Here is a 288358-nt window from a genome sequence, read left to right on the forward strand (position 1 = left end):
CCCGAAAGTTCCTAAATGCAATTTAACATATACCGTACAGTTAAAAGGAAGTCATGCTTGATCAAGTTCCGCGTCATTTTTCATTTTTAACCAGACATAATGTATGAGAAAGGAAAGAAAGAAATAATAATAATAATAATAATAATAATAATAATATAGCATGAGCCATAAATCAGTTGTCACTAGTGATCATTAAACTTTATTTACCTATACACTGGTAATCAGTTGTCAACTTGAATAGTGCATAATACCTGTAAGTCGCTTCACACTGCCGGCCACTGTGGACGAGTGGTTCTAGGCGCTTCAGTTCAGAACCACGCTGCTGTTATGCTCGCAGGTTCGAATTCTGCCTCAGGCACTGAAGTGTGTGATGTCCTTAGGTCAGTTAGGTTTAAGTAGTTCTAAGTCTAGGGGACTGATGACCTCAGATGTTAAGTCCCATGGTGCTTAGAGCCATTTTTCACTACACACTAACAGTTTGAAGTTCTGTTGTTTGTTGTTATCTGAGAAATAAGTAATAGGGTCAACTATAGAACAGGGTATACTGGTATTTGTTTACCAAACATAGCAGAAATATGATCATATGCTATTTACAGTAATGATTGTGAAGTGTTTTTGGAACCTTTTCCAAACATCCAACCTCTGTCTTGACATAGAATTTGCATATTAAATTTAAGATTTGCGAGCACTGGGTCAGCAGCAGAGCTTGATTATTCATATAGGGAAAACATCTGTTACTACAGAAGACAATCTTAAGGTGGTTTCCCAGTGTCTCATGCAATCACCAACTATGTCTCAAAGAAAAGAGTCCAAGGAGTATGGAACGGCAAGAACAAGCCTAAAAAGGATTCAGAAAAAAATGAAATTGAGAACATATAGGCCTACTTTACTTCAAGGCCTAAAAGAAGCTGCTGTGGGCAGGCCTATGGAATTCTGTGTGTTGTACACAGAAGGCAATGTCAAGTTTTACAAAAACATTATTTGGAGTGATGAAGTGACTTTTAAACTGAATGGCAGAGTGAGCAGACAGACAGATCTATACTGAGATTCTATGAATCCCTATGTGGTGATGGAGACAGAATAAAATTCTGTTGGTGTGAGCATATGGGCTACAATTTTTAGCAGTGGGCTAATTGGACTTTATTATTTTTTTAATGGCACCATCAGTTCTATAAATTATCTAAATATGTTTCAAGAAGTGGTTTTGCAACTGGAAAATAGTCCACTTTCTTAACATCTGCTGTCAGTTAAGGAAAAGCTGATATGGTAGTAAGATGGAGCACCCACACATATTTTTAAATGTAAATTTTGATAAATTGTCTGGCAGAATGGGTAGTACTGAGTGACATCCACGATCTCCAGATATCACACCCATGGATTTTTCAGTCTTGGATGTACTAAAAAATGAGGATTTGAAGGAACAATCCCCATCAGTGTTTGAAAACCTACAGTCCCAGAAGATCTGCAACAAAATTTGTAAATCAGTGTTGAAAACATGCAGTGTTTGAAACTTCCTGGCAGATTAAAACTGTGTGCCAGACCGAGACTCGTACTCGGGACCTTTGCCTTTCATGGGCAAGTGCTCTACCAACTGAGCCACCCAAGCATGACTCACACTCCGTCGTCATAGCTTTATTTCTGCCAGTATCTCGTCTCGTACCTTCCAGACTTTACAGAAGCTTTCCTGTGAACCTTGCAGAACTAGCACTCCTGAAAGAAAGGATATTGTGGAGACATGGCTTAGCCACAGCGTGGGGGATGTTTCCAGAATGAGATTTTCACTCTGCACTGGAGTGTGCACTGATATGAAACTTCCTGGCAGATTATAACTGTGTACCAGACCGAGACTCGAACTCGGGACATTTGCCTTTCACAGGCAAGTGCTCTACCAACTGAGCTACGCAAGCATGACTCATGCCCCATCATCACAGCTTTGCCCATGAAAGGCAAAGGTCCCGAGTGCGAGTCTCGGTCTGGCACACAGATTTAATCTGCCAGGAAGTTTCATATCAGCGCACACTCTGCTGCAGGGTGAAAATCTCATTCTGGAAACATGCAGTGTTTGCTTACAACAGCATGGATACCAATTAAAGCACATTTTTAGGCTCATTGAGCTCCACATGTATTTCTGTGTTGATAATAAATCTATATTTTCATTTGTTTAGTATTACTGCAACAAACACATTTTTTACTACTGACTTATGGCCCACTCTGTGTAAAAGAGAGTAAAATTAAAAGACGCAAAGATAAAATACACAGTAAAGTGAGGTTAATTAATATCTGTTTAATTGTTAAATGACAAAATTATTTGTACTATTTTATGGAAGATCCACTAAAAAGTTTCGAGAAGGTGAAATTACTAAGAGGAATAATTAACAAACTGACAATGAATTAAATGAAAGTATTCATTCTTGGAAACAGAAAAATCAGATCTACAAAAGCAAGGTACTGATGTGTTTTGAAATAATTACTTTTTAAAGTTGGGACATTTTGAGTACTAACAACTTTTGAAACATGAAGTTCCTGGAAAAAGTAAAACATTTGCTTAAAAGTGGAGAATGTTGGCTTTTAAATGAGCTTTAGCCTAGAGTCACAGCAGGCAGGAGATGAGGAATCCAGTGGGGGATCCATGACCGTCTACAGGATTTGGATTTTGCAGACAACATAGTTTTATTAGCTCAAAGGCTGACTGATATGCAAGCCAAATTAAACTTGCTGAAAGAAGAAGCAGAGACTGCTTCTCAAGATAAATACAGGCAAAGCAAAGGAAATGAGAGTAAATTCAGGGAACATGAGGTGCCACTGTTAATAGGGGAGTAAATAGGGGAGCAGCAGATGGAAACTGTCAACTTGTTCCTGTATCTTGGTAGTATAGTGACGGAAGATGGTGTAGCTGGAGATGACATGAAAAGCCACATTAAAAAAGCAAATGCTGCCTTCATACAATTGTATCCAATATGGAAAAATAGAAATATCATGTAAAAAACAAAAATCCGTATTTTTAATACAAATGTAAAGGCTGTCCTGCGTGCCAGTGAAAGCTGGAAATGTAGCATAGAAAAAAATTTCAGTAAACCTGAAATTTTATTTTCCCATACTTTGTGTAGTGAATCAAAAATATTTCTCTAAAGAAAATATTTGCAACTGAACTAATTATAATATTGTCATTAGCACAGGCATCCATAGAAAGCTCTAAAACTGTCATTTCTTTATATAAATGAGTTGTTCAGTTTGAGGCATGTCACGATATAAAAAGGTGACGCAACAATTTTATTATATCCCAGAAAACTGATGATTATCCGCTCAGTCTATGAATAAGTACTTCAGACTACAGGGATTGGGATGGGGGAGAGGGGGAGCAGCATGTGACCCCCCCGTTGCCCACTAACCCCACCACTCCGCTGAATGGTCATCAATAATCAGAAAATTACGCAGTTAATAATAAAAAAATTGAAATACAGCATGCTTAAAAAACTGATTATTTGATGTGACTATTGTATATGTACTATTATCAGAGAAGAAGAAAAAAATAATAATATGGGCTTCAGGTGTGGTATAAGAACCTTGTTGCATTACATATTGGAGCAATTACACCAGCTGTTTGTATTATACATACGGATGTTTCACTCCTCCATGTCTTTCTTCAATAATTTGTTTATGATGATGACAATGATGATGATGATAATAATAATAATAATAATAATAATAATAATAATAATAATAATAATAATAATAATGTTTTTAAAGCCTTCCCCTAAATTTAAAACAGCAGAAATCATTCTTCCCATCAGGCAACATGCTTCAGTCATCTATTTTGTAGTACTGTAGGTTGTTTTCATTCACACCAAAGAGAGTTTTGCCGTTCATACTGGGGAAAATGAGACAGACCTGTGTTAGTTCTTATGTAGAGAGAGCAGTAGGTTGCTAAAATTAGCAGGACTGTGAATTGTGATTTTTTTGTGAATTGTGGTTTATTTATCTCATAACATACACAATCTAAATAATTTGATTCAGGTACAGGAGACACGTCAAATTGTGGTAAAATTCACCATATATGAAGAACAGCTGATGTTACCAGACAGCAGTGTAATAACAATACAATTTTGTTATACATACAAACAATAAAGTCTAACACTTAATTACCCCTTGCTCAAATGATCATTTCACCCTCTATGAGCTCTTCTGTTGAATAGTAGCATTTCTCCCACAAAATCTGTGTAGGCTCATTTTTAAAATTTCTGGCTTCATATTAAATATGTTTTTGTCCATTAACTTTTTGTATATTGTCAACCCCATATACTGTGGAGTCTGTGCATATAATTTCAACTGGTGTGTGGGTAGCATAAAATTATTTTTATTTCTTGTGTTACATGTATGGTTAAAATGATTCTCCTTAAACAGTTTTTGTCTGCTGTGTAGGTAGATTATAATTTCATAAATGTATGTGAAAGGAACAGTTAGGATTTGCAGATATTGTGTGTCAAGACTGTTTGCTGTGCAGTACACATGTAGTGGACAGTTTTCTTTTTCAATTTCAGTATTCTGACTGGAAGAATAGAAATAGGCCAATAGTTTCCCATGTCTTCTCTCGAGCCTTTCTTGAACAGAGGTCTGACTTTGGCTTACTTCAAAACGTTGGGAAAGCATCCCTGTTCAAAATACTGGTTGAATATTTTAGTTAGGGGAGGTGCTATTGTGCCACACACTGCTGTAATCACTTTAGTGGGTATCCCGTCACAGCCAGCAGAGTTTTTCTTTTTTACTGATAATACAACATTTTCCATATAATTTATTGTGGCTTTTTTAAAATCTGTAAGATACTCAGCTTCTTGATGGATTCCAAAGGGATTTACTTTACTCTTATACTCTGCTACATCAACATCTGACTTTGCTTCATTTATGAAGAAGTCATTTAAACTCTCTGATATTTGAGCCAGGTTTACAATAAAGATATCATCTACTTCAATCTTAGATATTTCACTACTACTAACTCCAACACCTAACACTCGTTCGACAACAGACCACACTGCTTTTGTTTTACTTTTATGTTGTACAATGAACTTCTTGTTTGCCAATTGTTTGGCTGCCTTCACAACTTTTTTAAACATAACTTTATAATGATGAGCATACTCAGCAAATGTCTGTTTTTATTATATTTCACTTCATTGTGGAATTTCCTCTTCCTGGTACTAGAAAGTTTTATATCCTGGTTTATCCATTTAAGTTTATTAATCATTTTGTTGCATGTATTCCGAAGCAGAAAAGTTTCATTAAATATTTCAAGTAAGCTACTTAAAAGTCTAAAAGTTACTATTACAAAAAATACAGCTGTTGCAATGCCATTCAACCCCTCTTAACTTATTTATAAATGTAATTGAATTTTTTTCATTGAAGTTCCTTTTCATATACCATTGTTGCATGAAATTTCTTTCTTAGTTTTTAGTAGTTCAATGAACAAAGCAGAGAGGTCAGAGATTCATAAATCCATGCAAGATTTATAAACATCTTTAAATACATAATTTGTTAGAATATTATCAACACACGTAGCTGACTGTACGTTTACTCTAGTGGGTTGCATGAAGTTTATTCTGAAGCCAAAGTTTTTATTAAGTCAGTGAATTTAGACACGTCATTTCTTTCAACTATGATATTAATATTGAAGTCAGCAGCTGTTAAAATCTTTTTCCTTTTTTCTTTACTGAGTTTTTCAAGTAGGCATGTAGCCAGAAGTTAGATCACATAATGGATGTGTGAAAAGTTATGTACAGTATTTCTAGAATGTTCTTAAAACTTTGTCATGTATGTTGCCCTTCCATAGCATGGGAAGTGCTAGGAACAATGTAGTCATAGGGAAGTCCCCTTTCATAGGTCTCCATTGTGAGATAATGAATGATGTAATGCAGTAGTGCCCTTGTTTCACAAACTCTTATCATTTCTACAGTCCCACAGTAATTAACAAATGTGGAAAAGGGCCTTAATTGGTCACCAACAATTCGATAGTAAATGGTAAGTTATCAGTTGGTAGTTTTAGTGTTGGTGTGTGTATGTGGTTTCTGCATCTACATATATAATCTGCAAGTGCAATGGAGTGGGAGAGGGTATATCATACCTATGTTACTGATTTTGTGTCCTATTCAATTTGCATATTGAGCTATGGAAAAATGAATGTCTGTGTGTCTCTGCATGCTCCCTAACCTCTCTTATTTATTTATGTCTGCCAGCAAGCCGTGAATTAATGTCAGTGACAGGCTCAGTGTTATCAAGTAACTTGTTTTTGTGTTTTTAAGAAGTCTGAAAGGGCAAATTCTTGTCTTAAAGATGTCAAGGTTTATTTTTTTCTCTTATTTTTTACCCACTTTTGTTAACATTTTAGTAGTTGGATGGATAGGGTGTGTGCATGCTGTGAGCAGACACTGGAGGAGCTGGCCACAGTTTGCAAACAGCTGAAGGTGTTGTTGGCCGCAGTCAGCAATCTGCAGGCTGCTGCCTTAGGGTGCAGCAGTGGCAGAGAAACTAACATGTTTCATGGAACATGAGAAGGCTGAAAGTCAGTGTGAGCCCTTTCCAGAAATACTGTCCATGGCTCCAAGGAAGTCTAATATGCACTTGGTATTACTACTGCGGGTCCCCATACAAGATGAGGAGGCCCTACCTGGGGTATTGATTATGCAGGCTGCAGTCATCTGCAAGTTACAGCTCATGTCAGTAACAATGATGCCTGTCACTTGGGAGATGCCCGTCATTTCAGTTCTGAGGCCATAGTCAGTTAAAATGGGCAGCTGGCAGAAATGGTGGAGACTGTTCATCTCACCCAGAGGGTACAATCACAGCCCACAGTTTGCAATATTGTATCCGTAATGATTGGAGTCATTTGGTTTAGAGTCAAGTAGACTGTCTCAACCAAAGGCCCCTTAAATCATGTGACAGTCTTTGGTTCTAGATATCTAGATCTGTATTAAGGGCTGGAGATTATAGGACTCCCCTTGTTGGTTAGGGGTGCTCTACGTAGAGGAAGCAGCTACTTGAGTAGCAGAGTGCTTGTTAAGTGCATGTGGGCTTTCATTGGGCTAAGCAATTGTTTGAAGTTCTATGGTTAATGCTTATCAGTTGATATGTAAAAAGAGTGAAATCAGATCTCATGCAAAGTAAAGACTCTTTGATTCTAAAAATTGTAACAGTAACTTGCTGAAGCATTCATAAGAGAGTTCTTGAACTTACCACCCTCCAGTAAAGCTGTCATGCTCAAATTACACTTGGAACCAAGACATGGGTGAAAGCAAAAGTAGCAACATCCAAAATATTTGCCCAGCTATATAATGTACATTAAGAAGACAGAGAGTGTTCATTGCAAACAACAAAAATATTATGTCACTCAAGGTCAAAATTGAATCTTACTGTGAAGTTGCCTAGACAGATGTGATTGCCCTAGTTGAACCCAGTTATTGAAAGTTTTTACCAGCTGCCTGATTCAGCTGTAACACTTGTAAAATTATTGAAAGAAAGCCTATACACAGTAGCACAGAAGTACCCGATCATGCAGTATTACATGAAAGTGACTTTAACATATCAAGTATAGACTGGAACAGCTGGGATTGATTGCAAGTGGTACGGACAGTCAATTTTATGAAGTAGTTCTGAATATATTTTCCAAAAATTGCCTTGAGCAGTTTCTTCGACAACCCACATATCATGGAAATATTTTAGATCTTCTAGCTACAAACAGGCGCCACCTTATCACAGTATCACTGCAGAGACAGGAATTAGTCATCATGATGTCATCATATCAATGATAGTTAGTCAAATTAATTAATTCATCAAGAAGGTTAGGAGAGCTTTTGAACTGGAAAGAGCAGAAAAGCAGCTGTTAGCAGCTTGCTTAGACAATGATGGGGAATTATTTAGTTCCACATAGAGAGGCATTGAGGAATTATGGGCAAAGTTTAAACTAATTGTAAACCTCACTCTAGAGAAATGTGTGCCAAGTTAGTGGGTTTCAGATGGAAAAGAACTGTCATGATTTATCTTGAGGAAGAAGAGATTGCTCCACTCTCAATTCAAAATAAATCCGTGCATCTATAAAATGATAAATGCACAAAGCATACAACTGCTTCCATTGTCATACCTGAGTGAAAGATCTTGCTGAGAACCATAGAAAATTGTGGTCCTATGTAAAATTGCTAAGTGGGTTGAAGGATTATTAAACCCTTGTTGACCATTCAGATATGGCAATAGAAGACAGCAAAAGGGGATCTGAAGTTTTAAATTCGTGTTTAAAAATCATCCATACAGGGTGATCGGACAGATGTACCATCATTTGACTGTCACACTGACTCGCACCTGGAGGGTATAGAAATAGGCATCTCTGGCATTGAGAAGTAACTGAAAAAAATTGAAAACAGATAAGTCACCATCTCTGGAAGGAATCTCAGTCTGGTTTTACAGACAGTATTCTTCAGCATTGGCCCCTTACTTAGCTTGCATATATCATGAATCTCTTTCCTAGTAAAAAGTCCCAAGTGACTGGAAAAAAGTTCAGTTGATACCTGTATCCAGGATGTCACAGTAGGAATGGTCAGTATTCAGAGATATGACAGGAAAACTCATAGGGTATATGTCCTATTATGGAAGGATTCTGAGATAGAACACATTCAATGTGCATTTATTTTTGGGTTTTGTGCACATGTGTGTTCTAAAAATAATAGATGCATTGGTCATTGTAGTACAATTAACTGGCCACAAAGGTCGTCAGACCACGTGCAATAACATTTTTGTTTGTAGGTTGGCTGAAGTCTAAAACAAAAGGTGAACACTGTACAGCAGCTGTAATTTGATGTGTAAGATAATCTTAGAGATGAGGTACATGTGTTAAAAATATATATTTTGCAACTGATACTTTGTAAAATGCATGTTGTTATGATTACTAACCATTTTACATGGGTGAACCTGACAGCGTTTTGAATAATACAGAAAATAAATAACAACATACATGGAATGCATTCTGTCTTGAAAACCATTCAGAATAGAGTCCATATGATATTCTTTGCTTCAAATGATCATTCCTGTCTTATCCCTGAACACTGACCATTCCTCCTGGGATACCCTGTATCAGAAGAGTAAATGAATAAACCTACGAAGTTACAGGACAATATCCTTAACATCAGTTTGCTGCAGAATATTTGAGCAAATTCTGGGTTTGAATATGACAAATTTCTTGTGCACAAAAGCTTCTGTGCAAAAATCAGCACAGATTAAGAAATCATCATTCTTGCAAAACTCAACTTGCCCTTTTCTCATACAATATCCTGCAAACCACGGATAAAGGTTGACAAACAGATTCTGTATGCCTAGATATCCAGAAAATATTTAACACAGTGCTCCACAGCAGACTTTTAATGAAGATATGAGCATATGGAACAGGTTCTCAGATATGTCTAAGGCTTGGAGACTTTTTAAGTAATAGTACCTAGTAAGTTCTCCTCAAAGGCGAGATTTCATCAGAGACAAGGGTGTCGCCAGGAGAGCTTCAGCGAAGTGCTATAAGGCTGCTCTTATTCTCTCTTTATATAAATTATCTGATGAACAGTCTGAGCAGCAATCAGTGGTTGTTTGCTGATGATGCTGTGATGTATGGGAAGGTGGAGTCATCAGGTTAATGTAGGAGGATACAAGATGACTTACACAAAATTTCTGGTTGGGCAGATTGCTCCAAATGCAGAAAAATGTAAATTAATAGAGATGAGTAGGAAAAACAATCACGTAATACAGCATTATTAGTTTGCTGCTTGTCACAGTCACATTGATTAAATACTTGTATCTCAGCATTATGCTGCAAAATTATATGAAATGGAACAAGAATAAAAGATGTTAGCAAGGGAGGCAAATGGTTGCTGTCAGTTTACTCGCAGAATTAAGAAGGTGTGCTTCATCTGTCAATGAGATCATGTATAGAACACTAGGTCACCTGTTCTTGAGAACTACTAAAGTGTTTGGAATTCCCACCAGGTCAGATTAAAGAAAGACAGCAAAGCAATTCAGAGGTGCGCTGCTACATTTGTTACCTGTGGGTTCAGTCAACATGTGGGTATTACAGAAATGCTTAACAGAAAAGGGAATTACTAGTTGTGGTACTAAGTACTTTCAGATATGCCCTGTTCAGTGGCTTGTGGAGTATGCATGTAGTTGTAGGTGCAGATTTCTATGCGATACATTTGTTGGTGCCAGCATAATTGTCAACAGTCTTCCTCAAATACAGGCTTTTTTTTTATTAACCAACAGGGGTCTGTGAGGACTTCCAAGAATTCTTTCAAGAATTTCCATTTGATTCCCCCAAGCATTTCTGTTACACTTTCATATGGGTTATACTGACCTGTTATGATCTTAGCTGTGTATATCTGAATTCATTCAAAGTATAACATTAGACCTACTTAATAAGGATTCTAAAAACTGGAACAGTATTCCAGAATTGGTCATCCTAGCATCTCCTTTGCAATTTCCTTCATGTATGCATCACACTTCCCCAGAGCCCTTCCAACAAATGCCAGTCTTCCATTCAGCTTCTCTAATACTGATCTTACGTGATCATTCCATTTCATATCATATCGTAACATTACTCCTATATAATTATGCAGTGTGATGTGCTCAAGCTATTCACCACCACTCTTGTAATCAGATACTATCAGATTCTGTCTCTTTTCTATAAGCATTATGTCACATTTACCCACAGTATAAGAGCTGCCATGCATTACCAAGTGCAAATTCTGTCCAAATCTTTCTGCAGATCCTTATGATCATCCAACAATGATACATTCCTGCTGCTGATCCTATCGAATAAATCGTTTAAGTGTACCGACAACAATCCTAGTCATATTACATTTCCTTGGACCATACCCAATATACCTTCCATTTCGGTGGGATATTCACTGAACTGTGTAATGTACTGGTTTCCATTAGTCAAAAAGCAAATCTGTTTTTGCCATGAGAATGGTGCAAGGCATGTTCAGTATGCTGTCCACCATTTTGAAATTGAGAAGCAGCATGTTCCACAACAGATCAGAGAGCATCTCAGAAGTCAAGTTCAGAATCTGTTGTGCAATGTATGCCTTCAGTTCAACTTTCTTTGTAATCAGAGCACTGGATACAGCATTTTTTGGACAACCCCACAGTCAGCACATGGATTAAGATTGGGTGGTCTGGATGGCCAAGCTGTTGGGAAATGACGGCTGACAATTCTAGAAGTTCCAAAATGCCTCTGCTGGAGCTACTTCACTGGCTGTGCAATGTGCCAAGGAACACAATCTTCCATAAAAATGATCCTACCCACATATCCACACTGTTGAAGGATTGGAATGACATTGGTGCACAAAAGACATATGTAACAGGATCTGGGGGACCCATCTCCTTGAAAAAATATGGCCCTGCAAGAAACAATTCTGTCAACCGACACCACACAGTTACCTTTGCATCATATAATGGGTCACCAAGGGTCATTGTAGAATTTGGAATTAGACCAAGTAGATGCTGCTACTGGTGTGAGAACCACTTCACACTGGGCATCTGCTACCTCCTGGGCATGCAGACATTGAGCCAACTCGATGGAAGTCAGCTAGAATCCAACATGCAGCTGAATTAGCACCAGCTGTGGCTGTTACAGAAAAATGATGACTTGCAAACATTATGAATAAATAACTGAACTCTAATAATATTTTATGGCATTGTTGATACTTCACAGGTTCCCATCGAGGGTCCTGACTTCTTGTAGAGGTGTCTCCACTCAGCTCTATGTAATATTTCTGCCTTCTTTTATAATATTCCATCATTCTGAAACTGGTCATTTTTTGTAGCATTTTGAATAGAATTTGCATATAAGCTATCACTTGTAGAGACACATCTGACTGGATTAATAATCGTTAATCATACAATTTTTACACTGAACACATCGACTTCTCTTTGTATGAAATTTTATTACAGATCAGTGTGAGAAGTACTTGTACAAAACATGTGCCTGTGCAGTATTCCTTATCATACGTGATGACAATTGAACAGTACTGAGAAACTGAAGGAAGGAATATATTAACTGCTAATTTCATTACTTTATGAATATACACATCACTTTGCTGACGTGGGAGGGACACTAGCTCAAAAGCATATGCCCACATGGTGTTTCCTTCTACTGAACAAAAATTTCTATTACTTAATATTTTGATGTTTTATGAGTTATGCATTACTTTGCAGAGGGAGCAAGTGTAATGCCAAAATGAATATATAAATGTACAAAGAAACTGAAAATAATTTATGTCAATGAAAACACAAATTAATTATCACATCATCTCATGCTGTTTTAACTCGTATTCTGTCCTGAAGATGATATTTGAGAAAGTACATGTTATCCACAAACGCCATTTAGTGAAGTCATGTACCTATGTTGATAGAATTGGCAAAACTTATCTTGCTAGAAAGTTACTGATTATGAAACCATATTTGTGTAATGATTATAAAACCTGAGACTGTTTAACATGAACACTATATCTGGTTATTTGAGCATCAATCATGTATAATTGTTTCCTGTTCTGTTTCTTTCTATAATATGTTGTGTGTGTTGGAGTGGTGAATAGTGAACAAAAGACAATTGTATGTATTTACAGAAGTTACTGAAGACAATTTTTTATTTCTTTTTCAAATAATGTGGAAATATGGATGGTTAAAATCTGAATCATTTTGCCAAGCTATGCTTTGAGTACGAACTCATAGTTATTGTATATTTTGATCTGCTACACTCACTGTTACATTTTATGTTTACAGATATCTGAAGTCAACTTCATGTTGTGCTGTTGTGCTTTTGAGAAATTTTTTGCTACATTTCTGGCAATTGATTGAAGTTTAATTTTTGACAGAGTATCATATCTTTTCCCCATCTGCAATATTCTGAAGGGGTGTTGAGATGTGTCAATATATGAGTGTCTGACAGTTTAAGTGACAAGAGAAGTGATTCAAAACTGGATTGCGAACTTCACACTTCTCTCACTACAGTTGACTTGCTTGAAACGTTTAGCCAATCCTCTCCCTTGGATATGTGGCTGTGTCAATCTCCGCAACTTCTTCGCTGAAGAAATAATGCTGGTTAGAAGAACTAAAAAAGACTCTCTCTCTTTCTCTCTCTCTTGAAATAACTCGGTATCCTCATAATACTTTCAGTTCTCTTCAGGTATATTTTCATTTCCACAAGTTTCACATAAGCGTACAAACTCTTGCAAGTCAAATGCGTTTTTAACCATTAGATACTATTAAATATAATTACAAAAATGGTGGGTTTAATAACCACCAGAAATTCAAAGACAGGTCTTGCTTCTAGCAAGTCTAACACCAAAATTAAGTAAGACTCTCTAGACAAATAATGTTTCAATTATCTATAACAAGTACAATTATTCAACCACCAAGGCATCACATGTAATTATGCCTTGTCCTTTCCATACAGATTCCATGGCGCAAGCAGCAAACACATGTCGGTGTCGCTCATCTGATGCAGCTCCTGTCCTCCCATGACCAATGTCCATCCTGCACACACAGATATGTGTTGAGTAAATAGGCTCTCTCTCACACTTATCCTTAAAATATCACATGTTCAAGGTGGCAGAAAGTAGAGTGGTTCCAGAATTTATGTGTAAATTCTTGAAGCACTACATATCTTCCCCCTTAGATTTTTTGACATGCGGTATTTTATACATAACCATTATGTACGTTAATATTGTAACTAGTGACAATCCACATTTTAAAAATAATCATTTACTACATAAATTTATATACACAATTTCCTTTTTTTCCCATAAATCCTTGTACTCTATAGAGCAGTTTCCGAATGTTGGCTTTCCACTCATTCTTACCTTACTTTGTTTTTAGAACATAAGCCTCTGTTTATGATTTCATTCCGCATTACTCATACTTATAAATGCTGAGGAATCTCTCTCTCAGCTCCAGTCTTAAATATTTCATTCTTTATTCTAATTTTTGTACTATTTTTTCCTCAGTACCAACTAGTATCATTATTTATCACCGTCTGCAATCGGGATGGACTCGGAAAAATTAACATGTTCTTTCCAACATTCATAAAACCCAATAATGCTAGTGGTATATAGAATACAAACTTACCAGAATAATTTCTACAAAATGTGTGACTTCTGTCACGATACTGTCCTTTTCCCCTTGGATCAGCATCTATACCTTACATGTTGGTTGACCCTATGAGTGCCCTTCCTCCTTCTGTTTGGGTAGGTATGCCCCTCTTAATTCCTATTCTCCTATGGTACAGGTCAATCCCCTTCTTGGTGCCCCTGTCCACACAGTATAGGTCAGCCTTTCTTAGGTCTGCCTATCAGCCTTCTATATACAATAAATACCCCCCCCCCCCCCCCCCCACCCACCCACCACTTATGATTCCTTGCCCTAGTATACATCTTTAGGTACTCTATAATTAAATCTGCATCTACATCTACATCTACATCCATACTCCGCAAGCCACCTGACAGTGTGTGGTGGAGGGTACCCTGAGTACTTCTATCGGTTCTCCCTTCTATTCCAGTGTCGTATTGTACGTGGAAAGAAGGATTGTCGGTATGCTTCTGTGTGGGCTCTAATCTCTCTGATTTTATCCTCATGGTCTCTTTGCGAGATATATGTAGGAGGGAGCAATATACTGCTTGACTCTTCGGTGAAGGTATGTTCTCGGAACTTTAACAAAAGCCCGTACCGAGCTACTGAGCGTCTCTCCTGCAGAGTCTTCCACTGGAGTTTATCTATCATCTCCGTAATGCTTTCGTGATTACTGAATGATCCTGTAACGAAGCGCGCTGCTCTCCGTTGGATCTTCTCCATCTCTTCTATCAACCCTATCTGGTGCGGATCCCACACTGCTGAGCAGTATTCAAGCAGTGGGCGAACAAGCGTACTGTAACCTACTTCCTTTGTTGTTGGATTGCATTTTCTTAGGATTCTTCCAATGAATCTCAGTCTGGCATCTGCTTTACCGACGATCAACTTTATATGATCATTCCATTTTAAATCACTCCTAATGCGTACTCCCAGATAATTTATGGAATTAACTGCTTCCAGTTGCTGACCTGCTATTTTGTAGCTAAATGATAAGGGACCTTTCTTTCTATGTATTTGCATCACATCACACTTGTCTACATTGAGATTCAATCGCCATTCCGTGCACCATGTGTCAATTCGCTGCAGATCCTCCTGCATTTCAGTACAATTTTCCATTGTTGCAACCTCTCGATACACCACAGCATCATCTGCAAAAAGCTTCAGTGAACTTCCAATGTCATCCACCAGGTCATTTATGTATATTGTGAATAGCAACGGTCCTATGACACTCCCCTGCGGCACACCTGAGATCACTCTTACTTCGGAAGACTTCTCTCCATTGAGAATGACATGCTGCATTCTGTTATCTAGGAACTCCTCAATGCAATCACACAATTGATCTGATAGTCCGTATGCTCTTACTTTGTTCATTAAACGACTGTGGAGAACTGTGTCAAACACCTTGCGGAAGTCAAGAAACACGGCATCTACCTGTGAACCCGTGTCTAAGGCCCTCTGAGTCTCGTGGACGAATAGCGCGAGCTGGGTTTCACACGACCGTCTTTTTCGAAACCCATGCTGATTCCTACAGAGTAGATTTCTAGTCTCCAGAAAAGACATTATACTCGAACATAATACATGTTCCAAAATTCTACAACTGATCGACGTTAGAGATATAGATCTATAGTTCTGCACATCTGTTCGACGTCCCTTCTTGAAAACGGGGATGACCTGTGCCCTTTTCCAATCCTTTGGAACGCTTCGCTCTTCTAGAGACCTACGCTACACCGCTGCAAGAAGCGGGGCAAGTTCCTTCGCGTACTCTGTGTAAAATCGAACTGGTATCCCATCAGGACCAGCGGCCTTTTCTCTTTTGAGCCATTTTAATTGTTTCTCTATCCCTCTGTCGTCTATTTCGATATCTACCATTTTGTCAACTGTGCGACAATCTAGAGAAGGAAGTACAGTGCAGTCTTCCTCTGTGAAACAGCTTTGGAAGAAGACATTTAGTATTTCGGCCTTTAGTCTGTCATCCTCTGTTTAAGTACCATTTTGGTCACAGAGTGTCTGGACATTTTGTTTTGATCCACCTACCGCTTTGACATAGGACCAAAATTTCTTAGGATTTTCTGCCAAGTCAGTACATAGAACGTTACTTTCGAATCCATTGAAAGCCTCTCACATAGCCCTCCTCCCACTACATTTCGCTTCGCGTGATTTTTGTTTGTCTGCAAGGCTTTGGCTATGTAAATGTTTTCTGTGAAGTTCCCTTTGCTTCCGCAGCAGTTTTCTAACTTGGTTGTTGTACCACTGTGGCTCTTTCCCATCTCTTACGATCTTGCTTGGCACATACTCATCTAACGCATATTGTATGATGGTTTTGAACTTTGTCCACTGATCCTCAACACTATATGTACTTGAGACAAAACTTTTGTGTTGAGCCGTCAGATACTCTGTAATCTGCTTTTTGTCACTTTTGCTAAACAGAAAAATCTTCCTATCTTTTTTAATATTTCGATTTATGGCTGAAATCATCAATGCAGTAACCACTTTATGATCGCTGATTCCCTGTTCTGCATTAACTGATTAAAATAGTTTGGGTCTGTTTGTCACCAGAAGGTCTAATATGTTATCGCCACTAGTCGGTTCTCTGTTTAACTGCTCTAGGTAGTTTTCAGATAAAGCACTTAAAAATATTTCACTGGATTCTTTGTCCCTGCCACCCGTTATGAACATTTGAGTCTCCCAGTCTATATCCAGCAAATTAAAATCTCCACCCAGAACTATAACATGGTGGGGAAATCTACTTGAAATATTTTCCAAATTATTCTTCAGGTGCTGAGCCACAACAACTGCTGAGCCCGGGGGCCTATAGAGACATCCAGTTACCATGTCTGAGTCTGCTTTAACTGTGACCTTCACCCAAATCATTTCACAATTCGAATCTCCGTCAATTTCCTTCGATACTATTGCACTTCTTGTCACTATAAACACGCCTCCCCCTTCACTGTCCAGCCTCTCTCTGCAGTATACATTCCAATCTGAGTTTAGGATTTCATTACTGTTTACATGTGGTTTCAGCCAACTTTCTGTCCCTAGTACTATATGGGCGTTGTGACCGTTTATTAATGAGAGCAGTTCTGGGACCTTTCTATAGACGCTCCTGCAGTTTACTATTAGCACATTAATATTGTTATTCCCTGTTGCATTTTGCCTACTCCTGCCTTGCCGCATCTCAGGAGGTGTCTTGTTGGGCCTAGGGAGGGAATTCTCTAACCTAAAAAAACCCCATGTGAACTCCACACATACTCCGCTACCCTCGTAGCCGCTTCCGGCGTGTAGTGCACGCCTGACCTATTCAGGGGGACCCTAAATTTGCACCTCAGCTCTCCGCAGACTCGTCTGAGCCTCTGGTTTAAGCCTTCCACTCGGCTCCAAACCAGAGGACCGCGATCGGTTCTGGGAACGATACTACAAATAGTTAGCTCTGATTCCACCCCGCGAGCGAGGCTTTCCGCCTTCACCAACTCCGCCAACAGCCCGTACGAACTGAGGATGACCTCTGAACCCAGACGGCAGGAGTCATTAGTGCCGACATGAGCAACAATTTGCAGTCGGGTGCACCCAGTGCTCTCTATCGCCGCCGGTAGGGCCTCCTCCACATCTCGAATGAGACCCCCTGGCAAACAGACAGAGTGAACACTGGCCTTCTTCCCCGACCTTTCCGATATTTCCCTAAGGAGCTCCATCACCCGCCTAACGTTGGAGCTCCCAATAACTAATAAACCCCTCCCCCCGTGTGCCTGCTCAGACCTTGCTGAAGGAGCAGCCACATGTCCACTCACAGGCAGAGCGGGCGATGCCACACGGCCAGCCTCCACATTGACCCTCCGCCTCGTGCGGCGTGAACGCCGCTGAACCCGCCACTCCCCTTGGGGAGAGGGTGGCCCAGCCGTGCCCGGTACCCATGAAGATGTCTCGACAGCAGGGACAGTGGGTGAAGCATGTAACACCTGGGGTGTACCTTGCGATGCACCAGACTCCCCACTGCCACTACACTCCGAGGCAGCAGCCTGAAGACGGCTGACCGCAGCCATCAACACGCTTAGCTGTTCGCGAAGAGTGCCAGCTCCTCCTGCGTCCGTACACAGCAGTCACACGTCCTATCCATCCTAAGGAATCAATTTACTGAAGAGACTTAATCAACTTTTAACTAGACTGCTAATTCACTAAAGGTGGCTGATTATTGACTAAACTGTGATTGCTAACCACTTCTTGTATAAAACAATGAAAATAGCACTACCTGTCTCTGGACTGTATTGAAAACAAACACTAGCACTACTGGCACTAGCACTATGGCTGACTAAAGGCACTCTCTCTGACTGTATTCAAAACAAACACGAAATCTATGGAACACTATTACTAGCACTCGACAATTAAAGCTTCCTAAAAGCAAAAACACACCGAAGAAGAAGTGACAAATAAGAAAAATACAGTTAATACTTAAATTAAGGTAGCTCGCTGCACAGCAGACACAAAGCAGACGGCGGTTCATTCTCTGGTAAAATTAAAAATCTACTTTACACTCTACACTTGCTTCTTAATACCTCATTTCATACCCTAGAGTCCTCCTTTACTCAACAACTTCTAACCATGCCTATATACTCTATTCAATATATTTTACTCAAGCAATAAGACTCCCACTATCATCCTACAGTTCATCAGAATATTTGTTAGACTGACATCTCTGGCTTATGTTCTCTTTCCTTACTCATCCTTCTTTTTTATGCACACTCAATGTGGAATCATTCTAGTTTTTATATACTTATGCAATTATCATAGTTCTTTTACACTTATCACATATGTGATATGGAAAGAGGGAAGGAGAGGGAAAGACAAAAGGATGTGGGTTTTAAGGGAGAGGGTAAGGAGTCATTCCAAACCCGGGAGCGGAAAGACTTACCTTGGGGGGAAAAAGGGACAGGTATACACTCGCACACACACACATCCATCCGCACATAACAGACACAAGCAGACATATTGCTTGTACACTGACTAAACTGTCACATAGTGCCATCATTACAGAATCATCTTTTCCAAAGATGATTCTACCTAATTTGCAGCATGACATTAATTGTTACAGGAAAACCTAAATGAAATGACAGACTAACTACTTAATAAATCCATTACAAGGAAATAATGCACCAAGTGAGGTGGCGCAGTTGTTAGCACACTGGACTCGCATTTGGAAGGATGACGGTTCAATCCCGTCTCCAACCATTCTGATTTAGGTTTTCCGTGATTTCCCTAAATCGTTTCAGGCAAATGCTGAGATGGTTCTTTTGAAAGGGCATGGCCAATTTCCTACCCAATCCTTCCCTAACCCAAGCTTGCACTCCGTCTCTAATGACCTCATTGTTGACGGGACGTTAAACACTAACCACCAAGGAAATAACACTAAATTCAACATTTACCACAATAATCAACTAATGACAAAATTAACTAATAATCAGGCACACTTGAAAGATGTTACATTCAGTTCTCTGCTCCCCACAATAAGCAAACTCACAAAATTTACAAATAATGAAGCATATTTGACAGAACTCGAATGATTTGTATTTCATAAACAGTTTTTATGCAAATATGTTACTTTGTATAAAAAGTTTGTTTGAGTGTACAAATTTCATTCCATATCCCTTCATTGGGGAAATTTTCTTTTCTGTATGTATAATTTTTGGATTAGTGTGATTTTTGCTTCTTTTAAGTCATTGTCTTTTCTTCAAACTTGAATCCATACATGTCTGGAACAGTTTGTTTATACAGCCAATTGCTGACTACTGACATGCATTTGTAATGAATATTTTTAAATTTTAGTGCAACTGGCATTCCAGAGGGTGACTAAATTAACATAGAAAAATGTACATAGAGTCCACTACTAAAATTTTCACATATAAATACAAAACAGAAGTTTAAATGCACAAATATAATATCAAATTTAGCAGAAAGTTAGATAGTGCTCTTACAATATTTCTTTTTACCTTTGTTTAGGAATTTCACTGTGAAAAGCAAAATAGTTGTACAACCTATAACACTTTTATCTTATTAGTGATATTCTTATTTGAAGAGAGGCATTTCAATCTGCAGGTCAGAGAAGTTATCCTACATATTTACCACAACGCCTGAAAGAATTTTGCTCTGAATAGCAGAAAAATTACACAACCTAGGTCATTTTCAACTTAGCAATGGTGTTATTTGTAATCAGATTAGGTCATTGTCTCTTCTATAGAGAATGATGGTAAAAAGTTAGGATTTATGATTCAAATAGCTTTTATATCTTTCAAAAAAAAGTAAAAAAAACTTCTCATAATGTAGTGAATTTACACTGTTTGACAAATGCTAAGGAACAGAGACATGGTTAGATAGGAATAACCACAGTTAATGGTGTACAATATGAAACACAGTACATACATAATAGTGGTGGAGTGGTATTTTTATAATGAAAAACGTCCCCTCCTCAGCCACTAATGCACATTTTACAACTGTTATTCATTCTAGCTACCAAACTTTTGAGGAGTCCTTTCCCATTGCTCTCTCAAGGCAGTTTCCAAGTCTTGTGTGGTATGGGAAGGGGTCTTCTTTGATAATCACATCTACCAAGAACATCCTAGGAACACAGGCCATCAAATACCCTCAATATCTTCACTTTCCAGTGTGTCTGACACAACAGTGGTCCTGTGATGGTGGGCACTGTCACCCATAAACAGAAAGTTGGGACCTACTGTTCCATTATATAGATGGCCATGATTCAGAATAATCTCTCTACAATACTTCTGTGCTATAACAGTACATCATGCTAAGATATGCAGTGATGTTTGGCCATTGTGCATAATGCCTAAGCCATTCCAATGACGTTCATGAACATTCTGTGGTGTGTAAGATTCCCCCCCTCTCTCTCTCCACACTAAATGGTGACCAGAAGCACTTGCCCCACAGAAGCAGGATTTGTCAGAGAACATCACTCTGCACCATTGTTGCTGATCCCTATCAACATGCTCCCTTCACCAATGAACTCTTTCTAAATGGTGGCATGGTTGAAGTAGTTTGCATTTAAAAGGCTTCTGAGCATACAAATCTGCCTGATTTAATCAGCATGAAATGGTTCTGGCATATACACTTGTACCATTAGTGGCTGCAAAAGGACTGCAGCAGTCTGCCTTTTCACCACTAGGGCTACGTATCAAACCTCTTGCAGTGTGGTGTTTCATTTATGACCACTGGAATGCTTTCATACAGTATTTCCAACTTTATCAGCCATTTTTGATCATGAGATGATGCTCTGACATACCTATTACTATGCCCACAATAGTAACACTTTGACCAGCCTCAAGTCATTCATCTCCTCTATTGTAAACATTCAAACAGTATCTTTCAGATATGTTGCCATACATCACAGAATGTTGAAATTAATTATTTTCAAAGCACTCTTCATCAAACATCATACTGCATGAACTATCCAATAAATACACAGCATTTCTGCACAGGCTTCGCTGCAGTTAACATGTCCCACCCTGTACATTTCCTTTTACTAACGCTGGTTGGGTGTTCCATAGCAATTGTCAGTTGTTCCACAACAATTGGCAGTTGTTCCTAAGCAAGTGTCAGTTGTTTCCTAGCAATTGTCAAGCAGTGTGACAGTATGAGTACTGACTCTGCATTTCTTGCAAACAGTAGAAAAAGTTTTCATTTAACAGTTTACTTGCTCAATGGGACATGACATTGCAAATCAAAATGATAAGTTTACCTATGACATCAGTTATATCTTTTTTATACAGATACCTTCTCTGCCCCCCCCCCCACATTCAAAAAATTCTTTTAACATAAAATTTCACAAATAATCTCAATAAACATTACACAAAAAACCGGATCTGAATTCAGTATGTCACAACTGACAAGTTTATGTCCCACTTGGGTAATTCAAAAATAAAAGAAGTCTATAAATAAGAAGAAAAAGTGAATAACATTTACAAAATATGTACAAGCAATAAGGAATATTTTCCACAATGTGTCTGAAAAAGAATGAAGGAATCCCTAAATATAAAGGAGGCTGCAAAAAGATGTAGGAAAGTACAGACCTATAACTATTACATCCATGCTCTCTAAAATAACAGAAACCATAATAAAAGGCAGAATGTTACATTTTATACAAGCATGCAATATTGTCAACAATGAACAACATGGGTTTAGAAAGGGCAAATGTATCCAAACAGTAATAGCTGAATTTGTAACACTTGTACCTAAAGTGCTTGGTGAACAGAAGAAAGTCTGCAGTATGTTCCTGGACTTATTTAAAGCATTTGATTGTGTACACCATGACATCCTATTAGAAAAGCTTCATTGTTACAATATAAGGGGGAAAATTTAAATTGTTTTAGAAAATAGAAAGCAGTGTGTAGAAATAAAGCTAAAAGTGAAAAATAAGATTACAATTGTCTTTTTAAATTTTGAAATTGTGAAATATGGGGATTCCTCACTACTTTTCATTATGTATGTCAATGATTGACAAAAACAGTATGTGATAGTGTAGTCATGTACACAGATGACACCTCATTTATTGTTACCAGTTCTACAACGGATAATCTACAAGAGAAGGCTTTGCTAAATATGAAAAGTGGAAACAATTATTTCAGGAAAACAATCTCTTTGTAAATGGAAACAAAACAACAAATATGCAGATACATGCAAACAAAAAACATACTTTGCGCAACATTATTGCCATGCTTGGAAAGGAGAGTTGCTATTTCTGTGATAGATTTCATGTTAAAAGTTTGCAGGAAATTCAATAATTCATTCTTTTCTTTTGTGTCCTTTGCAAAGCCTATATTAAAATCACCAAATAGAATAACTCTTCTGTTTCCTTGTACTAGTCTGACAAATTTGTATTCCAGACTTTTTAGGAAAGTATTTACGTCACCAGTTGGAGCTCTGTATAAACGAATAATGGCTAGTTTAGTGTCCACTACTACAACTCCTGATAGCCCACGCCTTTTTCCTTCATTATTTCAACAGAAAATTTTATATTTACAAACTTTATACAACTGCCACCATGTTTAAGAATTTTTCTACAGAAATAACCACATAGTACAAAGTTAGGTGGGGACACAATATGTAACTTGTCCTCATCAAGCTAATGTTCTGTGAGATACAATAATGCTTCCGTATTTAAGAAAACACACAAAATTTTGAATCTGTAAAGGAAGGATAGATTTGTAGATGAAATATGGTTAAACTTTAACGGATATTTTCAAGATATAAAACACAGCAGACATTTGATGCCTAATATTTAAAACAAAAGATCTTCTCCATGAAATGTGCAATATTCAAATGTACATACTTGATATTCTGATAACTAATAACAGTTACAGTTGCAAATAATTAAGTAACAGCCCAAGAAAGATCTCCTTTGACAACTTTCATCAAATCTGCAGGATTAATTGCGTAACATGCATCACTCTAACCAAGAGAGTGAAGCACAACAGCAAGAGCATAAAGAGCAAAAACAAGAGAGCAAAAAAGCAGAACATAAGAGGGCAGTGCCAGAATGGCCCCTTGATGTTGAGATCATACTGTTTTGGCTGCTGGATATTAATATTTAACTAAAGTCACTTCATTTGTTGTTTACATAGTTAATAGTTTTACAGGTTATATGAATACCTTTTCTTTCATTTAAGAAAAAAGGCAATTGTCTGAGTACATTTAATTTACATTTAAATTTTACTGTTGCCTTTGTTATTTGACTGAGGCCTGTGTTCTAACTAGTACTCTGACTGTAATTACTTGTCCACCTATTCGGGCGGGGTCCTAAGGAAAACAAGGTAAAAAACCAAGGAATGGACATACAGTCCTCAGTCTATTTCTTGATTGAAAATTGTCTGAATATTTGGATAGCAAAGTACAAAGATATTCTACATGTTACAAGACAGTACAAATATTGTAGAAATTCATAGGCATTTTGTCATGTCATTTTGAAAACACATTAAATTCTGAAGTCCATAAAATGTTCATGATAACACATGTCAAACAGGTTTGTTACATAAAATGTTCAGTTTTTGAACAATTCTTTCATGTAAGTGAAACATGGATGATAAACAGTTTAGACAAGAAGAGAATAGAAGCTTTCGAAATATGATGCTACAGAAGAATGCTGAATATTAGATATGTAGATCGCATAACTAATGAGGAGGTACTGAACAGAATTGGGGAGAAGAAGACTTTGTGGCACAACTTGACTAGAAGAAGTGATCGGTTGGTAGGACATGCTCTGAGGCCTCAAGGGATCATCAATTATGTATTGAGGGGAAGTGCAGAGGGCAAAAATTGTAGAGGGAGACCAAGGCATGAGTACGCTAAACAGATTCAGAAGGACGTAGATTGCAGTAGTTACTTGGAGATGAAGAAGCTTACTCAGGATAGAGTACCAGAGAGAGGTGCATCAAACCAGTCTCTGGACTGAAGGCCACAACAGCAACAAGAGTCTTTTGTCATATACCAGTAGTTTTGTTTTCATTTAAAAGTCTTTCATTACGTTAGTTTGTCATTAATGCCTTTAAAATTTGTATAAAATCATTCACTGATACAGACATTTTAGTATCTTCTCTTGTTGATATACTATTTCTCAAAGTACATGTGTAGAGTACCTTGTTTACTGTTGTAAACTTCAGGTAAGTACCTTTTTTTCTTAATCTCCCCTGCTGGCCTAGAGACCAGTACTTTGATAAAAATGCTCTTTTCAATTGTACATATGTTTTGCATTTCACTATAATTTCTGATGCCCACAGTGCACCTTCACCTTGTACAAGTGAGGCAACAAATTATATTCTTTAGGTGGGTGCCCAAAACTCTCTTGCAACAAGATGTTCATCAAAGCATTTTCCACCCCTGTATCTGTGTGCCAGACCGAGACTCGAACTTGAGACCTTTACCTTTCGCGGGCAAGTGCTCTACCGTCTGAGCTACCCAAGCACGACTCACGCCCCATCTTCACAGCTTTATTTCCACCAGTACCTACCAGGAAGTTTCATATCAGCCCACACTCCACTGCAGAGTGAACATCTCATCTGGAAACATCCCCCAGGCTATGGCTAAGCCATGTCTCCGCAATATCCTTTCTTTCAGGAGTGCTAATGCTGGAAGGTTTTGCAGGAGAGATTCTGTGAAGTTTGGAAGATAGGAGATGAGGTACTGGTGGAAGTAAAGCTGTGAGGATGGGGCGTGAGTCATGATTGGGTAGCTCAGACGGTAGAGCACTTGCCGGCGAAAGGCAAAGGTCTTGAGTTCGAGTCTCAGTCCGGCACACAGTTTTAATCTGCCAAGAAGTTTCATATTAGTGCACATTCCGATGCAGAGTGAAAATCTCATTCTGGAGAAGCCAGATTGATTGCAGTTGATCCTTACCTTTTGGTTGTGATTTCTTATCGTGTTCCTGCTTTTAAGGGTCAACTGAAGAATGGGATACAACTCATCAGCTTTGATCAATGACGTCATATTTTAATCAAAGATATTAATCTGTTTATTTTTGAGCCATAGATAATTAACCTGTTATCTTTTGTGGTGGTGGTGGTTAGTGTTTAACGTCCCGTCGACAACAAGGTCATTAGAGATGGAGCGCAAGCTCGGTTGAGGGAAGGATGGGGAAGGAAATCAGCCGTGCCCTTTCAAAGGAACCATCCCGGCATTTGCCTGAAACAATTTAGGGAAATCATGGAAAACCTAAATCAGGATGGCTGGAGATGGGATTGAACCGTCGTCCTCCCCAATGAGAGTCCAGTGTGCTAACCACTGCGCCACCTCGCTTGGTTATCTTCTGTGACAAGGCATCATAAACGTAAATAGAAATAAATGAATGTGTTATGAATAGACAGACATTGTGTACGCTTTTTGTTGCTTGTGGTAATTTTAAATAATTTGTGTACATGTTTTTAATTATACCTTTACCTGATAGTGAGTTGTTCCAGCCGCTGTTACCTCTGCAATTGATTCATATCATGTACTATGTAGATCAACTGAAGAATCTGATACTAGTACTAGCGCACTAGTGAAAGCAAAACAAGTGACGTATGTAAAACTGGCATTCTGTACCTCACATGACCTCTGAAGGCAATATCCTATTCTTCAGTTGACCTATATAGCTCAGCTGAAGTAAAGGATACAAATCATATGTTTTTCATGTATGAAGTCTTCATGGGTTGTCAGCCACCTGATTTTCCTGATTGCAGGCTTCCAGGCTGTGCTGAGATGGTAGCCACTGTCACAGTTGATTAGGTTGTCATGTAACTGTATTTGGTTATTGAGTTCCAAAATCCATTTGTACTTCATATTTTCTTTGTGTCCTCAAAATCGAAGGTGTGCTTCTCATCAAATAATATGTTCTGCCACAGCAGATTTATTGGCCTGACCCAAGTGTACATGCCTGATGTGTTCATTATGGCACTGTGAGATATCAGCCCATGACTGATTGTGTACTGACACTTTGCATGTAGATAATGGAGATGCATCCCATCGAAACACTACAAGATGATGATGATGCCACTCGGCTGACAACCCGTGAAGACTTCATATATGAAATTTGCTGAGAAAGCATGCACTCACATAAAATCTTATGTTTGTCATTTCTTTGCCTTTGCTAGGACTAGTATCCTATTCTTCAGTTGATTCTACTACAAGTGAAGGTAAAAAAACTGACATAAGTAAAATTTGTGTGTATGTCAACTGAGGAATTGATCAGTGTTATGTATGTTTTTCTTTTTCTTTCACTGGCATTAATGTCCTGTCCTTCGTTGACCTATATAGATCCACCAAAGAAAGGGATACTTGTTTTCTGTGAAGCATGGGAAAAACAATTGCTTTTACACCTCTGTATGCAGTATAATTAGTCTAATCTTTTCCTCATCAAAACCTACAGGACCAATTATACGGCACTGTACAGTATTCCTGGATTCCTCAGTCAAAGCTTGTTCTTGAAACTTATTAAGAAAGCTTATACGCATTCGCACAAACAAAGGTCAATGGCCGGGTAGGCTTCACTATATAAGAAGATATTAACTGTTCTTGGAGAAACAGATGCTATTGATGACTGTGCAGCTTCTCTAGAATAAACACTAATTAACTGAAACCCTAAGCTGCTGACAGATGTTGTTGATGTACCTCAATGGGGACAGCTGACAGTGTGTGCCCCGCCTGGGACTCGAACCCTGGATCTCCTCCTTACGTGGTAGATGCTCTATCCATCTGAGCCACCAAGGACACAGATGAATAGCGCAACTGCAGGGACTTATACCTTGCACGCCTCCCATGTGACCCACATTCCCAGATGTCCATAATCTGCATACATAATGTTCCTAATAGATATTTTGCCCATCCACTCATTACCGGCACACACTAAGGTGACGGTTCCAGTAACAGATCAGGCAACCAGTGTGCACTGATGGGCAAAATATCTATTAGGAACATTACTTATGTAGATTGTGGACAGTTGGGAATGTGGGTCTCACAGGAGACATGCAAGGGATAAGTCCCTGCAGTCATGCTATTCATCTGTGTCCTCCGTGGCTCAGACTGATAGAACATCTGCTATGTAAGCAGGAGATCCAGGGTTCAAGTCCCAGTCAGGGCAAACATTTTCAGCAGAGCGAAGCAAAAGTGAAAATGTGCACCAATGCAAGGGATCAAACCTGGGTCTACTGCTAATTAGGCATATGCACTAACCACTACACCACCCTGGCACTGTGGCTTTGCACAACTGCATGGACTATCTTAGCAAGCCTCCCTCCTCAATCCAAATTGCCATTCACACCTCAGCCCACTAGATATTTCCCATAAACTTGAACAGAAATACCAAGTGGGCTGAGGGTTTAATGGGAATTTAGACTGTTGAGGTAGGTTTGCTAGGCTACTCTTTTTGGTTGTGCAAAGCCACTGTACCAGAATGGCATAGTGATTAGTGCATCTGCAAAGTGCGTGAGAGGTCCAGGTCCAAATTCTAGGCTTTGTACAAATTTGCATTCATCACTTCAGTCTGCATATGTACATCATAGATGTTTGAGTCTGGAAAATATCTCTGGAACTATATACTTTAATTTGAAATCTTTAGGCATTACTACTTTTGGGAAGAATTTGTTTTAATTTACATTTGATGACATCTGTCTGTTTTCATTTAACTCACAGACTGTTAATGTAATGGATATGATTTGTGTCACAATTGTTTCCTCTTGCTTTCACAAGGATTGTATGTCAAGATGTATATTGCATGGCAGAAATGTCTATTGGCTTAGTTTTTTGAGCGGGGAGTTGAATGTGGCATTCAGAACCAAGAGAAGAGCACAGCAGCATCTTCTTACCCCCGGAGTCATTGGTGAGTGTCCGAGTGTGAGCCACTATGAAAAGTGGAACTATGTTTTACGGGCAGTGAGGAAGGAAACTATGTTCCATTTAGTAAGTTATATGAAACAATTTGTGTGTAAATGAAGGAACATTTACAGTAGAGAATTACCAAATGAGGTAGTGCAGCTATCAACACACTGACATCACATTCAGAAGAGTGAAGCTGCTCTGTCCAGCCATCCTGACTTGAGTTTTCCATGGTTTTCATGGATCACTAAGGCTGAACACCTGCTCTGTACCCACAGGTTACCAATCCAATCCTCTTAAAGCATGTTGTATATGCTGTGTGTTATATATTGATTGACACTGTCTTACCTTAACAAAGCCTATACCATTGTCAGATGATCCTTGAATAAATAAAGGCAAGTAAATAATAACACTCCAGATTATATGTGTTATTGTGCCTGACTTTTTATAACAGGCATTACTATTTTGTTCTATTATTTATATAGCATGCTTTCAACTCTTGTCTGATGACAGTAATTATAAATAATTGAAGTCCTATTTTTCCTTTTCTTCAATATTTTGATCTCAAATGTTTATCATGCTTCTTCCTCTGTCCCTTCAAATTCAGTTGTCTAAAAGTATACTAGTTTCAACATCTCAATCAAATACTGAAGAAGGAATAAGAAGTTTAATTGAGCTGGTTTGAAAACATATTTTCCCTGTTATTTCTATTAATTTTCTGTCATCAACCTGAGTCACGATCACATGGCATTTTTATTTCATTCAGTATCAGACTTACTGGAGTTTTGTTGCTGGCCAATGTAACCACACAAACTGTTTATTACCAGTGATATAACCCTCTCACTATAAGGAACTGTCAAGATTACGAGGTTCTGTCCTTGATTGATTTCATACAAATTAATTACCTTCACTTAGCTTTATGTTGAATGGATAAACATTTTTGAAATGTAAATTTGAATTTTTATAAAGTTAGTTTTTCATACATTATTTGCACTTACATTTATACTGAAAGTGATATGATCTACAAAGGAAAAAGAATGCTTCTAATATAAAAAAAGGAATAACACATGTGCTACACTTCTTGTAAAATAAGTTTTAATGAAAACAGAATGCACATTAAATCTTACAGGTTGTATTACAGACAAGAATTAATAATTAGAAACATATTTCTGAAAGTTGTAACATCTGTTTTATCCTTCTTTTGAATAATGATCAAGAAGAATTATATATTTTAATTGTTTGCCTACACTGACAATTCTTGCTGCCCTCAAATGATGGAAACAATTTGCTGATAGTATTACTTATAGATAATGCCTTGTCGTGCAATCTTATTTTGCATTCACAGCTGTATATTTCCTTATTCTTGGGCATCATGAAATATTTATGTTCATCATATATTCATCACATTATGTAACTGGATTTCCTGATTAAACACTTCTTATCTGTATGTATGAGTACGTGTGTGTGTGTGTGTGTGTGTGTGTGTGTGTGTGTGTGTGACAGGGAGAGTGTGTCCTCAATTTGCAAAAAAGTATGAGAGGGGCTATTTATTCACTCAGTAGTCTATCAGATGTTTTGTGTGCAGCTGTAGTGTGAAATAGGACCAGCTTGTTTTCCAATATGCAGTGCCTGTTTTGGACAGTTGTTTCTTTGGTAATTACTATCAAGTATTAGCTTATTTGAAAGTCATTTAAACTCTTTCATTCCCCTGTAACTCAGTAGTTTCACACATTTAATGAAAAGAGTATCTTGTTAATGCAATAACTACATTGTGTCCCTGTTAACACCTCTAATCAAAACAGGTTTAATCACTTAATTTGCATAAAACTCCAAATCACTTAAAGATTAAGATGGTGGTTTGTACAGTTTCACTTCCTGCTGCTTTAATGACCCATCTAGTGTGGAAATACAGGTATAGTAAAAAAAGCATACTTTAAAAAAGTGAACATGACACACAGAACTTCAGCAAGTCTCTGACATCAACCAAGAAATTGGATATATCATACAGATTCAAAAGAAATTGAAATTAGTACATGATTATCTGTGCTTTCTACAATGGATTGGAGATTTCTATTAACTGCACGACAAGTAGCAGTTATAATTGTTTACATGTCTTTGTTTCATTAACTCATAGATAAATGCTGTTCTATTAGAAATGCAAATGTACTCATTTAGATATTTAGGTAACAATATGAGGTGAAAAATGTCCATAGAATGTAACTGAGGAAGAAGCAGAAGTAGCAGCATTCTAGATATTTTCCTGTGTCAAGTATAACCTGAGTGAACACAACACCTACAGCAGTTTATCAGTAATTATTAATGCAATTCTAAAAGAGTTCAACTTTGTGAAAATATTTCTTGATATATTCAATATCCCTGGAGTTTCTCCTTCACTCTGAGATCTACAGAATTAATAAACTAATAATGTACACAGAAGCACTGTAAATCTTTTTTCCGTCACTTATTTTATGTCACATTGTGTAATTTCTTCATATTTCATATTACCTGTTCCCTTCACAGTTCAGTTTTGCCCATACATACAGCCTTATTCTTGTCACTGCCTAACAGTAATCCATATTTTTTCTGTTGCTTTATGTTTCACGGTGTCTTTCTTACTGTGGATGTGTAGAGTCAACTTCTAATTTTCCTCTTCTCTTTTCAGTATTGAGTTTGCTAACCGATTAGAAGGGCAGTGATAATCTTAACAAAAAAGTGGGGGGGGGGGGGGGGATCAGCTTAAAATCAGGTCATAACATTTATTTACCTAAGAAAATGTAGTGTGTAAACAACTTGTCTCCAACATAACTGATGATAGATTAAATGAGAACACAATGTCTAGAAACCATTTTTTAGGTTGGGTAAGTCAACTGGTATGCTGCTATGAAGTTATAGCCTCAACAATATAAAGAAAAGCGTAGACTGCAACTCACCATAAAGACTGAACTGCAAACAAGCACAACAAAAATACTGTTTAACCCTACAGCTTTCAGCAAAAGCCTTCTCCAGTAAATAAAGCACACAAACATTCACTCAAAGAAGCACCCCAGGTCCCTTATTACGAACCCCAACCTTTCAGGAGAGTAAATGACAGCCATACACAGTTCAGAAACAGATCCTGACCTAATTATTCTCCCTGCTGACAAAGGCTCTATCACTGTTTGGTGAGTGACAGAGACTACTTGGCAGCAGGCCTCTGCCATTTGTCTGACTCGTCCACCTATAAACTCTGCCTTAGTGATTCTATCCTAGAGTCCAACAATATCTTCAGTCCCTTATTAAAGTCTGCGGCTCTTCCCTGAATCTCTTCCCTGAATCCATTTCCCTCTACATCTATATGACATCTGCACTCCCAACTTCTACATACTCCCCAAAATTCAGGCAAACTCAACCACCATTATAGCTGGTTATTGTTCCCACATTGAAACAACTTTGGTCTTCATTGACCAACTCCTCCAACAGATTGTATATAATCTATCTTCCCACATCAGAGATACTAGCCATTTTCTTCATTGACTCTCCACCATTTCCACCCCTTTTCCTCCTGGTTCCCTACTGGTCACTGTCAATGCCACTTCCCTGAACAGCAACATCCCTTATGTTCATGGTCTTGCCACAACTGAACACTACCTTTTCCATTGTCCTTCAGTCTCTAAACCCACTCATATAACTTTATCCTAGCACATAACTTCTTCTCCTCAGAAGGGAAGATATACAAACAAATCCTTGGCACTGCCATGGGCAACCGATGGGACCCTCCTATGCCAACCTGTTTATGGGCCATCTAGGGAAAACCTGCCTCCTAAAACCCAAAATCACTGGTCTGGTTCAGTTTCATTGATGGTATCCTCATGATCTGGACTCATGGCCAAGACACCCTATCCTCATTCTTTCACAACCTCAACACCTTCTCTCCCATCTGCTTCACATGGTTTTCTGGCCTCCTTCCAAGATGTTGGCTTCCTACTCTCTGATGGCTCCATCCACACCTCTGTGCACACCAACTACCCACAGTATCTGCATTTTGACAGCTTCCATCCCTTCAATACCAAAAAAATTCCTCCCACACAGCCATGCCACATGGGGATGGCATATGTACAGTAACAAGAACTCTGTTTCTCAGCATGCTGAAGGTCTCACCAAGGCCTTCACAGAAAGGCACTATAAAACAGACCTTGTATGCATACAGATTTCCAGGGCCATTTCCCTACACACCCCAAGCCCTCCAACCACCCTCAAGAGCCAGCTACAAAAGAGTGCCCCCTTTGTCACCTAATACCATCCCAGACTGGAACAACTGAACCACACCAGTCATTAGGACTTTATCTATCATTATGCCCTGAAATGAGGGATATCGTACTCAAGATCCTTTCCACCCCTCCTAAAGTGGTGTCTCATCATCCACTCAACCTCCACAACAACTTATTCCATCCCTGTGTCACTCCCAATCCCAACCCCCTTGCCACAAGGATCCCAGGTACAAGACCTGCCCTATCCGCCCATCCAGCACTTCCTATTCCAGTCCTGTCACAGGGTTTTTGTACTCCATCAAAGGTCAGGCCACCTGTGAATGCAGCCCTGTTGTGTACCAGCTCTGCTGCAACAATTCCACAGCCTTTTATATTGGTATGGCTACCAGCCAATTACCCACCAGGATGAATGCCACCACTGAACTGTGACCGAGTGCAAAATAGTCCAACCTGTTGTACAACACACAGCTGAACATAATGTGGTTTATTTGAATGGCTGTTTCACAACCCAGACCATCTCAGTCCTACCCTACACGACCAGCTTTTCTGAACTGTGCAAATGGGAGTTATCCTTACAACACATTCTTCGCTCTCAAAATTATTCCAGCCTCAACCTATGGTAACCCACTTTCCCACACCGTCCAATAACAGTTTGCCCCCATTTGACCCTCCTTCCTTTTCACAGTCCCCAACCCTCTTTGTGTGCCTCACTCTATCAATGTATCCACTTGTCCATTTCCTTCCCTGCTTCTCTCCTTTTCCACTCCCCATTTTTTCTCCACAGCCCACCTCCCAAAGCTGTGCCTGGTAGTCTCTATTCCATGCATGACTCACCAGACAGTGTTCTACTTTCCCCCACTCATATTCTGCTATCCATTCCCATTTCTCAGCCCACTTCAGACGGCTGATCATGTGACAGTCATGTTCCAGTTGGAGCTGGTGGTGGTAGTGGCCATGTGTGAGTGAAATGTGCTTTCGTATGTGAAGGTGTGTGTGTTTTCTTTGCTGAAGAAGGCTTTGGCTAAGAGCTTTAATGCGTAACAATGGTTTTTTTGTGCCTTTCTGCAACTCAATGGTCATTTTATGGTGAGCAGTAATCTACCTTTTTCAAAAATATTGTGATAATGATACATTGCTACTCATCATATAACAGGGATGCCGAGTCAAAGGCAGGCACGACAAAAACGCTACTAAACACATAAGCTTAGGGCCAGAAGGCCTTCTCCAAAGCAGACAAAACACACACACACACACACACACACACACACACACACACACACACACACACACACACACACGTATTCATGCAAACGCAACTCACATACACATGACAACTGTTTCTGGCTGCTGCAGCCAGATTCAGTCTCACCCAGGCAAACAGACATAGTGATCATGTTTGTGTGAGCTGCATTTTTTGCATGAATTTGGGTGCATATGTTTATTTTGGAGGCCTTCTGGCCTAAATCTCATGTTTTTAGTAGTCTTTTTGGTGTACCTGTCCCCTGCAACTCAGCATCTCCATTACAAAGTGAATAGCAATCCATTCTTTTCATAATATTGACATTATTCCATCCTGTATTTTCATTGTTCAATCTATCTTTACCCTAATATATAGCAAATATGCTGACTCACAGATAGGCACAACAAAAAGACTGTCACAAACAAAGCTTTCGGCCCACAAGGCCTATGTCATAAATAGATGCCAGACACACACACACACACACACACACACACACACACACACACACACACACACACACACAACATAATTGCAGTCTCAGACAACTGTAGCCACACTGCAAGCAGCAGCACCAGTGCATGATGGAAGTGGCAAGTGGGCAGTGGTAAGAAGGAGGCTGGGGCATGGAGGGGGAGGGATAGTAGGATAGGTGTGGCGGACAGTGCAGTGCTGCTGGAGAGTGCCTAGAGGCGAGGTAGAGAGAGGGTAGTGCAGCTATGTGCCATTGGAAGGTTAGGTGGAGGGCAGGAGAGAGATTTTTTTTTGGGTGGGGGGGGGGGGGGGGGGTAAATGGAAAGGAGAGAAGTAAAAAGTCTGAGTGAGATGGTGGAATTAGGGCTGTATAGTGCTGGAATGGGAACAGGGAGGCTAGATAGGTGAGGATAATGACTAACAAAGGTTGAGGCAAGGAGGGTTACAGAAACTTAGAATATATTCCAGGGAAAGGTCCCACCTATGCATTTCGGAAAAGCTGGTGTTGGTGGGAAGGATCCATATGGCACAGGTTGTGAAGCAGTCATTGAAATGAATGATGTCATATTTGGCACTGTGCTCAGCAACTGGGTGGTCCACTTGTTTCTTGGCCACAGTATGTTGGAATGCAGCACATTGGTTGCAGCTTAGCTTGTAGATCACACGACTAGCTTCACAGGTAGCCCTGCCTTTGATGGGATAGGTGATGTTTGTGACCGGACTGACTAGGTGGTGGTGGGAGAATGTATGCGATAGGTCTTTCATCTAGGTCTATTACAGGGGTATGAGCCATGAGGTAAGGGGTTGGGAGCAGGGGTTGTGTAGAGATGGATGAGTACATTGTATACGTTTGCTGGACAGTGAAATACCATTGTGGTGATGGTGGTGGAGGGGGGGGGGGGGAGGATACTGGACAGGACATTTCTCATTTCAGGACATGACGAGAGGTAGTTGAAACCCTGGCAGAGAAGGTAATTCAGTTGCTCCAGTCTTGGGTGGTACTGAGTTACAAGGGGAATGGTCTGAGATCGGATGGTGGCACTTTGGGAGGAGCTGGGAGACTGAAAAGATAAGTCACAATAGGTTTGTTTTTGTACAAGCTTGGGAGGATAATTAAGGCCTGGTAAAGGTTCCAGTGAGCCCCTCAGTATATTTTGAGAGGGACCACTTGTCACTGCAAATGCAGTGATCACGGGTGACTAGGCTGTATGGAGGGGACTTCTTGGTATGGAATATGTGGCAGTTGTCAAAGTGGAGGTATTTCTGGTGTTTCCTAGGTTTGATATGGCCGGAGCTTCTGAGAGCCATTTTTCAGGTGGTGGTCAGCATCTAGGAAGGTGGCTTGTTGGGTTGAGTAGGACCAGGCGAAGCAAATGGAGGAAAAGTTGTTGAGGTTCTGGAGGAAAGTGGATAGGGTGTCCTCACCATCAATCCAGATTTCAAAGATGTCATTAATGAATCTGAACCAGGTGAGTGGTTCAGGATTCTGGATGTATGGGAAGGATTCCTCTAGATGGCCCATGAATAGGTTGGCATAGGATGGTGCCATTTGGGTCCCCATAGCCATACCTGAGATTTGTTTGTAGATAATGCCTTCAAAGTATAAGTAATTGATTGTGGGTGAGGATATAGTTAATCATGGCTATTAGGAAGGAGCTTGTCTGTTTGAAATCTGCTGGGCACTGGGAAAGGTAGTGTTCAATAGCGATAAGGCCATGGGCATCATGGATGTTGATTAAAGGCAGGTGGCATCAATAGTGATAAGCAGGTCACTGTTTAGTAAATTGACAGGAACTGTGGAGAGTCAGTGTAGGAAATGGTTGGTATCTTATATATAGGAGAGTAGGTTCTGGGTAATAGGTTGAAGGTGTTGATCGACTAGAGCAGAGATTCTCTCAGTAGGGGCACAGTAACCGGCCACAATGTGGAGTGTCCTGGATAGTTGGGTTTACAGACTTTAGGAGGTATGTAGAAGGTAGGAGTGCAGGGAGTGGTAGGAGTGAGCAGAGAGGTGGACGTGGGTAGATGTTCTGAGATGGGCCTAGGATCTGGGGAGTGACTCGAGATCATGCTGGATTTCTGGGATGGGGCCACTGTGACGTTTGTGGGTGGATGTATCTGACAGCTGGTGGAGTCCTTCTGCCAGGTAATCCTTGTGGTACAAAACAAAAGTGGTGGAGCCTATGCCTGCAGGTAGGATTGATTATAAGGCACAGTCAGTTTTTAGATGGTGGGATGTGAATTTTTTGTGGATGTAAGGTTAGTTTGCATGTTCAGGGATTTGGGAAATGATGGTGGGACAAGGTTAGAGGTTAAGAAATTCTGGAAAGTTAATGGGGGGGGATGCAGTGTCAGTGGCAGTGACAGTGGGTCACAGTTGGATTCATGAGGGAGCTCAGTTAGGCAGGGTTCAACATTGATATTTGGTTGAGTCTGGTTGGTGGGTTGGTGGTGAAAAAGTCTTTCCACTGTAGCAACCAGGAGAAGGAGAGAAGGTCTTTAACAAGTCATGGTTGAATTTGGGAGTGGAGCAAAAGGTAAGGCCTTTGGAAAAGACTGATGTTTCTGTGGGGCTAAGGCTTCTGTAGGAAAGGTTCATGACAGTGTTTAGGGTCTGTTTATGTTCTGGATTCTGTATGGTGGTGGGAGTTTTGGAGGGTGGAGTAAATTTAGTAGGTCAGTGGGAAAGGGTTTGTCAGCCATGAGGGGACAGGGAGGAGGTTTGGAGGTTGTTGCAGAGGTGGTGGACAGTGGTACTCCAAGGTGGAGTAGGAAGTGAGCAGGGTTGAGAGCTTTTTGAGATGGCGTTGTGCATATTGCTCTAGTTCATAAAGTGCAAGAGTTTCAATGTGTGTTACGGGTTCCAGGAATTAGGATTGCATAGCAGGAGAATTTTGCAGAGGGAGAGAAGGTACTGCAAGGAGGTTTGGGCTTAGTTGATATGGTTTTGCAGGACTGTGTTGGTGAGGGCTAAGTATTGGCAGAATCTGAACAGATGGAGGTCATTGTGAAAGGAGGGGTGGCAGATGAGGATGGTTAATTCTATGGTAAGGCCATTTGGGGGAGATTCCACGAGCCAAGCAACAACACAGGAACAGTACGTGGGACTGGGTTCTGGCTAGGGATAAGGAAACTTTTCTGTATTGATGCAGTTACATTCCATCCTGGATTTTCCATTGTTTGATATTTTCCTAATACTGTTAATGTTCCAACCTAGAGTTTCCATTGTTTAAGATCTAGTCTCATTCATACAGTTATTTGATGTTTCAAACATTTACTCCATAACAAGCAGATGTTTGAAGTAGTTTCCCCTTTTTGAAATGAGAAATATGAAAGTTGTCTATATAATAATCCTTCTCACAAGTGAACACCACATCAACAGTGGTCAGATTTGGTGTGGTGAAATTGAATGTTATTCTATTCTAAATTATTACATTGTGTGTAGCCTTGCCTTTCATGAGAGAGGTGGTGTTAGTGATCGGACTGGAGTAGGTGGTGGTAGGAGAATGTATGGGTCAGGTCTTCCATCTAGGTCTATTACAGGGGTATGAGCCATGAGGTAAAGGATTAGGAGCAGGGGTTGTGTAAGGATGGACGAGTATATTGTGTAGGTTCGGTGGATGGTGGATACCATGGTAAGAGTGGTGGGAAGGATAGTGGGTAGGACGTTTCTCGTTTCAGGGCATGGCGAGAGGTAATCGAAACCTTGGTGGAGAAAGTAATTCAGTTGCTCCAGTCCTGGATGGTACTGAGTTACGAGGGGAATGCTCCTCTGTGGCCAGACTGTGGGACTTTGGGAGGTGGTAGGAGGCTGGAAAGATAAGGCATGATGAGAGATTTGTTTTTGTACAAGTATGTGAGGATAATTACAGTCAGTGAAGGCCTCAGTGAGACCGTTGGTATATTTAGAGAGGGACTGCTCATCACTGCAGATGTGACGACCGTGGGTGGCTAGGTGTTATGGAAGGGACTCCTTGGTATGGAATGGGTGGCAGCTGTCAAAGTGGAGGTATTGCTGGTGGTTAGTAGGTTTGATATGGACCATCCTATGCTAACCTAATCATGGGCCAACTAGAGGAATCCTTTTGTGCAGGTGTTAGCCCATGCTGTCACTTGTACCTTGAGTCCCATCACTTCATCAGGTGTCACATGCTGCCAGGTGATGTGCTGCGTGTGGCAACAGGCTGATAGCCTATCTTAGCAGCTTCATGCAGCTGAGTACTGCTTTTGCTACTCTGAGCACCTTCATGATTGTTGAAGATTAAGCTCTTCATTGTGTTGTCTAACTCCAGCCTCTACTGAGTTACTCACCCATATTTGTAAAACCCAAGTCACATCGTGTACTAAGTGTGAACTCATTAACCCCCCCCCCCCCCCCCCCCACCACCACCACCAACGTTTTAGACTTTTCCTCCAACTGAATTTCGTCAGGTGTACATCAAGAGCATTTGTGCACTAATGAGCTCATTATATTTTCAAAATCAGCTACATTCAGGGTGTCAATTATTGAACTATATGAAAAAAATATAAATTAGTTGCAAACTACAGCTTGCACACTTAATTCAGCATGTAAATGTCACTACAGATATTTAGATTTAGGTTATGAAATGTTCGATATGCCTGCCATCCTTGGCAGTGTTGTGGTGCAGACAAATAGCAAAATTCTGCACGACCTGCCAAAGTTTCAGAACATTGATGCTGCCAATGAGCTCCTGAATGACTGTTTTCAGCTCAGCAATGGTTTTGGGGTTATTGCTGTACACCTTGTCTTTAATATAGCACCACAAAAAGGAGTCACATCTGTTCGGGTCAATTGAACCCCGTGCCAGTGGCACCCCAGTTAGTACCCTAGAGCCAGAATGCAGCCTCCAAGGTGCTCCTCCAGGACATCAAACACTCTCCTGCTTCGATGGGGTCGATCTCCGTCTTGCAGAACCACATCTTGTCGAAATCAGGGTCACTTTGGATAATGGGGATGAAATTATCTTCCAAAACCTTCACCTGTACCTTCAGTAGTCACCGTACCATCAAGGAATATCACACGCATTATTCTGCAGCTAGATATGGCACACCACACAGTCACCTACTGAGGCTGAAGAGACTTTTTGATCATGAAACATGGATCCTCAGACCCCCAAACATGCCAATTTTGCATACAAACCCATCCAAATAAAAGTGGGCTTCATCGCTAAACCAAACCATATTCACATGAAAGTCCAATTCTGTTTCCAATATTGTTGGTGAAACACAGCCACTGTTCCATGGTCCTGGTGCTTAATGGCTGATGGGTTTGAATTTTGTATGGGAAGTGATGGAGATCTTCAACAACAATGTCACAGTGTCTCCTGGTTGATTTCCACCTGTTGTGCAGCTTGTCTGATCGATTTCCTGGGGCTGGATTCAAGCAGAGCATGTATCTTCTCAATGTTTTCAAGCATTTTCACCCTTTTTGATAAAGACCAACATTGCCACCACTGTCCTCATGAACACTACCCATTATCTCAAACTTGTGAATCAAATTATTGATTGTTAGCGCACTATGACCAGTTGTCTTCAGCTTGAACTCGGTCACAAACTTCCTTTGAGTCACAGTTAGGCTGTTGTTGCCCCATAGTAGGCCTTCACAAGCACTATATACTCAGGCACACTGTACCGTGACATTTTCATGTGTAAATGGCCAACAACAAGGGGTGTGCACATGCGCGTACTAATTCCCATCATGCCCCATGGCCATCTGTGCAGTTTAAACATCCTAATGCAAACCGTTCAGAAGTTATGATGATTTTATTTCATATAGTTCAACACGTGTCAACCTGTAGTTGACCCACACCCAGTTACTGCCATGTCCATAGATCCATTTGTTCCACTGATTAGCCTAATTGATACATATATTATGCAATGATATTAATCATTGAGTGATAGCTGATAATATGAATAATTTGATCCACTGATAATATCACTACTCCTATTGCTGCTTCTGCTATGACTGCTACTACTACTACTACTACTACTACTACTACTACATCTACATCTACATCTACATGACTACTCTGCAATTCACATTTAAGTGCTTGGCAGAGGGTTCATCGAACCACAATCATACTATCTCTCTACTATTCCACTCCCGAACAGCGAGTGGGAAAAACGAACACCTAAACCTTTCTGTTTGAGCTCTGATTTCTCTTATTTTATTTTGATGATCATTCCTACCTATGTAGGTTGGGCTCAACAAAATATTTTCGCATTCAGAAGAGAAAATTGGTGACTGAAATTTCGTAAAAAGGTCTCGCCGCGACGAAAAACGTCTATGCTGTAATGACTTCCATCCCAACTCGTGTATCATATCTGCCACACTCTCTCCCCTATAACGTCATAATACAAAACGAGCTGCCCTTTTTTGCACCCTTTCGATGTCCTCCGTCAATCCCAACTGGTAAGGATCCTACACCACGCAGCAATATTCTAACAGAGGACGAACGAGTGTAGTGTAAGCTGTCTCTTTAGTGGACTTGTTGCATCTTCTAAGTGTCCTGCCAATGAAACGCAACCTTTGGCTCGCCTTCCCTACAATATTATCTATGTGGTCCTTCCAAGTGAAGTTGTTCGTAATTTTAACACCCAGGTACTTAGTTGAATTGACAGCCTTGAGAATTGTACTATTTATCGAGTAATCGAATTCCAACGGATTTCTTTTGGAACTCATGTGGATCATCTCACACTTTTCGTTATTTAGCGTCAACTGCCACCTGACACACCATACAGCAATCTTTTCTAAATCGCTTTGCAACTGATACTGGTCTTCGGATGACCTTACTAGACGGTAAATTGCAGCATCATCTGCAAACAATCTAAGAGAACTGCTCAGATTGTCACCCAGGTCATTTATATAGATCAGGAACAGCAGAGGTCCCAGGACGCTTCCCTGGGGAACACCTGATATCACTTCAGTTTTACTCGATGATTTGCCGTCTATTACTACGAACTGCGACCTTCCTGACAGGAAATCACGAATCCAGTCGCACAACTGAGACGATACCCCATAGCTCCGCAGCTTGATTAGAAGTTGCTTGTGAGGAACGGTGTCAAAAGCTTTCCGGAAATCTAGAAATACGGAATCAACTTGAGATCCCCTGTCAATAGCGGCCATTACTTCGTGCGAATAAAGAGCTAGCTGCGTTGCACAAGAGCGATGTTTTCTGAAGCCATGCTGATTACGTGTCAATAGATCGTTCCCTTCGAGGTGATTCATAATGTTTGAATACAGTATATGTTCCAAAACCCTACTGCAAACCGACGTCAATGATATAGGTCTGTAGTTAAATGGATTACTCCTACTACCCTTCTTGAACACTGGTGCGACCTGTAGGTACAGATCTATCGGTGAGCGAGCGGTTGTGTATGAGTGCTAAGTAGGGAGCTATAGTATCAGCGTAATCTGAAAGGAACCTAATCGGTATACAATCTGGACCTGAAGACTTGCCCGTATCAAGCAATTTGAGTTGCTTCGCAACCCCTAAGGTATCTACTTCTAAGAAACTCATGCTAGCAGATGTTCGTGTTTCAAATTCTGGAATATTCCATTCGTCTTCCCTGGTGAAGGAATTTTGGAAAACTGCGTTCAATAACTCCACTTTAGCGGCACAGTCGTCGATAACAGTACCATCGGCACTGCGCAGCGAAGGTATTGACTGCGTCTTGCCGCTTGTGTACTTTACATAAGACCAGAATTTCTTCGGATTTTCTACCAAATTTCGAGACAATGTTTCGTTGTGGAACCTATTAAAGGCATCTCGCATCGAAGTACATGCCAAATTTCGCGTGTCTGTAAATTTTAGCCCATCTTCGGGATTTCGCGTTCTTCTGAACTTTGCATGCTTTTTCCGTTGCCTCTGCAACAGCGTTCGGACATTTTTTGTGTACCACAGGGGATCCGTTCCATCTCTTACCAATTTATGAGGTATGAATATCTCAATTGCTGTTGCTACTATATCTTTGAATTTGAGCCACATCTCGTCTACATTCGCATAGTCAGTTCGGAAGGAATGGAAATTGTCTTTTAGGAAGGCTTCTAGTGACACTTTATCCGCTTTATAAAATAAAATTATTTTGCGTTTGTTTCTGATGGATTGGGAAGAAATGGTATTGAGCCTAGCTACAACGACTTTGTGATCACTAATCCCTGTATCAGTCATGATGCTCTCTATCAGCTCTGGATTGTTTGTGGCTAAGAGGTCAAGTGTGTTTTCGCAACCATTTACAATTCGCGTGGGTTCGTGGACTAACTGCTCGAAATAATTTTCAGAGAAAGCATTTAGGATTTAGGACAATCTCAGAAGACGTTTTGTGCCTACCACCGGTTTTGTACAAGTATTTTTGCCAACATACCGAGGGTAGGTTGAAGTCCCCACCAACTATAACCGTATGAGTGGGGTATTTATTTGTTACGAGACTCAAACTTCCTCTGAACTGTTCCGCAACTGTATCATCGGAGTCTGGGGGTCAGTAGAAGGAGCCAATTATTAACTTAATTCGGCTGATAAGTATAACCTCCACCCATACCAATTCGCACGGAGTATTTGCTTCGACTTCACTACAAGATAAACCACTACTACTACGAGAGTAACGTGATGCTATTTACATGCCAGTTGAAATTTGTTTCACCATGCATGTGAAGACTATGTGTGCAGCATTACATCACTTATGTCAGTGGTCATGGCTTCCTTACATCATTTTCACATACTGGTACCACATCTCTAAAGATAAAGTATAAAGACAGTCAGTGATGCCACCCTATAACTGAAAGCATTGATGTTATTATGCTATACTTAAATATATATTAATTAATCATGCAGTTTGTGTCATCAGTACAGTAACAGTGTGTGAATGAGCTGAAACATATGACCACCTGCTTAATAGCTTGTTTGTGCGTCTTTGTAATCAAACATCTCTTATTCTGTATATCAGTGATGTGGCAGTTTGTTGGTAGGTTTATGGAGATATGTGTCATTAGATGTCTATGCACAGATCATGTAATTCATATAAATAATGGGCCACTGACTTGTGTATGCAGTGACAGCATCCATTAGTGACCCAGATGGGTTCTGTAGGATTTAGATCAGGTGAATTTGGTCACTGAGACATCGACATGAGTACACTATAATGCTCCTCAAACCACTGTAGCACTGTTCTGGCTCTGAGACATGAACAATTATACTGATGAAACATGACATTGCTGTCAGGGTAGACACTAAGCATGAAGGGATGCAGGTGGTTTGCAGCTGGCAGCATGTTTTCAGTTGTCATCACAGGTCCCATGCAAGCACAGCAGAATGCCTCCAAAAGCATAATAGTGTTTCCACTAGCCTGCATCAGTTGCGTGGTTCATATTTTGAGCCACAGTTCACCTCAGTGATAGCGTTTGTGGAGACAACCATTGACCTAGTGTAGCAAAATTGTGATTCACCCAAAGAGCTGACATGTTTTCATTGATAAGTGGTCGAATCCATATGGTCCCATGCCCACTGCAATTGTAGTTGACTATGTCATTGGGTCAACATGTGAACAAGTAGAGGTGATCTGCCTCAGAGCTCCATGTTCAACAATGCATGATGAACAGTGTGCTAGAAAACACATGTGCATGCACCAACATTGTGCTCTTTCAGCAGAGATCCCACAGATCACGATCTGTCCTACTTTACAGAGCACACGAGCCTCCAAACCCCATGTTCTGTGAAGAGCCATGGACATCCTACCATTTAGTACCTACTGGTTGTTTCACTGTCCTTCTACCTATTTCCTAGATACTCATGACAGTAGCACATGAAAATTCAACCAGCTTAACCATTTTCAAGATATTCTTTCACAAGGTTTGCATATAATAATCTGCCCTTTGTCAAAGTCGCTTATCTCAAAGGATTTACCCATTTGCAGTCCATATCTTTGCTAGGGCGATCCCCCATCTGTGTCTACTCTGCTTACATACTTTTGTTACCATGTCATGTGCCTGCAATGCCACCAAGCATTTTTGCCTTATCAATGAACATTCCATTTAAGTATATGTATTTTGTTATACGTAGTATGAAAATTCAGAGGCCACTTCTCAGAGTGTGACATGCAATTAGCATAGAACTGACACAGAATTTCAGTGTGGGACTACCTTTTTCATAAAGAAATTTCCTTTCCTATTAGTACACAGCTGGGCTATCTGCACTAGGGAGAAGGAAAGTAACATCTTAACCATCAAGTTATTTAGGTCTCGGTGCATTGTTTGGAAGTATAAGTTTGTAACTGCACACGTTAGTAATGGCAACATTTTTATCTGGGCCTCACGCATTAGTATTACCACGAAATTGTCACGTGGCAACTGTGGATACGTTTGTGATTTTGACTCCTGAGCTTTGTAGACTTTCTCTATAGAATCCACTTCTAGTATATATTGCACCCATATTTCCACTCTAGTGCAGTCATTTGTATGTCTCACTGCTTAAATCTTGAGGTCACAGTCCAAGATACATAGTAAGGACCTTTTCTTGACAGCAAGTGACAATATTACAGTTCATTATTTGTAATAGAGTCCCTCACAGAATTGAGGACATCATCAAAAAGAATTTACTTTTCAATTTTTTTCAGTGATTTCCTCTCTCTTACCTCTTGAAAGTTTTAAATGACCTAAGTCTGACTGACAGCTGACATTTGACTTCCAGATTGACACAGTAATTTAAACAAAGTGATGATATCCTTAAACCACTTAAATGCTATTCAAACTACTCATGTATTCTGAGAAAAGTGATAAGACCCAGATAAAAGGATGCCCTATGATGAGAACATTGACAAATCCAACAACGGAGTAAAAGCAACGTTGAATTTTATAAAAAGGGAAAGAGGGGAAAACAATGTAATTTACACTAAACACAAGAATGAAATGATAAACTCACACATGCACACATTCAGTCTCCATTATTAGTCACTAAAGATGTAAAGCCAGTCAGAGGTTTAAAAAATTCCTGTTAATTTGGCGTTAATTCCAGTAACAATAATCAAAAATTGTGCAGAGACTATTGCTGAACCACAGTCACTTCTGTGACTGTTCTTTCCAGGAAGGTACCTTCGAAGTGTCACTGAAAATATGAAAAGTAATTCCTATTTCCAGTAAAATTGATATTAAAGACAACAAAAACTATAGGCTTATCACAACTTTATCCTGCTCCACTAAAGTACTTGAAAAAGTTGCAAAATATATATATAAATAAAACAGAAAGAAACTTCCACATGGGAAAAATATATTAAAAATAAAGATTCCAAGACTTACCAAGCGGGAAAGCGCCGGCAGACAGGCACATGAACAAAACACACACACAGAATTACAAGCTTTCGCAACTGGCAGTTGCTTCGTCAGGAAGGAAGGAAGGAGAGGGAAAAATGAAAGGGTGTGGGTTTTAAGGGAGAGAGATCTGAGATCTATTAGATATAAAACAATCCACTACAGGCATTTTTCTTCATCTATCAAAGCTATTGACAACAGTCGATCAAAAAATACTTCTATTAAAAATATAGCAGTACAGTATCGGAGTACTTGCAAACAGATGAATTGGATTATTGCCATGTAATCACACACAGAAGGTCAGATTGAAGTACACTTACAAAAAACTCAATTCAGTAACTTGTGATGACTATCAATCCAAGAAAAGGAACTTTACACTTTGTGAGACTAAGTACCTTAATTCGAGTAATTCTATTCCACTGTTTACTTGGTATGTAGCTTGATACTGCATGAACGAAGGAAAAAATATGTGTATTGAAATACTGTATTGGTTTTCATCATCACATTAGGAGCAAAACCCATTTTGTTGACCCCAAGTCTTTCAGCCTTCGGCCGACAGGGGTGACCTGCATGTTATACATACAAACACTCAACTGTGTAAAAAGGGAGCTTTCCACATGGGCCTCCAGCTGTTCAACAATCTTCCCACTAGTATTAAGTCCATTGAAGACAACATAAAATTTAGCAAAGCCGTGAAGTCATATTTGTTGTGTCACTGTTTTTACTCTGTAAATGAATACTTAGAACAGTAATCTTGCTGTTTGTGTTAAATTGAAAACATTGAGCAATATAATACATTAGGACACTATAGGCCTATGTTAATAATGTTAAATGGTATTTTCTGACATCTGCAACACACTGTGTGCACTGTTACAATGCACATGTCTGGTCAGATGAGTCAAACAAATATTAACATAAGTGGCTTTGAGAAACAGTTGAAATCATTAAATTAAACAAAGCTCATAAGTGGCTTTGAGAAACAGTTGAAATCATTAAATTAAACAAAGCTCCATAACCTGATGGAGTCCCTATTAGAATCAGTACTGAGTGCAGTTGAGTTAGTCCCTCTTTTAACTTTAATTTATCATGGGTCACTCGAACAAAAACAGTGTCCAAAAGGTGGAAGAAAGCACAGGTCATACCATTCTACAAGAATGGTAGCAGAAGGGATTCACAAAACCACCTTGCAATAACCTTGACACCCAGTAGTTGTAGAGTCTTAGAAGATAATCAGAGCTCAAACATAATAAGGTACCTTGATCAGAATAACCTTCACACACACACACGCACGCACACAAACACACAATGAAAATAATCAAGTTTTTCACAATATAATGTAATTGGATACATAAAAAATTCCACTCACCAAGTGGCAGCAGGAGAACACACGTAGAAGAAAATGTTTTAGTTATGCTAGCTGTTGGTGTCGGTGGTGCCTTCTTCTGCCAGAAGGCTTGCAGGGGAAGAAAGAGGGGTAAAAGCAAAGGAACTGGAGAGTTTTTGGAAAGGAGTAGAGTCCAGAAAAGTCACACAGAACCCCAGGTCAGATAAGACTTACCAGATGGGATGAGAAAGAAAGACTGATTGTCAGGGACTGCTTGGGACAAGATTTGAAAACCTGAGAGCTTAAAGGTGTAAGACAGGGTCATATGCAAGACTGAGATTACTGCTAAAACACCATTTATGAGTTAATAAGAGTGAAAAGCTAAGGGCATTGTATGTAACAAAGGTGGGAGAGGGCAACAGAAAATAGACAGATCTGAAAATGAAAGATATATAAAACTGAAAAGGAGTAAAGAAAGCAGTAATTACTGTGAAGAAATGCTGAGACAAAAGAAAGTAATGTAAATTAAGTCCAGGTGAGTGTCCAGAACCAGGGACATGTTGCAGTGCTAGTTCCCACCTGTGGAGTTCTGAGAAACTGGTGTCTGGGGGGAAAATCCAGATTGCGTATATGGTGAAACAGGCACCATAGTCATGACTGTCATGTTGTAAAGCATGCTCTGCAACTGGATATTGTGTGTTGCTGATATACACCCTCTACCTATGCCCATCCATCCTAACTGATAACTCAGTGGTAATCATGCCGATGTAAAAGGCCAAACAGTGTTTACATAACAGCTGGTATATGATGTGTCATTTCACAGGTGGCTCTCCTTCTGGCAGTATATATTTTGCCAGTTACAGGGATGGTATAGGTGGTGGCAGGAGGGTGCATAGGGCAAGTCTTGCAATGTGTATGATCTCAGTGGTAGGGACCATAGGGTAGGGGGATGTGTGCAGAAGTAGCATAGAGCCTGACAAGGATTTGTGGAGATCGGAAGGATGATGAAAAGCTATTCTAGGTGTGGTGGGCAAAATTTCAGACAGAATGGACCTAATTTTGGGGCATGATTTTAGAAAGTCATGGTCTTGCATATAGCCGTGTCTTCCACTTTTTAGCTCTCAGGTTTTCAAATCTCATCCAGTGCAGTCCCCAACAATCAATCTTTCCTTCTCATCCCATCCGGTTAGTCTCCCCTGATTTGGGGTCCTGGGTGACTTTTCCGAGCTTTACTCATTGTCCTAAACCTCTCCAATTCTTTCCCTTCATTCCTCTCCCTTCCCCTTATAATGCTTCTGGAAACATCAGTCACAAAAAACCCATCTTGCACTTTTCTCACATGACATACTTGAAGCCATTGTTCAAGGCTGTCACGTATATGCAGTATTTCTCAATTTATGGCAAGCATTTGACTCAACATCACATCTATGCCTGTTACCAAAAGTATGATCACACGGGGCATCAAGGGAAATTTGTCACTGAATAGAGGATTTTATGGTATGGGACACACAGGTAAGAGTCAGATCTCTTGGAAAGAGACTCATCAGTAGATATAGAAGTAACTTCAGGTGTGCCCTAGGAAAATGTGTTACTATTCATGTTGTATATTAATGACCTGCCGGACAATACTAATAGTAACCTCTGACTTTTCACAGATTACGCAGTTACCTATAATAAAGTGCTGTATGAGAAAAGCTGCACAAATATTCAGTCAGATCTTGATAAGATTTCAAAGTGGAGCAATGATTGACAACTTGCCTTAAATATTCAGAAATGTAAAACTATACGCTTTTGAAAAGAGAGAGAGAGAGAGAGAGAGAGAGAGAGAGAGAGAGAGAGAGAGAGAGAGAGTCACAACTAGAATCCCTCAGCTCATACAAATACCAGATTTTTACAGCTTGAAGGGATATGAAATGGGACAGTCACTTAGGCTCTGTCATTGGTGAAGCATGTTGTAGACTGTCCTTCATTGGTAGAACACTAGGGAAATTCAGTCAGTCTACAAGGGAGATCACATACAAATCACTCATGTGACCCATCCTAGAATACTGCTCAAATGTGTAGGACCCATTTCAACAAGTACAGATTGTCTAATAAATATGTAATCTGAAGCAAACAGACTAAACCAAGCAGTGTAACATATTTTCAGACCTTTCAAATGAGCTGCTTTCTCATTTAAATAAAAAAAAATGTGTCAAATATTTATGCCCTTGCTCACCCGTTAGGTACCTAGTATCTATTGCAACTAACATATGGCAGGGGGGAAGTTGGACAATACAACTGTTGGGTTAGATGACAAAAGATTTGACTGAATACAACAGAACTGACTGGCTTCCTACATAACCTAGTTAGATACAGGTGGATGGATTGCTGAACAGAGGTCTAAATGGATAATAAAAGACAGTGAATATGTCAGTCGCATGTCATCAGCACTTGGGAGAATGAATGGTGGTGGTGGTGACAGGCTAGAAGGCCCAGTGGATACACTGATGATGACAAGAAATGCTTTATTCAACTTTAAATACACATCATATTATTAGCTAGGTGAGGCAAACTTGTCTCACTCTGGTGACCTTGGCCGGCACTGGCTCTTTGGCGGCTGCTTCAATACGAGTCAGGAGATGCTCATTTAGGTGAATGGTTAATGCTGACAACAGGCTGAATGATGGGCAACAGCCTGTCACTAGATCTCAGCCCCCAAAATCAGCATCACACTACTTCTCCTGTGACAATGTCCCCCCATGGAATGCCCACTCTGGTGATTCAGTCCTGTATGCATTCACTGTGGTGCCACATAGAGATTGCTGTGCATGGGACCTGACTCACTGCCCTGTGGCTGGAGTCAGATGGCAGCAGGTGTAAACGGTAAGTCAGCAGTCCTGTGGCACCAAATCCCAGAAGGAACTCAGTGCTGGTGGTGGCTGACCTGACTGGTCTCGAACCCACGGCTGCAACAGGTGATGCTCAGATGTTTCATGATATGACATGACCCTGGCATCATGCTGGACTCTGAATGAACCTGTCTCAAAATTCAGATCTTTTTATACACCTTTGAGGCACATTTGTTACATCAAAATGTGACCCCCAATCACATAGCTCACAACAAGAGTCTTGTCCTGCTGTGGTGACATTGTCCCACCCAGTCTGACTGTTCCTGCTTCACTGTCTAGTTTTCCACTGAGCACAGGTAGACTGACATGCACTCCTTTGTGTACATGATATCCTGAGCCACATGCTGCCGTACTATACCTAACAGGCCACAGTTGTTACTTCTATACTTCCTGTGGCTTTCTCACCACTTCTTATTAATTTCAGTAAAAATGGGTAGTGAGACTACATTACTCCCTGCACGTGGAAGATCTAGCCCCTTGGGTCTTGCTCAGGCCCAGTTTTCAATTGTAACTGCTTGCAACCTTAATCCACAGAATAAGTACATGCTACTAGACTGGCTATTCTTAAATGCTACAAAACTGCTAACTTAATTCTTATGACTGCACTCCGTCTTCCTTGCATTCTGTAAATTTATTTCTCATCTCTCACTTGTATTGTTTAATCTTCCAACCTCTCTCAAGGGACCTTTTCCATGTTCATTGATTCAGATACTATGAAACATATTTCACTGCTAGACCTCTTCCCACATTTATGCACCAAAAACCTCTAACTCTACATTCCACACTTACAAGCTAAAAATGACATTCTTTCTCTCTTGATCAATTACCCTTAACGTATCAGCTTCAAAACAACATGGTCTGGCTCCAGTGAACCCTTATGCTTTGTTGCATCTCATCTGTCTATCTGGTGGTTTTTTAACTACTTGTTTTGGAAAAACTTTGGGAACTTTGTCCTTGCAATAACAGTTCCCCCTACACTTTCCCAGCACACATACTCCCAAAACTACTGTCATCAGAAAACCACATATACTACCATCTTTCACAATATGTTGACAAGTAGTCTCACTTATTCCTCCCACTGTAGCAATTATTAAGGACTGAATTCCTCTCTAAATGCTGGGTTTTCTGCTACTCCTGTTTACCCAAAACAACTTCCTACTGCCTGATGGCACTATACCTTATGATTTGCACCATGGTGTATTTGTATATGGTTTAACTGGTTTGTTTGTACAACAGAGGCATTCATGACAGCTCCACACTGGCAACAACTTTCTATCACTGAAGTTTAACTTTGGCATGATGTTCAGTTAGAATGTTTACTTTTAGCCTTGCATTGTATCCTTCACCCACTTCACACTTGTCACATGTATCAGACTGTGACTGTGCAGTAAATAGCATGTCTGTACATCAACTGTTTGCCCTGCAAGGCTGTGACCCAGTACTTACACTCATCGTACATTCTGAACCTCGCATACACATACACAGATTCACCCCTGTTGATCTGATTATCCAATCTACAAAGTCATTTTCTCTTCCTTTTGTTTTGTTCGCTCTGCTTCTGAGAAATATATGTGCTTGTACCATTACTGTCAAAACAACTGCAACACAACTATCAACAATTTCTTGTGCATTACATGTAGTATCTAAAACAACAAAATCGTCTGCGCTTCTACTCTCCACAATGCAAATATAATTGACACCTGCACTTCCCTCTGCATCTGGCTCAGGTTCTCCAACCACAACACAACACCCATCATCACCCAGTGGGGTAGATACTACTGCACTTAAATCACCTAAGTCACTATCCCTACATTTAATCACTTTGGTATGTCCCACACTCATTCCTGCTATCTCAGACTCCACAATTCTACTTGTTATTGGAGCTGGTACTTCTACATTAATCTCCTTACATTCAACAATATCGTTACACTGTGCCCTGCTTATATTCCCCAGAACTTGAATTAAGACACCATCTTCAACTAATCTTCCCACAAAAAAGTTCATCAAACCAATCAGGACACTCAGTCATACTTTTCTCACGATTGACAAGTTTAACTACATTAATGGCAGTTTGCCATCCTGCTTCCTCTCTTTCACTTTTTTTGATCAAATGCATAATAAATATATTCTTCACATCATGAGGCATGTTTTCCATTAACCAGTCTTTGTGCTCTCTCCATAAGTTCTCCCTGTACTTTGGAGTTTTGTCATAAGTTGTTTCCTTCATCTCATCATCAACTGCTTCTGACTCCTTAGAGAGCTCTATCTTTTCTACTAGCAACTTATCTACTTTACTTCTTAAATTTTAAATAGTTCCTCTATGGTAGTTCTGTGTCATATCAAAACTCCTCCTCCTGGTGGTACTGACGACATCATGATTACTTCTTATCAGTTAAACAATCATAACTGAAAACATTTTTCACTACCTTACATGCTTTAAACCCAAGCCATTTTCCTTGCTCTGCACAAAACAAAATCAAATTATGAGAATACTTAACTCGGCAAAAATATCCTTCTCATCCCATCCAGTAAGCGTTCCCTGACCTGGGCTTCTTAGCAACTTTTCTGAAGTTTACTGCTTTTCCTAAACTTCACTGGTACTTTTCCTCCATCCTTCTTCCTTCCCCTTCCACCTTTCTGCCAGAAAAAGTAGTCACTGACCCCAAAAGCTTGCAAACTGTAATATCTTTTGTATGTGTGTTCTCTTGCTGCCACTTGGTGAGCAGAGAATACTTAACTGTAACACTATCATATTACTCTTTACTATAACTTTATTGCACTTGCCTGAGCATCTGCTAATAATTATTACTACAAATGAAAATAATGATTTTTTTTCTGAAGCACTACTCATGCTTCACATATCATATACTACTAGACAATAAGCCACAACTCTTATTCATGACACCCATATTGCCCATAGCAACCAGGTGGAAGCTAAGGCATATTTACACCTCATCAAAAAATCTGTTCTCTCTCATACTGAACTCACAAGCACAGTACCACCTGGCAAAACCACTGACTTGCTATGACCTCTCCGCCAAATGAAACCAAAACAAAAAGGCTACACTCACCCCACCCTGTGTCAATTTAGGTGCTGTTTACTCCCCCTGCTCTCATCAAATGGTGGAGCGACAGGCTCGAAGATCCCACTTCTGGTACCACTCCGTTGAGCGCAACAGCATCCAGTAGAGGAGTGGTGGTGATGATGGGCTGGAAGGCCCAGTGGATATATTGCTGACTAAAAGAAATGCTTTATTTGACTTTAAACACAGAATGCATCAGTAGCTAGGTGAAACAAATATACCTCACTCTGGTCCCCCTAGCATGTGCTCCTTGCAGATAGCTGCTTCTGCCTGAGCAAAGAGATGCTTGCATAGACCACCTATGATGCTGATGGCAGGCTGAATGACAGCCACCAGCCCATGGCCCACATTTGTCTTCTCATTTGGCATGGCTGCTGGGCTTCAAATGAATCTGCTTTAAAATTCAGACCTATTTGTATGGTTCTGATGCACTTCAGTTACACAGAAACCTGGACCCAGTCACATGGCTCACAACAAGTCTCTTGCCCTGGTTTGGTTACATCATCCTGTCTGCTACAACTATTACCACACCGAGTGTGGGCTAGCCTGACATGCAATCCTCCTGTGTACATGTTATTCCGATCCCCATGTTACCATACTGTGCCTACCATCCTGTAGTTGCTACTGCAATACATCATGCGGCTTTCTTACCACTGCTTACTAATTTCACTAAAACTGGTTGGTGACACTACAATATATAACATTGGCCATTACAACAGAAGAATCCTTTCTGTATGAAATGTAACTATTTTTCAGGTTGCTGTAGCATTGTACTGCCCAGTGGAAGGACAAGTCTGTAATGCTGATGGCTTTTACTGTGTAAATGAAACTGCAAGTGTTGCCTGCATAGGTGGCACACCTCCAGCAACTCCTGTTGTCAATGTATGCCCAACAGGAACTTACTGCAGTGCTGACTGTTCCCTAGAGTGTCTGGAAACAGTTCCATGTGTAACAACAACCATTTCCCCTACAACAGAACAACCCTTTGTGTGCACTTCAACTGGAAGGTTCCCTGATCCAACAAATTGCTCTAATTATTATATGTGCTCCCCTATATCTACTGGTGGATTTTACCAATACCTGTATAACTGCCCTGGTGGCTCTTTTTTTGACTCGGTGAGAAGACTTTGTACACTTTCCACAAATGTTACATGTGGTACATCAAGCACCTCTTTATCACCTACAGTAACTGCTCCAACTGGAACTCTAACAACTACTGTTGCACCTTTTACCTGCACAAGTGTAGGCCGATTTATAAACCCACTTGATTGCTTTCAATATTATATGTGTTCCCTCAGTGCAAATGGTACTTTCTACCAATATTTATATGACTGCCCTCAAGGAGCAGCCTTTAACTCAGCAACTAGTCAATGCACAGCTTCAACCACTTGTGTGTAGAAAAGCACTTATTGTTACATTAAAAATTGTATAATTACTAAGGTCATGTAAGATAACATACTTAGTAGATCAAAATTTAAGTATGAAGTGTATTTTTAATGTATTAGTTCATTTTTATTTGTGGAACAAACCTAGTTTATGAACAAAAGTTAGAAATTGGTATTGTACACTTGTTATTTATGTTAATGATTGAATTTGTAATCTATGTGGAATACATTTCATTCAGTTACAGTGATGGAAATGTATACAATAATGTGTACTGTGGTGCACCATATAACCATTTCACGTGAGTTACTGAAAACCTGTGAGATTTTATACCTAAAAAAATTTGGTTTTGCAGATTCATTCCAGTATTCTACATAGTATCTGCATGTTATCCAATAAGATGGGTTAACACTTGCATTTCTATTTTATACTTAGTACAGTAGTGATAAGTCTGAATTTCTTGCAGGTCTTTAAATTTTTACATCATACATTCAGTTAGCATAAAATACATGGTTTTGAGAAAAGAGTGAGGCATAGGTTTCTGCTTTTTAAAGATTGAACTCTCCTTGTATTCTGGAGGACATAATTCTTAAATAATGTTGAATAAAATGAACAAAAAATTATTGCACTTTTATTGTGGACACTTACCCAAATACTTTCAATTCCTTAACTATTCACAAAACATCAAAAGTGTTTATATTATTTTGAATTTCTGACATATCTGTAAAATGAACAAGCAAGGTTATGAAAAATTATAAAACATTATTCACATTTCCATAAACACAATTGGATAATGGTTGAATGGTATGTTAGCTTTTATATCAACCATTTAAATTATGTACTGTACCTCAGATTGTCACAACAACAGGAAATGATGTGCTGTATCTGAAACCAACTAAAAAGACATAACAATTGCAAAGTCACAAATTCTCAAAGCTGTCTGAAGTAAATATAAGCCATCCCTATCTTAAAAATGATGTTCATTTTAATTGGGAATGATCCACCTCCTTGTTAATTCTTTGTAAAACTGGCTGAAGCAACTGTATTAAAATATGTAGCCTTTTCGTATGTTGTTTTTGTTACCTGTTGTAGTGTGGAAAGTTAGTTTGCAGACACAAGGCGTAATTGTCCCTCCAATTGGCCAGAAACATGTGAAGCAGAAAAAAACTAAGACTCTCAGTGGTGATAGGTAGTGATTGACAGTCAGTAGAAGTGGCAGCCAGAGTTTTCATTACATCGAGAGTAATGATACCCCAGTTGATAATGGCATTAATTTTTTCATTCTTAAGAGTATTGTTTCAAAGAACTGTAGATTCCACACAATAAAAATGACATCGGAGCCCAATCTTTTCTTGAAAAACCTATTTCTGCAATCACAATGCAGTATGAGGTATGTAAACTGAACAACTATAATCATACAAAAATTTTTAAATTTCTGATAATTACAAAAAATAGAAAGTCCAGGAATTAAGAGTCATTGATGATCCTATTTAAAAAAAGGTGACATGTTCCACATCCACGAGGATCTTCTCAACATGGATCTATGGAACGAAAACTAATCTAATCTAATCTAATCTGCAGCTATCACAAATCTCTTGCCCAGTGCGAAGTCCCAAGCAAACGGGAAATAAGTGCAGGTGACTCCTGTACAAAAAAGGACAAATTGCTATCCTTACCATCGATTTACTGCAAGGTTCTACATTATTATAACATATTCTGAGTTTGAATCAGCATGGATTTAGAAAGCATTGCTCAGGTAAAACTCAGCTGGCCCTTTTCTCACATGATAAACTGCAAACTATATATGAAGGTTAACAGACAAATTACATATTTTTAGGTTTCCAAAAAGCATTTGACATGATGCCACAATGCAGACTGAATGAAGGTTTGAGCATACAGAATAGGTTCCCAAATATGTGAGTGGCTGAAAGACTTCTTAAGCAACAGAACCCAATGTGTTGTTCCTCATGGCGAGTGATCATTAGAGACAAGGTTATTGTCAGGAGTGCCACAGGCAAGTGTGATGTAACTGCTGTTATTTTCTATATACATAAGTTACCTGGTAGACAGGGTGACCAGCAATTGCAGTTGTTTGCTCCTGGTGCTGTTGACCCTTTGGGTGTTGGTGGATGTAACTGTAGCAAATTAGCAAAGAAGCACTGACTAACATTGTTCCCTAGCAGATCACTCACCTCTTTATCTGCAGTCCTAGGTACTGGACTTCATTCCTTACGACAGGTGCTTCGTAGTATAGTAAAAATCTGATTTACAAAAGGGGTAGTGGAGAAGCTACAGACAATGAAAGTGGGGATAATCTGGAGAACCATACATTCAGAAACAAATACATAAATGAGATGTAGCCCTGCTACGAGTTTCCGTAAATTATCACTCAAAGAATGTAGCTGCTGGCAAGCAATAGACTTGCTGTTGAACAACTTGAACGTACGCAAGTTCACACAACAAACCCGTATTCAGAATATAGACTAGTCCCCTGAGAGAGAACAGAAATGAAACAACAGGTACCACTACAATAGAATAAACAAACCATGGTTCACATTTATGATGACAGGAACAGGGTTCAGCCAAAACAACTTACCAAGCTCATGTCAACCTGCAGTGCCAATATCTTGCGACAGAGGCATAGCAGTAATACAGTCACTACTACTGTAATTGCAATGTGCTTAATAACTCTGAACCTCATGATTGGTTCACAGATGACTAACCTAGGCTGGTTCCAAGGTAATGGGAAGCACTAGCCACTAATTGGCAGTGACGGGGTGCTCACTAATCCTGACACCTCTACAAACTGCAATGGAATAGGCTTTAGAACTGATCCCCTATTGACTTAAAGACTCTGTCGGAGAGCTATGGTGCACCTCCATGGTGCACAAAAAGGTCTTTGTAGGCAACCTAAAAGAGGTGAGAGGTGGAACAGTTCCTGCTGTCCTGGCTGCCTGAAGTGGCTGAGTTCTGACCCTCAAGTTGGGTGACCTGAACCGGCGTGAATTCTCAGAACACTGAAGAAAAGTGTATGTCTCTGCCTTCACATGGCTTCAATGACAATCTAAAATAGCGACCAGAAAACCAAGCAAAATTTAACCATCTTGAGCATTTTCTATATTAATTAAATAGGAAATGTTAAATTTGTTCTTCCTGTCCAGCCAATGGGCCTCTATGCATACAATGCCTCAGTAGTGAATGTGGATTTAAGAAATTAATTTAGTAGCATCAGTTCAGTAATTAAGTTTGTTGAAATGTTAATTAATTTGTTGACTGGTCTGAGTTAGATATCAGCTTAGCTGGAATTTTGTTTGGAGTTTGAATCTGTGTTCTGAATAAAGGATTAATTTTATTACTCTCTCTTCCTTTGTGGTGGGAAATGATCTGGACAGATACTGCAACCTTGCCACCTGTGTTTTGTGCTTGACAAAGTCACTGCAATGCACTGTGATGTACAGAAAGGTGTCGAAGATGAGAGACTAGAGATGACTTAGACAAAATTTCTAGTTGGTGTGATGAATGGAAGTTTGGCTCTGAATGTAGAGAAATGTAAGTTAATGTGGATGAGTAGGAAAAATGAACCTATAATGTTCAGATACTGCATTAATAGCATCCTGTTTAACAGTCATGTTGTTTAATAGCTGCAACAGGCAGAAGACATGCTGCATTGGTGCTGCACATTTTAGCAATTTTGACCAAGATAAACTCATGTGACAGTGTTCCTCTTCAACACACCAGAGCAGAAGTGTGCACAGAATCAGCGAAGTGAAAAATCTGTGTAATGCGCATGTTTATTTGTATATAAAAGCCGACTTCAGAATTTCATTTGTGTGAGACTGCGTGTACAAGATCCATATCCCGATCTGAAGTTCTGAATTCACATATTTTACCATTTGTGTCGCTTCTGCATGATCTTTCATTATTGTATCAATACCCATTTGTATTGTAATATATTCCAAAATTTCAAACATTCAAGAGTGCCACAATAAACTCAATTGTCAATTGAAGGCTAGAACTTAATGGCACTCTTTTAAAATTTTTGAGAACAATGGGCCTAACCTCATTCAAAACAATCATTCTCTGATTTAATTGTGCAGTTACGTGAGAAACAGTTTATTTTTGAGAGTTTTTGGACACTTACAGTACTGCATTTTCATAAATTACCAGTACAAATGTTTTGGATTTCATTGCAAATCAGCATTAATGGTTTGCAGTTATGCCAAAGTACGAATGTTTTGGATTTTATTGTATATCAACGCAAATAAATGTGTGTTTTTGAGAGTTTTTGGAAGCTACCACTGTCCTTTGCATAATATTAGAGCAATCTGTAGTACATCAGCATTTGTGATTTAGTTACTGTAGCAGATTCTCTACCATATAGTGTTATATCTAGCTTCCCTTTAAATAGGAGTAGCTTATGTATTATCTTCATTTATCATAAATTAACTCTGTTTTCGAGTTTGTTAACAATTATAATTAACCTCAAAACGTTTTAGGAAACTGGTAATCTTTACCACAGGGTTTTGTTGCCTTAAAAGAAATCACATTCATGTATTTGCTTCAATTCTTAAAAGAAATTAGACACTTTTTCGCTCAACAGGTTAAAAGATAATCAGTGGGCTTAATTTGAAGTTATTTGTTTGCTGCCTTGTAATTCATTGCACCAGCCATAATGCAGCCCCACTGTGAATGCTGTCTTCAAACATGGGAAAAATCTGTTGACATTCATAAGCAGCTGGAAATCATTCTGACTACTGTCAAGTGATTGGCAGCTGCTATGAATTGGTGTGTTGGATGAGGTCCTGAGAGTCACTTACCTGTGATACCTGTACTAGAGGTACCTCAGGTACTATCCTCCCCTGTGAATCCAGTCTCCTCTGCAGAAAGTACAAGATCTGTCATTACTCATTCACTTGACTGTGAGTGGATTGTCAGTGGTAGATCTAGGTATCCTTCACAGGTTGGACAGGGACCAGGGAGAACTCATAGTGTAGTACCAATCCCCGTAACCAACAAGTTTGCTTTCACTGAAACTGAAACCGAGTCAGTGGGACTCACTGCAGCTGTTTTAAGCAAACCCGTTTTGTCTGGTGTCAAGAGGAGGGAAATACAAATGGGTAGGGTTCTATTAATCATCAGCAGTTCAAATGTATGTTGAATGATGGTACCCCTTAAGGAAGTAACACCAAGAGAAAGAAAAAGATGCCAGGTGCACTCATTGTGTATGCCTGAAGAGGCTACTCTAGCAGCTATTGAAGGAACAGGGTACAACCAACTGCAGATTGTGGTGCACATTGCATCAAATGATGCCTGCCATCTGGACTCTTAGGTCATACTTGGGTCATTCCAGAAACTGGCAGAGACATTCTCAGGTTTTCAAATCTTGTCTACACAGTCCCCAATAATCAGTGTTTCCTTCTCATCCCATCCAGTAAGTCTCCCCTGAGCCAGGTTCTGGGTGATGTTTCTGAACTCTACCCTTTTTTATTAACCTCACATTCCCTTTTCTTTACCCCTCCTCCTCCCCCTTCGACCCTACTGCAAGAAGAAGGAGCCACAGGCTCCAAAACATTGCATATGTAATACCTTTCATATGTGTGTTCTCCTGCCACCAATTGGTGAGAAGATTTTTCATTTATCTAACTACATTATGTTTTCAAAAATTGGTTATTTTCGTTGATGTGTTTGTAACATGTGAAGTATCTGTCTCTTAACAATCTTTGTTTTTGGGAAAAAAAAGAGAAATATATTTTTGACAAGGGAAAATGTGAATTTTTAGGCTCCCACCTAAACACTCAATCAGAAACCATCATATATTCAGAATTATAGAGCAAAATATTTATTTCATCATTTGTTTTCTAATAAGGAAGAAAAAAGTAACTCATTCCTCACACAGCATGCTTTTATTTGTATATAACATTGAATATTGGAGAACATACTTGTGCTACAATCGTAAGAAAGTCTGAGAATGAGTTAAAAACATTAAGATGAAAAGTAAATGAACCAATTATTATATTGTGTGATACAATAGTGCTTCCTTCAACTCTCTAATACATCTCCTTATACACTACACTACACCAAAGGCACGTGACTATCACCTTTTGTATCACTTGTCTTGGTGTCTTGTGAAACCTTAGAAAGTTTCTAACATATTTAAACTCATGTTTATAAGTATCATGTTAGTGTAATCCAGACCAGCCAGCACATCAAACAACTTGTATCTCAGAAAGCACTCTGCCCTCAATGAAACTTGCATATGCCATCCAACTGCAAAACAAAATGATTCATTTCAAAAGGTTCACCCTGAATATTGCCAATCTCTATCCCTAGTCTTGCAAACAATCACTATACCAGAACCATTATTGCAACCACACAGCAAATTCACATAATAATGAATACATCTAAATTTCTCATAAAACTGCTTGAAAACTCACAATATAGGTCTTTACTGAAATCTTTTACTGGTATTAAGCCTTTGAACTGGTACTGATATTACTTTCACAGATACACTCTGCCAATCACTGTGCCTTACAAAGGCCCTGAACTTTGATGGTAATTAAATTTATTGGCATACTTGTGTGCATGGAATGCTCATCTGCTTTGTAACTTGTTGTTATTAGGAATAATTATGACTGTCAAAAATCAAAGTTCAGTTGAAACACCTGTGATGTGCAGTGCAAGATGATATCTTTTCAGTACACAACTCACCATGTGCAAAGCGAGTGTACAGATAGAGGCATGAAAGTAAATGAAAATGAGGAACTAGTCCTATTGACTGATAAACAAGAAGAAAGCTCCAAGTTTAACTGCGGTTCATTAAATCAAAACAACAATACACCTTTTCAAATAGTTCTCACATCTAGACAAGTTGGCAAAATACCTCTCCTGTGTACAATTGCCACACTTGACACTTGTTTCAACTATAAGGCTTCATTACAAAATTTCTACAGTAAACTACAACTATATGCAATGTTCTAACAATGAGTAGCACTACACAGTGACAAATATTGAAAACTACAAGGTGTACAACTTTGCTTTCACCGTTTGCCGATAGGTGGTGACAACAGTAAATAGCAGTTGAAAGAAACAGATTGCAGATGTCAGGAAGTTAGCTTGGACCTCAGTCAACATAACCTCATTCAAACATTAGTCAATTTGTGTCTGCATCATAAAGCTGTTCTTGATTGAAAATGTCAGTTTACGAGCCTAATTCTCGTCATTTGTGGGAGGTGTTACTGTTTTGTTTCAATATGAAGAAAACAGCAGCTGAACCTCATTGAATGCTCTCAAGTACATATGGTAAGGACGCTACTAGTGAAAGAACATGTTGTGAGTGTTTTCAGTGCTTCAAGAACGGTGATTTTAACGTTATAGATCAGCATAGTGGTGGAAGGGAGAATGTTTTCGAAGATGCAGAATTGGAGACATTGCTAAGTGAAGACTCACATCAAACTCAAGAAGAATTGGCATGATTAGTGGGAGTGACACAGCAAGCCATTTCAAAACATCTCAAGGTTATGAGTGTGATTCATAAAGAACGAACTTGGCTTCCGTGTGTGCTGAAACCAAGAAACATTGAACAGCATTTGTGTGTTTGTAAACAGTTTATTCAGAGGCAAAAACAGAAGGGATTTCTGCATTGCATTGTGACCGGAGACAAAAAATTGGTTCATTACGATAACCCTATACCCAAAAAACCATGGGGATATCCTGCCATGCTTTCGTGTTGACAGCCAAACCGAATATTCATGGTTCCAAGATCATGCTCTGCATTTGGTGGGACCAGCTTGGCATCCTGTACTATGAGGTGTTAAAACCAAATGAAACAATCACAGGTGCTCATTATCAAATGAAATTAATGTGTTTGAACAGAGCATGAAAAGACAAATGGCTGCAATACAGCGAGAGGCATGATAAAGTGATTTTGCAGCACAACAACCCTCAACCCCACGTTACAAAAGAGGTCAAAACATACTTGGAAACATTAAAATGGGAAGTCCTACCCCACCCACCATATTCGCCAGACATTGCTCTCTCTGACTATCATATGTTTAGATCAATTTCGCCTGGCCTGGCTGACCAACACTTCTTATGAAGAAGCCACATCTTATGAAGAAGTCACAAATTGGATCAATTTGTTGATCGCTTCAAAATATGAACAATTTTTTTTGACTCGGGATTTGTACACTGCCCAAAAGATGGGAGAAGTAGTGGCCAGTGATGGAAAATACTTTTAATGATACATGTGTAGGAATATGTTTCATTAAAGCCTAAAATGTTGGGGAAAAAACAGTGGAAGCAAAGTTTTACACCTTGTAGATTGCGTTAAAACTTGGCTCTTATCATTATGTTTTCTCAAAACATTTTATTACAAAATACTTTTTAAACAATGCTGCCTACTCTACACAGCAGGCTAGCTACCATTCTTTTTAAACCAAGTACATTGATAGAGTGTCCAGCACACTCTGCTACTGCTCCTCTCTGACTTACTCTGCTAAGGCAAAGTTAACCTCTCTGACCAACATTTCTGGTCTCAACAACAGTCGTACAAAGAAAATGGTTATATTGATATTACAGAGGTTAAGGACGTTTATCAGATTCACAACTTCTTTCACATTTGTGGCCAAAACTTCTGGAAAATCACCATGGCAAATAGGACAGCCTCCTTTCATCACACCACGCCAATTAAACAAGAATCTGAAGAATGTTTTCAGCTCATACAATAATAGGAGGTCTTCAAAAAATTCCCCAATGGAAACAATCAAAAGAAGGGTACAAAATGTGTGGTGACAAACACCTGGCCCTGGGTGACAATGTATGTCAGTTAACATATACAAAATGATACAAAAATGGTAAATGAGTTCCATTAGTAGTAATAGTGCATACATTCAAACAAATGTACAGAGCTTTCAGTACTAAGTCACTATGAGGACAACATGTTTGCTGTGGTAAATCAGTAATCTAGTTCAGTCAAATACAGTGATGTAAATACATACAGTTTTACACTTTTGTACAAAGCATTACAAAGTCTTTACAATTAGCTGTGCAAATGTTTTAAAAAATCTGTAAGTATAAGTAAGAATTCCTGTCAATTCAAATTAAGTAAGGAAGATAAACACACTTCATGCAACATGGTACAAAACTTTGCAAAGCAGTTGTAGTGTATAAGAAAATCTTATGAAGACATGAATATTCTTGTCAGTTCAAATAAAACAAGAAAGATACACACATTTACAGTATGGTAGAAAAATGCTAACAACTGTCTGTTCAAAATTATTGAGAAAACCTATGAGGACAAAATCATGCAATGGGAGGAAAAAATGTCACAACAAAATGTCATATTCATTACTGTTTTGTCACACACTCACACACACTTATCACAGTTGAAGCAAGATGGTAGAATGAATACATTGCTGGGGCAGAGTCAGAGAGCATAATACTTTGCCTTCAGTTTCTCCACTGACAAACTACAGAGCTCAGAGCTCTGTTATCCAGGCAAACTCAGGGAGGATTAATTGTCTTGCCACAACCTCCACTGACAACCCAGAATGTGAAGAGCTACAATCATTGCTGTAGAATTGCCACAATGAGCAGTGTTTCCACTGGCCCATCTCTCATAAGCTGAGAAATGGTGCAACATTTAACTTAGTGCCACAGTGCCACAGCAAATAGCATGAAGCCATCTAGCATAATTCTTTCCATCAAGTTTTCTGTGTGTGTGTGTGTGTGTGTGTGTGTTTATATACATGTGACTTACCAAACAAAAGCGCTGGCAGGTCGATAGACACACAAACATACACACAAAATTCAAGCTTTCGCAACCAACAGTTGCTTCTTCAGGAAAGAGGGAAGGAGAGGGAAAGACGAAAGGATGTGGGTTTTAAGGGAGAGGGTAAGGAGTCATTCCACTCCTGGGAGCAGAAGGCTTACCTTGGGGGGAAAAGGGACAGGTATCCACACACACACACACACACACACACACACACACACACACACACACACACAAATAACTCTTTGCCTTTACAAATGTCTGCTTGTGTCTGTGTATGTGCAGATGGATATGTGTGTGTGTGCACGCACGTGTGTATACCTGTCCTTTTTTCCCCCTAAGGTAAGTCTTTCCACTCCCAGGATTGGAATGACTCCTTACCCTCTCCCTTAAAACCCACATCCTTTCGTCTTTCCCTCTCCTTCCCTCTTTCCTGAAGAAGCAACCATTGGTTGTGAAAGCTTGAATTTTGTGTGTATGTTTGTGTGTCTATCGACCTGCCAGCACTTTTGTTTGGTAAGTCACATCATCTTTGTTTTTATATATGGCCATTAAAATTGCTACACCACGAAGATGACATCCTACAGATGCAAAATTTAACTGACAGGAAGAAGATGCTAGGATATGCAAACGATTAGCATTCCAGAGCATTCACACAAGATTGGTGCAGGTGGCAACACCTACAACGTGCTGACATGAGGAAAGTTTCCAACCGATTTCTCATACACAAACAGCAGTTGACAAGCATTGCCTGGTGAAACGGTGTTGTGATGCCTTGTGTAAGGAGGAGGAAAGCGTACCATCACATTTCCGACTTTGATAAAGGTTGGATTGTAGCCTATCATGATTGCGGTTTATCATATCACGACATTGCTGTTCGCTTTGGTCGAGATCCAATGACTGTTAGCAGAATACGGAATCAGTGGGTTCAGGAGGGCAATACAGAACTCCGTGCTGGATCCCAAAGACCTCGTATCACTAGCAGTGGAAATGAAGGCATCTTATCCACACGGCTGCAATGGATTGTGCAGCCACGTCATGAGCCCTGAGTCAACAGATGGGGATGTTTGCAAGACAACCACCATCTGCACAAACAGTTCGATGACATTTGCAGCAGCATGGACTATCAGCTCGGAAACTGTGGCTGCAGTTACCCTTGATGCTGCATCACAGACAGGAGTGCTTGCGATGGTGTACTCAGTGACGAACCTGGGTGCACGAATGGCAAAAAGTCATTTTTTCAGATGAATCCAGGTTCTGTTTATAGCATCATGACCGTTGCATCCATATTTGGCTACATCATGGAGAACACACATTGGAAGCGTGTATTCGTCATCGTCATACTGGCATATCACCCGGCGTGATGGTAGGGGGTGTCATTGGTTACAAGTCTCAGTCACCTCTTGTTCACATTGACAACACTTTGAAAAGTGGATGTTACATTTCAGATGTGTTACAATCTGTGGCTCTACCCTTCATTCAATCCCTGTGAAACCCTACATTTCAGCAGGATAATGCAAGACTGCATGTTGCATGTTGCAAAATGTTCGACTGCTGCCCTGGCCAGCATATTCTCCAGATCTCTCACCAATTGAAAACATCTGATCAATGGTGGCTGAGCAACTGGCTCGTCACAATACACCAGTCACTACTCTTGATGAACCGTGGTATCGTGTTGAAGCTGCATGGGCAGCTGTACCTGTACACGCCATCCAAGCTCTGCTTGACTCAATGCCCAGGCATATTACGGCCACTATTACGGCCAGAGGTGGTTGTTCTCAGGATCTATGCACCCAAATCGCATGAAAATGTGATACATACATTTTAGTGTCTAAATGAACTGCTGTGATAAATATGGTAATTTGCAGTGCATGTGCCTTATTCAAAAATCCTTGTCTGCAGTAGAAATGGTTGTTTTTATAACATGGGCTGCATATAAATTGCATATAAGGCTTTACTGAAAAGTGAAGTTCTGATGTCATTGCAACCAATTGCTTAAAAAAGTAAAAATTATCAATTTGGTATCAAATGTCAGTCTTGAATGAGTATCACCATTTTTAAAATACTCCACATAAATAGTAAGACTTGTATCCAGTTTCTTAAGTTACATACAATTGTCTATCTGGCCAGAGTGGTAACTAACACATACCTCACGTAAAATAATATCAGGAATAAGTACGGTGACCACCAAAGAAGGTAACTATTGTGCACACACACTTACAATAGAAAACCTTATTAGACTACTATTACTTTCAGTGATGCATCAGTGAACATATTATACTATTGAAGCAAATATCTTTGTTGTAACATCATCTTAGCATTGGTCAAATTCACTGGTACCATTATGGCTACAAAACCATTGTCATTTATGATGATGAAAGAGGAGCAGCCCCCCCCCCCCCTTCCCAACATGCAGATGTGTCACAGCACAATGTGGCATGGACTTGACTAATGTCTGAAGTAGTGCTGGAGAGAAACAACACCATAAATCCTGTAGGGCTGTCCCTAATCCATAAGAGTATGAGGGGGTGGAGATCTCTTCTGCACAGCACATTGCAAGGCATCCCAGATATGCTTAATAATGTTCATCTCTGGGGAGTTTGGTGGCCAGCAGAAGTGTTTAAACACAGAATAGTGTTTCTGGAGCCACTTTGTAGCATTTCTGGACCTGTGGGGTTTTGCATGGTCCTGCTGGAATTGCTCTAGTCCATCAGAACGCACAATGGACATGAACTCATGCAGGTGATCAGAGATGATGCTTACATACATGTCACCTATCAGAGTCATATTTAGACACTTCAAGGGTCTCATATCACTCAAACTGCACGTGCCCCACACCATTACAAAGCATCCACCAGCTTGAACATTCCTCTGCTGACATGCAGGGTCCAAGGATCCATAGGTTCCTGAGGTTATCTCCATATGTGCACACATCTATCCTCTCTATACAATTTGAAACGAGACTCTTCTGACCAGGAAACATATTTCTAGTCACCAACAGTCCAATGTTTTGTTGAATGATTTGTACACTGACACTTTTTGATGGCCCAGCATTGAAATCTGCAGCAATTTGCAGAAAGGTTGTACTTCTACCATGTTGAATGATTCTCTTCAGTTGTTGTTGGTTCCATTCTTGCAGGGCTTTTTTACAGCTCCAGTGATGTCAGAGATTTGATGCTTTACTGGATTCCTGATATTCATGGTACACTTGTGAAATGATTGTATGGGAAAATCTCCACTTCATGGTTACCTCAGAGAAGCTGTGTCTCAATGCTCATGTGCCAACTATAACACCACTTTCAAACTCATTTAAATCTTGATAACCTACCATTGTAGAAGCAGTAACCAATCTAACAACTGCACCAGACACTCTTTGCCTTACATGGACATTGCCGACCACAGCACATTTTTCTGTCTGTTTACATATCTCCGTATTTGAATATGCATGCCTTTACCAGTTTCTTTGGCAATTCAGTGTATATACAGAGTACAGTTCTGAAAGAAAATGTGCATGTTAAATGTATTTTGGTTCTTGTTTCCACTGCTACCCAGTGTACCTGTAAAGTTAACATCAAACCACATATGACATCATTGCCGTGACAAAAATCTTCCTTTACTCCTCATTGGCTACATGCAATGATAATCTATAAAGACATCCACATACATCATCATTACTGAAATAACATCTTCTCCTCCTCATTGGCTTATTCTTAAAAATGTCTCCTCACATAGATGCATATCATAATTCAATATATATTATTCTTTCATTACTGCTTACCACAAGTACCATTTATGCCATTGCATAATATGTACATCTTATTTCATCACACAAATACAGCTACAACATAAGCACATCATTTCTTACCTTTTAGTGTAAATATTTTTTTACACAAATGTCATTCAAGACAATTTCTCTGTCATTCTTTACATTGCATTCAGTTTTGCGCAATATAAATATTCATTCAAAGCCGAAAGGTTATTTCTCTGTATTGCAAGTAAGTCAATAGCTGAGGATCAATAGAATGTCATTCACAAATTACCAAAAATTCATAGCAAATTAGATTTATCTGCAGTTAGGAAAATAATTTCTTGTAGTGGATAGTCAACCAGTCTCAGAACTACTTCAGTGTGTCTGCACTAGGAGAGTAGGAGAGTTATTTACACTTATTAGACATAGTAACACACAGCTTAAGGAGACATCAGTTGCCAGTAGATGTATCCATCAGAGATATCGATACTCGACGTACTGTACTCATGTACTCATTTTTCAACAGCATGAAGTGGATGGTTGGACAAACTCATGATAGATTCAATGACACGTTCAGCTAAGATGGACTGGGTCTCATTCTTTACTCTTTCCCTGTATACGAATGTAATAGCATAAACTTTGTATATTCCTTGACTTTAAATTCATTCACAATATGTTGTATGGTTGCAGGTTTGTTGACAAACATTTCAGAATGTGACTATCAGATATCGAATAAGTCTCACCCATCTTCCTCAGAAGGATCCTCTACACTGTATTCTTTATCAGGTACAATTCAGAAATATCAAAAAATTGTTCCATTTTCTGAGAAGTATTTGATTTATTTCCATATGTTCAATAGAAGGTTGTGATTTCGATGAAGATCAAAATTTGATACAGCTGATGTCTCCCTTTTGTTTTATGATCCAATCTTCCAAGCTGCAAATGTATTAACTTGCCACTGACTATAGTATTTGCCTGAGCATCATGAAAATTGACCACGGTCTTATATTCAGTCTAGAAATTAACACCCAGTACCATTTGTGTTGTAAGAAGAGGCACTATTAAGAAGTTAGCAGAGTACTGATGATCTTGACAAATGAAATCCAAACATATTTGGTTTCTGACCTCTAAAATTTTACCAGTAACAACACATTTAATTTTGGTTCATTGCAACGGAAATGTTGGTCAAACAGTTGGTCCCTGAAATTTTCTGAATGCTGCCTCACTGATAACTGAAACAGGACTACCAAAGTTTGAAACAGGACTACGAAAGTCTAATACAGCTCTTAAAGAAACCTGTCCACCATAAACTGACACTGTGGGATGGGGTAAGATGTTCTGATTGTCTTCCTTCTCTTTCAAAAAGGTTTCTCTAATATTACCAAACTGGACAAAATTTATTCGTCTCTCCTCTGAATCCATGTTACAGAAGTTTTCTCCTATGGAAGTGTCACCAAAATCCACAACCATATCATTAGTCACATTCCCTATTGCTTGTGGCTGTACATCTGTTTCACTTTCATCATCATCATCTGACCAAGGCATGAAATTAGTTACCCCATCAAAGACACTGATTCCCCTTGTGTTAGTTATCTGTCCTCAACAATCTCCATATTAACAGGATTATGGTCAGTTTCACCTAACACTTGTTCCTCATTTTGATTTCTAATAGGCTCACACTGTTAATTTTGTTTACAAATGGGTTCACAATGTATGATTTTTATGGTATGAATGGAGGAGTTATCTGTATCAACAAATGTGTCTTTTTTCCAGACATGCCTCATTCATTACAAGGGTGAACTCTTCATGTACATTTTGCCTAATCTGTTTCATCTCATCCTTGAAGCACTTAATCTCTTGCCTGGGGCATCCTTTAATTTCTTCTCTAAAACTTTTATTGTCTTCTTTAAGACTTTTAAAATCTGATCACAGTACGGTAGCTGTAAAAGGTTGTTATCCATGCTTTGGCATTACTCCCAAAATGAGTAGAGACTGGCTGAGTTTGTGTGGGTGCAAAACCTGAATCTTGATCAACAAGAGTTCGCTGTTGCAACAAATTACATCCTAAAGACTTGTTGTCTAAAGCATAATCTCAAACTACACTTCCTTGTTCCATGTTTGATACCAAAAAATTATCCTGATCAATCCGATCAGACACAGTCCTATCTGTTTCAGTTAAATCAGTATCGTGGAAGGATCCCTGGTCAACTGTCCATTCTTTGTTTACAGAATTACCAAAAGTTACATCAGCTGCAGCCCTGGCATTTGACATAGCTCTGGTGGTTTTTAACATTTTAATCCGATTACAGTAACACAGTAAACAAAAGGAAAAACTCACACACACTGAAAATATACACTACACAAGTAACTACCAAAAACACTTCCTATAAATATCATTTAAAGTGAGAAAATATTTAAGTTACTACTGATAGAGTTTAATCTGTAGATGCAAGTTAAGCTTCTGATAGTATCACTTTACAGTAAAGAACACTGTCTATGTGACCAAATAATACTTTAAGTTTCAGTTAAGAAGAACACTTTTAAATGGGAATGTATCATCAGCAAAATAAAAAGATGAATGTCAGAATCACTTATTCTAAGCAAATACATAACTTCACAAATGCACAAAAGTGAAAGAATCTCACTTGCACTACTCTCTGTTAAATGCTTTTCACAAACTAGTGTTCAAAATTACAGAAAATACACAAAACTCTATCCAGCTCAAATAAACATTAACTGTTCTTCATGCAATTTATCAGTAGTGTTTCTTAGTATTAAATATGCAAAACAAACTGTGTTACTCTATTGACAGAGTGTATAATTATTTCAACTGTTGTATCACAGATCTTGAAAGTAATTTTTAAGTCAAAGCCTATAATCAAAATTTTGATCTGTATATGGTTTCAAAACAAAACTTTATCTGACTGTAAAAATCAGCAGACTACCACATAATTAGTAATTATGTATCCTTGCAGGAAAGGTTAACAGGTGAAAGTTTCTTGTATATTTAAACCTGTGTTCATAAGTGTCAAGTTGGTATCAGGGAGATGCGTAATAAATAGTTTTGATACCAAAATATGGAAATCTCACTGTAGGGCAATAGACCTATGTGAAAATTTACCTTTGAATGGAGCCATATGGAACTCATGCTACACAATGCAAAACTCAGACCATCCAGCACACCAAACAGCACATTCCGGAAAAGCAATCCACCATCAACAAAACCTACATAGTCCATCCAACTGCAAAGCAAAAGGAATCATTTCAAAATATTTGCCTGGAATACTGCCAATCCTCAGTTCTAGTCTTGCAAATAATCACTTCACCGGAACTGTTACTGCAACCACACTGCAAATGTAAATAAAAATGAGCACATCAGACCTTCTGATAATCAACAATGTAGGAAAAAATAGACTGCAACTTACCGTAAAGAAGATACACCAAACTGTAGGCAGGCATGATTAAAAGGCTCTCACTTGTAGCTTTTGCACACAGCCTTTGTCAGTAAAGAGAGACATACGTGCAACATTTCACACACACACGCACACATACACACACACACACACACACACACACACACACACACACACACACACACACACGACTGCCAACTCCAGCATCTCAGGCCAGAATGCAACATCACATGGAATGCAAGCAGCAGTCTCGAGGGGGAAGGAGAGGGGAAGGGATATCAGTGTACTCATGGGAAGATTCCTTTCTTGGGATCCTGCCCCTCCTTTCACAATGGCCTATATATTTTAAGATTCTGCCAATCCCTGGCCCTCACAAATCTGGTAATTGTAAAAACACTTCTCCATGGCATAGGCATACCAGAACCACCTCTGCTCCCTACACAAGATACTATTACTCTGCCATCCCTACTCCATACATCACATCTTCTAAATTAAATCCCTTGCCCTCCAGCATCTGGAGAAGCATTCCAGACACCTCCATAAATTATCCAACCTGCTGACAACCTACTGCCACCTCGGAGCATGACTATCCAACTCCCATTGTACCTATAGTGTTCCTCCTTGTCCACCACTCACAGCAGCTAAGAACTGCCTAGCTAACCTTTTCAATTTGCCACCTCCCCCAAAATTCTCTACCACTCCTCCACCATATCCAGAGCCAAAACATTCCCGTAGCTCTGTTGTTAACCTTTCCACCAAAACCCTCAGCTTCACAGAAGTTAAAGTCCTATCCAAAGGCCCCACCTTTAGCCCTGTACCCAAATTTAACTGTGCTGGACTTGTCAAAGATATACTCTCCTTCTCCTGATCCCTGCAATGGAAGCCCTTCTTTATCACCAATCCCTCCATCCAAAACCACTCTAATTACAACATGGAACCCTGCCTGTTCCATTTTGTGCCACCATCCAACCGTGATCCTTCCCCCTCCCACCTAATCACCCACAGGTCACCTTCCAGGAATTCCTTACCTTCAACTTAGTCTCAACTTAGTCTTTCCCCAGGTCCCTTCCTCAGAACACCAGCCTTTCAGTAGAATGAAGAACAGCCATGCACAACCTCAAAACAAATCCTGACCTAATCATCCAACATGCAGACAAAGGGTCCACCATTGTTGTGATGAATCGCAGTGACTAACTGGCAGAAGGCCCTCGCCAATTGTCTTGATTCCTCCACCTATTAACTTTGCCAGAGTGATCCCATGCCACAAGTCCAACAAAAGCTCCAATCCCTGTTTAAGGCCTTAGGCCCTTCCCAGAACATCTCCCCTGAATCCATTTCCCTCCTCATCCCTATGACACCCCATACACCCATCTTCTAAATGCTCTCCAAAATCCACAAACCCAACAATCTTGGATGCCCCATTATGGCTGGTTATTGTGCCCCCACTAAAATAATTTCAGCAGTCATTGACCAACACCTCCTACCAATTGCCCATAATCTAGCCTCCCACATCAAAAACACCAACCACCTTCTTCACCGACCATCCCTTTACCTCCTGGATCCCTACTCGCCACTGTTGTTGTCATCTTCCTATAAACCAATACCCCTCATGCCCATGGTCTTACCGCTTTTGAACACTTACTTTGCCAATATCCTTCAGACTCTAAAACCATTACCTCACGTCTCATACAACTAACTAACTTTATCATAACTTATAACTACTTCTCACTTGAAGGGAAGGTATATAAACAAATCTTCAGCACTGGCATGAGCACCTGCATGGCACCCACCTATTCCAACCTTTTTATGGGCCATCTAGAGGAGATTTTCCTGACCTCTTACAACACCAAACCCCTAGTCTGCTTCAGGTTCATTGATGTTATCTTCTTAACCTGGACCCAGGGCCAAGACACCCTATCTTCATTCCTTCACAACCTCAACATCTTGTCTCCCATCTGTTTCATGTGGTCATCCTCAACCCAATGTGCCACCTTCCTAGATGTTGATCTCCTCCTCTTTGATGGCACCATCTGTGCTCTGTCAACATTAAATCCACCAACCACCAATAGTGCCTCCATTTTGACAGCTGTCATCCCTTTCACACCAAAAAATCCTTCCCGTATAGCCTAGCTACCCAAGGACAGCATATCTGCAGTGACAAAAACTTGCTTGTGCAGTACACTGAGGGTCTCACCAAGGCCTTCACACACAGGTGCTATCACTGAGACCTAGTCCACAAAGAGATCCCCTGTGCCATTTCCCCTCACAACCCCTGTTCTCCCACTACCCCCAAAAACCATCCACAAATGAGTGTCCCCTTCATCAACCAGTACCACCTCAGACTGGAACAACTGATTTACATCCTTTGCCAGGGCTTTGATTACCTATCATCGTGCCCTGAAATGAGGGACATCCTACCCTGGATACTTCCCACCCTTCCTAAAGTGGTGTTCTGTCACCCCCCTCCCCCAGCATCCTAGTTCATCACTATGCTACTCCCAATTCCAACCTCTTGCCACAAGGATCATATCCCTGTGGAAGACCCAGATGCAAAACCTGGCTAATCCACCCATCCAGCACCTCCTATTCCAGTTCTGTCACTGGTTTCTCTTAACGCCTCAGGTTCCAGGGCACCTGTGAAAGCAGCCATGTGATTTACCATTCTGCTGCAGTCATTGCACAGCATTTTATTTTGTATGACTACCAACCAGTGGCCCACCAGGATGAACAGCCACCACCAAACAATGGCCAAGAGCAAAGGAGACCACCCTGTGGCACAACGTGCAGCTGAACCTGACACACTTGATTTTATTGGCTGTTTCACTACGTGAGCCATCTGGATCCTTCCCTCCACCATCAGCTTTTCTGAACTGTGCAGATAGGAGTTATCCTTGTAACACATTCTCCTCTCCCATAATTATCCTGGACTCAACCTACAGTAACATACTATCCCCACACCCTCCAACCAACAGTCTCCACCCCCTATGTCGTAACATCTCCTCCCATTCTCATCTGTCCCACCCTGTTTATTTACAGCCCTCTGCCAATGCATCCACTTATCTTTCACTCCTTACCTCATTTTTTGTTCCTTTTTTCCCCACATCCCTGCCCCATAACCACCTGACACTGGATCTGTTGGAGTCTAGTCCCTGCACACTCCATCAGACAGTGTTCATCTCTCTCTCCACCTATACACTACTATCTCTTTCCCTTCCCCTCCAGATTGCTGCTTGCATCCTACATCTACATCTACATGACTACTCTGAAATTCACATTTAAGTGCTTGGCAGAGGGTTCATCGAACCACAATCATACTATCTCTCTACTATTCCAATCCCGAACAGCGAGCGGGAAAAACGAACACCTAAACCTTTCTGTTCGAGCTCTGATTTCTCTTATTTTATTTTGATGATCATTCCTACCTATGTAGGTTGGGCTCAACAAAATATTTTCGCATTCGGAAGAGAAAGTTGGTGACTGAAATTTCGTAAAAAGGTCTCGCCGCGACGAAAAACGTCTATGCTGTAATAACTTCCATCCCAACTCGTGTATCATATCTGCCACACTCTCTCCCCTATAACGCGATAATACAAAACGAGCTGCCCTTCTTTGCACCCTCTCGATGTCCTCCGTCAATCCCACCTAGTAAGGATCCCACACCGCGCAGCAATATTCTAACAGAGGACGAACGAGTGTAGTGTAAGCTGTCTCTTTAGTGGACTTGTTGCATCTTCTAAGTGTCCTGCCAATGAAACGCAACCTTTGGCTCGCCTTCCCGACAATATTATCTATGTGGTCCTTCCAACTGAAGTTGTTTGTAATTTTAACACCCAGGTACTTAGTTGAATTGACAGCCTTGAGAATTGTACTATTTATCGAGTAATCGAATTCCAATGGATTTCTTTTGGAACTCATGTGGATCATCTCACACTTTTCGTTATTTAGCGTCAACTGCCACCTGACACACCATACAGCAATCTTTTCTAAATCGCTTTGCAGCTGATACTGGTCTTCGGATGACCTTACTAGACGGTAAATTACAGCATCATCTGCGAACAACCTAAGAGAACTGCTCAGATTGTCACCCAGGTCATTTATATAGATCAGGAACAGTAGTGGTCCCAGGACGCTTCCCTGGGGAACACCTGATATCACTTCAGTTTTACTCGATGATTTGCCGTCTATTACTACGAACTGCGACCTTCCTGACAGGAAATCACAAATCCAGTCGCACAACTGAGACGATACCCCATAGCTCCGCAGCTTGGTTAGAAGTCGCTTGTGAGGAACAGTGTCAAAAGCTTTCCGGAAATCTAGAAATACGGAATCAACTTGAGATCCCCTGTCGATAGCGGCCATTACTTCGTGCGAATAAAGAGCTAGCTGCGTTGCACAAGAGCGATGTTTTCTGAAGCCATGCTGATTACGTGTCAATAGATCGTTCCCTTCGAGGTGATTCATAATGTTTGAATACAGTATATGCTCCAAAACCCTACTGCAAACCGACGTCAATGATATAGGTCTGTAGTTAAATGGATTACTCCTACTACCCTTCTTGAACACTGGTGCGACCTGTGCAATTTTCCAATCTGTAGGTACAGATCTATCGGTGAGCGAGCGGTTGTATATGAGTGCTAAGTAGGGAGCTATAGTATCAGCGTAATCTGAAAGGAACCTAATCGGTATACAATCTGGACCTGAAGACTTGCCCGTATCAAGCAATTTGAGTTGCTTCGCAACCCCTAAGGTATCTACTTCTAAGAAACTCATGCTAGCAGATGTTCATGTTTCAAATTCTGGAATATTCCATTCGTCTTCCCTGGTGAAGGAATTTCGGAAAACTGCGTTCAATAACTCCGCTTTAGCGGCGCAGTCGTCGATAACAGTACCATCGGCACTGCGCAGCGAAGGTATTGACTGCGTCTTGCCGCTTGTGTACTTTACATACGACCAGAATTTCTTCGGATTTTCTACCAAATTTCGAGACAATGTTTCGTTGTGGAACCTATTAAAGGCATCTCGCATCGAAGTAAATGCCAAATTTTGCGCGTCTGTAAATTTTAGCCCATCTTCAGGATTTTGCGTTCTTCTGAACTTCGCATGCTTTTTCCGTTGCCTCTGCAACAGCGTTCGGACCTTTTTTGTGTACCACGGGGGATCCGTTCCATCTCTTACCAATTTATGAGGTATGAATATCTCAATTGCTGTTGCTACTATATCTTTGAATTTGAGCCACATCTCGTCTACATTCGCATAGTCAGTTCGGAAGGAATGGAAATTGTCTATTAGGAAGGCTTCTAGTGGCACTTTATCCGCTTTTTTAAATAAAATTATTTTGCGTTTGTTTCTGATGGATTTGGAAGAAATGGTATTGAGCCTAGCTACAATGACCTTGTGATCACTAATCCCTGTATCAGTCATGATGCTCTCTATCAGCTCTGGATTGTTTGTGGCCAAGAGCTCAAGTGTGTTTTCGCAACCATTTACAATTCGCGTGGGTTCGTGGACTAACTGCTCTAAATAATTTTCGGAGAATGCATTTAGGACAATCTCGGAAGACTTTTTGTGCCTACCACCGGTTTTGAACAAGTATTTTTGCCAACATACCGAGGGTAGGTTGAAGTCCCCACCAACTATAACCGTATGAGTGGGGTATTTATTTGTTACGAGACTCAAACTTTCTCTGAACTGTTCCGCAACTGTATCATCGGAGTCTGGGGGTCGGTAGAAGGAGCCAATTATTAACTTAATTCGGCTGTTAAGTATAACCTCCACCCACACCAATTCGCACAGAGTATCTACTTCGACTTCACTACAAGGTAAACCACTACTGACAGACACCAACACTCCACCACCAATTCTGCCTAATCTATCTTTCCTGAACACCGTGATGTTGCATTCCGGCCTGAGATGCTAGAGGTGGCGGTCGTGTATATGTGAGAGGTGCGTGTGTGTGTTTACTGACCTCTTTTTACTGACAAAGGCTGTGGATGAAAGCTACATGTGAGTGTCTTTTACTCATGTCTGTCTGCAACTTGACATGTCTTCTGTACGGTAAGTAGCAATCTGTCTTTTCCTACATTGTTGATATTCCTATCTGGAGTTTCCATGTTTTGACTTTCTGTTAAAACTGCTTGAAAATTTACAAGATAGTTCTTTACTGAAATATTTTACTGATATTACACCTTCTAACTGATACTGATATTTTCACAGATACACTCTGCCAATCACTGTGCCTTTCAATGGACATGAACTTTGACGGTGCTTGTGTACACAGTACGCTTGTCTTCTCTGTAACTTGTTGCTATTGGGCATGATGATGTGACTATCAAAAATCAAATTTACATCGCCCTACCTGTGATGTGCAACACAAGATGGTATCTTCTCAATACATAACTCACAATATACAATGTGAATGTGGAAGCAGTGCATGAAAGTAAATAAAAATGGGGAACTAATATTGATCACTGATAAATCAGAAGGACTCAAAGTGTAACTGTGCTTTGTTAAGCCATAATAACAATACACCTTTTCATATAGTTTTTGCACTTAGATATGTTGGCAAAATACAGAACTTGTTGCTATTGGGCATGATGATGTGACTATCAAAAATCAAATTTACATCGCCCTACCTGCGATGTGCAACACAAGATGGTATCTTCTCAATACATAACTCACAATATACAATGTGAATGTGGAAGCAGTGCATGAAAGTAAATAAAAATGGGGAACTAATATTGATCACTGATAAATCAGAAGGACTCAAAGTGTAACTGTGCTTTGTTAAGCCATAATAACAATACACCTTTTCATATAGTTTTTGCACTTAGATATGTTGGCAAAATACAGAACTCTCCTATGTACAACTACCTCCCTTGAGACTTGTTTCAACTATAAGACAAGGCCAAATACCTCATTACAAAATTTCTACAGTAAACTTTAATCATAAGCAATGTTCTAACAATGAGAAGCCTCCCAGATACAAACACAAAAATCTACATTACCTTAAAAGTTGGTCTCTATCATTCTTCAAGTAACATACACTCATTTGCTCAATATCTTCCTGTAGTAACACTGTTCACGTTTTATGTCACACTTCACTTAGCGTAGACCGGGACTGTGTCCCAGGCATGCCCGATGTTAACTCATTGGGCACAGCCCGTGCTGCCTGAGTTGTTGTTGTTGTTACACTGGCAGAGGTCGCGTCCAAATTCTCGCGTGCCCTCTAGTGGACGGGACTCTACTAGCGGCAACTACCGTCCATGATGCGCCATGCCGATGTGCGCCTCCCACGATCTTTCTGGTGGCTACTGCACTCCTCCTCCTTTGTGTTGGGCAGAATAGATGAACTCCACATCCATTGGAAGGCTGGAGTCGAGGGGATCTGCCAACCCTCAAGCCAGAACCTTCGAATATGGCTGGAAGTGACCCACACGAAGAGGCCCCCGTCATCCCACCAACAGAGCTGGGACAGAACGGGCGACAAGCTGTCGAACTCCGGATCCTGTTCCACCTTGGGAGGGGCAAGATCCAGTGGTGGGGACGACAGGGAAGGGACGACCATAAGTGAACTAGCCTCCTGAGAAACTGGGCCTGCGAGGGGGGCCGGCTCTCACTGGGGCATCTCTAATGATGGCGATGCTGGTGCTGGAGCAACTGGAGGCCGCCAAGGCTGAGAACCATCGCAGTGCAGCAGAGTCACAGCGGGGAGAGGCGGTAACGTCCCCTGAGAAACCAACATGGGTGCCAGCAATGGGGAAGCTGGTGTCCGAGAGGTCGGAGGGTGGGTGCCCAAACGTGGACGTAGCTGATTTTGGTGACGATGTACCACCTGGTCCCTCACCTGCAAGGTATAGAGCCGGAGGCCATTTTGGTGCAGGACCACCGCTGGTATCCAACGTGGATTGCGACCAAACCCACATGTTCAGACTGACATTCCCAGTGGAAAGCCAGGTAATCGGTTTTGTGAAGACTGGTGAGGACCAGGTCAGAGGAGGTGCAGCAGAGTCCTAGGTTGTCGCCCATGGAAGAGCTCTGTGGGGCTGCGTTCTCCCATTGGTGTGGTCTGGTATGCCGTCAGGAAAAATGTCAATGCCTAATCCGCAGGAAATTCGTGCACATACTTTTTCATCTGCCACTTAAATGTGCGCACCATGCGCTCGGCTTCCCCATTTCATTGTGGATGGAACGGGGGAGATCAAACGTGCCGAATACTGAAGTGCCTACAAAAATCCTGGAAGGTCTGGGAAATAAACTGTGGTCTATTGTCCGAGACCAGGGTGATTGGCAGATCTTCCACAGAAAATATTTTTGCTAGTGCCTGGATTGCAACTTCTGAAGTGGTTGAGGAGCAGCGGACCACAGATGGGAATCAGAAATAAGCATCAATGACAATGAGCCAAAAGCCATTGAAAAACCGGCCCACAAAATCGATGTGATCACGTTCCCATGCTTGGGTTGCAGGCGGCCATGAAGAGAACGCTGCCCTCGGAGATGCCTGTTGGCTTGCACACTGGGAACAGGCGGCCACCAAGCACTCAATTTCTCTGTCAATACCGGGCCAGTACACATGTCTGCGAGCCAAAGTTTTAGTACGGGAAACACCCCAGTGCCCCTCATGTAATAACGTGAGGATCTCCCTTCATAAAATTGCAGGAACAACCACACGAGGAGCTGTGTCATTGGTAGCAGGAAGGAGAACTCCTTCCAAGACTGAGAGGCAGTCTCGTAGAATAAAATAATTATGAAGAGGGTCCGAGGCCTGGCCTGGAAGGGCGGAATGACCACCCCTGCTGTACGAGGTGAACTACTTGACAGAGAATCGGGTCAGCTGCCATTTCCTTGGCGACTCGAGAACTAGTGATCGGGAAGCCATCAACCACTTGGCGGGATGCCACATCCAAATGAAAACACATAATCTCCTCTCGATTGAACTTAGGATCCGGGCCGACCGGAAGAGCGTCGGCATTGGCATGCTGTCCTGTAGGGTGAAAATGAAAGTCATAATGGTACTGAGAGAGGAACAAGGCCCATCACTGCAGCCTGTGGGCCGCCCTATCCGGAATCTGAGAGGCGAGGCCAAATAACGATATTAACGGCTTATGGTCAGTGATTAACTGAAACTTAGTGCCATACAAGAAAGGGTGAAACTTGGTAACACCATAGACAATGGCCAAAGCCTCTTTTTCCACCTGGGAGTAATGGGCCTGCGCGGGACTAAGAGTTTTAGACATAAACTCCAGTGGTTGCTCAGAACCATCTGCGTTGCGATGGGCCAGGACCGCCCCCACCCCATACTGAGAAGCGTCTGTGTCCAGGACCAACAGCTTATGGGGGTCAAAAGTAGCCAAACAAGGCGCTAACATGAGGAGGCCCTTCAACGATGTGAACACTCGCTCACATGCAGGCAACCAATCAAAAGGAACACCCTTGCGCAGAAGGCAGTACAGGAGTCGGGCTATGGTGGAAGCCCTGGGAATGAACTGGTGGTAATAGGCTATCTTGCCTAAAAGCGCTTGTAACTCTTTCAGCGAAGTGGGCCGAGGAAGGTCGACGATACCTTGGACCAAACTTCCTAGTGGCTGGACGCTGCGCCGAGAGATGGTGTAGCCCACATACTCAATGGATGGTTGGAAGAAGTTTGCCTTATGCAGGTTGCAACGCAAGCCCACAGACCTGAATTTGAGAAAGAGGGTGTGAAGGTTGTGCAAGTGTTCCTTCATGCTGTGGCCTATGACAATTATGTCATACAGGTAATTAATACAATGAGGGATCGTTGACGTGACGTGCTCAAGATAACGCTGGAATATCGCTGGGGCACTGGATATTCCGAAGGCCAACCATTGGTATTGGTAAAGGCCAAACGGGGTGTTGACAACCGCCAGCCGTTTAGAAACCTCATCAACTGGTATCTGATGATAAGCCTCCGAAAGATCGATTTTCGAAAAATATTGGCCTCCCGCCACAGCGGAGAACAATTCATCAACATGAGGCAAAGGATAGGTGAACACCACCAATTGGAAATTAATGGTGGCCTTGAAATCGCCACAAAGACGTAATTTTCCCGAGGGCTTCCTGGCAATAACGAGGGGCGAAGCCCATACACTAGGAGAAATGGGAAGAACAACCCCTAGGGCTATCAGTCGGTCTAGCTCTTCCTTTACCTGAAGGCGGAGAGCTGAGGGGATATGCCTCGCGCGTAGAAAACGCGGGCGAGCCAACGCCTTCAACGTTAAGTGAGCTTCAAAATCTGAAACACGCCCCAGGCCCTCCTCAAAGATATCTGGAAAGTCTGAGATGAAAGATTCCAATGATTGATAGGGAACATCTTCGGAGACCAACTGTATGGTGTCAGCGATAAAAAAACCATAAGCTTGAAAGGAATCCAGGCCAAAAAGGGTAGCGGAGCTCTCATCACTGACAACAACTAAAGTAATAGGCCGAGTGACTGATTTTTAAGTAACGTCGGTAGTAAATTGACCCAGTAGGGGAATGAACTGTTTATCATAATCGCGTAGATGTCGGTAAACTGGCGCCAATGGGGACGATCCAAGGTCAGAATAAGTTTCTGCATTCAACAACGAAACTGCCGCGCCTGTATCTACTTGCAGTTGAAACCGACGCGACCGAACCGACACCTCGATAAAGAGTTTGCGTGCCGATGCATCGCGAGCCTGGCCCGATGAAACTTCCTGAATGTTAACGTCCATGTCCTCTGTACCTGCTTCCTTCGATTCTTTTGAGGCTGAGCGGCAAACTTTAGCAATGTGACCTTTTTTATTACATTTGCGACAAACGGCCCAACACTGGAGGCATTCTGACCGATCATGATGTATATAGCACGACACATAGGACGCCAACAGGGGCCGGCGGCAGGAATTCTGTTTACGCGCTGTGCGAGAGCGGCCGTAACGGCCGGGTTTGTACTGCTCGCACGCCGTCCACCCCAGACACAGTGGATGCGGACGCGCCGCCCTGAGCCACCGCGATGTCGCATCACGCTTCCAGCTGTTGACCTGTGGCGTGAGAGACTTCATACGATTGAGCAATGGACAGGACTTCCTCAAAGGAAGGGTCTTCTAATTGCAGGGCCCGTTGCCAGACCTCCCTATCAGGGGCCGAACGAACAATGACGTCCCGTACCATAATGTGGGCAGATGACTCTCGCGACTGCTCCGTGACAAAACGACACTTGCAACTAAGACCATGCAGGGTAGCGGCCCACGACCGGTAAGACTGATGGGGCTGTTTCTTGCATTGATAGAACTCGACCCTAGCCGCCACAACATGCGTGCGGCGGCGATAATATGAAGACAGCAATGAACACAATGCATCAAAAGACAAGGACAAGGGTTCCTGCAATGGCGCTAGCTTCCACAAAACTTGATACAGCGAGGGAGATATCCAAGACAAGAAGAGAGCACGACATATCTCCGCATCGGCAACATGAAACGCCTGGAAATGCTGCCGAAGGCGATGTTCATATGCGCCCCATCCTCCGCCATCTCGTCATACGGGGGAAAGGGAGGAGGGAATGGCGCTGGAGCATACTGCGTGGAGGGCAACGCCGGAAACATTTGTTTCATGGTGACCATGAGCTCCATCTGCTGCTCAACCAAAACCCGCACTAAATCCTCCATGCCGTGGATAAGCTGCGAAACTGGAACAATGACGCAACACGCCAAAGAACGACCCTACCCATCACCAATTGTGTAGTAACACTGTTCACGTTTTACGTCGCACTTCACGTAATGTAGACCGGGACTGAGTCCTAGGCATGCCCAATGTTAACTCAATGGGAACGGCCCATGCTGTCTGAGTTGTTGTTGTTGTTGTTACGCCAGCAGAGGTTGCATCCAAATTCTCGCATGCCCTCTGGTGGACGGGACTCTACTTGCGGCAACTACCGTCCGTGACATGCTGTGCCGATGTGCGCCTCCCACAATCTTTCTGGTGGCTACTGCACTTCCCTCAAAACATTTTATTCCAAAATCATTTTCAAACAATACCACCTTCACTACACGGCAGGCAAGTTTCCATTTTCACCTGAACAGGACTTGTATGTCAGTTTAAGAGGCTGAAGCCGCTACTTCTCACTCAAGTAGGTCCTCAGTTTGCCTTTGAGTGCAGTCCACTTGCCAACAGCGCTCAGCAGACTGGATGGTAACCCATCCATGTGCTAGATCAGCCCACCAGCGCTTAACTTCAGTGATCGGATGGGAGTCAGACATCTTACAAAGAATATGATTATATTGATATAACAGAGGTTGAGTACTTCATCAAATTTGAAACTTCATTGACATTTATGGCTAAACCTTCCTGAAAATCATCACAGCCTCCTTTCACCTTACATTGTTGATGTGTAATTAACTGATATTTAACTATAATGTTGATTTGTTTGTGATAAATATTCAATACAACATTGCGTTGAAATGGCATACTGCATGTTATAATACAAAACAGCTAAAAATGCCAAAATCAGTACATGTCTTTTTGACACCACTGCCATATGGCATAATAGACCCTGTCTCAAAACAGAAGTGGTATAAATCTGTTGTTAATGTATACTCTTTTTAAAGTTATGAAGTCTGATAACTACATTTTTTTTATTCTGTTCTCTTTAAAGATTGGCTTTGTTTTATATTTACTTTTTCTTTCAACAGGAAAATCCCAGCCTGACAATTTTTTTCTTTAATTGATATTTTTCTGAATCACAACTTCATAATATGTATACTAGTTGACTGCAAAATCATATTCTATCTTTGAAATAGTCTTTACCAAAACTAATCTCTGGGTAAATTTCAAATATCTTCCTCTTTAAACACTTTAAGTAATAAACTTTAAAGAAAATATGATTATTTTCTTTCCTTATGTGTGCCTCTTTTCTTTTAATACTCTTATGCCCTTTTCTTTATCACTAATCATAAAGCATTAGGACTAAATCAATCTAGGAAAAATTTTAAAAATATAAGAATCTTAACCCCCTTATGAACCATGGACCTTGCAGTTGGTGGGGAGGCTTGCGTGCCTCAGCGATACAGATGGCCGTACCGTAGGTGCAACCACAACGGAGGGGTATCTGTTGAGAGGCCAGACAAACATGTGGTTCCTGAAGAGGGGCAGCAGCCTTTTCAGTAGTTGCAGGGGCAACAGTCTGGATGATTGACTGATCTGGCCTTGCAACATTAACCAAAACAGCCTTGCTATGCTGGTACTGCGAACGGCTGAAAGCAAGGGGAAACTACAGCCGTAATTTTTCCCGAGGTCATGCAGCTTTACTGTATGATTAAATGATGATGGCGTCCTCTTGGGTAAAATATTCCGGAGGTAAAATAGTCCCCCATTCGGATCTCCGGGCAGGGACTACTCAGGAGAACATCGTTATCAGGAGAAAGAAAACTGGCGTTTTACGGAACGGAGCGTGGAATGTCAGATCCCTTAATCAGGCAGGTAGGTTAGAAAATTTAAAAAGGGAAATGGATAGGTTAAAGTTAGATGTAGTGGGAAATAGTGAAGTTCGGTGGCAGGAGGAACAAGACTTTTGGTCAGGTGATTACAGGGTTATAAATACAAAATCAAATAGGGGTAATGCAGGAGTAGGTTTAATAATGAATAAAAAAATAGGAGTGCGGGTAAGCTACTACAAACAGCATAGTGAACGCATTATTGTGGCCAAGATAGACACAAAGCGCATGCCTACTACAGTAATACAAGTTTATATGCCAACTAGCTCTGCAGATGATGAAGAAATTGATGAAATGTATGATGAGATAAAAGAAATTATTCAGGTAGTGAAGGGAGATGAAAATTTAATAGTCATGGGTGACTGGAATTCATCAGTAGGAAAAGGGAGAGAAGAAAGCATAGTAGGTGATTATGGATTGGGGCTAAGAAATGAAAGAGGAAGCCGTCTGGTAGAATTTTGCACAGAGCATAACTTAATCATAACTAACACTTGGTTCAAGAATCATAAAAGAAGGTTGTACACATGGAAGAATCCTGGAGATACTAAAAGGTATCAGATAGATTATATAATGGTAAGACAGAGATTTAGGAATCAGGTTTTAAATTGTAGGACATTTCCAGGGGCAGATGTGGACTCTGGCCACAATCTATTGGTTATGACCTGTAGGTTAAAACTGAAGAAACTGCAAAACGTGGGAATTTAAGGACATGGGATCTGGATAAACTGAAAGAACCAGAGGTTGTACAGAGTTTCAAGGAGAGCATAAGAGAACAATTGACAGCAATGGGGGAAAGAAACACAGTAGAAGAAGAATGGGTAGCTCTGAGAGATGAAGTAGTGAAGGCAGCAGAGGATAAAGTAGGTAAAAAGACGAGGGCTGCTAGAAATCCTTGGGTAACAGAAGAAATATTGAATTTAATTGATGAAAGGAGAAAATATAAAAATGCAGTAAATGAAGCAGACAAAAAGGAATACAAACGTCTCAAAAATGAGATCAACAGGAAGTGCAAAATGGCTAAGCAGGGATGGCTAGAGGACAAATGTAAGGATGTAGAAGCTTATCTCACTAGGGGTAAGATAGATACTGCCTACAGGAAAATTAAAGAGACCTTTGGAGAGAAGAGAACCACGTGTATGAATATCAAGAGCTCAGACGGCAACCCACTTCTAAGCAAAGAAGGGAAGGCAGAAAGGTGGAAGGAGTATATAGAAGGTTTATACAAGGGCGATGTACTTGAGGACAATATTATGGAAATGGAAGAGGATGTAGATGAAGACGAAATGGGAGGTAAGATACTGCGTGAAGAGTTTGACAGAGCACTGAAAGACCTAAGTCGAAACAAGGCCCCCGGAGTAGACAACATTCCATTAGAACTACTGACGGCCTTGGGAGAGCCAGTCATGACAAAACTCTACCAGCTGGTGAGCAAGGTGTATGAGACAGGTGAAATACCCTCAGACTTCAAGAAGAATATAATAATTCCAATCCCAAAGAAAGCAGGTGCTGACAGATGTGAAAATTACCGAACTATCAGTTTAATAAGTCACAGCTGCAAAATACTAACGTGAATTCTTTACAGATGAATGGAAAAACTGGTAGATGCGGACCTCGGGGAGGATCAGTTTGGATTCCGTAGAAATGTTAGAACACGTGAGGCAATACTGACCTTACGACTTATCTTAGAAGAAAGATTAAGAAAAGGCAAACCTACGTTTTTAGCATTTGTAGACTTAGAGAAAGCTTTTGATAATGTTGACTGGAATACTCTCTTTCAAATTCTGAAGGTGGCAGGGGTAAAATACAGGGAGCGAAAGGCTATTTACAGTTTGTACAGAAACCAGATGGCAGTTATTAGAGTCGAGGGGCATGAAAGGGAAGCAGTGGTTGGGAAAGGAGTGAGACAGGATTGTAGCCTCTCCCCGATGTTATTCAATCTGTATATTGAGCATGCAGTAAAGTAAACAAATGAAAAATTTGGAGTAGGTATTAAAATTCACGGAGAAGAAGTAAAAACTTTGAGGTTCACCGGTGACATTGTAATTCTGTCAGAGAAGGCAAAATACTTGGAAGAGCAGTTGAACAGAATGGACAGTGTCTTGAAAAGAGGATATAAGATGAACATCAACAAAAGCAAAATGAGGATAATGGAATGTAGTCAAATTAAATCGGGTGATGCTGAGGGAATTAGATTAGGAAATGAGACACTTAAAGTAGTAAAGGAGTTTTGCTATTTAGGGAGTAAAATAACTGATGATGGTCGAAGTAGAGAGGATATAAAATGTAGACTGGCACTGGCAAGGAAAGCGTTTCTGAAGAAGAGTAATTTCTTAACATCGAATATAGATTTATGTATCAGGAAGTCGTTTCTGAAAGTATTTGTTTGGAGTGTAGCCATGTATGGAAGTGAAACATGGACGATAACTAGTTTGGACAAGAAGAGAATAGAAGCTTTCGAAATGTGGTGCTACAGAAGAATGCTGAAGATTAGATGGGTAGATCACGTAACTAATGAGGAGGTACTGAATAGGACTGGGGAGAAGAGAAGTTTGTGGCACAACTTGACTAGAAGAAGGGATCGGTTGGTAGGACATGATTTGAGGCATCAAGGGATCACAAATTTAGCTTTGGAGGGCAGCGTGGAGGGTAAAAATCGTAGAGGGAGACCAAGAGATGAATACACTAAGCAGATTCAGAAGGATGTAGGTTGCAGTAGGTACTGGGAGATGAAGAAGCTTGCACAGGATAGAGTAGCATGGAGAGCTGCATCAAACCATTCTCAGGACTGAAGACAACAACAACAAGAATCTTAAAATTTTTCTTTTTTCAAATGATAGGTTTATTCATCATGTTATTAATATACACAATTGCTGCTGTGAATGAGTGCTATTTAACACAAATGGGCCAAAAATCTGGATCTACAACAAAATAACTATCGCCACTGTCACATTTACACTACAATTATAAATAAAGACAAAGCTTTTCCACTATACCCATTGGTGGCTAAATATCATTTTATCCCCATTATGTGTTACATTGTAAGTTGGGCACCTGACACAGTTTCTTGTCGGTGAATAATACCACTGAACATAGTTCATTCTAAAGGTTCTATTTTAGCAAATAAACAACCTAGAATATGAATAAATGACCTTTTAAACTCAAGGGCAACATCACTGTATAATATCTCTCAAATTTTTGGATATATTACATTGTGCCTGTTAATGTAGTATTCCACTCTTGACTCACACCCACCGTCTCAATGCAGTTCATCAACCAATACTACACACAGCCAGAACCACTCTCCCTCATGAAATGGAACTGTACATATCCACTAGTACAATAACCCACAACGAAACAGGAACTTATGCTGATTCCAAACAAGCCTCAGACCAAAATACTATTCAACAAAAAATTATCTATTAGCTTACAGCCATCAGCGACTTATAGCTTAAGGATTCAACACCTATTTTATTTTCCTAAGTACTCTTATACAGAAGAAGACCTTGAATTCTGGTCCACTCCAAACCATAGTTGAACAATATCTCAGAATAAACTTAGGAACCTATTCTAATCTCTTTAGAAATTAATCCAACCAATCTTCTGAAACACAATTCAATGTTAGCCAAACACTCGTGCCGACAAACACAACCTCATAACATCTACATGACTATACCTAGATCAACAGACCCTCATGGTCAGACAACTTTCCTGTATTTTGACCAAAATCAAACTGCCATTGAGAGCATCTTAATTTTTTAGGAACCACCGAATACTATATAAACAAATGAGTAGTGCTACCACCACTTTTAATAATTAACTTTTTGTATGTGGTGGCCATCGGTGAATTTTCAGCAGCTGGCTGCTTATCAGTGTAGACTCATTGCTGTTCATGTTGCTGCAAGGCTGGAAACACTGACACCCACAGCTCACAGTATCTATCTACTCTCCTTCCATCTATAAGAGTTTTTTTCACAACAGTTTACACAAAACATCACAGATACGAAACTTCCTGGCTGATTAAAATTGTGTGCCAGACCATGACTCGAACTTGTAACTGCTGGAAGTAAACCTTTGAGGATGGGTTGTAAGTCATGCTTCGATAGTTCAGATGGTAGAGCACTTGCCTGCAAAAAGCAAAGGTCCTGAGTTTGAGTCTCGGTTGGGCCACAGTTTTAGCCTGACAAGAAGTTTCATATCAGTGCACACTCCACTGCAGAGTGAAAATTTCATTCTGGATCACAGATATGCATAACCACAACCATGTTTTAACTTACACTGAACATACAGGTGATGCATATGTAAGTTAGGGTGACTCATTTTTACTGTGACACTATGCACAAAATATTTTGGTTCATCACAGAACCTCCTCCGTGCCCCTAAATTATTAAGGTTCACCTGTTACCTTATATTACATTTGATTGACAAGTTCATTCTACTTATCTTTCCAAGACAATAAAGCCGTAAGCACATACATCATATTGCATCATCAAATACTACCCACAAAATTTGCAGTATAAGAGTATCAGTTTTTTGTATCACCTTTTTAGCAAATATTTCTTCCTACGAGATGGACAATCATACCAAGTGGTTATGATTAGACTGATGGTGTTCTAAGTGCTGCAGTGTGAGGTGTCTACACTGCAGAATGCTGAAACATTATAGGTGTGTCCATTAACTGGTGCACTAATGGGGTAGGTTAAAAAATGGTAACAGTTCCACTTTCTGCCACCACACAAAAATATGGTGCTGTAAGCTGTCAGAATGTGAAAAGTTTCCTGTTTCAACATCAGTATGTCATTTTGCACTTGGCAATGTGTGCTGATTTCTTTTGTGAAATGAGTGTTGTTGTAATGTTTTAAGAAGATTGAAATTTTTTGTACAAAACACAATGTGTATTGAGAAGAAAGACAGTGCACTGCTGGTAAAGTTGTTTCATCAGAATGGGGGCAACATCCCTGCTGACTTGCAGGAATATCACCAACAGGCCAGGTTTGAAGAGGACCCATGTCAATAAATTGGCTAAAGAATATTAAAAAAACAGTTCGATTAGGTGGTGCAGCAGGGAGAGGGAGGCAGCCCATTCCCATGGCAGTTGTTGTTGAAGTTGTTGTAGTTATAGCCTACTTTGTGGTTTGAAACAGGTCTATACTTTTATGATGTATGTGCAGCAGTACATGAAAATACAGCTGTGACATATGAACGTCATGATTTCAGTCTCATTCTACAATATTTTGTGGCAATTACAACACATATTTTCTCTGTGTGAGTTTGTGAATCCATTATGATGTTTGTAACAATTGTTTTGAAAATTCATTTACCATATTATATTTTTTTCCTTATATTTTGCCTATGTATTTCCTGTTACTTTTGCCTGTTTACTGAAAACATCAATTATCCTGTGCTATCAGCTATCAGAAGATAAACACTTTCTTGTCTTACATAAAATATTAAAAATCTGTCATACAAGCTACATTTAAAAAATTTCCCAACAATTTATGTTTTACAAAATGTACTTATCATTTATTATTATTTTCTACATGAAAGTTATTGCACTTGAATTGTATTCACAACCGAGAAGCTCTGTGAACTGTGGCTTTGTTTTACTTTGTAATGTGCAGTTGGTTAGTCAATATGAAGTGTTGAAGGTGGACAGACGTGGGGGTGGCAAGACTGGAACTACTTTCCATTGCATCTATGTAAAATGCATGTATAAAATTATTTTGATGTACAAAAGGTGTTTGCACTCAAGATGTGATCTGTCAAATATGTGATATGCATAAAGTGCTTTCTTTTTAAGTGTTTAATTCAACAATATTTCAGCTTTACTCATTTACATTTTTTTGGAAATGAAGAGTACTTCCTTATTAACCTCACTGTTTAATGACTGGATTATCCTGAAACATCAGTTCCAGGAAGACTCAGAGTTTGTTCTCAATCGTGACAAACCCTGGCCCCTCTACCCAAGAACATACCACATTTTGTTACAGAATAACAAGCAATAACATCTATTTTGACATCTATTAAGATGAGTATAGCTTGTTAACTTACGATTTATATGACAGTTACTGTAGGCAGGTGGTGCCTATTTGCTATACTTGACCCATCAAGTGAACTATAAACAATTTTGTGCCTGTTGTTTTAGACAGAAATGTCAAGGAAATAACTTTAGTCAGTTAACTGATGTCATTGTTTAATTAGAATGTAAGATAGAGTTTTTTAGATCTGTGGGCTCTGTCCTGGGTCTTTTGTTGTGATCAAAATTCTAACTTTCCAATATCTTAGAGATAGTACAAATTTTCTATGCAGTAAAAGAAATTACATAGCACAAAGATAACAAAATACTGATACGGATGTATAGTATGTGGATAAGAATGTCTTCAAGAATTAACAAACCAAAAAACAGCAATTAAGAATGGACAAAGGACTGACAAACAATGTGTTGCAGCAAGAATCAAGATAAGTACAAAGTTTAAATTTACATTTTTTTATTTTTCTGAACTGTCTGTGCTGATGTTAACAAAGATGTCCACAAAAGAAGAAATGACTCAGTCAGTGGGGAGGATATCAAATATGAAGCAACACTTGGTCTACTCAGGAAATGAAAACAGTCTTGACTTTAACAATGTATTAAAAAAAAATCAGCTGATTAGTAGAATGAAGTCAAGTATGAAATATCCAATTATGATCATTTGGAAACCAAAATTATTTCCAGTTTTGACCCTAAAAAATTAGATATGAAAAGTTCATAAAGACTATGGATGAATCCACTTATGAAGAAGTAAGGAATGGACTGAAAACCAGAACTTCTTTATGTCTAGTTGTAAAAGAAACATGATAAGATCAGGCCTGTTCTCAAAAAAGAACAAGCAACTGAAACAGACATTACCAGTCTTGTTATTCAGGAAATCTATGTGAACACTACATAATTAACCGTGGACCATAAATGACATCAAATTTTCAAATTATGTTTACCAATTAAGAAGAAGGATCATTAAAAGCAAATTTGAATTAAAGGCAGAATTATGGGTGTAAAATGTCTGTCAGGAAATCAACAGCTTAACTTTATGATCACAAGCAACTGTGATATTAAGGCTACTTTGAAAACAGATCACTATGAAAATTATGGTTTTAGGAATATTTAACAAAGGTGGAAGTTGGAACATGGGAAATTTATTATGTTGTCAGTAACACTAGTAATATTACTTTTTGTAGATATACATTAAAATCAATGGGAAGAAAGTTTAGATGCTTTTATAGGCAATGTCGAACAAAAATTTTGAACTGTAAAGTGAAACAACTACCGTTAAGTAATGAATCAGTGACAAAATCTGAAATAAATGAAAACCAAGAAACAATGAATAAAGAACCATAACAAGGTACCCTCAGAGGGTCACAAGAACCTTTTGTGACATGGCCATGGCAAATCCAAGGTGCTGATGCTCTTGCAGTATTATTTCAAAAGTTTTAACTTCCATACTGCATGTTTTCTGTGACTCATCTCTTCATCTTTTACAAAATTATTCTACTTTCATCCTATCTTCGTCTATGCTGTATAAAGAATTTTGTAGTATGTCTATTAATGACATAGATAAAGATTATGACCTCATAGTGGGAATGCAAGCTATTTTGAAGTGTAAATTCTAAAAGATTGATAACAGGCAGGAGTGTTGAAAGAGATAAAACATATGAATTATGAATTCACATCTACCATTTCTGTGTATGAAGTTATCTAAAGAATTTTTTGTGCATCCTTCAAACACAATATATTAAGATTCTACATAGTTTATTAACACAAAGCTTTATTAAGCTATTTATGATTGCTGTCTTGAAATAATAAATGGTTAACACACATGAATTACTGATATATTGAGAGTGGGGAGTTAGACTGAAAACAAACTATACTGTCACAATGTAGTTATAGTAAGAGGCTTCTTTTCTTTAAAAAAATACTAAAATATCCAAAGTTGCAGTGATTGGCAACTGTTGATGTTAAATAAAAATATAAGATCTAATTTTGCAATCTATTTAAACTGTGTGTATCTTCTTGCTGGTGAGAGGAAAAAGTTTAATAGAGGAGGGTAACTGTCAGATCAAGAAAACATGAATGTAGAGAAATTCTTGAAAAATCTGTTGCAGTTTAACATGTTCCTTGGTTAAAAATATGTGCTGGGTGTCTTGAGTAAGATATGTAATTATATATTGAGTATTGTTCAATTACGGGTAACATAGTGTTGTTTAGGGCACTATGGAGATATCTGGTGGTGTAATAATGTATTTTGACTTTTATGTAAAATTATGATAAAGTATATGAAAGTTACAGGAAATACTGAGATGATGTTTGTGTTAAATACTCTGATGATTCATTGGATTATGATGATGCAATGTTGAAGATATGTTAGGGGCTTACTGAGGCCCTCTTTTGTGATTCATATCATTCTTATTAATGACTGTAGGCTGAGTGAAGTGTTTAAGGTTAGTTAGTATTGTTTGCTGAAGTAAAGTTTTGCTCTGTGATCATGTCCATAAGTTACTGAAGTGCTTGCTGTTAGTCTGACATACCTGTGGTATGTAAATTTTCATTGAAAATCTTACAGGGATGATATAGTAATGACTTGTGTGAAACAACCAGAATGGTACAGAATAAAATGATGATTATAATGTTGTGCCTCTACTTTTTATGTGATCTGATTTCACTCTCTGTCTATCCACAGGTGAGCAGTTCATCACAGGACCTCAAACTACTGCCTAGCCTAAAACAAATCTATGTACCTCTACAAGTATTAAAACTCTCCTACTAAAAGCACAGGTCCAAAAACCTGCATCCATGACAGTAACAGAAATGACGGAGCCTCTGACTGAGTCATGGTACATGGGTTCAAACCAAAGGACCCCAACTGACTTTTGGTGTAATGCTGCAAATTGTGAGCTCTGGTTGCATACCATGAGTGAGGCCAGTAGTCTTTACCACTTCTGCCAGCTGCCTGTAGGAACAGAGGATGGCCTCAGAACCCAAGTGACAGGCCTCATGAGCAACATCTTGCACACTACACTCTGCACACTTGATAGCTGCAGGCAGCCCTCCTCCACATCTTGGATGACACCCTGCCCCCACCCCCATCCCTCCAGCACACTGTGTGCAAACTAGGATTCTTTCCAGTCTTGAACAATGTTCTCCAAAGGGGAATCTCTTGATAACTAGTAGACCCCCTACCCCATGTGCCGGCTCAGACACTACGGAGTAGCAACCACCTATCCTCTTACAGAGCAAATGGGCAAGGCTAGATGAACAGCCTCTCCACTGACTCTTCAAACCGGGTGATGCAATTGCATAATAACTGACTCCTTACCTAGTAGTGAATGTGGATCCCCTGTGACAAGTGTGCTGGAAGGTGCCCCAACAGCAGAGCCTACGGGCAAAACAAGCAATGCCTGACATATCCATGTGTCATGCCAGTTTCTCTGCTGTCACCACATCCTGAGGCAGCAGCTTGCAGATGGCTGACCTTGGACATAAGCATCTTCAGCTTTATGCAAAACGTGGTCAGCTCCTCCTGTGACTGCACATACCCTACCCATCTTACTAACTTAACTGTGAAAACAAATAGAAACGCTAAATATGTGACTTGCTAGTCTTCTGGTGCATTACCACCTAAGAGTGATGGCTGACTGATCATAACAGCATTAATTTTTTGGTCTCTAATTTTAATAATATGTTTTTTAGATATTTAGTTACTGTTAATATTATTTTATCTTTTGAATCAATTTTGAGTATTGTAGAAGTTTTATATTAATTACAATTTTGTCCTTGACATATTATTTCTGTCACAGCTACTTACTCAGAAAATGTTCATGTTTGTCTTTTTCCTTTTTGTAGCTGATATTACACTCATGAAAAAGATGTTCTACTGAGCCTAGATGTGAAAAGCAATTATAGTCATGTAAATGACATTCTAAAAAGGCTAGATTTGAAAGGGAACTAAGATGCTACAGACAATAATATTATGTACTACCAAGGAAATGGAAATGACTAACTGAAGAGAAGACAGATCTTATTATGATCATGTTTGTGCCATTTTTTATAAAGCGATAACTATTATTTCATGTGCAAAAGACCATAAGACCATAATTTATGTGTACTTATCTGCTGGTAAATGATGTAATGTGCAATGTGTGTGTTTGTGTGTTGTAGTTTTTTTAAGGTTCTCGAATATATGTATCTGTATTTGATATTATTTAATTAGTTACTGGTAATTAGTAATTTTCATGTGCTGTTTGCAAATACCTGTTTGCTTTAATCAAAGCAAAGTCTACACAAAATTTTCAAATGTGTGTGAATTCTCAAGGGAACAAACTGCTGAAGTCATTGGTCCCTAGACTTAAATACTACTTAAACTAATCTATGCTAAGAATAGCACACACACACCCATGTCTGAAGGAGGACTCAAACCTCCAGCAGGAGGGGCTGCGCAATCCATGACGTGGCGCACCTAACTGTGCGGCCACTCCATGCGGTGAAAGTCTACACAAACTAGGCATTTTAATTTTAGAAAGTCAATTGTCTCTTTTATTTTTATTCTTGTTAAAAACAGCCTTCAGTGTTTTCATTGCTTTGGTGTCAGAATTTAGTTCAAATCTTCATGCTTACAAATTTGTTGGTGGGCTAGTATAATGGAACTGTTCAAAATGCTGCTTTTTTTTTGCAATATATCAAAGAGCCTGATACAATATAATTTAAAACATGGTATAAAGAGACTGAAACTACAAGTTGTGTAACTTTGGCAGTTAATGGACATTGTGATCTGATTTCATTTTTGTCACTTGTTCATTTAGTCATTTGGCAGAATAAATACCTTTTCAGCAAGTGCACTTCTCATCTCCCATTAACACTCCGCCGTCCTGAAGGAAGTGTATGAGTGTGACAATAAAGTCACCTCATGGCATAAATGACATGTAAGCAATGATACTCACATGTTCCCATTTCACTGGTGACCCTGACATGATCACTAGGCTAATCACATGGTGGTGAACTTTTATTGGTGTGGGTGAACTGCAACAATTCTAACATGTCCTTGTGTATGAAAAGTTAGTTCGTGAACAAACCATCTTAAACTAAAGCAAGATGATGACTTTGGAAGAACTGCAAAAGACAATGGACAGTAGACAAAAAGACAATAATGAGCTGCTAGCACACAACCAGAGTTTGGAGAGTGAGCTACAGGCACTCTCTGCATGCACATGCTCTGCCTACCCAGAACCAGCTAAGGAAAACTTCCATGCATGTGACATGGCCACATTGACACCTTCCACTGTTATGGGAGTGGCAGCAAGCACAGGACAGGTGTTGGTTAGGCTGCTGCTTTTTTGCCCCATGACCCAATCATGTGGTTCAGCCACGTGGAGGTAGACTTCCTGAGCAACATCATCTGTGACCTCATCAAATTTGGATACATTGTGACCCAGCAAGGTCAAGACTACACAGGTAAAGTATGGGATATAATCAGTGTCCTGCCAACTGTGCAAACAGAAATACAGCTGAATGCCATCACAAACTTGGCTGCAGGATGCGTGATGTGCTGGCAGTGGCACCCAATACCATTGCTGCAGTAGCCTAAAATGGCATAACCATGCCAGCAAATTTGATTTCACGGTGATACGTGTCTCCCACAATCAATGACACAGATGCATACATGCACCACCTAGAACAAGACTTGGCTGCACAGGTGGCAGCACTCAGCACACAGATTGACTGGTTGGCACATTCACAGGCAGAGGGCAATAGGCACCATAGCTCCAGCAGATTCTGATACTGCTGACCCAACTCACATGAAAGGCAGCACAGTACGAGCCACTCCAGTGGTACACTGACAACGTTAGAGCAGCAGCTGAGAGCATTTAGCTAGTATCATTCCACCTTTGACAACAAAGTGATGAAATGTCGGCCTCCCTGCTCACATGCTAATGCCTGCTGCAACCAGGCTTGGGTGCTCCCAGCTGCAGTGCAACATCCAGGCATCTCTTCATAATGGAATAGGCTGGCAGTGTAAATTACTTACCTTGTCAACATGAGTTCTGATCTGTTTCCCCCCCAATCTATGCTAAGAGAATGCCAGAAGACCGAGGTGGTGTCTCTTACACCAGCAAACAATTCAACAATGAAAATGTAAGGCATTCATCACAGAAATAGGGACCTTGGACTGTGCCACACATTCCCATGGACGTTTATTGTGGCTGATTTCAATGAGCCAATTTGTGTGTGGTTTTGCTTGGCCACTAAAACTTATTATCTGATATCGCGAGTGCCCTGCTGACTTATTCAACAACAATTCTGAAAATAGCAGGACAGTGACAGCTGACTGCCTTCTTTAGTGTTAAACCAGGCAAGTCTCTTAGACATATTTCCAGAGCTCACTCGCCAGTCTAGCACACCAAGGAGCAACAAACTTTTGATGGTTGAACACATGACTACACCAGGCCAACCGATCTCCTGCTATCCACTTCATCTTGTGCCCATGCGTCTCACTGTAGCGAAGGCTGCGACAGAGCATTGTTGGACCATCATACAGCATATGGTCCTCTGCCTTGAACTTAGTGGCAAAGAAAGGATAGTTTGTGGGACACATGCAGAGACTATCATGTCTTAAATGCATGAATTGTGGTGGACCAATATCCAATATCACATCTGCAGGATTTTAATCACATCTTGGTGAGCTCAGTTATATTTAGCAAAATTTGACTGCATTAGGACATACATGTAGATCCCTATGGTGCCTGAAGACATCCAGAAAACAGCAAATATCATGCCTTTCAGGCTTTTCAAAAGCTTCTACATTATGTTTAGCCTTCAGTATACCACTGAGACCTGGCAGCATTTTGTGGATGCCATCTTACGAGGCTTACAGTGGTGTTTCACATACCTTGATGACGTCCTCATCTATTTTAATTTACCCAAACTCCACAGCTGCAACCTAAGAACTATCTTTCAGTTCCTGAATGAGGCCAGCATCTTCATTAACCTCTCAAAAAGTATATTCAGGGGCATGGAAATTGAGTTTCTGGGGCTTTTAGTCACCCCTAGTGGATCCATGCTGCTACTGAGCAAGGTACAGGCAATTTTTAACATGCCACTCCCACAGATGCACAATGACTTACACCGCTATCTTGGCATGATAAATTCTTATTGACACCATCTACCTAATGCACCCTTGACTGTGGCACTATGTAGCCCTACCTTGAAGGGAAGGACTCCTGTTAACTTGATGGAATTCAGACACAATGCTTTCGACTGTGTCTATGGACTGTCACAACTCAGAATGAACACCATTGTGTGCTTGTGGCTGTGCATTTTATCTGGACAGGACTACAGAAAAACTACCGTCAATGGGCATGTACCTGCAGGGCATGACAGCATGCCAATGTTGGGACACACTCCCATGCAACTGTCGGCACGTTTCCCACCATGACCATTCCATTTTGCATGTGTCCCTGTCAATGTCATGGTCCCACTCCCTCTGTACCAAGGCAAGCATTATCTGTTTGCTGATGGTAGACCACTTCACACGCTGGCTGGAAGCAACACTCATAGTGGGCATCGCCATTGAGACCATCGCCACAGCCTTTGTCAATAACGGCGTGACATGCTTCAGCTGTGCCAGTCATGCCAATGGATCACAGCTGCCAGTTTCACTGTGAGTTGTTCACACAAGTCACCTGAATAGAAAGCAAGCAGTTATTCAGAATTACCAGCTACCACCCGGCATCTGACGGCATGGTCGAGGAGCTCGATCGAACACTGAAAGCCACCCTAACTTGCCACAACACTGTCTGGATGGATGCATTCCTGCTGGTAGTGCCACACCACATCATTACCCGCAGTGAGAGAATGCTCAACATCAAGTGCAATGGCAAGTCAATCAAAGTGTCAGTTGACCAAGTCAAGCCAGTTTACATCTCGACTGCTCCTGCTGCCATTCACTTCTTTAACCCAGCGGAAGATCTGTCAATGGACGATGCTTCCTCTGCCAATGATCAGAGAGAGCTTGCACCTGTGGCTGCCAATGATTCATGCATGCTGCCAGCTGTTATCATGCCACCACGTGTGCTGCAGCCCCAGCCCACTTTGCCCAGCCAGCTGGAACAGCTGCCAAAACCATGCTCACCACAAGCGCCCAGGCCACCCTTGGCACAGCCTTCAGTGGACTACATCATGTACTCTGGCTGCTGCTTCATTTCAGATGCCTGTTCTGCCTCATAACAATGCTCCAGCCACCACCCGCTGTGGACATTCTCTCTCTAGTGAGCTGTGTCATCAGCATTTCATCTCCATTTAAGCTCCAGACATCTTGTCCGTTGCAGTTCTGGGAACCACATTCACACAAAAACACCATACTTGTGCAATTATAGACACTTTGCATGATCTATGTACCTCCGCTGAAGTATCGAGTCTAGACTGAATCCCACACTGTGCTCCTGCGACTGAGCATGTCTGTGAGCTTCGAACAGTGAAATTTGTGAATGCTTAATTTCGTTACTTTTTATTATCAGTGCTTTCTGAGCTGACTTCTTTTTGTGTAATTCACAGCCAGCTCTGCCTGCTGCTACTGTCATTAGCCAGCAGTAAAAAGACACACCCATTGTGCACCCACACGGAGAAATCATGCGCCACTGACCAATCACTACTGACCAGCCTGCCACCATAGCACTCATGCTAATGTCACAACAAAGCATGTGAAACCCAAACATCTGTTGTACAAGGTGGATTTCTGCACTTTCTTGCAGCTTCAGAACTCTGCTTTTGACACATGGAGTGGCTGCACGATTAGAAATGTTATGTAATGGATTGCACAGCCCCTACCCCAGAGATTCATCCTCCCTCGGGAATGGGTGCCTGTCTCATTCTTAGCATAAATTAGTTTAAGTAGTGTGTAAGCCTAGGGATCGATGACCTCAGCAGTTTGGTCCATTAGGAATTCACATAGATTTGAAAATTTAGAGCTCCACTCTCCAAGAGGGAATCAGTGTGGCAGCCATGCTGCAAAAATGTGTGAACGGACCAGACTTGTTCATGCCCAGCCCAAATTAGCTGCATAAGTCAGATATTTGTCGACATGCAAACCTACTGATAGGCAAAATTCTGGCAATTTATGATGTGCAACGATTCGAGTCAGCAGAAAAAGTAATGGTTGTGTGAAATGAGCCACCGTATAGTACAGACGGGTATTTTGAGAGTCTGTAATTTTAGTCCATGGATCACATCAGTTGAACTCAATGCAAGCTCCCAACAGACATGGACAGAAGTTTGCTAGTGCTCTTTGTTCATTTGCACCATTAATTCATTGTGTCTGCAAAATACACAGTGACCTGCGATCATGAGAAAAAAGTTCACTTCATTCTGGACATATGCCATTGTTCTCCCACACTCGTGTGATCAGACAACACAGTCACACCGAGGAGTGTACACCCTCCATGACCGGTGTCTGAGTTGAGCTGTTATGCAAAGACATTTACTGCAATTAATGGTTAATGGACAATGTGATCTGATTTCATTTTTGCCACTTGTTCATTTTATCATTTGGCAGAATAAATATATATTCAGCAAGTGCACTTATCAATTCCTGTTACCACACCATCACCAGAGCCTACATCCTGATGAAAGTATTTGAGTGTGACAGTCAAGTCAGCTCACTGTATGACTGACATGTAAGCAATGATACCCACATGTTCGCACTTCAAATTAATTACCTTTGTTCAGTTGCACTTACAACATATATGGTTGCTTCTATAGATAATTTAAAATGAAGCAACTACTTTGTGCTATACATAATTCCATTCACTAAAGAGTTTTGGAATCTTTTTGTGGAGATACTCAACATACAGGGCAGTACAGTAACTTGTTGTAAAATTAACAGCATGTCTGGTGTCATTTCTGTAGAATCCTGAAAATAAGTCTTCTAATAATTTTTTATGTTAGCAGCTGTTTTACATATACATCCATGAATTTCCTTTATCATTACCAATGTTTCTCTTATCTCAAAAATGGGGCAAACAAGAATATAATGCATCTTTCACAAAGACTGTAAGTGTTTAACATCAATGCAGATAGGAGTGAAATACATAGGTACATATGTCTCCAACAAGTTGCTACAGCACAGGCATTGCAGTGGACTAAGTCTGATTTAAAGAACTTTCTGTTGCACAAATGCCTCTACATCATTGAAGAGTACCTTCACATAGACTTTTGAAATAAATGTTTCAGTTTATTTTGTAATTCGTAGTATCACTACCATATGATACGATTCCATAATGTTGAAGCATTTCATTGTATTGCACTTAAATAAAAGGTTCATTTGCAAAGCTTTCTCTTCTTCCATAAAATTTGTACCTAAACTTGCATATGTACTCTGCAAACCACTGTAGGTGAATGGAAGGGAGTACATCTCATGGTAGCATGTATTAGGGTTTCTTCCCATTCCATTCATGGACTTTAGAAAGCAAGTGGAAGGTAGGAGTGTGGACAGTGGTAGGGTTGAAGGGAGAGTTAGTCTCGGGAGAGGTTCTGGGAGGGGCCTAAGGATTTGAGGAGAGACTGGAGACCTTGTAGGCTAAAGATCCTGTTGGATATCTGGAATTGCGCCACTATGACAAGATTTGTAGGTGTACGAATCTGACAGTTGTCTGAGTGCTTCTGCCAGGTAATCCATGTGGTTCAAAACTACAGTGGTGGAGATTTTGTCAGCAGGTAGAATTATAAGGTCAGGATCAGGTTTTAGGTGGTGGATTGTAGTCCTTTCTGCAATTGTAAAGTTAGCTTCCATGTTGAGATAAAACATTGTTGTTTAATTTAATTGTTATGGTACTGATCTGCTCATCTGTCTGGTTGTTCTTTCTCCTGTATCACAGTAACCCATATTGCTTAAATTCTGTTACCTGCATTATTAATTTGCAAGATATGCAAATTTCCTAAAAATATTACAGTATTTTTTGTAGAATGCAAGTAATGTTGGGTCTTGACTTATTCTAGCCTTTACATACATTTCCCTTTTCTTCTCAAATTGGTTTTAAGTCCTTTAGTTATCCATGGCTTACTCATTTTAAGGGACTTTCTGGATAATGTGTTAGACAGACTACTTTAAAACATTGATACAAATTCGCTATGGAATATATTGAATTTTATACTAGCATCTCTTTCTACATTTCTGAATCTTCTTCTGCAAAGGAACATGTACAAATGAACTCATTATTTCTGCTTTTGTCTTGCCACTCTCAATTACATATCCTGTGCTATCGATGACTTTTGAACCTTTACATATGATCAGAATACTGTTGGCAAGTTCAGGAGTTGATTACTAGGATAGTAATAGTTCCAATCGTGTGAAGCATTTCTTTGTGTTTTAGGATAACACTCTGCAGTCTCATACAGCTCCCATTATCTGAACTAGATGGAGAGCATCCATTTAAAAAAAAAAAAAAAACAACACTTTCTGTACAGTCTGCAAGTAGTCAACTACCTGTGTACTGTATTTGTTTGTCTCAGCCTTCAAGTGGAACCCTACAGTTCTCAACTGCTTTGCAAATCTAGGAAGCTGCACTTAGCTCGTCAGGAAATCTTCAAAGTCTCTGGTACATACCCATCACCTGACTTGGGACTAGGTTCTCATGATCAGTTCTTAGACCAGTTCTGCAGATTTTGAACTTCACTAAAATTTAAAGGACAAGGCTGGTCTTCTTAACTGTCTCTGTCAGTTACTGGAATGATCAATTGGATTCACCACCTGCCACTGGCTGTCTCAGCTGTCCTGTTTTATGGACACTGTAATTCTAATAGAATAAAATTACAAACAGTATCAGTATGATTATGAAATATTTACTAACCTTATTATTCATGTACATTGAGAGCTATATTAAGATTAAAAAGTAACTTGGGACATACCCATTGGAATGTTATAAGATCATTATTGTTTGCAGTATATACAAATGATCTTGTGGATAAAATGAGGGCTCCAAGAGGCTGTTTGTGGATTATACTCTTGTAAAGGAGATTGACCCATGGTGTACGGACTGATAGTTGATCCTAAGTTTAAGCAAATGTAATACATTGTGCATAAATAGATGGAAAGACCCATTATTGTATGGTTACTCAGGTGCTGAAAAATCACTGGAAACAATCACATCCATTAAATATCTGGATACAGGATTACAGAGAAAATTAAGTTGAATGATGCTATTAAACTAATCCCAGAAAAGACAGATGCCAGACTGAGATTCACTGCAAGAATCCTCAGGAAAATTAGTCCACTCACAAAACCACTGTTTGACTGACATTTCATTATTGCTGATAATTATGGGATATGTACCATATAGGATTGGCAGAGGAAAGAGATCAGACCCAAAGAAAAGAAACATATTTTGTGACAGGTTCATTTCATAAGTGTGGGAGCATCACAGAGACACTAGTCCATACATGGTGAGAGATGCTACTTGAGAAGTTTATGTACCATGGTGTGGTTTTACCATTAAAATTCAGAGAGGGTAAGTCCTAGAAGAATCAATCAGTGTATTGCTTCCTCCTATGTATGTCTCATAAGAAGAACTGAAAATAAAATTAGAGAGACCTGACCTGACACGGAGGCTTACCAATAATCATTATTCCAGCATACTCGAACAGGGAAGGAGCTAAGTGACCACCGAATACAAAGTACCGTCTACATACTGTAAGCTGGCTTTGCAGTTTGTGGGTATAGGTATTTTAGTGGCATGAAAATCATGCATTTGAAAATTCATATTCATTTGCATATTAAGTGCCATTATACATGCTGCCCCTATAAATGAATAAGCCATAATGACTATGGTTTTACACTACAACTTAATGCACTGTTATGTGAAAAAAACAATACATCACATTACTATCTGATATCAGAATTGTATTAACTCACCAATGAGGACTATAGGATTTTATTCCAAGTAGCTTGATATGTTGTTCCTTTTTGGTTCTCCTAAAACAAAATTTTGACTTAAAAGTCTCTTAAAACTATCAGATGGCAGAATTTCCCACAGTGTGTGATCAATGACAAATCTAATTTTACTTTTGTCACACTAAGAAGATAGCATTGTTTATTTAAAACCTTTTAAAATAAAATGCGATGAATTTTCTCATTTCAAGTAAAGTCTAAGAACCTACACTTTATGTTACATCCAGTATTAGATTGTGTCACTCCTTTCAAGGTCAACTCAGATTTCTTTGTTGAATAATCTGTCTACATTCTTAACATATCTGTCCACTTTCCCGTATTTCTGATTGCAAACAGACCTTTCCTTTGCACTTGCTTTTCACGAACTGTGAACATTCTGAATGCAGTAGTGTTCTATTCCTTATTTATTATATTCTACATACCTATTCTAAGTAACATTCCACCCATACAGTCACTACATTTAACCACACCGGTTAGATATTTAGCCACAAACAATTTCCTTTGTAGGTTGTACTTGGAAGAGAGCTGATGCCCAAGTTACGTGTAATTATGGTAATAACTTTAAAAAAATGTTATGAGGACAATGTTTTGTAGTGAAGTGATTGAGTTGTCTGATTTATTGTAAAAATATATTATAAATGATGATAAGTCTTAGTTAAGGTATTTTATATAACTGATTTCAAACATTTTATAATCTCAGATGCATGGACGCAGAGCGACATGTGTGTAAAGATCCTATACAAACTGTACTTAAATCTTTTAAACTGTGCCTTGCTTATATATTGGAAAAGGAAGCATTATGACTGTCTTACTCTGTACAGAATGATTTTAATTAGTGTTTGTAAGCATGATAATGATGAGGTGATGGAGCACAGGAGATACAACCATGGATGGAAACTGATATATGGAACTGATAAGAGCGCTAATTTTCCAACTTTATTAGCCATTTCCTGGTACAAATTACATTGCAGTCATCTGAAAGTGTGTATTATTGACATAAAATGTTTTGGTTTATTGCCAAGAAAATCAGTGCTGTATTAACTGGTAAATGGCATGGTGTGAACTTAGTTATTGTTTGTTATTAGCAAAAAGTATCATTAAAGAGTGAATGCTCTGGGAAGTATATAAATAATTCCAAGATTTTTGAACAGCTTCTTCAAGATGAGCTATTTTCAACTTTACTCAGTATTGTAATCTGATCCATGGGATAAATAAAATGAAACTATGCATGACTATGACTGCAATTTCACTACAGCAGCACAACATTCAATGTGCAGTTCATGGTAACAGTTTGTGTGACTGTAGTCATCCACTTATGTAACAGATTATTTCAGCTCCACTACTATGAGCCATGAAACAACAAGTCTACATAAGCTCATGAGCCTGTTTGTCATTGATGTTGACTCTCATACCTTAGCATAATTTACTGAAATTTTGTTTGTTTGTACATCTTCCTTGGAAATTTTGTCAGTAGGCTGTTGCCCACGTACTAGCTCAACTGTTTCATTTATATGAAAATAATGGCAATAGTTTTGTGATTAACCAAAAATGATTTATCTGTCACAACTTTGGCAGAACCCATTCCTTAACTATACAATGACATCTGAACTAACACATTCACAAGTGCCAAAAGGCATAAAATTTCTTTCCTTTTTTTAACAAAGAAAAAAATTGTGACAGAGGGAGACAGAGGATGAGGCTGTGAGGAAGGAATAAAGAAATGTTTCTGTGTACCACAAACATTGTCTTCTGGCAACTTTATGATCCTGTCTTTTATATGCATACCAGTTGCCACATTGTCGTATTTACTAATGACACTTTCAATTTCTTCATTAATCCTTCAAGTACATCTAAACACATTCAACAAATGATTATAATGATATTTTTATTCACTTTATTTTTTACAGTTTTATTTTAAGTGTTTGAGCTAAGTACATCACATGCACCTAATTTTTTCTTGTCTGAAATGCTCTGTTTTACTCATACCCTCAGATGCTTATACCAATAATAATATTCATATGCATCCATTGGTCCTTCATTAAAAGGTGATAACAGATACTTCAGTAAGACAGTGTTTGGATCACATGCTTTGCACACAAAAGAAAACATTTCTTTCACCTACGCACAGCTTTCCTTGTCACTCATAATCTCACAAAGTCTTAAAGCTTCTTTCAGAGCATACTTAAATTCATCACAAGGTCAGGATGAAAGATAAGATGATAAGAGTTCCTTCCCAGAGCTAAAATGCATAAATCCTCACAGTGTCTTTCAGTTTTAGATGTAAGGTAGCTGTTGTTAATTAACAGGAATGCCGTCTATACCATATTTTATTTTCTTTGTATTGGTAAGTAAATGAATATGACATTATTTTTTTTACTAATGTCAAGTAATATTAAAGTACACAGTATAGTATATTCAGACTTTTACTTGCTCTATCTAGTACCCAACAGTTACACTGTTGGACAATTATAGTAGCTAAATTTGACAAAAATGTAGTAGTCATCATAACACTATCACATACTATTAACATTAATTCTGAAGTAGATAACAATCTACACCGATGCTTATGTGGAAACTACCTTGTTTGTTCCTGTCACCTCAACACTTAATAGAGGTCCTCCATTAATTATGTAAATATAATTAATTTGTAATTTGTCATAACTGGCCTTCTTTATATTTTGAATTTGATTTCATAGCTGTAGCCTGATAACTCTCAGTCCACATGACAAAATCTCTTTTGTGATGTTTCATCCTATCAGTCTTTCAACAAACATACAAATTGTTACTACCAAACTCTTTTTCTTGTTCATATTAGAGAATTAAAATCAGTATATATTGAAATTCTATTTGTCTGAGTATAAAGCCAACTATTAAATTTTAAAATTCTCTTGCGAACATTGTACTCAGAATGCAGCATCATAATGAAAGGGCATCACTCTTGCAACTGTTATAGCACAGATTCCTTCATATTTACTATATCTGTTCCAGATTTTAAAAAATTGTTACTAATTCATTCCACATAGCTTATTAAGTTGTGCTTTTTTGGCGCTATTATCTAATAATCTCTGCAACCTTGTCCTCCTCACCTTCTTTGTCTATCAGCTTCTGACTGAAATATATTTCTTAATAGAATACTTAAACCAGATATGATTGACTTGAATTTTACTTATGTTTATTCAGCAGTGTTTTATTATGATCGTCATTACTATTATTATTTCTTTCAGAATGAGATTTTCACTCTGCAGCGGAGTGTGTGCTGATATGAAACTTCCTGGCAGATTAAAACTGTGTGCCCGACCGAGACTTGAACTCGGGACCTTTGCCTTTCGCGGGCAAGTGCTCTACCATGTCTAAGCCATGTCTCCGCAATATCCTTTCTTTCAGGAGTGCTAGTTCTGCAAGTTTCGCAGGAGAGCTTCTGTAAAGTTTGGAAGGTAGGAGACGAGGTACTGGCAGAAGTAAAGCTGTGAGTACCGGGCGTGAGTCGTGCTTCGGTAGCTCAGTTGGTAGAGCACTTGCCCGCAAAAGGCAAAGGTCCCGAGTTCGAGTCTCGGTCGGGCACACAGTTTTAATCTGCCAAGAAGTTTCATATCAGCGCACACTCCGCTGCAGAGTGAAAATCTCATTCTGGAAACATCCCCCAGGCTATGGCTAAGCCATGTCTCCGCAATATCCTTTCTTTCAGGAGTGCTAGTTCTGCAAGTTTCGCAGGAGAGCTTCTGTAAAGTTTGGAAGGTAGGAGACGAGGTACTGGCAGAAGTAAAGCTGTGAGTACCGGGCGTGAGTCGTGCTTCGGTAGCTCAGTTGGTAGAGCACTTGCCCGCGAAAGGCAAAGGTCCCGAGTTCGAGTCTCGGTCGGGCACACAGTTTTAATCTGCCAGGAAGTTTCATTATTTCTTTCATCGTTTTACCAATTTGTCAATTATATCTCGTTTGAGCCACGAAATTTCAATAAAGTTCATTGTCTATAGCACTATATATGACTGTGGGCTCTTCATTTTGAACTCAATGGAACACATGAATAAAATATTTTGTGAATCTGGGCAAATTTGCTTGCAACTTTCAAGATATGTTCCATGGGATGTAGTGTTCATTGTATCTGGACTGCACAATTCACTAGAAATACAAATCTGTATATCTCACAGCTTCTAGAATGCTCTAAAAGATTTGCAGATTTATACTTCTGTGCCAAATCCAGACAAATTTAGCTGCAAATAATACTCAAATTAGCACCCACAACAAACGTTATATGTCCACATCGAAACTGGTGTCAGTGACCATGACACAGCTGTGACATAAATGATTGCCAAAGTAAAAAGGACAACTAAAACAAGCAGTAAGATATATGTGTCAGTAAATTAGATAAAAAAATCAGTATTGTCATATGTCAGTGAGGAATTTGAAAGAATCAGCAAAGGTCAAGAGCATCTAGAGGAACTCTGGCTCAAGTTTAAAAGAATAGATAACCATGCACTGGATAGATATGTACCCAGTAGAATAGTTCAAAATGGGATGGAATCTCCACGGTATACAGACACTGTAAAAAAAATGTTCTAAAGAAACAGAGATTACTGCATAAGAGGTGTTAAAGAAAGTGTAGGAATGTAGTAGAGAGATGCTGAATGAAATGTGTTTGGCTGTCAAGAGAGCAATATGTGATGCCTTCAATGATTACAATAGCAGAATATTGTCAAGTGATCTTTCAAAGAACCCAAAGAAATTCTGGTCCTATGTAAAGGCTGTTAGTAGCACTAAAGTTAGTATCCAGTCCCTAATGAATAAGACAGGAACTGAAACTGAGGGTAGCAAAGCAAAAGCTGGAAAGCTTAACTCCATTCTCAAATGTACCTTTACAAAGAAAAACCCAGGAGAATTTCCCCAGTTTAATCCTCATACCACTGAATAGATGAATGAAATAAGTATTATTGTCAAGGGTGTCGAGAAACAGCTGAAATCATTATAACTGAACAAAGCTCTGCGGCCTGCTCGAATCCCTCCCAGATTCTATATGTAATATGCAGCTGAGTTAACCCCTCTTCTAATTATAATCTATCACAACCCCCTCGGACAAAATCTGTGCCAAGTTCTTGAAAAAAAAAAAAGGCATAGGCCACATTCTTCTAGTAGAAGGGTAGCAGAAATGATCCACAAAACCACTGCCCAACATCAGATTCATATTTTTTATGAGTCATTCAGCATTATTACATGCAATATACTTTGCCAGAGCACTTAACCTATTGATTTTATAAAATACATTTTTATATATTTAAGTTCATATTGAGCATCTCAAAATATTCTTCTAATGAATAAAAATGGTTAGTTAACAAGAGGTCAAGTAACTTTTCCTTAAATACTTTGATTGGCATGCTTGAGGCATGTTTAAACAATTTGTTGTATATTTTAATTGCGATGTACTTATGACTATTGTTAATGGGGCAAGAGCAGAGATTCTTGTATTACACCAAAATCTGGAAGTTCAGCAAGTATATAGTTAACACTATCAAGAGTATATAGATTAATAACTGTTAATATTCTACATTTAATGAACAATGGTTTACAATGTGTCCTACTATCTACCTTTGTCATTACTCTAATTACTTCTGAATCATCAGTTTTTTTCTGTTTCCCCAGAGTATTAACCCATCCCTTAAAAAGACTGTAATAAAGCAAAGTACACTGTCCTTACAAAATCAAATGGCACACAGCACATCTGTCTCTTCAGCAGATATGTAACTCGACTGCCTAACCACTATGTGTTCAACATGAGAGTTCCATGTTAGTTTAGTGTCAGTCTGAGAGACTGAACAATATATTCTATGTCTTTTTCTCATTTAATAGTAGTGCCATGATATTGCACTTTTTTTGCCAAATTCATACTACTAACAAGTTTCTCAAATACATGGTTTACAGGGGAAAAGTTATATATGTCTTTACATCTATGTTTCCCAGCAAGTCGTTTATATGTAGAAGAAATAGAAGTGGTCCTAATTTAGATCCCAGTGGCACTCCGTATTGAGTCTCAGCTGTGTTTGACAGGTGACTTCCTGAACTCATCACTTGCTTCCTTTTATTAACATATGATTTGAAGAGTTTTAAACTTTTGTCATATATTCCATAGTACTCAGGTTTAGACAGCAAAACAGAATGTTCAACTCAGTCAAAGGGTTTGCTCAGATAGCATAAGATTTTCTGTATGTGAACATAGTCTGAAAATGCTGCTAAAATGTCTCACACTAAGAGTTCTATGGCATGTATAGTTGAATTTTCTTTTCTGTAACCAAACTCACTCTGATGTACTTAACACATTATTTAGTTCTCATACATTATCCCTTCAAAGACTCTGGTTAGTACTGGAATTAGTTAAATTGGTCTGTAATTTGCTGGATCAGGTTTCCTACCCTACTAAAAGGAGTCACCTCGAATAGGTTGAGAGGATCAGGCAAAAAGCCTTCTATGAGACACAAGTTTATAGAATATGTTAATGGTGCTGCAATGTAATGTATTATTCCTTTCAGTAGACTGTTTGACATATTAAAAATATCTTTGCTATGTGAATTTTTCATTTCTTTGGCAGTTTCAAGAACTTCACCTTGGCAAACCTCTTTGAAGTGTGCCAATGTATGTCTGGCCTGATTTTGTGCCCTCGAAACAATTTGTATATGTTACATTTGGCTTACTGACCAACTTTTTCATTCCATCAGCACAGCTTACAAAATATTTGTTGAACATATGTGCCAGTATTGGGAGTGTCTTCAAAATTTCTGATTTCACCTTTAACAATATTAATTACTGACAAGGTTGTTTTGCACTGTGTTTTAACTATTTTTTATGAGATTAGTGTTGTATCTTTCTTTAGCCAATTGTAGATCTTTCTCATACAGTTTCTTAGTGATTATTTGGAGGCCTTTAATTTCATTAGAATTATTTGCTTTGCCAAGCACTTTAACAGCAGCAGCTTATTTTTTAAATTCTCCAACTCTTTGGTGTACCACAATTTACCTTTCTTGTTTTATGATATTTCTTTGGAAAAAGATGAGCTTTTAACATACCTATTAAGTAGTTGTGGAATGTTGCATAAACTGTTTGGGCAGTGGAATCACATCTTTGAAATAATTTGTCCCAGTTAGTTATGTTCAGCTGGTGTGTTAGTTTTCTGAGATATTTTTTGTTAGTATTAAGGTATTAGATTTTCATAGATTTTGTAAAACCTTGTTCTCATCCCCTTTTATAAAATGTCTTAACTCTCCTGTTAACATGAAGTAGTCTGAGAACTCAAATTCCTTTATACTGGTGGAGCACATATGATGAGCACAGTTGACCAAAGCATTATCTAAGCATGCTTTTAGTCTTGTCAGTTCAGAATTTACATGATGGAAGTTGTGCTGCCTTTGCTTATTCAGTACCTTATTTACACTAGCTTTGTTGCATGTTACATCAAAGCTTCGATTATAGTTACATGTTGCTTCCACTTTGTATTGTAGCAAAGTACACTATCTAAATTATCTAAAAAGGTTTTTTCATATGAGTCAGGGGAATGGTAAATACACACTAAGATAAGCTGCATTACATCACATATGATTCCAGTAATTTCAAAGTGTTTCTCTATACATGCCCAACTGAGATGTAATGCTCTAAACCCTATTTCATTTGAAACATAGATAACAGTACCACCACTTCAGTACTGACATCTGCAAAAACTGTTTCCATTTTCATAACCTTCTGGTTCATAGTATTCTGTTTGTCCTGGCTTAAGCCAATGTTCAGATAAATAGAGGAAAGAATGATTATTTTGTGGTGACATACTGAAACTTTGGATCAAGGCAACCAGGTAGATGCAGTATTTCTTGATTTCCAAAAAGCATTTGACTCAATAACACTCCCATGCTTACTGCCAAAAGTATGATCATATAGGGTATCAAGCGAAATTTGTAACTGGATTGAAGACTTTTTTGGTAGGGAGCGTACAGCATGTTACCTTTGATGGAGAGTCATCATCAGACATGGAAGTAACTTCAGGTATGCACTAAGAAAGTGTGTTGGCACCCTTGATATTCATGCTATATATTAATGACCTTGCAGACAATATTAATAGTAAAATCACGATTTCTGGAGATGATGCAGTTATATATAATGAAGTACTGTCTGAGAGGAGCTGCATAAATGTTCAGTCAGATCTTAAAATTTCAAAGTGTTGCAGAGTCTGGAACCTTGCTCTAAATGTTCAGAAACAAATATTTTGCCCTTCACAAAATGAAAAGAAATGTAGTGTCCTATCACTATAATATCAGTGAACTGCTGCTGAAATCAGCCAACTCATACAATTACCTGGGTGTAAAACTTTGTAGGAACATGAAATGGAATGATCTCATAGGTTCAGTCATGGGTAAAGCAGCTACCAGGCTTTGGTTTATTGATAGAACACGAGGGAAGTGAAATCAGTCTACAAAAGAGATTGCTTACAAATCATTCATGCAACTGGCTCTAGAATATTGATCAAGTGTGTGGAACCCATGCCAGATAGGGCTAACAGGGGATACTGAAAATATACAGAGAACGGCAGCACAAATGATCACAGGTGTGTTTAATCCATGGGAGAGTGTCACAGAGATACTAAAGGAACTGAAGTGGAAGACTCATAAAGATAGATGTACACTATCCCAAGAAAATCTATAAACAAAATTTCAAGAACTGGGTCTAAATGATTACTCTAGGGATATACTACAACTCCCCATGTACCGCTCACATGGGGATCATGAGGATAAGATTATAATAAGTACAGCATGCAAGGAGGCATTCAAACAATCATTCTTCCTGTGCTCCATATGTGAATGGAAGAGGAAGAAATCCTAATAACTGTTACAATGGGACATACTTTCTGCCATGCACCCACTGGTGGTTCACAGAGTATAGATGTAGATGTAAATGTAGAAGAAAATACAAGAAAATACGTCAGTTCCAGAAATGAGACACTAAAAGTAATAGACTACTTTTGACACTAGGGCAACAATGTAACTGACAGAAGAAATATGCATACTAGCAACAAAAGTAAAAATCTTTCAAGATAAATATGTTAACTTCTAATATAAGTTTGTTAGGAAGTAATTTTGAAAGTATATGTTTGATGTGCCGCCTTAAAAGGAAGCAAAATATGACTTGCAAGCAGTACAGACAACAGTAAAACAGTTGTTTTTCAAATGTGGTGCTACAGAAGAATGCTGGAGATTAAATGGTAGACTGGATTACTAATGAATAGGTACTAAATCAAATTGGGGAGAAAGAGCTGTGGACTCATTTGCCTGAAAGTAATAACAAGTTGGGATATGACGTGAGACATCAAGGAATAGTTCTTTTGTTAATGGAAGGAGAGAAAGGATGTAAAAATTGTATTGGAAGATAAAAACTTGACTATAGTAAAAAAGGGTCAAGAGGATGTAGGGTATAGTAGATCTGCTGAAAAGAAGCCACTGCACAGGTTAGTCTGGTGTGAAGGACTGCATCAAACTGCTCTTCCACCAAAGGCCACTACAACAACTGATCAGTATGAAATCAGCTTTACCACCCCACTTTATTTCTCATTCATGCAATGTAGATATACTGATCACCAGATTCACAATCCAAAACAATAATATTATGATTAAAATCACTAATAACTCTCTGTGTGGGGTGATTCTGGAAATGAGAATTTATCTTGATAAAGAATTTAGATGTATTTTACATCTTACATCTGGAAGCAAAAATGCACACACGATTCTCTAAAATAGTGATTTCAATGTAATGCTATCCTGTGAAGAGCAAAAATAATACTTGACATTTAGAATGGTTAAAGATATAAATCCCAGCTTTATGATGGCATCTCTCAATGGCAAGACATGCTCCCATTACTTTTTGTTTCCAGCACAAATAGTACGTGCCATACTTGATGATTACAAAGTTCTTGTTACTGCTCCTCTTCCATTGATGGTATTATTTGTATATCAACCATGACAATAATTATTTGTGCTTCTAGAGAGTGATCAGATGATACCAATGTTTCTGATGTTAGCACTAGAGCCAGAATCATGCTATTGACAGTTCAAATGCCGATTGCTTCCCTCTGTTAGAAACCAACTTTAAAAAGGATGCAAGTCCAGTGTTTTCACTGTACCACTTAACTCAGCACAGCTGTAAGCACACAGCTAGGCATTAACATTACATCACAAATATGGTATGCAAGAAACAAAAAAATTGCCATGAAATATAATCTGTGCTTCGAGATGTAAATGATTGCTATTTCAGCACAACTGCACAAAATAGGTAAAGGAAATGCCATCTACATTCTGTGTATGTTATTACTGTTGTGGTTATCAATCTGAAGACTTGTTTGATGAGGCTCTCCAAGCTAGTTTACCCTGTGCAAGCTTCTTCAACTGTATATACATACTACAAACTACATCCATGTGAACCTATTTACTGTATTCAAGCCTTGTCTCCCTCTACAATTTTTACCCTCCACACTTCCTTCTATAACTAAGTTGACAATTGTCTGACACTTCAGAGTGTGCCATATCAACCAATCCCTTATTTTAAACAAGTTATGCCATAAATTTCTTTCCTCCCAAATTCAATTAGTACCTCCTTATTACTTATGCAGACTGCCTATCAAATCTTCAGCATTCTTCTGTATGAATGGTTCATCATTTACATTTCACTTCTGTAAAAGGCTACACTCCAGAATCATATATTCAGAGAATATTTCCTAATATTTAAATTTGTATTTGATGTTAGTGAATTTCTCTCTTTCAAAAATGCTTTCCTTACTATTGTCAGTATGCAGTTTATACCCCTTCTGCTTCAGCCATCATGAGTTATTTTGGTGCCAAGGTACAAAATTCATCTATTACTTTAAATGTCTTATTTCCCAATCTGATTCCTCCAGCTCATCTGACGTAATTTGCCTACAGTCTATAGCATTGTTTCACTTTTGTTGATATTCATCTAGTAACGACCTTGTAAGACATTATCCATTCTATTCAACTACTTTTCGCTGTCTATAACTGAATTACAATGTCATCAGAAAACCTTGCAGTTTTAATTTCTTCTCTCTGAACTTTAATTCTGTCTACAAATTTTTCTTTGATTTCCTCTATTTCTTGCTCAATCTGCAGATTGAATAACTTCAGGGATAGCTACAGCCCTGCCTCACTCCCCTGTCAACTGCTGGTCTTTTTCTCATATCCTTTGACTCTTATAACTGCAGTATGGTTTAAGTGAAGTTAGGCCTATAAAGAATATCTACCTTCTTGTATTTTATCCTTGTCATCTCCAGAATTTTTGTATATTACAGCCAACATTGTCAAAATCTTTCTTTAAACCTACAAATTATCTAAGCATATGTTTCTCTTTTCAACCTGCCTTTGTTGATAAGATGTAGTGGCAGTACTGCAGTGCATATTCCTATGTTTCCCTGGAATCCAAGTCAGCTTCTCTTGGTCTACCCATTCTCCTGTAAATAGTTCATGTCAGTTTTTTGTGACCACGACCTTTCTAAACTAATGGTTTTGCTAATATCAACACATGTCAGCACCTGTCTTCCTTACAACTGGAATTATTACAGTCTTCTTGAAGTTTGAAGACGTTTCACCTATGTCATACATTTTGCATTGTTATCAGGCAATATTGTTTCATCATTGAATGTTCTCCCACGGATCTCAATAACTCTGATTGAATATTGTCTACTCTGATTTTCTTGTTTGTACTTAATGTCTTTTTTACCCATTTCATCTTCTCTTTTCATAACATTGTGTTTGAGTTCATTTCTTTCATATAGTCGTTCGTATATTCCTTCCACCTTCCCTTTTTTGTATTGTCCCAGATTTCCATCTGAGCTCTTAAATTACACACGGGCACTTCTGTTTTCTCCAAAGGTTTCTTCAGTATTCCAATAGGCAACATCTGTGTTTCCCATGGTCATGAAAGCTTCTACAGCTTTGCATTTGCCCTCCAGTCATTTCTCCTTTGCCATTTTCACTTTCCGTATATCTAAATTTTTAACCATCTGTATTCCCGTTCACTGCTTTATTTGCTGTGTTCCATGAATTCTTCGTTTTGTCAGTTAAATTCAGTACCTTACGACCATGCCTCAATGCTACCCCATCATCTTCTGTTATGAACCTTAACACTGCTTCCATCAATCATTGCCTAATACTTCCTCTAAAACTCTTAACAATGCCCAGACATTTCAGTTTGTTCAGTTCCTATCTACAACCATACTCTGCAACCAACGTGAAATACATTGCACAGGGTACTTACCATTGTACCAGTTACTTAAGCTTTTCCCATTCCATTCACACATATGGAGTGCAGGAAGAGTGACTGTTTCAACATTTCTGTGCATACTGTAATTAACTTAATCGTACCCTCACAATCCCTAAGGGAGTGATACGTAGTAGGTTGTAATATATTCCCAGAGTCATCATTTAAAGCTGGTTCTTCAAACTTTGTAAGTAGACTTTCTCAAGATAGTTGGCTTCTATCTTCAAGTGTCTACCAGTTCAGTTAGTTCAGAATCTCTGTGAAATGCACAAATGATTAAAACAAACCAGTGACTTCTAGTGCTGGCATTCTCTGTACACATTTACTACTCCCTGTTAGTCCCATTTTATACAGGTCCCACACAGTTGAACAATATTTTGGGATGAGCTGCATCAGTGATTTGTAAGCTATTTCCTTTATAGACTAATTCAATCTCTCTAGTATTCTACCAATAAACCAAAGTCTGTCACCTGAATTACCTATGACAGACCCTATATGATTGTTCCATTTCATATTACTATAACGTGTTATATCCAGGTATTTGTGTTAGTTGACATAGTCCAATTGTACCTCGTTCACATTGTAGTCATATAATATTACATTTTTTCACTTTTTGAACTGTACAGTTTTACATTTTCGAACATTTGAAGCATGTTGTCATCCTTTGCACCATTTTAATATGTTATTAAGCTCTACTTAAACATTTGTGCAGCTTTTTTCAGACATTAGTTCTTTATAGATACCTGTACCATGTATGAGAACTCTGAAATTACTATTAATATTGACTGCAAGGTCATTAATACACGACATGAACAGCAAGGATCCCTGGGACACATCCCAAAGTTACTTCCAAGTGTGTCAGTTACTGCCCATTCAAGATAGTGTGGTGCATTCTCCCTGCCAAATATTCCTCAGCACACAAATTTTTGTGATCTTACTTTTAATAATAAGCATAGATGTGCTACTGAGTCAAAAAGTTTTCAGAAGTTAAGAAATACTGTCTGTACCTGACTGCCTTGATGCATGTCTTTCAGGATGTCATGTGGAAAAAATGCGAGTCAGGTTTCATATGATCAGTGTTTTTGGAATCTATGCTTGTTGGCATGGAGGAGGTCATTCTGTTCAAGTTACCTCATTATATTTGTGCTCAGGATACATTCTAAGATTTTACAACAAATGGATGTCAAGGGTACTGGGTGATAGTTTTCTGAACCAGTTCTGCTACTCTTTTTGTTGATGGGTGTCACCTATGCTTTCTTCCAACTACTGGGCATGGTGTTTTGTTCAAGGGATCTACGATGCTTTATAGTTAAAAGAGGGTCTAACTACGTCAAAAATTTAGTATATAAACTGATAGGGAGCTCCTTGAGCCATTGAGTTTGTTCAATTTTAATCATTTTAGCTGTTTCTCAACACCACTGCCAGTAATTTTTTGCCTGATACAATAAATACATGGGAACAGTACCCTAAATTTTCATTTGTAAAGCAACATTTGAAAATAGAATTAAAATTCCCAGGCTGAGACGCCATGCTTGATGTATAAAACTGCTCCCTGAAATTTTGTTTCCAAATGCGAGATACTTTTTCTGAGGTAAATCAGTTACTGCCACCATGGCTTGGAGGGCTCTCACATTTATAGAGTGCACACCATACGTCATGTGATGCTGACTATGTAACTATCTCTTGCTGGTGTCACCATTCTCGCTTAAAAAAAAGGCTGTCATTCTGCTGACACAAAGTCGAGACCCTATTTTATCAACTTCAAACCTTATTCTTTTCTTTTAAGATATTATGGTGTTTATGAATCTCTATTGCTTCTCTATACATGCGAGCATGATAACCCAATGTCCTTGCTAAAATCCTCATCTTACTGAATTTTCCCATCTTGAAAAACATGTACTGCTATGGCCGATATTTCAGTACCTTTCAGATGACAGTTCCTTTTCTGTTTAGCTACACAGGCGTTCCAATATAGTCTTGTTTGCAAGTGCAATGTTTCTAGAGGGTGTCGTGCATCTTCTGCCATTCTCAAATATTCTTTCATCTTCTTGGTGGGTCTAAAGATTGTATCAACCCCATACTTGGCCAAAATTTTCCTGATGAGATATGTAATTTTATTAATGAATAGGGGAAAAGCATTCTTCTCTTCATTGATGGTCTGCTCGGTCAATCACCCTAGTAGCAAATCCATTTTTTCATTCCATAGATCTATGGAATGAAAAAAGAAGAGAAGAATGCTTTTCCCCTATTCATTAATAAAATTACATATCTCATCAGGAAAATTTTGGCCAAGTATATACCAACTGACCTGCCTGCACTGTGACGCTTTCTATGTGGGAACGACCAGCAACAAACTGTCCATTCGCATGAATGGACACAGGCAGACAGTGTTTGTTGGTAATGAGGATCACCCTGTGGCTAAACATGCCTTGGTGCACGGCCAGCACATCTTGGCACAGTGTTACACCGTCCGAGTTATCTGGATACTTCCCACCAACACCAACCTATCTGAACTCCAGAGATGGGAACTCGCCCTTCAGTATATCCTCTCTTCTCGATATCCACCAGGCCTCAACCTCCGCTAATTTCAAGTTGCCGCCGCTCATACCTCACCTGTCTTTCAACAACTTCTTAGCCTCTGTACTTCCGCCTCGACTGACATCTCTGCCCTTACTCTTTGCCTTTAAATATGTCTGCTTGTGTCTGTGTATGTGCGGATGGACATGTGTGTGTGTGTGTGTGTGTGTGTGTGTGTGTGTGTGTGGAGTGTACACCTGTCCTTTTTTTCCCCCTAAGGGAAGTCTTTCCGCTCCCGGGATTGGAATGACTCCTTACCCTCTCCCTTAAAACCCACATCCTTTCGTCTTTCCCTCTCCTTCCTGAAGAAGCAACCATCGGTTGCGAAAGCTAGTAATTCTGTGTGTATGTTTGTGTGTTTTGTTCATGTGCCTGTCTGCCGGAATCTTGTTTTTAATATATTTTTCCCATGTCGAAGTTTCTTTCTATTTTATATATATATATATATATATATATATATATATATATATATATATATATATATATATATATATATATATAAGTGTCTGCTTGTGTCTGTGTATGTGCAGATGGATATGTGTGTGTGCGCAAGTGTATACCTGTTCTTTTTTCCCCTTAAGGTAAGTCTTTCCGCTCCCGGGATTGGAATGACTCCTTACCCTCTCCCTTAAAACCCACATCCTTTCGTCTTTCCCTCTCCTTCCCTCTTTCCTGAAGAAGCAACTGTTGGTTGCGAAAGTTTGAATTTTGTGTGTATGTTTGTGTATCTATCGAGCTGCCAGCGCTTTTGTATGGTAAGTCACATCAACTTTGTATATATATATATATAAAGCTGAAATAGCAATACTAATAGTATGAATATATAATTACATCATTTGTTTCTATTAAAAAATTCATCAATGGAGTAGAAAGAGTTGGCCAGTAGTAAGTATTTCAGTCCCCTTTTAAACTGATCTTTATTTGCAACTAAATTTTTTATGTTTGCTGGCAAATTATTGAAGATGAGTGTTCCTGAGTAGTGGACCCCTTTGTGAACTAAAGTACGTGGTTTTAAGTCCTTGTGCATATCATTTTTGTTCCTGGTACTGTATGTATGAACTGAGCTGTTTGTTAGAAAAAGAGATATATTATTTAGGACAAATTTCATTAAGGAGTAAATATCCTGAGAGGCAGTAGTTAGTATACCCAGTTCTTTGAAGAGGTATCTACAGGACATCCACGACTTTACTTCACAAATAATATGTATTACACAGTTTTGGACTCTGAAAACTTTCGTTTGACTTGAAGAGTTACCCCAAAATATTATACCATAGGACATTATGGAATGAAAGTAGGCAAAGTATGCAAACTTTTTCATCTTCATGTCGCCTATGTCAGCTAACACTCGAATTGCAAATACAGATTTGTTAAGGCGTTTCTGCAGTTCTGTGGTGTGCTCCTCCAAACTGAATTTATTATCAAGTTGTAATCCCAGGAATTTAAGACTGTCAACCTCTTCTATCTGCTCTTATAGGTTCTGAATTGCATATAGTGAGTCTTTTCGAAGTTTAATGTCAGTGAGTTGGCTTTAAACCATTTATTTATATCCATGAAAACATCATTAGCAGATCTTTCTAGAATTACACTCGACATACTATTTATTGCAATACTTGTGTCATCTGCAAACAAAATGAACTCTGCTTCTGGCAGTGTAACTTAAGAGAGATCATTAATGTACACAAGAAAAAGCAATGGCCCTAGGATGGATCCTTGTGGGACACCAAATGTAATTTCTTCCCATTCTGATGATGACTGATGACTTAATTCACTAGTCCCTTGCACTAACACTCTTTGTTTCCTGGTAGCGAGGTATGACTCGAAACATTTTGCAGCACTGCCCGTGACACCATAGAATTCTAATTTATTTAAAAGGATATTGTGGTTCATACTATCAAATGCCTCTGACAAATCACAGAAAATACCTGCTGCTTGTAATTTGTTGTTTAATGAATTAATTACATTTTCACTGTAGGTGTAAATAACCTTCTTGGTATCAGAACCCTTCAGAAATCCAAACTGTGTTCTTGATAATATGTTATTTGTGGTCAGATGGTTGAGAAGCTCCCTCTACATTACTTTTTTTTTAAATGTTTGAGAATGCTGGCAAAAGTGAAATTGGTCTGTAGTTTGATGCTATCTCTTTAACCCCTTTCTTGAATAGAGGCTTAACATCTGCATATTTTACCCGGTCAGGAAATGTCCCAGTTATAATTGACTGGTTACACAAGTAACTTAGAATTGTACTAAACTCACAAGAACATGCTTTAATTAACTTTGTTGATATTTCATCATAACGACTAGAATGATTTGTTTTTAAAGATTTTATTATGGAAGTTATTTCTTTTGGTGAAGGAGTGACATATTCATGTACCTGAAGCTATTTGTAAAGGCTAGTTTCAGATATTCAAGGGCATTATTTACTGATCCTGACAATCCCATTCTATCAGTAATGGATATAAAGTACTTGTTAAATAGATTTGACACACTATGCCCATCAGTTACTAATGTGTCATCTACCCTTAATGCTATTTGCTCCTGTTCCTTTCTGGTTCTACCAGTCTATTTTTCCTATATCCCACATTGTTTTTATTTTGTTCCCTGACATTGCCATCTTCTGCTCGTAGTGCATTTGTTTAGATGTCTGAATTACTTTTATAATATTTTACAATATTCCTTGTATTTAGCTAAATCATCAGCATTGGAGCTATTCTTGGTGTACAGATACATTTGCCTTTTTGTCTTACAGGAAATCTTTATTCCTTGTGTAATCCATGATTTTATTATAGACTTCTGTTTAATTTGAGTAACTTTTAGAGGAAAACAGTTTTCAAACATGGTACTGACATTGTTCATGAATGTGTTACATTTTTCATTCATGTCATGAGCACTACAAATATCTTTCCAGTTCATATCATTTAGCAGTTTTCTGAAACACTCAATTTTTGGTTGATTGACTACTCTCCTGTACTCAGATTTAGCTGTCTTGATAATCTGCTCAGAATTTACATCTAAAACAATGAGCAGCATGTCATGATATGACAGTCCATTTATTACAGGTTTTATGATATGATTTTGTTCCTTTGATTTGTCTATAAAAATGTTATCAACGGCTGTCCTTGAGGATTTAGTGATCCTAGTTGGAAAGTTTACAGTGTGAGTTAGATTGAAAGACAACATTACTAATTGCAGTAAATGTTTACTGGAAGACTGCATTAGAAAATCTGTATTAAAGTCACCAGCAATCAAAATTTCTTTGTTTCTTCCTGTTAAATAACACAAAAGAGCTTCTAGATGATTCATGAATAGATTTACTGCAGGTGCTCGGTAAATAGTTACTATTATATAGGATCTGTTATGGAACTCTACTTCTGTTGCACACGCTTCTAGATGCGGCTCTAAACAGAATTTATTAATGTCAATGTTCTTAAATTTATGGCAGTTTTTAATAAATGTGGCAACTCCTCCTTCATCCATATCTACTCTGCAGATGGCTGACCATAAGCGACTTTATTCATCTCGCAAGTAAACCAGCTCACAGATTTTGTTGGATGTGTCCACCAAGGTTGTAATGACACTTCTTTTTTTGTCTAGGATGATCGTTTGATTCCTTGTGGAGGTATCGATCAGCGTAGGCTATGTTCAGTGGCGGATTTAAAAATTTTGCGCCCTTAGGCACACCATACTCCCCCCCTCCAGAAAAAAGATGTTTTAAATAATAACTATTACCTGATCACTTCACAATTGACATTTTGTGTGGGAGCGCTATGAGCTGTTTCCGTACTCTGCTATTCGTTGCTCTGAAGGACGCGTCTGCGGTCTATTCGCGCTCAATCAAAGTGTAATATGGTTCCTAAACTGTACTTGGTGTACGCAGCGTATAAAACAAACTTAAAACTGCATTGTGTTTCTGTCGAAAGTCAATAGAAACGAATACAAGAAAAGTAACTTTTCTTTTATGACCTAAAAATTCAACAGAATGTGTAGGAAACACCGGATTTTTGTTATACATCCACTTTTAATGAGTTCTTTTACACAAAACCGTTAAAAGTGAATATAAAAAAGTTGTGTTATGATCTAAAAATTGAAGCGAACGTGTCATACATTAGAAATTAATACGTACTTTTACAGAAATGAGTTCAAAATTAAAATTACACTGTGGTTTTACGATCTAATAACTTTAATGTATAGCAGATAAAAAAAAAACACATTCGGCATTAATGCGTGAATCTATAGGAAAACGTAAGAAATGAAAATGAAATAGCGATTTCGGTGCACGAACTAATAACTACATGTTATAACTAGTACTGTAAATACAGTCGGACAATCACAGAACTGGATTTGCTATCACATAATTTTACAAACTAGTGCGGAAAAATCAAATTTGTTTTATAATCTGATAGTTAAAGTGTAAAGCATTAGGGTCTGTGTAGTTAGAAGCTGCGTAATAAGTGTACGCAATACCTTTAATCCATGTAAGGGCTGAACAGTTTTGTACTGTAGCTACTGCTCTCACCATAGCTCTTTCTACCTGTATTAGCAAAGCTTTTACGTATTTATCGACAGAACTGAACGACTTTTTCATCTGAACGTACTCTCCGATAACGTATATTTCCGCGATAACTATACATTTCAGCAGACACCAAGAATACGCCTCAGTTGTAATATACAACACTAGTGATGGGCTAAACTGCGATTTTCCGATATCAGTGATTTCTGAGAATGCTACATTTCAGTATCTGTTATTCTCAACTGTGATTTGTCGCAGTTAAGAGTCGCAGTTAAGAAACCTAGGTCGTGTATCCCTCAGCCACTGCTATTTCTGCGATTCCTGCTACTTCCGCGATTTCTGCTACTTCTACGATTTCTGCGACTTCTGTGATTTCCGCGACTTCTGTGACTTCCGCGATTTCTGCTACTTCTGCGACTTCTGCTACTTCTGCGATTTGAGTGACTCCTGCGATTTACCATCGTATGAAAAAGTTACATCTGTCCAAACAGAAAATTGCATCTGAACAAATCTGTCATTGGTAAGTATGTTTTACGTTTGTTCTTCCGTTGGCTTTAATTTTGTATTAAAGAAACAACTGTGAAAATATTAATGGTGTAATTAATATGTAAGTAGCCATACAGTACCGTAATAGTTCATGTTTAGAAAATGAATTCTAACATATTGTTATGTTCGCAGGTACCTACATTTCAGTCAATCTGTAAAGTGATAACTCAAAATATCATTGTCAACAGATCTGGAGAAACTGCCACTGCGTTTTAGACCGTTTTCGCCAGACGAGAGGTTAGTTTCTAAGTCCTTGGATGGACTTAATTACTTCATTAAGGTCGTTCTTGCAAATGTGAAATATACCCCATTGCGTGGCTTTCATTACAGCAAATATTAGCAATCTACTCTGTCAATTATTGCAATTAGTGACAGCAAAAATTGTTTAATAATCCATGTGATTTTGCAGACACAGTTCTGACACTGATCACTGGTTGCTGTACGTATCTATCCACATCAAGGCCGTTGAGAGAGACTTGTGAAGATTCAAGACAGCTCTTAGAGGATTTGTAGTATAAAAATGACATAAGTGTGAAATAAGTGTGCAGATGAGTGATTAAACTGTGTGTTATTGAAGTTGTTGTACGATTTTAAAGGAATAATAAACGTTAAATACAATGAGTGAATAATGAAAATTTCGTTTTCTACATGTTAAGCTCTCCTATACGCGTAATTTTCCGCTACGTATTTACTGGTAAAAACTTGTTGGAGAGTGACATGCCGCCCCCCCCCCCCCCCCCCCTAAATCTTGGTGTGACACCACTGACCTGTAACATATCCCGAAGTCTACAATATGCAATTTGAAGTTGTTGATATGAAAGTGGGAAGTACAGATCTTCCAGTTAAATCAGGAATAGTTTAAGTGCATTATTTGAGAGTAACACAGGAAAAGCTTAGTTTGTAGGTGGTAGTAGTGTCGGCAAAAAGTTATTGTGTGTGAAGTTGCCATGTAGAACACCAGGTGAAAACTTTTCTCCCGAGTCTTCAACTGTGTAGGAACAAAAGTGAGGCATTCATATGACTCAATAATACTGTTTTAAGTTCACTACACTTATGCAAATGTCTGAGTTGTGCTGTGTTAACATTGCAAAGTCCTGTAGGCATGTGGAGTATTAACCAAAACTGTCATATTGGAATCAAACACATTTGTTACGTTACTTGATATTTCCAGGAGTAAAAGGCAATATTGCTTCTTATTAATATAGGTTTAATACATTCAGAGTAACAGCTGTGTTTGACCAACCATAACTGATGCGGAATGTGCATGTCGTCATATAATATGAAGGGATTATTTCAATAGTGCTACAAGTCAATTACCTACGCTTTTCTGTCTATAATGCCTCTGAAATTAATGATCCAAACAAACATAAATAAATGTTCATCTCTAGCAAAAAGCCATGTTGTTGTTGTTATGGTCTTCAGTCCTGAGAATGGTTTGATGCAGCTCTCCATGCTACTCTATCCTGTGCAAGCCTCTTCATCTCCCAGTACCCACTGCAACTACATCCTTCTGAATCTGCGTAGTGTATTCATCTCTACGATTTTTACCCTCCACGCTGCCCTCCAACACTAAATTTGTGGTCCCTTGATGCCTCAGAACATGTCCTACCAACTGATCCCATCTTCTAGTCAAGTTGTGCCACAAACTTCTCTTCTCCCCAATTCTATTCAATACTGCCTAATTAGTTATGTGATCTACCCATCTAAACTTCAGCATTCTTCTGTAGCAACACATTTCGAAAGCTTCTATTCTCTTCTTGTCCAAACTATTTATCGTCCATGTTTCACTTCCATACATGGCTACACTCCATACAAATACTTTCAGAAATGTCTTCTTGACACTTAAATCTATACTCGACGTTAACAAATTTCTCTTCTTCAGAAACGCTTTCCTTGCCATTTCCAGTCTACATTTTATATCCTCTCCGATTCCACCATCATCAGTTATTTTGCTCCCCAAATGCCAAAACTCCTTTACTACTTTAAGTGTCTCATTTCCTAATCTAATACCCTCAACATCACCCGACTTAATTTGACTACATTCCATTATATCCTCCTTTCAAGACACTATCCATTCCGTGCAACTGCTCTTCTAAGTCCTTTGCTGTCTCTGACAGAATTACAATGTCATCGGCGAACCTCAAAGTTTTTATTTCTTCTCCATAGATTTTAATACCTACTCCGAATTTTTCTTTTGTTTCCTTCACTGCTTGCTCAACATACAGATTGAATAACATCGGGGAGAGACTACAACCCTGTCTCACTCCCTTCCCAACCATTGCTTCCCTTTCATGTCCCTCGACGCTTATAACTACCATCTGGTTTCTGTACAAATTGTAAATAGCCTTTCGCTCCCTGTATTTTACCCCTGCCACCTTCAGAATTTTAAAGAGAGTATTCCAGTCAACATTGTCAAAAGCTTTCTCTAAGTCTACAAATGCTAGAAACGTAGGTTTGCCCTTCCTTAATCTAGCTTCTAAGATAAGTCGTAGGGTCAGTATTTCCTCACGTGTTCCAACATTTCTACGGAATCCAAACTGATCTTCCCCGAGGTCAGATTCTTCTAGTTTTTCCATTTGTCTGTAAGGAATTCGCGTTAGTATTTTGCAGCTGTACTTATTACACTGATAGTTCGGTAATTTTCACATCTGTCAACACCTGCTTTCTTTGGGATTGGAATTATTATATTCTTCTTGAAGTCTTAGGCTATTTAGCCTGTCTCATACATCTTGCTCACTGTATGATAGAGTTTTGCCAAGGCTGGCTCTCCCAAGGCTATCAGTAGTTCTTATGGAATGTTGTCTTCTCCCGGGGTCTTGTGTCAGTTGAGGTCTTTCAGGGGTGCTCTGTCAAACTCTTCATTCAGTATCATATCTCTCATTTCATCTTCATCTAAGTCTTCTTCCATTTCCATAATACTTTCGTCAAGTACATCACCCTTGTACAGACCCTCTATATACTCCTACCACCTTTCTGCTTTCTCTTCTCTGCTTAGAACTGGGTTTCCATCTGAGCTCTTGGTGTTCATACAAGTGGTTCTCTTATCTCCAAAGGTCTCTTTAATTTTCTTGTAGGCAGTATCTATCTTACCCCTAGTGAGATAAGCCTCTACATCCTTACATTTGTCCTCTAGCCATCCCTGCTTCTCCATTTTGCACTTCCTGTCGATCTCATTTTTGAGACGTCTGTATTCCTTTTTGCCTGCTTTATTTACTGCATTTTTATATTTCCTCCTTTCATCAATTAAATTCAATATTTCTTCTGTTACTCAAGGATTTCTACTAGCCCTCGTCTTTTTACCTACTTGATCCTCTGCTGCCTTCACTACTTCATCCCTTAGAGCTACCCATTGTTCTTCTACTGCACTTCTTTCCCCCATTCGTGTCAATTGTTCCCTTATGCTCTCCCTGAAACTCTGTACAGCCTCTGGTTGTTTCAGTTTATCCAGGTCCCATGTCCTTAAATTCCCACGTTTTGCAGTTTCTTCAGTTTTAACCTACAGGTCATAACCAATAGATTGTGGCCAGAGTCCACATCTGCCCCTGGAAATGTCTCACCATTTAAAACCTGGTTCCTAAATCTCTGTCTTACCATCTGAAACCTGTCAGTATCTCCAGGCTTCTTCCATGTATACAGCCTTCTTTTATGATTCTTGAACCAAGTGTTAGCTATGATTAAGTTGTGCTCTGTGCAAAATTCTACCAGGCGGCTTCCTCTTTCATTTCTTTGCCCTAGTCCATTTTCACCTACTATGTTTCCTTCTCTCCCTTTTCCTACAACCGAATTCCAGTCACCCATGACTATTAAATTTTCGTCTCCCTTCACTATCTGAATAATTTCTTTTATTTGATCATACATTTCATCAATTTCTTTGTCATCTGCAGAGCTAGTTGGCATATAAACTTGTACTATTGTAGTAGGTGTGGGCTTCGTATCTATCTTGGCCACAATAATGCGTTCACTATGCTACTTGTAGTATCTTACCCGCATTCCTATTTTCCTGTTCATTATTAAACCTACTCCTGCATTACCCCTATTTGATTTTGTGTTTATAACCCTGTAATCACCTGACCAGAAGTCTTCTTCCTCCTGCCACCGAACTTCACTAATTCCCACTATATCCAACTTTAACGTATCCATTTCCCTTTTTAAATTTTCTAACCTACCTGACCGATTAAGGGATCTGACATTCCACGCTCCGATCCGTAGAACGACAGTTTTCTTTCTCCTGATAACGACATTCTCTTGATTAGTCCCCGCCTGGAGATTCGAATGGGGTACTATTTTACCTCCGGAATGTTTTACCCAAGAGGACGCCATCATCATTTAATCATACAGTAAAGCTGTATGCCCTAGGGAAAATTAAAGGCTGTAGTTTCCCCTTGCTTTCAGCCATTCGCAGTACCAGCACAGCAAGGCTGTTTTGATTATTGTTACAAGGCCAGATCAGTCAATCATCCAGACTGTTGCCCCTGCAACTACTGAAAAGGCTGCTGCCCCTCTTCAGGAACCACATGTTTGTCTGGCATCTCAACAGATACCTCTCTGTTGTGGTTGAACCTACGGTACGGCTATCTGTATCGGTGAGGCATGCAAGCCTCCCCACCAACGGCAAGGTCCATGGTTCATGGGGGGAGGCAAAAAGCCATATCCTTGAATAATTCTGGTATCTCAACTGCAGATTTTTCAGCGCTCATTTAACTTTGCGGATCTGCATCTCAAAATGAACAAAAATGGACTTGTACCACTATTGAAATAAGCCCTTCACATGCTCACACAGCACACCGATCTTGTAAGGCACAGGGCTCTCATAACGAAGTACGTACGTCGGTCAACAGATGGCACTAGGAAAAGAATGTAAACTGCGCTTTTTAGTTGCTACTTGTGACTCTTACTATCGATTTGTCACACAAATCGCAGTTGGACTCGACAGCGTGTCGCAGAGATGAGCGTAGTACGAACTGTGGCCAAAAGATGGCTCTGCTAAGTGCGCTTTTTAGTTGCTACTTGCGACACTTAGTTGCGACTTGTCACGGAAATCGCTGAAAGCAGTACGGAATTCGGACAACAGATGGCTCACGGCGTTGAATGTGAAATGTTACTTGCGATTGCTAACTGTGACTGAAATCGCAGTTAGATTTTGTAAAGTTGTTATTGTGATATCTGTGACGTCTCAATCACTGTTATTTCTAACAGATACGCGATTTCCTGCCCACCACTTAACAACACTATTAGTACGACTTGACTGTACAGCGCCAAGCGGCCTGGGTCGTTGGGGTATTGTTTAGTATTGTCGGGCGCCTTAGATCACGTCTTCACGTAAACAAGGTTTAGTTCCGCTTTCTGCCATCGGCAATTATAAAATAAACGGGTGATACGTTGTTTGTAAATCCAATGAATGTGCTCCACGTTATAATAAAAATCACATTATAATCTTAAATTTTTAAAACTAATAGTCTGTGAATAAATAAACAAACTCACCAGTTAGCAAAGTTTGCGCCTGGCTATGACGGTAGAAAAGTCGTTAACATATCTTCATAGTTCACACGGTTATCAGTTAGGAAGTCAGCTTCGATGTGAAGAATGGACAAGGCGTTTCTATCTGTCCTCAGATAACGTAGAACGTAGGTACGACTTCAGTCTTTTGTGAGCCGAAAACGAGCGTTCTGCTGAATATTTCGTAAGTGGCATACATAGAAATATTCTAAGAGCTATATCAATATTCGGAAACAAGTACTGTAACCTCTCTTTTCGTAAAAATTTACTCTTTTCTACTGGTATATCACTAATCTCAGAAGATTTCAAAAGTTCCCCGAAATGAACACATTCACTAGGGAAGGAAGGCTATAAATCTGTGTCATATGACGCTTGCAGTTTTGCTGCACGTCCAGCAATATCGTCAAGTGAACTGTTCTTAAGGTCACTGAAAATTGTGAAGGAATCCAACAGTGTTCTATAGTTTTCCTTCCTCCTCATTAATTCGGTGTACATGTTATCGAGTACTGGGAGAAATGCTTCGACTCTAAATTTTTTCCCTTCCAGTCAGAAAAACTTCTTCAGAGTACGCTGCTTCGTCATCATGAAGTTTGCGTTTACGTGATCTTTTATAAGTGCATTCATAGTCTATATCAGTCACAATCTCCATGGATTTATTTTCATAATACTCGAACATGCCATCAATAGATGCAACAAATCCTACAAGTGATTCAGGTAATTTATGCACTATTTTAGTATCAATATTTACACTTTGTAATTTGAGATTTACTCTGTTACATCTCTGGAGTATGTCTTTCCAAACTACCACCATGAATACTGTTTCTAGTCTGCTGAGTTGACTCAATAAAGCCTCATTTCGCACAACTTTTTGAAGTTTTGCTTCCTGGTTTCATGAAAATAAAGAAGTTTATCCCAGCACTGTGTAGAAGCAGAGAAAAAATTATAAAGGTTTTGTACTACATTGAAAAATCAACATACTTCCCAACAACAGCATGCAGCACTATTGCCGTCTAAATTCAAATAATGTGGTGGACAAGGCACATAATGCGCTTTCTGATTTCGTTCTTTAGTGCGTGCCTGCAAACCAGTGTAAGTTCCTGACATATTGCTGGCATTATCATATGACGGGCCTCTACAGTCAATAATATCATTGGGGGTTTGGTAAAAACAGAAGGAAACATTCAACAGATTCACCATTCTCGTTCACATATCTTAATATGAAAGATAATTGATCAATATGTGAAATGTGCGTAGTAAAATCTACTATTATAGAGAAATATTTGGCCTGCTTTATTTCACTGATGATAATTCTTCTTATTAGTTCAGAAAGAAACTATTATTTTATCACAGATTGTTGAAGAAAGATAACTTGTATGTCCCTACCCGGATTTCCATATTGTTCAATGTGCTCTGCGAGAAAAGGATCAAACTCGGCTATAAGTTCAAGAGACATCATAAATTGACCTTTATGTAATGAATGGAATCTTTCAACGTGTCTACGTAGGGGAAGTCCACGACTTGTTAACTTCTTCACTACTGCAAACAACCTTTAGAACATACTGCGCCAGTACATTTTTTCTGTCTCAACATATTATGATTCGAAATGGTTATCTATTGTTCCAAGTGACTTTTTTTCTTGCTAAAAGTGATAACTCACGATTTTTGAGTTCAAGTGAATTCTCATGATGAGATAAAATATTAGAAATATTTTTCCAATCTGCAATATCATGTCGACATCCATATTTTGTCCAACTTTAAAACTTCCTCCTTTCTATTAAAATTATTATGGTGTTTGTGAATCTCTATTGCTTCTCTATATTTGCGCTCATGATAATGGGATGTTCGTGCTAGAACGCTTGTCTCATTAAATTTAATTTCGTGGTTCCCATCTCGAAAAACATGCTCAGCTACGGCCTATTTTTCGATGTGTCCTAAGCGACAGTTTCTTTTATGTTCGGCTAAGCGGATGTTTACACTTCTTTTCGTTGTTCCAATATATATTTGTCCACAACTGCATGGAATTTTGTATACCCCAGGTGTTGCTAGGGGGTGTCGGACGTCTTTTGCAGTTCTTAAATATTCCTTAATCTTCCTGGTGAGTCTGAACATTGTTTCGATCCCATACCTGGCCAGAACTTTCCCGATACGGTCCGTGACTTTATTAATGAACGGTAGGAAAACTTTTCCAATAGGTGACCTTTGTTGCTCTTGAGTTCTGGCTTCTTTTCTTCTGATGGAGGGCTCGATCAATTTCCTTGCTGGTATATCCGTTTTTCATGAAGGCTGACCACAAGTGATTTAATTCATCTTGCAAGTAAGCCGGTTCGCAGATTTTGTTGGCTCTGTCTACCAAGGTTTTCATGACACCTTTTTTTTGCCTAGGCTGATGGTTTTATGCCTTGTGGAGGTATCAATACGCGTGAGTGTTCTTTCTATATACCTTGTGGCCCAGCGTCCCATCCACCCGTTTAATTACCGACACATCCAGGAAATTGGATTGGCGGTTGCTCTCTTTCTCCATCGTAAACTGTATCTTCGGGTTAATACTGTTCAGATGCACCAAGAAGACATCCAGCTCTTCTTCACCATGAGTCCACATTACAAATGTGTCATCAACTGAGCGGTACCATTTAGCTAGCTTTTTACTGGCAGTCTGCAGCGCTCGCTGTTCGAAGATCTCCATAAATGGCAACAGCTGGGCTGAGATGGCTTCCCATCGCCACCCCGTCGATCTGTTCGTAAAACTCGTTGTTGTGCTGGAAATAAGTTGTCGTCAAGCAGTGTTTAAATAGCCTAATGTCGATTGTTGATTCATTGACACACCATTCCGCAGGATCATCATTAACGAGGTTATTTCTTTTTGGGATGTCTGACTCGACACGTAGTTTTTCGTAAAACTCGAAATCAGGAATAATTTGCTTTTCTTCATTTTTAGCTTTTGTTTCGACTGTATTTGCTTCTTTTACAACAGCTGCAGTGCCAGAAATATCATGCGTACTACTTGAAGTCGAACCAGCAACATTTTTTGCTGAACGTTTACCTACTCTGCCCAGCGTTTTTAGAACAGTGACTTCTCGTTCTCGCCTTTCCTTCCCTAATTTCCTAAATGCCGCCCCCACTTAATTTTGCACGTTTTTCATTGTTATTCATGTTAAGGCGCTTACAAAACTGTCAACAACAGTCAAAACAAAAGAAAAAATTTGTAAAAGGAAAGAAAGTAAGACTGTATCCAGTTCCAATCGTACTACACGACACATGAGCACAAAGCTTTTTTACTTTAAACACGGCACACGAGCACAAAGATTTTTCCTTTTCACACGGAGCGATGAACTGACCAACTCGGATTACTCGGCGTAACTGTGCTATGAAAGAACGACGATGCAGAACAATTTAATTTCATTTCGCCTGTTTCTCTGTTGTCAGTGAACACTAGAAGCACACCTACTGGCTGGAATTCGTCTCGTAGAGAAAACGGGAGAGTCCCTCTCCTGGCTTCTGTTTCCCGCGTCGCAGGGATTTTAGCCGGGACGCAAATATGTTCTGAATATTCTTGACACTTTCTTTCTAATTTAAGAAGCAAATGATTTTTGCAATTTCTTGCAGTGAGGTGTGCTGGATCTACTCTTATTCCACTTATTCTTATAACATTTTAGCGGTTTCTGTGGGCAGACAAAATAGACTACAAAGTTTACGTAGTCTTGTTGGCAGTTGATGTGGCGTGTTGTCATTTGTGTAAACACTGCTGTTATGTCTACACACAAGTGCACCTTTTGTTCCAACATAAAATAAAAATAACCTGTCCCTAAAGAAAAAAAGCTTAGTTAAAAATTTTATAATAAAATTTGCAGTGCCAGGTACAATTCGACTGCATAGAGTGGGAACTTAGATAAAATGCAGGCTGCAGCACAATAAATGAGGCAAACTAAAGTTCGTTTCTTCTTTTTTCGCCAATAAAGGCAACTAAGTAAATAAATAAATAACTTTTTTAACTGTTGTGAAGTGTATTTCACACAATATTAGATATTCTTCTTACGTTCTTTTCGTATAAACATGTGTTTAAAAATGTAAACTATTCCCAGTATCAACATGTTTTGTTGAACGGGCGTCATTAAATCAAAGCTCAGATACTGAAGACTAGAGATACGCAAAACTCGTTCATCCTTGGGAACTAGTTCACTGGTGATCGCTCTTTTTTGGGAACCGTTCATTTTCATTCGTTCGCCGTTCCTTTGTGCTTGGTATACGGTCCTTACGAAAAATAGCAAATTAGTAGCATAGGTGACTGAAGATGGAAGGTGCCAAGAGGGGGCACTTGCCTCCGTACTGGAGTACAGAATTTTTATTCATAATAGAATTCTCACACACTTGTAGAAGTAATTTTAGTGATTCTGCAAAATCTCTCGTTTAGCCATCTGCAGCGTTATGTGGCTGATCGCAGTGAAATAATATAAGGTGGCGCACGAAAAACCGGCCCCGAGTACAGACTGCCAGCCAATCACGCAAGATTTGTTGACTGCTACGAGCAAAATAGGTAAACATGCAATAATTAGGCAGTGAAGAAATAAAAAATAAACTAATGCAAACAAGCACTTCGAAACAATAGATGACGATTGGTAGACGACAATGAGCAGTCTACTAGGGGACAGTGGGGCACTCTGAACCACGGGGCACAATGAATCAGGTAGCATAATTTCAGTATAAGGTGGTAAATTATTTTTTCCTCTGTTCATATGTTGTCAGTACTGCTCTACCAACTGTCACTTGTTTTCTGCAGGACCTAGTTCCTGCCATTAGTGTTGTACAGGTGATATGTTAGTTTCGCACCTGTGAAGTAATTTTTTGGGACATAGATTGAATTTTGTTTAATCCTTTGTCCCTAAACTTTAGAGAAAGTAAGTCATTCTAACAATATCAATGCTGTATTTTAATGATATAGATCTTCAAATATTAACAATGTTCATACATAACCTCACATGAGCTTTGTTTTTGAAATATGTACTGTTGGGGCACATTGAACCAAGCTCTCCTGGGGAACAATGAGCCATGGTGCCCCAGGAATCTTTCAGGCGTCCAATACAAGCACTCTCTCTTTGTTTCCTTAGCATGGGTAAAACATATGTGTAGGAATTTAAGCATTTTAAATTACAGACGTTCAGCAGTCCTGTTTTATATTATCAGGTTTGAAAATGGTTCTTTCATGCCACAGGTAGACGGACAGAGGTAAAACTGACCATTACGTTATGCAAGAAGCTGTACAGGATGTTCTTAATAAGGGCATGGCAGTTCACCAAGCAGCTAAATCTCGTTTAATACCTTACCCAACTCTTCATTGATATGCTCAAGACATTAAATGTGGTTCCAGAGAAAGATTGACACCAAACTATGACAACCGTAATGTATTTTCTGTGGAGCAGGAGAAAGAATTAGGTCAAGGATGAAGCTTTTGTTCCAGATAGCAACATACTTAATGTTCTCCCATGACCTGTTACTGATGGTGTGACAAAGAAACAAAAATCGTATTTCAAATTTGGATTCAGCTTCGAGTCCATTGATGTTCGGTAATTCCAAAATAAGTAACGTGATTGTGTGCCTACAGATTTAATTATATGATTCACATATGGAATATATGTACACATTATGTTTAAAGTATTTTTACACTTACTTTGTATGCTATATAGGTTCTTTCAATGAACTGTTTAAAGTGGTTCACTGTACTCCACATGTGGGGCACAATGAACCATTTACCAAATTTCTTCAAAGGCCTGCAGCTAAAAAACAATTAATGACAATACAATCATTTAAGGCCATTTGATACTTGAATGATTAAACTGTAACATCTGTAAATCACAACTCTGTAATAAAATTATTGGATGAGTAACATGGAGAAATTTTTTTTATGGTTCAATGTGCCCCACTCTCCTCTACACGGGGCCGATTTTTCGTAAGCTACCCTGTACCACTGAAATGATATGGTAGAAGTTATATTCTCTTTACAAAGTGTGTCACCAGACACTCAATGCGTTCGGTTGTAAGTCGGTCTGCCTTTCATAACTACACTCCTGGAAATGGAAAAAAGAACACATTGACACCGGTGTGTCAGACCCACCATACTTGCTCCGGACACTGCGAGAGGGCTGTACAACCAATGATCACACGCACGGCACAGCGGACACACCAGGAACCGCGGTGTTGGCCGTCGAATGGCGCTAGCTGCGCAGCATTTGTGCACCGCCGCCGTCAGTGTCAGCCAGTTTGCCGTGGCATAAGGACGTAGAAGCTTATCTCACTAGGGGTATGATAGATACTGCCTACAGGAAAATTAAAGAGACCTTTGGAGAGAAGAGAACCACGTGTATGAATATCAAGAGCTCAGATGGCAACCCAGTTCTAAGCAAAGAAGGGAAGGCAGAAAGGTGGAAGAAGTATATAGAAGTTTTATACAAGGGCGATGTACTTGAGGACAATATTATTGAAATGGAAAAGGATGTAGATGAAGACGAAATGGGAGATACGATACTGCGTGAAGAGTTTGACAGAGCACTGAAGGACCTGAGTCGAAACAAGACCCCCAGAGTAGACAACATTCCATTAGAACTACTGACGGCCTTGGGAGAGCCAGTCATGACAAAACTCTACCAGCTGGTGAGCAAGATGTATGAGACAGGCGAAATACCCTCAGACTTCAAGAAGAATATAATAATTCCAATCCCAAAGAAAGCAGGTGCTGACAGATGTGAAAATTACCGAACTATCAGTTTAATAAGTCACAGCTGCAAAATACTAACGCGAATTCCTTACAGACGAATGGAAAAACTGGTAGATGCGGACCTCGGGGAGGATCAGTTTGAATTCCGTCGAAATGTTGGAACACGAGAGGCAATACTGACCTTACGACTTATCTTAGAAGAAAGATTAAGAAAAGGCAAACCTACGTTTCTAGCATTTGTAGACTTAGAGAAATCTTTTGACAATGTTGACTGGAATACTCTTTTTCAAATTCTAAAGGTCGCAGGGGTAAAATACAGGGAGCGAAAGGCTATTTACAATTTGTACAGAAACCAGATGGCAGTCATAAGAGTCGGGGGGCATGAAAGGGAAGCAGTGGTTGGGAAAGGAGTGAGACAGGGTTGTAGCCTCTCCCCGATGTTATTCAATCTGTATATTGAGCAAGCAGTAAAGGAAACGAAAGAAAAATTTGGAGTAGGTATTAAAATTCATGGAGACGAAGTTAAAACTTTGAGGTTCGCCGATGACGCTGTAATTCTGTCAGAGATGGCAAAGGACTTGGAAGAGCAGTTGAACGGAATGGACAGTGTCTTGAAAGGAGGATATAAGACGAACATCAACAAAAGCAAAACGAGGATAATGGAATGTAGTCAAATTAAATCGGGTGATGCTGAGGGAATTAGATTAGGAAATGAGACACTTAAAGTAGTAAAGGAGTTTTGCTATTTAGGAAGTAAAATAACTGATGATGGTCGATGTAGAAAGGATATGAAATGTAGACTGGCAATGGCAAGGAAAGCGTTTCTGAAGAAGAGAAATTTGTTAACATCGAATATAGATTTATGTACCAGGAAGTCGTTTCTGAAAGTATTTGTTTGGAGTGTAGCCATGTATGGAAGTGAAACATGGACGATAACTAGTTTGGACAAAAAGAGAATAGAAGTTTTCGAAATGTGGTGCTACAGAAGAATACTGAAGATAAGGTGGATAGATCACGTAACTAATGAGGAGGTATTGAATAGGATTGGGGAGAAGAGAAGTTTGTGGCACAATTTGACTAGAAGAAGGGATCGGTTGGTAGGACATGTTTTGAGGCATCAAGGGATCACAAATTTAGCATTGGAGGGCAGCGTGGAGGGTGAAAATCGTAGAGGGAGACCGATAGATGAGTACACTAAGCAGATTCAGAAGGATGTAGGTTGCAGTAGGTACTGGGAGATGAAGCAGCTTGCACAGGATAGAGTAGCATGGAGAGCTGCATCAAACCAGTCTCAGGACTGAAGACGACAACAACAACAACGGAGCTCCATCGCAGTCTTCAACACTGGTAGCATGCCGCGACAGCGTGGACGTGAACCGTATGTGCAGTTGACGGACTTTGAGCGAGGGCGTATAGTGGGCATGCGGAAGGCCGGGTGGACGTACCGCCGAATTGCTCAACACGTGGGGCGTGAGGTCTCCACAGTACATCGATGTTGTCGCCAGTGGTCGCCGGAAGGTGCACGTGCCCGTCGACCTGGGATCGGACCGCAGCGACGCACGGATGCACGCCAAGACCGTAGGATCCTACGCAGTGCCGTAGGGGACCGCACCGCCACTTCCCAGCAAATTAGGGACACTGTTGCTCCTGGGGTATCGGCGAGGACCATTCGCAACCGTCTCTATGAAGCTGGGCTACGGTCCCGCACACCGTTAGGCCGTCTTCCGCTCACGCCCCAACATCGTGCAGCCCGCCTCCAGTGGTGTTGCGACAGGCGTGAATGGAGGGACGAATGGAGACGTGTCGTCTTCAGCGATGAGAGTCGCTTCTGCCTTGGTGCCAATGATGGTCGTATGCGTGTTTGGCGCCGTGCAGGTGAGCGCCACAATCAGGACTGCATACGACCGAGGCACATAGGGCCAACACCCGGTATCATGGTGTGGGGAGCGATCTCCTACACTGGCCGTACACCTCTGGTGATCGTCGAGGGGACACTGAATAGTGCACGGTACATCCAAACCGTCATCGAACTCATCGTTCTACCATTCCTAGACCGGCAAGGGAACTTGCTGTTCCAACAGGACAATGCACGTCCGAATGTATCCCGTGCCACCCAACGTGCTCTAGAAGGTGTAAGTCAACTACCCTGGCCAGCAAGATCTCCGGGTCTGTCCCCCATTGAGCATGTTTGGGACTGGATGAAGCGTCGTCTCACGCGGTCTGCACGTCCAGCACGAACGCTGGTCCAACTGAGGCGCCAGGTGGAAATGGCATGGCAAGCCGTTCCACAGGACTACATCCAGCATCTCTACGATCGTCTCCATGGGAGAATAGCAGCCTGCATTGCTGCGAAAGGTGGATATACACTGTACTAGTGCCGACATTGTGCATGCTCTGTTGCCTGTGTCTATGTGCCTGTGGTTCTGTCAGTGTGATCATGTGATGTATGTGACCCCAGGAATGTGTCAATAAAGTTTCCCCTTCCTGGGACAATGAATTCACGGTGTTCGTATTTCAATTTCCAGAAGTGTATAAACATGCTCTTTTACCTTGGATAAAAAAAGACGGAAAATGGCCACTCGTGTGTGCCGTGCCGACTTCCTTTGCATGTGTGATAACAAAAAATATTGCCTTTTTACTGGCATTTCTTCTGCTGTTTATCGAAATAGTGAAGTAAGCTGATATACCGTTTTGTTACCTGAGAAGATGTATGTATTACATACCACGTAATTTTATGTAATTTAGGTAATTGTAAATTAATTTTAATTACCGCTCATGGACGCTGAATAGAAACAGCAGTTCAGAGTACAAAAGAAGTTTGAAACAGATTTAGAATGAGCGTGCGCAGCAGACGAAACGAACAACTCTATACTGAACTATGAGCAGTCGGCAGTGGAACTGCCACGAATGGCCACGCGAAGGACGAGTCCGGCCGAGCGAGACCGAGACCGACGGGAACGGGACCGATGCTGGAACGAGGCCGGTCGACGTGCCGTTGCGGGAAGGAGACCTAACGTTTCCCATTCCCGGGAACTATAAGTGGAAAGCCGCGACCGAAGTGAACTATGAAAGACCGTTCCTTAGAGTTCGTTCATCGCTCGTTCCGTAAATCTTGGTGTTCCTTTTTGACCCGTTAGTTCACGAACGACCCATCTCTGCTGAAGACCACAGAGCTTTCAGATTAATTACAGTAATGGAGGGTTGACTTGATACTTCCCCGTAATTTGTACAAGAGATTTAAGTAAAGTCGGGTTTTACATACAGAGGCCCATACATGTTACAGTATTTAAGAGACGGTTGATTAGTTTATCACAGTTTTTCAGGGGTCCCGGTATTTTACAGCGAAAATGTGGTACGGTACAGTAGAAGCCGACAACATTCTCGGAATAATAGCGTTTCAAACATTGCATTGTAGATTGCCGTCCTGACACCTTACTTCAAAATATTTTGAACGGCCATGAAGATTATAACTGACAGAAACCCAATGTTAAATTTTCATTCTGTCATCAAGTAAACTATGTATATTTCCAAGCTTGTATTGTCGACTTTCGTTCTCAAGGCTTATTTAAGCTAGCAAGTTGTTTAACAATATTAAAAATTTTTGCCGTTTGTAAGTGCAGTTATTTTGAAATGTAAAAGGTTAAAATGAGTATAGAAAAAAAATGCCGCCCCCCTTAAGGTGTCGTCCCAAGACCCGGGCCTAGTGGACCTATGTGTAAATCCACCACTGTGTATGTTTCCCGTTTCTATATGCCTTCGGCCCATACTGTTGTCCGTCTGTTTAGTTACAGGCACATCCAGAAAATGAAGTTGACCATCGTTCTCTTTCTCCATTGTAAACTGAATTTTTGGGTTAATATCATTGAGTTGCACCAAGAAGATATCCAGTCCCTTTTCATTGTGAGTCCAAACTACAAGGGTATCGTTCGCGTAGCCGTAATACCTAGCTGCTCTTTTACTGGCCCTCAGTAGTACACGCTGTTCAAAGAACTCCGTAAATAAATTGGCACCAGCTGGGCTAAAAGGGCTGTCCATAGCCACACCATTGATTTGTTCATAAAATCCATTGATGCAATGGAAATAAGTTGTGGTAAGGCAGTGTCTAAGTAAAGCCAATATGTCAGGTGGAAAAATACACTCCTGGAAATGGAAAAAAGAACACATTGACACCGGTGTGTCAGACCCACCATACTTGCTCCGGACACTGCGAGAGGGCTGTACAAGCAATGACCACACGCACGGCACAGCGGACACACCAGGAACCGCGGTGTTGGCCGTCGAATGGCGCTAACTGCGCAGCATTTGTGCACCGCCGCCGTCAGTGTCAGCCAGTTTGCCGTGGCATGCGGAGCTCCATCGCAGTCTTTAACACTGGTAGCATGCCGCGACAGTGTGGACGTGAACCGTATGTGCAGTTGACGGACTTTGAGCGAGGGCGTATAGTGGGCATGCGGGAGGCCGGGTGGACGTACCGCCGAATTACTCAACACGTGGGGCGTGAGGTCTCCACAGTACATCGATGTTGTCGCCAGTGGTCGGCGGAAGGTGCACGTGCCCGTCGACCTGGGACCGGACCGCAGCGACGCACGGATGCACGCCAAGACCGTAGGATCCTACGCAGTGCCGTAGGGGACCGCACCGCCACTTCCCAGCAAATTAGGGACACTGTTGCTCCTGGGGTATCGGCGAGGACCATTCGCAACCGTCTCCATGAAGCTGGGCTACGGTCCCGCACACCGTTAGGCCGTCTTCCGCTCACGCCCCAACATCGTGCAGCCCGCCTCCAGTGGTGTCGCGACAGGAGTGAATGGAGGGACGAATGGAGACGTGTCGTCTTCAGCGATGAGAGTCGCTTCTGCCTTGGTGCCAATGATGGTCGTATGCGTGTTTGGCGCCGTGCAGATGAGCGCCACAATCAGGACTGCATACGACCGAGGCACACAGGGCCAACACCCGGCATCATGGTGTGGGGACCGATCTCCTACACTGGCCGTACACCTCTGGTGATGGTCGAGGGGACACTGAATAGTGCACGGTACATCCAAACCGTCATCGAACCCATCGTTGTACCATTCCTAGACCGGCAAGGGAACTTGCTGTTCCAACAGGACAATGCACGTCTACATGTATCCCGTGCCACCCAACGTGCTCTAGAAGGTGTAAGTCAACTACCCTGGCCAGCAAGATCTCCGGATCTGTCCCCCATTGAGCATGTTTGGGACTGGATGAAGCGTCGTCTCACGCGGTCTGCACGTCCAGCACGAACGCTGGTCCAACTGAGGCGCCAGGTGGAAATGGCATGGCAAGCCGTTCCACAGGACTACATCCAGCATCTGTACGATCGTCTCCATGGGAGAATAGCAGCCTGCATTGATGCGAAAATTGGATATACACTGTACTAGTGCCGACATTGTGCATGCTCTGTTGCCTGTGTCTATGTGCCTGTGGTTCTGTCAGTGTGATCATGTGATGTATCTGACCCCAGGAATGTGTCAATAAAGTTTCCCCTTCCTGGGACAATGAATTCACGGTGTTCTTATTTTAGTTTCCAGGAGTGTATCTGCTATGTATGAAATAGCTTCATTTGCAGGAACCACAGTAAAGAGACAACTACATCAAAGCTGGCAAGAATATCATTTGGGCTGACGTTAATCTCCTTCAGTTTTCCAATAAAGCACTTAAAGTTCTTAATGTAACTGTCAGGTCTACCAATATACGACTGCAGCAAGGAGGCGAGACATCAGGCCACCTCATAAGTGGAAAACTTTATGGCACTCATAATTGGTTTCTGAGGAACATTTGGCCTATGCACCTTTGGTAGACCAAATAGTCTGGATGGATAAGCTTCTATTCTGCAGAATTTTTTTTTTCATCTGAAGAGAGAGAAGTTTGTTTTACCACTTTACTTAGGCGTTTCAAAACTTCATTGTAGGATCCTTCTGAAGCTTTTTATAAGTAGGAGGATCCAAAAGATCACTAATCTTTTGGTGGTAATCTTCACTCTTCCTCAAAACTGTGTCATTACCTCTGCCAGCTGTAAATACAATGATGTTCTTGCCCTCATTGATCTCCCTCGATGCCTTCCTTTCCACTTGCGACAAATTACTATTAGGTAGCTTCACTTTGCGTAATATTCTGGCCATTTCTGTGCTAATTTCATCATTGGATTTTGGTGATAACAGATCGATTCCTGTCTCCACATATGCTATAATGTCCTCTGTGAGAATCTTTAATGGCATCACTGCTTAATTACCTTCTTTTGATAGAACTGAACTTTCTTCTTTGCTTAACTCCTTCTCAGAGAAGTTAATAAGCATTCAAATTTGTCAGCTACTGATGTTTTATGTCTGCCTCTCTATAAGCCATCAAACTTCCTCTTCTGCCTACTAGTGAGCACATGCAGTTGTTGAGCTTTCTCCTTGTGCAGTCCCTCCAGTCACTGAACCAAAATTGACACAGCCTCCTCATAAAGCTGTTTAATCAGACAACGTAGGCTTTCATGGCTGGCATCTTCTTCAGTTACAACTTCTGAGCTGAGATGTTGTGGTCGATGTATAAAACTGCTTCCTGAGTGCTTTGTCATCGTGATTATGGAAACTTTGGTTCCAATAAGAGTGTTTTGTTATCTGACTCAGAGTTCCTTCTGGTCTGTGATTTTTAGGAAAATATAATTACAGGCAGCTCCCAGTGAAAACTATATCAAAACCCCTACAGTAATTCCCAAGATTAGCCTTTCCATACAGAAAGAAAAATGTTGTGAGAGACTTAAATCTGTAATATGAATAGATTTTCGTGAATTTACATTTTTGGTGAAAAATGTGACATCTTTCCTATATACAAACAATATTTTGTGACCGATGTACAGTGGGAAGCAAATGCAATTTTGCGCAAATATTGCTTTAGTTGCTCTTGCAAATCACAATATAGCCTCGTGGTCACCTTATAAGCTACTGCACAAAATCACCAGTGGTTTTCATTACCAACAGCCACGTGGGAGACACTTTCTACCTGATGATGATTGTTAAGTATCGAAACGTTTGGTATATAAAAATAATTTTTGTGACTCAGACAGAATTATAAGTTTTTTCTACATTTAAAACTAAGTGGAACCTCGCATAGCGAGCATAATTCGTCCCAGAATCTTACTCATAGTGTGAAACAACAGTTAAGTGAAAAAAAATTATTCCATTTAAATTCTTGTAAAATAAGACAATGTATTCCATGCAGAAAAAGTACTAAAAGTTTTATCTTATTCATACTCTTTATTCAAAGAAAATTCGTACATACATTATTATACACTTTTTTATTCACGATACATAACTAATTCTTTTTTACTAGAAAGTTACCTATAGTCATTTGTTTCTGTTGATGCTTCAACACTTGGTGAAAAAGCAAGACATTATTACTGTCAAAAACTTTGTAGCATGCATAGCCACTTCTTTATTGGGGTGATGATTTTCAGTGTACAGTGCAACTGATTCCCATGTTTTCAGCATTTCTGTTGTTGCACAAGAAGATTTCTGCTTTGCTGTTACTGCCTGCTCCTCTTCCTCCTCCTCCTCTGAGAAACTCCTCTCCACAACTTCCTACTGTGAAACACACTGCAACTCCATAAGTTCATCGATGGTCATTTCTTGGTTGTGATCTCCCACAAGCTCATTGATATTATTGTTAACCACTTCAAAACCCACGCTCTTGGCCTAAGACACAATCTCATTGAATACGGGCTCCACAGGTACTTACTTAGAGTCACATTTAACAATACGCACTGACCAAAGCGTGTTCCAAGCAGAAGTGATAGTTCTCTTGGTAACCCCTTTTCTTAAAGTTAGAAATAATCTGCTGATCCATAAGCTGAAGTAATGGAGTGGTGTTGGGAGGCAGAAGTTGGATCTTCATGAATTGAAATTATTCAAGGAGGTGGTCTTGTAGGCATGGAGAATGGGTAGGAGCATTGTCCACAAAACGCAAGACATAGAGCAACAGATTCATCTCAAGCAAATATTTTTTCACCAAAGGACCAAACACTTTATTGCTCGTAGCACAAAAAAGGTCATGTGTAACCCAAGCCATGATACTGAACCTCCACGTCTTATTTAACTTTCTCTTCTGGACTTTTAACTTCTTGAAGGCTCATGGAGTTTCTGAATGGTAAACAAGCAGTGGTTACATTTATAAATCCCTTCGAATTGGCGCACAACAGCAGTGTGAGATGGTCTTTCATTGGCTTGTGGCTGGACAATGCATTCTCCTCTGCTGTTGTTATGGTATGCTTCAGCATCTTTTTACAGAATAGACTCCTCTTGTCCCAATTAAAAACCTGTTGTGGCATATAACCCTCAGAATCTAAAAATATATTGCAGTCACTGATGAAGATCTTTACTGCCTTTGTGTCAGAGCCGGCTGCTTCGCTGTGCCTCACACTGGTGTGCTTGCCAGTTCTTCTCTTAAACTTCTTGAACCACCCCAGGCTTCCCTTAAACACTTTTTCGGCCACTGATGATCATGGGCGTCTTCTTAATGAGATCAGCGAAACTCATTCTTTTCTTCTCACAAATTATATCTCATTAATAATCTCCCCTTGCAATTGCTTTCCATTTATTCATAAAAGAAGCATCCTGTTGACATCATCCAGAGTACGAACCTATTGTTTAGATGCTTGAAGCATCTGTATCCTTAATCTTGTCCTTGGTGTTGAGGATAGTGCAAATAGTTGATGTAGACTGAGTGTACATACATGCTAATTCAGCAATGCTCACACCACAGTCACATGTTTCAGTGACTTTATGTTTCATTTCTAAGGTTATTTTCTTTCTCTTATGGTCGTCTTGTTTCAGCTTTAGCTTCGAGGGTATTTCTGCAAGGGTTATTAAAGTTTGCAAGCAAGTTTAGAAAAATACGTAATCACAAACTGCACTAAGATTGTAGCAGAAAGAGCACTAAACCAAGACTGCAGTCTGTACTAATGACATTGTTCACAGGCCACTGCCAACAATGGAAGGTGTTCAGTTTAGTAGAGGGACAACCTATGTGTCAGTGCACTCTGCATTATTGCCAAATTTATTGAAGATGGCAGCGATGATGTTATCCAAGATGGCGGTATGTAGAGTTGGCAACAGCACATGACATCATCCAAGATGGCGGCTTTTGGCGGGAAAATAGGCCAATTGTGCTACATCCACTAACCTAACCTCCAGAAAAAATGGCGGGACTTTTGAATTTCGGCTGGAAAATAGACCAATTGTGCTATGTCCACTAACCTAAGCCTCCAGAAGAAAAAATGGCGGCAAGTTTGAATTCCAACAGGATAATGCAAGCAAAAGCGTACTTGTCTTTATTATTATTCATTATCATTTATTAACATTCATTATAATTTATTATTATTTAAATAGACCAATTATTATTATTATTATTTAAATAGACCTATAAATAATAATAAATGATAATGAACGTTAATAAATGATAATGAATAATAATAAAGACAAGTACGCTTTTGCAGCATTATCCTGTTGGAATTCAAACTTGCCGCCATTTTTTCTTCTGAGGGTTTAGGTTAGTGGACATAGCATAGTTAGTCTATTTTCCCGCCAGAAGCCGCCTTCTTGGATGACGTCATGTGCTGTTGCCAACTCTACATGCCGCCATTTTGAATAACGTCATCGCAGCCATCTTGAATAAATTTGGCAACAATGCAGAGTGGGCTGACACATAAGTTGTCTCTCTACCCACATTGTTGAATATTTTCCCTACTGTGAGTGAACGGCTGGTGACATCACACTAAATCGTCATCACTTGTTATGCGAAATTCCACTCGTTAAGCAAGTCTTTTTTTTACAATTTGTTTTGCTCATTGGGTGCGAATTGTTTGTTTTGGGGAGGTCCTCATTAACGGAGGTCCCATTGTATCTTATTTTTCCTTTGATATGTGAAATAACAGTCTGATGATGAGGATGTTGGTACCTAAAAATCATGTGACAGCCGTAATAAGTTATATAAGATTCTGTTAAGCTTGGTCAATTCATTTCAATGAATTCTGTGATGCCATTGAATATGCTGTGAGCCATGATTTTGTGTGTCCTGTTTCTTTTAATGTGTACATTCTTATTTTTGCTTGTGGCAAGCATGAAACATTTGTTGCACATCATGCAGAGCTGTAAGATGTGTGAGTTATTTTTCACATGAGGTGTTCTAATAAAATGTTAAGTAATATGTCCAAAAGTGTTCTCAGTATAACTAGATAGCAGCGGAATCCTTAAAATGTAACAGAACTCTCAACAGGATTTGGGGCCAGGTACTCAGGCAACCATCACTTAAAAGATCAGGAATAATGTGTCATTATTTGAAGACCAGAACATATTTTTGTTTAAAAGAAGAATTGTTTTACTGAACAAATGTGATAACAAACTATTTGATTAACGTGCTATAGATGAGAGGAAATACGAGCTATGAAGTTTGGACATTTGCAGTCAATAATGTGTTTTTTTTTTTAAGTCTGGAAAACTGTGTGAAACAGAAGATTCCAAGACCAAAGCAAAAATATATAGTTCTTACTATTGAGCTTTACACTGAGGTTACAAAAGTCATGGGATAGTAATATACACACGTGCAGATGGAGGTAGTGTCTAGTATACAAGGTATAAAAGCGCAATCAGCGTGTTGGTGGGATTCTCATTTGTATTCTGGTGATTACATGAAAAGATTTGCAGTGTGGTTATGGCTGCACTACAGAACGTAACAGACTTTGAATGTGGAATGGTAGTTGGACCTAAACACTTGGGACATTCCATCTCATAAATGGTTAGAGTATTCAATATTCTGAGATCCACAATGTCAAGAGTGTGCTGGGAATACCTGATTTCAGGCATTACCTCTCACCATGGACTCCACAGTGGCTGAAGGTCTTCACTTAATGACCAAGAGCGGTGGCTTTTGCAAAGAGTTGTCGGTGTTAACAGAGAAGAAACGGTACATGATATAACAACAGAAAGCAATGTGGAATGTATGATGAATGTATCCATTAGGACAATGCAGTGAAATCTGGGATTAATGGATTCTGACAGCAGATAACCAACATGAGCATCTTTGCTAACAGCACATCAACTACAGCACCTCTCCTTGGCTCTTGGTCATTTCAGTTGGATCTAAGACAACTGGAAAACCATGACCTAGTCAGATGAGTCCCAATTTCAATTGGTAAGAGCTGTTGGTAAGGTTTGAGTGTGGCATAGACCCCATGACGCCAATGGACAGTAGGTGTCAACAAGGTACGGTGCAAGCTGGTGGTGGCTCCAGAGTCATGTGGGTTGCATTTACATGGAATGGACTGGGTCCTCTGGTACAACTGTACAGATTATTGACTGGAAATTGTTCTGTTTAGGTACTTGGAGACCATTTGAAGCCATTCATGGACTTAATACTCCCCAGACAATGATGGAATTTTTTATGGATGGCAATGTGCCATATCACTAAGCCACAATTGTTCACAGCTGGTTTGAAGAACGTTCTGGACAATTCATATACATGGTTTGGTTACTCATATTGCCTGACATGAATCCAATTGAACATTTATGGGACATAATTAAGGGGTATGTTTGTGCCCAAAATCCTGCATCAGCAACCGTTTCACAGTTATGGCAATTATAGACAGCTATAAAGGCAGCATGGTTCTATACTTCTGCAGAGAACTTTCAATGACTTTTTGAGTCCGTACCAGATCACGTTTCTGTGCTACATTGAGCAAAAGGACGTCTGACAAGATATTAGAAGGTATCCCATGACTATTGTACCTCAGTGTATATGTGCATATAAAAGAAGCAATAATGATAGAGGACTTACGGCAGAAACTGAAATAATTCCATTAGTTTTTGGGAGAGCATCTGGGATATTCGATACAGTAGGAAAACTTCAAAAAACTGAAGTAATTGCTTGATGACTACAGTTTTGCTAGAAAAATTGAGAACACGAAGATCAACTTGTTCAGACAAACGTGATTCAATCACAAGCTATGTACATCAAGTAATCGACACTGGTCAAAAATTATGTCAAACCGATTTTGCAGTTGATGATGAATGGATTGGGTTGTTATTTTTAGGAGGATTACCAGAAAAAATACTCTTTGAGGATTATGGTCACTGAACATTCAGAAAATCCTATTACAATAGATCCAATTCCTAGGAAGCTTCTCGGCAGTCAAGAAGAGATTACACCTGAGAGTGCTTGGAATGAAAAGCTGGTAAAGCAAAAAACAGTTTTTTCACAGAAATGGGAAGGTTGTCTTTGAAAAATAACACACAACCTACACTGTCAAATCATGTGAGTTGTGAACCTCAAAACAAGATAGAAGTTATTTGCTATAAGTGTAAAAATTAAGGACTCTTTAAAAGTAAGTGACCTAACTTTGGGAATAGTTATTTCAAATAAAACAAAATATTAGGTGCCTTCAGTGCAGTGTTTTAAGTGGATCTTTTAATAGAAATGACTGGTATGTTAATTTGGGTGCTAGTGCACATCTCACAACAAATAAAAATAGGACGAAACGAAATACATAGCGAACAATGTTAACATGCAAAAAAAAATTTAAAAAAAGTGGCAGGAAGTCAGACTGAAATTCCGCTGTTATTATCTGCGGAAGGTGATTTAACAGCTGTAGTGAGAAAAGGGTTTCTGTGTCACAGTAGAAAAGGTTGTGTGCACTCCAGAACTTAAAAAAATTACTGTCTATGAGGAGATTAACTGAACTTGGAAACTCAGTTGAGTTTGATAGTGACAAGTGTAACATTTTCAACGAGAATCGTGAATTAACTGCAACTGCAGCTCTTATTAACTGTGTTTACAGAACATTGATAGAAGAAGTAATTTTTTGAAAGTAACTACTGCATCTAATTGTCATTTAAATGCGTAGGATTTTATAAAAGTAAAAATGGTGCTGTTGAAGAGATGGTGTGTGAAGTTGCCAGTACACAAAATATAATGATACAAAATGAAGGCAAGTGAATAAGTGAGACTTTTCCACATGAAGGTATTAGTACTACTAAACCATTTGAAATTATTCCTGCACATCTTTGTGGACCAATGGACGTTATGTTATTAGATAGTGTAAATTAATTTTTCATCTTTGAAGATGATTATACTGAAATGGTATATGTAGCTTTCCTAAGAACAAAGGACGCGAATTGGGAAATATTTCGAGAATATATATATAAAAAAACGGTTGAAAATCAGCAAGAGAGGAAAAGTAACGCACTGAGGACAGGTACTGTAAAAGTGTCCTGTTGTGTAAGTTTTGGCAGTGTGCTGAAAAATCATAGGATGTACATTAACTGACTAACACCATAACAAAATGGTTCCGCAGAAAGGTTGGACAGAACTGTGACGGAAAAGGGACGGAAAAGGCAATATGTATACTATCTGAAGATAGACTTGCACTGGAGCTGTTAATAGTGCAATATATTTGTGAAATAGGATAATAAGTTTGAGTTTGGAAAATAAAACACCCTATGTACAGCGGACTGACAAGAAATCAAACATTAGTCATCTCAGGATGGAAGCAAGGTCATGGTGTGTATTCCAAAAGTTAAGGGGATAAAATGGGATAAGAAGTCATAGTAGATGATCTTAGTGGGATACACCAACACTACAATATGCTACAGACTTTATGATCCTGAAGCAAATGATCTACATCAGCACCTACTTCTATATTCCGTGAACCACTGTTACGTGATGACATGTCCTTTGGTTAAATGGGCTTGCTCCCATTCCATTCACATATGGTACATGGGGATAATGTGTGCTTAAATGCCTTTGAATATGCTTTAACTAATCAAATCTTATCCTCATGATCCCTATGTGACAGGTTGCAGTATATTCCTAGAGTCATCATTCAGAGCCATTTTGTTGAAACTTTGTGTTATGGCTGCACCCTCTTGTAATGTTTTGTGGTCCCTAGATGGATGGCCTGTCTCCTCTCACTACAACACAAATTGCACACACAGTTAAAAAACACTTCATCATAGGAACCGATTGAGCACTTAACTGCAGTGATGTCCTATATGAAGTTGTGTGGTTAAGCACAATCAAATAACATGTACTAATCTAAACTATACACAATGACTAAAGTTCCCTCACAACTAGGTAAGATGAGAGTTGACAACTGTCACTGTGGTAAATTAGAGCACAGTGCGATGTATTGAGATGCAATCTGAACTGACTCCCGATGTACTGTACTGAGGTACTGAGATTTGGAGATTGAGGCAGTTTGGTCGGAGGTGGTGGCCTGTATGCACACTGCCCGAGGGTGTTATTCGCACATAGCCTGGGGGAGGGGGGGAGGGTGGCGTGTCTTGGTCTTCTCTTGTCATGGCGCTCCTATTTCAGTGTCTGCTAAACAATGCTTCCTAGTGCCAACTGGTGTACTGGCAAAGGCATATGACAGCATATTCCTCTCCCCCAAAACGCCACACCATTGTCGTGTACTGGAGATGCAAACGACAATGGAGGGGGGGGGGGGGGGAGGCAGAAAGCTGGACATAGAGGTCCTTCAAACAAGAGAGTGGCGACAGTAGAGGCCAGGGCAGGGTGCCAGTTCTGTATCTTTCCGCCATTGTGCCGATCGTTTCGGTACTCAATAGCACCGAACGGTCTAGTACTCGAATTAGAGTCTCAGCGTTATTCGGTATGCATTTCGGTAGCAATATTGTTTGGGTCTAGAGAACCGAAGCGCTGTTGTCGGTTCATGTCGCGCAAGCCAATCAAAAGCAAGCGGCCGCAGATCCGCGCAAGCGCACTGCAGCGCGCACAGCGCCACGAACAGAAAGTGGCTAGCAGGCGACACAGGCGCGCTATCCTTCCAAGTACCGAAAATTGCGTTTACGTTGCCATAACGCATGACGCCGCATTCCATCGAGCTGACGTGCCTGCCTTCATCGTCCTTGCTCCTCCTTAAGAGTATCAGGCGCAGTATATCCATTTCCAGGATTCTCAGCTGAAATGCATAAAAATTTTTACAGTTTCTCTGACCACATGTTTCCATGCATGCATAATAACGATAGCGTATTTGACTGTATTCTGCAGATTGTCGTAAATGCCGCATTATGTTATCTTATTCCCATTCACACTGACATCGTGTTTTGGATTTTACGTTTCGGAAAATGAGTTAGGAATAGTGTGTAGTACCACATTGTACTAATACATCTATAAAAACGCCCGAAAAATTGATTCAGAGAGTTTCAAAGAATAAGAAGACAAACAGAATGTGGTTATAACACGCTCCTAGAGATCCAAATGAATAAGCAGCCCACTTCCCTATATGATGCGTCAACGATTTGGGTCTTAAAAACAGAAATAGAAAAAAAAACGCATTTTCGAGAGCTCCTGCAGTTCGTCGAAGTTTATAACATGCATCTCCTGAATGAAAATGTTTCGTATATGGTGCTTAAGTTCAAAACTATTACGGCAGAGAGCTTTCATCCCTGTCTACTGTGGTTGAGGATTCGATCGCAGATAAATACTTGTGACAAGCAATATTATGAAGATGACTGCAGCTAGTTACATTCCCAGTAATTTAAGTTTTGCTCTTTGATTCCTGTCTAACAGCATACTCTAAAATCGCTACATATTCGGAAAAAATGAATTATTTCTGACAAGAAAAAATATAAGGATCACTGTCGGTTGCTTCACTCACAACAATTTCATCTCCAACAACTTCATATTTCGTATTTTAAACATACAGAAATCACGAAATCATTACTGAGGAAGTGCGCTCTTACGTGTAAGTAATGACGAATATTGCAGAAAAATCTTAACTTAAACGAATAGCAATGTCTCAGAACGTGTTGCATATATGAAGAGAAAAAAATTTTTTTTAACCTCCACCCATGCGCGAACCCGCGACCAAAGTTATCGCATTCCCGCGCGCTAACCACTTTTTTTTTTTTTATCTCAAGTTGTTCTATAATGTTCGTTGAATTTCTTCGTGGCGGACGTCCGAGGACACTCGTTCAGGTGGTCTTTAATCCGTTCACTCAGTCGTTTTATTACAGAGGGTAGCTAAACCCTCTGACCAAACACGCTCAGCTGCCGTGCCGGAAACCACCTGGCCACGCCAAACAATAGACACACAGTGCTCATTTGTTGTAGTATTGTGTAGAGAAACGTAGGCTGACTATGTTGCCAAACGGTGGTGCGTAAGTCATAAATGCGCGATACTTTAGGAGGTTTCTAATGTCAAGCTTCACATAATTGCTTTCCATTGTTACTTGAAAGTTGTAAACACGTTTCGATAATTACTAACCAACCTATTTGTGGGAAAAAGTACACAAAGGCACTAATAACGTCAGTTAACACTCATGTAATATACGTAAGCAGAACCGATGTCTTGATGTTTAATGATCTTTAAACTCTTATTTGCATAAAAATAACACGTATTTTGAGAGAATATTGACCGAAATCTTTTTTTTTATGTAATCATTCACCGCAACAACCTAACCTAACCAAATTTATAACAAACGAAAATAGTCTATTGCAACCTCACTTTCCAACTGGATGCGTCCTCTGGTGATTCTTTACTAACACAATCACTAAATCCAAAGCTAAAACCGCTAAATATGTTTAAAATAACAAATTATAGGTGTACATAAACCACAGCTCACTGATCGACAAGGCCAGACCGAAATCCAAAACCTCTCGGTACAATTGTCGTAAAATCAGTGGAGGACCATTCGGTAACAAGTCTCAGAAGCTTACAGAACAGGATATTTCGATATAGAATCCAAAATGACGTCACTACCGATTATAACCTACTACACCGATCGCTATGAACGATACAGAATAGGGCCCCAGGGCGTGACGTCCATTGGCTCGTCCTGCGGTGCCGTGGTGGCACCAGCATGTGGCTGCGAAGGTCGCGTGTTCCTGTGAGGCCCTGAATTGGGGAAAGAAAAACAGCAGAATCACAGGGCAAACAACAAATGCAAATTTGATTCTGGTGACGGCACTGCAAACCATTGGGACCTGCAATTAGATATATACATGTGGCAGTGCGTTTCTGGATCTCACCTCGTTCCTAGCGCTGACGTCAGGCTAAAATCTTGTAAAGAATAAGATCACTTGGTGGAATGTGCTACTTGAAGACCATCGCTGGTGGCAAATGCTCTGGTGGGTGCAACAAGTGAAGCAGTGTCCGACGGCGGCGGCCATGCAGAAGTTTCGCCGGTGATGGTCCGTAACATGGTTGGGAGCGATAGGAGGCGAGAAAGAGTTGCAGTGACTGTTAATGTGTGTATGAGATGCAAATCTTGGCCGTCTGTTGTTTCAAAGTGCGTGCGAAGCATTCTGCTTCTTCATTGGATTTGGGGAAAAACGAAGCACTTGTTAGATGACAAATGCCATTTTGTACACAAAACTGTTTAAAGTCGGGTCACATGAACTGAACTCCATTGCCTGTAAATGTGATGGAGCTGATTGGTTGTCCGTGCATGCGCGACACTGTGACGTCATCTGTTCAATGTGGGCGTCCATGCTCTGCCAAGTACAGTGCCGGCACCCTAACTGTTTAATGTGAAAAATTTCCCAATGTCCTTCGTGAAGCAGTGGTAATAGAACCATTTGCATCACTGTAGGAATGGGCACACGCGATTGTCCGCTGTCAGATTGTCCTAAGATCAAACCTTGTTGTACTGAAAGGTTATGCAGACGAACAAAGTATCGGCACACTACTGAGTTCTGAATAGTGTTCAATGAGAGAGGCCAAGACGTGTGAATGTAATGCAACAAAATCTTCAGAACAGGGCCCGCCGCTGTGGCCTGTGCAACTTTTCTGCAATTCAGTGGAAAAGATTGCTGCAATTCAGAGTCCTGCACATCGATCTACGAACAAAGTGCGTCAGATGAATCAAAATCAAAGTCGGGGCCGATCGGACGGTGAGAAATGGCGCCAGCATTGCCATGTTGTGCCGTAGGCCTGTACACAACTTCGTACTGATACTAGGATAGAAACAAAGCCCAACGTTGCAATTTTTGAGCAGTACGCGTAGGAATCGGCTCTGATGGATGAAACAAGGACTGAAAAGGCTTGTGATCTATAACTAAATAGAACTTGCAACCAAACAGATAGCGATGGAATTTTGTCACACCATGCACAATAGCGGGAGCTTCTTTTTCAGTATGCCAATAATTAACAACTTTGAGTGAAAAGCAATAGGTCTGCCTTGTACACCAATTCTGTTCGAAAGCACAGCATCGATTCCGCAAGAGAGAGCATCTAGTTGCGAAATCACTGGTTTGGCAGCGTCAAAATGTACTAAACATCTGTTACTGAGCAAAGCATTTTTGAGTTTGAAATGCGTCGTGACACTCTTTGGTCCACACGAAAGCCAATTTTTTCGACACAAGCAATGCAATGGAACCGCGAACTGTGAAGCGTTCGGAATGAAATGAATACAGTATGTCAACTTACCTAGCACTGACTGCAGTCAGATACATTGCGAGGAACAGGAAGGTCACGAATTGCAAGCAAATGAGACTGGAGGGAGTGTATGCCCTGACTGTTTATTACATGAGCTGAATACTGTGGTTCCGTCTGAAAAAAGTCACACTCTTCGAGACGAGACTTAAGTCCTGCATCTGACAACACTCGAAAAAGAGTACTCAAATTGGCAATGTGTTACTCTGGCGTACGACTTGAGATGGCAATATCGTCAAGGTAGTTCGAATAGAAGTGCACTTGAGCAGTCAGCTGTTCCAAGTAACACTGAAAAATGGCTGGTGCGGAGGCACGGCTGATGGGAAATCGCAAATACTTGAAAAGGCCTAAGTGTTTATTAACAACAAACACTTCCTGTGATTTTTCATGTAGTTGTTGTGGTCTTCAGTCCTGAGACTGGTTTGATGCAGCTCTCCATGCTACTCTATCCTGTGCAAACTTCTTCATCTCCCAATACGTACTGCAGCCTACATCCTTCTGAATCTTTTTAGGGTATTCATCTCTTGGTCTCCCTCTACAATTTTTATCCTCCACGCTGCCCTCCAATACTAAATTGGTGATCCCTTGATGCCTCAGAACATATCCTACCAACCGATCCCTTCTTCTTGTCAAGTTGTGCTTCAAACTCCTCTTCTCCCCAATCCTATTCAATACTTCTTCATTAGTTACATGATCTACCCATGTAATCTTCAGCATTCTTCTGTAGCACCACATTTCAAAGGCTTCTATTCTCTTCTTGCCCAAACTATTTATCGTCCATGTTTCCCTTCCACACATAGCTACACTCCACACAAATACTTTCAGAAACGACTTCCTGACATTTGAATCTATACTCGATATTAACAAATTACTCTTCTTCAGAAACGCTTTCCTTGCCATTGCCATTCCACATTTTATATCCTCTCTACTTCGACCATCATCAGTTAGTTTGCTCCCCAAATAGCAAAACTCCTTTACTACTTTAAGTGTCTCATTTCCTAATCTAATTCCCTCAGCATCGCCTGACTTAATTCGACAACATTCCATTATCCTCGTTTTGCGTTGTTGATGTTCATCTTATATCCTTTCAAGACACTGTCCATTCCGTTCAACTGCTCTTCTAAGTCCTTTGCTGTCTCTGACAGAACCTTAAAGTTTTTATTTCTTCTCCATGGATTTTAATACCTACTCCGAATTTTTCTTTTGTTTCCTTTACTGCTTGCTCAATATACATGTAGTGGTATTTGCAAATAAGCATAACGCAAATCTGTCTTAGAAAAGTAACGGCGTGCTTCAAGCTTGCCCACAAGATCCCCGGGCAAGGCAATGGATAAGTGTCAATTATTGTCTGTAGACCGACTAGTTTTGAAGTCAACACAAATGTGAATGCGACCAGAAGTCTTGGGCATCAAAACCAATGGACTTGTCCACTGACTAGCTTGCACTGCAGCAATCACACCATTGTCTTGCAATTCTTTTAATTCACTGGCTACTTTATCTCGTAAAGCAATGGGGACGGGGCGTGGCCGGAAAAACTTTGGCTGGGCATTATCTTTCAGGGTAAAATGTGCTACACAATTATTAGCTTTCCAAAGACCACCAGAAAAGAGTTCAGGAAATTCCTTAAGCAAATTAGCTACACTGTCTTTTGGACTAAAAACAGTCACTGAAAGTACATTGTCGTGGATGCTTACTGTCCTTGTGTGAGATTTGTAACTGGCAGGCAAACAACGCAGTTTAATTACTGGGCTTTCCTATCCGTTGTATGCAGTGAGGTGCGTGCTAGACTTTGACAGGCTTGGTCAGCCTTACTGTGCGTACGTGGCATGATTAAGCAATGTTACAGAAGCACCTGCGTCCAATTGAAAGTCAACACGACGGCCATCAGTTTATAGGGTTACAAATAGTTTGTTGGAATGGCGTCACATTGCGGGCACAACCTTACTTGAATTACTGCTAGAATCTGTAGTTGGTTTTGAAAACACTGCATTCACAGAATGTGCTTGAGACCTGTTGTTGCGAGAGCGGGCAGAATTGTCGTTCTTTTGCCGTTGTAAGCAAACTGCCTGGACGTGGTCTTTCTTTCCACAGCAGTAACATGTCGCGTTGCGCGACAGGCAATCTTGCCGCTTATGGCGAGCAAAACAGCGAGGGCAAAGCTTCGCCAGATTTATAGGCCTGGCTACTTGTTTACTAAGCTGTCTGCGCGCCTGCGTGTGCGCTCGTTGTGGCGGCTAAGTGGGGCAGTCGCTGGAAATTGGCGATGGCTATCACTGTGTAAGACTAGAGCACAGTACCACGCCCTGAGGTGTAATGCGAACTGAGTCCCGATGCGACGTACTGGGGTACTGAGATTTTGAGATTGAGGCGAAGCTCGGTCGGCGGCGGCCTATATGCACGCCGTCCAGAGGCGTTATCGGCGCGTAGCTTGGGTGTGTGTCTGGTCTTCTCTTGTCATAGGCGCGCCTAGTTCAGCGCTTGCTGTACAGTGTTTCCTAGTGCCGCAGATGTGCTGGCGAAGGTGTGCGCCAGCACACTTTGATGGCAGACTTTGTTAGTATAGTTTCTATCTACCTCCAAGAGTCTGCCAGTTCAGCTCTTTCAACTTCCCACTGACACTCTTCTGCAAGTCAGACAAATCTGTGACCACTCGTGCTGCCCTCTTACTACAACTACAATGTCCCCTGTTTGGTACAGATCCTACATATTAAAGCAGAATTCTAATGTGTGTCACAAAAGTGATTTGTAAGCAATCTCCTCTGTAGGCTGATTGCATTTCCCTAACATTCTACCAATAAACCGAGGTCTGCTACCTTCTTCAGCTGTGACTGAGCCTACGTAATCATTCCCCTTCATGTCACTACTAAGTGTTACAATCAAGAATTTGTTTGAGTTTATAGATTCCAGCTGTGGCTCACTAATATTATATTCATAGAATACTCTGTTATTTTGTTTTATGAAGTGCATTGTTTTACATTTTTTAACATTTAAAGGAAGCCTTCAGTCATTGCACCACTTTGAAATCTTAACAAGGTCTGTATCAATGTTTCTACAGATTCATTGAGACTGTACCTCATTTTAAACAACTGCATCATTTGTCAAAGTCGGGAATTACTATTAATATTGTCCAAAAGTTTATTAATATACAATATGAGCACCAAGAGACCCCACACACTTCTCTATAGAAAACCTGAATTTATGTGTTGATGACTGTCCATCCAAAATAACATGCTGGATCCTCCCTACCAAACACTCGTCAATCCAGTCACATATTTCATCTGATGCCCCATATGATCATACTTTTAATAATAAGTGTAGATCTGTTACCAAGTACAGGTTTTTGAAATCGAGAATCACTGAGTCCACCTGACTGCCTTGATCCATGGCTATGAGGAAGTCATGTGACAAAATGCGAGTTGGGTTTCATATGATCTATGTTTTCGATGTACAGAAATCGATGCTGTTTGGCATGGAGGAGGTTGTCTGCTCAAGATACCTCATTATGGTTCAAATGGCTCTGAGCACTATGGGACTTAACTGCTTTGGTCATCAGTCCCCTAGAACTTAGAACTACTTAAACCTAAATAACCTAAGGACATCACACACATCCATGCCCGAGGCAGGATTCGAACCTACGACCGTAGCGATCGCGCGGTTCCAGACTGTAGCGTCTAGAACCGGTAGGCCACTCCGGCCGGCACCTCATTATGTTTCATCTCAGAATATATTTTATGATTCTACAACAAATAGATGTCAAGTATCTTGGACAGTAGTTCTGTGGATCACTTCTGCTACCCTTATTGCAGATAGGTGTGACCTCTCATTGCTTCCAACTACTGGGCACAGTTTTTTGTTCTGGGGTTCTATGATAGATTATAGTGAACAGAGGGGCTAACTCAGCTGTGAATTGAGTATATAATCTGACAGGGAACCCATCAGGCCCTGGGGCTTTGTTCCGTCTTAATGATTTCAGATGTTTCTTGATATCACTGACACTAATATTTATTTTACCCACCTTTTCAGTCTTATGGCTAAGGTCGAAAAAAAAATCGATTTTCGGTTTTCATCGTATTTCGATAGATTAAGGTTTTATTTAAATACTCTGAAAAGGATTTTGCTGAATTTTTTTTTCGAGCGTTTAAAGAGCATTTCCCTACCACGTGTGTTTATGTGCGACGCCCACTTTTCTGTCACCCACTTTTGTGCATATGTTTTAGATCTTTATGTTCCCTACATTGCACGTTAGGGACTTTCTTTTATTACCTAGTGTGTTGGTTATCCTTGGAATGCAACGGTTGGTATTCTTTTGTTTCTGCTGTTTGCAAAATGGTTCAAATGGCTCTGAGTACTATGGGACGTAACTGCTGAGGTCATCAGTCCCATACACTTAAACATAACTAACCTAAGGACATCAACACATCCATGCCCGAGGCAGGATTCGAAGCTGCGACCGTAGTGGTCGCGCGGTTCCAGACTGTATCGCCTAGAACCGCTCGGCCACCCAGGCCGGCCGGCGCTGTTTGCAAACAACACGCTTTCAAACAAGCGGTTAATTTTGTTGAAGTGTGATTGCAAGTGGTTGTTATACTTACGTTTTCAGTACTTGTTTACGTGTGTTTTGTTGTGTTTATTGAAGATAACGAAACTTAAAGGCATTTTCAAGAAACTACAATTTGGAGGAAACAAGTTTAGAAAGCTTTCTGTACAAGAGGTTATGTCGCCTGGCAACGATGTTTCTAATTGTAATTCTTCAACTAGTGCATCATCAAAGAAGCTCTCAACATTTCCAGAGAGTTACAACGAATTTACAGTAAGTTACAAGGGGTGCAGTAACATTATTATAAATTTGAGAATATTATCAGACGTAATTTCTAAATTTGTGCAATGTAGACAGTGTGGTGAGTCTCAGAGTGTTAAAATTTGCGAGAGTGCCAGTGAGAGAAAAGGCCTAGCAATTGATTTGGATTTAATTTGCAGTAAATGCTCAGCTGTGATTTCATTTATCAGTTCTTAAAAACTAGATGCAAGTGGCCTTTAAGAAATCAATACTATATTAGTTTATGCCTTATGATCCATTGGCAAGGGCATGGCTGCAGGGAGAACATTTTGTTCAGTGATGAACTTGCATCAACCACCAAATAAATTTGAAAAACTGACTGCAATATTAGAGAAAGCTGTATGTGAGGTCAGTGAGGAAAGTATGAAACTGGCTGCTAGGAAAGCAGTGGAAGAAAATGATGGATGTATGGATATTGCAGTTGTACTTGATGGAAGTTGGCAGAAAAGAGGACATACTTCTCTGAATGGAGTAGTGAATGCCACGAGTGTAGACACTGGTAAAGTGATAGATGTGGAGATAATGTATAAATATTCCAAATGTTGTAAAGTCAGTGAACATGAAGAACACAACTGTGTGGCTAATTTAGAAGAACAAGTGGTGGTATGGAAGTTCATGGAGTACAACAAATATTTCATCGCTCTGTAGAAACAAGAGACGTACAGTACACGAAATATTTGGGTGATGGTGACAGTAAGAAATAAACCAAGTTGTGAATTCTAAACCATATGGAAATGCCATTTTTAGCAAAATAGAATGTGTAGGTCATGTTCAAAAGCGTCTTGGAACAAGGCTGAGAAAACTAACTGTTGATATGAGAGGAAAAAGATTAGAAGGTGGACAATTGTGGGCTGGACAGGGTCGGTTAACTAAAACTGAAATATAAACCTTGCAGGTATACTATGCGTAGGCAATTAGGAGAAATAAAGAAAATCTGGAGGCAATCAAGAGAGATGTTTGGGCCATATTCTTCCATAAGTCCTCTACTGATGATAAGCCATGGCATGGATTTTGTCCATCAGGAGAAAATTCGTGGTGCAGATACTATAGGGCTCAGGCAACTGGAGAATCTTATTCTCACCAGCATTCTCTTCCTGCTACTGCTATTACGGCAATTAAACCCATTTTCAGAGACTTGGCTCATCCTGACCTTCTAAGGAAATGTCTGCATGGGCAGACACAGAGCCCAAATGAATGTTTCAATAGCATAATTAGGAACCACCTTCCTAAAACTGTATTTGTAGGCAAACATACAATGAAACTAGGCGTTCATGATGTTGTTATTACAGTCAGTTGTGGTAATATTGGAAAGCGTTGGGTACAGGAATAGTTGGGAATTAATCCTGGTGAATATATGGGATGCAACATTACGATATAAGATGAACATTGCGATAAAATTAGGACAGCCTAAGCAGACAGGTCCGCATCTAATATGGCCAAGGAAGCAAGACAGATATCCAGGAAGGTGAAAACGAAGCTGGAAACCTGCTAGAGGCCAAAAAAAAGGGCTATCATATGCAGCAGAACAGTTTTAATTAACTGTAAGTAACAAATTTCAAAAGTTTTTTCTTTAAAGTTAATTTCACCCAAACTAAAATTTTCAGTACATATGCCCCATTTTATCAGAAACTATCATAGATAAATGAATGAAATTTTCAGAGACTCTGATAAACATAAAAATCCACCTCTTGTACTACACTCATTAATATTCGCACATTAGGAAGTTGACAAAAAATATTTTCTGCAGAAAAACTTAATACTTTTTGTTAATAAATTTAAAAAAGTATTTCTTCAAAATTATAAAATGGATGAAGTAGATTTTAGTTCAGTTGACTCTGTTAGCATCATGTAACATACAGTAAAAAAAGTAAGCTCCTGCATCAAATAGTTTTTTCAGAAATGGGTCAAATACTTGCCTGAATTAACATGGGTTAGATAGGCAGGGTGTGGTCGCCTTAAGCTGGTGCAATACTCCTGGGTTTCCCTTTGTAGAGGAAATTTGAAAAGATACTTAAGTATTTCTGCTTTTTCTTTTCTACTCTCAACTTCAGAGCCAGTCTCATTCGTGACTGACTGGACACTAACTGGTGCTACTAACAGCCTTTACATATGACCAGAATTCCTTTGGGTTTTGTGAAAGATCATTTGACAGTATCCTGCTACAGTAATCACTAAAGGCTTTAGCGTTGCTCTCTTAAATGCCAAACAGCATCTCTCTCTATCAACAGGCCTATGCATTGCTTTACATCTATTATGCAGTAGTCTGTTCCTTTAGAAGTTTCTTTACAGCAACTGTATAGCATGGAGGATCTTTCCCATTATGAACTATCCTACTGGGTACATATCTGTTCAGTACATAGTGAGCAGTTCATTTAAACTTGAGCAATAGTTGCTATACATGCTGCTGTTCTGAGCAAGTTCCTCATTGAGGCATGACACTATTGTGTCTCTGTTGAGTTTGCTGCACATGCAAACGTTTCTGCTTGTTTTAGTTGCCTTTTGTGTTTTGGTATTCATTATTGCTGTAACCGCCTCATGGTCGTTGACACCAGTTTTGATGGGTACTTCCTCAAGGAGGTCAGGTCCGTTTGTTGCCAATAAATCTTGAAACAGGAAACAGGTGGTTTTTGCTGCTGTCAAGTCCATCGTGCAGTGAGCCAGCTTTTACTGCCACACTCACACACTAAGTTCGGGGTATAGGCTCAGGTGACAGTAATTGACCAAGCATGTGATTACATAATAATGCATTTAGTTAAAATGGTTGGTATACAAAAAAACTTGCAGAGTTACCGTTTGAAATGTTCACACACTGCAGTCGCATGACTATGGTAAAAAGCTCGATCACTGATCCTGGAGGGTGCACAGTCCTCAGTGACTGAGCGCATAGTATGCTCTCACAGCTGCAGAGAGACAAAGAATGCATGTCCAGCTGAATGCGCAAATTATCTCTCGTCTCAAAGGGTGCTGTTTATTTGCAGACGCAATGGGATGAAGCAAAGGATCAGCACCTGTTCAAATTTGCAAATGTGTCCATGGGGAGCAAGCATTGTACTTGACCCACGTGGTCTGTGGATGGCAGAACCTGCGATCAGCATTAACGTCCACAGGGCACAGAGGGCTTGCTCTCACTGGTTTTTGATTTTGTCTCTTCTGGACCCATGGGCACAGCACTATTGTCAAAGGTTGACCTAACCGTAAAATCTGCACTTACAGGTGGATACTGGCATGCCACTGTCCACAGCCTATAGAAGCGAAAATGATCTGCCTGCTGCCAGCATACATATGGGCCAGGCACACTTCGTGCTGACATCAGTGTGAGCTCAATGATGGCAGGTTGGTCAGCAGTGACTGGGAGGTGGGGCATGATGTCATGCATGGCTGGTCTGGCGTGTAGTGGATATGTTCTCACACAACTTGTTAGTGACAGTAGTGATGGGCAGCGCTGTCTGGGAGCTGTCTGTGGTGATGTATGGTTGTAAATATTTATTTGCTGAGTTCTTGAGTGAGCTGACAGGGAAACAGAGCGTGGCACTCGATGCAGCTTCAGTGCACATAGAGTCTAGACTCACGTGAACATTGTGTTATTGACATTTGAATGTGGGCCATGGAACGGTGATGGACAAGCCCAGAGGTGCGGCAGGTGGTGACCCAAGTCCAACAAGGACATGATGAAGAGACTGGTGCAAGAGTCTGTCTGGCCTCAATGCCTGACTCATTAGAGGCACGGAGATATGACAGTAGATCCAGGAGCTATGACAGATAAACAGCTGGGGAAATGGGAGGTGATGTCTGGAGCTTGACTGGAGATTTCAGATGGTGAGGTGTCTTAACAGCAGGCTTCAGATAGGGTGTGTGCTGGCTGCATCATGTGACATGACGTCATTGTGACACAGCACATGTGTCTTAAATGGGCCCAGTGGCCAGCTCATGTGATGTAATCTGCTGGCTGCTGTGGTGGGGGTGGCTCGTGTGCCTGTGTGAACTGTAATTTGGGTGGCTGCTAGGGCAAGGTGGAGACAGGCTGGGGAACATGTGACTGTGTGGTGACAGGTGGCAACAACCATGCACCACCACCAGCTATTGGAACAAGCCCTACCTGACCACTGAATGGGAGCATTGTCCATTGATAGGTCCTCCACTAGGTCAAAGGACTGAATGGTGGCTGCAGCAGTCAAGACATGAGCCAGCTTTACACAGTTGATAGACTACAGTCAGCTTGCCACTACATTTGATCTGCAGAGTCTTCTTGTCATAGGTGATCATGCAGCACAGTCCCAAGTAAGGTGGCCCAGGTGGTGGCTGTACTCCATCTATGTGCAACATAACATGCATGCAGCACAGTAAATCAGCATGAACAAATACTCTGCCAGTGCCATGCTGTGTGAGTGCATGTGGTCAGAGGCTGGGCATGTGACTGCACAGACGTTCTGCCAGTGGATGGGGCTGAGGTGTCATATGGCGGTGGTTCCTCCTGCATGAGTTCATTGGAGGAGGCATGTGATTAACCATAGATGAAGTCTGCAGGTGAAACTCCGATCTCGTCATTCAGTGCTACTCGCAAGCTAAGTAGTAAGAGAGGGGTGCCTCCATTCAGGTAACGTCATGACATGTCAGGGACGTTTCTGGTGTCCAATGGAGCCGCTCAACCATGCTGTTAGACGCTGAGTGGTAGCAGTAGTTTGAAGTAACCACATACCACACTGTCACCTGATGTGCATAAACAGTGTACTGTCGAACTGGTGGCCACAGTCTGTTGTTATTTGACTGGGGCAGCCAAAGTATGTCACCCAGGTGTCGATGAAGGTGGTGTTGATGATCTTGGCCTCTGGCCAGCGTGTGAAAAGGCCCATCATTGGCAATGGGTATCACTTGCCTTTGGAAGGAGGAAGGGGGCCCACAAAGTCCCTGTGGAGATGTGTGAAATGGTGTGTGGCCTCAGGGAAGGTGCTGAGGGGGCATGGATATGTCTTCTGAATTTGGCATGCTAACAAGTAGTGCAGGTGCGTGCCCATTGCCAGCAGTCTTTCTGGAATCCTGTCCAGATGAAATGCATGGCTGTGAGCATCACATGGATGCAGTCAAATAAACTGTGCCAGAATTTCTCTGTGAGAAATGGGCAATGTGCACCTGTTGAAATGCAACACCAAATCTTGTGGTGGGAACCAGGAATGGGAACTAGTTCCAGCATAGGTGACCGGAGGTGCTGTGTCAGAAACTGTCCATTTGTTCACCACTCTCCTGTTCTTAGGTGAGATCCTCAGAGTTTCAGGGGAAGGAGATATCAGCACAATCGTACTACAAGCAATTGGCGATGATGCTTTCCATTCCAGAAATTTGGCAAATATCCATTGTGAACTGTAACATGTACTCCAGCTGCTGTAATTGATGCAGTGAACAATTGATGTTGCTGCTCCGAAACACATGAGCTGTCAGCTTGTGGTTGGTGGAAATAATGAAAGTGTGGGCTTCTATTGACAAACGGAAGTATTGCACCACCTGGACACAACAAGCAACTTGCCATTGTCCACACTCCAAGAGTGTTGCATGAAAAGAAACCGAGTGGCTGCCAGCTGCTGCCAGTGTGATGAAGAAGTGCTGTGCCCATAGTGCCCTGGCTGGTGTCCACAACTACGGCTAACTCCACGTTATATATTGAGTGGGTGAGCGGCGTCACTTTGGTGAGGCTCTGGTTGGACTCGGCAAAGTTTTGTTCCATTGTGTCTGTCCAGGTAACAGGAGCACTTTCTTTGTCAGTGGGGCCGCATGGTTCCACAATCAGGGGTTCCAGCACTGGCAGAATTATGCATATGCTGCCAGTAGAAGTTGATCATGCTGAGATATTGGCGGAGGCCTTTGCGGATCTGTGGGCTTAGCATGTTCAAGACAGACCATACCTTGTCTGGTAAAGGCTTGGATCTGGTAGGGGTGATAAGATACCCTATAAATTTGATATCCGTTACCCTGAAAGCTCTTTAAGTGGGTTTATAATGATTCCAGCCTCTCTGAGGCGCCGAAAGACGGTCGTTATGTGGCTGTGGTGGACCTTGGGCAACTTCAAGAACACAAAGGTCTCATCAAGGTATGCAAAACCTGGCAAGCTCATAAAGCGCCATTTTGAAAATGCTGCAATGTCTGAGCTGCATTCCAAAGACTGAAGGTCGTGTTCTTGCTCTCAAAGAGCTCAAAGTGGGTGATGATCGCTGCTTTCTGAATGTCTTCTGCTGGTATGGGTATCGCAGTCGATCTGTCTGGATGCAGTTGAGCCCACCAAGGCATAGCTAAAATCCAGCAGATGCAGCACTGGGGTCTGTCGGGCAGCACAGTGGAATTCAGTTTGCGGTAGTCTCCGCATGGGTGCCATGAATTTTCCTTTTTCGGTACTAAATGTAACGTAGAGGACCACAGACTCCTCGATTGTTGCACGATGCCAAAAACTCAGCCTTTGCCATTGCAAGACTATCAGGCGTGAGGCGAAATTTGCGGCATGAGGTTGGAGATCTGGGCGTCGTAATAATGTGGTGGAGCGTCGCATGTTTGACTTCCCTCAGTGCCTCAGATGGGTGAGTAAGCTCTGAAAATTTCTCCAACATGTTTACGTAAAATCTTGAGCATGCCATGGGTGTACGCTGAAGAACACTGCCTGCTGTTGCTGTCTAGATATCCTCAAACTCGTTGTAGAATTGATCAGTTGGGCTATTGCGATGTCAGCAAGCATCCATGCCCAGATTCAGTTCGTTGACGTTGGCCGCTGTGAACCTCCACATGAATGTGTAGCACAGTCTGAGGTCCACATTCCAGCGATGAGTGCCATACGTTTTCATGGCAGAGTTGTCTGCCACCTTGGGACACAGAGTTTCCGCAGAGTTTCCGCCTTCATATAGTGTCTTAACATCAGGAATGAATAGATATATAGAGATCACAGGCCCTGCAGACCACACGCTGCTTCCACAAACTGCCTCCATTCCTTTCTGTTTTGTGCCTGGTTCCTCCAGGTGTCTTCAGTTTCCAAAGATGCTAGGTCCTTCGCCAGGTCGTCCATCCAGCACTGCCTTGGTCATCCAACGGGGCGTATGGTGTCATAGGGGCTACATGACCCAACCATTGTATTCTTTTGCTCTTTTTCTTCTGTAGGATAGCTGGTTATCGCAGCAGAAGGTAGATTTTCTCGTTTTTCCTCCTCCATTCTCCATTATCTGAAACTGGTCCCCATATCTTCCTCATTTCAAATATTACACTACCTTCTCTGCATAATTATCCATTTTTTGGTAAATTCCTTTCAACCTGTGCTTTGATTTACTTAGTAGTACTATGTCATCCAATGGAGAATGGCTAAATCTAAACCAGTGTCGACCAGGTATTTTATGCCTCCATCCCATTCTGATATGAACAGACACTTTGCCAGTGGGTTGGCTACGCCAGGTCGCAACTGGCAATTGGGGTGTAAGTATGATGAATGTCACTTGGTCGCTTCATTGCTGAAGTGGGCATAGTACCAACAGTAGCCACTCAGAGGTGGTTATACTGTTGACAGGGTACCATTAGAATGGCTGTTGCTGTGTTCCCAATTGTGTGAGCTGGATCACCTGTAGCCAGATTTGTTGCTGCGATGCCTGCTGTCCTCTGGCCTGATTTACTTGTGTGGTAAATTCTGCCATCTGGGTGGTCAAGTTCTGCACTAGGTGGTGCAGATCAGAGTCTAAGGGGGTGTTTCAGCCATGGAAGTGGGAATATGGTGTCATAGGCTGCTGCAGCTGTGGTACTAGATACCATTGCCAGCGAATTATGTACCTGATGTGCCAAGATTGCAGTGGCATCTAGCTGCATACATGTCTGCGTGGATATTACTGCTTGCACCTGTGTGAGGAGGCTGTGCACTGAGATAGTGCCAGCGAGGCCACATCATGTTAGACTGTGTGAGGCTTCTTTGGACAACGAAAAATGCCAAATCAATTCCTCCTTCCTGTTTATAAAAGGGCTGTTTCAGTGGGGTGGTGATTATGTCTCACGCTTGGGCTGTGTAGTTTTGATCAAACTGGCTCATGACATGCCCAGATTTGTGTCAACTCACAAGTGACGTTGTTACTTAAAACCGCCTCAACTTGGCTAAACCTCATAAACGGGCGATGAGGCTGAAAGGGGGCAGCCTAACCAATACATGTTCTGCACTAGTCGTCACCCTGACGATGGCAGGTGATGTCGGTGTAACGCTGTTTCGCATGTGCACATTTTCGTGAGCTGGCTCCAGGTGAGCCTGGTCTGTGCATGCAGGCTGTGTCTGTAGCTTGCCCTCCAGGAGCCAACTGCACGCCAACAGCTTTTCTATCGCCTTTTAGCGTTCCTCCATAGTCATCATAATGCACTAAGCCGTCCTGCACAGGGAAAAACACATACATAGGGTAATGCAACACACAATAAGAAAACACGTACACAAACAGAATAAACGCTCAACATTCAAACCACACACACTCTTGGCTACTGGTAAACATAGAAACGTTTGTCCAGATGTCCACTCGAGGTTCCGTGACATTTTCGCTGATCAAGTCTGCCAACACGTTGTTTGACTACAGATCTCACGGGGGTCACCAGTGAAACAGGAAGCAAGTGGTTTTAACCACCTCCAAAACTGTCATGTGGTGAGCCAGCTTTTGCTGCCGCACCCACGCACTAATTTTATGGTGTAGGCTCAGACGACAGTAATTGTCCAAGAACATGAGTACATAACAGTACATGTACTGACAATGGTCAGTACACTAAAAGCTTGCAGAGGCACTGTCTGAAATGTTCACACACAGGGGTCGCACGACAGCGGTAAATAGCTCAACCACTGATCCCAAAGGATGCACCCTTCTCACTGATTGAGCACATAGTATGGTCTCGTGGCTGCAGAGACACCAAGAATGGGAGACTGGCCGAATGCGCTAATTACCTCTCGTCTCGCAGGGCGCTGTTAATTCGCAGACATGACAGAGCAGAGTGAACAGTTGACACCTGTTAAAATTCGTAAGCGCGTTGCTAGTGAGCGCATGTTGTAGTCAACCCATGTGGTCTGCGGATCAAAGAACCTACGACTGGGGTAAACGTCCACCAACGCACGGAGGTCTAGCTCACACTAATTTTCGCTTTTCTCTCCTCTGCGCCCTTGGGTGCTGCACCGTTGCCAAAGGTTGGCGTAACGGTGAAATCCGCACCCGCGGGCAAATACTTGTGCACAACCATCCATATGATTCTGTGCTAAGGCTGCCTTAATCTGCATCCATTCTGGGTCAGGTTCTGAACAATCTGTTCTATGTAGTTTTCAGAGAAAGTGATAGCTGAATGACTAAAATCTCGTCCAATTACAGCATCATTAGGAAATTTGTGTACATGCGAACAGAGGTTTTCTCTAAAGTTTTCAGTTACACCAGGAGGAGAATCTCGTGGCCAATCGGAGGACATTACTATAATTTTCTGCCCACTCTTAATACTGAGTATTGCCCAAACAATCTCAAGTGCAGCTTCAACTTTTATCATGGTGGATTTGAGTTTCTTGTCTACCGCAACAAATACACAATTTCCATTTCCCTATCCTGTCAATATACACTTAAATTTTCCTCAAAGAGCTCACCACTATCAACTTCATGTTGCAGCCAGCTTTCTGTGCTTAATATTATGTGAGCTTTAGTGTTTTTTAGGAACACTTTGACCCCTGACATTTTGTTGCGAATGCTTCGGCATTTATCCAACAGGATTTTGATACTATCATCTGTGGGAGGCATTTCTTTGGATATTACACTGATACTTCTGCTGTTCGCACAGCTATCATTATCTGCTTTGGATGGAGAGTTGCATACTCTAAAAATACCATTGTGTGCACGCCACACACAGTCAGCTACTTTGCTAGCTGCCTATGATCTGCAGTGCACACGTGATCTATTTTGGGGAAGTGCACAACTCTCAACACTATGGCACAAGTCTGGAAAGTCACATCCCAGCTTGTTGTAGAACCGTCAGAGTCTCTGGTTCAAGCCTTCCACTTGACTAAGGGGCCACGATATGTTCTGGCGATAATGCTGCAGACTGTAAGTTTTGATGAAAGTTCGTGAGCAAGGCTGGTGTTCTCGACTACCCTGCTAGTCACTGGAATAAGCCAAGTATGACCTCACACCTCAATGACTGGCAAAACAGCATCTTCAACATGCTGAATGAGGCCTCCAGGCACACACACTGAGTGTACCTGGTGCTGCTTCCCATCACTTGTTGCCATATCCCTAAAGGGTACTGTATGTTTGAATTGCTGACGATTAATAGACCTCTCACCTTTTTCATTTGTCTGCTCTTTAGGTGAGACAAAGGAGGTTTCCCCAAAACAGGCCAGGTGAGTCCTGCTGGCAAATTACAGTTTCAGTGAAAGACAGCACCTCCAACTTCTTTAATAGAATGTTCAGCATAGCACCCATGGAGTAGTCCTATGTCCCTTTCTACACTGTACAGGACTCCTAGACCCAGCATTGACACAGCACTCGCACTCAAATGAATAGGCAATGTTGGGGCCCATCTTCATTACAGGAGAGACAGTGTCCATAGGAGAGGATAGTACCTGAGGTATCTTTAGTACCTTTGGTACAAAACTCTTGGTAGCCCTCCCGACACACCCGTTTATAGCAGCTTCCAGTCACTTGACGGTAGGTAGTCGGGACGATTTCCAACTGCACACGAACAGTAATCAATTCATCCATTGCCTCACAACAGGAAACACAGTTGGGCCGCATTATACCTGGTGCAACATTTTACAGAACAGTAAAAAAATTATGCCTGGTGCAGTATTTTACACAACAGTACAGAAATAACATTATACTAAGCTCGAAGATTCCCTTTTGATCTGTGAGTTTGATATGCTACAAATATTATGGACAGTCATTTATAAATTAAGTAATTTATAGCCAAAAACGAGATACCTATTACGACAACAGTTTTACTACTTCTCTGAAGCGTTTTCCATATTGTAGTTCCTAAGAAAGTTCGATAGTAGCGTTCATATGCGGTAAGTTCAGACAACATACACTCCTGTTAAAAGAGAGAACTAATTTGACATGATATGTTATACTCTTAAGTTACGAAAATCTTTGCATGAATCTGATGCCTCTTAAAATACATCTTTTTCCGGTGAATATATTGTCTTTGTACATCACTTTGTAGCCTTCTTCAATAACTTTAGTAAAATAAAACATAATGGATACACATAACACAGACTTAAGGCATTAGTAATATATTCTCCTTTACTATCTACAAGTGTATCAGCGCTGGAGAACTTTTCGAATCGGGTGGTTTTGAGGCGAAGAAGTCATCGGGCCATGTTCGGAGCACATTTTCATCTGGAAAGGAAGGTCCTTGAAGGGTGTTCGGGAGAGAGGGCAAAAAGTGAAAATCTGAGGCCGGAAGATCAGGTGAATAAGGTGGGTACGGAATGACTTCCCAGTTCAACTCCTGTATAGCGTTTTTTGTCAGTCTAGCGGAATACACGTGGCCGTTATCGTGGAATGACATCACTTCACGCGGTCTTCACGTCGTTGTGCTTGGATTGCGCCTGAAAGACGCCTCAGTTGTTGACAACAAATGTCAGCAGTGATGGTTACACTTCAGGGAAGTAATTCATAGTACACCACACTCCCACTGTTCTACCTGAGTCATAACATTATCTTTTGTAAAAGCATGTAGGTTTTTATACGGGGAGTTGCCGCTTTGTTTGGCCTCAACTATTCTTTTCTTTTCTTTATGTTAGTATAAAGACATCTTCTCTCATCACTTCTAACGATACAGGATAGGAATGGTAGGAGTTGTTCATGAGCCAACTGATGACGAGCAAGCAGTATACACATATAGCCACCCACTGATCTTTGTGATTTTGACTTAGAGCTTGCCAAAACGATTCTCCTTATAACGAGGAAACCATTTTGTTGCCGCACTCTGTCCAAAGGCAGTGCCCACATACACGGCGCCAATGTTTCTGGCTGTATCCACTGCTGTCAGTCCTCTACTGAACTCAAAACAGGAAAATGTGTCGGAAACGTTCCGATTTCTCCGACTGGTACTCCATTTTCTAGCGGCACAGCTCCATTCACCATGTCCAAATGACAAAATGACAATATGCAAACTCAAATAGCAACAGTGAACTATAGATAAAAACTGACTGTCGACAAATTTATAGCAACAGGAATACGAACATGCAAAACTAAAACACTGCTAACTTATGCACGAATATAATATGTTAAAATTGGGACTTGTTAATTGTGAACGAGGATACTGTGACCAAGTTTCTGATATGTTAAGTTTACAGTCGAGAACGTAATAACACAGTATAACACATTCCTTAAAATCGTCAATTGTAAATAGGTTATGTTTACAATTGGCCATTTAATACTACAAAATATGTCACAACACCCACGCAAGCTTTGATAAAACCAACATGAAAAATACGTTCAAATTGTTTTGATAAATGTTTAAATTTTATGTTAAGCTTTTGTACGTAGGTTTTCGAAATTAATGTATGTGATGTACTTGATTTTACGCACAGACAAAGGAAATCATAGGAGTCGGCTTGTACACATAAGTAAATAAATGTGCGAATAGCACAGATTTTGCCACTTCGTTGATTTTTCATTCCCATTTACCCCAGTGTGCCGAAGATGAAAACCGCAGCTGGGGCATATCCTATTCCGACCTCCTTGAGTATAAGAGGTTGAGAATACCGCTTCAGTTGTAAATAAGTGTATTTTCAAACGACCGTTTTCGGACTGTTGTAAGCCATCCTCAGGTGTCGTACTGGAAATAGCAAAAGACGGGAGATAATTTTCATACGCCGCAACACACATAAAAAACAAAAAACAAATTTTTCTGAAAAGTTTTAAAAACTTTTAAAAAGCATTTCGAAACCGCCGATCGGGCTAGGTGCTGTGAAGCCTATGTCAATGCGCAAGTGGCACCAGACAGTAGTACGGAATATATACAAATGATATCACGACACCTACGCTGTGCTGCGGTCTCCGAGCGCCGCGTGTACCAGGCGCGGTGTCTGCCTATGAGCGCAGAAGGAGTAGCGGATGCGAACGAGGAGGCAAATTGGTACGCCAGAGTGGCGAAAGTGCTGCCATATATTGATGGAGAGAAGAACACGGGGCCACTAGCCCGGCCACTCACAATTTGAATTTAGTGGTTTTCATTTAAAATGAAGAAGAACCAAAAAATTACATAAAAATACTCGATATAAGTTGAAAGTGCATTATGCGTAGTAAAGGAGCGTATTGAACAGGTCTGTCCAGAACTGTGGTAAAACTCAGTGGAAGATGCGATATAAAATTATTAGATAAACCGTAAAGCGCAATGAAACTTTCTTTTTACATGAGTGGCAAACAAGTTTTAAATTTAGTGGCGATATAAGTGGCAATGTGGAACAACGCGCCACAGTCATCAGTTAAAAGAACTTCTTGAGTATATCTCACAAAAATGATGTGAAACATAGAGTGCAACAAACGCACATCCGCATGTGGTGACTTACGTAGTAATCACATCTTCAGTTGAAACTTTACTATAGAGATGGGTCGAACTCGTTCATTCCCGTGAACTACTTCATTCATTTCACTCTTTGCTGTGAAGCGTTCAAATGAACTAGTTCATTCATGAAGTACAGAAGCCTGGCGAAGTTGACCAGTTCGCCGCTCGCTGCGCCTCGCTCGTACAATAAAGCTTCTCAATACTTCATATTTTACCAACAGATGGCCGAACTATGCAGTAACGTGCACGCAACGTTTTACGCTCTTGCCTGAGTTACATAGAGTATGGTCGAAGGGGACAAAGGAAAGATAAACAGAGAAGCCTGTCACATATAAAGAAGCTATTACATTTAATCTTGCTCGACATTTTCTTATGAAGCGCCCAAATAGTCTTTATCTGCCAAATGAAACATTATTTGTTCTATTCATGGACTGAAAACTAGGGCTATCAATTGTCTCTGGTTGGCAAGCTAATGTCATTTCAGCCACATTTCCAGAATTATATAACTGAGAAGTCTCTTGCACTTTCCGGTTTGGTGCAATTCATGTCCTGCGAAACTGTTTCTCTGCAGGTAGTCAACAGGTGAAAACTGATACATTCTGCCGATCTTCTCGAACTGTTTATCGGCCTTAATAATTTCTTTATTTACACATGAGTCACTTGTAAGGTCGTGTCCATATGGTATACCAATAACGACCATAGTTTTGCTCGTATTTATGTCCAATACTACATTCAAGTTTTGGACCACACTTGTTAATTCATTCCTGTGAACATCGTAGGTATCCCCCATCTCCTCTATCACTGCATAATTGTTTGTATTTTACGGAGATCCTTCTTTTGTGTTTATTGCGATTTCATACATAGGTGCACCTGGTTCCCCGTAACTACAAGCATTTGCACTATGTTCTTCACGTAAAATTTTCGCGAGTCTATGTGCGTGAATATTTGAATGTATGTTTACATTGAAAGATGTCTTTATTATCTTTCTCGTAATATTTGTAGGCGCACCTTTGTTTGTGATTTCATTTGCACACATTTTTCTCCACCTTTGTTTGCCTCTATGACACTGAAAACGTTTATTTGATGGCACTTTAAACACATTTTCCCTGTGTTTCCCGCGAATGAACTTTTTAGCCCTAACATACTCGTCATAACATTTTTTTGGCGTCATTTGCGATATATTTCGATTGTTATAAGGCTGTAAATATTTCAAATCATAATATCTTAGTGACTAGCGATTCGAATGAATTGTTACTAAAATAAAATGCTTCACGATTTCTATTACGTGAAAATGTGCACTGTTTTCAAGAGAGTGGATCAGACTGATCTGATTGAATATTTGGCAACAGAAGCTGATGTTGATGTAGGAGTGTTATAATGGTATTTTACAGACAAATAAGTTATCATTGCTGAAGGAATTACAAAGTTAACTTATATCTGTTATTGAAGTGCTCACTTTGAAGGTTAGTTTGATGAAGCTGTCCGCTTTTATTTATCCTACGCTAATTTCCACATCTCGGTATAATTACTGCATTCTACAGCGTTGAGCCAGAACGACATAACTGCCCACCGAGAGATTGAATGCCACTTGGTGGTGGTAAGAAAAGCATGCAGACTGGTCAGAAACAGTCTGTAAAGCTTGTAAGGGTATTACAAGGTAGGTTGTGCTGAGAAATAATCACAAAGGAAAAATGTCGATACTTTGTGACATTTCTGAGTTAATTAGCATCTAAGTTAGCGATTCTGCACGCATATTCAAGCGGCCCGCCAGGTGCAATTAGCGTCATTTGTTCTGAAAACGTAGATGACAGCGCACGAGGGTGCTCAGTCTCTCAGTCTCTGTTTCAGTTAGATTCCTACTATCGTCCCACGTCCAATTTTTATATCGCGCTGTTGTTCGGTTTTAGAATACCAAACGAACAACATGTTTGGCTACACCGTCTCTGGCGGGCCACTTGAATTTTTGCTCGCAAGGGACTGATTGGCTAATTTCAATACTACATCTACATGACTACTCTGCAATTCAAATTTAAGTGCTTGGCAGAGGTTTCATCGAACCACAATCATACTATCTATCTACTATTCCACTCCCGAACAGCGAGCAGGAAAAACGAACACCTAAACCTTTCTGCTCGAGCTCTGATTTCTCTTATTTTATTTTGATGATCATTCCTACCTATGTAGGTGGGGCTCAACAAAATATTTTCGCATTCGGAAGAGAAAGTTGGTGACTGAAATTTCGTGAAAAGGTCTTGCCGCGACGAAAAACGTCTATGCTGTAATGACTTCCATCCCAACTCGTGTGTCATATCTGCCACACTCTCTCCCCTATAACGTGATAATACAAAACGAGCTGCCCTTTTTTGCACCCTCTCGATGTCCTCCGTCAATCCCACACCGCGCAGCAATATTCTAACAGAGGACGAACGAGTGTAGTGTGAGCTGTCTCTTTAGTGGGCTGGTTGCATCTTCTAAGAGTCCTGCCAATGAAACGCAACCTTTGGCTCGCCTTACCGACAATATTATCTATGTGGTCCTTCCAACTGAAGTTGTTCGTAATTTTAACACCCAGGTACTTAGTTGAATTGACAGCCTTGAGAATTGTACTATTTATCGAGTAATCGAATTCCAACGGATTTCTTTTGGAACTCATGTGGATCATCTCACACTTTTCGTTATTTAGCGTCAACTGCCACCTGACACACCATACAGCAATCTTTTCTAAATCGCTTTGCAACTGATACTGGCCTTCGGATGACCTTACTAGACGGTAAATTACAGCATCATCTGCGAACAATCTAAGAGAACTGCTCAGATTGTCACCCAGGTCATTTATATAGATCAGGAACAGCAGAGGTCCCAGGACGCTTCCCTGGGGAACACCTGATATCACTTCAGTTTTACTCGATGATTTGCCGTCTATTACTACTAACTGCGACCTTCCTGACAGGAAATCACGAATCCAGTCGCACAACTGAGACGATACCCCATAGCTCCGCGGCTTGATTAGAAGTCGCTTGTGAGGAACGGTGTCAAAAGCTTTCCGGAAATCTAGAAATACGGAATCAACTTGAGATCCCCTGTCGATAGCGGCCATTACTTCGTGCGAATAAAGAGCTAGCTGCGTTGCACAACAGCGATGTTTTCTGAAGCCATGCTGATTACGTATCAATAGATCGTTCCCTTCGAGGTGATTCATAATGTTTGAATACAGTATATGCTCCAAAACCCTACTGCAAACCGACGTCAATGATATAGGTCTGTAGTTAAATGGATTACTCCTACTACCCTTCTTGAACACTGGTGCGACCTGCGCAATTTTCCAATCTGTAGGTACAGATCTATCGGTGAGCGAGCGGTTGTATGTGAGTGCTAAGTAGGGAGCTATAGTATCAGCGTAATCTGAAAGGAACCTAATCGGTATACAATCTGGACCTGAAGACTTGCCCATATCAAGCGATTTGAGTTGTTTCGCAACCCCTAAGGTATCTACTTCTAAGAAACTCATGCTAGCAGCTGTTCCTGTTTCAAATTGTGAAATATTCCATTCGTCTTCCCTGGTGAAGGAATTTCGGAAAACTGCGTTCAATAACTCCGCTTTAGCGGCACAGTCGTCGGTAACAGTACCATCGGCACTGCGCAGCGAAGGTATTGACGGCGTCTTGCCGCTTGTGTACTTTACATACGACCAGAATTTCTTTGGGTTTTCTCCCAAATTTCGAGACAATGTTTCGTTGTGGAACCTATTAAAGGCATCTCGCATCGAAGTACGTGCCAAATTTCGCGCGTCTGTAAATTTTAGCCCATCTTCGTGATTTCGCGTTCTTCTGAACTTCGCATGCTTTTTCTGTTGCCTCTGCAACAGCGTTCGGACCTTTTTTGTGTACCACGGGGGATCCGTTCCATCTCTTACCAATTTATGAGGTATGAATATCTCAATTGCTGTTGCTACTATATCTTTGAATTTGAGCCACATCTCGTCTACATTCGCATAGTCAGTTCGGAAGGAATGGAAATTGTCTTTTAGGAAGGCTTCTAGTGATACTTTATCCGCTTTTTTAAATAAAATTATTTTGCGTTTGTTTCTGATGGATTTGGAAGAAATGGTATTGAGCCTAGCTACAACGACCTTGTGATCACTAATCCCTGTATCAGTCATGATGCTCTCTATCAGCTCTGGTTTGTTTGTGGCTAAGAGGTCAAGTGTGTTTTCGCAACCATTTACAATTCGCGTGGGTTCGTGGACTAACTGCTCGAAATAATTTTCGGAGAAAGCATTTAGGACAATCTCGGAAGACGTTTTCTGCCTACCACCGGTTTTGAACAAGTATTTTTGCCAACATACCGAGGGTAGGTTGAAGTCCCCACCAACTATAACCGTATGAGTGGGGTATTTATTTGTTACGAGACTCAAACTTTCTCTTAACTGTTCCGCAACTGTATCATCGGAGTCTGGGGGTCGGTAGAAGGAGCCAATTATTAACTTAATTCGGCTGTGAAGTATAACCTCCACCCATACCAATTCGCACGGAGTATCTACTTCGACTTCACTACAAGATAAACCACTACTGACAGACACAAACACTCCACCACCAATTCTGCCTAATCTATCTTTCCTGAACACCGTCTGAGACTTCGTAAAAATTTCCGCAGAACTTATTTCAGGCTTTAGCCAGCTTTCTGTACCTATAACGATATAAGCTTCTGTGCTTTCTATTAGCGCTTGAAGCTCAGGGACTTTTCCAGCGCAACTACAACAATTTACAACTATAATTCCGACTGTTCCTTGATCCAAGCACGTCCTGTAATTGCCATGCACCCTTTGACATTGCAGCCCACCCCGTACTTTCCCGAGGCCTTCTAACCTAAAAAACCGCCCAGTCCACGCCAAACAGCCTCCGCTACCCGTGTAGCCGCCAGCTGAGTGTAGTGAACTCCTGACCTATTCAGCGGAACCCGAAACCCCGCCACCCTATGGCGCAAGTCAAGGAATCTGCAGCCAACACGGTCGCAAAACCGTCTAAGCCTCTGATTCAGACCCTCCACCGGCTCTGCACCAAAGGTCCGCAGTCGGTTCTGTCAACGATGCTGCAGATGGTGAGCTCTGCCTTCATCTTGAAAGCAAGACCGGCAGCCTTCACCAAATCAGATAGCCGCTGGAATTAACTCGGAAATGGTGCAACGTATCGAATTTTTTTCTTAACGATTATTTCTCAGCAGAACCTACCCAGCAACACCCTTACAACCTTTTCAGGCTGTTTATGATCATTGTGTATAAGTGGGGCAGAGTCGAATGAGGAATCACTCTAGCGAGATACGGGACGAAAATGGGAAAATCCACTGACATAAGCTACTTTGACAAAGGCCAGATGTTTATGGTCTGAGAATTGTGAACAAGCATCTCAGAAACGGTGAGGTGCTTTGCTATTTGCGTGTCACTATCATGAACATCAATGGAAAGTGGTTGACGGATGGTGAAACAAAAAATACGTGACAAGGTGTACACATCCATATGTCGTCACAGAATGTGGACGTCTGAAGCTTTCACACTCTGTACAGCTGGATAGATAGCGATTTATGGCAGATCAGACAACAGTGTACAATGCCTGGGTACAAAAGTGCTTTTTGGAGCTCATCATTCAGCGCACATTGTCGAACAGGGGGCTTTGCAGCAAGTGAGTCCTTTGAGTTCCCATGTTGACTGTGTGACATTGTCAATTATAACTGCAGTGGGACTGAGCGAGGTGACGCAGTGATTAGCACACTGGACTAACACTCTGGAGGGCGATGGTTCAAACCCGCGTCCAACCATCCTGATTTAGGTTTTCTGTGATTTCCCTAAATCGCTTCAGTCAAATGCAGGATGGTTTCCTTGAAAGGGCACGACCGACTTCCTTCTCCATTCTTTCCTGATTCGATGATCTCTATGTTTGGTCCTTTCCCCCAAATTAACCAGCCAACTGCAGTGGGCAGGGGATCATTTAGATTGGACTGTGGATCAATGTAAACGTGTCGTATGATCTAATGAATCACTTTTCTTGTTATACTAGGTCGACGGTCGCATCCAGATGATCTCTGATTAAGGCGAAATGTGCTAGCCGGTCGGAGTGGCCGAGCGGTTCTAGGCGCTACAGTCTGGAACCGCGCGACCGCTACGGTCGCAGTTTCGAATCCTGCCTCGGGCATGGATGTGTGTGATGTCCTTAGGTTAGTTAGGAAGTAGTTCTAAGTTCTAGGGGACTGATGACCTCAGCAGTTGAGTCCCATAGTGCTCAGAGCCAATTTTTTTTAAAATGTGCTACACACCACCGACACAGGCCAGTTGGGGCAGTGTTCTGCTATGGTGAATATTAACCTGAGTTTCCATGGGACCAATGGTGGTAATTGGAGGCACCATGACAAATGTGGATTCGTGAACGATATTCTGGACAACCTGCATACCTTAATGCTTGATGTGTTTCCAGACAGTGCTTGGAAATTCCATCAAGATAACATGTTACAAGGCCGAACTGTGCTACAGTGGTCTGAGTTGCGTGATAGTGAATTAAGGTTGATGTCTTGGTTACCAAAGTCTCGTGATCTGTAGCCGAGGAAACTCATATGGGACAGTATCTGTCGGCTGTTCTGCGCCCAAAAATCGCCGACCTGTAATTTATGAAAATTGTGTAAACTGTGCGTAGGCATCTGGTGCCACATACATCCAGAAACCTACCCAGGAATTGTTGTATCCGTGCCATGGAAAATCTCAGTCCTATTGCATAGCAAAGCTGGATAAACACGGTATTAATCAGGTGACCATAATGTTTTGACTCTTCAGTGTATGCTCCTTTGTATTTGCTTACTGTGATCAAGCCAGCGTTTGAAAAAATGGTTCTAATGGCTCTGAGCACTATGGGACTTAACATCTTAGGTCATCAGTCCCCTAGAACGTAGAACTACTTAAACCTAACTAACTTAAGGACATCACACACATCCATGCCCGAGGCAGGATTCGAACCTGCGACCGTAGCAGTCCCGCGGTTCCGGACTGCAGCGCCTAGAACCGCACGGCACAACGTTTGAACTTCCACCGTCGGAGGGTGATATGGGACTTCAGGTCGCACGGCCACACCTTCAGCGTCGATTGCAGTGACGCCCTTGGAATGACTTGATTGCACGATAGAACAATTTTACCTTCACACCAAGACAGTATGACCGAGATCCCTGGTGACGCTGTACTTCAACCTATCACAAAATTAAGCCTTTATCTACCTGTACAATTTTTACCCTCATATTTCCTTCCATTACGAAATTAATTATTGCTTGATGCCTGGGGATGTGTTCTATTAATTGATCCCTTCTTCTAATCAATTTGAGCCATAAATTTCTTTTCTTTCGTTATAATTTTAGTACTTCTTTATCAGTTAGGCGATCTACCTATTTAATCTTCACAGTGCTTCTGTTGCAATTCATTTCAAACGCTTGTCTTCTATTCTTGTCTTCAGTGTTTATTATCCATGTTTCACTTCCACGTAAGGCTACACTCCATACGAATACTATCAGACAAGTCTTACTAAAACTTAATTTTAAATTCGCTGTTAACATATTTATCTTTTTCAGATATACTTTTCTTGCTAAATCCGTGCTGCATTTTATATCCTCGTTACTACTACCTTCTTCTGTTATTTTGCTGCTCAAGTGGCAAATACTGACTTCAGCGTTTCATTTCCTAACGTAACTACCTTCGTTGCTCTTGATTTGATTCAACTACTGGTACATTCCATTAACCTTCTTTTACTTTATTGATGTTTATCATATCATCTCAATTGAATATACAATACTTTCGTTTCAACTGATCTTTCAAGACCTTCTCTGACAAAATTAGAACGTCATCGGCAAACCTTAAAGTTTTTTATTTCGTATCCCCAGTTCTTAATTCTTTTTCCTGTTTGTTTATTTCTTTTTCCTGATCGTTAATCCGTAACCTAATGCACACTCCACCCACAGACCCTGGCGGGCCCATCGGGACCGACCGACCGCCATGTCACCCTCTGCCAGCAGCTCCATTGGAAGTGGTATTGAGGAGCGTGAGGTCAGCAACGCTCTTCCGGCCGTTATCAGTTTTCGTGGCCTCGTCTCGCTGTTTCTTCGTCAAGCAGCTCCTCATTTGACCACATGATTCTGAGTGCGCTCCGATCCAGTCATCTCACCAAGGGAATCCTTGACAGTATAAACAAAAGTAACGAAGTCCCTTTGGTAAACAGTAAGAGCATGTATTATGAGTAAAATATCAGAGCAGCAGCAGAAACCAACTCTGTAGAACAGTTTCTAGACATTGCGTTTCCATCAAATTTATCACTACATGAGTCTGCAGACAAGCCCTCTGATGTGTCGTACACGGAACTGTTTTGCAGTCTGCACCACTCGTTGCGTCTCATCTAGGTAAGAAGCTAGTGTTATTATACTTTTCATAATGGTCCTATCCAAAATGCATGCATGTAGATCATTGCTAAGAGGAGAATTCTTAGGATTTTTTATTAGGATGGCATGCTAGTAATATGACGACAGACATACCGGAAACTATCGACAAAATATGAAAAATGACATAAAATCAGTAAAAATAATTACGAAAGACTGATGGGAAATACGTAAAATTGAGGGAAATATGATGAAATATGTAACAGCGAAAATCTGCAAAATTACGTAAATCAACTGAGAATACATTAAATTAGAGAAAAAATACCATGAAATACGGGGTGCTGAGGTGGGTTTGGAATACTCGACAACCAAGACTGAGAAAATCTTAAATGATTATACTCTGTCCGCATTCGATTTTAGCCCTTTCCCTCTCCCTGTAAGTAATGGGGGTTTTCGTAAGACATGCTACAGCAATGATGATATAAGTATTACACAGAAACACTATATTAAAGCAGGCGAAACATATCTAACCCAGTCCAGGACTGTGTTCTCACACATGGAGCTCAATGTAGATATTATCAAATTACGGCTGGTTCTCACAAGCAATGTTATTCAATAAATTTAGCTTGCCGTTATGGCAGAGTGGTTCAAGGCGCTTCAGTCTGTAATCGTGCTACCACTATGGTCGCAGGTTGGAATCCTGCCTCGGGCATGGATGTGTGTGATGTTCTTAGGTTAGTTCAGTTTAAGTAGTTCTAAGTTCTAGGGCACGGATGACCTCAGATATTAAGTCCCATAGTGCTCGGAGCGATTTGAACCAATAAATACTAAGGAAAAGAATGAATGTGTTTATCAGACTTAATCAGTTCCCTAGCACGTTCTGTAGGAGCGTGGATGCCACATATATCTATCTACCTTAATGTTGTGAGGAGTGTGTACTCTAGAGGCGTGGTGTTAGGACGTCATTGCTAAATTATCCTACACTCAAGCAAAACCACTTGACATCAGACCATGACTTCTGTGTGCAAGAGGCATGCTACCAGGGCTGTGGGTACGCTGCTGTAAGGAGAAAAAAGACTTTTACATCTTCTTCTGCTACTGTTCGTGTTGCTTACTTCCTCTTAAGAAATAACTGTTTCTTCATGTGCATTTTCGTGCATCAGATCGTGGGTGTAACTCATGTATCAGCTATCGGAAATATTCATGTTGTTTTTCCTCGCTCTATTTCCCAGTGAGGCACAGCCATATCCGAGGACACCACTACCACTACTACTACTACTACTATTACTACTACCACTAATAATAATAAGCACTACTGATGCGGGTAATGTTATTGAGGTACACACGTTTCCGACTTAAAAAGACGTACAAAATCCGTCACTTTCCTAAGAGGCAGAACAGCAGTCTCCCGCACTTCGAGCACCAGATATACCACCGACAATACCTTCATAGTGAGGAACAGTTAGGTCAGCTCGTAGGACATCAGAATAGTGTAGAAGGAAGTAGTTTTATCATCGTAAAGTTTGTCATCGCAGTGACTGGGGTAGGAAACATGCAAGGTGGTTGTATATCAGATGATGGATGCATATGTCCTGCATTAGAGAGTTAACAGCATTGCATTCTGCACGATTGATACTGTGGAAACCAATGGCGTTAAAAATATAGCGTTTTCATTTGCAGATCCTTTAGCCTTAGGAGAGTGCATGTTTATGTTCTACGATCATTTCTCTCTCATCGGTACCTTGAAGGTAATGACTCCAAACATTGTAATAAAACTCCAGAATTGATAGCACAGTTGGTTTACATAAAATGTTTCAAACTCCATTCGTCTAGAGTCTGGTCTTGCATAAACCACGCTTTTCTTCTTGGCTGTCTCTTATATCACCACAACGTTCTCGTGTGTACTGTACACTGATAAGAGGCGCTAACCTCCCTGGCATGCACGCATCTGGAGAGATCTTTTGCACTCGGATGGCTGCCGTGAGTAACACTGGAGCAGAACAGTCTTCGCTGAACAGCAGTTATGCACTCAGCTCGCTCTGTTTCTTCACGAGATGTGGAATGTAATGGTTGTAGCACCTTTCTCCTTCTGGTTAGTTGCAGATTAAATAGGCGACCGTGTTGCAGGGGGGGGGGGGGGGAGGAGTTGGTCAAGGACAATGCGGTGAGATCTTTCAATCTCCGACTTCTTCTTATGAATGCAAGAATACTCTGTGACTCCCAACCACATAGGGAAAAATGGCCAATCGTAATCGTAGATTCCGCACTATAATCGATATGCTAGAAATATGTAGATAACCAACTGCACCAGTATAGGACGCTGCCTGGCATACTTTGGTTTATGTGACCAAATGGATGAACTGAACTGTCATCTACCGGCATTCACTGTCTAGTATATGGTACAAAGTAGTGGAGGAGTGGTTTAGCGATGATGCAGAAATTGGTAAGTCTTCTCTTGTGTCACTGGCTGGCGTTGAAATTACAGGACAACCGGTGAAATTGTTAAAATGGATAGCGCTATCAACTGCGGTGCTTACAGTACATCGTGCCATATCGACGGTGCCTTTTCCATCCCATCAGTCCACTGGTACGCTGTTGATTATCACATAATGACTGACTGACACCACTTGCTGCCGGAAGGTGTGGCCGAGCGGTTCTAGGCGCTTCAGTCTGGAACCGCGTGACCCCTACGGTCGCAGGTTCGAATCCTGCCTCGGGCATGGATGTGTGTGATGTCCTTAGGTTAGTTAGTTTTAAGTAGTTCTAACTTCTAGGGGACTGATTACCTCAGATGTTAAGTCCCATAGTGCTCAGAGCCATTTGAACCACCACTTGCTTGAGAAGGAGAGATCCTTAGTGGAATGGTGAATATCTGCTACTTGTCACTGTGGAACATGGGATTAAATGTAGAGGTCATCACCTTCAGATGGTTGTTCGGTGATGTTCCTCAGTGCTGCAGACTCAGCCTCTTTCCATACACTGCGATGCCCTCCACACTTTTTTTTCACAAATAAGATAACAGTAATTCTTTTTATTTCTGCATCCCTTCCAGAGATAGGCAACACTGGACCAGTGATCCTGTACCTAACTACAAAATGAGGAAACAATGCTCTTCGAAACGGAACACCGGCACATCTGTTACTCTGTCATCGTAGAAGATGAGATTAAATGTATATGTTATTGCCCTCGGACAGCTGTTTGGGAAGGTTCCGATGCTGCAAACTCTTGCAGTTTGCATATGTTCCCATGTCTTCCACATTTTTGTCAGTAAGAAATATCACTTATGTTTTTTTTATTTCCACCATACCGTGTGTTGTGGGAGCAGCAAGGGTTACGTCATGCGATGTCCAGCTTTCTGTGAGAGCCAATGGATCAAAACGTGTTAATCTCGGCTTAGCACCTGACACAGACCTCGAAGTCAAGGTAGAAAAACAAAATGCATGGTGATGTACAAACCAGTAGTCATACACTTCATTGATGTGTTACAACTGAAATAGAATGAATCTAACTGCTTATGAAAAAGCAACACAGAAACCCTCTATTGTGACTGACACTCCATGGTTTAAAAGTGACAGAACTTTACACAGGTCTGCGCAAGTGACTTCGATCACTAGTCAGGTGTTCCTATGGACGAATACATTTATACGTAATATTCTCGATGTCAACGCATAGACAGTATTTGTTTTTCGATATATTAGAATAAACGGATATCGTAAAATGTTATAGGGTGATGTTAGAGGAGGTTCTATTACAAGGAGTGGTACGACAGGTTAAAATTTCGGTGCAGATAGTTCATAGTTTTTTACCTACTTTGGGTGTTACAAAATAACGATGACAAGTGCTTTTGAATGTAAAAAATGTCTGTATAGATGCTGAACTGTACAGGTATTTCATACGTCTGAAATGAATGTAAAGCCCTCGTGCATGACAATTTGTAATTTTAAAATGCGAAACGCTCACAAACTACACTCATGCTCATAAATTAAGGATAATGCTGATACATGGTGAAAAACGCTCTTGTGGGCGATTTGAGGGTTTAAATCACCTCGGGGTATGACCATGCGGTGCATTTGACCTGAGGTCGTCGCACGGTGGCGCTGGCAGCAATCCACATATGCAGAGGTATATTGGTGCATGTCAGAGTACGTTGCAGCGAGTAAGTGTGCAGACGTTTTCAGACGTGCTAATGGTGACTGTGTATTGAAAATGGCTCCAAGAACACAAATTGATGAGGTTATGAGGGGTAGAATACAAGGGCGTCTAGATGCTAGTCAAACACAGCAGGTCGTAGCACAGGCCCTCTGTGTGCCACAAAGTGTGCTCTCAAGATTATGGCAATGACTGCAGCAGACAGGAAACGTGTCCAGGCGCTACAGTGTGGGACGTCCACAATGTACAATACCACAAGAAGACCAATATCTCACCATCAGTGCCCGCAGACGGCCACGGACTACTGCAGGTAGCCTTGCTCGGGACCTTATCGCAGCCACTGGAATAGTTGTCTCCAGACACACACCTACAGATGACTGAACAGTCATGGTTTATTCGCCCGGAGACCTGCAAGGTGCATTCCACTGATCCCAGGTCACAGGAGAGCCTGTAAAGGGTGGTATCAAGAACACAGTACATGGTCATTGGAACAGTGGTCCCAAGTTATGTTCACGGACGAGTCCAGGTATACTCTGAACAGTGATTCTCGCCGGGCTTTCATCTGGCGTGAACCAGGAACCAGACACCAACCCCTTAATGTCCTTGAAAGGGACCTGTATGAAGGTCGTGGTTCGATGGTGTGTGGTGGGATTATGTTTGGTGCACGAATACCCCTGCATGTCTTTGATAGAGGAACTGCAACAAGCCAGGCTATCGGGACGTAATTTTGCACCAGTATGTCCGCCTTTTCAGGGATGCAGTGGGTCACTCCTTCCTCCTGATGGATGATAACGCACGGCCCCACCGAGCTGCCACCGTGGAGGAGTATCTTGAAACAGAAGGTATCTGGCGAATGGAGTGGCCTGCCTGTTCTACAGACCTTAACCCTACCGAGCACTTCTGGGATGCTCTCTGTCGACGTGCCGCTGCACGTCTTCAAACCCCTACGACACTTCAGGAGCTCCGACAGGCACTGGTGCAAGAATGGGAGACTATACCCCAGCAGCTGCTCGACCACTTGATCCAGAATATGCCAACCCGCTGTGCGGCCTGTGTACGTGTGCATGGTGATCATATCCCATATTGATGTCGAGGTACATACTCAGGAAACAGTGGCGTTTTGTAGCACATGTGTTTCGGGACATTTTTCTCACCTTTTCACCAATACTGTGGACTTACAGATCTGTGCCATGTGTGTTTCCTATGTTACTATGCTATTAGCTCCTGTTTTGTGTTGTGGCACGTTGTGTGGCACCACATTCTGCAGTTAACCTTAATTTCCGAGCATCCGTGTACATCGATTTCGCTTATAAAAGTAATAGAAATAGAATACATCTATTCTCGTGGAATCATGACTGCTTTTATTATTATCATAACGATTGTGTATTTAAAAATACGTATTACCACAAGTCCTGTGTTATTCCGTACTATATGATCTGTAACTGTAACGTAGCCATCATTTGAATTACAGCTCGTTGTGGAACCTACGAACGAGAGTGTTTTTCCTGACGTGTAACTAGTCCTTGACAAATTAAAAACCTAATATAAACTTAACTGTTCTTTCGAAACTGACCAAGAGTGAGAAATGTGGGAGCTGTTCTAGGGTAGTGATTGGAGGGATTTGTTGCCAATCTTGTAGGAAATATTTTCACTGGGGGGAATGCAGTGGGGAGAATGTTGGGAGAACAGAAGAGGATCTCTCCTGGAACTGCAGTGTATGCAGTAGGAACATTTTGACTGAGGAACAGGGAAGGAAAATCTGGAAGTAAGGAAGGAACTGAGAAGGATCAAGAGAGATAGGGGTGAGGAGCGTGGTTGGGAACTGGCAGCTGTTAGGAGGATAGGAAGAAAGAGAAAGCGATCTGACGGTTTCATCATCAACACCAAAAACAGGTTTCTACCACTGCCAGAGTTAGCTGGAGAAGAGCCTCAGGTACAACGAGAAGCAGAAAATCATTAAGTGGTTCTCTGCAAATGGCCTCTCATTAAACCTTGACGAAGCACAGTATATACAGTTCCACACAGTAAATGGAATGACCCCAATAATAACTATAGACTTCGATCAGAAATAGGTAGCTAAGGTAAAATATTCAAAATTTCTAGGTGTATTCATTGATGAGGGGTTGAACTGGAAAAAACACACTGAGGATCTGCTGAAACGTTTGAGTTCAACTACTTATTCTATTAGGGTCATTGCAAATTTTGGCGATATACATCTGAGTAAATTAGCTTACCACGCCTATTTTCATTCCCTGCTTTCGTATGACATAATATTTTGGCGTAACCCATCATTCAGTAAAAGAGTGATCATTGCACAAAAGCGTGTAATCAGAATAACTGCTGGAGCTCATCCAAGATCATCCTGCAGACGCTTATTTAAAGAGCTAGAAATCTTCACTGTAGCCTCATAATATATATATTCACTTATGAAATTTGTTATTAACAGTCTGAACGAATTCAAAAGTAATAGCAGTGTACATGGCTACAGCACTACTCAAGGTTAAATCTAACTTTGGCTCAGAAGGGGTAAATTATGCTGCCACAAAAGTCTTTGGTCACTTACCTAATAGCATTAAAAGTCTGACAGATAGCCATATAGCATTTGAAAGGAAATTAAAAGAATTTCTTAATGGCAACTCCTTCTACACATTAGATGAATTTTTGGATATAGTAAGTGGGTAATTTCCCAACCTCCACAAAAAAAAAATTATTGGGTGTCATGTAATATTTTGTCTAATTTAATACCTTGTATAGACACCTTTTATTAATCTGACACATTCCACATCATTACATAGTGTCGTATTCATGATCTATGGAACAAGTACTAATCTAATCTAATCTAATCATAAAATGTGTAGCACACTTCAACCGAGGCCAAGAAGCCTAGGAGTGTACAAAGTATTAGGAAGAAAAAGTGCTGCTGCTAGACAGTAGCCATGGGCGAGGTGTAGGCCATCAGTTACAGGAAAGTTTAGGGGTAGCGTACCAGGCCACCAGTATCTTCAAGCCAAATGCACAGCTAAGTCATGTGATCGAGAACTTAGGGTCTTTTTGTAAGGACTTTACAAAAAAGGGACATGTAGTGATAGTGGGTGGGATGGGAAACAGTTTGGACAGGGATGTGACATGTGACATAGGTGGTGACCTGATCAAGATAGCTTCCCTGATGCATGGCACCAACATACACTTTGTTGAGATGTTCCAGCGTCATGATTGGCCACACCTTGTAGGAGCTGTTAGGCAAATCAATGTGTTGTTAGGGACGGCTCTGATGGCAGCCAACTTTGCTCATGTGTCTCTTGTGCTCGTTGGGCCTATCAACAGATGGGGTTTCACCAGGCATGGCCTACACCTAAACAGGACTGGGAAGGGGAGATTGGTACATCTGGTTCATGAAAGAATAGGAGGTGGATCTTGGGCCACACACGGTCAAGCACCTGTTGTCATTGGTAGGTAAAGTAAGTCTTTCTTAGGATAAATCCAGACAACAGGTTCCTCTGCCTAAAGAATATCTCCACCAATTTAAAAAATACTGAAACAATCATTCACAAGACAGATTTTAACACCCCAAATGTCAAAGATACCAGATGTCACAAATAAAAACTAACAATTCGAAAGAGTAACATGAGGCATTTCACAGACTTAACAATCCTCCTTCAAAAAATGAAATCAATAAACAATAAAATACAACTATTAGAAGTTGAGCTCCAGTCTTCGAAATGCACAGTAGTTTGTGTTACTGAGCACTGATGTGGAGAGACAGAAATCCAACATGTATTGTTATCATTGTACGAAAGAGCAAACTCTTACTGCCAAACTGCTTTAAGCGGTGGAGAATCATGCAATTATATCAGAAAAGGAATACAGTTCAAATCAAGACATGACCTCAGTACAGCAAGTGAAGGCAAACACTTTGAAGTATCAGCTGTCGAATTAACAGGTCTTGATATCACCAAGAAATGAATCATTTTATGTGTGTATCGATCTCCCAGTGGGAGAGTGGACACTTTTTTCAATAAATTAACGAAAGTTCTATATAAAGTCTCAGATACATAGTTCAACATCATTCTGTGTAGGGACATTACCTTCAACACTAATATCATAAATGAATCCAGCAGCACCCTCATAAGTATCCTTCAAAGTTTTGGCATGTTCCTATTGGTCAACAGTGCAACAAGGATTAGTACAATGACTGCATCAGTAATTGACCATTTGGCAGCAAATATGGAGATGGAAAATGTGATGTAGCTGTAAAAGATCTCGGACTATCAGACCATCTCTGTCAAATAACAACAGTAAAATCAGGCATCGAATCATTCCCTAAACTACAAACCTACAAGCGACATCTATCAGAAATCAAAATAAAATTTTTTCAAAGGAACTAGCTAAACAAAGTTGGTATGAAGTGTATAAGAAACCAATGTGAACATGAAATCCTCAAAATTCTCCACATTATTTAAACTGAACTTTGAAAAAGAATTTCCAAAAGTATACATGTCTGTATCAACGACCTGCAAAGACAGATGGATGACAGCAGGTAGTAAGAAGTCCTCCCAAACACTTAAATACCTGAATTCCATGAAAAAGAGTCACAATGATCTAGAATTCTTAAATTGCTATTATAGATACAAAAAGATCTATAGGAAGGCTTTGATTACTGCAAAAATGTCATTTAATGATAAAATAATATATAATACAGAGAATAAAAGCAAAGCAGTTGTGTGTTACAAAAAAGGAAACAGGGAGAGGCAAAGAAATCCAGAATAACATACTGCTAAGGGAGGGGGATAAGGTAATAAATGGTCCACAACACTTAGCAAACTATGTAAATGGGCATTTTTCAAGTATTGCAGAGATGTTACAGCAAAATGTCCCCAAAACAAATACAACACCTGTAAATAATGTTGCACCAAATACAATTATTTACTTCCAACCACAGAAAATGAAGTCAATAAAACTTTTCAAAAACTAAAAAATAAATAGTCAGTACGCTTAGATGAAGTACCAATGTGTGTACTGCAACAATGCATAGAGACTATACAATGAATCCTTCACATCAGGGACATTTCCGGAGCAGTTAAAACAGGCAAGAGTCGTACCTTTGCTTAAGAAAGGTAATGCAGAAGACATAGAAAATTACTGGCCCATTTCCCTGCTGTCACCATTCTCAAAAATAACTGAAGCAATAATGAAAGACAGGTTAATGAATTACCTGAATAAATACAATTTTTAAGCGAATCACAGTTTGGTTTCTGAAGTGGCAAAAATATTGTGTCAGCCATAGTAGAATTCACAAAGATTGTACTTGATGCTCTTGACAAAGATGAGGGTGCCACAGGCATATTTCTGGATCTGAATTAGAAGCATTAGCTATTTTTTGAAACTAAATTAAAAGCATTAGGAATAAGAGGGCTAGCTAATGACTGGTTTCGATCATACCTGGCAGATATGGTCCAAAGAGTGGAGATAACACATACTTCAAATAGATCTGAGCATTTAGTAAAACACTTATCAGAACCAAGATACATTAATGTAGGGGTTCTGCAAGGTAGCATATTAGGACCAATACTATTCCTGATATACACTCCTGGAAATGGAAAAAAGAACACATTGAAACCGGTGTGTCAGACCCACCATACTTGCTCCGGACACTGCGAGAGGGCTGTACAAGCAATGATCACACGCACGGCACAGCGGACACACCAGGAACCGCGGTGTAGGCCGTCGAATGGCGCTAGCTGCGCAGCATTTGTGCACCGCCGCCGTCAGTGTCAGCCAGTTTGCCGTGGCATACGGAGCTCCATCGCAGTCTTTAACACTGGTAGCATGCCGCGACAGCGTGGACGTGAACCGTATGTGCAGTTGACGGACTTTGAGCGAGGGCGTATAGTCGGCATGCGGGAGGCCGGGTGGACGTACCGCCGAATTGCTCAACACGTGGGGCGTGAGGTCTCCACAGTACATCGATGTTGTCGCCAGTGGTCGGCGGAAGGTGCACGTGCCCGTCGACTTGGGACCGGACCGCAGCGACGCACGGATGCACGCCAAGACCGTAGGATCCTACGCAGTGCCGTAGGGGACCGCACCGCCACTTCTCAGCAAATTAGGGACACTGTTGCTCCTGGGGTATCGGCGAGGACCATTCGCAGCCGTCTCCATGAAGCTGCGCTACAGTCCCGCACACCGTTAGGCCGTCTTCCGCTCACGACCCAACATCGTGCAGCCCAGGCGTGAATGGAGGGACGAATGGAGACGTGTCGTCTTCAGCGATGAGAGTCGCTTCTGCCTTGGTGCCAATGATAGTCGTATGCGTGTTTGGCGCCGTGCAGGTGAGCGCCACAATCAGGACTGCATATGACCGAGGCACACAGGGCCAACACCCGGCATCATGGTGTGGAGAGCGATCTCCTACACTGGCCGTACACCTCTGGTGATCGTCGAGGGGACACTGAATAGTGCACGGTACATCCCAACCGTCATCGAACCCATCGTTCTACCATTCCTAGACCGGCAAGGGTACTTGCTGTTCCAACAGGACAATGCACGTCCGAATGTATCCCGTGCCACCCAACGTGCTCTAGAAGGTGTAAGTCAACTACCCTGGCCAGCAAGATCTCCGGGTCTGTCCCCCATTGAGCATGTTTGGGACTGGATGAAGCGTCGTCTCACGCGGTCTGCACGTCCAGCACGAACGCTGGTCCAACTGAGGCGCCAGGTGGAAATGGCATGGCAAGCCGTTCCACAGGACTACATCCAGCATCTCTACGATCGTCTCCATGGGAGAATAGCAGCCTGCATTGCTGCGAAAGGTGGATATACACTGTACTAGTGCCGACATTGTGCATTCTCTGTTGCCTGTGTCTATGTGCCTGTGGTTCTGTCAGTGTGATCATGAGATGTATCTGACCCCAGGAATGTGTCAATACAGTTTCCCCTTCCTGGGACAATGAATTCACGGTGTTCTTATTTCAGTTTCCAGGAGTGTATTTAAAACTAAATAACTGAAAATAAAGATGATAATCACATCGATAACAATTCAAAAAAAAATTATCGTAATGTAAATTCTGAACACGTGACGTTTTGCTTACGTGTCTAGAGTCTTAGCCGTTATGCTTCGGAGCTACAGGGAAAGCTTGTCTTGTTTTTAATGGTTTAGTGTCTTACGAGGAGTAATTTTCGTGACACTGTCACCATCTAGGGTCCACCAAGGTGGGTGGCTGCACAGTGTAAAACTTGGTACCCATTTCTACGCCACTGTGTGGTTGGTATTAAAAAAATCAGGCCCACTCCCAGATGACTTAGTGGCAAAAAAATCTTCACTGTATTTGGAGGTAAATTAATTAAAACAGTAACATTTTATTATCAGATCAAACGCCGATAACTGAAATCTATACATGGCACTTTTTTCTATCCCCCCCCCCTTTTTTTTTCTTCGGAGCTCCTGTAATCGAGACAAGTAAGCTTACTTTTTCCTTCATTGCTTCTTGTTTTCCTGTCGCCAAATATCGCAATCATTACATAAAATTATATTTTGCTCACTTAATATCTTCAACTGCTGTTAACCACTAGGAAGACGAAGGAAAAACGACACAAAAGAAACGCAGGAACCGCGAAACTGCAAGAATAAAATACCAACAAGAAAGCCACCTTCACTCTATTTTGCTTGTATCAAACGTACTGTAACAAAAGATAACACACTGTAGGGGAATGGAAGACTGTAATAGTACAAAGAAGGTTAGGGAATTCCCTTATAAGTGATGCGGTGTTGTCAACGTACGACACAATGTAGGGTGTGGCCAGAGCTCGCTATTAGAAATGAGCCAAAATCGTTGCTACTCGAAGATTTGGATACCGTCGTCTTTCCATTGGATGGTAGGCAGAATACCATTCACATCTAACTTAATAGTTTTTATTTATTTATTTATTTTTCTACACGCAGGCTCGAGACCCCTACAATTTGCTAACCCCTACTGCGTGGCTAATCCTGCACTGGTCCGTCTATGGTTACAAGAAGTCATCAAGCAAAAATGTCTTCATTATACATTTGAAAATAGTAATTGTGGTATCAGTGGGTCGCCTTATTTCAGAGGGTAGAGTGTCAAAGAGTTTTACAGCTGTATACATTACCCTTTCTGAGCCAAATTTAGTTTGATAGTAGGGTAATGCAGGTCATTTTTCCCTTCTAGTGTATACTTATGAATACCTGTATTACACTCAAACTCAGACTGACTGCTGTTAGAAAATTTCATAACTGAATAAATATACTATGAGGCGGTGGTTAATGTTATCAGCTGCTTAAAGAGATTCCTGAAAGATGTATATGTGTGAACCCCACAGACAATTCTAATTGTTTTCTTTAGTCCAATGAATACTTTTTGCCTAAGTGAGACAACATAATAATAGGTTCAGAAGATGAAGGAGAGTAACAGAAGGTCCTAAACAGTTTCACAGCTTTTGCTGTTGAAAATGACATACAAATATATCGCTGCGAAACCGAACAGATGATTTCAGAACAGATGGTAAACTAACAATGAAAGACAAGCTGGCCTTTCAAAATAAACCACTATAAATGACACCTAATAGAATTATCTCGAAGTTACTCCGCAAACAACGTTGACATCGTTCAAGACAAACGTGAAAAAAAGAGCAATAGCAGTAAAAAAACGCAAATTACATCATTAGTTTCAAAAACTCTCATGGAACGGTGTTGTGTAAAACAGTCATAGCACCATCGGCAGCTTACGGAGTCCCCATAATTTGGGACAAATTAAAAGTCAACTACTTCGTAACATTAGAGAAAGTCAACTCCCGCTATATGAAGTGAATGCCGGGCACTAGGAAGACAGTGTATTCAAGACTGGTTACATCCATACTTAAGAAACCTTCTTTATGAAAGACATCAGACTGCAGATGTTCCTACCGAACAGTAAGGCATACGAAATCACACGCCAAATGCTCATAGAAAAACACAGCTGTATCTGCAACGACATCTACTCAACCGTCGCCATAATGACGGAGTAATTGAAACAGGCGAACTACGATCACCTTCACCGTCTAACAGGATACGCAACACGTGGTTTCCACTAAAAGTTATGGCAAAACAAGAGATTCCAACAGCCGAAAGAAAACGATGTGTGTGAACTGTGCCATGAACACTGTGAAAGATTTCACACAAAAACTGCAGAAAAAGACAAATGGTAATAAGCAAATCTAGGACTAGAGAAATGTAACTCAGTTTTTTATTTGCACAGAGTGCGCATTTCCTTCAATAATAATTAAAAATAAGATATCAGTGTATGAAAATGTACAAAGTATATTGTCTTACAAAGTAATATATCCTCGAAGTTGACAACTACTCGTGTGGCAAGAAAGCCGAATCTGCACGTTTCACCAAGTCTATTACATGTTTCTCTTTTTGCTTTAAGTTATCATCAATATGTACACCTAAGAACTTAGCAGTTTCAACCCTGTTTGTTATTTCTTTTTTATATACTAGGTTAACTGGAGATGGGATATTTCTGACAGCACAAAACTGTATTGATTTTGTGTTTCATAGTTTCATGTACAAACCAGACACTGACTTCAGGCGCGCAGAGTGGCCACGCGGTTTGAGGCGTCATGTGTCGGACTGCGCGGCCCCTCCCGCCAGAGGTTCGAGTCCTCCCTCGGGCATGGTCGTGTGTGTTGTTCTTAGCATAAGTTGGTTTAAGTAGTGTTTAAGTCTAGGGACCGATGACCTCAGCAGTTTGGTCCCTTAGGAATTAACACCCACACCCACCCACCCACCCACATCCACACACACACACATAGACACTGACTTTTACAAAAACATAGTTTACTATTTTCTCGGCTTCGCTGCAGCACTAATTCTGCCTCCAAAGTCAAATTAAATGGCAGACCATTAACATGAAGCGAAGAATGGTAGTGGACAGTGATCGTACCCTGCGGGACTCATGTTGTACGTCCTCTGTATAAATAGCTGACTCAGTGTCGTGATCTTTTTGAAGTCTAAACTGTGAGTGAATTAGTACCCCATTGTTATACAGGTGAGTGACATCCTTGGAGTACTTTATCGTCTCAAAAATTTTGGAAAAATGATGTAAGGAGCAACATTGAGCGGTAGTTATTGACATCTGTGGAGTCGCCCTTTCTATAAAGAGACCGAAAAATGGCATATTTCATTCTAGCAGAACTGCTGATGCACTACTTAAGTGACTAAGAACAGTAGTTCTTGCAGAGCCACAACTTTATAGGGTCTCATTAAAGATATTATTCACGCAATACGAACTTTTGTTCATGATTATTTTCCTTATTTCAGATGGGTTTGCGAGATTAATTTCTATTTCACTAAATCTCCTCTGAACTGCTTCTGCAGTATACTGTTCTACTTTTGTTTCTGAGGTATTGGTACCAATTTTCTCACTGAATTTTAAGAATTACATATTAACTTTATCTCAATTTTCTGGTTTGTCAGTTTGATACAAGAAGTACGCGCGTCTGGATTTTTACTACTTTTCTTAATGTGTTACGTTAATGTTTATAATATGAAAATATTGCTCGATCATTACTGTTCATACTCCCTGTTTCGCTGTGACTATACCTTGATACTTGTACTGAGACAAGTGTTTTTTAATGACTATCCACCATCACATTTAATTATCTTCTTAAAGAAATCAGTCTCAAAAATGGACAAAAATTCATTAAGAGCAGTTAGAGGCGCCATGTCACTGACTGCGCGGCCCCTCCCGCCGAGGGTTTGAGTCCTCCATCGGGCGTGAGTGTGTGTGTTTTGTCCTTAGCATAAGTTAGTGTAAGTAGTGTGTAAGTCTATGGACCTCAGCAGTTTGGTCCTTTAGAAATTCACACACACATTCATTAAGAAATTAGTGAAGGAGCTGGAGTTCCTATACGTGTCCGTGATCGTTGTGAATATTTTTGTGAATAACACAGTCTAGACCGCTTAGTAAAGTCCTTTCTTTATTACGCCATCAGATATCAACAAGCTTTGAACTGTCAAAAGAAGGTCAGTGTCAGCGTCAATTCTCGTATTAGGCACACGCTTTTAATACTTGCACTGATACCTGTGTTGTGTACATAGTTCCGCGTAGTCGGCGCGTACACAACTTTCCCACTAGAGCGCGCCCCACTAAGCACAACAGCGCAGGCGCAGCACTCGTCCGTCTCCGCACTACGAGATGGCGCAGTCTTAGAGACGGACCAAATTCTGCTTCCGCCGATCCACGTATTAATAATATGTAACGCAGCTACTAATGTAGAACCTTTTCTCCTCGCGGATCACACTCGCGCTGTGTTACCTGAACGCGCGAGGTATTATAACGAGTGTACAGACCTCCGATTAGTCAGTGTGCATTAGTCTGCATTGGTCTGTACCAGTCTATAGTCAAGTTTCAGTCTGCGCCTAATAAGATTATCATATTCCTGTGCAGCCATGAAGATAAATGAATAGACACTTCGTCAAGTATCAGAAATATGTGAGAATAAGATTAACGAACCAAGCAAATTAACTTCAGATTGTTAATTGTAAACAGCATCCAGAATCAAGTTACGTAATATCTATGTTTTTTATTATTCTAATAAATGTGTGTGAAAATTAATCAACTTCTGTTTAAAGCTGGTCACCGTCAATCTGCTACTCTAAGCATGCAAGTGGCATTTCTATCGTCTGACCTAACGGCAGAAGATAAACACATCACAATAAGACCATGAGACATATTGCTGACATTCGCCTACTTCGTTAGAGCGATAGGTCAAATAATCTGATGGTGTGTGTACCGAAGGTCTTACAGTACGCACACCACAACTTGTTTTGGAAGTTGTACGCTTTTTGGTATCAGATGGTGACACTAGAAGAAACTGGGTGGCACAAGTAAATAAAGAGATATTATTTAGCGATCTAGACGGTCTTATTCAAGAAATATCATTAAGAAATATATCGATTTGAGAGCTAGAATTAGGCTCATTGTAAACCTGAACAGGAGTTAACAAAAATACAGCAGAAAAGGAACTTACGGACGCTTACGGAAAGGTTATCAGCGTATTAGCTGAAAACAAAAACAAAACAAAAACAAAAACAAAAAAATTCCGTGGTTACTGAGGTCACGGGAGACAACGAATTTAGGTGCGACAGAGAGACAGACAGTGTTAAAGGAAAATAAAGCGACAAAGACTCCCAGTTCATATTATGATAATGTAGGTAAAAGTGTAATCAACTTGCTTCATCAGAATATTAGGGGGTATAAAGTAAAGTAAATGAATTGTTAAGTTGTTGGCAAGATCTTAGTAGTTGGAAAGAAACTGATAGAAACTGATAACATCTGTCTTTCTCAACACCACGTAACCACAGCGGTAGAAAATTTTAAGGTAGGTGGCTGTACATGAGCCGTGTGTTCGTATGGTGAATTGTCACATCCATAAAAAAATGTAAAAAATAAATATCGAAATTTGCGAAGACAGGTGAGGAAATACTTGAACGATAAGTGATGACTTCGATTCACTGCAAATTGAGATGCAGTCTGTCACTCATTGCAGGAGGCTGTTTGCAAGAGGTAACGAGCATGTCAGGAGGTATTTGGTCTTGGATGACATATCCCTGATTTGCTTTGTACACCTTGCAGTGCTTGAATGCAACGCTATAATGGAGGTACTATACCTAGGAAAATTCGTCTGGTATCTAATACCTCACACAATGACTGACTAGTTTCCTTCGTATTTGCCTATCATTCTAGTAACTAGCGTTGCTGAACCATTGTACAACCTTTATTACAATTTATGTGTCACGAAGACTTTCCTGGCAATATTTAATTCTAATGTAGCCTTACAGCACAGATGAGACCAGAAGCTTTTGAAATCGAGTGACTAATGAAGAGGTACTGAATGGAGTTGGGGAGAGGAATAGGTTTATGACACAACTCAACTAAAGAGAGGGGTAGGTTGATAGGGCACATCCTTAGTCATTAAGGAATGGTTAATCTGGCAACAGAGGGAAATGGAAGATGCACTCATGAGCCGAAACATTGTGACCATCTAGTTAATAACTTGTTTGTCCATCTTTGGAACGAAATACATAATTGATTCTGCGTATCAGGGATTCGACACTTTGTTGGTAGGTTAGTGGATATATGTGCTATTAGATGTCTACGCACAGGTCATCTAATTCGTGTAAATAACGGGCCACTTAATAGCGTGCGTACGCGGTGATAGCGGCCGATACCGACCCAGATGGGTACCATAGGATTTACATTAGGTGAATTTGGCCGCCGAGACATCAAAGTGAGTTCACTACAATGCTTCTCAAACCATTTTAGTACGGTTCTAGCTCCTACACACGGACAATTATACTGCTAAAAGATGACATCGCCGTCGGAGAAGATATATAGCATGAAGGGATACAGGTGCTTCGCAGCTGTCAGCGTGCCTTCGATTACTACTGCAGGTCGCATGCAAGCACTCGCAGAATATTTCCCGAAGCATAATACTGCTTCCACCAACCTGCGTCCGTGGCGCGCTACACGTTTTAAACCGCAGTTCACCTCGATGACGGCAATTGTGGAGACAACCATTGACCTAGTGGAGCAAAAATGTGATTCACCGGAAGAGCCGACACGTTTCCATTGATCGACGGCCAAATCCCGTTGGTCGCGTGCCCATTGCAATCGTAATTGACGATGTCGTTGGGTCAACATGTGAACACGCATGGCTGGTCTGCTGCCGAACACCGTGTTCAACACTGTACGATGAACTGGTGTCCCGTGAAACACTTGTGCGTGCACCAGCACTGTGCTGTTTCGGCAGAGATGCACAGATCACAATCTATTCTACTTTACAGAGCAGGCAAGATTCCAATCCCCACGTTCTGTGAAGAGTGATGGATATCCAACCATTTAGCGCCAAGTGGTAGTTTCACTGTCCTGCCTCTTTCCACGACAGAAGCTCGTGAACATTCGACTAGCTTGGTCGTTATCGATGTACTCGTTAACAGGCTCTGCATAATGATAATCTGCCGCTTATCTCAGTGGATTTCCCTATTTGCAGCCCATATCTTCGCTAGGGCTATCCCCGTCCGTGTCTGCTCTGCTTACATACTTTTGTTACTGCGTCATTGGCAGCAATTTCACCAGGACCATCCAGCGTAGCGGTGGGAAGTGGTCATAATATTTTGTGTGTTCAGTGTAGTTTAAACGGGTATAGACACGGCAAGGTGCACACACAGCAAGTAGATCCATTTGGATGTCGGGTGTAATAGTCATGCAGATATGGAAAGAGCTACACAAAACAGACGTCTGAGGACAGATGCATCAAACTAGTCACCAAACACGACTGTAATGATAACAACAAAAAACACACATCAACGAGTGTTCGTGAAGCTCTAATACTTCAGCAATCCCTAGTTTGTTAGCCACGTGTCCAGTAGTCGTGTCTAGGTGAGCGTAACAGTGATTTTATTCCTACAGCGGGAATTTTGAGCTGCTACACTCCACACAGACTGTAAATTTTGCTCAGGATGATAGACTAATTATTTTGTGCAATGAATGACAGAATGTCCTTCTCCTTGGCTATCGTTTCTTTAAATTTTACGCCAGCCAAATGACTACTCCGAAGGATTTAATCTTTAACAAACTCGTGTTACCTTATTGTACAAGGAAACGCATTCTGCCAAGCGCACTGCAGCATATGTACTTAGAGTTTCTCTGAAAAGCACTCTGGTCCCATTTCTCTGGTGTTTCTAACAAAGTTTAAAGTTTAGTTTCTGATGTATTGGTGGAATCAACAAAAACTGCGTCTGGGGTATCTCATAATGATGCAGAGTGTCATCGGGAAATGTTCTTGTTGTTCTCATTGTGAAACTTTACGTCGTAAATTTAGAGAGTGATCTGTCATCAGTCTACTGCGATGTTCATTTCAAAGACATTTGTTGGTGATAACATCAAAACACGATGGGGTTATTAGTGTTTCCAGCAGTGGCTTGGGCACAGCTGTGTCGATCAAAAATACTTTTTAAAAAAGAAGCTACTGTTCAATAGTGGCTGTTCTCAATGTTTTATTCACTCTCAACCATGACTGACAGTTCAGATTTTTACAATGTTTTCAGAGCCTAGGACTGCATATCGATGACCAGTCACGGTCTGGATTAAGAGCCTTGTCGATATTTTTTCTTCCTCTTATTCAAAGTGACTTATACCATATTCGTTGAACAAGCGTATTACATTTCACTGCCTTTTGTACAGAAGATCAGACATAAATTATGTGAATTTTCTACACGAACCATTTGCGTTCGACATTGGGGTCGTACTTAGCTTAAAAGTTTGAAGAGATAGGTGCACGACAATTTCTCTTGTTTTAGATCAAGAGACGCTAACTAATATGATAACTACAATCAGACTTTTGCAGTAGTGTAACGTGAAGAGAGACTGTTTTTTCATTCACGCAAGCCCTACATATCTCTGCAGTCATAGCAGCGATACTCATCATCACCACTGTTATATCTGACACACTAAATTTTCGGTATGTAGAAAACGTAAAAAGGCGGCACTCTGTCGAAATCACGTGACAATCGCAGCTTGATGTCGACTAAGTCCGCAGAAGGCAGATCTACAGCACGCAATGCTTTCATCAGAGATGACACCACTACAGTCCGATGGTACCGTCTAACGCAATGGTAGCCAGCGTGATCATTACCGCTCACTAGCGGGTGTTGCAGCTCTCACAGTAGGCGGTAGGGTTTTTTAAAACATTTTCATTCGCTGTTCATAAAATTTTGACATAAAATATTTGCTAAGAAATTATTATTATACATTTATCTTGCTGAATCTATAATTTATAAATTTCATAAAGTAAAATTACTTCTCTACATTACAAATCATAATTATGTTGAAACCGGTAGGCGGTTAGAAACTTTTATTACTAAGAGAGATAAAAAGGTGGGCGGTAAGAATAACAGGTTGATTACCTCTGCTGTAATGGGATTGTCAAGAGGACGGCGCTACATTTCACAGGAGTGCTCTGGCAACAAGAAGTTACTATTCTTTGAAATAGCTCATAGACAGTTTCTACATTCACCCAACAATTAAATATATAGATTCAGACAAGTCACACAAAACTTACCCGACAAGGAAAGCATTTTCTTAGTTTCTCTCTCTCTCTCTCTCTCTCTCTCTCTCTCTCTCTCTCTCTCTCTCTCTTGTTTGTGTGCGTATTTGCGCGCGCGCGTGCGTGCGTGTGTGTGTGTGTGTTTTTGACACAATTACGGAATCCAAATAAATGTAATCTATTTACATTTCCTCAGCTGAACAAATGCACTTACTTTCATTGTTTGCGTGTTTACAGACATTTCTTGCATTATTACTTCAAACTCGTGGACAAACATGTGAGCCTGATTTGGACTATCGTTGTGTGAACGAAACGGCATTTGAATACTGTTTGAACGGCAGTGTAGTGCCTAATTTTCCAGCACAGTCATGTGGCCCTTTATACTGTTACGACGGCTGTGAAAATTTCTGTGTGGAGCTTAACACTGTCTGTGTTACAGCACCAAGTCGAACGACTACAACAAAAGTAGCAACCATGCTGACAGCAGAGACAACCACAGAACTAACTACAGAAGAAGCTAGTACCACAGAAAATATTACAGCTACATCAGTGTTAATAACAATGACACCTGGCACTACCACAGACCTTAGTGTGCAAGAAACAACTACAGAATTAGCAACTACTACAGTGCCAACAGCGACTGCCACAGAATTAAGTACTGATGAAAACAGCACAATAGAAACAACGATACAGTTGTCAACAACAACAGCAGAAACTACCACAAGGCCATCTACAGGAGAAATCAGCAAAACTGAAACAACAATTACAGAGATACCATCTACAACAGTACTGACAATAACGACAACACAGGGTACAGCTGGACTGACTACAGAAGAAACTGGCAGTATAACAGAAACTACAACTACATCAATTCCAACAAAAATTACAACAGAGACTACCACACAGATCAGTATGGATACAACAACTACAGAGGGAACAACTGCAACTATGCCAATACAGACTACCACAGATTTAACTGCTGAAGGAAGCAGTACAACAGAAACAACAGCTATGAATTTAGTAACTACAACAATGCCAGTGACAACAACAGAGAGTACCACAACATTAAATGCTGAAGAAAGCAGTACAACAGAAACAACAATAACATCACTGACAACAACAATGACAACAGAGGCTACCACAGGGCAACCTACAGAAGAAACCAGCACAGCCAAAGCAAGCTCTACAGAATTACCAAATACAACAGAGCTGACAACAAAGGTAACAGAGATGAGTACAGAACTGACTACAGAAGAGACCACTCCAATAGAAACAGCAACTACATCAGTGCACACAATTACAACTGAAGGTACCACAGAGATGACAGTGGAACTAACAACCACGCAACTACCAACTACTACAATCCCTACAATTGCAACACAGTCTACAACAGAATTTAGTACACAAGCAAGCAGTACAACAGAATCAACAACTTCAAATTTAGTAAGTACTACAATGCCAATGACGACAACAGAGATTAACACAGAATTAAGTGCAGAAGAAACCAGTACAACAGAAACAACAACTTCATTGTCAACAACAGCTGAGGCAACCACTGGCCTAAGCACAGGAGAAACCAGTACAACCAGAACAACAACTACAGAACTACCAAATTCCACAGTGCTGACAACAATGACAACAGAGACTACAGCAGAGCTAAGTAGGGAAACAACGACTACAGAATTAATAACTTCATCTATGCTGCCAGAGACTACAACAGAGATAAGTACCGAAATAACAACTACAGAATTACCAACTTCAACAATGCTGGCAACTTCGACAACTGAGATTACACCAGCACTGACTACAGAAAATATCAGTACAGCAGAAACTACAGCTACAGCAGTGGTAACAACAATGGCAACCGACACTCCCACAGAGCTAAATACGGAAACAACAACTACAGAATTAGCAACTACTACAGTGCCAACAGAGACTACCACAGAATTACGTACTGAAGGAAACAGCACAACGGAAACAACGATACAGTTGTCAACAACGACAGCAGAAACTACCACAAGGCAACCTACAGGAGAAATCAGCACAACTGAAACAACAATTACAGAGATACCATCTACAACAGTACTGACAATAACGACAACACAGGGTACAACTGGACTGACTACAGAAGAAACTGGCAGTATAACAGAAACTACAACTACATCAATTCCAACAAAAACTACAACAGAGACTACCACACAGATCAGTATGGATACAACAACTACAGAGGGAACAACTGCAACAATGCCAATGCAGACTACCACAGATTTAACTGCTGGAGGAAGCAGTACAACAGAAACAACAACTATGAATTTAGTAACTACAACAATGCCAGTGACAACAACAGAGAGTACCACAACATTAAATGCTGAAGAAACCAGTACAAATGAAACAACAATAACATCACTGACAACAACAATGACAACAGAGGCTACCACAGGGCAACCTACAGAAGAAACCAGCACAGCCAAAGCAAGCTCTACAGAATTACCAAATACAACAGAGCTGACAACAAAGGTAACAGAGATGAGTACAGAACTGACTACAGAAGAGACCACTCCAATAGAAACAGCAACTACATCAGTGCACACAATTACAACTGAAGGTACCACAGAGATGACAGTGGAACTAACAACCACGCAACTACCAACTACTACAATCCCTACAATTGCAACACAGTCTACAACAGAATTTAGTACACAAGCAAGCAGTACAACAGAAACAACAACTTCATTGTCAACAACAGCTGAGGCAACCACTGGCCTAAGCACAGGAGAAACCAGTACAACCAGAACAACAACTACAGAACTACCAACTTCAACAGTGCTGACAACAATGACAACAGAGACTACAGCAGAGCTAAGTAGGGAAACAACGACTACAGAATTAATAACTTCATCTATGCTGCCAGAGACTACAACAGAGATAAGTACCGAAATAACAACTACAGAATTACCAACTTCAACAATGCTGGCAACTTCAACAACTGAGATTACACCAGCACTGACTACAGAAAATATCAGTACAGCAGAAACTACAGCTACAGCAGTGGTAACAACAATGGCAACCGACACTCCCACAGAGCTAAATACGGAAACAACAACTACAGAATTAGCAACTACTACAGTGCCAACAGAGACTACCACAGAATTACGTACTGAAGGAAACAGCACAACGGAAACAACGATACAGTTGTCAACAACGACAGCAGAAACTACCACAAGGCAACCTACAGGAGAAATCAGCACAACTGAAACAACAATTACAGAGATACCATCTACAACAGTACTGACAATAACGACAACACAGGGTACAACTGGACTGACTACAGAAGAAACTGGCAGTATAACAGAAACTACAACTACATCAATTCCAACAAAAACTACAACAGAGACTACCACACAGATCAGTATGGATACAACAACTACAGAGGGAACAACTGCAACAATGCCAATGCAGACTACCACAGATTTAACTGCTGGAGGAAGCAGTACAACAGAAACAACAACTATGAATTTAGTAACTACAACAATGCCAGTGACAACAACAGAGAGTACCACAACATTAAATGCTGAAGAAACCAGTACAAATGAAACAACAATAACATCACTGACAACAACAATGACAACAGAGGCTACCACAGGGCAACCTACAGAAGAAACCAGCACAGCCAAAGCAAGCTCTACAGAATTACCAAATACAACAGAGCTGACAACAAAGGTAACAGAGATGAGTACAGAACTGACTACAGAAGAGACCACTCCAATAGAAACAGCAACTACATCAGTGCACACAATTACAACTGAAGGTACCACAGAGATGACAGTGGAACTAACAACCACGCAACTACCAACTACTACAATCCCTACAATTGCAACACAGTCTACAACAGAATTTAGTACACAAGCAAGCAGTACAACAGAATCAACAACTTCAAATTTAGTAAGTACTACAATGCCAATGACGACAACAGAGATTAACACAGAATTAAGTGCAGAAGAAACCAGTACAACAGAAACAACAACCTCATTGTCAACAACAGCTGAGGCAACCACTGGCCTAAGCACAGGAGAAACCAGTACAACCAGAACAACAACTACAGAACTACCAACTTCAACAGTGCTGACAACAATGACAACAGGGACTACAGCAGAGCTAAGTAGGGAAACAACGACTACAGAATTAATAACTTCATCTATGCTGCCAGAGACTACAACAGAGATAAGTACCGAAATAACAACTACAGAATTACCAACTTCAACAATGCTGGCAACTTCAACAACTGAGATTACACCAGCACTGACTACAGAAAATATCAGTACAGCAGAAACTACAGCTACTGCAGTGCTAACAACAATGGCAACCATCACTTCCACAGAGCTAAATACGGAAACAACAACTACAGAATTAGCAACTACTACAGTGCCAACAGAGACTACCACAGAATTACATACTGAAGGAAACAGCACAACGGAAACAACGATACAGTTGTCAACAACGACAGCAGAAACTACCACAAGGCAACCTACAGGAGAAATCAGCACAACTGAAACAACAATTGTAGAGATACCATCTACAACAGTACTGACAATAACGACAACACAGGGTACAACTGGACTGGCTACAGAAGAAACTGACAGTATAACAGAAACTACAACTACATCAATTCCAACAAAAACTACAACAGAGACTACCACACAGATCAGTATCGATACAACAACTACAGAGGGAACAACTGCAACTATGCCAATACAGACTACCACAGATTTAACTGCTGAAGGAAGCAGTACAACAGAAACAACAACTATGAATTTAGTAACTACAACAATGCCAGTGACAACAACAGAGAGTACCACAAAATTAAATGCTGAAGAAACCAGTACAACTGAAACAACAACCACAGGCCTAACCACAGGAGAAACCAGTACAACCGAAAAAGCAACTACAGAACTACCAACTTCAACAGTGCTGACAACAATGACAACAGAGACTTCAGCAGAGCTAAGTAGGGAAACAACGACTACAGTATTAACAACTTCAACAATGCTGGCAACTTCGACAACAGAGATTACACCAGGACTGACTACAGAAAATATCAGTACAGCAGAAACTACAGCTACAGCAGTAGTAACAACAAAGCTAAATACGGAAAAAACAACTACAGAATTAACAACCATTATAGTGCCAACTGAGGCTACCACAGAGTTAAATACTAAAGAAAGCAGTACAACAGAAACAACAATGAAAGTAGTTACTACAACCATGCCAACAACAACAACAGCAGAGAATATTACCGAATTAAGTACTGAAGAAAGCAGCACTGCTGACGCAACTACACCATTGCCAACAACAACAGCAGAAACTACAACGAAACAACCTACAGGTGATACCAGCACAGCTGAAACAACAGTTACAGAGTTACCAACTACAACAGTGCTGACAATAACGTCAACAGGATCCGCAACAGAACTTACTACAGAAGAAACCAGTAGTATAACAGAAACAACAGCTACATCACTACCAACAGAAATGACAACAGATACTACCTCAGAGATAATTATGAATACTACAACTACAGAAGTAACAACTCCAACTATCCCAACACAGACTACCACAGATTTAACTGCTGAAGAAAGCAGTGCAACAGAAACAACAACTATGAAGTTAGTAACTACAACAATGCAAGTGACAGCAACAGAGAGTACCACACCATTGACAGCTGAAGAAACCAGTACAGCTGAAACAACAACAACATCTTTGGTACCAACAATGACTACAGAGACTACAACAGGACAACCTATAGGAGAAACCACCACAGCCATAGCAACTACTATAAAATTACCAACTACAACAGAGCTGACAACAAAGGCAACAGAGATGAGCACAGAAATGAGTACAAAAGAAACCACTAAATCAGAAACAGCAACTACATCTGTTCAAACAATTACAACTGAAGGTACCACAGAGCTGGATATGGAAATAACAACTACACAGTTAACAACTACATCAATACCTACAATGGCCACACAGTCTACAACTGAACAAAGTACACAAGCAACTAGAACAGCAGAGTTAACAACTTCAAATTTAGTAAGTACAGCAATGACAACGACGACAGCAGAGATTACCACAAAATTAACTGCAGAAGATACCAGTACAACAGAAACAACAAATTCATTGCCAGCCGAGGCAATCACAAGCCCAGCTACAGGAGAAACCAGTACAACCGAAAGAACAGCAGGATTACCATCTGACACAGTGCTGACAACAACAAAAATAGAATCTACCACAGAATTAACAGCAAATGAAAGCAGTACAACATTAACAACAACTACATCAGTGCCAACAATGAAAACAGAAGCTACCACAGAGCTGACCTTAGAAACAACAACTACAGAATTAAGAACTTCTACAATGGCAACAATGAGTACTGAGACTACCACAGATTCTCCCACAGAAGAAACCAGTAAAACTACTACAGAACTGGAAAGTACAACAATGCTACCAACGGAGACTTCTTCACAGTTACATACAGGAGAAATCAGCAGAACAGAGTTAACAACTACATCAAGGCCAACAACAAAGAATACGAATGAACCAACTATGGTAGAAAGCAGTACAACAAGGATAACAACCAAGCAGACAACAACAAGGCTTCCAACTGCCGCTACAACCAGTATGGCAACATCAGTTGCTCCAACAAATGCTCCACCTACTGAAGCGCCATTTACATGTGAATCAGCTGGAGAGTTTCAAGATCTCGGGAACTGCAGCAACTTTTACCTCTGCATACCACTGTCATCAGGGGACTTTGTGTACATAATGTTTTCATGCCCAGATGGGTCACAGTTTGATTCTGTGACTAAGAAGTGTTCTCAGAATGCAACGTGTATTGCTCCATCATGTAATGACTTTGGATTCTATTGTCTCAGCACTTCACAAGTCCAGTTATGTTATGATTCAAAACCACCAAGTGGGGATGCTTTCACATGTCCTGCAAACACATACTGCAGTATGGACTGTCAGTACCCATGCTGGGCAGATATTCCTTGTACGACCACTGCATCCCCCTCAACATCAACAACAGTTTTACCTACATCGACAGTGACGCTACCACCAACTACTACTGCAGAACCGTTCGTCTGTTCAGAGACTGGACGGTTTCCTGATCCTGCTAACTGCAGTCTTTATTATGTCTGCTCTCCCAAATCTTCAGGTGGCTTCTACACGATGCACTTTTCTTGTCCTCCGCCATTATTGTATAATCCTAGCATGCGACAATGTTCTGACAGTTTTACATGCACAGTGACTACTGAATCTCCCGCAATGTCCACAACGTTACCACCAACCACTATTGAGTCCCCCTCAGCGTCTACAACAGCTTTGGCAACAACGACAGTTACACTGCCTCCATCTACCGGCGAATCTCCCTCAACGTCCACAACAGTTTCCCCAACATCGACAGTGACGTTACCGCAAACTACTACTGCAGCACCATTCGTCTGTTCAGAGGCTGGACGGTTTCCTGATCCCGCTAACTGCAGTCTCTATTATATCTGCTCTCCCAAGTCTTCAGGTGGCTTCTATACACTGCATTTCTCTTGTCCTCCATCATTGCTGTATAATCCTAGCACACAACGATGTATTAATAATTTTACATGTTCTATCACAGAGTTGGTTGATAGCACCGTGCCAACAATAGTCGCGTCAACATCAAGGCCGTTTATTTGTGAAGTATCTGGACGTTTTGCTGATCCAGAAGACTGCAAATCATACTATATATGCTCGCCAAAATCGTCCGGTGGATTCTATACAATGCATTACCAGTGTCCTCCATCAACAGCTTACAATCAAAATACAAGCCAGTGTACCACAGCATCGAGTGTTAATTGTGGAGTTGCTTATTAATGACACATGAAATGTTTTATTGATATTGATTGTTATATTTAATTCCTATTTACATAGCGACATAACATGTTTTTGCATGATTCTACTGATAATATTATTGTGTGAATCATGCGAGTGTGGTATGTTCTGTGCAGAATTAAAGAGTTTTGCAGGAAGTAAGAGATATTTCTTTACTGCTACTTTAACGTTTCAATTTGCAAATGCTCTGAACAATATCTTCGTGAGCTGAGAGGTAATCACAAAATAAATTATAAATGGCTATTTAAGGTATTTAGCAGTCACCGACTGGATTCCAAGATGTAACAGTTTAAATAAATTCCTAGAGGAATGAGATACTGTGGTTTCCAGTGCTAAGTATTTAACTCTTGTTAGATTTGTGAATCAAGAAGCTAACATACTGAATTACAATGATTAAGACCACTTCAGTGCAATCCAGTCACGCCACAGCTGAAAATCTAAGTCTGAATTTAATGTTCACTTAAAAATATAGTCTTATTTTTTTATATTATGAAAGGTAGAAGGAATACCACATATGGTATAGCAGAGGCATAACACGTCATGAACCACAACTCTAAATGCAAATGAAAATTTTACTGTCACTAAGACTTTTAGAACTTGAGTTTTAGAGTCACCTGAAACCAAATTATTTCGGACAACTTACTTTTTTTAAATTTGCTTTTATTACAAATGTTATTTCTAATAACTACAGAACTATTGTTTATTTAATACAATTCCCACTTTATTGTAGGTCTCACATGTTTGTGGAGAAAACGAAATAAGCCTTTTATTTAGAATCTTTTATTCAATAACTTCCTGAAAATCTCAGACCCAAGTCACAGAAGATAGTCGATACTCTGAGTTTCAAGGTTGGCTAAAATCTGCGAAACAAGTTGGGATATCCAACGGTAGATTACTAACTGCATAATACTTTTATCCTTCTTCTTTATGCCTGTATTTTTCGTCTCTGCTTTGATAGGTAAACGTTTCTTAATGTTTAATGGGAAAAAATTGTCGATCGAGACCGCCTCCCTTCTTCCTTGGTGCACAAATACATACCGTCTCTGCTTCCAAGCTGAATCTGCAGCCATCAGTTGTTGTACTAAACACAGCCTGAAGCTTGGCTGCTGCTGGGATAATTGTTACCCACATAATAAACGTGTTAATTGTGGTGAAACTTATAAGGAATTACAACAGGATTTGCTGTTGTTTCAACGATTTAGGGGAACTACGAGACACAAAGAAAAACGAGTAAATCAGCAGAGACTCATGTAACACGATGGCTCACATTGACTGCTACCACCATGAAGGGCGCTACTCAGTCGTTGTTGGAGTACTGCTAATTCTCCCTGCTTTACTATCATTGGTAATACATACCAATGAAATGGGTATCGCACTAGACTAATTTGGAATCACTCTGTCGAATGGACACGTAAAATTCCGCTTTAAAACTAATTTTGTTTGTAAGACGAAACAAACTGACGCTTTCCGTTGACACTGGAGGTTGCATGAAACATAAGTGTCCACATAATCATTTTCTCTGACGTTTCGGTAGATATTTGTAATTTAGCTTTTGTAACGTGTAACTGGAGTCAGGCCAAACAAATAATGTTCACCACATCTTTTATGGCACGCCTACTGTCGTAGAGAAGCGTTGGTTTCATTCCATTTACACAAAAAAATCTTTGAAGCAGAATTTTACGTTCTGATTAGATAGAGAAGTGCCAGATTAGTCTAGTGCTGTACGTATTTTATCAAAATGCATCAACAGGGACGGTCAGACACAAAAAGTAACCAGTACTCCAGCAGGGAGAACACTGGCTTGGCCCATGCTTACTGCTATCACCACGCAGGAGCAGTGTTGCTAAGTCGCTCCTGGGGTACTTCTTATTCTTCATGTTTCATTGTTCCTGTTAATTAATGTGGCTAAAACGGATATCACACTATTCTAATTTGGGGCCATAAGGGCACGTAAAATTACGGTTTAAAATTCATTTTGCTTGTAACGGAAAGGAAAACGACGCTTTCCTTCGACAATGGGCGTCGCATAAAAGATGTTATGAGCTGTATTTGTTTGGGCTAATTCTAACTACATATAACAGACACACAATTGCAAATATCTGCGGAAAAGCCAGAGAAAATGCGCCTGACGACTCTTAAGAGTGACACCGTGTATTAGCTGTGATAAACTTGTCTGCTGTACGCCACCAGCGATTTCTGTCAGAAAAGCATGCGCCATACACAGCGTCCCAGTTCTGTTAAATCTACTTGCGTGAAATTTTAAACTGCAACACTATTTCTTGGCAAGTTGTGACATTAGGATTCTCGAAGTTTCAACAACAGCCGTCTAGAAGGTTTAAGCTACAGCAGGTGTCCTGGCCACGAATGCAACAGGATGTGTCTGACACTCGTCGGAAAATGGCTGTGGAGCAGCTCGGCAAAGTCCAGCTTTGTGTTAAGTTTTGTGCTTGTGGGCAAGAATTCATCGAATTTGGCCCAAATGCCGAGAGGCAGGTTTCTAGTCTCTCCTCTATGACAACACCCTAGCCCATAAAATGAAGATCGTGCTTGAGGTTTTGGCCAGCAAACAGATCGCAGTCGTAGGCCACCCGCCATATTTGCCAGATTTGGCCCCAGCCAACTTCTGATCGTCCTTCAAACTGAAGTTAGCAATAAAGGGACACAGCTATGACGCGTTAAGGGCACCCAAGAAAATTGCACTTCACTGCTAAATGCATTTCCTAAAAAGGATTACAGTGATTGCTTCAAAACGTTTAAAACGGTTTCAGGTGTATACTGATTCCGTGGTAGGCTGTTTAGAATAAATACCGTAATTTAATGAATTAATTCATAAGTTATTTTTCATAGTCAAAGTCCTAACGGAACTGGGACGTATGTGTATTCCGAAAGAAGTGCCGAATGCAAGTGATAACAATTAAAGCAAATATCATTGCAGCTCGTTTCAGTCTCAGTAATTTAATTTGTACTATTAAATCTGAACACAAGAACTATCTAGGAAGTCACGACATGCTGCGAATGAACAGCCAAACGTAGGGGATTATTATTATTGTACATAATACTCTCGATGGTCTGTTCACACGTTGTAAGCAGTGACTGTCTTTCAAATGTAGGAGTAATCTTGGTTAGCAGTCCTCGTCGCATTTCACTGGCTGTTCACAATCTAGATGAGCACTACAACATCTGCGCTGTCCCACAATCGTAGTTTGGGGGACAATCTTTTACCAACTTTAGCCAAGCTTCAAATGTAGTTACTTCTGTTCCTTGCCATTCGTTATCCTTTTGATATTGACGTCCATTACTAAAAATAAAAACACGTGGTCTTTATGTTTCATAAACAAAATTTTCAAGCCGGCCGGAGTGGCCAAGGGGTTCTAGGCGCTACAGTCTAGAACCGCGCGACCGCTACGGTCGCAGGTTCGAATCCTTGTCTCGAGCGTGGATGTGTATCATGTCCTTAGGTTAGTTAGGTTTAAGTAGTTCTAAGTTCTAGGGGACTGATGACCTCAGAAGTTAACTACCATAGTGCTCAGAGCCATTTGAACCAAAATTTGCACTTCATAGTACCATATGGTCGGCTACTCTACTCCAGTGCTGTAGTACAGCTTATTACTCTAACAAATTAATGATTTTGAACTATTCCTAGTGCAATTGATACGATAGTTGAACCTTGACGAGTAAACGTCCCAGGAAAATCACATCTAGTGATTTTAGCTGTGGTTACGAACCTAATGAATGCCTTTCTTAGGCTCTTAAACTTAAAAACAATTCTCCTAGATGCGAGTAAGACTTGTGCACATATGGTATTGTACAAACTTAACTCTATATATATATAGGCATTTCATCCATTCCGGATACCGAGAATCTCGACCACATTTTTCTGTTGTCGATATTGATACTGGCAAGAGATCTGTGCCAGGGATTCCAAGATTTTCAAGAACGTTTTAATTGCAATAATATAAATGTGACATAAAGTCATTCAGGAGGTAGGAGGCCATTATTACAACAATCAGTAGTTCTCCATTCAGGCTGACTGTATCGCACAGGTAAAAGTCAGACTTCAGGCAAGGAATGACCTTACTGTTCATATGATGTATTTAGGAATTTATCCATCAGATACCAGGAGCAATTACTGCACGTAGATATGGTGTTTCAAGTTGTATGCGAAACAAACATTCGCAGTGCAGTAATCGCTCGTGGATATCTGATGATGGATAAATTCCCGAAACACGTCGTATGAGCAATGAAATCATTCCTTGCCTGATATTTGACGTTCACCATTGTGACACAGTCAGTCTGAATGCAGAACTACTGACTGTTTAAGTTTGAAGTTTGACGTCGGATAACAAATGATAAAATAACTATTATTTTCATGCGGTATAGTTACAGTTTTACAATTTTCGGCTTTTGCCTTTGATTACACTGTGAAACCTTCCTTTTTGCCAAACTTCATAATTCTAGGCCAACGGAAAGAGCCCTATAGGTTTTGGTGAATGGGCTGGTGCTTATTAAAATTTGTGACTTTAGCAGCCATATCGTTCAATTCGTTGACTTAGAAGCGTCAGTTTACATCGCGTAGGAACCGTAGACCTCGATACGAGAGAAAAATTTCAACGTGATGTGTCTACCCGCTCCCGAGAAAAAGAGATCTTAACAAGCGGACGGACAGACAGACAGATAAACAATGGGAAAAAATTTCGTATGACATAATTTGGGAATTGAGGGGCTGGCTAGTACTTACCTCAGCTCAGTACAGCCGATAGATACACAAAAAACAACCGAAAATTTAAGTTCCTAGCTTTCGGAATAAATGTTCCTTCATCAGGGTGGAGAGAGGGGAAAGAAAGGGAAGAACGGAAAGTAGATTCAGTTACTCACAACCCAGGTTATGAAGCAACAGGGAAAGGAAAACAAGGAGGGTAGCAATGATGGAGGCATGTTTGTCAATTTTGTGTGTTTCTTTCACATCTTTACATGAGATTTTCCATTAATCATTTATAATTTTGGAATTTAAGGAGAAGGGGGCCTGGATAAACTGAAAGAACCAAAGGTTGTACAGAGTTTCAGGGAGAGCATAAGGGAACAATTGACAGGAATGGGGGAACGAAATGCAGTAGAAGAAGAATGGGCAGCTTTGAGGGATGAAATAGTGAAGGCAGCAGAGCATCAAATAGATAAAAAGACGAGGGCTAGTAGAAACCCTTGGGTAACAGAAGAAATATTGAATTTAACTGATGAAAGGAGAAAATATAAAAATGCAGTAAATGAAGCAAGCAAAAAGGAATACAAACGTCTCAAAAATGATATCGACAGGAAGAGCAAAATGGCTAAGCAGGGATGGCTAGAGAACAAATGTAAGGATGTAGAGGCTTATGTCACTAGGGGTAAGATAGATACTAAATACAGGAAAATTAAAGAGACCTTTGGAGGAAGGAGAACCACTTGCAAGAATATCAAGAGCTTTGATGGAAACCCAGTTCTAAGCAAAGAAGGAGAAGCAGAAAGGTGGAAGGAGTATATAGAGGGTCTATACAAGGGCGATGTACTTGACGACAATATTATGGAAATAAAAAAGACGATGTAGATGAAGATGAAATAGGAGATATGATATTGCGTGAAGAGTTTGACAGAGCACTGAAAGACCTGCGTCGAAACAAGGCCCCGGCAGTAGCCAACATGCCATTGGAACTATTGACAGCCTTGGGAAAGCCAGTCCTGACAAAACTCTACCATCTGGTGAGCAAGATGTATGATACAGGCGAAATACCCTCAGACTTCAAGAAGAATATAATAATTCCAATCCCAAAGAAAGCAGGTGTAGACAGATGTGAAAATTGCCCACAGCTCGTGGTCGTGCGGTAGCGTTCTCGCTTCCCACGCCCGGGTTCCCGGGTACGATTCCCGGCGAAGTCAGGGATTTTCTCTGCCTCGTGATGGCTGGGTGTTGTGTGATGTCCTTAGGTTAGTTAGGTTTAAGTAGTTCTAAGTTCTAGGAGACTGATGACCATAGATGTTAAGCCCCATAGTGCTCAGAGCCATTTGAACCATGTGAAAATTACCGAACTATCAGTTTAATAAGCCATAGCTACAAAATACTAACACGAATTCTTTACAGACGAATGGAAAAACTGGTAGAAGCCGACCTCGAGAAAGATTAGTTTGGATTCCGTAGAAAGGTTGGAACACGTGAGGCAATACTGACCCTACGACGTATCTTAGAAGATAGATTAAGGAAATTCAAACCGACGTTTCTAGCATTTGTAGACATAGAGAAAGCTTTTGACAATGTTGATTGGAATACTCTCTTTCAAATTCTGATGGTGGCAGGGGTAAAATACAGGGAGCGAAAGGCTATTTACAACTTGTACAGAAAGTAGATGGCAGTTATAAGAGTCGAGGGGTATGAAAGGGAAGCAGTGGTTGGGAAGGGGTGAGACAGGGTTGTAGCCTATCCCCGATGTTATTCAATCTGTACATTGAGCAAGCAGTAAAGAAAACAAAAGAAGAATTCGGATTAGGTATTAACATCTATGGAGAAGAAATAAAAACTTTGAGGTTCGCCGATGACATTGTAATTCTGTCAGACACAGCAAAGGACTTGGAAGAGCAGTTGAACGGAATGGATAGTGTCTAGAAAGGAGGATATAAGATGACCATCAACAAAAGCAAAACGAGGATAATGGAATGTAGTCGAATTAAGTCGGATGATGCTGAGGGAATTAGATTAGGAAATGAGACACTTAAAGTAGTAAAGGAGTTTTGCTATTTGGGGAGCAAAATAACTGATGATGGTCGAAGTACAGAGGATATAAAATGTAGACTGATAATGGCAAGAAAAGCGTTTCTGGAGAAGAAACATTTGTTAACATCGGGTATATATTTAAATGTCAGGAAGTCGTTTCTGAAAGTATTTGTATGGAGTGTAGCCATGTGTGGAAGTGAAACGTGGACGATAAATAACTTAGACAAGAAGAGAATAGAAGCTTTCGAAATATGGTGCTACAGAAGAATGCTGAAGATTAGATGGGTAGATCACATAACTAATGAGGAGGTATTGAATAGAATTGGGGAGAAGAGGAGCTTGTGGCACAACTTGACTAGAAGAAGGGATCAATTGGTAGAACATGTTCTGAGACATCGAGGGATCACCACTTTAGTATTGGAGGGCAGCGTGGAGGGTAAAAGTCGTAGAGAGAGACCAAGAGATGAATACACTAAGCAGATTCAGAAGGATGTAGGCTGCAGAAGGTACTGGGAGATGAAGAAGCTTGCACAGGATAGAGTAGAATGGAGAGCTGCATCAAACCAGTCTCAGGACTGAAGACCACAACAACAGCATAATTACAGATTTACAGTTTTCGGATTCTCCTTTTGTTTGTACTGTGGAACCTTCCTTTTTGCCAAATTTCATGATGCTAGGTCAACGGGAAGATTTTGATGAGTGAGCTTTCGAGTATTAATGTGACATAAATGGCCGTCTCGTTTTATTGCACTGATGCAGAAGTTTCAGTTTTTTTACACCGCAAAGGCAATAGACATTAGCATATGGCATAAATTTCAACTTGACACGTCTACCAGGTCCTGAGCAAATGGGTTTTTAATATCTGGACAGACAAACACACAGGCAGACGGATAACAAAGTGATCCTAAAATGGTTCCTTTTACCGATTGCAGCACGGAATCCTAAAACTACCTTGAACTTATTTAACCAATAACTGCGCTCCATTGCATAACAAGCACTACCTGAGCTAAGTTAACTCGTCGTTGACTGGCTGCCGTTGTTGGGCCTTAACTCCAGAACTGTGCATGTGGTTATATAGCAAATTTTGAACCCTTATCCGGTCACGACTTCATAGCGTAAAACTCGTAATGAAGTTGTAACAGGATAATGGTTTAAAATTAGCTAGATAACAGCAATCACAGTACTGGAGTTAAGGGCATAAAATGGCATATAGGAAGGAGCCCTATAGGTTTTGATGAATGAGTTGGTGTGTATTTAAGTTTGTGACATAAGCTGCCATATCGTTCTTGAATGCGTATAAGGTGTGGGGAATGCCATATTAAAAAGGCATTCATACTACACACTGTCGTACATAAAAAGTGAAGCACCTGAAAGGGGTTAATGATACAGAATAAGTGTTATTTCAGCAGTTATGAAATAGAGTTAAAATTGTGCATCCCTCTGGTGTGGATACATGCACTAGTTCGGTGGGTAAGGGTAACTTTCTTAAGCGGTCCTTGATGTCCTGGATACTGTTACTGGGTTGGAATAGACATCCGAGCTGGTCCAACACATATTCTACCATGTAGAGATCTGGGGATAAACTGCCCCTCGGCTTATGTCTAGTGTTCTTTGCCCAGCGTTTGTTGATGATTTTCTGACGTTTCGCAAGCTTAAATGGATGGCATTAGTAAAGCTTCACCTTCCATTGCTGATGGAAATAGAGGGTGAAGCTTGGGTAATGCCAGCCACTCGGGCCTGTGAAACGTCAGAAAAATCATTGAACAGACGTCGGCCAAGGAACCTGAAACAGATGCCATCAGGCAGATAGTGAACAAGTCGCCATGGAAGTCTCAATAATTTAGATTTTAGATCTCCCCCTGGCCACCGGAGGTTCTCAGCATCATGCAGACAGTTCATAGAGACAATTGCCATGTATATGGACGTGTATTGTCCTTTTGGAGTTTTCACAGGAACCAACACATGAAACGGTAATTCCCTTGTTCAGATTCTGTTAGTTTCGGACTAATGGTGAGGGATGAAGTATGTTGCGTGCACTCTGCTTCTTGTTCTTGAATGACAGTCACAGGTGCAAATGGGTTATGACGTGCTTGGTGCATAATACGCAGATCCCCGCCCCCCTCCCCCCCCCCCCCCCCCACGGTGGAACTTCATGTAGTCCAACGCTCAACCACTGTCACATACGAATGCGCAACAAATCTGTGTAGTGCACGATTCATCTAGCCAACCTATTGGAGGCCTGCAGTGAAGCCCCTTTCAAACACTGTCAGATGCTGAGAAAGTGGTCTCACGGCATCTTTGCGCTTTTCAGAATGATTACTCAACATATAACGCTGTTCTCGCTTCTTACGTAACACCAAACATGAACAATGCTAATACATTCTGGTGATCGCTCTGCCTGTCACAGAAAATTACAACTCTAAATCATTTACAGATCAGTGTTCGAAGCTACACAACATCTGATAGCGTCTTTTGGATGCTTCATTTTTTTTGTAAGTCTGTGTATTTATGGTTTAAGATGATATCTTTTTTCGTAGTAAGCTCCCTTTTTTGTGCTTGATTTGATCCAGAATATTATTCAGTAAGTAGTAACCGAAAGTAGATTGATCAAGTGTGTTATCTTCATTGCTTGTCTCTAGTATTTGCTGCGAAACGAAGTGCCAGCTTTACTGAACATAGTTACTAAGGTTTCAAGATTTCATGCACGTGCACGAGCTACAATTTTGTGAAATTCTCCATTATGTTAGTACTCACTACATACCTTATTTACCAATGGCATGGGGCCCACTACTGCAAAGAAGTCAATATCGCCATTTTGAAAATCGAAGAAGACGTCATATGCAGAGAACCACTTGCAGTTTCTGTATACGATATTTCCTTTTCGTTACTGAACAGGAATTTTTACTGATTATTTCAAGTGCCATCTGTCGTTCTGCTAGTTACAACAAAATGGGGTGTTGTAGGGCAAAGTACCTTTCTCGTATCCAACACGATGACGCTTCAAATCCTCGGCCATCCATCCAGACTTAGTTTTTTGTGGTTTTCTAAATCGATTACAGTAATTACCGAAACGGTTCCTTCGAAAAGGGCAAAGCCGATTTGCTGTGCTATCCTTCTCAAATCTTGTCTCTGATGACCTCATCAGTTGATGAAAGTGAAGCCCTATTCTTCTTTCTATTTGATACATATTAAATGGAGAGGACTCACATGTAGGACCTTGTGACAAATGCTAGTGGACCAAGAAAGTAAAATGTTACGGAAATGGCAGGTAACCACAGAAAAATTAACTGCCCACCGATGCAACTACATACTTAAGTATTTTTTTATCATATGTGTTGTGAATCAGTGTACAGGTTCTCAGGAAGCCATTAAGCAAAGATAAGTTTTTATTTTGTGAAGCCAGTCACTTTCAAATTTGGTGCTTTCTTCTGAATAATTATTTGTACATTGCAACTGGGCTACTATGTTTCAATATGTAAGTAGTGAGTGTAACCCAATAAAGCTTATACAAGCGAAATTATAGGCACTGTGGTGAGGGAAGTTCAGTGAAAATATTATATACATTGCTCGTGACGAAATTAAAGTGTTATTAAGCATAACCAGCACAGTTTTTGCATCACATTCAGTTAAATATTCTCTTTCACATATGTCCTATATAGTGAACTTCTACACATTGTCATTTCTAAGAAATAAATATATCTTATCCCTAGAGGACGCCATCATCATTTAACCACACAGTGGAGCTGTATGCCATCAGGAAAATTAAAGCTATAGTTTCCAATTTCTTTCAGCCGTTTGTAGAACCAACACAATAGGGCCATGTTGTCTGATGATGCAAGACCAGATCTGTCAACGCTCACGTTTAGCTCGCCTCCCAACCCCTCTGTTGTGGCTGTACCTATGGTACAACTATCTGTATGGTTGAGGCATGCAAGCCACTCCACCATGGGAAGGTCCATGATTCATGGAGGGGCTTACATTGATAAACACTGTAAATTGGGTCAGTGGCGTAGTATGAGAATTAGATTTTCACTGAAGTTTTCATAGGCTAGATTTTCGCTGAAGGTGGTTTAGTGATTACATTTGGTGTGATTTAAATGATAGTGAACGACAATCTAGAACCATGCTAGGTCCTTCCTCTGTTGGCTGTTAAAGTGGAAGTGTTAATATCAAATACGGATCGAACCATTGTATAACAGTAATCAGTCGGCTCACCAGAAATCATGAAGTCTTACTGCAGACGCCGACAAGTAATGCCATTGTACAGTACTTGGAGCAATTATTTGTCCAGTGATATAGCATTAGTAACGTTCAACCAGTAATATTTCGTAGTAAGTGTTGTTAAAGATCCTATTTGTGTTGCAGTGAAGTATTGGTAAGAGGAAAACAACAATTCCATATTTTTATTGCCAAACAGTTGTCACACTGTTCTCTTAGTAGTGTACAGTTTGTTTCCATCACTTCTCATTTACTGCATAAAGCACAGCAGCTCACAGATAATTAAAGCTATGTGGGAAAAGAATGACCTATTAAGTCCTGCTTCGACTTTTGTTAGCGTTTGTTAAATTATTTTCTATCACTTTTTTTAATAAAATGCATGGCACACAAATGCTGACTTAATCTACAGATAATATTACAGCTCAAAATTATAAGTATAGTTCATTTCGAACAGAACAAGTGTGATGTCTTCGTGAAGTGCAGTTAACTGAAGAGAACAAACATGAGACATACTGGCATTGCAGGGCCAGAACTCATAGCAAGCAGTTCGAAGATCAAGTACTGTGAAGATGTTACATTCGTAGCCAGGGTGAAGATAACAGTTATCATTCATCTTGAGCCAAAATTGTATTCAAACCAAACATTTTCAAGAAAATAAAGTAATAAACATATAAATTACATTAAATAAGGGTTTCAACACACTTATTCTATGATGATAACATCCTTTGATGCCAAAAAGACAAAAATTGTAACATCTTTACAATAAAATATAACAAAGTTCTCAGAATGGGATAAATACCATACTGCAAACATCTGATTGATGCTAACATACACAGCTAAAAGGTACTAACACAAGCTACAGAATTTGTTTTTTTTTACAAAAATAGTACTTTCCAATAAAAAAATAAATAATAAACGCCATATCTGACATATCTTTAGCAAAGGTTATTGGAAATTATCATAGTAACAATCAGGTGAAACGATAATAACAGGTATGAGCCATTATGGAGCTATCCAGTGGTATAATTAGGATTGTAATCCTTCAGAAGTGATACAATAACGGCATATCAAATTAGCAAAAAGTATACAGTCACATAATCATAAGTAAGAACTTTGAAAGATATAAACAATAGTCATAACTGCTTATGTGAAGAGTGCCTTACTAACAATATCATTATCACAAAAAATTACTAAATTGGAGTACAAATACAGTTTGCTATGTGAAAATATAGAGATATTGCCATTATATAGTAATTGACTTTCGGGCAGTCACGTAGTGTAATTAACCAATTCATGATGATATGCAAAGCTAGAAAGTAGATGACCCATGCATCGATCAATAAAAAATTAGGTAACCTCAATCACCTTATTTGGCATCTAATTAAAAAGGCAACATACATTCATCTGAGGCAATGAGGCAATATCACATCAGGAGGTTGACTACATGAGAACCAGCATCCTAAGATATTAGCTGTGATATACTTCATAATCAATGCAGGGCTAGTATCAGGCCCTTTATGTAATTTTAATCATCATGTGCCAAATACAGGTATATATGCATTTTCCGCTCAGCAACAACCACTTACACTGGAGAATCATGGTGACAGTCTTACAGTATCCTACACGTTATATCATGAAAGCGATTAATTCTTACTTATTTCTTATGATGTTGCATAAATAGATCCACCCAAGCTCTTCCTGCCCCTCCTTTCTCAAATGGATGTTTTAGACCAGCCCATTTCCATAACTGGTAAGCCATTCGATGTTGGTTACAGCTTGTGAAGCCATAAAATTGCTCTTCCATGTGAAGCAGATAAGACACTAGCTCTTTTCCATTTCTCCATGTAATATAAGTATTCTGTGAAGTTAATATTTAAGGGGAAACTTCAGCTTTGCTAAATGCCTGTAGTATCGATTGTGGCACATAAATTTTTTTAGCAATGGTCAATTTCCACATAGTTTTATTTATGACTGCATGAGTAACCTTTGTCATATTTGTTTTGTTCTATTTCTTCCTTTTTCCTAGTGGGATATATTTTGGCTTTCTTTTCGGTGTTCTAGAATGAAAACGTTACAGGTTAGTTATACTGATAAAATGGTGCAAAATCTGGCTATAGCCCAAATTTAGCCCATACTTGATAGCCACTAATACCACGTAACTTGCAGGTTAATTTCAAAACGACGAAAAATAGTAGCTATTAAAGATAAAGATTTTCTAAAAGCTAAGATTATCCTCACACTGGAGAGGAGCTATTCGTGAACTCAGAAAATGTATGAAAAAATGGTTAGCGCTCCGACAGCTTTCAGCGCCGTTGCCAGTATTCGACGTGGAAGTGCAGTGGGCCAGCGCTGTGACTGGCAGGGTGGGGTGACGAGCCTTATTCGCCCAATCCCCCCCCCCCCCCCTCGCTCCTTCCCTCCCCCCTCCCCCCCCCCCAAACAACCACTAGTAGCCACAGGATACAGAGCCGAACAATGGCGCACACTTCATTGCAGCATTATTGTTGGTAGCATTTTACCGAGCGACGTGTTCCTTAATCAATTTTTTTTTCCCATGTGCCAGCCGTGTCTGCCTTACACATGCACGAACACACACAAGTAGTTTTTCGATGCTAACAAGGTAAAGCAACATGCACAAATGTTAAGTGTAAAATATCGAATGGAGAAGCTATCTTCATTTTTCGTGTGGGAGAATGGAAACCCCAAGATCATCGTCATCCGACTGAATACCTTTCTTCACGACCACACAGGCTTCAGTATCTTCGCTACTGCCGTCCTCTTCATCTGAAAAGGTAATTACAGTATTTTCTATGGTTTCTTTTCTTATGCCTTCTTCTACAGCCCACATTGTAATCTCTTTCCGCATATGCCTCGCGACGTTCTTCCAATTTTCTGACGTTATTATTATGACAGCCTCATTTACCTGTCCCTCTGTGTCTCGTAACATAAAGGTTTATTTCGCTCCTGGACATCTGCTTTATTTTAGCCCAGACAAGTTCGATGGAGTAATGGCAATGGTACTGTGGAAGACGTATGACTTCGTGGCCGTGGTTTTCTGCTAACGTATCAGTTCCATATTGCGTCGTCTATTATGCTTTGCAACGTTTCGCTAATTCCAGAGGTTCTGTTTGTCACATATTCTGTTCAAAGCCTATTTTGTCATCTATCCAGCAACTGACTATTTTGCCTCTCGCTGAAGCAGCCATTGGTGCCTTATTTAACTGTACAGATAAGTATGGAGCATTGTCCCTTACAAAAAATCTACCTGAACTGACATTTGGCAGCAAACGATTAACAAACCATTCTTTAAATGTATCTGCGTTCATTTTCTCATGGTAGTTGAAAGCTTCTTTGACTGAAACATCATCATAGCAGGGGCACAAAACCGATAATGAAGCTGGACTAATCAGTAATTAGTCGTCCTCCCTTACCAGTTGCCACACACAACATTCTGTGGTGCATGTTGTCTATCCACGTGACAGCGCGTGAATAACGCAAGTTGACTCATGTTTTGTCAATCCATATTATATTCTCTAAATTCGCTGCTAGCAACTCGCGCAGGAAATGACATCTCCGCTCCACAACGTCTACGTTTTCCATTAGTACCTTTCTTCCTGAGAATTTTTTCCACTGGAAGCCATTTGTTTAAAACATTGCAGACACTTGTCGTTCTGCCTGTGACAAACCACAGTCTATCAGTTATATCATCAACTTTTTAAGTGGTAGGTACTATTTCCAGTTGTAGTACACACATACGAGGTCTATTCAAAAAATTCCGGAACTTCGTCCACAAAATTTTTCTGTGCTTACCTTTTACCTATTGTGCATGGGCTCCTTCGAAATACTCTCCTTCACAACTGATGCACGGCTCCCAACTTCGTTTCCACTTCCAGAAACAGTCTTGGCACGCCTCTTGCTGGATCGCGCGGATTTTCTTTTATCTCGTCAGCTATTGCAAATCTTTGTCCTTTCAACGAGGTTTCCAACTTTGGAAATAAAAATTAATAAAAAACGCTGGGACCAGGTCTGGGAAGCACGAAGGATGAAGTAGCACAGTGATTTCGTTTTTTGTGCAATAGTCACACTCTAACAGGGATAAATGTACGGGTGCTATGTAAGTAGGCTGTTTAGGTTTTTATATTGATAACGCCAAGTAGCGCTCTGTATGAAAATCACTGGCTATACTGTGTGCAGTCTGTGGCTGGTTTGCATTGTTGTTTGCTATTGTAGTGTTGGGCAGCTGGATGTTAACAGCGCTTAGCGTTGCGCTGTTGGAGGTGAGCAGCCAGCAGTGGTGGATTTGGGGAGAGAGATGGTGGAGTTTTGAGAGCGGATGATCTGGACGTGTGTCCATCAGAGACAGTAAATTTGAAAGAATGGATGTCATGAACTGTTATATATATTATGACTTTTGAACACTATTAAGGTAAATACATTGTTTGTTCTCTATCAAAATCTTTCATTTGCTAACTATGCCTATCAGTAGTTAGTGCCTTCAGTAGTCTGAATCTTTTATTTAGATGGCAGTATTGGTGCTCGCTGTATTTCAGTAATTCGATTAACGAAGATTTTTGTGAGGTGATTGATGAAAGGTATCGATTATTGTCAGTCAGGGCCATTCTTTTGTAGGGATTTTTGAAAGTCAGATTGCGTTGCGCTAAAAATATTGTGTCTCAGCTTAGTGTTGATCAGAATAGGCAAAGAGCGAAATGTCTGAGTACATTCAGTTCTGCCCAGCTGTTTGAAAATCAAATAATGTAAGAGGTTTATCAGCACAGTAATTCATAAATTTTTCTAAGGGGACGTTTCAGAAGCAGTACAGTGATTTTGTTTTTTGTGCAATAGTCACACATTAACAGGGGTGAATGTGCAGGTGCGTTGTCGTGATGCAAGAGCCATGAATTGTCTCGCCACGTTTCAGGCCGTTTCCTTCTCACGTTTTCTCGCAGGCGTCGCAACAGGTCCCGATAGTACCATTGATTAACAGTTTGTCCCTGTGGCACGAATTCATGATGAACTAATCCTTCAAAGTTAAAGACAACTATCAGCATGGCTTTGTCATTTGATCTGACACGGCGAGATACACTCCTGGAAATTGAAATGAGAACACCGTGAATTCATTGTCCCAGGAAGGGGAAACTTCATTGACACATTCCTGGGGTCAGATACATCACATGATCGCACTGACAGAACCACAGGCACATAGACACAGGCAACAGAGCATGCACAATGTCGGCACTAGTACAGTGTATATCCACCTTTCGCAGCAATGCAGGCTGCTATTCTCCCATGGAGACGATCGTAGAGATGCTGGATGTAGTCCTGTGGAACGGCTTGACATGCCATTTCCACCTGGCTCCTCAGTTGGACCAGCGTTCGTGCTGGACGTGCAGACCGCGTGAGACGACGCTTCATCCAGTCCCAAACATGCTCAATGGGGGACAGATCCGGAGATCTTGCTGGCCAGGGTAGTTGACTTACACCTTCTAGAGCACGTTGGGTGGCACGGGATACATGCGGACGTGCATTGTCCTGTTGGAACAGCAAGTTCCCTTGCCGGTCTAGGAATGGTAGATCGATGGGTTCGATGACGGTTTGGATGTACCGTGCACTATTCAGTGTCCCCTCGACGATCACCAGAGGTGTACGGCCAGTGTAGGAGATCGCTCCCAACACCATGAAGCCGGGTGTTGGCCCTGTGTGCCTCGGTCGTATGCAGTCCTGATTGTGGCGCTCACCTGCACGGCACCAAACACGCATACGACCATCTCTGGCACCAAGGCAGAAGCGACTCTCATCGCTGAATACGGACACGTCTCCATTCGTCCCTCCATTCACGCCTGTCGCGACACCACTGGAGGCGGGCTGCACGATGTTGGGGCGTGAGCGGAAGACGGCGTAACGGTGTGCGGGACCGTAGCCCAGCTTCATGGAGACGGTTGCGAATGGTCCTCGCCGATACCCCAGGAGCAACAGTGTCCCTAATTTGCTGGGAAGTGGCGGTGCGGTCCCCTACGGCACTGCGTAGGATGCTACGGTCTTGGCGTGCATCCGTGCGTCGCTGCGGTCCGGTCCCAGGTCGACGGGCACGTGCACCTTCCGCCGACCACTGGCGACAACATCGATGTACTGTGGAGACCTCACGCCCCACGTGTTGAGCAATTCGGCGGTACGTCCACCCGGCCTCCCGCATGCCCACTATACGCCCTCGCTCAAAGTCCGTCAACTGCACATACGGTTCACGTCCACGCTGTCGCGGCATGCTACCAGTGTTAAAGACTGCGATGGAGCTCCGTATGCCACGGCAAACTGGCTGACACTGACGGCGGCGGTGCACAAATGCTGCGCAGCTAGCGCCATTCGACGGCCAACACCGCGGTTCCTGGTGTGTCCGCTGTGCCGTGCGTGTGATCATTGCTTGTACAGCCCTCTGGCAGGTGTGGTGGGTCTGACACACCGGTGTCAATGTGTTCTTTTTTCCATTTCCAGGAGTGTATTTTTGGTCTTGGAGAACTTTTCCTGACCCATTCTGAAGATTTAACCTTGGTTTCACCATCATGACCATAGACCCACAACTCATCACCGGTTATGATTCTTGTAAGGGACATCTCGTTGTCATTTCCGCAATCCACAGCCTCTTCACATACTGCGAGACGGAAGGCTTTCTGGTTTTGAGTTATGAGCCATGTGAAGAGCTTGGCGCAACGCGATGCATTCCAAGATGCTGTGTCAGGATTTCAAGACATGGTCCTACTGTAGACGCCCCGGTGATCCCGGTCGCCTATGGTGGACTGGATGGCCGAGCGGTGACCTCTCCAGTTGTCAGGATGCTAGGAAATGACTGAGGACGCGTCAGAACCGCCAAAGAAACATTATTAATTCATAACACCTTTATTCCTGCCGAGTACAATATCAGCGACCTCTCCCGAGTCCTCGCTGACTCGTAGCGATGACACCAGATCCGGGCCGCACAGTCTTGCTAGCGCAGCGCCGCGTGCTGTGACGTATCGGAGGAATGTCCTTTCTTGGGCCGCGCGTGGATGGCGGCGTCCGGCTGGTTGGCCGGCTCGGCGGCGGGCAGCAAGAGGTTCCAGGTTGGAGTCCTGGCGCTGTCGGCACGAGAAGCGCTCTCGTAGTGCGGAGTGTACTCTGTCCCATCCCGTCTTATTCCGTGCTCCTTCTGGTGGCTCGTCCGCGGTGGACGGGCGGAACGGGCTGCAGCGTCGTCGGCTCATCCGGTTGTGATGGCGGATGCACAGGGCCTAGGCCCCGCACGATCTCGACGACGGCTCACTGATGTGGTCAGCATTGGCGGCGAGCGAGTCTGCCGCGATGTCTGCTAATCCTGGGTTGATGATTGACAGCGGCAGCAGAGAGGACTGTCCCCTCAGGTCTGCTGCTGGATGGGCCGCCCTTGCTGCAACATCTCCTTAATCAAGATTAACATGTCGATCATCGAGCTGAGCGCTACGCAGCGACCCAGTACACACCTAACTGCAAGTCTAACTGCGTGTGCCCTGTTGCTGTCAAAACTGGCGTATTTAAAGGAAGCACGAGCGACGTCCTGACGTCATGCTCGTTTGTAATGATCGCATTCCTTCCACTTATGCTGCTGATTCATCAGTCGTACTCGCCCCTTAGGTGTTCTTGCGACACAGTTACGTGTTGTTGCGGCAGACTTATGCGAAGTTGTGAAATGCAGTACAGCCAACGCTATACCTCTGTCTTGCACTCTACAAAAGTCTCCGTCTAACACAGACCCACGTGATAAGCAATTCTCTCTCGCCTTCCGTTTGTAACCAGACATTCCAATATATGTACAATCCTCCTACCTCTTGGCTAACGTACTGCCTCTGGCTCTCGGCATAGGCAATGAAACTTTGACAATATTCCACGCTTCCAACTCTTTACTATTCCGCGACACTACACTACTGAAATTTTACATTCTTCTGTAACGTCTCGGACTGTCAGTCTTCGATTGACGTTCCTGAGATGAGACTTCGGTAGACGCCGAAGGACGTCCTGAACAAGGTCGTCTTTAGCATCCGTCCGGCAGTTTTTAAGCCGTTGTGAACCATTCGTAACACCGAGTACGACTAAAGCACTCATCACCGTAGGCTTCCTGCATCATTTAGTGTGTCTGTGTGAATGTTTCTTGAGTTTCATGCAAAATTTAATGCAGGTGCGAAATTCGCAAACTGTGTGACACAATGTTCTACCCAATAGAGCACTGAGCAATAAAGTAACAGACATACAACAATGAAACTTTCAGCAGTTCCGCATTAAACACAGGAGTGTAGAGGGATGCCAACCGCACTTCGCTCTAATACATCATTGGCGCGAAATTAAGATTGTTCTGGAATTTTTCTAACAGACCTCGTACACTATATGTTGCCTGATAGCACATTCGTCAAAATTGCCTGTTTCCGTCTCACGACACTATCTGTTCTTTGATTTCCCAGGCGTGACAATAACAGGTGTCCCAGCTGAATCGGCAGTATCTTTATCGTTTGTGACTCTCTTCACTGCCACCCTGTCAGTCACTTTATTCAGTGGTTACAGAGGCTCACCAGTCTCAATTTCCCTTTGAAAGTAAACACATAATCTGTATACTAATTCATGAGCTTGTGATTTCAGCGTAGCTCCTTTTCCAAAAATCCTCTTCTCTGCAGTACTAGAAGACATTTTCCACACATGCATCAAAAAACTGACACAATTAGCGGAATGCACTCGTACACACACAAACCTGAACGAAGCACGTGGCACTATTGACAGAGCAAGGGTCGCCTAGCACTATACCAACACTGGGGCGTTACCATGGTAACGTACACAAAATCTGATTGGCCGTCGAGGACGCACGAAGCATGTGCGCCAAGGCCACTTCAACTGTCAGACCTCTTCTTCCGCTGTGCATAGTACAGCAAAAGTTTTAAGATTGTTGAAACTGAGTTTATATTGGTTACAATCGCATGCGAGACAGAAGTGACGTGGCGGTTTTACAGAACAACTGATGTTGTCTGCGAGACTTTTAACATTTCCACATTTTCTCTGCTGTGTTAAGCATTAGAGGGTAGCATGCTGGAACATACGTACACAGCATAACTAAATCGATGCGAGTTTAGTTCCAATTAGCACCAGAAGCAACACCAGCCGTCACACACAGAGCTCTTATTACAGACATGAGGGCATTCTTGAGTCACTGCAGCGACTGGCTGAGAAGGTTGAGAAGACCAGCTTTGCGCATGGATTTTCAGCGGAGTTCACAATTTGCAGCATTGACCCCAGAACTGATTGTGGCCCTTTGGTCCTGAGTCGAATGGAAGCACCGAACCAGAGACTTCGAGGGTTCTGTGACAAGCTAGGCTGCGGCTTCTTAGAATGCGCCATGGAGTTGAGAACTGGAGGGTCAACCTAAATGGGTCAGGTGTGCACTACACAACAGAGGCTGCTACTCAGGTAGCTGACAGTTTGTGGGGTGCACATAACAGTTTTTTTAGGTTAGGCGACTCTCCACTCAGTTCAGATAATGACAGCTGTAGTATCAGTGTAAGTTCTAAAGAAATGCCTCTCACAGGTGAGAGTATTAAAATCCTAGTGGTAAACTGTTGAAACATCTGCAACAAAGGGCAAGAGTTTGAAGTGCTCTGAACAATTTGCACTCTAAATTTGGATTGACGTTAAAGCTATGAACAGATATATGCTTGCTTAGTATAAACGCGATCTAACTAGTATGATAATGATAATCACGTGCTTCTGTAGTTCGTAAATGTGAAAGAAGTTGTTTTTTCACTCATGTATTTCTCTTTGCAGCCATAGCAACAACAGTAGATTCTCTCTCCAGTTAAAAACAAACAATTGTAAAGCAGGTTCAGATACGTGAGATACTTAAGTTTCCTTACGTACAGAACGTAAGTAAGCAGTGCTATGCTGAAGTCGCGTGAGAATCCCTTCTTGATATTGACTAGATTTGCACTAGGCAAACCATGGCAGTAGGCTATGCTTTCACCATGGGACGGTGAAGACAGCATCCTGGATTCACGTAAGTGCTCTGGCCTCAAGATACAGTTTTAACATTTTATTTGCGTTGAGAACTAAGAGTCATTTTCCATGGCAAAAGCTCAAAATGGTGTCTAACTGAACTGACTCTTCCCACACATCACAAAGAGAAAAATTTTGCGAAGGACCCAACGTTGTTCGCTAAGGATAGGCTAAACACAGTTGGCGGTGGTGTGTTTGTTTTATTTTGCAACGAAATTGAGGTAGGTAGGTATCGGCAGAGGTCATTCATGGCAGCCAGAATAAAATAATAATTGGATTCTTTTACCGACCTCCCAACTCAGATGACACAACTCCTCAAAGTTTCAAAGAAAACTTGCGTCTAATTTCAAAACCATATCCGCCTTATACAGTTATAGTCGGTGGTGACTTCAGTTTATCCACGATATGTTGTCGAAAATACACATTTAAATTCGGAGGTACGCATAAAATATCATCCGAAATTGTGCTAAACGCATTCTCTGAAAATTATTTCGAGCAGCTAGTTCATGAGCCCATCGAATAGTAAATGGTTGTGAAATCACACTTGACCTCTTAAGAACAAATAATCCTGAGCTAAAGACGAGCATAAAAACGTATGCAGGGATTAGTGAACACAGTATTGTCATAGCGAGACAGAGTACTGTAACTTCCAAATCCTCCAAACGTAAACAAAAAAAAATATTCAAAAAAGCAGATAAAAATTCTCTTGACGTCTTTCTGAGAAACAATTCTACTCGTTCCAAATCAACACTGTAAGTGTAGACCAGACATGACTTGAACTCGAGCAAACAGCAGTTGAGAGATTTATACAAAATAAATTAACAAATGACGGATCAAATCCCCTATGGTGCACAAAACAGTTGAGAATATTGTTTCAGAGACAAGAAAAAAGCATGCCAAATTTAAAAGAACGTAAAGTCCTCAAGATCGGTGATCTTTTACTGAATTTCGATATTATGCGAGATACTTATTATAGTTTCCACAACGAAACTTTGTCTCGAAACCTGTTCAAAAATCCAAAGTGATTCTGGTCGTATGTAAATTAAAGACATAATCATTGCCTTCTCTGCGCTATAGAAATGGGAATACTATCGGTGACAGTGCTGCTAAAGCAGTTACTAAACACAGCCTCCCTAAATTCCTTCATCAAATAGACATCCTTGGAGTAGTGAAGCAACTTCAGTCACTTAATGAAAGCAAGTCTTCCGGCGCAGACTGTGTAGCAGTTAGGTTCCTTTCAGTGTATGCTGAAGCAATAGCTCCATGCTTAACAATCGCATTCAACCGCTCGCTGGACGGAAGATGCGTACGCAAAGACTGGAAAGTTCCACAGGTCACACCAGTATTCAAGAAAGGCAATGGGAGACTTCGTTTTATTGGCAGATCACTTAGAAGACGCAACAAGACCTGCTAAGGAGACAGCCTACACTATGCTTGTCTGTCCTCTTTTAGAGTACTGCTGCGCCGTGTGGCATCCTTATCAGATAGGATTAACGAAGCACATCGAGAAAGTTCAAAGAGGGCCAGAACGTTTTGTACTATCGAGAAATAGGGGAGAGAATGTGATGGACATGATACATTATTTGGGGCGGACGTTGTTAAAACAACGGAGTTTCTCGTTGCGGCGGGATATTCTCTTCGAATGCGAAAATATTTTGTTGACGCCAACCTTCAAAGGGAAAAACGATCGTTATAATAAAATAAGGGGAATCCGAGCTCGCACGGAACGTTAGGTGATCGTTATTTCCCCGAGCCGTTAGACAGTTGAATAATGGAGAATTATTGTGAAGGTTACCAAATATATGGTTTACGGTCGCTGCACGACTTGGGAACCACGTGGAGCCTACCATTCATATTGTGAAGGTGGTTCGATGTACCCTCTCCCAGGCACTTAACTGTGATTTACACAGTATCTACGTAGATATAGAAAGAAGTACATGTAGCTTCAGAAAGGCCGTAGAAAATGTATGCGGCGAGGAGTTCAAATGGTTCAAATGGCTCTAAGCACTATGGGACTCGACATCTGAGGTCATCAGTCCCCTAGATTTAGAAGTACTTAAACCTAACTAACCTAAGGGCAGCACACACATCCATGCCCGAGGCAGTATTCGAACCTGCGACCGTAGCAGCAGCGCGATCCGGACTGAGGCGCCTACAACAGCTCGACTACAGCGGCCTCTCTCTCTCTCTCTTTCTCTCTCTCTCTCTCTCTCTCTCTCTCTCTCTCTCTCTGCTGCGTGAGTGCTTTTGTGTGTGTGTGTGTGTGTGTGTGTGTGTGTGTGTGTGTGTGTGTGTGTGTGTATGTGTGTGTGTGTGTGTATGCACTCATATGTATTATTACATTACAGAATGCAATGACATAGTTTTTTAATACTACCGCTGCTGAACAAAATTACTTACTTTCACTGTTTTGTATATTTACAGATGTTCCATGCAATATTACATCAAACTGAAGGACAAACTTGTGGCCCTAATGTGGATATTATTTGTGTAAATGAAACGGCATTCGCATACTGTTCGAATGGAAGTGTAGTCTCTGATTTTATACAGTCATGTAGCCCCTTGAACTGTTATGATGGCTGTGTACCCTTCTGCGCAGAGAGTGAGGCATACTGTGTTCCGGTAGCAACTGAAACGACTACAACTGAACCGTCATCAACCACAACGGAATTAACAACAGCACCGACAACAACGACGACTGAGACTACCACAGAACTAACTACAGAAGGAACCAGTACAACAGAAACAACGACAGAATTAACAACTACAGCAATGCCGACATCAACGACGACAGATATGACCATGGAACTAACTACAGAAGAAACCAGTACAACAGAAACAACCACTACGGAATTACCAACTGCAACAATGCCGACATCAACGACGACAGAGACCAGTTCAACAGAATTAACAACAACAACAGCAACAACCAGGCAGCCAACAACCGCTATGGCAACATCAACTGCTCCAACAGAAGCCCCACCTACTGAAGCGCCATTTACATGTGAATCAGCAGGAGAGTTTCAGGATCTCGGAAATTGTAGCAATTTTTACCTCTGCATACCACTATCTTCAGGAGACTTTGTATACATAATGTTTTCATGCCCAGATGGTTCTCAGTTTGATTCTGTGACTAAGAAATGTTCTCAAAACGCAACATGTATTACTCCATCATGTAATGACTTTGGATTCTACTGTCTCAGCACTTCACAAGTCCAGTTATGTTATGATTCAGAGCCACCAAGTGGGGATGCTTTCACATGTCCTGCAAACACATACTGCAGTATGGACTGTCAGTACCCATGCTGGGCAGATATACCTTGTACAACCACAGCACCTCCCTCAACATCAACAACAGCTTTGCCTACATCGACAGTGACGATACCACCGACTACTACTGCAGAACCGTTCGTTTGTTCAGAGACTGGACGGTTTCCTGATCCTGCTAACTGCAGTCTTTATTATCTCTGCTCTCCCAAGTCTTCAGGTGGGTTCTACACGATGCACTTTTCTTGTCCTCCACCATCATTGTATAATCCTAACACGCGACAATGTTCTGTTAGTTTTACATGTTCTCCTGCACAATTGCTTGACAATTCAAGCACAACAGTGTCGACAATTGTCACATCACCTTCACAGCCGTTTACCTGTGAAGAATCTGGACGTTTTGCTGATCCAGAAGACTGCAAATCATACTACCTATGCTCACCAAAATCATCTGGGGGATTCTACCAGATACATTACCAGTGCCCTCCCACATCAGCTTATGATCAAAACACAACCCAGTGCAGCGCATCGTCAAGTATTAACTGTTGAGTTGCTCGTATGTGACACATAATTTTTAAAAAGATTCCTTCTTGTGTAGCTAAATACACGTTTTTGCATTATACTTTACACTAAGAATATTATTGTACGAATCATCATATTATGATAAGTTCTGTTCCGAAATAAAGAGTGTTATAGAAAGTAAGAAATAATGTACTTACTACTATTTCATACAACAGTTCCTAAATGAGGTACAGAAAAGTCTTCGTGAGCTGAGACCTAATCAGAGAATATATCATAAATGGCCGTTTCAGGTACTCATTATTCACAGTGCCTTTTACCCAGATTTAATAGTTCAGATATATGCCCGGAGAAATGCGATACATTGTTCAGCAATTCTAATTATTTAACTCTTTTAAATATTAGGAAAAAAGAGGCAAATTACAACGAAAATAATCACTTCAGTAGAATCCTATAACGTCGCAGGAGGAAGCACAGATTTAAGATTTCATTTAAAACGTAGTTTGATAATGTTATCTGGTAATATTAAACATTTTTGTTATAACACAGCATATAGCGCTGCAGCCCTTGAAATAAACGGACATTTCACTGTGACTTCGCCATAACGACTGCAAAACAGCTGCTATAGCAAAAACAATGGGACTGACTTTCACATAAACTATTTATTTCCCTTACAGTTAAATACTCTAACAAAGAACACAAAGAAATAACTCTAACGATGAGCGGGAACAAAGAAAAAACAGAAAGTCCAATACAGACCCACAGCAAAACTATTCTTCAATATTCGTCTTCTCTAGTGCGTCCCTTGTCTCATTGGTAGCAAAATGTTTAAATTCCACGTCAGCATACCACATTTGGCCATTCTCACAATCATCTGACTCGGATGATGAATAGCCTCCTGCCCAGGGCTGCATGAATTCAGGACAGTTTCTGTAGTCCTGGGACCTTCTCAGTACACATCGTATGTGTCATTTATTTCAGATTCTCAGCTTAGTGGGGATCAACGTTTTTGACATTCAGTTTTTTGATCCAGTCTGTTTTCGCTTTATCAGCACAAGATCACCAGCTTTGTACTTGAACCTTTCTTCCTATTTCTTTTCTAACTAACATGGCTTTCTTCTTGTCCCTTACTGATTTGTAGTTAGCCCATTCCTTCAGTTAATTGCGTCTTTCCTCAAATGAATTAATTTCTTCTAGTAATTCTGTGTGTGCATATTAACTCCTATCAAAAATTCAAATGATATTTTCCCATTCATTCTACGGTATGTTGAACACATGGCATACTGATCTGTTAATACTAGGTTGTACCATTCGTCGATGATCGTAGCCAAGGTAGAATACACTCCTGGAAATTGAAATAAGAACACCGTGAATTCATTGTCCCAGGAAGGGGAAACTTTATTGACATGATCACACTGACAGAACCACAGGCACATAGACACAGGCAACAGAGCATGCACAATGTCGGCACTTGTACAGTGTATATCCACCTTTCGCAGCAATGCAGGCTGCTATCCTCCCATGGAGACGATCGTAGAGATGCTGGATGTAGTCCTGTGGAACGGCTTGCCATGCCATTTCCACCTGGCGCCTCAGTTGGACCAGCGTTCGTGCTGGACGTGCAGACCGCGTGAGACGACGCTTCATCCAGTCCCAAACATGCTCAATGGGGGACAGATCCGGAGATCTTGCTGGCCAGGGTAGTTGACTTACACCTTCTAGAGCACGTTGGGTGGCACGGGATACATGCGGACGTGCATTGTCCTGTTGGAACAGCAAGTTCCCTTGCCGGTCTAGGAATGGTAGAACGATGGGTTCGATGACGGCTTGGATGTACCGTGCACTATTCAGTGTCCCCTCGACGATCACCAGAGGTGTACGGCCAGTGTAGGAGATCGCTCCCCACACCATGATGCCGGGTGTTGGCCCTGTGTGCCTCGGTCGTATGCAGTCCTGATTGTGGCGCTCACCTGCAAGGCGCCAAACACGCATACGACCATCATTGGCACCAAGGCAGAAGCGACTCTCATCGCTGAAGGCGACACGTCTCCATTCGTCCCTCCATTCACGCCTGTCGCGACACCAGTGGAGGCGGGCTGCACGATGTTGGGGCGTGAGCGGAAGACGGCCTAACGGTATGCGGGACCGTAGCCCAGCTTCATGGAGACGGTTGCGAATGGTCTTCGCCGATACCCCAGGAGCAACAGTGTCCCTAATTTGCTGGGAAGTGGCGGTGCGGTCCCCTACGGCACTGCGTAGGATCCTACGGTCTTGGCGTGCATCCGTGCGTCGCTGCGGTCCGGTCCCAGGTCGACGGGCACGTGCACCTTCCGGCGACCACTGGCGACAACATCGATGTACTGTGGAGACCTCACGCCCTACGTGTTGAGCAATTCGGCGGTACGTCCACCCGGCCTCCCGCATGCCCACTATACGCCCTCGCTCAAAGTCCGTCAACTGCACATACGGTTCACGTCCACGCTGTCGCGGCATGCTACCAGTGTTAAAGACTGCGATGGAGCTCCGTATGCAACGGCAAACTGGCTGACACTGACGGCGGCGGTGCACAAATGCTGCGCAGCTAGCGCCATTCGACGGCCAACACCGCGGTTCCTGGTGTGTCCGCTGTGCCGTGCGTGTGATCATTGCTTGTACAGCCCTCTCGCAGTGTCCGGAGCAAGTATGGTGGGTCTGACACACCGGTGTCAATGTGTTCTTTTTTCCATTTCCAGGAGTGTAGATCCACTCAGTACGTAAGTCCTTCTGTAGTAATCACTTGAACTGGATTTCCGAAGTTAGTTTTCTGCAATTCCATCTTAGTAATTACTTCCACTGTTACTAGTCTTTACAGTATACAGTCAGGTTCATTTGGTAAAAGCTTCGATAATACTTAGAATGTGGTTGTATCCTTTGTGAGTAGGTTTAAGTGGTACAATATGATCCATATGATAAACAGATAATAGCGTACCCTCTTTACATAACGTGTGAAGGAAACCTACCTTCTTTCCTGATTACTGATTTAAAATTAAACATTTTTCACCTCGTCGGTCAATTCTAGTATGTAATAATCTTGTTTGACTTCAGTTCGCTTAAGAGCCTACTGTCGATTATCATGCACAAGCACGATGATTTCACATAGCATATTTCATGGAATCTCTAAAGTCTATGTTTTATCACTGAAATTGAAAAGAATACCATCTCTGACTAAAAATTGTCAGAGAGTTTCTCTGTGAGCATGTTTTCAATTGTACCTGACCATTATTCTTCTCTTGAGATTTTGTCCAAGAAACAGTGCTGATAAAGGACTGGAACATTGCAGGCAAATCTGATACTGTGAATGGAACTTTCTTGAACTTTCCCGTCAATGTGAAAAAATTCTTGCTTGAGATGTACTGAGCAAATCATGTAAGCACTCTGTAGTGTATCTAAAAGATAAATTTATTTAATTTTCTGTAGCCTGTAGAGTGGCGATTCCGTTTTTCTTTTTTACAACTATTGCCCGCCACTCCTATGCAGATTACCTTGTTTCTATTGTTTTTTGGTTAAGGCAAGCTTGGACTTGGTTGTTAACACTTTCTTTCTCTCCTGGTGACGATCTTCTCAGTATGCTACATGGACATTGCCCCTCTCTCACAATCTTCATTTTGACATCCGTGAACGTATGGGGACATCTATGAACTTATTGGGGGTGTCATTTGCCACTAAGTCTTAAATAGTTATTTTCCTTCACTGGTAAGAGGGCTTTCAATATCTAACTCTGGTTTGTCTGCTATGTGGAGAAAAAGGAGGTGCGCATTAATATCTGTTTAAAACTTTTAAATCATCAGTCAATAGTAGCGCTAAAACAACCTCGGGAGGAACAAGTTTCTCCTAATCCCAATGAAGACCACACAATTGTTCTGCTATCTGGGAGCATGCCTTGAGTCATAAAAATCTTGTAATAAATTGAATTGTCTGTCACAGTCAATTAGTGCTCTCAAATTCCGGTTACTAATTAGAAAATTTTAAATTAACAATTCGTATCACTCTCCCTAGCAGCGTTTGCATTCATTGCTATCTTTAGATTATTTTTTCCTTCGCGCGTTCAGATTAGATTCATCCTAACGCGAGGCAATTGAAGCTACTTTTTCTCTAGCTCTCGTGGTTACAATCATTTGACCAGTGACCACTAGAACCACAGTTGAAACACTTTCTGTTTGGATCCCAAGCTGTTTTTTTCTTACTTGAGTTCTTTGCATCTTTGTTACTAGAATTGCCTAGATGTCCTTTGCTGTAAAATTTGCTATTTATTTTCAGTAAGGACTTTACAGCTCTTTCACAACGCTTCACGCTTTCCTCATACTCTTTCACATTTCGAGTGCAATAAGGCCTGAATTGTCCTCTGTCTCGTTAATCACGTTCTGGAATAATGAGTCCGTATCCGTATCAGCACGCCTGGCAATCTCTTTCATTGCGAGAAAGTGTTTCTGAATACTTTTCTCCTCGCTTTTTCCATCTGGACAGCAGCTTGGAATCTCTGCGGCACTTGTCTTCACGTCGAATTCCTCTTTCAAACCTTTCTTCGGTGCCGTCCGTGATGTGAGAGCCTTCACGCCCCGTATAAAAAGCTTAGCCACTCTGTCAAGCAATTTTGTTTTGCGAAATTAAGAATTAGTAGCTCGTTCCAACCAATTAAAAAGAATGTTTCCTCGAAGCCTATCATTCGCGTTTTACTTAGATATCAGTCACTGCCGTTAAATGAATTCAGAGCATGCTCAACGTCACGACACGACAGAAAAACCTTCGATTGATTCTGCGAAAGTAGTGAGAGTTATGTCTTCTATTGTCTGTTTCTGAATCTGAATCAATTTTCTTTATCTTTTCCAGCAAATACAGTCTTTCGTCGCTACTCATTTGGGCGGAATCCTCTTCCTCATAAACATCATTCACATTCTATGTCGTCATTAACTTTCAACATAAGTTTGACAGTTTTCGATAAATAACAGCAAATTTCGGTAGTCATTTCGTTTTTCGTCCCAATATCTACAAAAGATGTTTTCCAGTTTCTCTCAATTATGGTTCTAAAATGACGCTGCAATAAATGACTTCTTAGCTTCAAGTTCACAAGCTATTGATTGAAAAATAATTTCTTTAAGTGACATCGATTTGATCCATCATGTGACTCGGTCGATAACCAAGATGATGTAGCGTAGCCATCAGAGCTTGACATTGACCGACAAGGTTGATGTGAATGTGTTGCAAGCAACCTTTAGGAATGTCAGAGTAATCTATTGGTGGATGTGTGTGGCAGGAAACTTTGGTTTGCTGACGTGCTATGCATGCATGAGTTCAGAATTGGCAGTCTTTTTTTAATATTTGGCCAAATGTAGCTGTCCATGACTAGGCAGATGGTAAGTAGAATGAGTGGTTGTGCAAGACTGTGCAGCTTTTCAAAGATGGCTCGATGAAAGAATTCAGGTACGAGAGGGGAGATCCTGTTTTTAGAAGTATCACACAGTATGGGAAAGGTTGTGTGTGTGATATAATGAAGTTAATTCCTAAGGTCCGTGTCCAGATCGTGAGTAGGGTTTGTAATTGATAGTTGTTTCGTTGTGCATCAGTGAACTGCTCAAAATGACAGTGGAAGACAAGGAGTTGATGTGTGAAAAATAATCTTCCACGACTTTCTCTGCACCTATGAGGTAGAGGACATTCATTATGAACTGAGCTACAGAGTTCAAGTGCCGATAACATTGCGGACATGGATCTTTGGGGGGTTTGGAGACTGAGTTAACGAGTAGGCGTTGATCAAGATAAACAGTCAGGGGGCGGCCATCAACGTCTGCCTGAAATATCATACTGCCTCGTGGAACACCATGAGTTCTGTGTCGTAAGCTGATCACTTGCTTTGGGGCAGCGTTTGTTTACGAGAGAAGAACTGGAGCGGCAGCGGTATGCCTTCTATCTCTCGTCGTAATACTGCAGTGTCAGTCACTTCTGTTGTTTTGACTAACTGTGAATTTGGGTTTGGGGGAGGGAGGGGAGTACCGAGAGGACAGCATGTGCGAAGCACTCTTTGATATGCTCAAATGCTGTCTGCATCTGGTCCATTGGTGAGTTTAAGCTTGACACAGGTATGCTTGCCGGCCAGGGCTTACGTTAGGGATGCGTGCAACAAAGCTTGAAACGTCCCCTTAGAAAAATTATACATGACTGTGCTTAAACTGACACACAATATTTTTAGCGCAATGCAATCTGACTTTCAAAAATCCCTACAAAAGAATGGCCCTGACTAACATTAACCTATACGTTTCACATATCACTTACCTCACAAAAATCTTGGTTACTCGAACTACTGCAATACAGCGAGCACCACAACTGCCAGGTAAATAAAAGATTCAAACTACGGAAGGCACTAGCTACTGATAGGCATAGTTAGCAAATGAAAGATTTTAATAGAGAACAAACAATGTATTTACCTTAACATCATCAAAAGTCATAATATATATAGCAGTTCATGACATCTATTCTTACAAATTTCAAAACTCCGCCATCTCTCTCCCTACATCCACCACTGCTGGCGGCTCACCTCCAACTGCGCAACGCTACGCGCTGTTAGCATCCAGCTGCCGCTGCCCAACACTACAGTGGCAGACAACAATGCAAACCAACCACAGACTGCACACGGCACAGCCAGTGATTTTCATACAGAGCGCTACGTGGCGGCGGCGTTACCAATTAAAAAACCTAAACAGCCTACTTACATGCTGCTTATGGAAAATGTCGCCTGTAGAAGTTTATCACACCTATGAATCTGTATAATACCTGACAGTCTTACGGTGAAGGCAGTTGACTGCTGATCTCAACACATTGTTTTTATAGCCTTAATTCCTGATGCATTTACGATGTGTCCAAGAAAGATGAGTTCTTTGCAATAAAATTGTCATTTGTCTTTCTTCACTATGACACCATTGAAAGTGAGGATATCGAAAACTTGTTTAAGGTGGCTGTTGTGTGATTCCACATAGAAAAATGGGAGCTTGAAGGGTATTCTACCAATCAAGCATTGCGAAATTTGAGCTGAGTTTGTGCAGCATGAACGTAAGTTCGTATAGACCAAAAGACGTGGTTATGGCTCGCAGAGAGTATAGGTATTTGTAGATACGCCATTTTAAATCTATAACAATAAAAAATGAAAGATTCACCAGACAGTAACGTCCTGTATTTTTTGAATAGGGTAGTTGTCTATGATGGTGCAAACGTTAAGAATTCTACGTCACCACATAAACTGGCGGAACCATCTTTCATTGGGACCAGTTTTATGGGTGAAGCCCAGGAGCCATTAGATGCATGGACTAAACATATTTGTGAGAACTAGTGCAGTGATGCTCTGGCAACACTTAGTAGGTCAGGTGGCAGTCTGGATGGTTGGTGACACACCGGGGGCCACACATTTTTAAGGGCTATTTCGTTTGTAATGGCAATCTGTCTGACACCACACGACAACATGCCAGGGAGCGAGTGAGCTGTGCTGTAATTACCTTTGTAGTTACTGCTGGAAGCGATGCTTTGGGCATCTCCGTTGGTGGCGACAGAGATACTATATTAGTGTGTTTTGTGTGAGGCAGAGAGGAGGAGGTGACGAGTGGTGGCATTTTGTGTGTATGGTCGAGTTGCTGCTGTAGCATGAGGAGTTTATGTCAATGTCTTTAATCTTGTCCTTGACAGCATCGTTGTCGTGACGTACTCGATCTTGGGCTTCATATACATCGAAATAAAGTTTGTGGAGGTGTTGCAACTGCTCAGTCATATGGCTGCATTTCTGAACTGTCTGACAGTTGTCGGAAGTGTCCTCGGGCAGAAGAGGTCAGGGTACAGAGAGGATTTTGCCATTATTTGAAGCCATCGGAGGGGTGTGGTTGAAGAAGCTGTAAATGGAGCAACCACTAGTCATGTAGATGAGCCTATCGCTGAAGAGGACTTGAGTCAAGTCGTAGAAAATCTGCGCCTATAAAATATTCTGCCACATCCGCCATTAGAAATGTCCAGGCGAATTGTTCAGTGAGGTTGCAGTTGACTGTGTGAACCTGTAAGACATAAACAAGGATTGTTGAGTCCTTCACAGCATGGAGATTAACAGGTATGTAGACAGGTAACGCAGATGGGGAAGGTGATGGGTTGGTGCTGACCTTGGAACCTGTGCCAAAGATGTATAGCCGAGCAGTGGTGTTGTTCCACACAAAGCGAAGTAGAATCAAACACTGGAAAATCCGGGATAGGATATAACAATATTATGAAAAGGATAGTTACTACTCACCATATAGTGGAGATGCTCAGTCGGTGATAGACACAACAAAAAGATTGTCAGAAAATAAGCCTTTGGTTAACAAGGCCTTTGTCAAAACAGACAACAGACACACATACACACACACACACACACACACACACACACACACACACACACAGACATACACACAAACACGCGCGCGCGCACTCACGCACGCACAAAATGCTTCAAATGGTTCAAATGGCTCTGAGCACTATGCGACTTAACTGCTGAGGTCATCAGTCACCTAGAACTTAGAACTAATTAAACCTAACTAACCTAAGGACAACACACACATCCATGCCCGAGGCAGGATTCGAACCTGCGACGTAGCGGTCGTGCGGTTCCAGACTGTAGCAGACTGTGCTAGTTCTGCAAGGTTCACAGGAGAGCTTCTGTAAGTTTGGAAGGTAGGAGACGAGGTACTGGCAGAAGTAAAGCTGTGAGGTCGGGGCGTGAGTCGTGCTTGGGTAGCTCAGTCGGTAGAGCACTTGCCCGCGAAAGGCAAAGGTCCCGAGTTCGAGTCTCGGTCCGCACACAGTTTTAATCTCCCACGTCATGCTCGCTGCCACTGCTGTCTACATTACCGATGCACTGTTTCTTCGGTAGACGGTATGGTAGGTGATGCATCCAGCTGCATGAGTTGCGATGATCCGTATTTGAGCGTGGCATAGTTGACTGATCGAACGCGATTAAATATATGTCCAGGTAGTTAAATTGTCTTGACCTTGGTGTGAATTGCTTGCTGAAAGGAGCGGGGTTCGTAGTGAAATCACAAAGCACATTGTTTGGCACATTCCATTGTTCAATGTTGTTGCACTGTAGCACTGTCCGAGAAAGTGATACTATTTCATTTTATCCCATGAGCTGCATTCGTGGTGTTATCTGTACTGACTGGTGCAGTGGATGGAGTGACGCCCGTCAATGACAGCTGCGCAGCACAACGTGAGCACTGTGGTAGCGTTGTCGTCGCGCAGTTTTCCGAAATGACGAATTTTTACGCGATCACGATTATCGAGTGTCACCAACGTAGTTACACAGTTTACAGCAGATGGTTACGCTAAATAAAACACGGTTTTAATACCCTGTAGAACTAATTTTATTGACGAGACGAACATTCACAATACAGAACCCGAACACAATGAAGTCCTCAGACTGACTGACCTAAAAAAAGAGTCTCTTGCACCAGAGACAACACCAGCGATGTTTCTTCGCAATTCTGTGTTCTCACAATTTATTCAACAGATTTTGTTGCAGCATGAAGTTTACATATCTCTTGCGTCGGTCAGCTACTTCTAATCATCGTTACAATATAAATACTAGTAGTAGATTCAAAATCGACAAAAGCACCCGTTGCTCTCTCGTAGCAGGCAATGCAGCATTCACAAAATGTGGTGATCATTGGAAATTTACGATCAAAACTACGTCTTCACTCATACAGCTGATTTTGGCGGACTTCCCAAAATTTATAGGAAAAAATATTGTCTCGTTTCCAAGTAAAATATGTACTTCTTTCACTGTTTCCAACTCTAACAAGGTATCTTGGTTTTGGTTTCGCATGTTGATTCCATGACGCTTCATAAACCTGTAACACCAACCGGCACCACCCTCGAAATCTGTAAGTTCTGCTGTAGCGCTAGGTTACGAACAAGTATTTGAATAACTTCTGTGTTAATTCCAATGCCATTTTGACGGAGTCCTCGAATCCATTTCAATATGTCATCTTCTGGGTTTGACCATTTTGGATTTAGTCCTCTATTTGTATATTAGTCGTTCTCATTTTTTCAGTTCCCCTTTACTATCCCGCCAATCGCGAATGTTTTTTTCCGTTACTGGAGGGCCGAAGTGCCGCTCAGCTGCTCTGTTTCCACGTTATTCTGCATATGCGATTACTTTCAATTTATAGCCTGCATCACATAATACCTTTAATTTTTGTAATTACGAAACTAGCTACTAACAAATATAGTACTGTTACCGATAACAGAAATTATTTTCAATTGAAGTTCACTGGCACCGTAGACTACAATGACGCATCATAAGCTAGACAGTGTTCTCTGTTTGTGATGGCGGGGTGGGAGGTAGACAGTATTAGCAAGCTTTTGAATTCCCCCCCCCCTCCCCCCCCCCGCCCCCAACTCATGTTTGTCGCATCGGTGCACTGCTGCTGCCAATTGAATCTACTGTTTCCAGATAGACATAGGTTTCGTGCAGCATCTAATACATGGTCATTTTTAAGACTAACTGCAATTTTACATCAAACTCTGGACATTTTTAAATTAATTTCGACTAAAAATAAAGATATGAATTTTGGAGACAATTTTTCGAAGAAGTAATTGCGTCTTATAGTCCGTATAATACGGCATAGCGTCTGGTTACTGTGTTTACCCAAGCAGCAACTCCAGCTATCAGTCACTTCGTTAAATGCGCCTGAAACTCAGCTCATATGATTCTGAGTCATTTGTTAACCACTATGCAAACGCATTATGATCAAATTGACTCGTATATATACTGTGCCATACGTGGGTGAGTTGTGGACAGAACCTCTACCTCAGCAGGAGCTCCATGGGTATGTAAATTAGGTTTAATGCCAATTCTATCACCTCAGATGACATAAAATGGTAGACTATCCCTACGACGTAAATACACTGCTTGTAAAATGAACTGCTACTTGCACTGGAAAAATCGTACAGTAAGTTCCTGAACTAATCAGTGGCCTCGCCTATTGCTTATGGTTGGAGGATCTAGGCACGGAGTTGGATAAATTGCTTTACTAGTTACAGAATCAAACATGTGATCTGTTAAACATGAGATTTATTCAAAACACACAGAAACTGAGCAAAGCGCATCAAAGGTAAGCTTCAAAAGAATTTTATGGTGACTTTATTTCAGAATAATAAAATAAAAAGAAAAATAATACTTACTTCGGTCGCCATTGGCGAGGTGCTGGGCAATTACAGCTGAAATGTCGCCCAAAACACATAAAGGACACATGTGGTAAATTCGGATCATGATATCAAAATTTATATTAATAAAAAAATCACAGAAAGCTCTATTAATCAGAATAAACTGCGCCACATATTAAGAAATAACGAAAGGATCAGAAAGACCATCATAAAAAGTGAACTTCTCTTAATCAGTTCAACAACGAATCAAATCATGAGCTGTTATCGAAATATGTTAAAAGATCCGCTTGAAACACAAGGAGTAAGGTCAACGTTACGGTTTGAAAACTCAGCAGAAGTCCAAGGTCAAGAAAACAGGGAAGAGTGCAGAACCAAGAGTTGCCTCCTTACCAGGAGTAAGTGTCCACGAATATTTCGTAGCCTTCCTTCGAGGCCTCAGAAAAGCCCTCTTTCTAGCCAATACCAGAAATTGCCTAAATGCTCCTCCAGTAAGGTATCTGGAAGTCTGGTCACTAGTTCCCAACAAGACTTAATGATATACCCTCCAATGAGCTTTGTAAACTCTTGCATCCACATTCCCATGGATAGACTTGCCTGTAGAAAATTCTGGAAATTTGGTGTGAGCTTTGCACTGCATTCCCACAGAAGGGCAGAGTTAAGAAATTTTACAGACGCACATGTGGTCATATATCTAGCTTCTGGGACGAAATCTTAAGTGTAACTATAGCGGGATAGTGGAAAGTCATCAGCCGAGGTCGACAGAGAAAGTTTACTAATAGGTAGACTTTGCGCACCTACCGCTACTGGTCTCATATTCTGTTACTGCAAGCGATGGACGTTTCTCCAACCGTCCTTTGGTTATAATGTCCCGGATGCTAGCAGGATTTTTATGTGATCTCTTACCATGAAACCCGCTCTCTGAGTGACGGCTGGTTCCTTGAGACCATGCGAAAGCTTTATCTTTAGTTCCCGTAGTTGCTGTAAGTATGAAATGTTAAATTAAGTACAAAGAGATGAGTTACATGCATTGCTACAAGCTGTGCCCTAACCACTCATGTAATCAGTGCATAATAAAAGTGAAATGGCATCATATAAAAACAGAATTGAGAATAAATGAAGTAAGTAGAATGTCATCTGCAAATGTAGTATGGAAATAATATAAAAATGTGAGTAGAGGGCTTGACACAGGCCGCCGCCAAAGATTCGTAGCAGTCGTTGTCACCATTTCAAAGACTTTTTGTCAGCTCCACGCCCTTCTACATGTTGATCAGAATTAACTACATCAACCATTATTCTGTAGAATTTTGCAACTATAGTGGCGGAAAAAAATCGCAGCAACAAGGAGCAGTTGTGCGTCATAAATAAAATCTGGTAGATGTGTATCTATGTGTGAAAGATTACGTCTATTCACATTTCGCGCCAGTCGCATAAGAATAGAGCCAGTAGCACCATTATGAGAATTCAGATCAGGTCTGCTTTAAATATTCGCTGTAACGATCGTGAGCGTTAGTTACTTTTGAGACTGGAAGTGGATGGTTGATATTAGTAAAGAATACCTTTAAGGCGACAAAGACACCATAATCAGCACCTCACTGAGTTTGAGCGAGGTCATGTAATAGGCCTACGAGAAACTGGAAGTTCCTTGTGTGATATTGGAGAAAGATTTGGCGGGAATGTAGCCACTGTGCATGATCCCTGGCAGCGGTGGTCACAATAAGGTACGGTAGCAACGAGATCGGTCTCTGGACTTGGCACCACAGTGACACGATGAATTATTACAGTTAGGTTACTTCAAGGTCAGCTCTGAGTCAGATGCCCTCCAGCGTGCATTCCACTGACCCAAAACCACCGCCGTTTGTGACTTCAGTGGTGTCAAGCGCGAGTTCACTCAGTCTACGACCAATATGCACTGAGCCTACACTTACGGTTATGGCCTGCCGTGCGATTTCGTATGACAGCAGTAGCATTCTAACGGTTATCTCATGCACCCGGACTGCAAATTAGTACGTCGATGTGGTGAATAGATCTGTAGTACTGCCATTCATGAACAACATTCATGGATTGATTTTCCAACAGGATAACGAAAGCCCACATACCGCTGTTGTAGCGGAACGTGTCCTACAGAGTATCGAAATGTTGCCTTGCTGCTCGATCAGCAGATGAGTCTCCAATCGCGCGCATAAGAAACATCATGGGACGACAACTCGAGCAACATCCACAAAGAGCGTTAACCGTCACTGTATTGACCGACTGGATCCAATGGGCATGGAACTACGCATATCCCATGAACTGACATCCAGCACCTGTGCAACACAATGTACCCACGTTTGCATGCCTGCATTCAACATTCTGGCTGTTACACCAGTCGTTAATGTGCCAGCATTTCACATTTGCAAACACTTATATTGCAGTAACATTAACTTGTTATCTTGCGTTGTTAATCACTTAAATATGTTAGTTAACCAAATGTATTTCCAAAATTTCATTACTCTACGTAAATTACTTTTTGGTGCTGAGTTTTTCTCCGCCTGTGTGTAAATGGGACGCTTAACTAATAATCATTGTACAGATAAGCTTCCTTTGAGTTATGGGATGTTCAGCGAAAAGTAAGCGGCTTCATTGATGAGTCTAAACATTAAGACCATGTGCTCAGTAGAATGCTGGTCCACCTTTGGCAAGCAGTACAGCACTGATTCCGCACGGGATGGATTCGACAAGTTGTTTGTAGATTTCTGGAGGTATGTGGCATCAGATGCCTATCCACATGTCACGCACTTCCAGTAAATAATAGAGCGGTTGTGTGTGGGTTCGGATTTGGCACCCGATAATGTCCGACATATTTTCATCACGTTCATATCAAGCAAATACAGTTGCCAAGACATCAACATGACTTCACTGTACTGAATCTCAAACCACTGTAGCACAGTTCTGGCCTTGCGACACGAACATCTTGCAAGAAGATGCGATAGCCGTCGGGGAAAGCATCAAGCGCCGAGTGATCCGAAACAATGTTCATGTAATTCTTAGTTATCACAATGGCTTCGATTACTACCACAGGTCTAATGCAAGTCCAGGTGATTATCCCACATACCACAATACTGCTGCCACCACCGACCTGCGTTCGCGAAGCGGAGCATATTCAGAGCAGAGCGCCAGTCGCTTTGGTAACGGAGTATTCTGAAACGACCATCGATATGGCGCAGCAAGCAACGTGGTTCACCTGACCAGGCGACACGTTTCCATTTTATCCACCGACCAGTCTCGATGATCCTGTGCCAATTACTGTCGTAATTCACGATGTCATTGGGTCAATATAGCAACACGTAGGGACAATCTGCCATCGAGCCCCAAGTTTAACAATGTGTTCGAACAGCATACTACTAAACACTCGTGCCTGCACCAGCATTCAACTCTGTCGTTAAATATGCCGCCTGTCTCTGTGTACTTTTTTTAACTTTGTATTACAAGTCTAGTTCCGTAGAAGCAATTAAGGGGCAGAAAGTCACATCACGAGCAAGTGCGTGATATTGACAAAGATAAACTAGAATGCAGACGAATCTTCTGCGGATGACAAGCTGCGAGCATAAATCAACGTAGTCAACAACATAACACAGGAATTAGCTTAATTTTCCCAGGACCTCGGCAGCAGAATAGCAGTAGTGATCCATGAGGAAATTCTCGAGTTTAGATTTAATGTGCGAGGATTACTGCTAAGAAATATGGATTACTGTGGTAGCCTACTGAAAATTGGTGGGGCAGAATACTGTATGCCTTTAGCCACAAGAGTGAAGGAGGTGCGATCCAAATACAGATTAGGTTTTTCATTAGAATTCACTGACTGAAAGCTGCTAATTCTTGGGAACGCGCTCATATTGTTAACAACGAACGACATTAAAGAAAGTAAATACTGAGAGATCAGTGTCAAAATTCTCAGATTCCTGAAGAGGGATCGACAAGAGGTTCGCGAATTTACACGAAATATCGCTCGAACCACCAGTTTCTGAGCAAAAAATACGGCTTATGAATGGGAAGAGTTTGCCCGAGAATATAAAGCTCTATGTCAGAAGCAATTGACAATAAGTAAAGTAAACTAATTTTCGTCTTGGACCCTGACTTACTGCAGATACTGTTCTAATGGTAAATACGGCAGCATTTAGTTTTTGAACAAGATGCTGAATATGGACTTCCCATGACAATCTATCTGAACATCTAGATATTTGAACTGTTTAGGGTAACTGATCATGTGGCAATTCTGTGTCAGCAAAATGTCAGTTGTAATTCAACTGTATGTTATAAACTGTGAAAACTGAATCTTGCTGTGATTTAGCATCAATTTATTTTCTACTAACCATGAACTAACGTCTTGAAGTTCAGTATTTGATACACTGCTTACATTTCACCCAACATCGTTCACTACCAACCTAGCTACATTAGAAAACACAAATATTTTTCAATCAGATGACATTAGGGGGCATGTCGTTTGTATATGTAAATAAGAAAGTAAATAAGAAACAGCAGTGGTTCCCACACAACGCCTGAAGCAAGCCCTCAGTTAATGATGCCTCACTCAAACGCCTCGTTTTAGCCGTTCACATTGCTATGGAGACTGATCTTTAGCTGTCTGTTTTTAAAGATCTCTGCTAATTGTGACCTACCTCTCTCATTCCATAATGGTCCAACTCCTGCAGTAATATTCCGTGATCCACACATTCAAACGCCTTAGTTAAATCAAAGAAGACACCTAATGTTCGTAACTGTTTAATGTACTCAGTGCCCCTCCGACAGGAGAGAATATAGCTTTTTCAGATGTTAAGCCTCTTTTGAAACCAAACTCTTCGTCTGACAGTAAATTATGATAACTGCAGTGATCAATTACCCTTGAACATATGGCCTTTTCAATAACTTTCGCAAACACCGATGGTGTAGAAATAGGTCTAAAATTGTCTACAGCATCTCTCTCTCCTTTTTTGAGTACTTGAATCGTGCAGAGAACTGATTATTTCTAAAGAAAAAATAACAAATGTGGCTATGTATTGGGCAAACATATGCACCACAGTGCTTTAGTATGCTGCTAGATACATGGAGAAAGTGCGTTTTTATTTAATTCACCCGCTATTTTCAAAAAGTGATACTGTACATATATCTGACTTATCGCTAACAAAAACGTTTTACTACATATTCTCAACCTTGTGCCGTTGGCCACACGTTTCCTTCACAACTGATCATTTACTTCTAATTTTATCCTGAGAATTAGCTAGTCTATTTGCATACCACATACTTTTTTGCCTTCCTAGTGACATTTTTAAGCACGTAACTATACTGTTTGTAGTAGACTATTACAAATCGATTGTTATCCACTTTGTTTTTCGTGATATCCTTATCCCATTAGTCAATCATCCAGGTTACCTCTTAGTGCCAGTACCCTGTTTTACATGTTCTAATGGAAAGCAACTTACAAAGAGCAAGAGAAACGTGTTGAAGGAAGCATTGTACCTGTCGTCTGTGGTATCTGTACTATTAGCTGCCTGCCACCCTTACTCTTTAAAATCTCTGTTGCTACTGAATTAACATTTCTAAATAGTCTGCAGTTGCATTTAACATGTGTATGTACCCCAATTCCTTTCATAGCTAAAATATGCGCATCGTTGGCTGATAGGCCGTTTACCCTTTCACTAAAAGAATATCCTGTTTTACATCGTAGACAAGCCTCCCAACTCCGCGTTCTATGATCAGTCAGGGACGTCCTATTCGTTTCACCTGTTAGTTTCATCCGGTGTTCAGCTTCTGTCTATAGACGCCCATGAGAGTGGCATGACTCATGACAATAGCATGCAAACAGCTGACCAGTTTTGCTGTATCCCACGTGTTCCTTCCCAGGTGCTGGCCACAGCAATCTGCCCTTTCTCAGTGGATCTCGCCACACGTAACCTGTATCGCCCTTAAAATGATTCCGCAGTTGTTTCTGATCCTCTTACATACTTCCCATGGGGTAAATTTATGGTGCAGTCTCGCTGTTGGCACCTCGCTGCTAGCTGCAGGCAGATCGCTCCTCGCTTCTAGTCAACAGTGTTGTTGCATTTACGCTGTAGTCTAGCTGGTCATTGCCCGCAGGGTGTAATTACGATGCACCTTTTCACATAGTTGCCAATTGCCTTACTGCAGTGGTAACTCCAGTTCCCGTCAGATCAACGAAGTTAAGCGCTGTCGGGCTTGGCTGGCACTTGGATGGGTGACCGTCCGGGTCTGCCGACCGTTGTTGGCGAGCGGGTTGCAGTCAGCCCTTTTGAGGCAAATTGAGGAGCTACTTGATTGAAACGTAGGAGCTCCAACCACGAAAACTGATAACGGTCGGGACAACGGTGTGCTGACAGCATGCACCTCGATATCCACATCCAGTTACGGCAGTCGGCTGAGAATGACACGTCGGTCGGTCGGTACTGTAAGGCGTTCCAAGGCCTGTCAGGACAGAGTTTATTTAGTCTTTTAGTCGTTCAAGTAGCTAGCAGAGTGCTAGCAAAGTCACATACGGCACCACTGGAGTGACCTCAAAGCAGCCAATCACGGCTCAGGTTACAGCACAAGAGTGAGGGTCGCAGTACGGTGCACAGACCTGCTTGATATCACGGGCTGGCGAGGATCACGACCACGACTGGTAAGACGCAGTGGGTTTGATTCATCATCGCAGGGCCCTGCCGGCGAGCAACTATCTGGCGGCATAAATGCACCCTTACCTCACCAAGTGACCTCAGTGTCACCAGGCATTCGGTTCAGTGTTCATGTGGTCTCGCATCATCAGGGCGTCTTGCCACTGGACAGCTGCAAACCCATATTTACAGACTACTGCAATTAATTTTGAGTTTACTTCCAGCTCCAGCAGTCCTTTCCTACGAAGACGTAGTGAGCTAATTCCATACAGGCGTCTTGTTGGATTAAGATGTAAACAAAACTTTTATTTCGAATTGACATTGCCTTTTCCCCTAACGGTAGAGCTGCAGCTCCTTCTTCTTTACAGATAACTGTAAAGATAACATCTATATCAATCAATAAAGCAGCTCTGAGCACTATGGGACTTAACTTCTGAGGTCATCAGTCAATAAAGCAGCAGTTTCTGACCTCCCTCCCCTTGCTATGGCCAAAACTATTCTTTTATTTCCGCAATCTACTGCAGCATTTATGTTATTACCTTGGAATGGCTCACTATGGTCTAGCAGCTCAGCACCTACACCTCTGCCACCATGTCAGTTTCTATTGCCGCCCAAGGTAAGGAAGGAGACGTTGGAAAGCAATCCATATCGGTATTTGTTAGAGTCCATAATTAGAGCAAGACAGATGCACTCCTAATCTTTCAGAATAATTATTCAATATCAGTAAACCCCCATTCTTTAAAAACTTCAAACTTCTAATTACTTTACAAACGAGTCAATGTGTTCGATATTAATTTACAAAATTTTGAAAAACACAGCGCTCAGACGTGAACACATTTCACTTTTAATTCTGACTATCTGACGCTGTCAGGTATGACCGCAGCTTTCGTATTTTTTGGTACATTACGCCGTAACATTTAGTTTTAATTTTGTCCGAAGAACGTGTCCCTTGTGATACCGAAACCTAGGTTTCAAATTAATTGTGTTCTCGACTGAGGGCTGTGTTTTTCAAAATTTTGTACCGTCAGTTTTAATTTTCTGTTAATTCCCGGCTGGGTGTGGGGTTGGATGGCAGCACAGCCTTGGGACAGATAAATTCCCGCCAGAATTCGAAATTCCCACGAAAAATCGGAATTCCCGCCAATATGGTAGGTTGGGGGAGGGAGAGGGTAAGGTGTGGGGTAGGGGGAGGGGAACACGTGCATGCTGAGATGACGTCATCTGCAGGCGGGGGGTGGGGGTGATCAATTGATCAATTTAATCAATTTGCATATCAATTTGATATAAAAAGTGGAGCGATAACCCCACTACCTTATTACTCTTAAGCGTAGTTTACATGGAGAGTGTGAGAGGTGAAACTCGTTTCTCAGAACCAACGTTGTGAAACTAGTTTATGGCTGTTTACATGTCATCACCAGTGTTCACTTCAGTTTAAACATTTTCTGAGTACCGATGCACCATTTTCGACCATTTTCGTATCTGGAATGAAAGTTGTGACAGTTACATTTCTAATAGTGAATTTGAGGTATGTGTGCTTGAAATCAATACAAAAGAAGAAGAGCAGATGAATTTGAATTCGTGACCGGTTAAAGAGAAGATGTTAGTTCGGGATGTTCAGCGACAAAATTTTGTTAAATTACTGTAAAAGCTACTTCAGTCACCTAAGAATGACATTAGAACAATTCACAAATCTCAGCAAAGTTCAGGATACAATAAGGAAGGACGATTCACTAATAAGTGAAGCAAATAGCATTTCTTTTTAGCAAGTGGAAATGGTTCAAATGGCTCTGAGCACTACGGAACTTAACATCTGAGGTCATCAGTCCCCTAGAACTTAGAACTACTTAAACCTAACTAACCTAAGGACGTCACACACATCCATGCCCGAGGCAGGATTCGAACCTGCGACCGTAGCGGTCGCTCGGTTCCAGAAGCAAGTGGAGATTTTGTTCATCGTCTCTATAGGATACACATCGCATCCAGTAGTCCATAATTCCCAAGTTTGTTACAGATGTTTGTGACGCCACCTACTTGGAAAGTTCTTTATCAGCGACTTTCTGGCATCAATCTTTTCGCTTTGTACACATTAAAAATTCTCCGATTTTCACTGTTGTCTACACATTGTATTTTCTGCGTAGCTTCCGCATTTGCGATGCTGTGCTTTTACTGAAGTCAGTCTCTTCAGAATAGCTTAATAACCACCTAAGAGCATCTACAGAAGTTTCCAAATGCAAAAACAGGTATCGTTATTTTTAGATTCCTTACAGAAAGTATATTGGTCAATAGTTCCGGCAGCGTCAATGCTTTGATGTACGTATCACGAGGAATTTTCGCAAGTGCAGCACTGCATCGGAGTTCGTTCTTGTAATGATTATGATTAAAGTCCCACAAATACTTATGCGTAGCAAAACTGACAAAAAAATTCTCAGTGCCATTCACCGTGTCACATTTATTGAAAAGCCACGTTATCTAATAACATGTGCCACTGAGAGAGTTTTGTGTCGTGAAAGTTGGAACGCCCGAAACTGAATAGTTGCGCCAACGACTATCGCAGCTACGGGCAGCGCATGCACAGTTCCTGTCATCATAGTTTCGGAATGTAATTTCGCAACGCAGTGTTTCCGAGTAAACTAGGCTTTGCCTTAGCTGAAATATCGTCCTACTTTTTTTAATATTCTCAGTTAAGTTATACACCGAGAAGACAAAAGGCAGGAAATATAGCATCGGACCTCCTTTTGCCCCGCGTAGCGCAGCAGCCCGACGTGGCATGGACTCAGCAAGTTGTTGGATGTCCCTTGCATAAATATTGAGCCTTGTTGCCTCAGTAGCCGTCCATAATTGCAAAAGAGTTACCGGTGCAGATTTTGTGGACGAACTGATCTCTCGATTATGTCCCATAAATGTTCGATGGGCTTCATGTCGGGCGATCTGTATGGCCGTATCATTCGCTCGACTTGCCCAGAAAGTTCTTCAATTGTGGCCCTGTGACACGCCGCATCGCCGTCCATAAAAATTTCATCGTTGTTTGGGAACATGAAGGAACATGAAGTCCATGAATGGCTGCAGATGGCCTCCAGGTAGCCGAACTTAAGAATTTCCAGCCAATGATCGGTTCAGTTGGACCAGAGGTCCCAGTTAATTGCATGTAAACGCAACCAATACCATTATGGAGCCGCCAGCAACTTGCACAGTGCCTTGCTTCGTGGGATCTGCGCCACACTCGAACCCTACCACCGCCACTTACCGACGGTTAGACCACGGTTTTGCAGTGATCTAGAGTCCATCCTGTTAACATAGGCACTCGCATCGGCCGTCTGCTGCCACAGCCCGTTAACGATAAATTTCGCTCCACTGTCCTAACGGATAGGTTCAGCGGACGTCAGTAATTCATTTCTACAGTTATTTCATGCACTATTGTTTTTCTGGCACAAACAATGCTACACAAACGCCACTTTTCAAGGTCATTGTCTGTGGTGAGAGATAGCGCCTGAACATTGGTGTTCTTGGCACACTCTTGAAACTTTGGATCTCACTCACCCACTCACTGGTCATACCGGACTCGAGAGTCCATTACCTCGGCAACGTATTTTACGCCATCTGTCCCTGTCTTGGGCTATTTCCTTCCATTCACCTTCAATACCTAGGCTCCTCAAATCAGCCTTCACATTGTCCTCCCATCTACGCCTCGGTCTCCCCACAGGACGTTTTCCCACTAAGTGCCCTACCAGTACTCTGCGCGCTGCCCTGCCCTCATTCATTCGAGCTACGTGACCCGTCCATCGCAACCCACGTGATTTAATAATACTGATTATGTCAGGGCTTGAGTAGAGTTCGTGAACCTCTTCTTTATGCAGCCACTCTCCGCTAATGTCATCCCTTTTTGCTCCGAAAACTTTCCTCAAAATTTTGTTTTGAAATACTCTAAACGTTTTTTTATTTTGCACAGTGAGAGAGCAAGTTTCACACCCATACAGCATAACTTGTAGAATAATAGTTTTGTATATTCTAATCTTTAAATTCCTAGACAACATCCGTGATGAAAGTAATCTATTCAGTGAGAAGTTCCACTCATTTCCCGTCCGTAATTTTTTCTTCAGTTCGGATTCAATCCCATTTCTCGAAGTGATGTCCACCCCTAGATACTTACAAGTGTTCACTTTTTCAAACTGCATGTCTCCAACTCTTAACATTTCCTGATCTACTGCTGTTGGCATTCTAGTAGTAACCAGCACCTTTGGATCTCAGATATTGAATTTAATTTCCTAACGATTTTCTAAATGGAATGCCCCATGCGTCTAGCTCCAACTTCCATTTCGCTTCCAATGTCTGTCAGTACCCGTGATTCGGGCATAATCACGTCAGAAATCTTTTCACATGATTCACCTGAGTACAAATGGCAGCACCGCCAATGCATCTAGGGAAAGCGATATTACGGCTCTCTGTATGTCCATATCGCTATCCCATGACTTCGGTCACTTCAGTGTAACTTAGAGATATTCCTGGTGGCTACAAAAATGTTGCATAAAGAATCCTGTGTGTGCCCTTGCTGACTGTATGAATGGTTAAACTGCTTTCATAAGTTAGCGGGCAATGTAAAGAAATTTCATTTACAAAACATCTCTATTTCGGTGAAATTTCCATTTCGGGGCATTCACTATGTGCCCACAGAGTCTAAATATGAAATGAATGAACAAAAAATTGGGAAAAAGGAGATTATACTTTCAATGTGTTGTCGTCACCAAAGATATTAGAGACGAAACACAGATGCACTTTAAGAAAAAAAGGGGGGAATGGAAAAGACTGCAGCATGTTGAAGTAGTTAGCGAAACTCGAGAAAACCAGAATGAAATCCACGGATTGGAACGCTCCTAATCCCATATATAAGTACTGATGCTGACGCTACACACATTCACTCGGAGAGTGAAATTAAAACGGAGGTCAAAGATATGTGCATTATATGTCAACAAGGTGTACTATTAAATAAATGTAAATAAGTAAAACAAGAGAAAAATTTAAACACGTGAAAATATCAAGAAATTTAAGGGATGTTCGGTGAAATAGCTTTACTTTTAGGACAAAAATTATGATATAATGCGATTCTGCGTACGTAATCTGCATAGAACGAGAGACAATAATTTTGTGTAAGCTTTCGTCGGCAGCTGTGTGATATTTGATAAATTTCATGGTATCTACAACAACTGCTGTCGCTTCTTAATTATACAGCAACCGACGTCGTTTTATAGTGAAACATCTGCAGGCTGTAAAGGAAGACGTGATTAGCTGAACATCATATAAAACCTGGTCTTACAATACGACTATTCTTGGAATATAAAACTTGTCAAAATCATATAAATTATTACATAGAAAAATATCACCTAAAATAATTATAATTACATACGATACGTGTGACTTTCAGCATGCTCCATGAAGTTGTTATATTCTACCGGTAAGAACTAGAAGCTGTACTAATCATGTTTTATGTAGCCTGAAGGTAGTACAGTAGGACCGAAATCGGTTACTGAATAATAAATACAAAACAAGCGCAACTAATGTGCATGAAATATCTCAAATTAACAATCCATGTGCCCCTACTCGTCGGATCAGCAGGATTACTATGTGTACTTTTATACATTCAACATTTTCTGACAGTAAGAAAAAACGTCTTTAAACTATAATTTCATAATGGCGTTAAAAAAACCAGCAATGTCACGTAACAACGTAGCATTTAATTTAGCAACATCGCTTCCTGCATACTTTTTCTGCTAGCTTCAGATATTCTGTTGTTGAAAATAAACACACGGCAGAGCGAAACATACCACACAATGAAAACAAATCCCATTATTTACGTTACCGCCAGAAGCTTCGTCCGCAGCATGCTGTGGGAAACTGCACTTGACATAACAGGGTGATACGATAACGAAAAACATAACGGAAGACACAGTCTCGAGTGTTGGGCGGTGTTTTGTCAGCCCTGAAAACAATATGCTGTCGATTTTTTTTTTTTTTTTTTTTTTTTGGATCAAGGAGCAGAATGCAAAACTCCGATGACTGAATCAGACGAGACTTGAGCAACACGAAAGAAAGTAGGAAAGATTACGATCTGACGTCCCATCGATAAGGAGATCATTAGAGATGGAGCGCAACCAAAGCCTGTATGATCAAAAGGGTATTTGAACCAACGTCCTCCCGAATGCAAGTCCAGCGTCTTACCACTGTGCCAACTCATTCGGTTTCCAGAATCACGACGATTATTGTGAGGAAAGTACTTGATGGGATAAATGAAAGTGGCCCGGAGAACAGAGTTCCAGGGTACAAAGATACACGGCAAATAAAGGAAATACAGTACTAAGGTGAAAAAAATGTTTCAAATGGCTCTAAGCACTATAGGACTTAAAATCTGAGGTCATCAGTCCCCTAGACTTAGAACCACTTAAACCTAACTAACCTAAGGACATCACACAAATCCATGCCCGAGGCAGGATTCGAACATGCGACCGTAGCAGCAGCGCGGTTCCGGACTGAAGCGCCTAGAAACGCTCGGTCACAGTGGCCGGCTACTAAACTGACTATAGCAGATGTTGAAAGTACCAATCATTCATCTCTTGGCACTTTTGGGCCCTGGTTGCAAGTTGGTGGATTGCTGCAATCTCATCCGAAGTTCTTGAATACTATGAGCGTTTATGCGACACATATTAGACCTGATGACTCCCCTCACAAAGTAATCGCACACTGACAGACCGGGTGACCTGCGTGGCTAGCTAGGTCTGCGACCAGACTGATCTCTGCTAACAACTGTGTCAGGTGTGAAGATCGTGTAAATGTAATCCAAGGTTCGGCCGGCTTTAGGGGCAGTTGCCCCATCCTGTTGGAAGTAACTGTAAGTCATTCGTCCTCCGTTAATGCTGACCCAAATGGTTTCAAAATTTTTGCAATGTAATGTGCAGAAGTCAGCGTCTAATGAAAGAAAATGGGACCTATAAAGCGGTGTGCAGAGGCTGCACACCAAACCCCAACCTTCTGATTTTACAGCGTTGTTTCGTTGTTATGCGTATTCTCTGCAGCCTAGAGCCTGTGATTCTGTGAGTTGACATATCCACTCAGGTGAAACCAGGCGTCATTGGACATAAAGAACAGATCCATGTCCAAGTCTTTCATTGTTATCTCAGTGAGCAGCCATTCACGAAAGTGGAGACGCTGAGGAGCGGGGACGTTATCTGGTGTGCCGTTTTCGGAATGTTTTTTGACTTGTTAAAACAGTTCCCGTCTGACGCCATTTTCAAGGTACTCTTTGCTGCCACTTTGACATTATCAAACTTCTCAGCAAACAACTGACCACACCGTTTCCAAGACTTTGTTGTCACGTAACTTTCCATAACGAAAACCCGCTGCTCCACTGTGAGTGCCATCGTCCCCTTTGCACCGCGCCACTCACATTAGCACAGCGTGCACTACTCTCTGTAGCAGTGTGGATCACGTGACGGGCGTACACGTGGTGTGCGCGTCACGGGGTACGATTATACGCATACATTCACGTCCAGTCGAATCCAATCGTCCGGGACACATTTGTTTGCCCACCTTGTTTTTAAGACGTTGTTTCAATTTTTACTCATGCTGAATACATCGAAACGATGTTTACTTGAAGATTTCACAGCTGAAATTGTCTTGCTGCTTGTGAAGAACACTGTATAGGATTTCCCTATTGCAGAGAACAGGAATCAAGAAGATTTACTTGAACTTTCAATAGAATGAATGAAACTGGTAATATTTTCAGAACGTGGCTTGTTTCCAGACAATCTACCGTTCAAAATGTTGGCGAAGTGGAAGCCCCACTGTCAGCAGAACATATTCCATCAAGCACACACAGCATTTCAGTTGTTACCGGTGGATCACACACCGAAGTAGGATGCAAGTTACACCAGTTGTAGGTTGTATTCATTTTATTGTCACTGGGTGTAGTATCTTTGTGGAGGGGATAATGCTTGCAAATTGAAAATTTGATGAAGGACAAATAGTAGTCATTGATAAATGTCCTCATATTGCTCTCTGATGAAGTTGCGATGTGAACAACCGTTATTCGTACGCATCATGCAAAGAAAATCTATACATAATTCTGGTGACGCATTACCACCATCACTTTTCTATACTAGTGTGATACAGTATCATCCAAAGTCGTTTAAGTAAACATGACTTAATGAAGTATTTCAGTGGCTCCAGATACAGGTTTCAGATACATTACATATACATTCAGCGTAATAGCTTGTTACTGCAGATGGAAGTGGTTTAGCAGGATTGAACTTGATCGTGTTCTGTCAAAATAAATAAATAAATAAATAAATAAACCTTTTATTTTTTGTCCTTCTGTTGTTAACAATAGCCCCTTGCCAAATCTTACTCCGTTAAATTTTTATCTATGGATGAGAATGTAGAGCAAAGTTCAAAGAGAAAACCTAAACAGAAGAGACGAATTAATCACAGGAATTTTCTGTCCCGTCAAGGATTTTTATCAAGTAGGAGAATTGTAGCGGGTTCCACTGACTAAGACTCAATTGAGAAATTGCGTGGAGTAGGAATAACGGATTCCGTTTGGCAAAGCCAACGTTAAGGTTGGGAAAAACGGCGTTTTAAGAACTAAGCCTTTCATTGTGAAGTCTGGTGACGCCACTGGTACAATCTAAGGCATGGCACTCTGACGCTACGTGTACATGTGTGCAAAACTTAAGGGCGAAAGTAACTTGCAGTATAGTACAGAAAGTAACTGAAAGTAATACGCAATGAGGCGAACAGAAATGAGACTTTTATTCAAAGACAGTAATTACACTGAAGTCACATCGAATCATGATGGTCGCCCCCGGACGTTACAAAAGTTGGGACACGGTTCTTAATAGGTTGTATGATCACCACGAACGGCAATGCGTGGTTTGCAATGTGCAAGTACCAAGATTAGAAAGTCATTCTTGTATAAGGGCGAGGCCTTCCTCTGCCAGTGCCGTTGACAACTTCTAGATGGTCACCGGTGGATGGGATGTGGAGGCGCTGCAGTACGTTTCCCCAACGCAAACCGCGCATACTCGTTGCGATTTCAGTCGGTAAAACGGTCAGTCTATTTGCCGAATATCCTCTCCTTCCAAGAGCTCCTCCTTTTGCTTTGTTGTGCATTATCACCCATAAAAAATGAAGTTACAGCCGAATGCACCCCTGAAGAGAGGTACATGGGGAAGGACTATAGTGTCGCAATAACTTTGGTCGATGAGTGTACCATCTTCAAAGATCTGGAAATCAGTAAGACTATGCAAAATTATGCCACACCACTCCATAACACCTGCATCAACAAAACGATCATGCTTGAACAATGTTCCTAGGTTTATTTGTAGTACCACTTCTTGCCAAACGAGGGCACGTCCAGGATTGTCGAACATGATCGTTTTGGTGGTCCAGGTGTCAAGGTGTGGGGAGGCATATTTTTGCAGGGGTGTACTTACATCCAAATTATTCAAGACTGTACACTCTCTGGTCAACGTTATTGTGACAATGTATTCCTTCCCCATGCGCGTGTTTTGAGGAGTGCATTTTGTCGCGGCCTTTATTTGTGGTCGTAATATACGACGGCATCGAACTTCAGAGGTGGAGGAGGTCTTGGAACGGGAGGATATTCGGCAAATGGACTGGTCTGTCCGTTCCTCCCGACTTAAATCCCATCGAGCACTTGTGGGACGCAATGAGGAGATGTATCGTAGTATGTCCACATGAGCCAGCGACCACACAACAGTTGGCAACCACGCTGATGGGATGTGGAACACCCTGCCACAAGAGTCATACCAACCTTCTAGCCAGCATGAGAGCACGTTGCAAAGCATGCAGGGCCATCTGTGGTGACCACACACGCTATTGAATCATGTCCCACCTTTTGTAATACCCAGGGGCCCATCATGAATAGCGGTGACTTCAGTGGCTTTATTATCTGTGGATAAATGTGTCATTGCTGTTCGTTTCAAATGGCTCTGAACACTATGGGACTTAACATCTGAGGTCATTAGTCCCCTAGAACGTAGAACTAATTAAACCCAACTAACCTAAGGACATCACACACATCTATGCCCGAGGCAGGATTCGAACCTACGATAGTAGCAGTCGCGCGGTTCCAGACTGAAGCGCCTAGAACCGTTCGGCCACCGCGGCCGGGGCTGTTCGTTTCAATGGGTATTCTTTCAGCTACCTTCTCTGCTATATTTTAGCAGTTCTTTCTATGTGTGGGCCAAGTTTTCTCGAACTATCTTACTTCACACCTTCACGTCATGCAAAAGTAAATTCGTCCTAAGTTTTGTGCGACACAAATTCTAGAAGACGGAAACCAGATGTCAGAAAGCCCCTGATCCGATAAATTGTATCAATAAATTTTTGTGCGTGTCACCATTTCTGTAAGAGATCTTTCAAATATAACTCGGAAACCGCTAAAAATTGAAAACTGCACTCATATTACTATGTTGTTTAATCGAGTAACATTTCTTCATTTACAATCTTGGCTGTTACGTAGCACTGTCTCTCTCTCTCTCTCTTTTTATACTTAAAAAAAGGGCCGAGCGAAGTAGCGCAGTGGTTAGCACACTGGACTCGCATTCGGGAGGACGATTGTTCAGATCCGACCCCGGACATCCAGATTAAGGTTTCCCCTAATGTCACGAAATCGCTCCAGGCAAATGCCGGAATGGTTCCTTTGAAAGGGCACGGCCCTTTTCCTTCCCCATTGCTAAAACAATCCTAGCTTGTGCCCTGTCTCTCATGAACTCGATGTCGACGGAGACGTCAATCCCTAATCTTCCTTCTTCATTTTTCTGCTTTAGAAAAAGTATCGGTAAAAAGGGGGCAGTTGTATGCAGTTAAAGATGACAATAAATACACAAGTAAGGCAAATACCAGGTCGTCACCTCGCTACAATACGCTTGTATTACGCCGTGCCATGCTATTTTCACGGCAAAAGCCTGATGAGTTCAGATGACTTACAACAAAATTGTGATTGGTTTCTGTTTTAAATTAAAAATATTCTGCATGTTTATATGAGGTTTTTAAGATTAAATTTTTCGTCCTACTACACCCTGACGTATTTATCAGTCCTGCTGATACCTTGAAATACACGAGTAATACCTCTGACACGTGAATAGTCTATAAATAAGCAGCAGGTGGAAATTCTAAAGCAATTAGACAATATTTCAGTTACATACAGCTGAAGATTTCCTTTGACCTCCTCTGCTACGTGATCAGAACGTTGAATTCCATTTTTGTACAATTGTCGTTGCGAGCAATAAAAAACATTGTTGTCCACAGCTTCAAATTATGTACAAAATAAACTGGATAACGTAGCGCCTGTTAGCACGTACGCAATAATTTAGACGCTAAATGACAGACAAGAAAATATTTGCTGAACTGGTCGCTACAATAAGCTAATCGCAGGCCATTAAAGTATCGACGCTGACGAATCGATATTAAATACGTTATCATTGTTTCCTTTAACGATGAACTGTTTACATGTGATACAACCATTTTTACGAGAAAAGTTCTCAGTTTTAAGGATCAGTGTATTGGATAATGATAATATACGTCGATGGCAGCAACACGAATAATAAATTTGTATACAGATTTTTCTGCTTTCGCACAAGGTATGTAGCAGTCAGAGATTGTTGTGATTCTGAGCCACGAACGTCAACCTCAACGACTGAGAACACGTATGGTGGAAAACACGGAAGTGATATTATTTATTGAAAGGTATATGTGTTTCAGGTGTTAAAGTGCTCTGTAGTTCTGTTATCATAACAGTAGACCATTTATCGGATTTGTCTAAATCACTGAAAGATTTGTTATTCTTGTTTCGTAGAAAAAGATTTGTATATCTTCCTAAGAAAAATGTTATTACGAATTTTGATTAGCGCATTAGGTAGAACATTAGCAAATGTTGCAGTTAAGTTCGCTTTTATATGGCAATTCAATTCGTTTACCAGTAGTTGTGTTGTTCCTTTAACGAGCATGTGACACAATCTGATTGAATGGGTGCTTCACATCTAGCCTACACGACAGTCGTCTTGAACTGTGACCTTCTCACTCATTTAAGTGACCATCGCTGGAAACATCGGAACAGGCTTCTATGATTTAAACTTTTTAATACTTTTCCACCTTTTAAGGTTATATCCTAAAATTCAAATTTTGTGGCAGTAGAATTATTGGGTCAATAGTAATGTTCGATACGAGTCATCGGCTTTGGCTAGTGACGTACCGTGATGATAGTGGCTGGTGTCACATCACCTTTTGGTGCATACATTAACAGTTCGTTGATAGTTTGCGAAGTCAACGAATATAAAAGGATAAAAAAATTGATTGTGATGACGAACTGGTCTGTAGCTTAGCCCGTATGAAAACATCGCCCGGCCAGACTGTCACCTTCCAACCTATCATAGATCTCGGGCAAAGCGACAGGTCTGCCCGTCACCACAACCAGAGTTATTTAGTTTCATATTCATTGACTTCGCCAACTCAGAACCATACCTATAACCTATACCTCGGGCTAAGCTACAGATCAATCTGTCATCACAACCAATTTTTTATGCTGATATATTCCTTGACTTCGCCAACTAACTACAAAACTGTGAATGTATGCAGCAAAAAGGTGCTGTGACAGAAGCCATTATCATTATACCGCTACCCAAAGCCGACAACTGGTATCGAACATTCCTCTTGAGCCCTTGTTAACACGCAGCGTTGATACTGGTTAACTGTGGCAGCATCGTCACCTTTAGGTCCTAAAAGCAGAGACACAAAAAAGTGTGAGAGATAAATACAAATATTAGCCATGGACGCTACTTACAAGAGACTTTTGCTCCGATGCTATGCAAGTGAAATTTCCGCTACGTGGATAAATGATCACTGTGATGTTGTTGTTGTTGTCTTCAGTCCTGAGACTGGTTTGATGCAGCTCTCCATGCTACTCTATCCTGTGCAAGCTGCTTCATCTCCCAGTACCTACTGCAACCTACATCCTTCTGAATCTGCTTAGTGTACTCATATCTCGGTCTCCCTCTACGATTTTTACCCTCCACGCTGCCCTCCAATGCTAAATTTGTGATCCCTTGATGCCTCAAAACATGTCCTACCAACCGGCCCCTTCTTCTTGTCAAGTTGTGCCACAGACTTCTCTTCTCCCCAATCCTATTCAATACCTCCTCATTAGTTACGTGATCTATCCACCTTATCTTCAGTATTCTTCTGTAGCACCACATTTCGAAAGCTTCTATTCTCTTCTTGTCCAAACTAGTAATCGTCCATGTTTCACTTCCATACATGGCTACACTCCATACAAATACTTTCAGAAACGACTTCCTGACCATTATCAGGAGAAAGAAATCACTGTGATATTTACTAATTTATAGAAAAAGTATACAAAGCTTTCATTTCTTTTTGTCTTAATTTCAGCGTGGATTATACAACTGTTGGCAGAGAAAGCAATTTTTTTTACAGCTCTTTATGGTTTACTCACACAGAAAAGGGTGTGTCCTTATTTAACTTTAAAATTTCCGAATGATTTAAATATAATTCAGGACATGGTTTTATCAGAGCTGGGTTGAATTTCATGTTTCAGTGTAGTACGCTATAATTTTTCCGTTTGCGGTGTTACAGAAGTTTCCAACGGTAAAAAAAATCAGTATTTCCTACTTTTTAACACTCTTTTCATCAAATTCCGAGTGATAGACTGAAGTTTATTATTTTAATTTTTTACATGATGAACGAACCCGAAATGAAATTTGCGTTATCGTCTTTATAGGAAAATTGACTTCGGCTGGTGCTTGGTAATATTTTCGTACACCGTTGCTTGACAGATCTGATTCAGTGGTCATTACTCCTTAAATGCTTTTTTTCGTAGAAACCACGTTCATCTGTTCCGTTAGTTTTAGCACTGATTCATACAAACATAATAATTTGTCTGGGTGCTTCCTTGCTACCATGCTGTACTCTTGTATTGAAAGCAGAGTGGGAGGAACAATGGCTTCATTATAATTATACAGAAAGTCAATAGCCTATAACAGGTTAAATGGACACTTCTCTTCTTCTGCCACTTTTTTGTGAGATTTTCGAAATCTAAGCACGACCAGGAAACATCTGGTGCTTTTAATTGGCTTTACTAGCGAAATTTAGGAATTTAAATCTCGTACTAATCCCATAGCCAAATAAATGATTATTTTAATAGTGTCCTTCGAAGTTTGTGCCGAATTGTTGTTTCCATTTGATGTACAATACTTGGGCAACCGACCCAGCTGCATTTTTCAGGTGCTGCAGTTTTGGTGTAAAGTGCACTCACTGCCTGACTTCAAACACACCGTGAAGTATTGTATGTCTCACGCCTCTATTTATAGCTTGAGTTCGATTCCTGACGCCCTCTAAGCCCTTTGAAGCACTTTTGTTTTTCAGATCCCGCACTGATATTACTTGAATTCAAAGTCTCTCAGCGTATTTCAGCACCATTGGATTTGACGGGCGACGAGGTCTTAATAAATTGAGTGGCGGACCCCACTCCTCGTTAAAACTGAAACCTCTGTCCCTGTTCATTACGTTTCTGATGTCTGCCTTTCGATAGACTCCTTTATTGCGTTGTCCTAGAAAAATTGGCGTCTGCACCGCGATACGGGTCTATTGGTATTTCATATCGTGCTTTTATTCAAGACAGATGATTTGCATTGTTGCTTTCGACGATTGTGTCGCTGTTCCTTGCATCCGTTCTCCATTGTTCCGACAGTCTGACCCACGAAGATACCTTACATTCGTATGGAATGCGATACACATCATGCTTTCGGAGACCTAGATCGCCTTTCACTTTACAAAGAAGACTTTTTATCATAGTTGAAGGTACCGAGATACACTGGATGCTTTGTCAATACCACTAAATGGGACCCAACGATTTTCATCTCGTTGTCCCTGTTACCACGTTCTCTCTAGACGAATGTGGGGCAAAAGTATCCTGTAAACTTTGACACGTTTTATCGGTGAAGGGCACATTCCCCCATTCGCCATTTTCTTCTTCTGCACTTAAGGGTTTGTGCGCCTGCATGTACCTGTTTCACACGTCGTTCACCGTCTACTTAGTCTCCTAATACTGCCATTCCCTACTGCAAGGTTTTTTTTTAGATGAACTATAATCGTCCATCAGTTCGAAATGACTTTCTCATCTTTTATACATTTTTGAATTTATAATTTCGATCGTTTATATGCAGATGTACTGTTTCTTTTTCCGTGCGTCTAGTAGTGCGTAACCTTTCATTTTGCATAGGATCATTACACCTATTTCCGTATTTTAATTTTTTATCGTCTTGATTAAGGAAACCGCATTCACATCGGTACACTGCAGTTGTCTTAAAAGACCTTTAGCAGTATGACCTTTCTGGTCGTATTCTTTATCGTTTTATTTTGTACTACATATACATGTAAATCTATGTAATATATATTTGTGACGTAGTATTAGTCATAGTACCTGTCGCTTTCCACATAGATAGCCTGACACCATTATCTATATCTGGTAACCAAAGAGAATCTTTGTTCTAGTTATATTTACTCTTTTGAAAGATGTTACTTTTATATTTAGTTTATATATCTTCGTCTTGTACATGCCGTAAGCTGGAGTCAATCGATAGATTGGCATTTGGAGGTCACATTTATTTTCGTAGTATTATTTTATTATAAGTAGGTGTTTAGAAAGTGTTGATGTATTTGTTCTGTTTTACTTCACTGCATCTTGCCAAGCCTATAACCTTATCTCATATCTTGGTTGGTAGTTAGTACCAGCGTCTACTGTGAGTCGAGGTTTATGTTAACGATGGTAGTTCTTTTTACACTCTGACTGAACCTATCAAGTGCTTTAGAAAGTCTCTTTCATTCTCTCTGGACTCTCAGGAACGTTTTCTAAGGAAAAGAGGTCAAAATAAGTCTCCAGTTTAAGCTCCCTCCTCTTTTCTTTGATTCAATCGTAAAAGCATTATTTCTCTTACAAAATCGCCCAGTTCATCTGATAACACAGTGGCAGTTATTGCCGTATGCCTTGGCATTAACTTCAGAATTATGCAGTCTATACACTGATTCCTTCCCAGTTTTCATAATTGCGCCAATCTGTTTTTAGAACAGGAATATTGCGATTCTCTCCAGCATACATACCTGCGTAAACACATTGTGAATAATAGTCTAATTCTTAGGAGGAAGAAAGTGTTAATGTATTTCTTTCCTCCATTCATGGTTCAGTTTTGCTGTTGATAATTCCACAGTAAACAGTCCAGTGTGTTCACTGCTGTACATGAAACACACACCCCCAGATATCTGGCGCACGGACCACCACTCTGAACTTCTGATAGTTTTGGGAAACGAACTCTTAAGGCATCTCCATGCGTTGTGCATAATTGTCTTGTAGACATCGTATGATTTTGTCGTGTAATTCAGGCCAGATACCGAACCTTCTGTGAAGTGGTGACTGTTGACTGATCTGTGCTGTACGGAAACAACCAGATCATTGAAATGATACTTTATGGCAATTTTTAAAACTACTTTCAATGTCTGTGTCTTACATGATCCAAGACGTCCCAGAAGCCTATCCTGCAAAAATGTAAAAATGTTAACAACATAAAGTTGCCACTCGCCTTACAGCAGATATGCTGAGTAGCAAATAGGCACGACAAAAAGACTCTCACAATTAAAGCTTTCGGCCATTAAGCCATCTCCAACAATACACACACACACACACACACACACACACACACAAACGCAACTCATAGACACGACTGTAGTCTCAGGCAACTGAAACCACACAGAGTGACAACTTTCCTTTTTATAACATTGTTACATTCCAACTTGGATTTTCCATTGTTTGATAAGCAACATGAAGGTTTGCTTGGCCATCACAGTGCTTTACTAGGCATGATCCGTCTTCCTACCTTTGAAGTGACTTGACTATACGTGGACTCCATATCGCGGTGAAACTCAGCATTTTTTAAACTGATAAAATTGCAGAGGTGAAAGAAATTATAAAGAAAAATCGTACGATAGACGAGAATCGAATCCCAAAAATTTAGATCCGTAGTTTGACATTGCACTACTGCACTCCGTCTTCAGGCTACAAGTGGCCTATCGGGACCATCCGACCGCCGTGTCATCCTCAGTGAGGATGCGGATAGGGAGGGCGTGTGGTCAGCCCACCGCTCTGCCGGTCGTTATGATGGTTTTCTTTGACCACTGAATCTCACTTTATTTCACTGCTATGTTCGATCCGGAAATAAATTGTATTCTCGAGTTGTTTTCCTTCTGGATACAGGGTCCCAGATGGAATGGTCGACATTCAGAGATATGACAAGAACGATTATTCGAAACAAAAGGTCTTATAAGTATTAGCTTTAAAATGCACAGTTTAATAACTGTGAGAATGAGTTCAATAGCAGAGCTGTGTTTCAGCGACGAAAATGAACATGAAGTCTTAGCTCTAAGATATGCACTTTAGAGCCCATGTTTACTGGAAATTATTTTATGTTTTAGTCCATTGTACCACCTCTCAACATACGGAAAGCAAAGAGCTTGCAGCATAAGATATTTGTTGCACCGTATCGTAAATGAAGAAGTGATCATAGCTCTTAAAGTATGAATCTTAGAGTCCGTGCCGACTAGACTTTTTTGCTTTGAATGATCGTTTCCCTCATATCACGGAATATTGACCATTTCACCTGATACACCCTGTATATAAAGAGAAAACGATTCGAGGAGACAATTTATTCCAGGGTGGAATAGAGCGATGAAATAAAATGTCATATAGTTGAATATTGACCATTTCTCCTGGAACACCTTGTATTGAAACTCAAGTTTTATTCCATAGCGAGGGTAATAGACGGCACGTAAACATGCACTGAGGTGTTTTCGTATGTGTTCTCTTCTTCGTTGCTGGATAGGAGGATCTGCATCTACATTTACATACATACTATGCAAGCCATCGTATGTGCAACGTAAAACTACTAGTCATTTCCTTTCCTGTTGCACTTGCAAATACAGCGTGAGAAAACCGACTGTCTCTATGCCTCTGAGCGAGCCCTAATTTCTCGTGTCCTATCTTCGTGATCCTTTTGCGAGATGTACTTTAGCGGCAGTAGACTCGTCATGCAGTAAATTTCAAATGTCGTTCCTCTCAATTTTCTCAACAGTACTTCGCAAAAATATAGAAACATAATTTACATAATTGGTTTCCAATGTAAAGTAAAATAAGGGTCGCACACAATACAGAGACACATCCGTGAGTCCAAATGGAGCCTTTGTGAACTTCACCAAGAGTCTGTATTCTGCTCACAACGAAAGTGGAAACAAAGAAGATTTTTGTTATCTTTGAATAAAGAGCTCCTTCGAAGCTCGGAAAACTTCTTTCCTGTGCGGAAAGCAAACATTACTGTTAGTGAGGAAGTACTGATGTAATTTACTCTGACTGTAAATTTTTCCTCTTTAAATTTCTCTGATTTTTCTTTATACTTATATTTGGGCACCACTGTAGGTTCTAGATCTTCTTTCAATCTGAGGAATACCCACAGTGCGTACCATCTCGCATCTTACTCCCTCTTGCACAGTATCAAGAACTCTTCAGGTCTCATCTCATAACTTAATTAAATATCACGTCCTCTAATTCCTGCACGAAGGCTACACAAATGAACTCTGTTTCGCAACTCTGTTCTCTTTTAGAACTTTCTGCCAATGACCAGAGAGGAACGACAAAATTCCTCGACTTCCCAGTGAAGAGCTATGCCTTTTTAAGTCAGAAATGCATTTCTTTGTTCTGTTGTCTCTTTTCAAGCCAGTGGAATTTGTGCAACGTTCTTCCAGTGAGTGAATTCGAGTCTTGAATTGTGAATCAGAATCAGAAAGTTTTCAAGCACAGATTTCATTAGATTAAACAGTAAGTCAGATGATATTAACTACTCGTATAACATCTGATATCCAAGTTCGCCGTTTTGTGACATTACATTGTTAAATAATTGCTTCCGCAGCCTACTTTACAGCAAATCACGGTATGGCAGACGTCTGTCTTTAAGAGTGTGCTAGTTAAGGTTTGCAGTATTTTCGTGACGTTCTTTCTTGAGGCAGACAAACCTGTGCCCATTCGTGTTGCCATTCTTCGTATATGTTCAATATCCCCTTTTAGTCCTACTTGGTGTGAGTCCCATATAAGAGTATCTTGTATACTGCCTCCGTTTTGGATTAACTGCATTTTCGCTTATTTTCTATATCGAAATGACTTCTTTGCTGTTCCACAATTGAGTGTCTAACAGAGGATTTATAGAAACACCTTTAGACTATTTTACGGTCGATGAAAAGTTCTTGAGTTTCCAGGTGGATGGCAGTGGTTACTACCTCAGCTGGAAACACGAAAGGCTTCCATCAGAAGAGCAGGGCTGGGAAGTCGAAATTTCCACAAATTTCTCGACTGTTGCACTCTCGAATGGCATGTGGGGAAGATGAATCCGTAATTTTCACACTGATTTCTGACTTCTGTCATAGTATTATCATCGCCATTTGACCCTTTGTAGGTGGGAATCAACAACATATTTTCGCATTCTGGAGACAAAGGTTGTGACTGAAATTTCGTGAAAAGAATTCCGTTATTGTAATGATTGCCATCTCATCTCGCGTATCATAACCACGAACTCTCTCAACTTTTATACGGTAATCTAAAACAAGCTGGCTTTCTTTGAATTTTTTCGACGCCCTCCATAAAAGTCGTATTTGGTAAGGATCCCATTATACATGGCAGTATACTAGAAGAGGACCGACAGGACTGGTGTATTCAGGTTCCTTAATAGATCTGTTGCATCTTCTGAAGTGTTCCTCCACTAAATCTAAGTCTTTGGTTCGTTTCCCCACAACAATTATTTATGTTTGATGATTCTGATTTGAAACACAGGCTACATTTGAACTATGGAACAATCGAAAATTTTATATTAATTTATTAAATTTTATATTCTTTTCAGATTACATTGATGTATAATTTATTGCGTTTAGAATAAAAAATGATCACTACGTACTAAATTTTAGGATCATGGTCGTGTACGCTGTCATGTCCCCCTAATTTAAATTATAGAAGATCATAAGTATTTCACAAAAAACTGGAAAATTTTTGCTTTCCGTTTGAAATATACAGTATATGATGGCGACTGATGACCGTAGATGTTAAGTCCCATAGTGCTCAGAGCCATTTTGTATATGGTGACAACACTGCTGGTCTCCAGCATCTGAAAATTACCGTCTTTGTTGCTGTTTATTCTCGTTTTGATGAAGTGTTTTGTTTACTTCCAGCTGAAAGTTTGTTGCCTAAGTGCTACAGATTTTTATGAACCTGAATGTTCATTGGTGTGCAATTAATACTAACAATGCCACACGTCAACAAATTCGATAAAAGAAAATTCAAGGGGAACTACACTCATGCTAATAAATTAAGGATAATTGCAGAATGTGGTGCCACACAACGTGGCACTAGACAAAACTGGTGCCAATAGCAAAGCCACTTAGGAAACACACACGACACAAATCTTTAAGTCCAAGGTATTGGTGATAAGTTGAGAAAAGTGTCCCGAAACACATGTGCTACAAAACGCCACTGCTTCCTGCGCGTGTACTCCAACATCAGTATGAGATATGATCACCATGCACACGAACATAGGCCGCACAATGGGTTGGCATACTCAGATTCAGGTGGTCGAGCAACTGCTGGGGTATAGCCTCCCATTCTTGCACCAGTGCTTGTTGGAGCTCCTGAAGCGTCGTAGGGGTTGGAAGACGTGCAGCGACACGTCGACTGAGAGCATCCCAGACGTGCTCGATGGGATTTAGGTCTGGAGAACAGGCAGGCCACTCCAATCGCCTGATATCTCCTGTTTCAACGTACTCCTCCACGATGGCAGCTCGGTGGGGCCGTGCGTTATCATCCATCAGGAGGAAGGTGGAACCAACTGCACCCCTGAAAAACCGGACATACTGGTGCAAAATGACGCCCCGATACACCTGACCTGTTAGAGTTCCTCTGTCAAAGACATGCAGGGGTGTACGTTCACCAATCATAATCCCACCCCACACCATCAAACCACGACCTCCATACAGTTCAATTTCAAGGACATTAAGGGATTGGTATCTGGTTCCTGTTTCACGCCAGATGAAAAAGTGGCGAGAATCACTGTTCAGACTATACCTGGACTCGTCTGTGAACATAACCTGGGACCACTGTTCCAATAACCATGTACTGTGTTTTTGACACCAGGCATTACAGGCTCTCCTGTGACCAGGGGTCCGTGGAATGCACCTTGCAGGTCTCTGGGTGAATAAACCATGTCTGTGCAGTCGTCTGTAGGCTGTGTGTCTGGAGATAACTATTCCAGTGGCTGTGGTAAGGTCCTGAGCAAGACTACTTGCAGTACTCCGTGGCTGTCTGCGGGCACTGATGGTGAAATATCGGTCTTCTTGTGGTGTTGTACACTGTGGGCGTCCCATACTGTAGCACCTGGACACGTTTCCTCTCTGCTGGAATCGCACACTTACTTACTGCACCGTATTCTGGCATGTACCAAGACACATCTGCGTATGTGGACTGCTGCCAGCGCCAACGTGCAGGTCAAATGGACCGCATGGTCATATCCCGAGGTGATTTAAACCCGCAAACCGCCCACCAGAGCGTTGTTTCACTATGTAACAGCATTATCCTTAGTTTATGAGCATGAGTGTAGTTTACAAACAAAGCAGTCCATACCATTGAGAGGAGCCTATATAGCAGTTCTTCAGGAATGATTAAAACCTCTGTGTTAACAGTGGTGCTCTTTGTAATGTTTCCTAAACCGTCACTACTACTTCATTGTTCAGTTACTTTCATGCAATCTACACCACCACATTGGTTGCATTTCACCACTTTTTTTTATTAGAGAAGCTGCTTAAACAACCAATAATTGATCATGAAATGGTATTCCTAAAATTTTACACATAATGAAGAATTAAATGTAGCGTTCTATCACTAGGTAGATATAATTTCTTTTAAGCGCTTATATATTCATTTACTTGTAATGCATTTTTCTCCTTGCTAATCTCATGCAACATTTTTATTTAGCGTATGGTTAATACAGACATATCATATAATTAAATTATATATATGTTCATATTTACACGCAAGAAACTTATGTTTGGCTTTACAACTGAGTATCCAGTTCTTCAGTCCAGCACGCTGCATCTGGAGTTGCTAGCAGGAAGTCCTCTTCAGCACCGTGATAGACTCGAATCCTGCATTCACTGACAATGGGTGAACAGTCTGGTATTGGATTAGGCAGCTTCTTATACTTAAATAGAGCATACCTCAATCGGCCATGGCCGGCACGGATTCTGTTGAGGGTAGTCCAGACCTTGTAAGGTGTCAGGCAAATCCAACACCTTCCATGAAAACCCTGACATGATAAGCAAATCCAGTAGTATGTCACGTAGTTCCGAATAAATCGTGACATTAAATTAACCGAAGTAATACGAGTAACGAGTGAGCAAATGGAATACCACAGACTAACACAAGAATGCCTAAATGCATTCTCCCACCGCGAGACCGACGCAGTTCCGAGAACAGAAGCCGAGAGCAGAACCGTGTTAAGCTAGAAGACCCTACGATAAGGGACGGCCTGGACACCCACATCACCAGCTAACCATTAGGACGACACCACCCGCAAGTTTTAGCGTGAGACTTTTTCGTGTCTTTGTTACGTCAAGGACCACCCGCCAGCCCATGTTAAAAGCTAGAGCCCTCCAGAAAAACAGTATAGATCTTACGATAACACAAAAAGGGCCACACCACCCGCAAGTTTTAGCGTGAGAGTTTTTCGCGTCTCTATTACATTAGGACCACCCCCAGCCCATGTTAAAAGATAGAGCCCTCCAGAAGAACAGTATAGATCTCACGATAACGCTAAAAGGACCACACCAGCTGCAGGTTTTAGCGTGAGAAATTCTCGCGTCTCTGTTACGTTGCAAACTTTAATAACATTGCCCCACCACGAAAAGTATAACGTTTCTCATTGGATAGACAGAATTTTTGTAGGCGGAGCTTAAGGTTAACATTGAGACCCTGATTGGTCAGATGAAAACACAGCCAGATAATTTTTTTTTAAAAACCAACTTCGGTAAATGGTAGTAAGGAGAAGTTAGGAGAGGAGAGTTAGTTCCGAGACGGCGAGCTGGATGGCTGCTACGCCGGCTGCCACCCCCCTGACGAACACCGACAAGGTAATGAACGCACGCGATGCCGCATAACAGCGCATAAAGCTTCACTCAGAACTGCAGAAGTCTCATCTGTTACACCTCCTTTTTGCGTAATATTAGTGTCGATCGTCAATTAAAGCTCATGGTGTTCACATTTGCCACTTGAAGTAAAAATCTGAAACGCGATGATTTTTCTGTTATATAGTTATTGAGAAACCACATTAGCCACTGTAATTTACGACAAGTTAGATAAGTAGACCATTTTGATAGTTTTTCTCTTTTGTGAAACTTAATTTAAACCTAGATTATAGATGTGATATGGCATAGGTCATCCTTCGATCCATTGTAGAACTTGGAAACCCATTCAGGGAATATTCGTTCACATTTTTGTTGAACGCAGGTGGTTTTTACCATCCTGTATTAAAACACTTCCTTTTATCAGTAGTGCAATTTATAAACAATATTTTGTGAGTAGAATAAAATTTCCAATGGTAAAGTTAACTGCTTTTTCGACGTTATTTTACGAGCTAACTAAAAATAGGAATGCCTTGAACCCCTTCCACTAAATTTAGTTAGTATTAAGATTCTTTTACAGGGAGTGCAGTGGAGCTGACGCTGAGATCATTTAGTATTTGGTTATATCATCGCTAGTGTCACTGAACTCTTCTGAATTCTACATGTCTGGCGTCTCCTTACCAGCAACAGGTCCCAGGTTCAAACTAGTCAATTCCCTAAAAAACACGCTCAGAGCGTCTTTGCGCGAAAGTGGTAGGGAGACACGATATAGAACAGACAGACACCACCATGAATGTTTAGAACCTTGCGTGGTAGCTCGAATCCACTTGGAAGTTTAGCACCTCATGAAGATGTTATGCAGGCGCACATCTGTCACTGTTGCCCACCCACCTTTCCATTCTTCAAGGGGTTTGAAATACTTAGCAACCTTGTCAGCAGCATCTCACAGGTTTGGATGGCTTGATTTCAGTCTCTTTCGATTTAAAAGTGACAGGTCGCTTTGCACGGGTAGGTTAGAATCCCTCGAAACATTGTAGTATTCCCTCATAAGGGCATACATCTGCGTAGATCAGGAGGCATTATACCGGTTAACAGTGAAGCCAACAAACCGGAGTAGATCTGATTGCGCCAGATATTATGCGCATTGTCGTATTCAGTTGTGTGTTAACAAGCCTTGTATGATAACTGTTCATCCAAACAGGCGCACAATACTCTGCACTCGAGTACACCAAACCCAGAACTGAAGATCACATGGTGGTTGCTGAAAATCCCCAGGTAGTTCCGCGTAGCTTATGGAGGATGTTGTTTCGAGTCCTCAATTTAAGAAGGTGTTGTTTGAAGCATAGTGTACGGTCCAAGATGACAGCAAGATATTTTGTGTTCCAATTATGACGAAGAATTCTGTCTCTGAAACTTTGTTCCAGTTTTATGTTCGCCAACCGATTATTTAAATGGAAGCAACACACTTCTGTTTTACTCACAAGGGGTTGGAATCTCCAGATTTTGAAGTGATTGTCTAATACAGACAGGTCATTGGTTAGAATCTCTTCTGTTGTCTTCATTTCCTGATGTTGTACAGCTAGAGCGAGGTCATCGGCGTAGCAGAATTTTGTGGATGAAATGTCAAGTAAATCAAATGATACAGGTTGATCGGTAATAGTGAGAGAAATGAGCCTTGGGGCAATCCATTGTTTAACTTCCTCTCCTTACGTACGTGACTTCAAGTGATAACTTGGAAATTCCTATCGCTTAGCATGCTGTTAACCAGTCGAACCATTGTCCTACAGGATATGATGCTGAGAAATTTGTAGATAAAGCCTTCCCTCCACACAGTGTCGAAGGCGGCAGTTAGATCAACAAACGCCACTGATGTTTTCTGCTTCATTTGGTATCCTGACTCTATGACGGATGTGAGAGACAATACTTGGTCGCAGCAGCTACGCCCTGGTCTGAAACCTTCCTGATCAACTGGAACATTCTCTAGGATAGCGCTATTTATTTTGTTATATACTAGCCTTCCAAAAAGCTCGTGGCAGCAGCTAAGTAGTATAATGGAGCGATAGCTTTCTACCATGTTGCTTGGTATGCCAGGTTCCAGAACAGTTACTATCTTCGCCTTTTTAAACTCCAATGGAGGTTGACCAGTCAGCAGCATGTCAGTGAAGAATTCTCCTAGCCATTTCTTAGTTTTTCCTCCCATATAGATCAGGAATTCAGGATGGATACCATCGAATCCAGGCGTCTTAAGAGGTTTGGGGTTCTTCAGTCCAGTGTCAATGTCTGAAACTGTGAAGGGATGGGCATACTCAGATGAGGGAGATGCCGTTTTTTTCAGGCCATGAAGCTGTCGTCTAATACAGGGTGTTTCAAAAATGACCGGTATATTTGAAACGGCAATAAAAACTAAACGAGCAGCGATAGAAATACACCGTTTGTTGCAATATGCTTGGGACAACAGTACATTTTCAGGCGGACAAACTTTCGAAATTGCAGTAGTTACAATTTTCAACAACAGATGGCCCTGCAAGTGATGTGAAAGATATAGAAGACAACGCAGTCTGTGGGTGCGCCATTCTGTACGTCGTCTTTCTGCTGTAAGCGTGTGCTGTTCACAACGTGCAAGTGTGCTGTGGACAACATGGTTTATTCCTTAGAACAGATGATTTTTCTGGTGTTGGAATTCCACCGCCTAGAACACAGTGTTGTTGCAACAAGATGAGTTTTCAACGGAGGTTTAATGTAACCAAAGGATCGAAAAGCGATACAATAAAGGATCTGTTTGAAAAATTTCAACGGACTGGGAAAGTGATGGATGAACGTGCTGGAAAGGTAGGGCGACTGCGTACGGCAACCACAGAGGGCAACGCGCAGCTAGTGCAGCAGGTGATCCAACAGCGGCCTCGGGTTTCCGTTCGCCGTGTTGCAGCTGCGGTCCAAATGACGCCAACGTCCACGTATCGTCTCATGCGCCAGAGTTTACACCTCTATCCATACAAAATTCAAACGTGTCAACCCCTCAGCGCCGCTACCATTGCTGCACGAGAGACATTCGCTAACGATATAGTGCACAGCATTGATGACGGCGATATGCATGTGGGCAGCATTTGGTTTACTGACGAAGCTTATTTTTACCTGGACGGCTTCGTTAATAAACAGAACTGGCGCATATGGGGAAACGAAAAGCCCCATGTTGCAGTCCCATCGTCCCTGCATTCTCAAAAAGTACTGGTCTGGGCCGCCATTTCTTCCAAAGGATTTATTGGCCCATTTTTCAGATCCGAAACGATTACTGCATCATGCTGTCTGGACATTCTTCGTGAATTTGTGGCGGTACAAACTGCCTTAGACGACACTGCGAACACCTCGTGGTTTATGCAAGATGGTGCCCGGCCACATCGCACGGCCGACGTCTTTAATTTCCTGAATGAATATTTCGATGATCGTGTGATTGCTTTGGGATATCCGAAACATACCGGAGGCGGTGTGGATTGGCCTCCCTATTCGCCAGACATGAACCCCTGTGACTTCTTTCTGTGGGGGTACTTGAAAGACCAGGTGTACCGCCAGAATCCAGAAACAATTGAACATCTGAAGCAGTACATCTCATCTGCATGTGAAGCCATTCCGCCAGACACGTTGTCAAAGATTTCGGGTAATTTCATTCAGAGAGTACGCCATATTATTGCTACGCATGGTGGATATGTGGAAAATATCGTACTATAGAGTTTCCCAGACTGCAGTGCCATCTGTTGTTGACAATTGTAACTACTGTAATTTCGAAAGTTTGTCTGCCTGAAAATGTACTGTTGTCCCAAGCATATTGCGACAAACGGTGTATTTCTATCGCTGCTCGTTTAGTTTGTATTGCCGTTTCAAATATACCGGTCATTTTTGAAACACCCTGTATGTCTTGTATGTTTCTTGTCAGGAGGCACTCTTGAGGTAGTAATGATGTGGGAAGCAATTTTGTCTGAATTTTTTCTGCTTGCTGGTGCACTTCCTCCCAGTCTTCTCAGAAGACTCCATGCTTCCCTGCTCTATTGGATAAAGTCCATATTTTCGACTGTTTCTGCCCATTTCTGCCTCCGAGCCTTGTCCAGGCTAGACAGTAGTTCCGTAGCTACTTTGCTGGACTGTTGGTACAGTGTTTCACTTTCATCATTTCATCCTGGAACATATTCTTTTCGGTATCCTCTTGGCATTCACTTCTTAGCTAGCTGTTACTGCACCAATGAAGCGTTGATACTTCTTATGTGATGGACTGATCCAGCGATGGCCTTATCCGGTTCTGTTGAAAACTTCGTTCAGTCAGCTTTCTGGAAATTCCATCGAGCATGCAGGGTTGATCGTATGACAGGAACCGTGCAGCCAATTTGTATCTGTGTTGGCTACGAGGAAAGGCAGCTATCACTTTTCTTGTGGCGTTGACGGGAAATCCACTTTCGTTGCAGCTAACAAATCATAAGTTAGGATTTGTATCCTTACCCCAAGCAGCTGATCTAAAGTTGCCTTGATCTTTGGCATCAAACATTAGATTCAACTCATTCTGCCAGCATGCTCCCATTTTCATCATTCTGAGACCACTTCCAAAGTTCATGGTGACTATTGAAGTCTCCTACGTAAATTGCAGAGTGTTCTGCTGTGTGTAGGACAAAATCGGGCTGTGTTGTTTTGGGACGTTTGTAAACATTTGTAATAGTAATATCGTGCAATTGTATCACAACTGTTTGTATATCTGCCTCCACACTTACAGAAATCAGTGAAGCTTCGTTTGTGTTGTTATGGACAGACGTACCAATTCCATACACCTTGTGGTAAGTTACAGCAGGTAAAGAATATCCAGGAATTCGACCTCGGGTTCTTCGCTGGAAACGCGAGTTTCCTGTATGGCGACGACATCGACATTGCTGTCCAGCAAAAATTTTGACAGGTAGTCACACTTTGCCCTGCTAAGGCTTTCGATATTCATCTGAAGGAGTCTGATAGTCTGTCCAGTGTTTCTTGTTAATGGGCTCTGAAAATAACTGTTTCTGCTATTTAGTTTAAATGTCATTACCAGGAGATCCTATGGATAGTTTGGCTGCCTATAATAACTTCCTCAATTAGCACCAGCCAGGAGGCTGGGGTACTTTAAAGTTAAACCTACGGACGTGAACAACGCTACCTCCCCTTATGCAACAAAATTAATATAATAACTACTCTTGCTGAACTATGTCGACATCTGTAAGTTAATATGCATTCACAGTGAGATAATATGTACTAATAAGAATGTCAAGAGGGAGGTTGAAGATGAAGAAATGCAGCAAGGCATAAATTATGAAGCTTATGGTTCAGTTATTTTTTGAGTCACATTTTAATCTGACTCAAATATTAACTCGCAAATTCCTCCAAGTTGTACGTTTCAGAATTTAGTACACATATTTCCTTAAGTTTATGAAATATTGCACTAATTCTTTTCCTGTAATTTGTTATCGAGTGTACCTATCTACCAGGCCTAAACTTTACTGCAGTTTTAGCAAAATTAAAGAGAAATAAAATTTTTAATTACGAGAAGTGATCTAAGAATTTAAGTGTAAGATGTAATAATTTTTATTCTGGATAATATACTTAATGTGCAGAATTAAACAGGTCTACATATCTGCTAAAAACTTGATCTCCTTCACAAGTGTAATACACATGTGGATTAAATGGTACCTGAATCTGAAGGAACATTTTAGAAAATCTTCACTTCCTTAGTGATTATTTTTGATCAATATTAAAATAACCTGAACTGTTCAAAATAGTTTAGAAAGTATTTCTCATTAACAGTGATAAATTACAAAATTATAAAACGTATACAAAGGAAATCGTGCATGAGAGAAATAGGTACTCATGTTCACAAAATACAGAGCCAAAAAGTAATATGAGTCCTTCAGCTGTTCGTAATTCTGATCCCTAGATATGTAGTCGAATCGACAACGTTTGAATTAGTTTGATTTAACTTGTAACGGAAATTTAACGGATTTTCTCAAGTACTCACTGAGAGGGCACCATACTTGTTACTGTTAGGGTTAGTTGACACTTTCCACACCAGCCATGTATTTTGAATCTATGAGGGGTGCTCATAGTGCCTCCCATATAATTTATGTACGTTGATAGCAGCAGAAGGTCTCACCACTTCCTTTGGAAACCCCAGACATCACTTCTGTTTCACTGGATCACTTCCTGTCAGTTGCTACCAACTGTGGCCTTTCTGACAGAAAATTACGAATCCAGTGGAAAACTGAGACAGATAGGAGCGCAGTTTCATTAGAAACTACGTGTGCGAAACGACGCCAAAAGCCTTCTGTAAATTTAGAAAGATGGCCCTGGTTTGAGATCCCCTGTTGGAAGCATTACTTTCTGCGAATAATGAGCGAGTTGCGTTTCAAAACAAGATTATTTTCTCAATCAGTCCTAGCTGTCAGCAGATTATTTTCTTAGAGGTGTTTTATAATGCATAAGCATAACTTCTGTTTCAAATTTCGAATAAAAATCAGTGCCTGAATGTTGGGTTTATAATTAATCGGATATTCCTACTTCCTTTCTTGAGTACTGGTGTGTCCTGTGATACTTTCCAGTCACCTTTTATCGATCTAGTGGTTGCATCCGATTACTAGAAATGGGACTATTTCATAAACTCGCAGCGAAGGGAACCTAACTGGGTTACAGTGTGGACCGCAAAATTTGCCTTTCTTAAGTGACTTAAGTTTCTTCGCTTCTATCGAGCGAGATTCATCGACATACTAGGAGTGGAACCTGTGTTACAGTGTGGAACCTAAAATTTGCCTTTATTAAGTGACTTAAATTTCTTCGCTTCACCGAGGGTATCTACTTCTAAATTGCTCATGTTGGCACCTGTTCATGGGCGAATTCAGGATTATTTGATGCATATGTTTTGGTGAAGGAATCTTGAAAACCGTGTTTCGTAGCTCCGCTTTAATGACACTGTCGGTAGTGATGGTTGTGTGTGTGTGTGTGTGTGTGTGTGTGTGTGTGTGTGTGTGTGTGTGTGTGTGTGTGAAAGAGAGAGAGAGAGAGAGAGAGAGAGAGAGAGAGAGAGCGTGCTTGGACACAGGTATTTTCGGTACGAGCACAGATTTTGGTTTTGTAGGTGGTGCTGTGGACTGTTGGCGACTGCACTGCTGCGGGCGTTGTTGCTGGCGTCGTGTGTCAACACGGCTGTGGGACAGGGCTGCGGGGACCGCGACTTCCGCTGCGTCGACACCACGCACTATGCGGCAAGTGTCCTGAGTGCGTTGAAAGCTGCTGAGCGCTCATCACTCACAGGGGCATTCTATATACTGCGCGTGATGCACAAAATCAAGGGGACTCTCAGGCAGTATTGCACGGATTTCGATCAGTTTCGGAAACGTGACCCAGATTTTTTTAAACAAAATCTTATATGAAAATCCTTTAAAACACAAAGACTGGTTAATTATAGATGCACACTGAAGCATCAAAGAAACTGCTACAGCCATGAGTATTCAAATGCAGAGATGTAAACGGGTAGAATACGGCGCTGCGGTCGGCAAAGCTCAGATAAGACAAAAAGTTGCGAGGTGCCGGGGTTAGCGATGTATTTAACACTAAATTCTTCTAGAATCATCATATGGAAATGATGCTCTAAGCCCCCCATATTCTAACTCCGACTTTTGCTGTTGCACATGGATTAAGAAGAAACGCGAACTGACTGTAATCGACCCTGCAAGTGGAGTAGAAAAGAGTTTGGCACCTGCAATAATGTAATTTGTTAGAAATTAATTAAATAAAGGAAAGTTTCATTAGCGTAGTGAGAAATGAAAGGTTTGCTCTACCGATTAACAGAATGAATGTTCTGTCCAAAATAACAATTTGATTTATTATGACTAAACTCAAGATAATAAACAAAACACATGAAACATTTACAATACATCAAATTGGATACTCAAATAAATGCTGTGAAGGTGAAGTTGTCCATAAACTAGATTGTGATATTTATGACGAAGTGGTATGTGGAACCAATTCCTTGCAACTCAAATCTTAAGAGGAACACACAGCCAACCCAACATTAATTGGTGCTATAGTAGTGAGAATTCAGACAATGAACACCCAAGACAGAACAAAGTTAGAAAAGACGAACAGGCGCGCTCTGCTGAGCTCTGATTATCACCTAGCAAAATTCCGGTGCTGCGGACATACATTACCAAGCTGACTTCATAACTGCAAGAACACGATCTGGCGTACCGGAAGCGATGGCTGGTTGCTTCGACGTCCCGTCGTGGTGATGATAATGTCGCGAGTATAGCCCGAAACAAATTATCCTGGTCTGGTCGTTCCAGACTAAAGACTTCCTATCAATACAAATGCGCCTCTGAGGGAGACGAATAGGCTCGCCACACAATCACTGACGGTACAGTGATTGATTTTAACAAGCGAAGTCATACAGTAACTCCGATACAGTCAACTTTAGCCAAAACTGCTCAAGACAGACAACATAGGTCGCTTGTATGCAGAACGCTCAATTGCCAACTGTACTCGGAAAGTTACGTTGAAGTTGAAACTTCAGCAACTTCGTCAAACACTTACAATTAAATAAAAGTATATTAGACAGCCAATGAAAGGCAGGCTGTCCAGAGCAGCGAGAGTTCAGTCCTCAAACCTACCCCGACCGAAAGGCGAGAGACGACTCTCTCAAGAGAACCCGTACAAGCCGAACACAGAACATTCCCGCCCCCACGACAGTGGCCGTGGTTAAACGTTCCAATCAGCAACTCGAAAACCGGCGGAAAATTTCACTCTATTGTCGAAGCACTACCATTCCACAAATGGAGATTCTTGGCTCCAATTTCTGCGCCGATTTTGCTACTTCACGCATCTACGTCCTGAGCAAGCCAATCACAGTTACGATTTTGCTGAAAACGCGGGAATTTGCCCGCCAAGACTGCATGGGATCACAAGTCATTCCCACGCCACGCTGGTAGCCCGCCAGAAACGGTTTTCACTAAGTTTCTGCGAAGTAACGGAATCTCTAGCCCAGCCGCCCCTTCCAGCGCATCTGGGCGTGTCGCTCCCGCTCTTATGACAATGTCGGCTTCTGGAAAGCTTCCACTCGACTCCCTCACACCCGTCGGCTTAACCCCTTTAAGCTCAGCGGAACTCGCCTGTCACCGGACCGCCTGGGTGACGAGAGACGCTGCACGGGAAGTCCGCGTGTGAAGAAATAGCAACTTTTTCCCGCATGCAATCAGAGAGGAAAATCGAATTACTCAGAGTAAGATAGAAATATGAGAGGGGGCTCTGCCACCTCTCAAAGTGTCTGGCGCAGTTCTTAGATCGGTTACTGTTGCTACTGTGGCAGGTTATCAAGATTTAAGTGAGTTTGTACATGGTGTTATAGTCGGCACACGACCGATAGGACACAGTATCTCCGTGGTAGCGATGAAGTGGCGATTCTCATGTACGATCATTTCACGATTGTACCGTTAATATCAGGAATCCGGTAAAACATCAAATCTCCGGCATCGCTGCGGCCGGAAAAAGATCCTGCAAGAACGGGACCAAGAGCGACTGAAGAGAATCGTTCAACGTGACAGAAGTGCAACCATTCCGCAAATTGCTGCAGAATTCAATGCTGGGCCACCAACAAGAATCAGCGTGCAAACCAACGAAACATCATCGATATGGGCTTTCGGAGCCAAAAGCTCACTCGTAAACCTGTGATAACTGCATGACACAAAGCTTTACGCCTCGTCTGAGCGGTTACTGGATTATTGATGACTAAAAACATGTTGTTTGGTCTGATGAGACTCGTTTCAAATTGTATCGAGCGGATGGGCGTGTACGGGTATGGAGACAACCTCTTGAATCCATGGATCCTGTCCGCATGGGATAGCCGCTCGGTCCAGAGTGTCTTGTCACGGTCTGCGCGGCTCTCCCTGTCGGAGGTTGGAGTCCTCCTTAGGGCACTTCAGTCTGGAACTGCGCGACCGCTACGGTCACAGGCTCGAATCCTGCCTCGGGCATGGACGTGTGTGATGTCCTTAGCGTAACTTGGATTAAGTAGTGTGTAAGCTTAGGGTGCAATGACCTCAGCAGTTTGGTCCCATAAGACCTTACCACAAATTTCGAATTTCCATGGATCCTGTATGTTAGCGTGGGACTGTTCAAGCTGGCGGAATCTCTGCAATGGTGTGGAGCGTGTGCAGTTGGAATGATATGGGACCCCTGATACGTCTAGAAACGACTCTGACAGGCGACACGTACGTAAGCATCCTGTCTGATCACCTACATCCATTCACTTCAGTGGACATTCCGACGGACTTGGGCGATTTCTGCAGGGCAATGCCACGCCCCACACGTCCACAATTGCTACAGAGTAGCTCCTGGAACACTTTTCTGAGTTTAAACACTTCCGCTGGCCACCAAACTCCCCAGACATGAACATTATTGGACATATCTGGGATGCCCGCAACGTGATGTTCAGAAGGGATCTCCACCGCCTCGTACTCTTATGGATTTATGGACAGCTCGGCAGGATCCATGGTGGAGATTTTCTCTAGCACTACTTCAGATATTAGTCGAGTCCATGCCACGTCGTGTTGCGGCACTTTTGCGTGCTTGGGGAGGGGCCCTACACGATACTGGTCAGGTGTACCAGTTTCTTTGGCTCTTCAGTGTATATTGAAAAGAACGATTGTATCATTGCTAATACGTGTATTTCTGTAATCCTATAGTTCTTAAGTCAGTTGAGTTCTGCCTTAATACAGCTAGAACGTTCAGCTGTTCAAATACAACGGCAGAAGGAGCTTCGAGTTGGTACGGCTGTGGAGTGTTGGTTTGTATGATAGCAGGCATCTAAACTGAGTTTCTCTTCTAATTTTTTATAAGAATTATTTTTTTCTTCGCGTCTTCTACCAAAACCTGGAACATTATTTTCGTTAACCTCAAATAACAGTATGTAGTGGAAGGCGTGTTCTTACTTTTCCAAAGTGATCTTGCTCCATCGTGCTAAAATTTGCCTGATACTATCTGAACTTCTACTTGGCGATCATTTATTCACCGGTAACTCAGCGTACTTTAGAATGTATTCGCGGAAGTACTTAACGTGTTCTGTCGGATGTACATGATATTGCAAAAATGAACTGCAAAAAATAAAGCTGTGTTGCGAACAAAATACAATGATGACTCAGAACATAGTGACCATCTGCTTAGTAGCGCTTTGGTCCACTTTTTGAACGCAGTACAACAGTGATTATGGGTGTCATGGATTCACAAGATGTTGACAGGCTTCTGGAGGTATACGACACTAGATGTCTTGGTATAGGCCACGCAGTTAGCATAAGTTACAAACCGATGGTTAGTTGGCTTAGTAATGTCACCCGTTAGCGTCCCTGGTGAGTCCTTTCTGGTCCAGATCAGGTGGATCTGGCTGCCAAGACATCAACGTGTGTTCACCATCATTCTGCTCATATCACTGCAGTACGATTTTGACTTTATGATAGGGACAGTTGTCCAGCTGGAAGATGCCATCACCGTTTGGGAACACATCAGACATGAAGGGATGCAGATGGTTTGCAATAATATTCACTTAGAATAATCGGAAAACTCTGAACTTGCAGATGTTCTGTACCTCACTGTACACTATCTAACCACGTGGATAGAGAAATATCAGGGAACTTGCATCATTACGTGCAGAGTTAGCATGGAAAAAGATGGAGTTAAAACATTTGTAAAAATGAACATAAGCTAAAATATTGAAACAAGCAACTTTTCTGCAGATCAGAACCTAGAAGCACGTTCTTACTATAGAATACTTCTCATGTAATCGTAGCAGTTTGTAGATACCCTCTAGAAAATTTTCAGGAGAAATCTAGATTCATTGTTGAGTTACATGTCAGACAAGAAAAAGCAGTTTTTTGTGCAGAGTTCAACGTAGATTTTTTCAAAAGATCATGAAAAATTGAAACCCATCATTATTTGGGTGTCTCAGCCATACACACATCAAAAAAAGTTTTGCGTCACCTCGGTTCCGAGGGTTCCGGAATCTTTACGGAAAATTGGAGTAGAGATCAACATAAACATCATTTCCGCCTTTTTATTGCTCATGAAAACGACGCATTGCATGTTGTACCACCATACAGCGAGACCTTCAGAGATGGTGGTCCAGATCGCCGCACACACCGGTACCTCTACATACAGTAGCACGTCCTCTTCCATTGATGCTTGCCTCTATTCGTCGTGGCATACTATCAACACGTTCATCGATGCACTGTTGGTCCAGATTATCCCACTCCTCAACTGCGATTCGGCGTAGAGCCCTCAGTGGTTGGTGGTTCACGTCGTCCATAAACAGCCCTTTTCAATCTATCCCAGGCATGTTCGATAAGCTTCACGTCTGGAGAATATGCTGGCCACTCTAGTCAAGCGATGTCGGTATCCTGAAGGAAGTCATTCACAAGATGTGCACGATGGGGGCGCGAATTGTCGTCCATGAAGACGAATGTCTCGCCAAGTGCCACACTCATTGGTGAAGAGAACGTGATGCCAACCCTGAGCGGCCCATTGGGCATGTTGTTGGGCCCGTCTGTATCGCGCTGTGTGGTGTCGTGGTTGCAAAGATGGACCTCGCCATAGACGTCGGGAGTGAAGTTGCGCATCATGCAGCCTCTTACGAACAGTTTGAGTCGTAATATGACGTCCTGTGGCTGCACGAAAAGCATCATTCAACATGGTGGCGTCGCTTTCAGGTTTCCTCCGAGCCCTAATCTGTAGGTAGCGGTCATCCACTGCAGTAGTAGCACTTGGGCGATGTGAGCGAGGCATGCCATCTCTCTGTATCTCCTCCATCGCTTTGGTTCACTCTGAGACGCCTGGACACTTTCCTTGTTGAGAGCCCTTCCTGGTACAAAGTAACAATGCGGACGCGATCAAACTACGGTATTGACCGTCTGGGCATGATTGAACTACAGACAACACGAGGCGTGTACCTCCTTCCTGGTGGAATGACTGGAACTGATCGGCTGTCGTACCCCCTCCGTCTAATACGCGCTGCTCATGCATGGTTGTTTACATCTTTTTGCGGGTTTAGTGACATCTCTGAACAGTTAAAGGGAGTGTGTCT

At 41.0% G+C, this 288358-nt stretch overlaps 3 protein-coding genes and 2 non-coding genes across 5 annotated transcripts; all 5 read left to right on the forward strand.

The window, feature by feature from the left end:
- Positions 1-29966: 29966 nt before the first annotated feature.
- On the forward strand, positions 29967-55067 carry LOC126354102 (uncharacterized). Its single transcript, XM_050003495.1, has 2 exons — positions 29967-30138; positions 53818-55067. The coding sequence occupies exons 1-2, from the start codon at positions 30106-30108 to the stop codon at positions 54457-54459; spliced, it is 675 nt and encodes a 224-aa protein (XP_049859452.1). The 5' UTR covers positions 29967-30105; the 3' UTR covers positions 54460-55067.
- Positions 55068-106044: 50977 nt separating this feature from the next.
- Positions 106045-234298, forward strand: LOC126354970 (mucin-5AC-like). Its single transcript, XM_050005054.1, has 2 exons — positions 106045-106146; positions 232745-234298. The coding sequence occupies exons 1-2, from the start codon at positions 106111-106113 to the stop codon at positions 234134-234136; spliced, it is 1428 nt and encodes a 475-aa protein (XP_049861011.1). The 5' UTR covers positions 106045-106110; the 3' UTR covers positions 234137-234298.
- On the forward strand, positions 107290-107364 carry Trnal-caa (transfer RNA leucine (anticodon CAA)). The gene has a single exon. It is a non-coding gene; the product is annotated as a tRNA-Leu (tRNA).
- LOC126354969 (mucin-2-like) lies at positions 201778-209472 on the forward strand. Its single transcript, XM_050005052.1, has one exon. It carries the CDS (start codon positions 201874-201876, stop codon positions 209305-209307), a length of 7434 nt encoding a protein of 2477 aa, XP_049861009.1. The 5' UTR covers positions 201778-201873; the 3' UTR covers positions 209308-209472.
- An 8575-nt stretch (positions 234299-242873) lies between the features above and the next one.
- Trnas-cga (transfer RNA serine (anticodon CGA)) lies at positions 242874-242949 on the forward strand. The gene has a single exon. It is a non-coding gene; the product is annotated as a tRNA-Ser (tRNA).
- Positions 242950-288358: the final 45409 nt, after the last annotated feature.

This window comes from Schistocerca gregaria, chromosome 3 (genome assembly GCF_023897955.1).
Source record: "Schistocerca gregaria isolate iqSchGreg1 chromosome 3, iqSchGreg1.2, whole genome shotgun sequence".
NCBI lineage: Eukaryota > Metazoa > Arthropoda > Insecta > Orthoptera > Acrididae > Schistocerca > Schistocerca gregaria.

Coding starts and splice junctions, on each gene's coding strand:
- LOC126354102 (XM_050003495.1), top strand. CDS start 30,106: ATGCAGTGCCTGTTTTGGACAGTTGTTTCTTTG. Junction 30,139..53,817: donor TTTGGACAGTTGTTTCTTTG/GTAATTACTATC, acceptor ACTATTTTTCAG/GTTGCTGTAGCATTGTACTG.
- LOC126354969 (XM_050005052.1), top strand. CDS start 201,874: ATGCTGACAGCAGAGACAACCACAGAACTAACTACAGAAGAAGCTAGT.
- LOC126354970 (XM_050005054.1), top strand. CDS start 106,111: ATGCCGTCTATACCATATTTTATTTTCTTTGTATTG. Junction 106,147..232,744: donor ATTTTATTTTCTTTGTATTG/GTAAGTAAATGA, acceptor GTATATTTACAG/ATGTTCCATGCAATATTACA.